At 36.3% G+C, this 288,358-nt stretch overlaps 1 protein-coding gene across 1 annotated transcript; it reads left to right on the top strand.

Moving 5' to 3' along the window:
- The first annotated feature begins 82,653 nt into the window (after window positions 1-82,653).
- On the top strand, window positions 82,654-199,687 carry LOC101446786 (CMP-N-acetylneuraminate-poly-alpha-2,8-sialyltransferase). Its single transcript, XM_004457414.4, has 5 exons — window positions 82,654-83,109; window positions 96,151-96,282; window positions 106,456-106,713; window positions 140,367-140,660; window positions 195,312-199,687. Exons 1-5 carry the CDS (start codon window positions 82,997-82,999, stop codon window positions 195,592-195,594), a joined length of 1,080 nt encoding a protein of 359 aa, XP_004457471.2. The 5' UTR covers window positions 82,654-82,996; the 3' UTR covers window positions 195,595-199,687.
- The last annotated feature ends 88,671 nt before the right edge of the window (window positions 199,688-288,358 follow it).

Raw genomic sequence — 288,358 nt, 5'->3', positions numbered from 1 at the left:
TAAAATTAAGAGAAAATCTTGAAACTTCTCAAACAAACATCATGTTTTTACAACGATACTAAACATTTAAACTAATTTATTTTAATTTGCTCAGAATAGCACCTGTCTTGATTGGCATCTGTCTTAACTAAATGAAAGCATTTTCCTAAAATTTGCCTGATTTCCATGAATTCTATGGATATTCATTTCAATCATTTCATCTAAATTGACTTTGTTTTACTCTCTAGCAACACAATTTGTGCATATATTTACAAAATTTTATTTACTTACTGCAGTACATTTCTCTACTTGCTGTGTTAGTTTATTACCTGTCACGTTGATATTCTGGAACTCATGAAAATCACACATCTGTTTTTGTTTTATTATTGTTTCTAAATGCATTTAGTTTTAGAAGATTGAATAAACTAGGTAAAACAAAACATTTAAAAATTTCTTATGGAAACAAAACTAAACACATCAAGGATTCAATTTATTTTTCTCATATCATAACAATTGTTAGGGAAATCACAGACACTTATTAAACAATCATCACCCAGACCTCACCTTCCACCCACCTCCTTCACTACGGAAGTCACAAACACATGCTAAGTGGCCATCCTCTGGCCTTTTGCTACCCCCACCTCCTTTTCTATTGTGTGCTGTTCCACAAATGGGAGGAGACAGTAAATTTAATAAAAGGCCCAGCCAGACCTTTAACCCAGAAACCTGAAACTGGGAATAAGCAACACCAGATGCTTATCAGAACAGGATTTCTCAGGGGCTGGGCCCCCTCTCCTCTATGTGGAGAAAAACCACACTCAGGCAGTGCAGACTGGTCTCACTTCTCACATCTGATATGGGGCCTGTGGAGCTACCATCTACTGATTGGGACCAGGAACAGTTCTCAGCCACACCAGGAGAGTGGCCTTGATGGGATTTCTTCCCCTGCTCTTTTTGAGTCTTTGTGCTGAGTAAGTGACAGAGACTATTTGCCCTTTCTGAACTCTTTATTATTTATGCAAGTAATAAAGGAATCATTTGCTGAAAGTTTCTTTCGTACCCTGGACCTGTGTTTCCACAATGTGCCATTATAGCTACTCGTTCCACAGTAACTGTCCCCTTCTTTCTGTCACCATTTATTTAGTGATTTATGGTGCTGGCATTTTTTATATGTTCCACCGTGTTATCTTTATCATAACATAGTATAATAAATAGTTTATAAATACTGTAATTGGAGGAAATTGAGGCTTAAACAGTCCAAGTGAGAAGTAAGTAATAAATCAGATATGTAACTCCAGGTAAAAAGGAGTATGGATATTATTACATCCAGTCAAACTCAGAGAAGTTTTAATTGTTACAATTTAGTAGAATAATTCTGTAATATTACCACATGGCTCACCATTGCAGGAAATGAAAAACTGCCTTCCTTTTATCTATCAATTGTCATGTCAATAAACATAGGAATTTAGTGAAGTATTATTCCAGGAAAACATGCAGTTACAAAATTCATTGATCCAGTAAATTCCATTGAGATGTAAAATATAAATAACAGTAACAGTTTCTAGATGGTATAAGGCTGTGTTTTCATCATCATAAATTTCATTAGTAGAAATCATGTTGGTAGGTTAACAATGATAAATAAAGATGCTTGGACCAGAGAATCCAGGACATTTAAAATAATGATGATCTGTAGAGATCATGGCCTCAAGATGAATATTTCTGAAAGAAATATTATCTATGAAAAAATCCAGTAGTTTGAATATGGGAAATGTTTCTGAATTTGAAGTAGTGATCCATAGTGCTGTAATTCCTCAGGGTCCTAACTTTCAGATTTTCAGATGCAATGTTCCCAGGATAATTTTTTTTGATGGTGCTGTAACAACACCATTTCTATTTTCTGAAGTACCTGAGCCAGGGATTGAGCCCAGGACCTTGTAAGTGCAAAGCCAGTGCTCAACCACGAAGCCGCATTGGCTCACCTGAGTTGGTTCTGTTGTATGTTTGCTAGTTGTTTGTCTTTGTTTTCAGGAGGCACCAGGAACTGAACTTGGGACCTCCCATGGGGGAAGTAGGCACTCAATCATTTAAGCCACATCCACTCCCGCTATGATAATTTAAAGAAGAGAATGGATTAAAAAAACTTAAGGACATGAGGTTAACCTTCAGAATTTTATTAATTTTCAAAAATATTTCTCTAAAACCTCTTTAGCAGACAAAATAAAACTAATACAACAGATACATAGTAACATTTGCATAAACTGAGCGTTGCATTAAAATTGCCACTTTTAAATGCATAGGTTCAGAGCAAAGGCAAGGATTCTGATGAAAACAGGAAAAATAAACACGCTAGATTTTAAAAGCAACAGGATACTTCTAAGAGAAGTGTATATGTTACAGCTTTCTTTATTCAAATGAAATGTGAGTTGGAAATCCATTTGGCCTCTATGATAACCACTGGATTTCTGTGAAGTACATTCTAGAAATATAATTTTTATAATAAAAGATCTTGAGTCAGGGTAACCTATAGCACATTTGTGGTAATTGAAGGCAAAATGGTGTGGACACTCAAGCCAGAACCAGGAAGACCTAAATTCAAATCCTTGCTCTATCATGGGCAAAGAATTTGGTTCTTGGTGATTTATTTCTCCATTTGAAATTACTGTAAAACCACCTAGTTTGGAGGATTATTGTGATGATTAGAGCTGGCATCCATGAAGTGCATACTCTATTCAGAGTCTCTGAATAGAGTAGTAATACAGAAAATGGTAACGTATTATTACATCTATTTTTAAGCTTCACAAAGAACACGTTCTTTCTGAAGCCATTGTGCAGTAGATAAAGTTTGTAGCCTGTTTCGAGTAAGGTTGTATAATCTAGACTAGGAGCCTTGTTCATTCATTTATCTGATTCCATAATTTCTGAGTCAGTACTTTCATATACAATTCCTAAAATATGCCTCTCTATTCTTCTTTTATATTTTATGGCCATTCATCAATGCTTTTGTCATTCACACTTTTAGCTAGAACTGCATGGCAAATGCATGCATCTAAGAGTCTTTTTTTTCCTGAAATATTTTCAGAGAACTAAAAGGAGTTTAATAATTTGAATTTTTCTAAAATGTTCAAGAATTATTTAATTCAGAACCTGTTTAGAAAATGGCAATTATGAATAATCATTCAATTAATAATGTTCTCTTTCTTGTATTCTATTAACATTGAAGCACTTACCCAAAGAAATTTTCAGGAGAGTTACAAATATTTTATGTATAAATAAAGAGAGATTCCAGTGAAGGAAAAAAATGTTGATGTAAAAGTAGATTGTCTCTACATATAAAAGAGAAAATGTAAACCTTTCAAAATTACCCCCAATCCAACAAGGCTACTTATCTTACATGTACAAGATAGCAGGGTTTTGGTATACAAAAACCAAACACATTTAAATTATCAGCTTCTCACTCAGGTAGTTTTAAACTAAAGTTAAGATGCATAATCTAGCATAAATTCACTATCGATCCTGCTTTGTTCAGTCATGCCCTTATACAAAATTAAAAATTATCAAACCTTGACACAAATATACGTTATATATAGATACATGATTTTTCCAATATGTAACACTAACTAGTACAAAATTTAATGCATGAATTTGCCTGAGTTTTATTAGTGAAATGATACTAATTATTACCAGTTTCTTCTGTATCAACTAACAGGTTAATACACCATGCTAAAATTTTCCCAGTGAATTAAAGTAAAGCTAGAAAGTCTCCAATTTTTTGAAACATTCAAACCCATACGGAAATCTTATCTTTTAGCAACTCTCAGTCTCCATGATGTCTCAAATGTTATTGAGAATGACTTACAAATATGATAGAATCACTGTATCTAGACTTCCCTGCCTGTTGTAAGCAACTACAAAATGTGTGTAAATATATGAAACAAATGTTTTCAGATATTGTACAACAGAAAGTGCAATGCTATGATCCTTAAAAGAAAGCAAATGAAAGCCCCAGCTTTCTAATTAAAGAGACCATGTTGTAGGAAGGATGAACCTGAGCAAAGAATGTTGGTTTTGCTGAGTAGAGGAGAAATAAACCTGAGCCTGAGGACAAGTAAGCAGTTAGAAATTGATGGGTATACAATAGGTGTTGGCATAGTGAATAGAGATTTTGAAGCTCCAGGAATCTGCACACCAATAAAAATGAGTGATGCTAAACACTACATTTGAATGCATTGAAGGAACTTTACAAGGCCAGAGAAAGAACAACTAAGGATCAATAAAGTGAAGCTGCTGGAGTGCACGCAGAGGTTGAAACCTTCCCATTACAACTAATCAGAGTGGGAAGTCCTCATCAAACACCCTAGTTATTAAGTAGAGACCTAGGTGGTCATTCAGTAGAGATTTTAGCCCACAAAATAAAAGCTACTCCAAACATTCCCTGACAAAGTTGGAAACAAGTCACAAAAGGGTCAAGATGATTGGACTTAAGATTAACTGCTTTTCAGAAAAATATTCAATATCCTTTGAAAAAAGACAATTAAGTCCAGTACACAAAAATGGGAAAAATACAATATTCAATAGTTAACAAAGAATTGGTAGACATTCAATGAAGAAGAAAAAACATTCCAGCAAAAATATAAATAGGAGGGAACTTTCTAAATCCGATTAAGGACATCTAAGAAATACCTAGAGGTAACATTATAATTAATAAATAAATGATAAATATTTATCATCTAAGATTAGGAAAAGGCAACAGTATCTAACCCTTAAAATTTTATTCAATAATATACTATAGGCCTGTTAAAATTAGCAAGAAAATAAGCACATATTTTAGAGAGAAAGAAGTAAAATATTTATTTATAAACAATATAATTGTGTATTTTGAAAATCCTGAGATATGTGTGTGTATATATATATATATAATAGAACTAATAAATGAATTTAACAAGTTCATAGGATAGAAGGTCAATTAATACAATTCAACTGTATTTCTATATACTAATAACAAATATTTGAATAATTAAATTTATAAAATAAAATTTATGATATCATCCAAAAATATGAAATAATCAAGTCTATAGTTCATAAGATATATAAAGCACCTTTACAACAAATAGCTGATGGAAATTTTAAAATAATTTAATGGAGAGATGTAACATGTTCATGGATTGTTAGGCATAATTTTAGGATGTCAATCTTCTCCAAATTTTTTAAGGGATTTAGTACAATTCCAATCAAAATCCTAGCAGGTACTCTGTAAAAACTGACAGGTTGAATCTAAAATTTTATGTAAATATAAAGGCTTTAGAATAGCCAAAAGAATTTTGAAAAATTAGAAATACTTGTACAGATCAAATTAGCTGATTTCAATGATGAATATCACACAATGGGTTGACTTAAAGAAGAATTAATTGTCTAGAAGTTCAAAATCAAGGTTTCATCAAGCCCATTCTTTCCATTCTTTCTCCAGTAGTGGGTAGTGTTCTGGTAATGGCAGTCCTCCATCACATGGCAAGTCACTCCTGTCTGGCTTCTTCTGACTTCAGACTTCTACTAACTAACTTCTTCCGAATTTCCTCTCTTCATAAGGCCTCCAGTATTATAGATTAGGACCTGGTCTGATTCAAATTGGCCACACCTTATCTAATAAAAACACTTCAAAAGGTCCTATACACAAATAGGAGTACAATCACAGCAATGTGAATAAGATTTGAGCATGTCTTTGGCAAGGACATGATTTAATTTCCAGCACAGTAGTATTGGCCTAAGGATAAGCATATAGACCAATAAACCAGAAGAGGGCACATTAAGAGACATTGATTTTCTTCCTCCCCTCACCCGAGATGGCATCCTCCTCAGTTTGTTTCTGCTTGCTGTTTGTGTTCATTATCTGCTCTTTGTTTTGGCTCTTTTTCTTTTTCTTTTGCTCATTGCCTGTTTTTTCTTTAGGAGGCACTTGGAACTGAATCCGTGACCTCCCATGTGGGAAGTGAGCACTCAACTGCTTGAGCCACATCCACTACCTGCTGGTTAGGTTTTGTTCATTGTCTGCTTGTTGTTTTGCTCCTTGTTTTTGCTTGTTGTCTTCTCATTGTCTGCTCGATATTTGTCTTCTTTTGAAGGTACCAAGAACGAAACCTCCCATGTGGGAGGTGGGTGTTCAACTGCTTGAGCCACATCTGCTCTGATTTTCATCTTTATTCCACGTTATCCACAAAAATTAATCCAAAATGAATAACAGAACTTAATATAAAAACTAAAACGTGAAAACTTTTGGGAGAGGGAGAAAATTTAAGAGAAAATCTTCAAGGCCTGGGTTTGGCATATATTTCATAGATATGATTAAAAAAATGTTTTTTATATATTCACCCAGTTTTTTAACACTATTCTTACACCTTCTTACCAAAATCACTTTATTTTGAGGGGCAGGTGTCTGAGAGAGACAATGGTAAGGCAAATAGGAATTTCATGATCTGATTTCACAAACTCATCAAATCATTCTAATTTTACAATATTCATAAAAGACATGGTATACTTTTGTGGCATATAATATGTTTGTGATACCATAGTGAGATGACAATGTAACTATTTTAATGACAGGCCTTCTAGGAAAAGTAATAATGGTATTTATTAGTAGTCTATATCTATGAATGCATTTAATCTGCCTAAGATTACTTATAGTAAACAATCCTGGAATGTGATGACTTAAAGGCAAAATTCCCTAAAAAGGGGCACACAAACTATGTAATTTTTGGAGTATAAAATGGAGATGTTTCACATTTGGGATAACTCCTTTTTCTGTAAATAATGCCCACAGTGATAACTTGACTTCCTATGTTAAGTCTGGAGCAAAGCATTTCCCAATAGACAAGAAAGGACCTGGTTGGAGATGGTGATGGGTTCAGTATCTCCATGTTTCATTTGTGCTTTGTATTTGCTGATATCCTCAGGTTACTAGTAAAGGTTGATTTGAGATAAGATATTGAATGTTTATGAATCTGATTTAGCAAACCAATCAATTGAATTATCCAACATAGAATTACAGAAAAAATAATCAAGGTAGTTTTGACTAGGCAGTCTTCAAATAATAGGAAGTGAGAATCACTAATATTTACATGAAGGTGCCAATGACCCAAATGGCACCTGTTAGCAACTGGCAAAATCAGCTTTGTTCCTGCTGAAGGGAAACAGCACTTGGTTTTAAGGTTCACATAGGCACTGGGCTTTATAAAAGTTCACAGGTTAACAAAACCCTCCACATCAAATTTCTAGTTTGCTGGGTAAAGAAATGCTATATTATTAAAAGTGAAATTAAGACATCTGATAAGTAATAAGATTTACATGATCTGCTTAGTTATTTAGCAGCAAATAATTGTTTTTTTTACTGAGTTTTCCTATGTGATAGCCACATGTGGCCATTGAGTATTTGACATGTGACTTGTCTGAATTGAGTTTTATCATAAGTATAAAATGCAGCAGAATTATAAATACTTAGTACAAAAAAGACAATGTAAAATGCCTCATTAATCATATTTTATAATTTTTACATTTTGAGATAGTATTTTGGGTATATAGGGCTAAAGAAAATATATGTCATTAAAATTAATTTTACCTGCTTCTTTTTATTTTATTTATGTTATGTGGCTTCTAGAAAATTTAAAATTAGATATACAGTTCATATTATATTTCTGTTGGACATTGCTGGGCTAGAAGATATATATTGTGGGAACAAAAATAATTCAAAAGTTGATAGATAATAGGAGGATATTAACCTCTGTGAGTGTTATTTAGCTAAATTTCTAGGAGGCTAGATGGTGGAGGAAACATCTAATAAAAAACATGAATTAGGAATCTGGGGCAAAGAAGGCATTCTATCTGTTTTAGGAACAGGCTGAAATATAATTCAGTGGTGTCACATAAGTGTTGGCTGAGGCAAAAAAGGTGTGGGATTATAATGGAGTAGCCTGAGGAAGTTTCTATGTGGTGATAAAGGAGATGTGTGTCTTGATTGTGATGGTGAATAAACGTGTGATAAAATTTTATAGAACTTTCCACACAGACACATACACACACTCAATGAGTGCATGTAAAAACTGATGAAATGCTAAGATCTGTACTCTAACAGTAATAAGTCAGTGCTAATTTCCAGGCTTTCATATGTACTGTAAGTTAGGTGGGATGCAACATTTTGGGAAAGTTGGGTGAAATGAGACATCTCTATGATAATTTTGTAAATTCGTGTGTGCCTATTTCATAACAAAAAAAAGTTAAAACAAGAGAAAGATGTCCCTTTAACTGTCAATTCAACCGGTTTTACCCCTTGTAATATGTCAGGCACCCTACCTGTTCTGGAGGTCAAACTGAATGAACAAATCAGTTTGGACTGGAGTTTAAAGAAGAAAGTTTGGTAGCAGGTCATGTTATTCTTGACCGTGATAAGTTTGTAATACTTAAGAATGATGTGAAATACTTCTAGAGAAAAAGAGAATGCACTCAGAAAATTCCTATATAAATCACTGTTAAATACCAGGAGATAAGCAATGCTAACGTCTATCAACTATTTTCTTCAGTCATTCATTTTCTTCAACCATATAACTTTCTTAAATTATAGATGTGGGTTTTAGGGTTAGTATAAAAGAGAGTAATTGTTAAAATATGAATAGCTTATGTTAATATCAACTATTTTTACTTAAAAACTTAATGTCTATTTTTAAGAACTTAGTTACAATTCCATTTATGTCCCTTAATTATAAAGAAAAATGCATGTATTTCTTGATTCTTCTGTCTTAATCTCAAAGGAAAAAAAAAAGACATCTAAAAGGCAAGGCCTTTTTGTAGCATTTTTTGAAAGATCAGTTACATAACACTCTAATTATTTGCTCACCACAATTCCCAAATAACACCTGAGCAGAATTGTGTATGTTTTTCTTTTATTCTTTGGTTATACCTGAAAATGTTATATAAGGAAAGGAATGGCAATGACTTTATTCTCCTAGAATCTGTCCTGTGCCTTTGGAACTAAAGGTTTTGAATGTCTCCACAAAGGTCAGCCAGCCCTAGCTATCGTATATCACATTTACATTTATGTTCAGTTGTTAAACGGTCTCTTTGGGTTAATATCTGTCAAGCCCAAATAGCTCTCCTATGTTCAGTTACTCATTTGACAATATAGATGTCAAGAGAGAGAATGAACACTGTTCAATTTTGATATTAAGTTTAAAATTTAGTTGTTTTTTTTTTTTAAGATTTATTTATTTATTTAATTTCCCCCCTCCCCTGGTTGTCTGTTCTTGGTGTCCATTTGCTGCGTCTTGTTTCTTTGTCCGCTTCTGTTGTCGTCAGCGGCACGGGAAGTGTGGGCGGCGCCATTCCTGGGCAGGCTGCACTTTCTTTTCACGCTGGGCGGCTTTCCTCACGGGCACACTCCTTGCGCGTGGGGCTCCCCCACGCGGGGGACACCCCTGTGTGGCACGGCACTCCTTGCGCGCATCAGCACTGCGCATGGGCCAGCTCCACACGGGTCAAGGGGTTTGAACTGCGGACCTCCCATATGGTAGACGGACGCCCTAACCACTGGGCCAAAGTCCGTTTCCCAAAATTTAGTTTTTTATTCAGTGAAAAATCTGTCTCCTTAGATGTAGAATAGGTAGCACCATATGTCTGTCGTCATATCTACACTAATCCCTGTGTGAATTTTTAAAAAATCTTGTGAGAAGAAAAATCCTATGATCAAAATTCCAACATTTTCTTTGCAAATTTCATGGACAGAATGAACATATCAGAATCAAAATTTCCACAGGAGATTGCAATGAACAACAACAAACATGTGCATTGAGCTATATTGTCATACAGAGGCCAATCCTAAGCAATCAAATGTCAATGACCTAAATATATACTAATTGAAAGTGATTCTATTTATTTATTTATTTATCTATCTATCTATCTATCTATCTATCTACATGGTGAGTATATTGGGTAAGTTCTTTTTGTGTTGTCATTGTCTCAACAACGTAGTATTCATTTTTAATTGTAGATTGATCAATTACAAGATTGTGTAGTTGATAATTTTTTTTCATTTTTCATTAGACTTAATATTTATTTTTCACCATTAACAGATAAATCACAAATTCAATTAAATAAGGAAAAAGCACTTCAGAGTGAGAGGAGCACATTCAACTTCTTGGCCCAAAAGCCATTGGAGCAGATTACTCATCAAAAATATAATACATTTGAATATGATATTTATTAGTAAACTAATCATAGTAATCTCACAGTGTTCTTTAAAATACTACCTTCTTTTCCCCCAAAGGCATGTCTACATGTAGTATGCTAGTATATTAAGATTCTTAGTTTGAATTCTAATTATTTTTGTAATCCTTATATACTCTTCATTCTCTTCAAGGCCATTGCCTAGATCTATGAAAGAACTGTAACTGAACAGTACCTGCCTCATTCAGGACATCGGTGCAATTGTTTCTAACTTTGCCTTTGAAAAGATCTACTGTCAGACCTTAGGAAAGCAATTATATTCTCTACACTGAAGTGATTTCTCAGCAAAATGCTCTTGGTGGTGGAATTTCGGGGAGGAGCACAAAAAGCTTATAATGATAACCTACTTTCTTTGAAAAATATATTAAAGAAAAATTAATATAAAATATTTTTAATAAAAGTTTAATGCAAAACTTTGGAGCTGAGGTCATTCTATGAAATCAAATTTGGATAAAATTATAATTGAAATTTAAAATAATTCAAGTAAAGTAATTATACTAATATTTATATAAATTTTAAATTAACATAAAAAAGCAATAAAATTGCATAAAAGTATCCAGCCACCAATAAAACTTGGGGCCTCCCATGTGGTAAGCATGCGTTCAACTGTGTGAGCCACATTCACTCCCTCACAATATATCTTTAATATTCCTTCTTTATAGTATGGTATAAATCGAAGCTTTGGAAAGTTTTAAAATGAATTTGATTGATTATCATAACAATTTGATTACAGAACTGTATACAAGCACACCTTAAGTTTTTAATAAGTTGATTCTATACTAATCAACTTAATTGTTATGTTACACTTGGTAGAGAAACTTGGAGAGTGGCTATAAATATTTTTAAAGTATAATCATAATGGTAACATTATTGATCTCAATTTTAGATAAAATAAAATATTAACAATCTTTTTATTTAAACATTTATCCATACTGTCTTTTTCCAGAAAGGCTTTAAAATGGCTTATTAATTATATAAGGCATAAAGTAGTTAGAAATTTTTTGAACGCAGGACACATTCAGCACTTTTATCTTTGGATAACCTCACTGTGAAGTCATAAAAGTTTCATTCTCTAGGGCCCGACTATTCTAAACTATTAAAGTCTGAAGCCATATGTTTTTATTGTGAGTATACTGTTTGCTTTTATAAAAACTCTAACATAGATTTTGAAATTAAAGTTTTCTCTCCTAACTTCATATAATTTCTGGGTTTTGTTAAATGCTTTTACGTGATTTGTCTGGCCACTCAGCCAGAAAAAAATTTTTAAAGTGGAAAACAATAGTTTTAAGAGTGAAATTATGTGAACAACTCCTTAGTTAATTTATACTGAATCTTACAGATCCCTGGTGACCACTTAGTCACATAATGGTACTATTTACTAAAAGTAATTCCATGACTTAAAAGCATTTGCTGCATTACAATCCAATAACTGCAAGTCAATTAACAAATATTCATGGACTAATTGAGATTTTAAAAAAATAAAAACAAACAAAAAAAGAGAAAACTGTTACTGAAGTTGACATATTTAGCTGTTTTACAAGTTACAATTTGCCAACAAACAGAAAGTGGAAAAAAAAAAACTGTTCTTCAATGCAATTAATTCTGATTTGCTTATGTACTTTTTTTACTGTATAAAAGAAACAATGTTTCTGTTCAGCCAGCTGCTTATACACACCTAGCATCCCTGAACTGTTTAGAGGTTTTCTAACATGTGTTTTTAAAAGCACTTAGCAAGGATTTTGCACTAAATGATGTAAAATAGAAAATCCAAAAGGGGCAAGGCAAAGTGCCTGCATTCACAATTCCCCGCTCTGAAGACTACCTTTCTAACTCCCCATTTATCTCTGTCACTGGGATTCAAAAGCCACTGTGCTGGTAAGCAAAACTCAGAATTATCTACTGATTATATCATCTGTGGTAGTAATAAGCAAGAGAAATTATACCCCAAAGAATTTAGATAAGTAAGAGAAGGCAGGGTATCTCTTCTCAGTAATGCATAATCTGTAAGTTCACATCCTTCTGAATCATGGAATGCTTATCAAGCAATACTACCACAGATACTGTTGAACTAAAACACACCAGAGTCATCAGATAGAGATAGATGGGATCTAATTAGAGAAACTTTATCATCATTGATTCTCCACATTTCCTGAACCACAGAAAAGTGATCACATGCACAATCACAAATAAGTTTAATGTACTTCAGGGTAGCATACCATATGTTCCGGTTTACCAGTTTCCATCTGTTACTCCAGAATCCCATCTTGTTTATTAGCTTTTATTCCGTACATAATTAAATAATTAAATATAAGACCATCCTGCTTTAAAGACCAAACAATATTAGAATTGTTTGAAAGTCCTTTAAATAAGTTAATAGTTTGTAAAATGTATGTGGAGAAGTCATAAAGACATTTTTAACAAACCAAACATATATGATAAGAAGCAAATTTTTTATTCTTTTAAATTTATGTATTTGGTTCTTATTTTTTAAACTACCATTATTATTTCATTTTCTTATTAATTGTATTTGGTTATTTTATTGGCTTCATATTTTGAGAAGTTTTGGATCATGGAAGGGTTACAACTATGACAGGGGAAGATCATTGGGGTGGGGTGTCAGTGATGGTGGGATACATTGAATGAGGGTCACCTGGGATATACCTATAAGGTTTATAAATGTGTTCAGATGTTCATGGGGCATTGTCACGGTGGGTGGAGAGTCACACAATAACCGAAAGAATATCAAATTCCCATTCCAGGGAGTTCTGCCACATTCTCTAATGGAACAGCAAGAATCCCCCGAGTGCAGGGGCAGTGACTAGTGAAGGAAGATGATCCATTGATGGGCCCTGGATATTGATGCCTGTGCTTATGAATCTTAATTTTTGAAATTGAAACTTAGCCTAGTATTATAGAATGCCTAAGATTTACCTCCTGAGAGCCTCCTTGTTGCTAAAATGTGGCCTCTTTCTAAGCCAAATTCAACATATAAATGCATTACCCTGCTCCCAGCATGGGACATGGTTCCTGGGGATGAGCCTTCCTGGCACCTAGGGATTACTACCAAGCACCAACTAACAATACAACTAGAAAAAGGCCTTGACCAAAAAGGGGAAAAGGTAAAGACAAATGAGTTTATGTGGCTAAAAGACTTCAGTGAGCTGGGAGGTCATCCCAGATGTTATGCTTATGCAGGTCTCAGCAGGATCTCATTGACTGACAAAGTAAATACCACCTCAAATAGTGGGACACCTGAGGGCTCTGAAGACATCCAAACACTAGGCAGGGAAGACAACTCAAGAGTTTGCTCTGCCAGAGGGCCCTCCTTTGGAATTGATGCTCCCTACTGTGACAGAATTAGACTCAGTTGTGGTTTCCCTACACATGGCTCTTCTGCCCCTTCTATTTGAAATGATAGTTAGTACTAGAATAGGTATATGTCCAAGAGACTTAAATCTTTGGGCTGTCCAACTACCAACAGGGCCCTGAATCTTAACAGAGTTGCAACACCTAGTTTCTAGTTCATTGGTATCAGCCAGGAAAACTAACAAGGAGCTGATGATGGACAATGACCATCCCAAGGAATAGAGAGAGACTGCAAGTGAAAGCAAGAGAGTCCCATCCATCTGCCATATGGGCTATAAGTCCCTTCTCAATTAGAGGTGGAATGAATATCACCATCCCAGAATCCTCAGGATGGTATTGGTTGTGTGATTGTGGATCAAAAGATGGACTAAACATGTATTCAACTATCTGTTGCTCAAAACCTGTTAAGACTTTGTTCAGAATTGTTCTTGGTTTCAATTTACAAGGTATCAAAATATTATTATTGGGAAGCAGATGTGGCTCAAGCAGTTGGGTACCTAGCATCCACATGGGAGGTCCTGTGTTCAGTTCCTGGTTCATTCTAAAGAAGATGAGCAAGACAGCAAGCTGATGCGACAGGCTGGCACAATGAGCTGACACAACAAGATGATGCAATGAAATGATGCAATAAAGAGACACAATAAGGAAACACAATGAGAGACATGACAAAAGGTAGCAGAGGTGGCTCAAGTGATTGGGCCCCTCCCACACAGGAGGTCCCAGGTTCAGTTCTCCATACCTCCTAAAAAGGAAGCCAAGAGACAAAGAGCACACAATGCATAGACACAGAAAGCAGACAGTGAGTACAAACAACAAGGGGCGGGGAGGAGGAATAAATAAATCTTTTTAAAAATCATTGTTTATTTTTACATGTCCACATCCACAGCAATCCCTAAATCTGTTCTTGTTTTTAAAAAGATTTATTTTTTATTTCTTTCTTTCTCACCCTGCCCCCCATTGTTGTTTGCATCAGTGTCAGCTTGTCTTCTTTTTCGGAGGCACTGGGAACCAAACCCAGGACCTCCCATGTGGCAGGTAGGGACCCAACTGCTTGAGCCACATCTGCTTCCCACCAAATCCATTCTTAACATGGTTACCCAACTCATTTACTGGTATTCATACAAAAGAATGACACTTGTTAGTTCATCAGTGAGCAAATATTTTTTCACAATGAATGCTATGCACAATGAATTTCACGATGAATGTTATAGTATACAAGCTATCAAGTAATTTAAACAAAGGTATTTACAGCAGTTTGAAATGTTTTTATCCTCTACCTAATAAGAAAGGAATCATATGTTTTTAGACAGATAATTTCTGACATGTACATTGACAATGTACCAGAATATATATTATTTTTTTCTTTCATTTACACATTTTTGAGACCTATTGTATTAGTCACCAAAGGAGTATTGATACAAAATACCAGAAATCTTTTGGATTTTATAAAGGGGATTTATTTGTGGTAGAAGCTTACAAGGCCCGAGAGTCCAACTCAAGGTATCATGAGAGGTACTTTCTCACCCAGAGTCTGTGGCCACATGTTGATGTAAGATGGTAGATGATGTCTGTGAGGGTTCAGCCTTCCTCTTCCTCTTCCTCTTAATTCTCCATGGCCCCAGCTTCTTCCAATATCAGCTATAGGCCGGGATAAGTCTAATTTCTCTCCCGGGGCTCATTTATCTCCCAGGGCTCATTTCTCTCCAGGCTCAGCTTCTTTGCTCTTTCCACAAAGCCAGCTGTAAACTAACAGCGAAATGGCTCATCTCTCTTCCCAGGCCCTCTGCCCTGTCTAATGGAGACTTCTCTCTTTCCTCACATATCTGCTTCTCTGTATGTTTACTTCCCAGGGCTTCAGCATCAAAAAACTAACTTTCTCCTCTGCTTTGTAGTTTTCTCTGAGTCCCCTTTCACCAAGGCCTACTGAGGTAGCCCAACCCAAAGCCCTAATCATAATTTAATCAAGTAAATGTGGAACCTTTGATGTTAATACAATCTAATATGCCCAGAGGAACAGCCCAATTTTACAAACATAATCCAATATCTATTTTTGGAATTCATAAACAATGTCAAACTGCTAAGCCCACTATCTAGAAAAAAGTTCATTGATCTTGTAGACACTAAGAAGTTAATAGTTTAGCATGGAGATACTTTCATAAAGAAAAATTTGCAAAAGAAAGACAAGTGTAATAAAAGAGTTATTTATCAAATAAGTACACCCACGTGGGCTGATCAAACAAACCTACTTTTAGAGATTTACTTCTAGCACCTCTGCCCCCTGGCCTGATTTACTTTATCATTTTTTGAAGGGTCAACTCTGTATGGAGCTGTAATATCCCAACAGTCAATTTCTAGATAACATGAAAAGAATGCTTCAGCTAGAATAGGATCCAGACCTGAGTCATTTTTCCTTTGTGATAAGGTAGCAAGGAATTCACAATGAATTCTATTTTGTAGTATATTAGGACATAGTAAATTCCATATTCCAAGAAGTCATTCTAGAAATTGATTAGATCAGATTTAGGTATCCTGGAAGTCATTCTAGAAATTGATTAGAACAGATTTAGGTATCCTGGATATGACACTGAATTCCACAGTCACATTAAGTACCTTACTATCAATGAATTATCCTTTTATATTTAGATTCCTGGTAAAACCTCCTCGTGATATGCACCCACACAAAGTCCTCCATTCTACTGAGGTCTTTTGGCACAAAGGCTAGTTTTTCAAGAAGAAGTGTTTATATTTATTTACTTTTATGAGCCCTGATTCTGATTGTCAATCTAAAGGCATTGAGGAGTTGTAGGGCATATTTCAAGGAAAATAAGAGCCATTGCATGAGGAAATTTCTACAAATGAAATAATGACATTACCTCCAGCTGATTGGGGGTTCCTCTTTAAAAAAGGGAGGATGTTGCTACTATAAGAAAAATGCAAGGGAATTTAAAGTTTCAATATTTTAGAGCTCTTCAGCCCACATGTTCCCATATCAGTGTCAGGATCCTATCATGGTCCTGATTTGGCTATAGGATAATTGACAAATCTGTGTGTCCATCTCTTTTGTAGCTTTATTACCTTACAATTAAAAACTGAGCTAGATTTTCAACAGAGTCTCCCCAAAACTGGCAGAGGATAAGGGTAAAGCCATGCATCACCATCTGGCTTTCCAATCAGGTCCTGACTTAATAAATAAAGAATTGAGCTATTTCAATTCTTTTATGGAAGCCTTATTTCAAGGCTTCCAAATCAATTAACAAACCAGCCATATTCTCAGTTCTTATAACTATCCTCTCAAGATGATTTTCCTTTGAAGAAAATTTCACAGTCCCTCACTTAAATATACACTTTTCTCCTAAATTACCAAATAACTTAAAATAAAATTTCCTATTCTGTTTTAGGATGAAGAGCAATTTCATTTTACTTCCCTCCCTCGCTTAAAACATAATCAAAAGAATAAGGAGAGAGACCCTAATTTCAATGAAAAATTGGGCCTGCTACAACTCTTCCCTATGAAGTATATTTAAGGATCATAAAATCTAACACTAAAACCTGAAACTTTCCTCCTCAGAACCATTGAAAACCTAAAAAGAAATGTCAGTTTCTTTTCACCATCCATGGAATAGAGTGATGCCACATGCACAGATATGGGAGAGGCAAGTGATTTTTCTGTAGAATAGTCATTTGACAAGAGAGGCTATGAAGGGAAATGGAATCAAGGGGGAAGTCATCCTGACACACCAATTCTGGTGTGCATGGAGTGATGTAACCTGCTACCTAAGGAAAACTGATGAGGTGAAGCAAGGCATACAAGAGAAGAAGCCTGGTAACCTGACCACCAACCAGAAAGCCCTGATTGTACTGTTACCTGAACTAATCTCTAAAATTTAGAAAAGCATGGAAATGAGTTCCTTTCACAAAGGAAATATTATATTTGAAAATAGAAATGCTAGACAAAAAACCTGAACGAAAGTTATGAGGATGAAATGACTTAGGATTCCGACAGAATTCATAGTTACTTGGAAAGAACAAAAGTTAAAACAGTCACCCTATATATAAACTACCAGAAGTTTTAAAATTGTGTACATACAAAGTAGCTAATTCCCTCATCATTCAAACATGAATATATATTTTCAAAGTATGAGAGTTATTGAATAATTCGAGTTACAAAATATTCCTATAAACATGTTTGAAATGTCAGAACTTTCTGCAACTGATATCACAATGTCTTCTGTGGTAAGGAAATATTTACAGGAAGTGTGTTAACTCCCTCGGTTTTACTTTGCTTATTTTCTTCCCTAATGAACAATTAATTTTATATTCTTTACATAAACTCATAGTAATTCATCTGTAATGCTAGAAGTTAGAATAATGTTATTTTTAACTTAATCTGAATACAGAGGGATTGATAATTTTTTGTAAATCCATTTTTGTATGTATGTTTTGCTTCAATAAAATTTATCTTAAAGTAAGATGCACAGAATTAATAGGATTAATTCTATTAATATAATGCAAACCTATTAGCTATTACCACACCTATGTATTTACCTACTTATATTTCCATCTGTATATATTCTTCCATCTGTACTAAGTATGAGATATTTTGAAATTATTTTCAAAATTCTAATGAGAATTTTTACAGATTTCTCTTTAAATTTTTTCAGTATTTCTTGAGGTATTATAAAAGGATTTCTTCTCCATATGCAAATCTTACCAATCTGATGATGACGACAGTTATCTCTGAACAGTAGTTTCCATTACAATCTTCTACATAGAAAGTTTTACACTATTAAGATACAGTGTATGGATAGACTATATGGTATGTGAATATATCTCAATAAAATACTGCTTAAATAATAGATAAATAATTGTGCAAGAATAGCCAGAATAGCAGCTGTGTACAGCAGGGGAAACAGAGAGACTGAGTGAGAATAATTTTCTTGTTTGTCTGGGTTTTTTTGTATATTTTTATTATTATTATTGAAATTATGAGAATGCTTGAATAATGATTGAAATGATGAATGCACAACTATGTGATTTTACCAAATACTACTGATTGTACACTTTGGATTAATTATACGCTTTATTAATATGTGTCAATAAAATTGATTTTTTAGAAAAGCTCATGTACATTTAAAAATGAAATAAATTGAAAACTACAAAAAAAGTTAAACTACTAGAACTAATAAGAAACTTAGGAAAATGTCTAGATAAGAGAAAAACAAGTAAAATCAATAACATTTCTCTATGTTGGCAATAACCAGTATAAATTACAATAGAGAAAACATAAAATGATCAGTGAATTAACCTAATAAAAAAGCAGTGAATTATAAGGATAAAACCTTTAAATTCTATGATAATACTTAAGAGAACTAAAAATAAAAAAAGAAATAATCATAATATTCATAGACAACATGACTATATTGTAAAACTATATTTCCCCCAAACTAACCTAAAATCTTTAAGAAGTGCATATGAGAATTCCAGAAGTTTTTTGTAGAAACTTGAGAAATATTATTCAAAACCACCTGTAGGGGAGTAACATTACAAAGATGATGGAGGGAGATGATTGAGGATCCCATCCCTTCACAGCAGTTTTAACAACAGGCAATATCTGGCTGAAAATTTTGTCTCAGAATTCCAAAAAACAGTTAAAGGGTTACAGTAACTAGGAGAATGCCAAATCAGAAAAACACAACTTAGAAACAGTAAGAAAACCTCATGGCACCCTTGTTGGATCTTACCCCTTCCCTCGACAGCTTGGTGCAGAGCCAGCCTATCTCCCAGTACAAACTCTGAATCTCTGGTCTATGTTCTGGAGAGAGCACAGTCAACTTTGTGCACATACTAGGTTGCATGTATGCCTGTGCTAGTACAACTGTTGGCAGCCTGAAAGACTGAACTAGGACATCCCAGTAATCGCCCTGCACAAGGAGGCAGCTTACAAGGTAACTAGAGTGCTGTAGGAGAACAAAGTATTGCCAGTTGTGGAATATACAGTGTAGCACTTTGGGGGAGAAGAAAGAGAGAATGAAGAAGAAATAATATTTAGAGAATCTATAGCTAAAATTCTTCCAAATTTAACAAAAAATATAAATATACACAGTGAAGAAGCTCAGTAAACTCCAAACAGGATACTTTTATTTTTATTTTTTAAAGATTTATTTATTTATTTATTTCCCCTTCTCCCACACCCCGGTGGTCTGTTCTCTGTGTCTATTTGCTGCGTCTTCTTTGTCCACTTCTGTTGTTGTCAGCAACACGGGAATCTGTGTTTCTTTTTTTTGTTGCGTCACCTTGTTGTGTCATTTCTCTGTGTGTGCAGCACCATTCCTGGGCAGGCTGCACTTTCTTTAGCACTGGGTGGCTCTCCTTATGGGGCGCACTCCTTGTGCGTGGGGCTCCCCTACGCGGGGACACCCCTGCATGGCACGGCACTCCTTGTGCACATCAGCTGTGTGCATGGGTCAGCTCCACACGGGTCAAGGAGGCCCGGGGTTTGAACTGGACCTCCCATGTGATAGACGGACGCCCTAACCACTGGGCCAAGTCTGCCACCACAGGATACTTTTAAATAAACCCACACTGACATATCCTAATCAAACTGGTTGAATACCAAACACAAAAAGAGAATCTTGAAAGCCATGAGAGGGAAGCAACACATCATATAGAAAGGACCATCAATAAGTTTGTGCCAATTTCTTTCAGAACCATCAAGAGGGCAGTGGGATATTCTATCCAAACTGTTCAAATAAGGAAACGGACTTTGGCCCAGTGGTTAGGGCCTCCGTCTACCACATGGGAGGTCCGCGGTTCAAACCCCGGGCCTCCTTGACCCGTGTGGAGCTGGCCCATGCGCAGAGCTGATGCACGCAAGGAGTGCCGTACCACGCAAGGGTGTCCCCCGCGTGGGGGAGCCCCACGCGCAAGGAGTGCGCCCGTGAGGAGAGCCGCCCAGCGTGAAAAGAAAGTGCAGCCTGCCCAGGAATGGCGCCGCCCACACTTCCCGTGCCGCTGACAACAACAGAAGCAGACAAAGAAACAAGACGCAGCAAATAGACACCAAGAACAGACAACCGGGGGAGGGGGGGAAATTAAATAAATAAATCTTAAAAAAAAAAAAAACTGTTCAAATAAAATAAATTTGCAATTATAAATTCCGTATCTAGAAAACTATCTTTAAATTTCTTTTGAAAGATATTTTCAGATAAACAAAAGCTGAGGGAGTTTGTCACCACTAGACTAGTCCTACAAGAAATTCTAAAGGGAGTTCTTTATATTTAAAGAAGAGGACTCTAGACAATAGTTCAAAGCTGCATGAAGAAATAAGGATATACAGTACAGATAATGATATGGGTAAAAATAAGCACCAATATTATCATATTTTTAGTCTGTAACCCCATTTTTTATTTACAGATCTTAAATGAAAATGCACAAACAGTAATGATAAACTTATGTTTTTGGACTCATTATGCATAAATATGTAATTTGAGACAAGGACAGCATAAAGCTGTAGAGATGTGAGAGTGTAGAGACATAGTCTGCAATTTAAATTATATTGAAAATAAACAAATGAGATTGTTATAGATTTAAGGTGTTAAATTTAAACCTCATGGTAACTACAAAGAAAATATTGGAAAAATATGCAAAGAAGAAAATGTGAAGGAATTCTAAATGGTTCTCTGCAAAAGATCAACTAAATGCAAAATAGATAGTACTGGAAGAAATAAGGCACAATAAATATATAAGCCTTACAAAATCCAAACAGCAAAATAGCAGAAATCCTGCATTATCACTAGTTACTTTAAATGTATATAGGTTAAACACTCCAGTCAAGAGGCAGAGATTAGCAGAATGATTAAAAGGCATGACACAAAAAAAACATCCCAAGTGAAAACTGGGCATAGATTTTAATAAACATTTCTCCAGAGATATATACAAAGAACTAATAAGCACTTGAAAACATGTTCAACATCATCAGTCTTTAGGGAAATGAAAATCAAAAGTGCAGTGACATACTACCTCACACCAGTAGAACAGCTATTAGAAAGATAGAAGGCAGGGAAGGGAAGGGGAAAGGAGGGGAGGGGAAGGGAGAAGAGGGGAAGGGAGAAGAGGGGAAGGGAAGGGAGGACAATTGCTGGCAAAGATGAGGAGAGATAGTATTGTTGGTGGGAATGTAAAATGGTTCAACTACTGTGAAAGAGTTTGGCAGTTCTTCACAATGTTAATTAAGCATGGGACAACTATAATACCCAGGAATCCCACTTCTAGGTACATGATCCAAATAATTGAAAGTCAGAAACCTAACCAATAATTGTACACCAGTGTTGGTAGTAGCATTGTTCACAATAGCTAAAAGGTGGAAGCAACCCAAATAACTGTCAATAGAGGAATGCACAAAATGGCATATGTACATATGATGGAATAGTATTCAGTCATAAAAAGGAATGGAGTTTTGCATGTAATAACCATGATGACATCATGTTGAGTGAAATAAATCATCCACAAAAGATAGATATTGTATGATCTCTTTTATAGAAATACTCCAAACATAAGAGTTCACAGAGACAGAAAATAGAGTACAGATTATAGTGGGGAAATAGGGATTAGGGAGTCAATGTATAATGAGCATTTGGGATCATGGAAAAGTGTTGGTAATTGGTAGTGGTGATGGTAGGACAATATTATGAATGTGATTAACCCCAGTAAATTGTATTCATGGAAGTGGTTGAGATGGAAAATTTTATGTTGTATACATATTCCTGAATGCAAAAACAGAGAGATTTGGCTAAAGAGGTAATGACAATTAAATGTAATACATGGTTATTGAATGGCTCTAATACTGAAAGAGAAAATGTCCAAAAGGACATTGTTGAGACGTAAGAAAAAAATGGGGAAAAAATTGCACAGACTGTAAGCTTTATATCAATGCAAAATTTCATGATCTTGAAGTGGATACATAACTGAATGCCCTTGTTCTTAGGAAATGTACATGGAAATATTAAGTGTTCTAGGAGCATAATTTATGAAACTACTCATAAATGATTGAGAAAATACATTAGCTATAGCTAATATATTGGAAGATACATTGTTGATAGCTAGATGATAAATAGATAGAGACAGAAAGAAAGAGAGAGAGAGAACAAATGTGACAAAATATTAAACGTAGGTAAATAATATCTGTATGGGGAATATATTGGAGTTCTCTGTGTTGGTTTTGTATTATATTTGCAAATATCCTGTATATTTCAAATAATTTCAAATTAAAAATTAAAAAATATATGTGTGGAAATAAGATCAATATATATCCAAGTTGATTTTTAAAAATTAATAAAAAGCAGGGAGACTGCCTACCAATTTTTAATATATTCTACATATTCACAGTAATTTAACCTGCTTATTTGACATTGGTGAAAAAAAATAGAGCAAGAAACAAAATAGTATGTTAAATCAGATAAATGAGGGACTAGATTGTGGGAGGAGGGGCACCCGGCTTGCCTCAGTGGCAAACAGTGCAGCAGGAGGTGACACCGCCTCTGCCCACTGGGCCTAGACAAGGTGACCACGCCTGACTAGGCCTTTGCTGCTAACGGCTAGCCGGCACCGCCCTCCCCCTTCCTGTCTCCCGCCTAGCCCAGCTCTCACTTCCCCTCCCCCCTCCCTTAAACCTAATCTCTTAGTACACTGTTTGCCCAGCAACAGCTTCCACCTATCAGCTTAGTAACAGTGTCAGCCTATCAAGAGTTAGCACATACTCTACTGGCCAATCACTAGCCCAATGCCAGAACATTGCCTTATATGGAAACAGCATTTGCCCTAGCCAATCAGAACCCGCCACACCACTTCCTAATCCTATAAATCTGCATCCCCTTCTGCAATAAACCAGACTTGTGCCATCAGCCTGTCTCCGTGACACCTTCCTGGTTCGTGCGCCCTCCATGCCTTCGGAGACCCCGAGGGAAGCCTCAGCGGCCGTACGAGGCTTTCTTCCCCACGCCAGGGACCCCTCTCGTCCCACAACGGGACCCCACTTGTCCCGCAACAGGGACCCCGCTCGTCCCATAACAGGGACCCCCGTCTCGTCCCTCACTAGATGAGGCTCAATCAGTTGAGCATTTGCTTCCCACCTGGGAAGTCCTGGGTTCAGTTCCTGGCGCCTCATAAAAACACAAAAAAACAAACGAAAAAAACAACTCAGGGGAGTTAAAGTGGCTCAGCAGTTGAGTGTCACTTCCCACATACAAGATCAGGGGTTCAAGTTGCAGCCCTGATATCTTAAAAAATAAATAAATAAAATAAAACAGATATATGAGATAGAGATAGATGTGATCAGAAACAAATGGGTATAAGAAGGACTATTTCATACCAGATGGTTTGAAAAGTGACTTACCATGTTGAAAAGAAGAGAATTAAATATAAATAAATAAAATTTTGGGATCTTTTGTCTATACATAAAAGTTTCCAAAGAATGACAGCCCTTAAATAGAGAAAAAAGTAACTAATAGAGTTTAATTGTACAAAGAAACACATTATCTAGCCATAGATATCACCCACCCAAAGGGACAATTTGTAAATTGTAGAGAAAGAAACTTGGTAATTATTCGGTGCATTTCATGTTTGGAATGGATACATAAAAACTGAAATTTAATAAATGCATGTTGTTATATGAAGAAAGAATAAGATAAATGTGGTTTTGAAACTGAGAACATCATCTGATAGTCTGTCACTGTGGCCACTTGGAATTGGTACACTGAGCAGCCCCCACTCAGAAGACTGATCTTATCCCTTTAGTGGAGCCATCAGACCATAAAGCCTTAAAAGGCTTGACATTAAAAGACTAGATATTAAGATTGTAGAATTATCTTGCTTTGTTCTTTTCCCACACTAGTCCTGTGATAAAATTTCTCATGTAGATTTACCAACTAATGCTTTCTGGTTTATCTGTAAATCTCTGATGAGATGAGTTATGATTTGGCCCATCTAAAATTCATCAGATATGCATATAATGTCAAAATTTACCAAAGTGACTCAGTAGGCAATGTTCATTCCTGAAGTCCTTTGTAGGGAGTGTATCTGCACTCTACCCATTTTAGGGTGCAAATAAATGCACTTGCATTCTATTATAAAAGTAATTCCTTGTTGATTATGAAACATCCAGACAATACCGAAGTAAATAAAAAGATAAAACTATGTATCATCAAGACATACAACTATCATTTATTTCCAGGGATATAAACCCTTAAATACATATCAATCCATATCAGAAGTATGACATATTTTCAGACCTATTTGTTATTAGATTTTTCTAAATTATATTAATCTTCATAGTCCATTTAATAATTACATAATATTTCCTTTCATTAGAATTCATTACATGAAAACAGTATTATTTATTAGATAAGTTGTAGGTTTATAGAATAATAATGCTTAAAATAAAGGATTCCCACACATACTTCACAACCAACACCTTGTATTGTTGTGGAACATTGTTACAATTGATGATGGCACATTTTTATAGTTGTACTTTTAGTAGTTGTACTATTAAGTAAAATCCATGTTTAACTACATGTGTATGTGTTGAGTAATTCCATAGATGCCTTTTAAATATTTATTTTTTAATCAAATATACAATATAACGATGGTTGATGGAAACGTGGGTTGCTTTTATCTTTTTGCAATTCTCAATAATGCCCTATGAAAATTGGTGTGCAAATATCTGTTCAAGTCTCTGCTTTCAATTCTTTTGGATATATACTGAGCAGTGGACTTGCTGGGCCATGTGGTATTTCTATGCAAATCTTTCCAAGGGACCACCAAACCATCTTCCACAGTAGTTGCACCATATTATTCCCAAAGGCAATGAATAAGAGTGTCTATTTCTCCATATCCTCTCAAACACTTGTAATTTTCTGTTTTTTTTTTTTTTTTTAACGGAAGCTATTCTAATGAGTGTGAATGGTATCTCATTGTGGTTTTTTTTTTTTTTTGTTTATTTGTTTTGGGGTTTTTTAGGAGGTACTGGGAAGTGAACCCAGGAAAAACACACTTAACCACATGAGCTACATCTGATCTCTGCATTTTGGTTTGGATTTGTATTTCCCTAATAACTAGTGGTGTTGAGCATGTTTTCTTGTGCTTTTTAATCATTCATATATTCTTTTTGGAGAAATGTCTAGTCAAGTCTTTTGCCCATTTTTCAATTAGGTTGTCTTTTTTATTGTTAAGTTGAAGGATTTCTTTATATTCTGGATATTAAATCTTTGTCCGATAAGTGATTTCCAAATATTTTTCCCATTGTGTATGTTATTGTTTTATTTTATGTTAAAGTCCTCTGAGGCACGAAAGTTTTGAATTTTAATAAGATTTCGTTTATTTTTTTTTCCATTGGTGCTTGTGCTTTGGGTTTAAAGCCTAAGAAACCATTGCCTAACACGAAGTCCTGAAAATGTTACCCTACATTTTCTTCTAGGACTTTGATAGTTCTAGCTCTTATATAAAGATTTTTGATCCATTTTGAGTTGATTTTTGCCTGTGGTGTAAGGTGAAGGTTCTCTTTTATTTTGCAAATAGAGATCGAGGTTTCCCACCACCTCTGGTTGAAGAGAATTCCTTACCAATTGACTCATCTTTGCTCCCTTGTCAAAATCAGTTGGCCTTAAATGTGAGGTTTGATTTCTGAGCTATCAACTTCATTCCATTGTTCTATATGTCTGTCCTTGTGCCAGTATCATGCTGTTTTGATTACTATGGCTTTGAAATAACTTTTTAAAAAATTATTTATTTTTTGTAATAACTTTTAAGATTGAGAAGTGGGAGTCCTCCAACCTTATTCTTTTTCAAAATGGCTTTACCTATTTGAGGCCATTTACCCTGCCATATAAGTTTGGTGATTGAATTTTCTATTTCTGAAAAGAAGGTTGTTGGAATTTTGATAGATATTGCATTGACTCTATAAACTGCTTTGGGTAAGACTGATATCTTAATGATATTTAGTCATCAAAAATCCAAGAGCATGAAATAGCCTTCCATTTCCTTATGTTTTCTATGATTTCTTTTAGGAATATTTTGTAATTTTTGGTGTACAAATCCTTTATTTTTAAAAAATGATTTATTTTATTTATTTATCACACCCCCTTGTTATTTGCAGTCACTGTCTGTTCTCTGTGTCCTTTTGCTGTGTTCTCTCAATTTCTCTTTAGGAGGCACTGTGAACTGAACCTGGGACCTCCCATGTAGAAGAGAAGTGCTCAATCACCTGAGCCACCTCAGCTCACTGGTTTGTTGTGTCTCTCATTGTCTTTCCTCTTTGTGTCTCTTTTGTTATGTCATTTTTCGGGTCAGCTTGCTACACCTGCCTGCTGTGCCAGCCTACCTTCTCCAGGAGTCACTGGGACCTGAACCTGGGACCCCGCATGTGGTAGGCAGAAGTGCAATAACTTGAGACATTTGCTTCCTGTATAAGTCCTTTAAATCCTTGGTTACATTTATTTGTAGATAGTTGATTATTTTAGTTGCTATTGTGAATGAAATTCTTTCTTCATTTCATCTTCCTGTTGTTCATTGCTGGCTTTTAGAAGTACTACTGATTTTGGGTGTTGATCTTGTACCCCAAACTTTGCTGAATTCATTTTTTAGTTCTAGGAACTTTACTGTGGATTTTTTGGTATTTTCTGTATATGGGTTATATCACCTACAAATAGGAAAAAAATTACTTCTTTGTTTTCAGTTTGGATGGCTTTTATTTCTTTTGCTTGCATAATTGCTCGGCAAGAACTTCAAGCACAATATTGAATAACATTGGTGACTGTGGACATCCTTGTCTTGCTCATGATCTTAAAGGGAAAGCTTTCAGTCTTTCACCATTAAATAGGATGTTAGCTGTGAGCAGTTCATATATGCCCTTTAATATGTTCAGGAAATTTCCTTCTATTTCTAGTGTTCTCAACTTATTTTTATGGCAAAGGGGTACTGGATTTTGTCAAATGTCTTTTCTGCATCAAGGAGATAATCGGGTGTTTTTTTTTTCCTCCATTTTGTTATTGTGGAGTATTACATAAATTGATTTTCTTATGTTGAACCAACCTTGCACACCAGAGATAAATTCCTGATTTGATCATGGAAATAATTCTTTTAATATGTTGTTGGATTCATTTTGCTAGGATTTTGATGACAACTTTCGTATCCATATTCATGAGAAATAACGGTTTATAGTTTTTTTTTCTCGTTGTATCTTTGGCTTTGGTATGAGGGTGATGTTGGCCTCATGGGAGGAATTAGGGAGTGTTTCTCCTCTTCAATATTTTGAAAGAGTTTGAGTATTAATAGAATTGAAATTAAGTCTTCTTGGTGTGCTTTCTAGAATTCCATTATGAAGTAATTTTGTCCTGGGCTTACCTTTTGGGGAGGTTTTTGATTACTGATTCAATTTCTTTACTAGTAATTGATTTGTTGATATCTTTTATTTCTTCTTGAATGAATATAGATAGTTTGCGTGTTTCTAAATATTTGTTACTTTCATCAGGTTATCTGATTTATTGGCACACAATTATTCATAGTTTCCTCTTACAGTCCTTTTAATTTCAGTGGGGTTGGCAGTAGTGTTCCCTTTTCATTTTTTATTTTATTTTCATCTTTTCTCTTCTTTGTGAGTACAGCTAAAGGTTTGCCAATTTGATTGATTTTTTTCAAAGAACTAAATTTTGTTTTGTTGATTGTCTCTTTTATTTTCTATTTCATTTATATCTACTCTAATAATTGTTATTTCCTTCCTTCTCCTCATTTTGGGTTTAGTTTGCTCTTCCTTTTCTAGTTCTTCCAGTTTTGAGGTTAGGTCTCTGATTTGAAGTCTTTCTTCCTGTTTAAAATAAGCACTTTAAATTCCCTCTCAGCAATGCCCTTGGAGCATCCCATTAGTTTTGGTATGTTGTATTTTCATTTTCATTCACCTCAAGATGTTTTCTAATGTCCCCTCTGATTTCATCTTTAATCCATTGGTTGTTTAAGTGTATGTTGTTTAATTTCAACATATTTGTGAATTTTCTATTTTTTCCTTCTGTTATTGTTTTCTAGCTTCACTCTATTGTGGTCAGAAAATATACATTGTATGATTTTCATATTTTTTTAATTTAATGAGATTTTTTTGTGTACTAACATATGGTCTGTCCTGGAGAATGATTCATGTGCACTTGAGAAGATTGTGTATTCTGTTTTTGTTGGTTGAAATGTTCTACATGCCTGTTAGGCCTAGTTGGTTTAGAGTATCACTCAAATCTTCTATTTCCTTATTGATCTTCTGACTAGAAGTTCTATCCATCATTGAGAATGGTGTATTAAAGTCGTCTACTATTAATGTAGAAGTGGCAACTTCTCCCTTCAAATCTGTTAGTATTTGTTTAATATAATTTGGAGACTCTGCTAATAGGTGCATATATATTTATAGTTGTTGTATTTTTTGTTGAATTGTTTTCTTTATCAGTATATAATGACCATCTTTGTCTCTTGTAACTGTTTTTCACTTAAACACTATTTTATGTGGTTTTGGTATAAGCTACTCCAGCTCTCTTTTTGTTATTTGCATAGTATATTTTTTTCCAGGCTTTCACTTTCAAACTATTTGTATCTTTGGTTTTAAGATGAGTCTCTTGCCAACAGCATACAGTTGGGTTATGCTTTTTTATCCACTCTACTAATCTCTGCCTTTTGCCAAGAGTTTAATCCTTTTACACTTAAAATCACTGTTGACAATACAGGACTTTCCACTGCCATTTTGCTATTTAGCCTTTGTATATCTTCTCCCTTTGCTGTCCCTCACTTCTGGTAATGCCTACTTTTATAGTTATTTGATTTTTTGTGTTGTACATATTGAATGCCTTCTCATTTTATTTGGATATTTTAAAAATCTATTTTCCTTGTGATTATCATGGAGTTAATATTTAATATCTTAAATATATAACTATCGTATTTGGTTTGATACCAACTTATCTTCAGTAACACACACATATGCTTTTCCTACACCTCTTGGCCTTACTCTTTTATTGTATGTGCTTGTTACCACTTATGTCTTTGTACATTGTAAGTCCAAGAGCATAGAGTTATCATTCCTTTTTATGCATTTGCATTTTAGCTCATAATTTATCAGCCTCTTCTTCCTGCTCTACCCTGGATGCTGTACTGTGTTCTTCTGGCCTCTAGAGTTCAAAATAGTTGTTTCAGACTGTTCATGTCTATTTAATAGCTGTTTTGGTGGAAGAACTAAATCCTGGAGCTCCCTACTTTACCATCGTCCTACAATCATCCCTCTGAAGATGTTATTTTAATTTGAAATTTTTAGTTGTTCTTTATCTCCATTTGTATTTAAATTCATCTGTTGGTTGCATTAAAATTATATTCATATAAACTTTGTATCTAGTTCAATGTTGCACATATTTGATTAATATTTCACTAAAAATATTTTACATTAAGCCAGTATTTTGGATTTATTTTATATTCAAAGAGTTCTGTATATTGCTTAAGTTGGAGAAACAGGACTTCATATTATTTAAAAATTAGTCAATAATGATTTATCCTCAACAGTGAAAATCACTGCAAGATATAATTTTGGACCAGCTAAATTATAATGTCAAGATATTGTCAATTAGACTTTATGCTCATTAAGGAAATGATCCCTCTTTGCACTTAGCTCATATATTTACAGGGATTACATCAGTATCTTATATAAAGAAAAATGATGTTGCATATAATAATTTTTTTCTTTTTAAATATGTTAAGGGACATTTAAAAATCTATCATTTTACAATTCTATAGGTCAGTAACCAAGTAGAGGTCACACCAAGCTAAAATCAAGGAGCCAGCAGGGAGGGCTGTGTCCTTTTTGGATGCTCTAGGAAGTATTCCATTTCTTTGCTCATTTATTAATAGGTTGTCAGCAGAATTCAGTTGATTACAATTATAGGACTTAGGTCCTTGTTTTCTTGCTGTCTATCAGTTGAGAGCCATTTCTATATTTTAAAGACCACCCGTACTCTTTAGCTCCTGACCTCTTTTCTTTCTTCACAGCCATAAGCAGCAATGGGTTGGTTCTCTATCATGCTGCAAATCTTTCCTGCCTCTTCTTCCATCTTTCTGACCGATCATTCTGCTTTTCCCTTTTGTCTTAAGGGTTTGCATTAAATCTGCCAGGAGTATCCACAATAATCACCATATTTTAAAGTCAGTAAAATTTTCACTGAAATTTGAAAATTTATCAGAAGGCTCTAGTGAAATGATATACCACCATAATTCATTTCTGTAACTTACATATATGGAAATGATGTAAGCAAATCAGACTTATTTTGAAATAATCTTAATTCTTTCTTCAATTTCAACTCCCTTTTGCCTTTTATGATGTTAGGGATTGAATCATGTGCCCCAAAAAGGCATATTCAGGTCCCAACTCTGGGGGTGTGAACCCATTTGTGAACAGAACATTTGAAGATGTTATTAGTTAAGGTATAACCAAACTGAATTTGGATGGGCTTTAATCCTATAAAGCAGAAGTCCTGAATCAAAGGAAATTAGATATAGAAAGAGAAATCATGGGGAGAAACCACAATCAAGAAGTCCAGGGAACGCAGAAGAGAACAGAGAATACGCTGCCATGTGCATTATTATGTGACAGAAAAGCCAAGGAACCCTAAAAATTGTCATCCATGAAGATGAATCTTGCTTCATTCAATACCTTGAAGAAGCAGGATTTCTAACATCTGAAACTGTGAACCAATAAATTCTGTTATTAAATCACCCCACTGTATAGTATTTGTTTTAGCAACTGGAAAACTAAAACAAGAGGTATTCACAGATGTCAAAGTAGGACATGAAGTTCAAGGGAGCCCTATTCCTGCCTATCACACTCCATTTAATATCACTGTCAGTGATCCATTTTGTACTGTCCCTGCAACTTGGGCTCCATGGATTTGGAGGGAATGGTCCCCATAGGGGAAGTCTTTCGATAGAAAATTTCCCAAAAAGTTTTAGGCTTTGGTAATCGCTAAGCCACTTCAGGATCTTGTGAAAAGACAAGAGCTGACAAGGAAAGGAGGCCCCATTTTGTCAGGGTACTTGACCGTGATGTTCAGGAGGAGATAGGAATGATGTTATACAGTGAAGACAGGGGAATCTGTTTCATTATATAGTTGCCTACTTCCCTGTCCATTGATAATAAGTGTAACAAACATGGCCTGAGAATGTCACTACCCAGACCATTCTAGGATTAACATCTGGGTCAGACCTCCAGGCCATTAGGACAGCAGAGTTGCTAGAGGAGGACGAGAGGAATTGAAATGTGTGGGATGCAGCAAATTTATACTTATAAGGAACAGGGTGGTGGACTTGGCCCAGAGGTTAGGGCGTCTGTCTACCACATGGGAGGTCCGCGGTTCAAACCCCAGGCCTCTTGACCCGTGTGGAGCTGGCCCATGTGCAGTGCTGTTGCACGCAAGGAGTGCCCTGCCACGCAGGGGTGTCCCCGTGCAGGGGAGCCCCACGTGCAAGGAGTGCACCCTGTAAGGAGAGCCGCCCAGCGCGAAAGAAAGTTCAGCCTGCCCAGGAATGGTGCCACACACACGGAGAGCTGACGCAGCAAGATGACGCAACCAAGAGACACAGATTTCCGTCCCACTGACAACAACAGAAGTGGACAAAGAAGACGCAGCAAAGAGACACACAGAGAACAGACAACCGGGGAGAAAGGGGAGAGAAATAAATAAAAGAAAACAATTTTTTAAAAATTAAAAAAATAAACTTCTACAAGGGACATATTTTTAGTTAAAAACCCCTCAATGGTAATTAAAACCATTTTCAAGGAGCCAGACATATTTTTAAATAAAATTAATCTTAAACTAAATTGTGAAAATAATAATATCTAAAATAACTCTTTTAATACACCCTAGGATTCTGAGCAAGTAATATAATGAAAATAAACAGGCAAAATTCTCAGCTGAGCAAAGACATTTGAGTCAATGCTGAAGGATTAAGAGCAGTTCCATAAATGATGTGCTGGAGAATGATGAAAACACCAGTGGCTATAAATATCAATGAAGAGGAAACACTCACATGCACTCACATTTTGAGCAATGTTTAAAGAGGAAATCCATTGGTAAATCGCAGATAATGACATCACAGGGTCTCTTTGCCTCAGAACAGCTGCTGGTGCCAATTAATTTAACTGACGAGAGTAACAAAAATGGGTTAAGAGAAATTACTTTTTAATTGCTATGACAAATTTTTATATTAACTCTTTGTCTTTCAGTTAGTTATCTGGAAGATAAAAGGGTAACCTTGTAACTAAGGTATTATACTAAGGCAAAGTGTTAATAATAGGGAAAACTGTATTATATATGTGTGTGATGGGATCTTTGAAAATTCTGTATTTCTGCGTGATATTTCTGTAAACCTACAGCTCTCTAATATAAATGAATGAATTAATTAATTAATTAAGAATATATAAAATATCATGAGGAAATATGCTATCCTGAGATCAAAAGCATCTTAATGCAAATATATTACAAATATTTATGTAAATTATCAGTGTGGGATAACATATTGAAGCAAGTAAAAAGTGTACTAAAGCTCTCCAACAATAAAAACAAAAAAGGGCTCTGCAAAATTTTCACTTAAAATAAAAATTTTACTTGAAGGCATTAGTGAGATGATGATTTCTGCACCTCACATTTGGGACAATCATATAAACAATTCAAAATTATTTTGGAATTTAAAAATCTGAACCAATTAATCAGCCATGGTCATCATTCAGCAATTTTCTTATAATAATGTGCTATTTTGTTTCAAAATGCAAGTTTTACTTGTAAAAGTAGACCTTCAATAGCAGTCCTCTCACTTTGTCAGAAAAGAAAATGCATTGCATTGGCTGTACTTTCTTCATTAGAAGACACTAGCCTGACTTTCAACATATAAAGAAAAAAATGGTGTACTAGGAACAAGGACTAAAGAAACAGACTGTCCCAATCTGAACCCTGATGATTAGGGCTGGGGCTGGACTTTGCAGTGGAGTTTCTCACTTTTGGCCAGGAAAGCAGAGTATGCAGAATGAGGGATGAGAGCAGCTTCAGAGTGAGGACAATGGAGGAGACATGAAATGAACAATGTTTCCTTTTAGCATCTTGAGAAATATGAATTAAGAATTTTAACTTTTTTTTTTTTAATTATTTTGGACTACAGGCTACATTCTATTTTGTTGCTGTTCCTCTTTTTTTTAGAGAAGTAGCAGGCTTACAGAACAATCATGCGAAGTTCCCACATAGCCTCCCCCATGCAGTTTTCCCTATTATTAACCCTTTAAATTATAATAGTACTTTTGTTACAATTGAAACAATATTATTATAAATACACTGTTAACTGTAGTCCATGGTTTACATTAGGGTTCATATTTGTGTTGTACAGTTCTACGGTTTATTTAAATTTTACTCTGGTAACCAAATAAAAATCTTCATGTTTAAACCACTTTCATATATACAATACAGGGAGTTAATTACACTCACAGCTTAGTGCTTCCAATACTGCCATCCATTCACAAAACCTTTCCACCATTACCCTCAAACAGGAAATGTGTTCTTTTGATAAAAAGACCACTCTAGACTGAACCAAAGTGATTCTAACTTTATAACTTAGGCACAGAAGCCCACACTCACACACTCAGTTCAGAGAGGAATGATAAATACAGAAATAGAGAGAATGTATTATAATGTATATTAAGTCCATATCATGCATGTTAAATAAATTTATTCAAAAAGGAAAATATGATGACATAACAATGACAAAAAAGTTGGCTTTTCAAGTATATTAAAAAAGAAAAACAGTTAAAAAATGTTGGTGAGGTTTTGTTTGATTTCCAAAATGACAGCTTTTGCTTTGAAATTACTAGATTAAATTTCTTCTTTACCAGGTGTGGTTTGGAGCTGTATGTATTCCAGAAAACAAACAAACAAAAAACATGTTCTTAAAAGCACTCAAACATAACCCTTTCCTCTGGATGTAAAGCCATTTATGGAAGACCTTTAGATAAGGTTACCTCAATTATGGTGTGACCCAACTCAATCATAGTGGGTCTTAATCCTATTACTGGATTCTTTTACAAGAGGAATAAAATTCAAACAGATATCGAGAGCGAAACAGAGGAAGCAAGAAACTGAAGGTCATTAGAACCCAGAAGTGAAGGGTGAGGCCAGGAGAAGCCACCGTGGGCACTGTCATGAGAGAGAGGATCCCAAGACCAAGGATCAGCAGCAGCAAGCCCCAGAACGGCAGCGTTTGGGAAGAGAGCATCACCTTCATGATGCTTTGATTTGGGTTTTCTTTTAGCCTAAAAGCATGAGCTAATAAATTCCCATTATTTAGGCTGACCCATTGCAGATATTTGCTTGAAAGCCAAAAAAATTAAAACATCAGAGAAAGAAAATTAAGGTCTGAAAGCTAATTCAGTTTTATGGGAATAAAGATTGTTATGTCTTTGCACCCTGGAATCTGTGATAATATAATTCACTATATGATGAAAACTGTGACATGTAAAGGGAATTAATCTAGGTACCAAAAGATTTATTTGGTAAAGCATGACTTTGCCACAAAACAAAATTAATAAAAATACCAGACATAGAAACAAATTATCTTGATCTTGGTTAAATATAGTTTTAGACAGTACCTTGGGGGAGGAGACTGTACCGCACAGCATGACTGGAAGAAGAACCCATTGTCATATCACAGATTTTAAGCCTTCTTTGAGAGCCATCAGTACCAGAGAGAGAGCCATGTGGTGTTCATGAAATGGGTACCTCAGCCAGTTTCCACGTCCCTCTAAAATTAGGATGACTCCACATAAAAAAGTTGTGTTTATTTTACTATAAACCATAGCCTGAGGGAGAATTTATGGTGATGTAAGGGCATTTTCCCAACCCATAGGAGTAAATAATTTGATATATTGCAAAAGATCAAAATCCAAAGTGGATGTGCAAACAACAAGCTCATTTGCAACTCCTTCTGTCTGTTAGCACTCTTGAACAGGTATCAGGAGGTTGTTGCAGAAAACTTTAAAAGATTCCAGGGTAAATAAATCTTATTCTTGTATACCACCTGAAACCCAATGAAGTTACATATTATATAGTGTTCAAGGAGCATGAAGTATAAAACCTATACTCAAGTGTTCAGGAAAAAGAGAGGTATAGATATATAATAGATAGATAGATAGATAGATAGATAGATAGATAGATAGATAGATAGATAGATAGATAGATTGATAGGGCAAATGTTGCAAAATATTGGTAGATCTGGGCATTGATAAATTGTGTAAATTGGAGGGCTATTTATGAGGATTGTACTATTTTTGCAACTATCCTATAAGTTTGAAAGTATTTCAAAATAAAGTTTTAAAAATAAAAAAGTAAAACTAAAAAAAGAAAAAGAAAATTCCTTCTTGCACATCACTGCAATAATTTGCTTTTGAATTTGAAGTAACATGGAAGAATATCCCCCAGTGCTCTGCATACCCACCAGAGGTGGCTAGAATAGAAAAGTAGATGTAGAGCATTCTTGCTATTGGGTTAAAGATAACTGCACTTGCATTATGACTGGAGAACAAATGGTGAAGATAATCCAACTGTTTCCATGTAAGCCTCTGCCTGCCTCATTCACCATCCAAACCCAGAATTAAGACCATTCACAGAAAGAAGAAAAATAATGAAGGGAAAGTGAAAATACTTAATCAAATAATTATATTTAACCATTAGAATCAAAGAGAAAATGAAAGGGAGGAAGGGAGAAAGGAAGGAGAAGGGGAGAGAGAGAGAGAAAGGCAGAGAGTGAGAAAGAGAAAAAGAACTAAGACCTGATTTTATTTATGAAAAATGTTTTACTTTTGCAATCCAAGTGAGCCAACTATGAACAGTATATGAACACATCTCAATAATATAATGACCATCTTATAATATAAATTGAGTACCATTATGTAAGCAAAGAAATAACAAGATATTTCTTATGTTTCAGGATATTTAAACAAGAAAAAAACTTCTAAAAAAGAAAGCAGAGAAGGAGGCTGGAAAGGAAGAAGAGGAGAAGGAACAGAGGAAGAGAAAGAAAAGAAGAAAAAGAAGGCAAAAACTTCTCTATTTTTAAGGAATAAAATAGAATAACCTGCAAGATGGAGGAAATGCCATCTGTGAGGGCATAAGTAAAAGGAAAGTAAACAAATGTATGAATTAGCCACTATACAGATTGCAGTTATTAACCTTTGAGAAGGAAAATTATTAAACTAGATGATTTCTAAAAGCTCAGTCTAGGGCCATCAGTCTATCATTCTATGGTTCTTTGATGTCAGAATTCAAATGAGAGCTTTCAAAGCATATTAGGTAACCTAGTATAACTTTCTGTCATCTGTACCACAGAACAACACAAGTCTTCTGAAAGAAATTGTAGAAGTTGTTATTCATTAAGGACCCTAAGAAATAAATTAAACAGAAGATAAGGTAGTGAAGGATACATTATGGAGGGAAATAAATAATAGAGATGTAACATATTCAGGCAGAAACAAACTTAATTGGGATATCATATATAAGGAATAGTGTTTTCCTGGTCTTATCCATTCTAGACACTTGAATTTTGAATGTTAATAAACAAGTATGTTTCTGATATAGCACAAGACATGTATTATATAATAAAATATGAATACAAATGGGAACACTGACATTATTAATTCTTTGCATAAATATTTATGAACACCTTCTATGAACTAGGTACAAGACCATAGTTTGAAAATATATTATTAAGCAGGGGAAACAAAGACTTTCTCCTCCCAAAACATGCATTCAGTGCCATAGGCATGCCCTACCTTTCCCCTATTTTCTGTATTGCAGTGGGGCTTACACTTCAAACAGCATCCCACTAGCTCCCCTGTCACTAGGATTCAGTGTAGATTCTGCCAAAGGGAGACACGGTTTCAGATGCGAGAGAGGGAAGATAGGAGAGAAACTACTGTATTCCTTCCCCTCTTTCTCTGCTCCTGGCAACATTTCTGATGGTGGTATTATCTCTTCAGTGGTTCTCACTTCTTTTGGCCAGTCATTCTCTCCATGGTCCCACCTCTCACTGAAAAGTCCTCTCCATGGTTTCAGTTCCCACCAGGCTATTAGGCTTTAGTAGCACCATTTTTTCCTTTTTTCCCACCAAATTCTTTTTACTGCTAATATGTTGGTAGCCTCATTATCCTCTTTTCGAATTTTCAGTTCTTCTGCAACTTTTATTAAACTATGTGATATAAACACCGCTTTCCTGACTGGACCACACCCACCCACAGTCTAACATAGTAAATAAATGTGATGATAGAGGACCTGGAATGTGCTGGACACATTTATCAGTAGGACCTATCTTTTTCTTAGGTCAAGGGGTTGTCTCTCAAGGTAATTGACATTTATGCTGAGACCCAAAGGATGAGTGAACAGCAGCCAGTTAAAAGGAGAAGATTTCAGACCTAGAAACAATGCACTCCAAGGCATGTAGCTGGGAAAGTAGCCCAGCACATTCTGCCAGTCAAAAGCAGTCTAGAATGCCTAAGCCAGGGGTTCTTAACCATTTTTGTTCCACTGATCCCTTTGCCATCAGGTGAAATGAATGCTACTGTAATTTATTTATTGCATACATTCATAAGTGAAGGAAATGCTAGATTTCAGTTACAGGTCAGACAAAATAAAGAAAATAAGTTGTTTTTTTTTCCAATTCAAGCTCACAGACCCCCTGAAATCTTTCCACAGTCTGCTTGGGGGTTCATGGACCCCTGGCTAAGAACCCCTGGCCTAAGCCCTGTAATAAATGATGAGACTGGATAATTACGCAGGCAAAAAATTGTGAAAAAAATTTTAAATTATGTAAAGGAGTTTAGATTTTATCATAGTTTAACATAAAAGTAACAGGAAGCTTAAAAAAAGTTCTAGCTGGCAACATGAGCAGATTTATATTTTAAAACATAACCCTTTAAAACCATTAAGGTTATTAATTGATTAGAGAACTATAAACATCTTTATGGAGAGACCAGATGAGAAGAATTTGTGGGAAAGGAAAGAAGATAGAATCAAGAGCCTCAGCACAAGTACAGTTGAGATAGATTTCTTACTGATTTGATGTAAGAGAAAATCATGGAGGACATTTCTCATTGGATAACAGAGAGGATAATGGAGATATATTTGCTAAGATGAATACTAGATGAAAAACAGATTTAAGGGACAAAATTCAGACAGTATTATTAGTTCAATTTTAAACGTGTATATGGGATGCCTCAAAACATCTCAAAGGAAAGTCTACAAAACAGTTTGTGTTCTGCACTCAGGAAGGAAATACAAATTAAATTTGGATTGGGGTCATCAACATGAAGAAGGTGACAGAAGTACATAAATTGAATGAGATAACAGAGTTTGTGCCTATGAGAAGAGAAGGGGGATTAGGACATCTTCTGTGGGGGCTGGAAGAGACTTCAAGGAGTGGTAGAAAAGGAATATGAAACAATTTGTGTCATCTATGTATCTTTTAAAAGAGGATAATATCAGGGTGCATGGTAATGTTTGGATATACTCATAGTGGCAACAATTAACCACAGCAGGGGGGGTACTGGGTTCCTGGCCAGTGGTGCTCTGTCATGGTCCCTAGGGGAGCAGCAACAGTCTCCCAGGTACAGCGGCGGGGACCGGGAGGGAGTGAGGGTTCAACAGTGAGCTCCTGATGCTAATGACTATGCTTCTGAGTTGATAAGCCTAAAATAAGAACAAGGCCTAGAGCAACATTGTGCCTGGGAATTTCCTCCTGTCAGCCTTCATGTTACTCAAATGTGGCCAGTCTCGAAGCCAAACTCAGCATGTAAATGCAATGCCTTCCCCCCAGCGTGGGACATGACACCCGGGGATGAGCCTCCCTGGCACCGAGGGACCACTATCAACTACCAACTGATGATGCAACTGGAAAATGACCTTATACGGAAGGTTCAATGCGGATCAGCAGAATATCCCTGTCTACATAAAATAACATGACTTTAAAATGCTGTTTGACCTAAAGTAAGGGGGAAATGGAAAGGAGAAATGAGTTTATATGGCTACGAGTTTCTAAAAAAGAGTCTGGAGGCTGGCAGAAGGATTGCCCTCATGCACAACTGAGCAGAGTCAGAGAGACAGATAAAGCAGATACAACCCCCAGATATTGGTTCCTTTGAGGGCTAAAGAGACCCATGGGAGTTATGGTCATGGCCGATGGGGTTAACTACCAGGTCAGATGGCCCCTCTTTGGAAATGGTGTTTATGTGTGATGAATCTGGACTCAGATAGGATCTTCCTTCATAAGACTTTCATGCTAATGTGCTGGAGGTGCAGTTAATGTTGGGGTTTAAGATATATTTAGGGGATGTGAATCTCTGGACTGACAATGTGATAGCCAGGTCCTGAGCCTCAACAGACTCCAGCACCTACAGTCTGATTTATTGGACTTACCACACTCAGCTAAGATGGAGTTGAAGAAGGACAACCACCACACCATGGAGCCTAGAGTGATTACAACTGAAAGTGGGAGGATTGCATCCAGCATCCATGTGGAATCTGAGCCTCCTCTTGACATAGAGGTGCAATGGACACAACCAATCCAATGTCCACATAGAAGAGGTGGCATTGGATTGGGAAAAGTGGACATGGTGGCTGATGGGTATGGGGAAAGGCAGGAAGAGATGAGAGGTGGAGGCGTCTTTGGGACATGGAGCTGCCCTGGATGGTGCTTCAGAGGCAAGCACCGGACATTGTAAATCCTCACAGGGCCCACTGGATGGAATGGAAGAGAGTATGGGCCATGATGTGGACCATTGACTATGAGGTGCAGAGGTGCCCAAAGATGTACTTACCAAATCCAATGGATGTGTCATGATGATGGGAAGGAGTGTTGCTGGGGGGGGGGAGAGGTGGGGTGGGGGGGTGGGGTTGAATGGGACCTCACATATATATTTTTAATGTAATATTATTACAAAGTCAATTAAAAAAAAACATTCAGTGTTAAAAAATAAATAAATAAAAGCTAAAAGATTCTCAGCCCTTCAAAAAATAAAAATAAAAGAGGGTAATATATTTTTAAAAAAGAAAGGAAAGGAAGATATAGCAAGGGAAATGTCAATTAGTAGCTCAGGTAGGAGAAAACCTGAAAATGTCATGAAACTCAATGGAAAGATTGTTTGAAGAGGAAACAGTTATCAGTATTGTCAAATATTTCTAAGGCATGGGGGAAACTGGAAGTGAAAATAAATCCCCGTTGACCTAGCAACAAGTAGGACATTGGTGTCCTTGATCAGAGCCATTTAAAGGAATGGGAAGGACAAAGGCAGATTTCAATGGGTTAAAAATTGTCAATGCAGGGAGTAAAATTGATTAAAGAGTCTAGAAATTTTCTAATGAAAGTTTCTTCGTGGGTAAAACAAGGAATGCTACTGAGATAGCTGGAAGGAAAAGCAAAGTTTAGCAAAGGTTTTGTGTTTGTAATGGGAGGAAAGAAAAGAGGATGTTCAAAGGATGAAGGGAAAGAATTGGTAGAGAGTAATGGAGAAACAAGAAAAAGGTGAACAAGTAATAAACAGTTCAAAATTTCTCCAGAGAGGGCAGGCCGAGGTTTTCTGGAACACGGGAAGAAAGTTGAGGACAGAATACAATTGGCTTTCTAGATTTAGTGGTAGAAAATTCAATTCAGAGTACTTATGTTTATTTGTGAAATAAACGTACAGGCACCTGAAAGTGAAGGGGCAGATGAGGCCGCGGAACTCTGAGCAAAATGTGGGAGGTTTAAATTTTTGTTTAGTTTTGTTTTGTTGGAAGAGCAATGTACCCAGGGAAATAGAGGAGGACAGGACCATATGGTCAGGTTGAATTTGGCCTATGTGGATTTAATTCCGTTATTGCAATGATACCATCCTCTTTACGTAAGATTTTCTCCTGTAATTTCCAGCAGTACAGATGTAGATGGAGAGAAAAGAGACTATTGGATCTATCTAGGGTTGTGTTTCTATTGGGTAATATAATGACAAAACAGCAAGAATAAGAAATTCAAGGGAGCAGATGTGGCTCGAACAGTTGAGCGCCTGCTTCTCACATGGGAGGTCCTCGGTTTGGTTCCTGGTGTCTCCTGAAAACAAAAGGACAAACAACAAGTAAACAAATAAAAAGCCAACTCAGGAGAGCCAAAGTGGTTCAGTGGTTTAGTGCTGGCTTCCACACACTAGCTACTGGGGTCAATCCCTGGTACCTCAAAAAAAAAAAAAAAATTCAAGATATTGACAACAATAGCTGAATTGAATAACCATATAAAATGAAATATGAAATTCATAGAGAAACAAATGAAGTGAAGATGTCCTTTTAGTGGACACTTAGTAGTGGTGCTCAATCCTGTCCATTCCTTAATGACTGCCTGTATCCTTGTTTGTGCTCCATGGCCTTATTCTCCTAATCTCGGGGAGTCCACATGACCTAATTTATTTTATTCAGATTATCCGATCAAAAGTTAGAAATTTTTACTTCAAGATACCAGTAGAGGGAAACGGACTTGGCCCAATGGTTAGGGCGTCTGCCTACCACATGGGAGGTCCGCGGTTCAAACCCCGGGCCTCCTTGACCTGTGTGGAGCTGGCCATGCGCAGTGCTGATGCACGCAAGGAGTGCCCTGTCACGCAGGGGTGTCCCCTGTGTAGAGGAGCCCCACGCGCAAGGAGTGCGCCCCGTAAGGAGAGCCGCCCAGCACGAAAGAAAGAGCAACCTGCCGAGGAATGGCGACGCCTACACTTCCTGTGCCGCTGACGACAACAGAAGCAGACAAAGAAACAGACATAGCAAATAGAAACAGAGAACAGACAAACGGGGGGGGGGGGGGAATTAAATAAATCTTAAAAAAAAAAATACCAGTAGAATGTATTCTGTTCATATCTGAGCTAACAGGTACAAGACTTATATGAACGTTTTTGGGTTTTTTTCACCTTGTGTACAACGAAGAGACTTGTTTTGTGGGAAAAATATAGCAAATGAAAATTAGGAGAAGATTTGAGAAAAGGGGGGAAGAAACAGAGCGAGAAAAAGAAAGGCAGTCCAATGGCTCTCCATGCCCTGGTTCTTACTTGTCATGCCGCAAAGTTCTACTTCATGAGAATCTTTCATTTATGCTATAAAGTCTTCATTTCTGCTTATACTAGTGTGAGCAGTGTGGTATGTTGATATTGTCTCCCAAAGTTGTCAGTTCTTAAAATATAGGACCTATAACTGTTACCTTATTTGGACAAATGGTCTTTGTAGATGTGATTAAGTTAAAACTGTTGGGATAGGGAGATTATCATGGGGAGCCTGAAATGCAAAGACATGCAGTCTTTATAAAAGGGAGGTGGAAGTTAATAAAACACAGGCAGAGGAGAGGCAATATGGTGATGGAGGGAGATATTGGAGTGAAGTGCTCACAACGGATGCCAGCAGTCACTAAAGCTGGAAGAGGCAAGGAATGGATTTTCCCCAGGATCCTCCAGGCAGAGCATGGTGTGATGACAACCAGTGAAACTGATACTGAACTTCTGAATTACAAAAAAAATTTTTTTAATTTTCTATTTTCAATTGTTCCTTTTCATTTCAGCCATTGTTTTCACAGATTTTACTTTAATATGTTTTACAATCCTGAAAATACAATGCTATTATTCCCCCCCACCCCAAGATGACTCTCTCATCTCTTTGCTCATTATTTTAGCTCATTGTTTGCACTTGTTGTTTGCACTCATTGTCTGCTCATTGTTTTTGCTCACTGTCTTTTTTTTTCTTTAGGAGGCACTGGAAACCAAACCCAGGACTCCCATGTAGAAGGCGGGTACTCAACTGCTTGGTCCACATCGGCTCTCTACTGTTTTTTGTTTTGTTTTGTTTTTGCTCTTTGTCTGCTCATTGTTTGCTTGTCATCTTGCTCATTGTTTTTGCTCAATATCTGCTCACTATTCTTGCTTGATGTCTGCTCATTGTCTGCTTGTTGTTGGTTTATCTTCTTTAGAAGGCACTGCAAACTGAACCAGGGACCTCTCATTTGGAAGGTGGCCACTCAACTGCTTGAGCCATCTGCTGCCCTGAATTACAAAAATTTAAGACAATACCTGTGTGTCATTTTAAGTTACCAAGTTTGCAGCCAAGGAAACAAAAACTGTAGATTTCTAGTACTTGTATTTAAATAATTTGCAGTAAGTAATAAAAAGTCTCACAGAGACTGTATAAAACTGAGCTGATAGGAGAAAATTATAATATTCAAATATATGTGTGTGTGTGTGTGTGTGCGCTATAAGAAATTGACCAGGCATAAATTGTAAAAATAAAATGCTAAGGTCAAAACTTGCTGTACAAAAATTTGTCCTTTCAGAGGTTGAACAATTCTGGATAATGAGGAAGACCAGAATGTGGATATATGATGGGTTTCTAAAACGGAAAGAAGTAGATCTTTGGAAATGAGGACAAATACATAGTTAAATGGGACCTATATTTAGAATGAAGTTCTGGAGTTATGTTGTCAGGTCCAAAAATGACAAATAACCCAATGCTAAAGCCTTTCAATAAATTAGGGAAATTTATCAGGAGTCTTATAGATAAAGGCAATGAGGAGGTGATTAAAAATAGTAAAGTCATAAGGCATGTGGTAAAGACACTTTCATAAAAGGAATAAAGCAGTTGTCTGACTTCAAGGTCCAGTCAAGATGGAAAAAAGTGCATTATTTGATATGTCAGGAACATTTTGATAATTCCAATTTCTCTCAGAAATATTCTTCTATTGAGTAAACATTATTATATGGATACATCTTAATTTCTGTATTTCACTGTTACGGCAATTTACTTAATGAATGAAATACTATTTTTGAGTAAGCAGACAGATTACACTTCAAATTCTTTTTTTATTTTTCCTTAAGCCTTAGGCAGGTTTTCCAGAAATTGAGTTACTGTAGAATATGACAACATATTTTAAACAACATATGTATAATTCCTCAATATGTTCCTCAACTTGTAAGTAGGCTGAGACAGTATATATCTTAGAAAGTAATTAACACATTAAAATTTTGAAATGTTCAGACATAAGATTTCTTTTATGGTTCATATTTGGGTGAACCCAATTTTGCATTGTTAAAGAAACTCAGCAGTTACTATTAACTTCCCTAAAATAGAATAGAATACAAACTTTTGTCTTTGTTCATATAACTGAAAATCATTAGGTATTTAAATATTTCCTTTTATAACAAATGCATGTTAACATTTAAACATTTAACTCCTGGTAGTTTGTCAGCATCATGTGTTGCTATTGAAGGTACATTAATAAGAGGTAATTAAAGAAATTTGTGTTGGACAAGATAGGAGTTTTGGGTATCCTTTTAGAGTAAACTCATTTTGTGTAGTAGTAAGCTTTGTCATTACAAAAGAAATGCACCACCTGGCACAATTAACAATATGCTTCTTCTTGTTTTTTTTAGTACATCCCAGAACTGCAGTACAAGGTTATAATTTGCATTGTTATAGCTCAAAAAAAAAAATTCTAGATCTTAATTAAAAAAGTGTCTTTCATTGCAGGGCCTGGGATCATTAAATCATGTCCCATTTAAATCCAATGCACTTTTCTAAGACAGCATAGTCTTAGCAAAATCATGGTAAAATTATTTACATATGATGCTAAAACTTTCAGCTACAAGTACCTGATTTACATAATCCTGTGAAAATTATAACAGTAGATTACAATTAAATCCAAGAAAATGAATCATGTAAGTATATTGTATTATCAGAAAGCAAAATTATAATAGTATTTAGCCAAAACATATAAACTTTCCCTACAACACACCTTGGAAAGATGAGAGCAAAACCTAAAAAGAATGATTTGTTAAATGCATGTGACTTTTATTAATTCACTTGAGAACATCTCTTTGTAGGATAGATATGACTATTTAAAAATTAATAATTTAAAAAAATGATTCTATTTTTTAAAATTCTCAAAAATACATGTTGTAAATCTCTCGGTAAAGAGATAGCTACTAAGAGTATCTTATTCTCTATCTACAAATGTCGTTAAAATCTTTAAAATATAAACCTGAAACCTAAAAGTAAAAATAGGAATAAACTAGTATTTGTATCTGGGAAAATAATTTCTCATAATGGTACCAAATGAAGAAACTCTACTGATGGTTCATGAAACCAAATATTTTCCAAAATAATTAATTAGTAATAATAATAATATAATAATATACAGTTAGGGAATTTGTAGGCTTTTGTATATAACCATTGTCTGATCATAGAACAGGTCATCATTTGTGCTAAAAATGTTAAAGTTTTAATGGAAAGGATAATTTTTCCTCATAAAAAATACAAAAATTGACTCAGTAAGTAGAAAATTCACCAGTACAATTACTATTTTAAAAGTCTGAAAATTATTGCAAGATTATAAATAAGATCTTGGCTCTGAATTATAAATAACTGATTTCAAAAACTTATTAATAAACACAATTTTTGATAGATTGTACTGAAACACACAAAAAAATTTTAAATGGGACTAGCTTAACAGGAAAGCAGACTTGGCCCAGTGGATAGTGCGTCCATCTACCACACGGGAGGTCTGCGGGTCAAACCCCGTGCCACTGATAAGGATAGAAGCAATCACAGAATACACAGCAAATGGACACAGAGAGCAGATAATGGGGGGGGGGAGGGAATAAATAAAAAATAAATCTTAAAAATAAATAAATAAAATGGGAATATCTTATTCATTCTAAAGAGAAATAAATATGATATTGAACCAGTTTTTGATAAAAAACAATTCTTAAATGCCTAATATTGTTTGGCAAACCCTGGGTTTGGTGGTATGGGTATGAGAGCAAAGAATATAACAAGAGCTCTATTCTTATGGAATTCACAAGGAAACTAGACACACACACCCAGCATAAAAATCCATATAGACTTGCACTGTCAAATATGATAGCCGCTAATACCATGTGGTTATTGAGCACTTAAAATGTGGTGTGAACAATGGAGTTGTGCTGTAATTATAAACTACACAGTAGATTTTGAATTATTAGTGCAAAAAATGTAAAAAAGCTCATTAATAGTTATATATTGAGTACAATTTGAAATGATTGTATATTGAAATATTCAATTAAATGAATTGTATTATTAAATTAATTTTGTGTGCTTTTTTCATATATGGCTATTAGGAGAGGTAAAATTACTTCTCTGTATCTCAAGTTTGGTTCACATTATATTTCTATTGAATAGCATTCTTATTGACAATTTGTCTTATATTCCTCCATCTCTTGGACTTTGAGCTTAGCCATGCATGTGGCTTGTTTTGGCCAATACTATATATGTGGAAGCGGCAGTTGCCAATTCTAAGTGGACTCTATTATTGCTCTGTCTTAGAGCACTCACAGCACTAAGGATGATAAGAGATACATATCATCCCAGCTACTGCAGACAACCAATGAGAAGAATCAATGACAGACCAGCCTAGAACAGCAGAAACTTAGCCAACAAACAGACAAATGAGATAGTAATACATCTTTTTTTTCAGCCACTGACTTCTGGGGTTGTTGTTCAAGAATAATAAACCAATACACAATGTAATATTCAAATTCCTGGTATCTCACAGTTGGCCTAACTTTAGATCATGTTCTGGCTAGGGGTGGACAAGGTAACTTGATTTGTCATTCTACAAGTTTTACTACTAATAGGGTAATCATAGATTCTCAAAGGGAAACAGGGTTTTCTTAGGAAGAGAAAAATGGATGTTGATATAGTGGCCAAAAAATGGAGTAAATTAATATATCATTATATAATAAAAAATAACAATAAACAACAAAAAAAGAAAATCCAATATGGATGTGGTTTATATTATATAATATTTTATGATATTCATATTTTGAAATTACATATTAAATGATATTTTACAAGCACTATGGCAAAGCAGGGATTTTTTTAAAAAGCAATAATACTTTGATTTTGGAAATAAACATAACAAAGCAATGCATATTATTTCATATAGTAAAAGAAAAATGCACGATAGATTTCACTAGTATTTCTCAGTATACAAGAAAAGTTTAAGGAAACTTATAAACCAAAGAAGAGTTCTAATAGCAACTAATAATTTTAACTACAAAACCTCCACAGAACTATAATTTAAAAATTTAAAAACATATTGTAATGTCACTACGACTAGCTAAAATATAAAATTATTATGAAAAAAGAAAAAATGCTTCAATATTTGAAGAGGATATCACTATATACTTAAACTAAAAGTGATAAAGAGGAAAATTGCTGGAAGATGAAAACTGACTGAATATAATTTGAGTAGGCAAAAATCAGAAAATATGCAAGTAAAATATTGAAAGTGCATATCATCTGTTAAGGCTGTTAAGTCATAATGAACAAAAAATTGTAATGCTTTAGCAACAAGATATATGAAATATATAAAGAATTCTGAATGTACAAGAATATGTTTTGGGATCCAGAGGGTGGAGTGTGGCAGTTTGGAGCTATTTACCCCAGAAAAACGTAATCCATTCCTGCACGTGTGAGGCCATTGTAAATAGGGCTTTTGATGAGGTTACTTCGGTTAAGATGTGGCCCAATTCAATTAGGATGCATCTTAACTCTATTACTGGGGTTCTTTATAAGGAGAATAAAATTCAGACACACAGAGAAAAAGCATCGGGAGCAAGAAACTGAAGGTCAATGGAACCCAGAAGAAAAGGGTGAGGCCAGGTGAGGCCACCATGTGCACTGCCGTGTGATAGAGGAGCCCGGGACTAAGAATTACCGGCAGCCAGCCCAGAATACCAGTCTGCACAAAGAAAGCACCACCTTTATGGTGCCTGGATTTGGACTTTCTTTAACCTAAAACCATGAGCTAATAAATTCACATTGTGTAAATTGACCCATTGCATGGTATTTGCTTGAGCAGCCAAGGAAATTAAAACTACATGTGTTTGTAATTCTACTTATGTGCATGTGTGTGTGTGCGTGTGTGTGTGTAGTTTATGGTGGTAACATATGAAGTGAAAAATATTCCAATTTTTTTTACTACTGGACACTTAGGTTGCATCCTCATTTTGTCTTTTGTGAATAATGCTGTTATGAACAGTGCTGTAAAAATATCTGTTGGACTCCCTGTTTTCAATTCCTTTGAATATATATACCTAGAAGTGTAATTGCCAGATTTTACAGTATTTCTATGTCTAACTTTCTGAGGAACTGCCAAACTGTTTTCCATAATGGTTGTACCATTTTACATTCCCACCAGCAATGCAACACGTGAAGGTTCCTATTTCTCGGCATCCTCATCAGCATTTGTTATTTTATATATATTTTATTAATAGCCATCCTAAATGGTGTTAAGTGGTAACTCATTGTGGTTTTGATTTGCATTTCCCTAATGACTAATGAAATTGAGCATATTTTCATATGCTTTTTAGCCATTTGTATATTTTTGGAGAAATAGCTATGCTTTTTAGCCAATTCCTTATAATTAAACATTGCCTCTAAGTTTCACAACATACTAATTTTAAAAACCACATATATAATTTTAAACAAATGTAACAAATTAAAAAAGAAAACAAATGTTTTCTATTTATCCTCATTACCCATCACAGCCCCCCAGGGAGATAATCTATGTTTTTAAATCTAGTATTAATCCTTTCATATTTCCCTCCATACTTACAGAATCTTATTTTTAAAACATGCATTTACATAAATTTTCAATAATCTCTATTAAAATGTGAAAATATATTACAAATAATTTTTGCATTGTTTTTCCCATCTAACAGTGCAATTTGAAAATCTGCCCATGTCAGGTGGTTTAGCTGTTTTATTATTTGTTTTGACTGCTTATTATTTTATGATATAGTAATATAATTATTCAACATTCCTAGAAAATTTTTAACACTGAGGCCAATTCTTCAATAGTATCCTTTCTACACAGTCTATTTACTTTTTTATTTCTCTAGGCTAGTTTTCCAAGAGAGGGATTACTTGATTTGAAGGTACGTATATATACATTCTACAAAGACTTTCTTTCCTTCCTTTTCTGTCTCCACTAAATGTATTTCTACCAATTAATATTGTCCCACAAAGCAATGAGGTCCCTTCATTTTTTTCAATCTTTTTATTCCACTTGTACCATCATTTATTTTTAATTTTTTAGTTTCTATTGCTATGTCTTTAATTTCATTGATCATTTCTGTTGTAGGATCTAATCTACTATTAATATCACCCAGGGTAATTTTCACTTCTGGTAGTATATTTTCAAGTATCTGAAAACATATTTTACATAATTTTCCACTTGTTAAGAGAGGGAACTAAGATGTACCTGAAAGCAGAAGTCCTTTAAGTCACTTTTTAAGATTTTTGTGGAAAAATTCACAGTTTATTAACATACTTTTCTGAAGAACACTTTTAGAAACTTTCACAAAAAATAAAAACAAGAAAACAAAAACTCACAAAGGCCCAACAGGTTATAGAAGCCTAGTGTTTTGATGGCAAAATCCTACTTTTGAACTATACCTAATGAAAATATTCTTATGTGGATAAAGAGGGTGGTATATTAATACAATGGCATATTATTCAGTTGTAAAATGGAAAGAAGTTCTGGTGCATGCTTCAACATGAACCTTGAAGACATCATGTTGAATGAGAAAAGCCAGAAATTAAATGTCAAATATTGTATACTCTCACTTATAGAAAACACCTAGAAGAAGAAAGCATCACAGAGACAGATGGTGGTTTCCACGTTTCCAGGGGAAGGGGGCCAGGGCAGGAAGAGGGATTTACAGCTTAGTGGGTGAGCAGTTTCCATTTGAGGTGATAAAAAAGTAGAGGTTATATATATCAGTTATTGTAGCAGTTTTATGTGGTTATGAATTCCAAAAATTGATATTGGATTATGTTTGTAATCAGGTCTATACCTGGGCATGATTAAGTTATGATTAGGGCTTTGATTGGGCCACATCATTAGGGCCTTTGTGAGTTTTTGTTTGGCAAAGGATAGAGTGGAGAGTTGTTTTTTTCTTTAATTTATCCCCCCCTTGCCACTTGCTTGCTGTCTGCTCTCTGTGTCCATTCGCTGCACATTCTTCTGTGTCTGCTTGTTTCCCTTTGTTGTGTCATCTCGCTGTGTTATCTCTCCACGGATGCAGGCTGTCAGCTATCTGCAGGCATGGGCTATCAGCTCTCCCTGGGTGCAGGCCAGCTTGTCTTCACAGGGAGACCCTGGGAAGCGAACCCAGGGCCTCCCATATGGTGATGGGAGCCCAATTAATTGAGCCACATCCGCTTCCATAGGGGAGGGTTTTTGATGTTGGAGTTTTGATTTTGGAGTTTGATGCTGAAGCCTTAAGCTGATACCCTGTGAGCACAGAGGAAAGAAAAGCAAACCCCAGGAAGAGAGCAACCCTGAGCCTAGGAAGAAGCAAGCCCTGGGAAGAAAGGAAACTTGAACCCAAAGAGAAGCAAGACTCTGGAAGGAAGGAACCCAGGAAGCCTGAACCCTTGCAGAATCGGCAGCCATCTTGCTCCAATACATGAAAATAGACTTTGGCGAGGGAAGTAACTAATGCTTTATGGCCTGATATCTGTAAGCTCCTGCCCCAAATAAATACCGTTTATAAAAACCAACAAATTTCTGGTATTTTGCATCATCACCCGTTTGGCCGACTAATACAGTTATCATGGCATAATACTGTGAATATAGTTATTACTACTAAATTCCACCCTAGAATGTGATTAAAATTCAAAATTCTGTGGTGTATATTTGTTACTGCATAAAAAATTTAAAATAAAAAATATATTCAAATGTATTAAGTGAATGTTACTTGTTAGAGAATTAACATCGCAATTAGGTAAAAAAAAAAAAAAAGCTGTAAAATTTATTGCCTATTCTAATTCCTCAGCTAAGAAGGTGATAAGGAGGAAAATTTGGGGAGAAAAATCCATAGTCACTTTAGGAGTTTTGCTTTATATAACTATTTATAGCACCATAGTTTTTTTCTCTTTTTTAAAATCTAAAACAGGTGAAAATAATATTTCCAGTAATTTTTAGTCCCCTCTTCCTTTTCCATTTGCTGTTTTTGTATTCTGAGGTTTAAAATATGAAAGAAACTGCTTTTAATGTCACTTTCTTGAGATAGATAGTGTTTATATTGTTGTAGAATTTGAGAGAGGTTCAATTATTTGCATATAGAGAGGCCAGGACTCAGGAATGATTTTGAGAAGGAAAAATGGTTTACTGATGGCTGGCCGGACTCGGGAGCTTTCTGTTTCAATCCCGAGCCCCCAACAAGATTTTCAAATTTCTTTTATACAGAGAGGAAAGGCCAAATGGTCCCTTTGTTTCAGTTCTCAATAGGCTTGAATTAGTATATATATCTTCCACATCTTAGGTAAGCTTTTAGCCTGGACTCCAGACATTCTAGATAAGCTTTTAGCATATTTGGTTTGCATTTCCCCTAAATACTTAAAGTTTATAGACCTTGCACTGTTAAACTGTTTCCTGGGACTGGAGTCGTTGCCATTGTCACTAAGGGCAGAACTGTAGCCTCTTACCTTCCACACCCACAAGTCAAACAGCTTAGGTTATCTCTGAAGAGACAAGGAGCCTCCCACCCATAGCCCACATCAATATAGTCATAAACCTGGCTTGACAATGCAGTTAGGGATATAATCTTTCAACTAAGCAAGCTCTGCTGTCCAAGCAGAGAATATTTAAGGACTTAGGATATAGGTAGGAAGAGAAGAAAAATGTAATTAGGGCTAAATCTCCGAAATAATTCAAATAGCCAAGTTTCAAATATCATTTATATTGATAAATTATATTTATATCATTTTATACTTATATTAATGCTAATTTATATTTATATTAATCCCTCAATTCCTGTTACAACACGGACAATAGACACAACTGATTAACCAAAGCCACACTGATTTTATAGGACATAATGAAGAAGGCACATTATAGGAAGGGGTAGAGGGAGAGTATAGAAAATGCAGTGGAATGGGTAACATTCAGGAAGTTAAAATAAGGAACACCAGTAGTGTGCTTTTGTATTCTCTTTTTTAATCTCTCAAGTACCTACCATTGTCCGCAATGGTATGCCAATAGCACATAAAGACATTTGTGAAGACTCATGACACTAGTGACTTCAGAAATTTGCAATTTCATTTGTGAAAGCACTACAGTATTATGATAATTAATTCACAGTTTTGATCACACAAGGTATAAATGATTTTCCAAACTTAGCCTTTGGTGTAAATATTCCCAAAGGGAAAGCAATATGATACACAGCAATAATTAAATAAGTAAACCTTATTAAAGGAGTTCCTATTCTGCCACCCAACCCACAGAAATCAGACTGTTTTTTTTTTCTTTTTTGCCTTTTTGTGAATATCTCCTATAGGTCCTAAGGCAAGATGCAAAGAGAGTGTTTCTGATTGATTTGTAAATTATTCACCCAGATACCTTATTTTCTTTCTTCCTCTTCCCTAAGATACTTAGAATGTGTAAAATCCTTCTGTTCCCCGATTCCCTCCCCACCACCCTCAAAGCTCATTGCTTCAGGTAGAGATTAGGGTTATTTTAAATGAGCTATGTGGTCACAGTGTGTGAACCTAAGGGAACAAAGGAGAAGAATCTGTTCCCTTTTTGTGTCAAGGACAACACATACAAAGGTAATTGAGTTATCTTCCTTTTCACAAAATTCTGAAACACTCACTTGAAAAATGTCTCCTATGATATTTCTTTAATCTACGAAAAATAATAAAATGTACCTGGTACATTTGTGTTTTAATTCTTTTGGAGTAACCTGTGAAAAATATTTACAGTTCTCATACCATATTTTCTTTTTAAATTTGAGAATAATAATAAAGACCTATAAAAACATTAGGCTAGGTAGATGAAGCTAAAGTAATATCTACTAGGTTTATTTTTATTAATCATACATTCAAATGTGTGCTGCCAGGCTTTGTATAGCAATGCATCCCATAGCAATATGAAAACATTCAGGTAAGTGTTGCTGAATATTATGTGCAATCGTGTGATCATTCATGAGCATTTATGTGAATCTTTCATTGCCCATCCAAATAAATGCCACATTGAACATTCAATATGTTTGAATGTGCTATCTCTCATGAAAATACTCTTTCTTCAAACCATAACGTTATATATTAAATTACAATGGGGCTTTTGATACCATATTAGAATATGATTCTGCACATATCATCTTTGGGATTTTGTTCTATGAGCCATGGGGTGTTCTTACACACTGGTGCCTGGATCAGTGGGCCTGAGCTTTATTATACCACAGTAATGAGATAGTAGAGCAGAGATGCTTACCACTTGCATGACTGTCTCTTATTTTGATTGTTTCATTTAGACAGAAAATCTCAGTGGCATTACAGGTGATCTGAAAGATAAATGTTGAAAAGGATTTCTAAAAGTAACAATTGGCTGCTTCAAGTAGCAAGATGAGCAAATTCCACATAAAACTGTAGGTGGCACTTTTTTACTTCTTTTTATTTTCATTTTGGACTCTAGGAATTAATCAAATAGCCCCAATTTTTAAAGCCTACAAAAATATTGCATTTGCTAAAATGGTCTTTGAAAGAGGTGCCAAAAATAAGCTATCTTTTTGCTATGAAATTCCAGGTTCCTTTAAAGAAATTCATTGTAATTCTTACTGAAATGCTAAATAACAAAACTCTAGCATGTTTCATTTAAAATAGCTGTCACATGTGTCAGCATTAATGACAGTAGAGGATAAACATTAGAGAACCTGAATCAACTTAATACGCCCAGAAATTATAGTAGTAACAATCAGGAAGAAAAGGGCCTATAAACTCAAGAATGTAAAATCAAGAGATCAGAAAAAAAACTGAAAGGAGTGAGTGACATTGTGTCAATCTCTCACTTCAAATAGCCGATGGTATGATGTGCCACCAAGACTCCCCCTGCCGGCCCTGAGACGCTCATTCCCAGACTTGTTGGGAGGGACAGCAGCTGATTCTCTCTAGTGTAAGGGTTCTTAACCTTTTTTGTTCCATGGACCCCTTTGTCCACAGACCCTTTACTAAGTACACACTATTCTGTGTATTAAATAATAAATATATCACACCTGCACCAACACATCCCAAAATGAATAATGTGGTTTTTTAAAAATTTCAATTCAAGTTCACAGACACCTTGTTAAGAACCCCTGCTCTAGAAATGTCCTTAGATGAAAGGAGTATCTGTGCTAAATTCACATAGCCTAACAATGTGGAGATCTGCCTATTGTCAATAAAAAGATATAAAGTCAAGTTTCCCTGGTCTCAAGTAAAGACAGCTCTGAAAATCCACCCCAGTTATAGTGCTTCCCATGGATTACATGAGGTCATCCCAGTAATTGCATTGAAGGTCATTTTCATCCTTTGCCCATTTCTAATGCTTCTCCCCCCATTAAATGTTGACAATTTCCACAGGAAAATCCCTGTTTCAGAGTCTGTTTTTTAGGACGCCTGATTGAAGACAACTGGTGCCATCAGTGGGCTAAATAAGCAAGTTTTATTATGGGACATTGAAACTGGATCCCTGCCAACAGTGCAATTCTTAAAATTCTTACCTGTGGTGAATTGGGATGGGCTGCTAGTGCAAGTGAAAGCGCTCACAGGTAAAGTATCTCAGGCTTTTCAGGGATTTAAGGAATTATTAGTTAAAAGGATATTTAATCAGATGTCTCTTTTTGAGTGACTTTGATGCATTGGAGAAGGCTAATAAAAGACTACAGGTGATTAATCACCCATTGAAGGTGAAGTATTGTAACCGGATTTTGTCTATGTTCTTGACTATGCTGCATAAATGAATTTCAAGAGCACATCCAGTTAGTTAGGCCAGTAATTTATTAAGGTAGGGTGGGAAGAGAAATGGGAGAAAATAACAGACCATGGGTCCCAAGTAGAGAAGAAGGGGTTGAAGATTGATAAAGCAGGCTGGTTTACAAATTACAATTCCACATTATAGATTATAAATGCCCAGGTTTTACTTGTGTGGCAACCATGGCAGGGGAAAAATGGTGAGAGCAAGGTACAGAGGGCAGGAATAGGCAGACTGACTGGTACCAGGACAGGCACCAGGACAGGGAGAAGGCAAGAGAACAAGAGGTCTTTGAACTTGCTTTTTTTTTTTTAAAGATTTATTTATTTATTTTATTTCTTTCCCCACCCCACCCCCAGTTGACTTTTCTCTGTGTCTATTTGCTGCATTTTCTTTGTTGGCTTCTGTTGTCAGTGGCACAGGAATCTGTGTCTCTTTTTGTTGCGTCACCTTGTTGTGTCAGCTCTCTGTGTGGGTGGCGTTATTCTTAGGCAGGCTGCACTTTCTTTGGCGCTGGGCGGCTCTCCTTACAGGGCACACTCCTTGCGCATGGGGCTCCCCTACGCGGGGCACACCATTGCGTGGCACTGCACTCCTTGCGCGCATCAGCACTGCACATGTGCCAGCTGCATACGGGTCAAGGAGGCCGGGGGTTTGAACCACTTTTTAAACCACTAATTATTCTGCCCCTTTGCTAATAGGCATGGGAGGAGTCCCAGCTGTTTGCTGGTTTGATTGATTGCCTCACCCACCAATCCCCCAGGAGGGCCCAATAATAAGGCCCCTGGTGAATATCCTGGGTATTTCCTGGCTTCCAGAGGAAATCTTGTTCTGAATTGGATTTCTCATGAGAGTCTTCCAGCAGCCATCTTGGGATTATTGTTGTCCACGGGGACTTCTTGCCAGGTTCCAGATCCATCTATTGATTCCCTACCTTACTAGCCAGCTTCAGTGTGAAATTCAGAGGGTCCCTTGGCAGCGTATAAAGAGACTCTTATCTCCTTCAGCTGGAGGCAGGAAAAAACTGAGAATCAGGCCCAGGAATCAATTATAGTAGTAGCACAGTTCCAGGGAAGTCTTTCCACAAAGGCTTATTTCCCTGGCTGGAAGTAAGTGGAACCCTGAGTCTTGAGTCGAAGACATCAGGGTTGATGAACCCTAAAACATTAACTTATGACTCCCTGAGCATTCTGGGCTTGAATAAGAGACCTACTCCTTCCTAGTAAGGCTATTTGCCCCCATTGCTTGGAAATGATGCAGAAGTTTTTGCCTCACAGTGAATCATGCACACACCCCCAGCATCTGATCCCACCTTTCCTCTGAGCCTTCAGGCTGGAGAAGTGCTAAGCATTTAGGAATTCTTCAGATCGGTGCAATTCCTTTGAGGTGAAGTGATCTGGGTATGCTGGACCTTCCTTCCAAAGTAAAGGAAAAATTGTTAAATTTTGCACATTCTACCCCTAAAAATGTAGCTCAGCAACTGCTAGAACACTTCAGTTTATAGAGGCAATATTTCCCACACTTAGGAATATTGCTCTGAACCATTAGCAGAGTGACATGCAAGGCTGCCATCTGTAAGAAGGACACAGGCCAGGAAAGTGCTTGGCAGCAAATAAAGGCTAGAAAAAGTAAAAATACCCCAACCTGGCAGATCTTGCTGTATTAAAGGCTTGGGTGTGGGAAATTACTCCTTGCAACTTTTATATGGCAAACTCCAATAGAAAAATCACAATACAGATGTTTGTGTTTTTGGACCAAGGGTGTGATATTTTCAGTGGAGAATTATGCACCATTCAAAAAAAAAAATTGCTTGTGGCATAGTCCTAGGCCCTGGTATAGATGGAGCAGCTAACCATGGAAAATCAAGTGACCATTCATTCAGAACTGCCAATCATAAGCTCAGCTCCCGCAAGTCACAAAGCAGACCCAGTAGCAAACCATTATAACATGGAAGTGTTATATACAGGACCAGGAATGTGCAGAGACAGAAAGAAGAAGTAAGTTGCAGGAATAGGTGGTCCAGATCATGATTAGGCTCACGACTCTTACACCAGCATCTCTTCCTCAGCCTACACTTCTGATTACATACAAGTTGCTTTTTTCTAGCTGACAGAGGAGGACAAGTACTGGGTTTGATTAATGGCTTCACTAAAGATAATAATAGGGAATCTTCTGCATGGTATACCTTTAGTCCTAAAATCAACTGTAGCAGCACAGGCTGTAATTCATCCCACTGACCTTACTTTCCTAAGTGTCTGTAAATAAGAGACCAACCCAAATGATGTAGAATAAGTTCAAAATTTATTATAGGGAGTGAATGGATTAGAATAGCACAGGGGTGGGTTGTAGTGGATGTGATGAGTGCCACTGCATGGCTTACCCTCAGTAAAACAAATCTTCCTTGTTCATGGTAATATCTCCCCTGGAGCAAACCCTATACAATGATTAGTCATTAAAAGGATAGATAAGACCTGATACCCTTACTTCTCTGGCTTCATAGTTCCCTTAGGGATAAACTGAGACTGTTGTTGGACTAAATTATAGCCCACCTACTTTCACCGCCCAATCTTATTTCCTTCATTCCAACAGAGTTGTTGATATCAAGCACACTTGCAAATAAAATTTCTATATGCAAGACTTTATCTAACTGCCTGTTTCTTCAGTACCCAAATAAAATGTACACATCTTAAAGAAAATCTGAATGTCTTTGTCAGCTAGCATACTAATGTAACATTTAACTTTAGTTCAGTCTGGTGCATTATCCCTACATTAGACAACAAGATAATCCAAGCTACTTCCTTAAACCCAGATATTTTGGAGATTTCCACTGTGATATTAGGAATATGGACTTGAAGCTGGAATTATGACCCAGCCTAAGGCCCCTAGCAATCTTTCCTAAAAATCTAGAGTACTTTATTTATGATGGAACATTGTGACAAAAATTATAAAGGGAGATTTATGACACACTAAAGTATTTGATAAATGCTTATTGTTCTCTGGGATGATGTGATTTTACCTCCCCATGTATCTACTGTGACCTAATTCTTGCATCTCCCTAACCCCAGTCATACATTCATAATTATCCAAGCATATAAAACCAATTTCCTTTCAAGCCACTCTAGAATTCAGCATGATTTCTGTCAAGAGTAGATGTGGATTGTTCATTGTGCCTCTCAATTCTCCACTGTTTTATTGAAGAAATAATGTCCACGTTAACTATGAATCCCAGATTAGGATCTGGGATGAAAGAGAGAAAAGAAAAGTATGATTGATTACAAACATGCACATATTCCATAGTATATACATTGTAATGTTGATTTCTCATTATATTGCTGCAACATATGTTTGAGGTAACACAAGTGAACAAACATGCCAATGTTGGAGTGATAGAATAACTTCAAGTCATGATGGAAAAACTGATCTCAAAATCACCTTCTCATTAAATTAGGTTTGCCCCTTGTCCTTCCCAATTAAAATCATTAAAATATACAAGACTATTATCTTCCAGTATAGCAAGCAGTCAGAAAAGGACTATTGTGGCAACCATGAAAATACACTACCCAGATCTTCTGCAAAGCAGCTCTCTGTGAGATGGAGTGGGAAGGCCATGAAAATGTACCACTCAGATGTCCTGCTGCAGGGAGCCTAAGTGACCTAAGACTCCAGCTACCACACTCTTAATCCACTGCCCCATTTCCACTAGGGACATGCTTGCCATGGATTAGCAGAAATAATATCCTCTAATGGATTTTGGTTCAAGGACTTTGCATATTCCTAGCTGAAACTCAAAAAAAATCATACTGCAGGCTGAGATAACATTTCCTATTCAACCCTATTTCTTTCCCTCTACATTCACAGAGATAAGACTAGCATAACAGTCTGATGGCTTTCGCAGACTTCTTTTCCCCATCACAGTCATTTCCTTTAATACTCTTGCATTTCTAATCCTGTCTCAGCTCCTGCTTCCCAGAGGAAATGAACTAACATATTTGTGATCCTGGAAAGAAGGGAAATCTTGAGGAGAACCTCAAGTTCCCACTGGCTTCTGGACCTGAGCACATTCTGTACTAAAGTCCATAGAGTTACAGTCTAGACAGAGTATAGTTTGCTGAGTTTTGAAGCAGATAATGGAGTTCTGGACTTGAAGAAGCTAGAATTTGAGAATAAATAAAGAAAAAATAGAAATATGCAGAGAAGTAGCCCCAGAGTTCTGTACGTGTTTTCTGACAAAGTATTGCCTAAGGGTAGAGCTGAGCATGAACACAGTAAGATTTCACAAGACTTAACAGAAAGTAAGTATTGCTGAGTGAAATAACAAAAGGATGGTGAATGTTGGAGTTAAAACTCTCCAAGAATTCCTACAATGTATCATGTTTGCACAATAACCAGCATACAAAAAAATATTATTTTGAGACACAAAGAAAAAGGAAAATTGACACATAAACAAGAAAAAAAGAATGCATAGAAACATATCCCAAGGTATTACAGGGAAGATGGGTATTATGAATGAAGAGAAGGTTACTCTCAGAAGGGAAAAAGGATCTATCAAAATGAACCAAATGGAAACTCTATAATACAAAGTACGCAATATCTGAACCAAAAAATTACTGACCAGGCTTTAGGGGTTTCATAGAAGAAGAAGAAAGAATGGGTTAGAAAAGAAGTTTAAGTATGATGGCCAAAAGTTTTCCAAATTTTGTGAAAAATATGACCCTACTGACCTGAAAAGCTTGATGAACAACTTCTAGACATATAATAATCAAATCTTCTGAAAATTAGAGGTAAGGAAAAAAAAAGTTAAAGGAAGTCACTTACAGTGGGACAAACACATGAATCACAGGTGAATTCTTATCAGAAAAAAAGGGAGAAATAAATACAATGTAATAAACATTATTAAAGAGCTGGAATAAATATCAATCCAATGTCCTATATTAGATATATATAACCTGTGAAAGTTAGGGTGAAAACAATACATTTTTAGATCAATAAAAGCTAAGAGAATATGCTTTCAGGAGTACTGCACTATAAGTAATGATAAAGGAAATATTTCCGGTAGATGAGAAATGATACCAGATGGAAATTCAGACTTGCAAAAAGGAATAAGAATGCCAAAACTTGTAAATATATGGATAAATATTTTTTAATTGCATTATTTAAAAATTTTAAAAGGACAAGTAACTGAAGCAAAAACAATAAATAACTCTGTACTGTTATGTTTTATAATATATGTAAAGGGAAAATGACAACAACAGCATAAAATATAAGGATAAATGGAATTATAGGGTTGAAATTTTGTTACATTGCCCATGAAGTTTTATAATATTAATTATATTTAGACTGCTTTAAGACTGAATATTGTAACCCATACATCAATTACTATTTTAATAAAGTATTAAAAAGAAATATACTTAGGGAAGTGGTGGTGGCTCAATCAGTTGGGCTCCATCTACCATATGGGGGCCCTGGGTTCAGGACCTCCTTGTGAAAGCAGGCTCACCTGCACGCTACAGAGAGCCACTGGCCCACAAGTGCCATGGAGAACCAACTCAGCAAGGTGACACAACAAAAAGGGAGACACGTAAAAACATAGAAGAGCATGCAGTGGATGGATACAGAGAGCAGAAAACAAGCAAGCCGCAAGGTGGGGTGTAAATATAAATAAATAAATAAATAAACAAACAAATAAACAAATAAATAAATAAATAAAGGCACACAGAAGAAAGCACTGCAAATGGACACAGAGAGCAGATAGCAAGCAAGCTGGAAGGGGGGGATGGGGAGATAAAAAATAAAATTAAAAAATTAGAAGAAATATACTTAAATATAGTGAGAAAATAAAATTAAATAGTAAAAATATTTGACTAACCCAAAAGAATGAGGGTAAAGCAGGAAAGGAGGAAAAGAACCAAATGTATCAAATAGAAAAGTAATAGTAAATTAGTAGCACTTAATGGACTTCTATCAATATTTGCATTAAAATTAAATAGACTAAAAGAAACAGACTAAAAATTCAAACTTAAAGAGAAAAAATGTGTACAACTGGATTCAAAAAAAATAAGCAAGACCCAATGATATCCTGTCAAAAAATTTCCCTTAAAATATTGGTTGAAAATAGCAAAGGAAAAAGATATACCATATAAGCAGAAAACATAAAAAAGCTTACATTTTGTATTACTATCAGATAAAATCAGACATCAAGAAGAGGAATATTACCTGAGATGAAAATGGACATTTCATAAAGATAGAGGCAATTCAGCACAAAGATTTAATGATCCTATATGATTATATACCTAATAATTGAGGTTTAAAATAAATGAAATAAAACCTGAAAAACATAAAGAGAGAAATATGAAATTCACAATCATAATTGCATGTGTTAACACTACACTCTCAAAAATTAATAGAAAAAAACAAAATGAACAATTAATGAAAAACAATGAAACAAATTAATGAAAAATTAATAGAAAAAAATAAAATAAAATGAACATTTGAACACCAAGTAATTTGACCTAAATAATAATTACAGAACATCACACACAACTAGAGAATGCACAACCTTTTCAAGTGCACATGAAATATTCAATATAGACTATATGGCAGGGCATAAATCTCAAAAAATATAAAAAGCTTAAAACATTATAAAGCATGTTTTCTTTTCACAATTCAATTAATATTAAAAGTATAATTTCAAAAAATATATCAAAATATGTGTGATATAGCTAATGTGGTGTATAAAAGGAAACTTGTAGTTTTGTATGCTGTTTTAGTTTGCTAAAAGCTGCTGGGAACAATATAAAGAAGTGGGTTGGCTTTTACAATGGAAATTTATTAGGTTAAAATCTTACAGTTCTGAGTCTGTGAAAATGTCCTTCATGTGATGCTTTTCTCCCCCATAACTGGCTGTTGGAGATCCTGGACTCCTGTCATAATGGCTCTGCAGGTCTCTGCCTTCTCCTGCAGACTGACTTTCTCCCCAAGCTCCCCTAATAGCAGCATCTATAAAAAGCATAATAAAAGCCTAATAAAGTGATATTGTGCCACTTTTTGCCTATAAATTTCGCAATGTGAATAAAATGGAAAAATTCCTTGTAAAACAAAATTTATCAAAACTCATTCAAGAAAAAAAATGCAAGTAATGTTGAGTAGTTTTAAGTTGATAAATCAATTAAATTTGTAATCTCCCACATTTCTACAAAGGAAACTAATAAATTCTTTTGAGCATGTAAGAAAGAAATAAAACCAATATTCCACAAACACTTCCGGAAAATAAAAGAAAATGAAATATCTTCAAATTTGTTTTATGAATTCAGCATAACCCTGATAAAAATTTTTCAATGTGATAAAATTACAAACTAATATCGCTCATGAACATAAATGCAAAACATCTTAACAAATCAAATCCAGCAATATATTAAGAAGGGCAATATTTCCAAAGCAAATTGAGTTTTGCAGGAATACATAGTTTGGCAGTCAAAGCTCAAATAATGTAATTCACTACATAAAATGAATAAAGGATAACTATAAGGTCATATAATATAGGTAGAAAAAAGTATTTGTCAAAATTTAACACTTATTCATAATGATTAAAAAGTAAAATAAATGTTCTGTATCCTAGAAATAGAAGGTAGTATCCTTAACCTGATAAGATTATCTCTGAAAACTTTAAAATAATCCATAAACTTAAGCATGAATTATTGAATGATTTTCCTCTAGCAGCAAGAATAAACTAAGAATGTCATCTCTCTCCTCTTCTATTCAACATTGTATGTTAGACCCCAGCAAGTGTTGTGAAGCAAGAAACAAAAAAAGGCATGTGGGCTTAAAATAAAAAAGTAAAAGTCTTTATTAACAGAAAATGCAATTGTCTATGTAGAGAGTTACAAAGCATCTACAAAACAATTCCAAGAATTAATGAGTGATTTTAGCAAATTGCCATTAATAAGGCCAATATTAAAAAATCACTGTATATCTAGATATTAGCAACAAGGAATTAGAAAATAAAGTTTTAAAATGACCATAACAGCATTACAAATAGAACATATTTATTAATAAATTTAACATAAAATCTGGAAGAAATCTGCATTGATAATTTCAAAACATATTTGAAATAAATTAAAGATGACCTTGGTAAATGGAGAGACATACCATGTTTATGGATTGGAAGACTTGATATTATTAAGATTTCCTTTTGCTCCAAGTTGATTTATATAATCAAGTAAGCCCAATCAAACTACTAACAAGCTTTTATTCTCTCAAAATTGACTAGCTGGTTCTAAAATGTATGTGAAAATGCAAAGATGTCACAAAAGCAAAATTTCATTCTTTACTTTCTGCCATTGTGCCTAATCATTTGCTACTTCCTAGTCTTTGCACTTGCTTTTCTCTCAGCCTGTAATGCTTCCCCTGGTAATTTGCATGGCTTTTCCCTCTTATCCTGCAAATTAAATTCTAATGTTACCTCCTCAGAGACCCCTTCACTTTCACTGATGATTCTATCTAAATAACTTCTTTATTCTTCTCTATTACATTGCTCTCTTAATTATTTCTCAATACTAATCACAATATGTAACTATTTCCATTTTTCCCCCTTAATTATCTCTTTCTATTTCTAAAAATTAAATACCTCAAGAGGAGGAAATTTGTCTGTTTTGCTGTATTTTCAGTGCCTAATACACTGTCTGGCAAACAGAATCTTCTCAAGAAATATTTGCTGAATGCTGAATGAATGAATCAACAATGAATGAATATAAGAGCTGGAAAATGTACTTATTAAACATTTATTTTCTTAAGCAGCTCTGAAAATTTAAATACCTTCCTAGATCTAGTTGAACTGGTTTTCTATTAACCTAATCTTAGTAATTTACTTTTTGTTCTTATTCCTGGAATGTCAATAACCAGACCTTCCCAGTTCTACTTCCAGGAATATCAGGAATAAGATAACATCTCAAAGCAAAACCACAAAATGTACCAGCAGCACCTCATAGCCCAGTAAATCCATATTATAGCCCAGTAAATCCGTAACTTCCCTCAGGGGCAAAGGCTATGAACCAGGAAAAAAGGGAATTTTGCATACAGGAGATAACACAGGATTAAGAAATTTGCCCACATTTGTCTCAGGAGACCCAGTAAAAAAATTCCAGACTCATCACCCACATGGCAGGAATGCATCACAGTCACCACTTGATCCTACTTCCCCTATACAATCCTAGCCTTCCTTCTCACTTTGAACTGATTTTGGGAAGATTCCCCCAGTTTTTTGCTTAGGCACTTGCAATAAATCACCTTCTCACAGTTTCTCCTTCATAGTGCCAGATCAGATAGAAATAGCCATGCTTAAGGTAACAACTTTTTGTGAGTCATCCAGGATCCATGTTGCTCCATGACATAACCCTCCAGAGTAGCCCTGATCCATGTCTCATTGACTGCAGGGCTTCCCCACATTCAGGGCTCTGTGCCTAGCAGTTGCCTGGGGAATTCCCTGGAGGACTAAGACTAGTAATTCTGGGAGAGGTTTCTACCATGGGCGGACACTGAGCTCTTTGTATGAAGGTGAATTTGAAGCTGAGTCCTTCCCTGTGCTAGGTAATTGTGTGAAATTCTCTGTTTTCTAATCTGTGCTTACTCTAATTTTGTCAGTTTACTCATGCCAAGCAGAGTTTTGGATAGTTTTTGTCAGTCTTCTCATGCTAAGGGAACTGTTGAAATTTGAATTGATCTGAGGTCTTGATTACAGACCTGGAGGGTTTTAGTCCCATTACATGTGATCTCAGATTTGGGGTTCTTCTGCTGATTTTGGAATCATATTTTTGCTTTGAAGTTGGGGGAAAACCTGTTGATTTTGAGGACTTCCTGTTCTTGATGTTCTGTCTTTGTAACTTCTGTTGATGTTTCTAACCACGGGAAATGCTCTGAATATGGTAGTTTTATCTCCTCTGGGTTATATATTGAATAGTTGTTCTAAATTCAGAGGGGACATGCTTAAGAAAAAGAAAATTTTCTATTGCAATGTTGCCTGGCCACAGTATAAATTGGATGACAGTGAAAATTAACTTAAAAATGAGTCTTTAAATTTCAATACTATTTTGCAATTTGAGTTGTTTTGTAAAAGGAATAACAAATAGTATTAATTTAACTGCTAGAGAAGCAGAAAAACTTAGCAAGATTAATGTTCTCTATTCTGTTTCCATGATAATTCTAATTGGATCTGGATAGCAACATTAATAAAATTGGTGCTGTTAAAGTTTAGTAACTTTTGAACTGGACAACTCTATAAAAGAAAAGGAGGGAAAAAGAATAGAAAAAATGCTAGCAGCTTTTGTTAGCCTGCAATTTAATCATTACTTAGTCCTGATAGCAACCAGGACAGCTACCGCCTGGATTCCAGAAGACTGTTTCAGATTATGTCCTCTATAGGTCTCTGAAATACTGATAAAATAGTAAACTAAAGACCCTATGAGATATCAGTGTTCTAGTATTGCATGCTACTAGGTATTTAAAATGAATAAAAGAGAGGTATGTTTCTCCTTTGTAGTGCCAGATCAGATGAGCCTTTCTATTGGAAATAGCCATGTTTATGGTAACAAATATCATATACAAATTAACTTCATAATATTTTGATTCTACTTTTTATCTGTAAATTGAAAAGATGAAAATACGTTGTCTCTTCTTGGTTTCTAGACCCTCTTCAGCTTTTGGATTACAGGTTCTGAGTAACTGTACCATGGTATTAGATAGGTTATTAAATTAACTGGTAGTTTGAAACATCTACCTTGTTCTGCCATTTTTATCCTTGTCCTTTTCTGCCATTTTTATCAAAGAATACAAGCTATAAGGCTAGTTTTGACGCTTCCTATAGGTGATTGCATCCTCAAAGAGATCTCAGAATTCATGGACTGCTCCCCACCTTAATTCCCCTGCCCGCCAGCCCCTAGTAACCTCTGTACACAATAGCCCTTTCCAGCAGCAGCTTATGCTGCTGCCTCCCTCCACCCCTCCTCCCAGCCACTGTTATCTTCCCCCTCCAGCCGTTGCTGTTCTTCCCGCCAGTCCTGCCCACATTGCCAACATAGAATCTACCTCCTTCCTTAGTCACTGCTTACCTCATAGCCACCCGCCCTTACCCACCTATCCACTATCACCCCGTAGCTAGCCCGCCCTAGCTCCAACCCCTCCCCTACCCAGCACTATAAAACCAAGTGTACTTCCTTAATAAAGCAGACCTGCGCATAGACCTCGTCTCCGCGGTGCCTTCTTTCTCACCGTGCGTCCCCGCCAAACCTTGAGCCGCCTGCTGCCGGCCCAACAGGCCCCGGCCTCCCGGCAGCAACCCCTGAGCTGGCCCACGGCAATTGGCACCCAACGTGGCTGTAGCCCATCTCGCCGTTCCCTCAGCGTGGGGCTCATCTCACCGTCCCCCCACGCCGCCGCTCAAGGTAGGGACTCTCCGGCGTCTCCATTCCCCTCCCTGTCGCTCAAAGATGGGGGCCTCACTCTCATCCCGACAGGTCCCTCAAGTCCGCATGTTAGCGGCCCTTTTAGAAACCCACCAGGTCTCAGTCTCTCTCCGTCAACTCCAGCGGTACTGGGACCTCCTCCTCCCCTTCAATCCTTGGCTCGCCACTTGCGCTCTCTGGAGCCCTACCACCTATGAACGTTTGATTCAGCGGGTAACATCCACAATGGAACATGAGCGCAAGCAGTTTCCCCCCGGTCTCATCCCAGCCCTCGTCGCCATTCGCGCTTGCCTCCAGGGCGTGCCCTCCCCTGCCTCTGCTCTCACCTGCGAGCCCAGCTGCCCCTCCGGCGGCGACTCCGATGGAGATGACGATGCCCGCTCCCTGTCTGCCCAGCTCGAGGCTGCACTCGAACTGAATCCCCCCGCAGCCTCTGACCCGGACTCCAACCAAGATGGCGAACTTCCGCCTTCTTCCCCATCCGCCGCGCCCTGCCAACAATGCCAACATGGCGCACTTCCTCCTTCTTCCTCGTCTGCGCCCTCCTCCCGCCTTTATCCGCCTCTTCCTGCCCCGTCACCATCCGGTCCCGCCCCGGATGCCTTCCGGCCGCCATCTTCCGCTAAACCGGAAGCGCCTCCGGCGCCATCTTGGCCGGCGCCCGGAAGTGACACAGTCACCCCGCCATCTTGGCCAGCGCCCAGGAGTAACGCAGCTGCTCCACCTTCCTGGCCAACTCCAACTGGAAAGGAAAACCAACCCGCCACTCCGCCCTTCTCCGCCCCCTCCCGGAACCCGTTTTGCAACCCACCGCCATCTGTGCTCAACCCGCCAACTTCCTCTCGTTCCAAGCTCCCGCCACCGCCGGCCTACCACGCACCCTCTGCACCTCCCGCCCACGGCGATAGTGATGACGATAATGGTGACTATGCCCCCCCAACCCGATTATGACTCAGCCTTTCTCTGTGCGCCACCCACACCGTTAGCAGATTTGTACCCACTAAATCCCGTCCGCAACGCTGCTAATCCACAAGTTTGGATCCCCTTTTCACCTAAAGACCTGCAAAATCTCCGAACTGCCATCAAAGAGGATGGTCTAGCCAGCCCCCATGCGCAAGACCTTCTTGAGCGCATGGCCGTCCCCTGCTGCATTCCCTATGACTGGATCTCCCTCGCCCGCGCAGTCCTCATGCCTGGCCAGTTCATCGACTGGCGTGCCCACTTTGGAGTGCTCTGCGAAACCCAGCTTGCAGACAACATGCGCGTCGGCCTTACATTCCCTGCCAATGCCTTCCTCAGCCTTGGCCGTTTCGGCCAGCCTCAGGCTTATGCCAGACTCCCGCCCGGCTTCTTTCTCCAGCTCCGCGACTGCGCCTTCAAGGCTTTCCGCTCCTGCGCTGCCGCTTCCCCAGAGCCCCTAGTAAAGCTCTACCAGAAGCCCGAAGAGCCCTTCAATGACTTTGTTGCCCGCGTTCAAGCTGCCGCAGAGAGAAAGGTGGTCGGAACTCAGGCGCAAGCTTCTTTCGTTAAGGATATCTTGCAAGAGGGGGCTAATCCAGCATGCAAGGCAATTATCCGCCCCTTGCGTGACAAACCCCTCCATGACTGGGTGCTTGCCTGCTCGGGCGTCTCCAGCCAAGCCTCTGCTATGGCCGCTGCTGTTATTGCCGCAGTTCAAGCCTCCAACCAATGCTTCTGTTGCGGAGAGCACGGTCACTATGCCAGAGAGTGCCCCAACCGTCCTGCCATTCGCCCCGCACCCGAACCTCCAGGCCTGCCAGTCACAGCCCGCGCTCCTCGCCTACCGTCTACCCCATGCCCGCGCTGTGGGAAGGGATACCATTGGGCCCGAGATTGCCGTGTTCCGCGCCAGCCTTTAAAGGGGCAGCGGGGCAAGCCTCAGCCCCGCCACCAAGAGGCCCCTTCCAACGTCAGCGCGCCAACCCGCCACCAGCCACGCCCGTGAACATCCAATGGTCCGTCCCCATCACGCCCGCAGAAAAGCCTCTCCTCACTGTCTGTGTAGATGGAAAATGGATGACCGGACTTCTTGACACCGGTGCACAAATCTCCTGCATACCGCTAAGCCAGGCTGAAGGCATCCCACTCGTCGATGGGCCTCTCGTCATCGGGGCCACCGGCCAGTCCGCGTCCAAGCAGGCAGCCAGAGACGTCTCTTGGCAAGACGCCGAAGGGCAGCAAGGTTTCTTCCGTCCACTCGTCCTCAAAGAAGTTTCTCAAATCCTGTGGGGCCGCGACATTCTCCACCAAACAGGGGCCGTCCTCTCCACGTCCCAGTCGTCACCGTCCCCCCAATAGTTTCGGCCATTGCTCGTGTTCAACCTCCCGCACCCGTTCCTCTGCAATGGGACACAGAGGAACCCATTTGGGTGCAGCAATGGCCTCTAACTGTCTCAAAGCTTGCTGTTCTTCAAGGCCTTGTAGACGAGCAGCTCCGTGCTGGTCACGTTGAGCCCTCCACTAGCCCGTACAACACCCCTATCTTCTTCATCATCAAAAAGTCTGGCAAGCCACGGCTCCTTCATGACTTGCGTGAGCTCAATAAACACATCAAGCCAATGGGCTCCCCACAGCCTGGTATGCCACACCCTTCAGCAATCCCGCGACATTGGCATATAGCCGTCCTTGACATCAAAGACTGCTTCTTCTCCATTCTTCTGCATCCTGATGACCGCCCAAAATTCGCGTTTACGGTGTCCCAGCCTAACCACCAAAGGCCCGCCCAGCGATTCCAATGGAAGGTCCTCCCCCAGGGCATGAAGAACAGTCCGGCCATTTGTCAGCTGTTCGTGTCTACTGCTGTGGAGCCCCTAAGCTCTCAAGCCACCATCATTCATTACATGGACGACCTCCTCGTAGCTCACTCGGACCAGCCAACCTTGCGCGCCGTCGTTGCCCAGTTGCTCACAAACCTCCAACATATTGGTCTCACAGTCAATCAAGAGAAGGTTGCTACACACCCTCCATTCCAGTTCCTAGGCTTCGAGATTTCAGAGACAGTAACGCCTCAAGCGCCGCTAATCAACGTTCCACAGACCTTAACACTCCATGAGCTCCAACAACTCTGTGGCCAAATCAACTGGCTGCGCCCGTCTCTACCGGTCACCACCAGCCAACTACAGCCTTTATTCCGGCTTCTCCGTACAGCCGGCACCCCGTCCCAAGCACCCACCAAAAGAATAAGTTTGACCTATGAAGCCTGCAATGCAATTGGATATGTCAACGATGCCCTGCTACACTGCGAACTCCAGCGCTTCAACCCTGATGAACCGCTCCTAGGCCTCGTCCTTCCTACCCGCGGCACTCCCACGGGTCTCCTCTGGCAAAACGGACCACTTTTGTGGGCCCACCTAGCCAAGAGCAAGCTTCGTAAAATCAGCCCACAATCGTTCCTCTTCATTCAACTTGCTACAGCCCTCATTGAGCGAGCTACCCACCACTATGGGCGCCAACCTGACTCCATCATCTGGCCTCTGACAGCTCCACAAGTCACTCTCCTGCTTAAAGAGTCACCCGATATGCAAGCGCTTTTCCTTCTGTTCTCCGGCCCCTTTGACAACCACTACCCCCAACACTGGTTAATTCAGGGCCTACCCCTACTCCCCATAGCAGCACCCAACCACTTTCCATTTCCATCCTCAAAACCTCTGCCCAATGCTACCATCGCCTTCACAGATGCCTCCAAACACAAGCTCGCAGTAGTCATCTACTCCCCCAACTGCTCCCAGCCTCGTTGCCATACCTACCTTCACCAATCTTCTGTGCAAGTTGCCGAACTTCGAGCAGTTGCCTTAGCCCTCCAACTCCTAGCCAATCGCCCACTAAACATCTTCACCGACAGCCTCTATTGCCTCCAAGTCAGCCAAGTCCTCGCCTTTGCAACATACTTAGCACCTAACAGTTCCAACCAAGACTCCATCAACGTGGCTCTTCTCAAACTTCAAGAACTGCTTGAAGAGCGTAAGCATCCTTGGTTTATTACCCACATTAGGAGCCACTCAGGCCTCCCCGGCCCCCTGGCCCATGGCAATCGCCTGGCCGACCAAGCAGTTCAAGCAGCTTCTCTTCATGCAGTGGCCCCGGCCACTATAGCTGGAGACCTTATCAATCAAGCCAAGACATTACATGCGCGCTTCCACTTTGGGGCGCCCGCCTTACACCGGCTCCTTCCAGATTTGCCCATCGAGACCTGTAAACATCTAGTGCGCGCTTGTCGCTCATGCGCCCCCTTGTTGCCCCTAGGCCCACTTCAGCCCCAAGGAGTTAATCCCCGCGGGCTGCGCCCCAACTCTAGATGGCAACTCGACGTTACTCATGTCCCACAGTTTGGCCGATGGAAGTACCTCCACGTTGCAGTAGACACCTTTTCACATCTTTGTTATGCCACTGCCCTCCCCGGGGAGTCGGCCAAGTACTCCATCTAAGCGCTTAGGGAAGCCATCCTTTTCATGGGTGTTCCATGGGACCTTAAGACTGATAATGGCCCCGCCTATCGGAGCACCGCCTTTGCCAGCTTCCTTAAGCTTTACAATATCACCCATCACTTCGGCATTCCATACAACCCACAAGGACAAGGGCTCGTCGAACGTGCCCACCAATCCCTCAAAAACCTCATCCTGAAAATCAGAGACACTCAGCCTCGCCTCACCCCCCGCGAAACCATCACACAGATGCTCATCCAGCACAATTTAATGACCTTTAATTCTGAGGGACTCTCACCCATCCACAAGCATTGGGGGCCTTCCTTTCGGCCCACCCCTGCGCCCCCCGTTCTTTGGCGCGACCCACTCACTACCAAGTGGAACGGACCTACACCGCTCCTAACCCAAGGACGTGGATTCGCCTGTGTCTTCCCGGAATCAGAACCGCAACCCGTTTGGGTCCCTAGCCGACTTGTCAAACCCTTCACTCCTCATGGTCCGGCTGATCTCCCAACCGGAGACCCCAACCCCACCAGCAATGCCCCTATGCCTTAAACGAAAGTCAAACTCCTCTCCTCTCTCCTCCTCCTCCCCTCCCCCTATTCTCCCCTTCTTGTTTTACAGATGCCACCCACCACCTCGCCCCCAGACTCACCTAGCCGCTCCTCGGCGCCCAGTCCAGAGCCTACCCCTCGGCTCACCCGCCGTGAACGCCGCCGTTGCCGCCTCCTTGCCCATCGCATGCACCAGCTAACCATCAATAGCCCTGAGGATCCCCTCCAGCCGCAAATACTCCGCCTCCTCCGGCTCGCCCGTGCCCAGGCATCCTCCACCACTCCCTCTGCCCAAAACACCCCCATCCTCCTTCACATCCTCATTATTATGCTTTCCCTTGCCTCCTCCACTGCCGCCAACCAGGCACATCGACCTTTCAACTGGACTCTCTCTCTGTTCGACAAAGTCCTTGCTTTTGATGTAACTGCAAATGCTCCCTCTTTCTCAGTGCACATATGCAATCTTGCCAACCTTCCTGTCGTCACTTCTTCCATAGATATTACACACAAAACTCATCGATGTTGGTACGACTCATTGTTCGGCCTTAGCAGCCCCTGGAATTATGAAATCTCTGGCTACTATATCTGCCCTGCCTCTGCAAGAGGCTGCCATGACCCGACTCATTTTTTCTGCCCTTCCTGGGGCTGCGAAACAATAGCCTATGGCTGGTCAGGAGCCCCAAACAAAGACCCCTATCTCACCCTAAAAAGGGGCAATGCTTTACACAATAACATCACGCTCACAGTCAAAGACCCCAATTCAGACATCTGGCTTCAAGGTCGCACATGGGGGTTCCGTCTATTCATGGAAAATTATGATTATGGCTCTCTCTTTACTATCCAAAAGAAACCACTGTCTGTTTCACCCTCCACTGCCGTTGGCCCGAATCAGGTTTTCAATCCTCTAAAGGCACGACAGCCTCCTTCTCCACCCCGCTCCACCTCGCCTGCTCCTTCGCCCAGTACCCTTGCTCCTAAGCTTCGCTTGCCCCCTATGCAATACTCCAATCCCCTCATTAAACTAATCAATGCCTCTTACACCTCTCTAAACGCGTCTCACCCCAACCTAACTCAAAACTGTTGGCTCTGCCTTTCCCCCTCTCTTCCTCTCTATGAGCCTTTCTCCACCAATCTCTCCTTCACCGAATCTTCCAACCAGAATCCTACCGAATGCAATTGGAATGTCTCCTCTATCCCCTTAACCTTTCAATCTGTTTCCTCCATAGGACACTGTGTTCATTCTCGTCGTGGCCCTCACCCCTCCCTTAGTGTCTGCTCTAGTTACTCCTCTCCCAGCACCACTGCCAAATTCTTAATCCCTCATAACACCTCCCAATGGCTCTGCACCTCCACCGGATTAACCCCCTGCCTCAGCGTCACTACGCTCGACGCCACTAATGAAATTTGCCTACTCATTTTCCTAACCCCCCGAGTCCTTTTTCACAGTGACGACGAATTCTTCTCCACCCTTCAACGGCATGAATTCCCCGCTCATATCCAAAAAAGAGAGCCTATCACTGCCATTCTTACAGTAGGTTCCATCCTAGGCCTTGCAGGGGCAGGCACCGGCATCGCTGCCCTTGCCACACAGTCCTCCGCCCTTTCCTCGCTCAGACAAGCCGTCGACGAAGACATCACCTACCTCCGAGACGCAGTCAAATACCTCAAAGACTCCCTCAACTCCCTCTCTGAAGTAGTCCTCCAAAACCGTCGTGGCCTTGACCTTCTCCTTATTAAAGAAGGGGGCCTGTGTGCCGCCCTTGGAGAAGAGTGCTGCATCTACGCCAATTCCACCGGCCTAGCCGAAGACAATCTAAAAAAGGTCCAAGAGGGACTTGACAAGCGCCGCCGAGAGCGAGAGAATGCCAACTATTCTTCCAGCCTTCTACACACTCTCCTCCCATACCTTCTCCCCTTTTTAGGCCCGCTCATTGTCCTCATTCTGGCCTTTACAGTGGGGCCTTGGGCTATCCGAAGAATAGTCCGCCTCGCCAAAGATCAAGCAAACGCCGTCTTCAGCTCCTTCGTGCAGGTTCACTACCAATGCCTCGCCACCAGCGAAACCCCTCCGCGTCGTGCAGGCCGCACCCGCGCAGCCCAAACCACCACCCCCCTATAAACTTCTCCCCCCCACCAAGCTCCCCTCCTTTGTTTTTCAGAAGCCACCCAAAGCGCTTCCAGACCCGCCTGCACCCGTCTTGATCCTCTCCGCTCACCCTGTCTGCCGTGCACGTCACCACCAGCGCTACCTCACCTGCCCAACCCACGCCCCAGCTGCCACCCTCCTACCCCCCCCTACCCTCTTGTTTCCATCACCCCACCAATCACCCAGTCTAGAGTCTGTCGCTAGGGATGGCAAAGACGGGCGTGCACTAGGCGCCAGTGCCGTCCACCTGACCCACAGGTATGGGTGTACCGCCCTCTGTGCAGAGGGGATTTTGGGCTGCACCACCCGCCCCCCCTCACTGGTCACGCCTTTCCTATTGCGAGGGCTCTTTGACCCCGGTGCACGGCCTAAACCACCCTCTCCTTCGCTCCACTCCCCCCCAAAAAAAAACAAAAAAAGGGAGCAATTGCTCCCCACCTTAATTCCCCTGCCCGCCAGCCCCTAGTAACCTCTGTACACAATAGCCCTTTCCAGCAGCAGCTTATGCTGCTGCCTCCCTCCACCCCTCCTCCCAGCCACTGTTATCTTCCCCCTCCAGCCGTTGCTGTTCTTCCCGCCAGTCCCGCCCACATTGCCAATATAGAATCTACCTCCTTCCTTAGTCACTGCTTACCTCATAGCCACCCGCCCTTACCCACCTATCCACTATCACCCCGTAGCTAGCCCGCCCTAGCTCCAACCCCTCCCCTACCCGCACTATAAAACCAAGTGTACTTCCTTAATAAAGCAGACCTGCGCATAGACCTCGTCTCCGCGGTGCCTTCTTTCTCACCGTGCGTCCCCGCCAAACCTTGAGCTGCCTGCTGCCGGCCCAACAGGCCCCGGCCTCCCGGCAGCAACCCCTGAGCTGGCCCACGGCAATGGACAAGAATCATCAACTGCCCAAACACCTCTGCTAAACTCAGAAAAGATATGATGCAATACTGAAGACAAGCACTCAGATTCTTTGTGCATTCTAGCTTAGTTTTCACAGGGATTTTACCTATCAGAAATGTTACATTAACCTATTTATTCTTGTGAAATCCCTGTAAATTTATTCCACTGGCAGAATAACTACAAATAATTAAATCCATTCTATTTTTTCTTCATACCTTCATACTATCTGAGACATGTGGACAAAAGGTAAATAGTTTTAAACTGTAGGTTACAATAGTGGTTAAAGAATAAAAACAAACAAACAATAAAAAAACCCAACAACATCCACCAGACATTTTGGATATTTCTGGTAAAATTTTTTAAGATTTATTTTATTTATTTATTTTTCCCCACTGCCTTGTGATTTGCACTTGCTATGTCTGTTTGTCTTCCTTGTTTCTTTAGGAGGCACCAGATGCTGAACCTGGGAACTCTGATGTGGGAGGGAGGTGCCTAATCACTTGGGCTACCTCCACTTTCTGCTTTGTTGTGTCTCTCATTATGTTTTTCCTCCCTGTGTCTCTTTTTGCATTATCTTGTTGTGTCAGTTCTCCATGCCTGCCCATCACGTCAGCTTGCTGTCTTCTTTAGGAGGCACTGGGATCCGAACCAGCAACCTCCCATGTGGTAGGCAGAATCCTAATCACCTGAACCACATCTATTTCCCAGTTTCTGGTAGAATTTTAAGAAAAATGTCTTGTTTTTCTAGTTACAGGGTCACTACTACAACAAATACAAGCTGTCACAATTGATATTAACTGTGACATCTGTGAACATTGTGTGTTTAGCCAAAAAACCTATGTTATCCATAGGTATCAATATAAACTTCTCTACTGGAATGTAAGGAAATATGACTGTGCAGAGAACAGATCAATTATTTATATTATGTTGGTCATATGTCAGTGTAGGTCAGATGTGAATTAGCCTCATTATTTTTCCCTTATTCCCACAGGCTTACTCCAATAAGTATTTATTGACCAATTCTCTGAGAGCAACTTTCTCCTGCTGAACCAATAAGCATCTTCAAACTTGGCATTTGCATTTTTAGTCACGGGGACATTATTTAGTTATTTGCTCAAATATTCACTGTACAAACCTGAGATGATTAAAAGTTGGAGTTCATAAATGGATAAATAATGATGTGTGGATCCCCTCAGAACTATTTACTTTAAGGGTTGAAAACACAAATGCAATTTGGGGATAAGTAAGTAACAAATCAATTTAAAAATCTATAATAAAAAATTATAGTGAATGTCAGGTAACATAGCTTCTACTCAATTCCACCTAATTTTTATAATCAGAGAAGGTGAGGCTAGTATCATTAATTTTATATTTTTATGATAAGGAAATTGACGTATTGGAAACTAAATGCTTGTTTTTCAATTTCAAACCATTTTTGCAGGAGATGAAAAATTTTCTGTAGGCTATATGTATTTCCAGTCTACCAGTTAATGACGATTTCAGTATTATAAGAAAGTCTTCAAATAGTAAACATCAACAGATCATTTAAAATTTAATCTGCTTCACAAAATTCAATTTACATAGAACTATTCCATGTTATAATATGTACTCTGAAACAATATTTTCCAGAGATATTCATTGCATCCTACTAGAACTATACAACACAAAATCAATTAAATAAATATATCTATCAAGAAAAAGATAGACTTATACAAATTGTTTTTAGCCTTGACCAATTTGTACTCTCATTTCTTCTTTTGTGCCTATATTATGGTGAGTTGAAAATAATATAAAAGAAAGTCGAGTTGCATTGAAAAAGAAATTATGTGGTTGATTGGATTAGTTGAGATGCAAAAGGAAAGATGAGAAGACAAAGAAGTTGGCTAAATGAGAAGTGAGACAGAATTTTCAAAAGTTCACACAGATTGAAGCAATTTTATTCCTAAACAATATACTTCCTGGAGATAGAAATACAGAAAATTAGCTAGTGAGACTAGTAGGAGAGCATTTTTGGAGGGATACTCAGTCTGATAGTTATTCTCTTCCTCCCATCACCAATGATCAGAGAAACACAATAAAAAGGGAAACCAGACAAGAAAAGATATAGCCAGACGTGGTAAAGGGAATTATGTAACCCCTCAAAAGACATGTGCTTATCCTAATTTCAGCATGTATAAACCCATTTGTAACAGGCTGGTTTGAAGATGGTTATCAGTTAAGATGCAGACTCATTTATGAATAGGATCTTAGGTACAGTCAGACTGAATCATGGTGGGTCTTGATCCATATTACTGGAGGCCTTATCAAAAGCCATGGGTTAGAGAAAGACATAGGAGCCCAGAGACCACTGGCAGGATGGGAGGAAGAGATGCAAGCTAGGAATCCCAAGGATTGTGGCAAGTCAGCACAATAATGTTACAGACTTCAGTAAGAAGGTATAATCTTGCTTACCCTTTGATTTTAGGCTTTAAGCTTCCAAAATCATGAGCTAATAAATTCCTGTTGTTAGGTCAATCCATTATGTGGCAGTTGTAATAGCAGCTCTGGCAAAATAAGACAACAGGTAATAAGGTAGCACATGTGGAAATTCCCAAAACATGTGTTTGGAATAGTGTATCAGTATATTTTTTAACATTTGAGGAGTCTATGCATTAGGAAATAAAATAACAAGAACTAAAAGTATAGGAGATGAGAACTTACAATCAATTAAAGTGTGGATTATGAGTAATTGAAGTCCCAATTCAAAATTGGGATATATTTGACTAACAATAGTAAAAAGATATCTCTCACAAGGATATATCAAATGAAAATTACAAATTGAGGAATAGTTGCCTTACAGAAGTTAAAAATTGTCTCTTCCAAGGGCATTCATATTTAAATAGAGATCAGAATAGTAAATGCAAAGGATAATGCTGTAAATGGCCTGAGTCAAACAATGGGGAACAATTGAGAATGGCAGTGATGGGGTTTTCTTGTTCTCTGGAAATTATACTAGATTCATGATTGTGTCCTCTACATAAACTAAAGGTCATTTTTCTCTTGTAAGCTTATTATCTTTGCTTCTTGCAGCTGAAAAAAATTTTAACAGAAGGACAGTGAATAAACAAACAGGAAACAAATCTATGAAGACTTTATGGATGTTTACATAGGTTAAACTGAATTAATTTAGAATATTTGTTTAAACTGGTTATTTTGTCCAGATAAAAATAAGAGAATGCTACCTACTGGTGAACAGAAAAAAAATTCTCATGAGTATGTCTTTTTGCTTTGCCTGATCATTGATTTATAGACAAAAAGCAAAACATGAATAATCAGTATATTATAAAATCATTAACAAGAACTTCAACTTAACCATATAACATTTCTATTATTAAAAATGTCATGGGCCATTAAAGCCCCCAGTATGAGACTGGAAGTATCTATCTGTTTCTTTAAGCTAAATTTGAGGACACTGCCAACAATTTAAATGTGAATTTACATTAAATTAAAGGATAAAGTAGCATTTATTCAAACCAGCTGCCATTATTTGCATTATTTATTCATAGGCTACGGTGTCTTTGAAGAATTGTGCTGAATAAAGAAAAATGTGTTCTCTTTCTTGAAGAACTAATAGTTCAAAGATAGAAAGGAAATTTAAGAACAACTTTAATTGCTCAAGATCATCAAAACAGGCATTCTAATTGAGGGAGATGAGTCCAAAAAACTTGGTTTGTGGACAGGATGTTTATGGAATATTTATGGTTCTTGTATCTAATAGCATACTCAGAAGAACCAGGCCATCCTCAGCTTGGCCTGTGTTGGCCTGTAGGAGATTTTTAATTGACAAATTGTGATGCATGCATATTTCATGAATCCAACAATATTAAACAAATGACAAAAATTATAATCCAAACACTAAACTGTTCAAATAAGAAGACAAAATTCCTTGTGTCTCACAGAACTGTTAGCAATCATTCAGAGTGGTAAACTCAGTAGGTAAACTGATATTATTTAACAAATTCAGAAACATCAATATTACAAAATTGGGGAATGTCACATTTTCTCTTCTGGACTTTTAAATGTCTTGACGTTCTTGGTGTGCTTTTGTTTTGTGGTTGGTGGGTTTATTTTGTTCTTTCAGTGGCCACATGAAGTTTCCCCTAACTGAATATAAAGTTTATTACATGAATAAAAACCTACTTTCTTCTTGAGGTCTTTCTTTTTGCTTTTCCATTAGAGAAGTCACTTCCACTTTGTAGCTATAGAGTATTATGACCATACTGAAAATTTATGTTCCTCCAATTTCCCTTCCCATTCCATGTTCTAATAGTACTGAACTGCTTCAAAGTTCCCAAAGCAACAGTGTTTTCATTTTCTCAGTCATTGCACACAGTGTGCCCTCTGCTTGTATTGTTCTACTTCACTCTGCCTGGTTTACTTCTTAGTCAGCTTTAAAACTCAGCTGTAACTAGTGTTACAGAATTAGATTCATTATAGTTTCCCCTCACATGGCTCTTCTGCCCCTTTTTTTGAATCTATAATTAGCACTGTTAAATATATGTCCTAGAGTCTTAAATCTCTGGTCTGTTCATGTGCCAGTAGAACCCTGAATCTCAGCAGAGTTGCAAAACCTACTCCTCAGTTCACTGGACTCACCTAGAACAACTAAACAAGGAGATGATGATGGACAACACCTATACCAAGGAACAGAGAGTGTCTGCAACTACAAGCAAGATAGTTCCATCCACCTGCCCCATGAGATATAAGACCCGCTCAATTAGAATCAGAGTGGGCATCACCATCCCAAAATCCTCAGGAAAGAGGAATGAACAATGGACTAAAGTAGACTTACTATTATTCTATTATAGACTTATTATTATTCTACCAAAGGAAGAACTTTTATCACTGATATAAAGGCAGTGGCTACCAGAGGTTCTGAGGGAGGGATAGGGGAGAATAATTGTAACATGCGGGCATTTTGTGGACATTAGAATTGTCCTGCATGACACTGCAATGAGGGATACAGGCCATTATATATTTTATCATAACCTACAAAATTGTGCGGGAGAGAGTGTAAACTATAATGTAACCTATAGTCCATGGTTGGTAGCAATGCTTCAATGTGTGTTCATAAGTTGTGACAAATGCACCACATTAATGAAGGATGTTGTTAATGTGGGAAAATGTGTGTGTGGAAGTGGGGCATATGGGAAGCCCCTATATTTTTAAGCAACATTTATGTAATCTAAAGCTTCTTTAAAAATAAAAAAAAAAGTTTAAAAAAAGAGAATGAGTGTGAGAAGGGAACTGCAACTCTGAACTTTATGCATGATTATTTTGTAAATCTAAAATGTCTTCTAAGAAAAATAATTTTTAAAAATTCAAAAAGAATAAAAGCCAAAAAAATTAAAAACAACAACAACAACAACAAAAAACTCCACTCAGCCTATGTATTCTCTTCCCCAGAAAACCCACCCTTCTAGCTGGAAAAGACTTCATCACCCCAGTCTTCGACTCAGGACCTTACCAAGATACAAAATACATAGTTCAAATGCTGCTGTTATTTCATGGTGCCATAATATTGCAACTTATTTCTTTTAAAACCGACTTCTTTTCTGAGAGAATGAGCTTCCTATCTGATTAGGTGGTATATATATATATTTTCATTTCTGTGTTCTTATGCCCCAAAACATTGCCTGGCCCGTGGTAACTGCGGAGAGTTTGGCTGAATTTAATTAATTGCTATTTATTTCCTGGTCGCCATCAGTGAGTAGCATTTTATTTGAAATTCAAAAAAATTGAAAGTTAATCTAGAGGATTTAGCTTTTAACCAAGTGGCCGCCCCCACCCCGTCCCAGATCCCTTTGAACTTTTATCCTTGCAGTTTCTACTTGTCGAGTAGTCAGGGTAATAGAAACGCATTAACGCAAGGATTTGCCTAGCCTTCAGTATAAACTCAAAGGCTCCCGGCGGGCCACTTGTAGTGTCAATAAAGGCTCATAATTACTTGCTCCTTGGAGCTTTAAGACTCAACCTCCCAGCTCCCTCAGCATCGTAGATGCGGCTAGAGAACACCGAGGTACCTAACTTTCTAAAGCCTAATGGAAGAAGGGGCCCGCATTCACCGGGACCATGTGTTTAAGAAAAGGTACTCCTCGTTGTCTGTGTTACTTTCAGCTGTCAGGAGATCTAACAATTTAGAGCTTCACTCCTACCCCACCCCCCTCCACCCGCGGCCGGGGGGAACTTTGTCATGCGTTTCACCGTTTCCGGGCCTGGAGCTGGTATACCCAGGCCAAGGGTGGCTGACCACTGGAACCACTTCTCCAACCTAAAGGAATCAGGAATTTCAGGGAGGTTTTGGGGAGGGGAGAGAGCTTGGGATCTGCGTGTACAGATAGCGGAAATACTAGCTTCCTGTTACTGTCTCTCGGTAGGGGTACCTCCACACCTGACCCCCACCAGCCGGCGGTAAGAAAAGAACCGATGCACTGATGCAAAGGCAGGAGAGTGTCCCTGCGATTGACTAGGAGACCAAAGAACAGTGGAGACGTACTCGGTCTGAAGGTTCAACCCAGAATTCAAAAAGTATCCCTGCCACTCCAAAAATATTTTGATACACTAGAAGTAAGGAAAACGGTGAGAGGTATGAGTGACTGAAAATCAGAGACTGAATACATTTTGTTAAGACTTTGGAGCAGAGCTTGCCTTGCGCTTCTTCCCTCCGGATCCCACCCTTCCCCCTTCCTTCCTTCCACTCTTCCTTCCTCCCTTCCTTCTGTCCGTCACGTGAACGTGAGTTTGTACTTGCATTTAAAATTAAGGTGGGTGGTAACTGCTTTTTCTCTGAATTCTGATTCTCCGCAGTGAACTTTGAATGAGACTGGAGTTTCCTAGACTTCTGCGTGAGAAGTTTCCAAAAGACAATGAAAGAACGTCATATAAATAGCCATGAATTTCCTAAAGACATCTCTGTCCTCACTTGTTTCCTGCAGAATCCTGAGCCTGGGTCACCACCCATCATACATACTGGGAGACGGGCTACTAATCTGATCACTTGTGTATTGTACTTTCCAGATTGAGCTGTACCCGGAATATAAAGCGTCCTCCTTCTCCTTCCCTCTGTTTCATTCTACTTTGGGGGCATCGCGTATGCGTATGCGTGCTTTTTTGCGTGCGCGTGTATTTTATAGCAGAGGCGCAGAGAAGAAACTACCCCACAGGCGCCCCCTCCGGCCCACTCCCAAATCTATCCCAAGCGTTCCGCGGAGGGGACGTGTCTTTAATCTGTCTCCAGGCCGAGATGCTCTCGGTGCTCAAGCAGAGAGAACCTCTCGGAGCTACCTGGTCCTGAGAGTTGAAGCTGGGGAGTCCCGGGAGGGAGACAGGCTCTCCCTGCAGCTCCGGGCTTTTCCCGAGATATTCGCGAACTTGTACCTGGGAGTGTGTGTGTGCGTGCGTGTGCGCGCGCGTCCGTGCTTGTGTATGAGTGTGCCTAAGACCGTCGGCTTCCTCTCCCGACACTGGCAGGCAGCCCCGGCGTCTACTCTCCCGGCAGCCGCCAGCAACGCTAGGCAGCAACAGCCTCCGCCCCCTCAGCCCCGCGATTGGCTGGCTTTGCTCATCATTTCCCTGCTAGCAAGAGGGAAGGGCCAGTGACGCCCCTGAGCCCAGCTGCAGAAGCTGCTGCCACCTCTTATGCACAAGGTGGCTCATCTGAAAAGAAACCTGAGCCCCAGGGAGGCGGCGCGGAGCAACTGGGGCCGGGCTGGCGCGACCAGCGCGTCAGGGCGCTGGGTAGCGCGCGGGACCGTGGGGAGCTCCACAGCAGCGGACTCTCTCGACCTGCTCCTGGGATCCCTCTCCAAGCTCTCCTGGCATTTTACAGATCTCCACCTCCCACCCCCGTGACTATATCTCCCCAAAACGGAGCCTTCGTATCAAGAGAAGGTGCTGGAGCTGGGGCCTCCAGGACTTTCCCGGGTACCCAAGATGCGCTCCATCAGGAAGAGGTGGACGATCTGCACGATAAGTCTGCTCCTGATCTTTTATAAGACAAAAGAAATAGCAAGAACTGAAGAACACCAGGAGACTCAACTCATTGGGTAAATGCAAAGCTTCATTTCAGGATATGACAAAAAGTCAAGCCATGAATGAAAAGAGAATATAGGCGGTGGAGAGAGGGTTAAGGTAGAGTGTGTGTTCGTGTGAGCTTGTATGCATTTAGTCTTATAAATTAACAAAGGCTGTGGCTAAGGTGTGTGTGCTTCTGCTTGCTGTTCCCAGTAGGAGTTCAAGTTGCTAAGTGCTATGATGGTGACAGTTGTATTGGCGTCAAAGGCTCGCCTCGCCAAAGGAGAAGTCATTGTAGAAGTGTCAACAAAGAACTGTGCCCTTGTCCCTTTAATCTGTGTGCACAACTTAAGAGAGCTGTCTTTATTCACCATCCGCTTGTCCTTCCTTCTCTGCCCTTTCACTCTGGAGATTTTTGAGAAAGCTGTTTTCCCGAAAACCAAAAAGCAAGGAATCTCTCTCTCCTCTTTTTTCGCTACTTTGAGTAGATGTGTGTATCGTAGTTTGAATTAGAAACTCCAGTACCACCAAGGATACTACCAATTGCTCTTCCTTAGGGAGAAGCGTGGGTAAAACGCATGGGCGTCATTTGTACAGTTTTAGAAACTGGGTGCTGAGCTTCGCACAGACTGTATTTCTGCTTTCTTTATCTAGATGAGTTCAGATCCCCCACCCCATTAAGTTCTCTAAATATCTCACTTCCTTCCTCCCCCTGGCCTCTGTGACTTTGACTTTGAAGTATACCCAGGGGGGTAGCTGCAACTTTGAGTTGTTGACATAGCTTGGAAGTGTTCTCTAAGAATGTGAACCTGGTTGTCAACTCTGTTCAAAGTCCTGTTTCGGAAATCCTCCCTCATCCGGAGGCATCTGCTATGGGAAACTCCACACTGGCAAAGATACCCACCGCCTAGTTTTTGTATTTTCCCTGGCCTTTATTAAAACGAAGAGAGCCTCTCGCTCTGCTCTCTCTGTCTCTCTCTCCTGAATGTGTGCGATCTAGGGCTGCTGAAATAACTACATACAACCTTTAAACTTCATGCACCCCATTTCTTAATGCCCCTGCTCCTCCCTGAGTGATGAGCGTTTAAGTGAGCAGAACGCAGGTTTATCGTTTCAGAAGGAATTGTTATATTATAGAAAACCCAGAGAGCAGAAGTACAGTCGAAAGGGACTGAAAGAGAATGTAAAAGCTAATAAGGAATTGGGTGGATGGTTGTTATGCATCGACAAATCTATAAATGATCTCTTCTGGGAAAAAAAAGAAATAATATGCTTAACTGTATGAGGTCATTTACGCAGGGACCGAGTGGGTTGAAAACCAGTCTAGCTCAATTGTCAGAAAAGAAGCCCTTTGGCGGGGGTGTAAGCATCCCGTTAGACCTGGGCTTCCTTAGCAGACAAAGGGGTCTTTAGGAAGGTGATGAATGAGCGCGTGGGGGCTCCAGTGCGAGGCGGGGGTGTGGGGGGTCGAGGCTCTTTGTTCCTTTCCAGACTGGTGGGCTCCGCGGATAAGCCTAAACTGGGACAAAGCGGCTAAGCCTAGCCAGGAAGCAAAGGGTTCCGGCCCTTGGCTTGGGACCCCGGAGAGCGGGGGTGGGGATGGAGGGCGAGTGAAGAAAGAGGGGCGCCAGATGCAGCTGATGCGCCCTCTCTGGGCCTCCATAATCCGCGGGCAGGAAGGAGTAGGGCTATCCGGAGCAAAGAGACGACCCACAACACTCCGCATTTCACGGGCGACATTTCTCCTGTGGACCTTCCTAGACGCCTTTGGTCGGGGGGTGCAGCCCAGGGTGCTAAGGAAGAGGACGAGGGTAAAGGCGCGACGGTTGAACCAGCCTGGCTAGGCTTTCGTTCGCACCCTTTTTTGGGCTAAGCTGAGGTTTCCTCCCAGCTCCTCTGCGAAAGCTTGGGGCAGGCGCTTGAGTTAACCAAACAGGAAGAGTGGTGCACACCAGGTCTGTACCCTCCTCCAAAAGAGCTGGCGAAGAGGGTGGAAGGATTGAGTGAGAGGACACGAGAAAGGCTTTATTGCAGGAATCAGGCTCCTTTCGTGTTAAAAATAATAATAATAAAATAAATTAAAACAAAAACAGTTTCATTGCTCAGCCTGCACGTAACCTGGCTCCTCCTTAATTAAATAGCCCGCAGTTACAGTCATGCGGGGCAAAGCAGAGAGCTGGCAGCCAGCATTGAGCGTCTACGCGTGCCCTGCCGCGTCCTGGCTGCAGCGACCGCCGCCTGGCTCTTCCAGAGACGGTGGAGATGGCCGTTACCGTAGCGCTGCAGGGGGACACCTAGTTCTCTGATCTTTCCCTCTCCCCCTGGCGTGAAATGTTCAGTGGGAACGCCTGTGATACAGCCTCACAGCTTTGTTTCAATCCCAAATAGTGCTTCTGGTGGAGGAGTTGCCTCATCTAAACATCTCATTGACTTTTTACCCTACCTGGTTTTTGAGATGCATAAACTGGAGTGCAGGTTTGGTCCTGGACCCCAGGCCAGTGTACAAAAGTAAGGTAACAGAGGCAGTCTCTGACCTTTGGGGGGCACTGTGTGCCTTGCGGGTGGCCCGTACTTTCTGTAAAGGCCCTTGAATCTGACATCTTCCTAGATTGATCTTTAACTTTGCTGCTTCTGTTTTAGCAATAGGCAGTTCCTTTACCTAATCCGCCAAGCACTCCGCCCCTTCCCCTCCCCCTCCCATCGCCCCAATCACTAGAGGGCCCCTCTAGCGTTAGTGCAACATTATGTACTTATTCTTTTGAGTAGTCCAACAACCATTACCGTTTTCACATCTCTTTCTTTTTTCTTAAGAGATACCAAAACCAACACAGGACGTCTTACATGGGAAGCAGGTGCTCAACCACTGGGCTGCATCTGCTCCCTGGTGAGAGTTGGTTTTTCTGTTTGTTTTTTAGCAGGTATCTGGGATTGAATCCAGGACCTCTTACATGGGAAGTAGGCACTCAACCACTGAGCTACGCCTGTCCCCTAGAATTGATTTTAATAAAGAATTATGTGAGAACAGGTCAAGTAACAATTTTTGTACACCTGAAACCATATTCTTTACATACTAACTTAGGAAATGCCGGGAATGATGACTAGCAAAAGTTAACGCAAAAGGGAATGAAAGGTATTAAGTGGTCTGTTCTTAACTGAACATTTTTTCTTAATGGGAAATTGCCCACAGTCTCTATGATTTCACTTGTTCTGTGTGTTCTTTGGGGTATAATTGGAAATGTGATAACTTAGAGAACCTATAGATAAAATATGTTGGGGTGCTCATTTAATGAAATAATGTATCTGAAAGTTTATGGGAAACTTTAATGTCATGTAAATATTTATTTTGTTAGTCCTTGAAAAAGGCTATACAGTATTTCCCTAGTTGACTACCTAATGAGATTTTAAATTATTTTTCTCGGGGTCTAGAGTTCTCATTTTAAAATTGACCATGTACTTTAGATTTTCTCATTCAGTGATCAACAGCATTAGTTCTAAAACTTAAGATAGAACTGACAGTGAAGATGAACCTTGTTAGCAAAGTTGGTGTCATTGTTTCTAGGGTAGAACTCACCTTTGCAAATTAGAAAATCTATAATTTGCAACTTACTTCACATGTTACATTTAAATTCTTCCAAAAATCATAAGTAGTAAGTAAAGTAGACCATTTCTTTATTTTTAGTTGTTTGGCACTTAGGTGATAAAAACTCAAATTTCTCTCTCCTTGTGTTCTGGCTTAGTTTGATGCAAGTTATTTTTTAAATGACTTTTTAAAAAATTATATTAAAGAGGATGCTTAATCTAATCCAAAGAAACACATTAATTCCAGGGCAAGGTCATGAAGAGTTTTCAATGAGATTGAATGGAGGGCTTTTAAAAAAAATTTTCTAGACATTTAATTAAGCCTTCCACTTCTCTAATTTAAAAAAAAAGTTTTAAAAAAGGGTGAATGAGATATTAGATGTGATGGCATTCAGCAAGTGCAACACACTAGACTACAGTGAGTAGGGACCATGACAAGAAGATGTGATTTGGGTCATAAGCTTCAATCAAACCAGATCTCAAAGACTCACCAACAGATGACTTCAGGGGCCAAATGTGCACCCATCTCTTACCTACCCCTACCACTCATTTCAGAACAGAAGGCCCAGGCCCAAATTGTATTTTGGAGGCCTATGGAGGAAAATGCTGTGGATTCCAATTACAAAAATAAAACTACAAAATTGAAATTAATTGAGGCTTTAAAGTCAAGAAATGTGAGTCCCCCAACTTTGTACTTTTACAAGTTGGTTTTGGCTGTTTGGGGTCCCATGCCCTTCCAAGTAATTTGAGGATTGGCTTTTACATTTCTGCAAGGTAGACTGTTGGAATTTTGATGAGGATTGTGTTCAATTTGTAAATCATTTTGGGTAAAATTGTCATTTTAGCAATATTTAGTCTTCAATTCATGCATATGGAATGCCCTTCCATTCATTTAGATCTTTGATTTCTTTTAGCAAAGTTTTGTAGTGAGCCCTTTACATTCTTGGTTAAATTTATTCCAATATATGATTCTTTTAGTTGGCTATTGTACGTGGATTTTTCTTGGTTTCCTCCTTAGATTGCTTATTACTATTGTATAGAAACATTAGTGAATTTTGTGTGTTGGTCTTGTCTGAATTCATTTATTAGCTCTAGTAGCTTTATTTTAGATTTTTCAGGATCATATCTGCAAATAGTGAAAGCTTTACTTCTTCCTTTCCAATATCAATGTCTTTTTATTTCTTTTTCTTGCCTAACTTCTCTGGTTAGAACTTCCAGTACAATGTTGAAGAACAGTGGTGGCCATAGGTATCCTTGTTTTGTTCCATATATTAAAGAGAATGCTTTCAGTCTTTCATCTTTCAGTATGATGTTAGCTATAGGTTTTTCATATATACCTTTTATCACACTGAGGAAGTTTCCTTTTATTCCAATTTTCTAAATGTTTTGATCAAGAAAGGATGCTGGATTTTATCACATGCCTTTTCTTTATCAACAGAGATGATGATGTGGTTTTCCCTCTTCATTTTGTTAATGTGGTATATTATATTAATTGATTTTCTTATATTGAAGCACCCTTGCATACCTGGGACAAAACCCACTTGGTCATGGTGTATAATTTCTTTAACCTGCTGTTGGATTTGATTTTGAAAGTATTTTGTTGACAATTTTTGCATCTATATTCATAAGAGAAATTGGCCTATAATTTTATTTGCTTTTAATATATTTATCTGGCTTTGGTATTAGAGTGATGTTGGCCTCCTAGAATGAGTTAGGTATTATTCCCCCTGATCAATTTTTTTGGAAGAGTTTGAGCCGACTTGGTATTAATTCTTCTTGGAGTGTTTGGCAGAATTCCTCTATGAAGCCATTGGTACTGGGCTTTTCTTTTTTGCAAGGTTTTTGAGGACTGATTCAATCTCTTTACTTGTAATTGGTCTCCTCAGATTTTCTATTACTTCTAGAGTGTGTATTTTGATTGGGAAGTGTATTAGTCAGCCAAAGGGGTGCTGATGCAAAGTACCAGAAATCTGTTGACATTAATAAAGGGTATTTATTTGGGGTAAAAGCTTATCGTTAAAAGGCCCTAAAGAGTCCAAATCAAGGTTGCTTTCTCACCAAGGTCTGCTGCCAGATGTTGAAACAAGATGGAAAGTGATCTCTGCCTGGAATCTACTCTCTTCCTGGAATTTAAGCAATTTGAGCCTTCTCTCCTCTGGCATCTATGGAGCTCTCTCTTTTCCCTTCTTCTTCCTTCTGTGTCTTCTTGAGTGAGTATCCACTTATATCAGCCCACCAAGGAATGAGGAAGGGACTCAACCTGGAGGCATGCCCTACTGGCTTGGTCAAATCAAAGGCTCTAAATTAATCATATTAAGTAAACTTAAAACCTTTGAATTTAATACAAAGGGTATCACACCCAGAGGAACAGGCCAGTTTACAAACATAATCTCTCTTTTGGGGCTTCATAAATAATTTCAAACTGCCACAGGCACTAATGAATCTCTCTGCAAAAATCAAAAGGACACTGTCAGTTCATGGCATAAGCTAGCAACAGAGATACACAAAATATCACCACTAAATATGACTCCTTCCAGACTTAATAAGAGGCAAGGATGTGGGTGAGAGTGTTTTCAACCTTAACAGAGTTTTGTGGAGTTAAAAGGTACAGTGATGTTGGCTGGCTGTTACTAAGTATGCTGGATACAGTTTAAGAAGAAAGGGAGGGGCTAAAGTTTTCTAATTTGTAACTTAAGTGTCTCGTGAAAGATGTGAAAGTTTCTATTAACATGGGAAACAAAATCTTGTTTTGCGGTGCCACAGTCTTAAGAGCCCTGCAATCCATACTCACAGCCTCAGTGTACAAGTAGCAGATTTACAATGGAAACTAAAATCTCGAGCATGTAGTATGTCTGATGTTAAAGTGAGTGCATTGATTGGAAAGGAGTAGAACCCTGAGAATTGGGATGGAAACATATGAGTTAATGATGATATTGGTGGGAACATTGAAACCCTAAATTCTGCTCAGACTTCCAACAAAAATACAGAGGCATACCACCTCAGTGAAATTTCTAGGTGTCCAGTGTAGTGGGCATGTTGAGATATCCCTTCTAAAGTAAAGGATAACCTGTTCCTTCTGGCCACAAAAAAGGCACAATGCTTAGTTGATATCTTTGGATTTTGGTGACAACATTTTCCTCATTTGGGTGTGCTACTCCTGCCTATTTACCGAGTGAGAGCTTGTTGTGTCTCTCGTGTTTCCTTGTTGTCTCTCTTCCTTGTGTTGTCTTATTGTGCTAGCTTGCCATGCCAGCCTGCCGTATTAGCTCACTATCTTGCTCATATTATTTAGGAGGCACTGGGAAACAAACCTAGGGCCTCCCATGTGGGTAGGTGGGCGCCCAACTGCTTGAGCCACATCTGCTTCCCTGAAGCAGTTTAATTGAGATATACCACTTATCATACAATCTAGCCAAAGTGTACAATCATTCATTCTTAGTATAATCAGTGTTTTGCATTCATCACCACAAAAAATTTTTGAACAATTTAATTACTCAAAAATATCCAGAACTCCACACCCTTAGCAGTCACCTACAAATCCCTCTATCCTTCCCCAGCCTTACATAACCACTAATCTAATTCCATCTTTATGAATTGATTTATATTTATATTTTATAGAAGTGAAAGCATACAATATATAGTACTTTGATTTGCATTTCCCTAATGGCTAGTGATATTGAACATTTTTTCATATGTTTTATTCCATTTGTATTTATTCTTTGGACAAACGTCTATTCAAGTCTCTTGTCCACTTTTTAATCAGGTCATTTATCTTTTTATTGTTGAGTTGTAGCATCTCTTTATATATCATGGATATTGGACATGTGATTTTCAAATATTTTCTCCATTGTATCAGCTGTCATTTCACCTGTTTGACAATCCTTTAAGGTGCGAAAGAATTTCATTTTGAGGAGATCCTATTTATCTGTTTTTTCTTTTGTTGTTCATCGTTTGGGTATAAGGTCCAAGAAACCACCACCTACCACAACATCTTTAAGATGTTTCCCTACATTTTCTTCTAGTAGTTTTATGGTCCTGGCTTTTAAATTTAGGTCTTTGATCCATTTTGAGTTGATTCTTATGTAGGGAGTGAGATAGGGGCCCTCTTTCATTACTTTGGTTATGGATATTTGGTTCTCCCAGTACCATTTGTTGAAGAGGCTGTTTTGCTCTAATAACATGGTCTTGGTAGGTTTGTCAAAAACCAGTTGATCATAAAGGTGTGGATTTATTTTTGGATTCTCAATTCCTTTCCACTGATCAAAGTGTCTATCTTTATACTAATACCATGCTGTTTTTACCACTGTAACTTTTTACTATGTTTCGATGTCAAGTGGTGAAATTACTCCCACATTGATTTTCTTTTTTTGAATATTTTGACTATTCAAGTGCACTTTCCCTTCCAAATAAATTTGTCTTTTCTATTTCTGTGAAGTAGGCTGTTGGAATTTTGATTGGTATTGAACTGAATCTATAAATCAGTTTGGATAAGATTGACATCTTCACAATATTTAGTCTTCCAATCCATGAACACAGAATGTCTTTCCTTTTGTTTAGGTCTTCTCTGATTTCTTTTAGTACTATTTTGTAGTTTTCTGAATATGGGTCCTGTATTTCTTTGGTTAAATTGATTCTTAGGTATTTGAGTCTTTTTGTTGCTATTGTAAATGGAATTTTTTCCTGATTTCCTCCTCAGATTGTTCAATACTGGTGTACAGAAACAGTACTGATTTTTTTCATGTTTATATTGTATTCTGCCACTTTGCTGAACACATTTAGTGGCATCCAGGCATCTCAGGGCTGCTTTGAACACTCTAATTTTTTTCATAGTAAATTATTTTGGGGCCCTACAGGATGCTCAGCTAATAGCATTAAGGGTGCACCAAGAGGAAAGGGGTGGGGATTGACAGTGACTCACCTCATGGCAGATCTCTTGCCTGCTCCAGAGAGATCAACTATGAACCTTTTAACTGCAACAACTTTAGTATATGCTATTGGAGTTGGATTTACTATAGGTGCTGGCCCCAGAGTTACTGTCCAATGAATCCTCATTAAAGGATTTAAAAGTACTACTGGGTTTTGTATTTACCCTTTTAGTTACCTCACTGGATGATCTTCATTTCTTCTCACTACTCCAAGCCATTCTCTGCTGTGTTCTCCCTTCAACCTGGAGAACTCCCGTTAGTATTTCTTGTAGGTCAGGTCTTTTGTTGATGAATTTTCTCAGTTTCTGTTTAGCTAAGAATATTTTAAACTATCCCCATTTTTGAAGGACAGTTTTGCTGGATAAAAAACTTTTGGCTAGCCATTTATTCTTTCATTGCCTTAAATATATTACACCACTGCCTTCTTCTGTCCATAGTTTTTGATGAAAAATTGGCATTTAGTCTTAATGAGAATCCCTTGTAAGTGAGGAATCACTTTTCTCTTGCTACTTTCAGAATTCTCAATTTATCTTTGGCATTTGACATTCTGATTTGTATATGTCTCTGAGTAGGTCTATTAGGTTTTATTCTGTTTGGAACATGCTTTATTCTGTTTGGAACATGTCTTTGGTAAGAGTTGGGAAATTTTCAGCCATTATATCCTCAAATATTCTTTATGTCCCCTTTCCCTTCTTGTCTCCTTCTGGAACATCCATTATGAAAATGTGTGTACGCTTTTGCTGTCTCTCAAATCCCTGAGACACTGCTCAATTTTTCTATTCTTTTCTCTGTCTGTATGATTTCAATTAACTTGTCTTCTAGTTTGCTGATTCTTTCTTCTGCATGTTTGAATCCATTGTTGTATGCCTCTAGTTGATTTTTAATCTTCATTATTGTATATTTTGTAAACTTCTAAATTCTCCTTTAGTTCACACATTGTCTTCTTAATATCTTTTAACTCTATACCCATATTTTCTTTCATATCTTTGAGTTGATTTAGTAGATTTGTTTGAACTTCTTTCATTGGTTGTTCCAAATTCTCCTCCAACTTTTTAATTTGTTCCCTTGACTCAGTCATATCTTCCTGTTTCTTAGTAAAGCTTGTAATGTTTTTCTGATGTATGGGCATATGATTATTTCAATGTGTTAACTGTAAAGGTCAGTTTCTCCTTCTTATCTTGGAATTATTGCTGATTGGCAATATATTATGTAAAGCCTCTTCTTTGAAGCTTGTCCCCACTTATTTGGAAACTTCAGTGTGACCCATGTGTAATTTCTCAGATATTCTCAGCTCTTTCTTGTTTGTTTCTTGCACTTTGTATGTGGTACAATTTTTAAGATTGTACGTTTTGTGCAACTGTTTCATCTCCAAGAGAAAACATCATTTTCCCTTCTCTAGGAATCTTGATCTGATCTATTTGTTTTTATGCAGAATGTTGTCTCCAGCTCCCATGATTTGTTTCAGTTCTCTCTCACTTCGTGTCCACTTTTCCTTACACTTTTCATTTCTGGAACCAATCCTGTCTTACTGTCTCTCTGTGAGGCTTTTCTGCCTCAAGTTTCTTTTCCATTAAGACACAGAAGGTGTCAATCCTGAAAGTTGGTTTAATCCAGAAAGGTCTGTTCTTCATTTAAGTAGTCCAGAAAACAGAATGTATTGAGTGTGTGCACCTCTTGCAACAGTCCTGCTGTGGTCTTTTAGCCCCCATGGGGTTCTAACTTGCTGCTGTGAATGACTCTAGGATTTGCATCACTGCAGAAAGGACCCTGGCCATGATGCTTCTGTGTGATTCCCAAGCTGTGCGGGACTTAGTGAGGGAGAGGTATATGGTCTGCCAGATATGGGACAGAAACCTCTTACCTGAATTTGGAGATTTTTTCTTCAACTCAACATTTTTGGAGTTCTTCTCTAGTCTCTTACTTCCTCCAGAGTTCCAGGCAAGTGGGATTTATCTTTTTATTAGTGGAGTCTGAGGGGAGTCATTTCTAGTGGTTTTCTTATGTCATTATGTTGATGATGTCACCAAATGCAGTGCATTTGTGATCTCATTTCATAAAGTGAAAATAATTATATTTGTTGTGAACTGCAGAAAAAAGAGAATTGATTGTGATACCTGGAAAGTCCTATTTCAAAGAGAAGAGTACTTACAGATACTAGCATGATACTTACATCGTAACTAATGATTAGCTCCTTTTATTAGTGGTATTCCATAGCTCCACATAGCTTAGCTTCACATAAGCAGGGATATTTTGTAATAAATAGCTTTATGCTGCATGTCTCCCATTGTGTGTTTTCTTATTTTTCCTTTTGGAGAATATATTGAATCTTGCTATAGGGCTATATGAGAAATATTTTCATTGCAAGTGTTAAGAAGTTATGTCTGATCTTGAATGAGAAACTAGTATAGGGGTGGCAACATTCTTCATGTCCTGCATTCATGGAAAAAAAAAAACCTTTTCTAAAACAGAATAGTTCCAAGTGGAAAGTTTCATGGCACTCATTTAATTTTTAACAAAGAAATTTGCTCTAGAGACTCAAATTGCACTAATTCTTGCCTTCTCGCAAGTGAATTCTTTTGACTAGAAGGAAGAAAAGTATGAATAGTTGTTCCTATTTCATTCAAAGTTCTTTCTAATAATAAAATTCTGAAACTTAACCAACCATCAGTTTGAGGAAAGCAATTCAAACAGCATGGTAAAATGTTAACATTTCATTCATATAAAAATGATTTTTAAAAAATTAACTATAGAGGTTCTGAAAAGGGTCCAATCAGAGAATAGATCATAGTAATCCTTCTGCCATACAAAAAAAAGTAGATGTTTCCATATAACTCAGTAAAACAATTTTCTACAGATAAAAAATTTCTCAGCACATACATATTTTCACTTATCCTAAGGAAGTCCACTGGTGGCAAAAATAATTATTTTAATCGTAGCAACCTGTGATATTGATGAGATAGTTATTAATGGAATGAAGTTTGGAAAGGTCCTTACCCCCAGAAAGGGTGATAGTTTGTGTCCATATTCTTGAAGATATATTTTCAAAACTGTGAAGGCTGACTTCTGTGTATATCCACATTTTCATTCATATGCAGTTATTATCAGTAGCCATGTAATATAAAAAACCTGACTTCTTGGCCACTGTCTAGTAAATTTTACCCTATGTTTCCTTGTATCCTAGGTGACCTCTGTAAAATGTTTATTATTAGTCATGCATAGGCATGCAAATGTATCATTTTCATCAGTAGAAGAGTTTAAAATATTAAATTTAAAGTGTTCTAAATTTCAGAGGGAGTAGTTGCATGACAAGCTTTGAGATGCTACAAATTCCAACTACATCTATAATAAAGAAAGCAAATCAAAGTACCAAACTGTAAGTCTCCAAATGCCAAATATATGCAGCAGTTGTTACAAGGCATTATTTTCCCTGGTAGTAGGAGAGGCTTGCTTATGTTGTAAATACAAATTTAGACTTTGTGATTGAGTGAAGAATAATGTTACTTTCCAGCTACGTTTTGAGATTTTAAAAAAATTAAAATGTAAATATGTATGATACGTAAAGGAATATATGCACATATTTAAGGGACTGTGTTTTTTGTTGGGATGCCATAAATTGGTGGCTTTTGACTCTCTGAGGCAGTGTTCATACCTATAAAGTTCCAAGAAAATAGTTTATTGAGCTATGAATTGGTTCAGCTATAAATTTCCTAATGGTAAACTTAATATCACATATATTTATCACTATCATCATTACCACCAGCATCCTAAGTACCACCATGAAACATGGTAAACTAGCCTGGCACTATTATTTAGAGAGGGATAACATAGTAGATTCTTTGATGTAGTATAAAATAGTAGTAATAATGACTATGAATGAGTTTTCTTCCCTCTTCTGACCACCAACACCTGGAAAGTGTCCTCCCTGTTGAGATGTTTTGAGATGAATGCACTTTTAAAAACGGGCACTTTTACTTTAACATATACAGTCCTCACAAGGTTACTGCACATTAGATAATGTTATTGCAATTTTCATGGTAAGGTAAGGCCACTTTGGCCTAGAAAGAGTATATGATCTGTCCAAGAACACATAGGCTAGTAAATGGGAGAAACACAAGCATGCCCAGATCACCTAATGTCTTCTTAATCCAAAACAAAAACTCTTCCATTATGCTTCAATGTCTTCAGTAAAAACAAAGTTGTAGTCCTGGGCGTCACAAGTGTACAGGTGCAGGGAGTTCACCAAACATCCTGTCTCTATGGTCTGAGTGAAGGGGGCGGGTCTGAGCTTTGATGAGACTTTTTTTTTCTTAAAAGTATCACAGAGGTGTTTTCTTTATATGAATATGGTCTCATTTAAAAGGGGATTAGTGTAGGTGTTTGTCCTGATAAACTCATATTCATATAATCCTTTTGACATCCTTCATCATGCTCATAACTCTCCTTCTAATAGGTAGAACAAATTATAGTTATAAATTTTCATCATTAATATAAACCGAATTAAGCATGATGCTGCTTAAATAAAATGTTTCTTACTTTCACAAAGCTGGCATTGTTTTGATTTTGTTTCAGAGATGGTGAATTGTGCTTGAGTCGCTCTCTCGTCAATAGTTCTGATAAAATCATTCGGAAGACTGGTTCTTCAATCTTCCAGCATTCTGTAGAAGGCTGGAAAATCAATTCCTCTTTGGTCCTGGAGATAAGGTGAGTTTCTTTAATAAGTAATAATAAATTTCACATCGTGTTCTTGAATGTATTGGGCCTGGCAAACTTATATTGAACATTTGATTTATAGTTTAAGTATGAACATTTTAATAAAAGAGCACACCAGTTCCATTTAACTCTGCTCACTGAAGGTTGTGAATCCATAAAACTGAAATCATTATACTGTCAGAAATTTAAGGATGACTATATGAGTTTTGAATATAGTACCTTTATACTAATGGAATAAAGTATTCAACAGAGTACTAATGTTTAACACAGTTTCTTTACTCAGTTACTCAGGATGGACATATTTTGAGAATTACCTTTAACTTTTTCGATATTGATTCTTCATTCTGATTTTCCATTTTCTCATATTAGATGAAAATAAAGTTTATTCAAATCCTATTGTTGACCAGTTATAAATAAACTTGGTCTGACCTATGAATAGGTACGTCTATGTGAGCCCCTATAATAGGAGTCTCAAAAATTACATTGCAAGTGAGTAAAAATATAAAAATAAACTTTCTACAGTACTGATTTATTCTTTGCAGGATTTTGGCATTTCAACTGAAACACATGTTGTTGAAATCATACTCATAAGTCCATTATGTCTCATTTATCCTATTATAACCTATTACAAATAAGAAAGTTAGGCCAAATCTTCATTTTTATCTATAGTATCACTGATGGGTTGGTTGGTATGTCTGTTCAGAGCATTTCATTAAATTGGAACTGTAAAATGTTGGCAAGAACACATCGGTTACCTAATAAAATTGTTACATTTTTCTAGAGGTGGCACAATGCTATTTATTAAATGACTGGATATTAACACAGATTTTTTATTTTATTTTTTTAGTTTTTAAAGGTTAGCTTAGTGGTTAAAAGAATAGGCTATCCATTTACCTGAATTTCTACCTACGCATTTTTGGATCATATCTCTAGTGTAAGATTGCAAGCAACTTGAAGGAAGCATATGCTTCACTCGTTTTTAGAATAAGCATTGTACTTCCTAAAATGCACTGCACTGCGGGCACTATAGAGTTAAACTTACTTGAAAAAAATGGCTTGAAATTCAAGAGATGGGTTTCAGAGAAATGTAAAGTTTGTCCGATTACTTTGTTTAAAAGTTTGGAAGTGACTGAAAAGTGAAACTTGGATTCAGACAATGGCAATGTCAAGTGGTTGATGTTTGATTGCTTTTAGTTTAGGGAGAGCTTTGTATATCTGTGGTCCTAGTACCAGAACTAGAAAATAAGCAGTGTCTGATGACAGAGTATATGAATTGGTGTCATCTGGATAAAATATGGCCAGCATGCAAATATTATCTCAACGAAATGAGGGTGGGAGACATTAAAAACCATTGCTTCCTTATAAAAGTATAGATATTTGTATACTCATGAGAAATGTAAAGACTTGAGAGCTCTGGACTTGTATTCCTCCTGAACCCTGGTTTGCTGAAGTTGATGTGACAGCCATAATCACTCCAGTTCGACATTTTTACCCCTGGGGCACACTTCTCTCAAGTTACCTACCAACTCCTTTTTCTCTGCCTCAAACTCCCATTCCTACATTTACATTTAGGAGCGCAGTAAGAGATGAGATAATTGCAAGGAAAAAGCTGCAGAATATGGGCCAAAATGGGGTTATAAATGCATGAGTATGGTTTACTTTAGAAAAGAGTAAGAATTCACATTTTTGGAATGAACTGGAAAGAGAGTTATATGGACAGTTTAAAAAATATATCTGGTGTTTTAGTTTCTCAGCTACTCAAACGAACACCATATAAGGTTGGCTTAACAGCAGAAATGTTTTGGCTCAGGGTTTGAGAGGTTAGAAGCCTTATAATCTTGGCCATCTTTGGGGGTTCCTTGGCTTTTCCATAAAAAGGTAATGCTCATGGTGGCATCCTCTCCTTTCTCTTCTGGGTTCCCTTGAATTGTGTGGCTCCTCCTTCCATGTCCAATTTCCTTTGCTTTCAAGGACTTCCACCATATTGGATTGAGGCCCACCATCTTTCAGTTTGAACCTACCTGAACTAATAACTTCTTCAAAGATCCTGTTTACAAATGGATTCACTCCCACAGAACCAGCAATTGAGACCTGAGCTTGCCTTTTGTGCATGATTCCATCCCCAGCATCTGCAAAGAGAACTTTCAAGCTGAATAGTTTGACAAGTAGGGAGCCATTTTGATAAGACTATACAGATCAAGTAAAGGAAAGAAATGGAAGAAAGTAAAATAAAATAAGAAATCATAGTAGTTTATTTAAAATACCAAGCCATGCTAAATAACATGTCAGATAAAGGATAGTCTAATAAGTAAACTGAATATGAATATTATATGATAATATGAATGAAACGTTAGTTACTCTTTACATATGGTTCTCCCTAACAAATAAAGAAGTAAATAATAAGATACTGAGTAAATATTGAATAATACATACAAAGTTGTCACTTCCTTGCAAGGAAGGAATCATTTTTAGAACCATTATTGTATAATGGGCAACTATCCCATAAAAATTATAATTTCCTATAAGTAGCAGTAACTCATGAGTATTAATCAATTTTCACCTGTAGTAAAAAAATTTAGAATATGAAAATATCTGCTTGTTAGCCCTGACAAATATATTTTTCAAGTACTACTGGAAACTAATCATGAATTGTTTTGGAAAATGATTTTCTTTGCTCTTCCCCACAACTCTAGAATTTATGAAGAACCATATTGCTTTGCATCTGCTTGTAATTGTGGATATATTTGAAGTGTTATAAAAATTCTACTTTGAAGTTTTTTATTAAGATGTTACAGTGAATTGTTTTTGATCTTACATGATTGAACCATGCTTAGAAATTTTTCTCTTTTTTAAAAAAATCCTATTAAACTCATAATTTTCTTGTGATATTTCTATAAATTATTTATCAATTTACATTAAAATGTGAAAGTCACTAAAGATAAATTGTTTTTGTCTAAATCTGCAGAAATTTCTTCTTACTAATTTTGTCAGCACTATCCTCAGCCTGCTGCTTTCATAAGGCACACCCAGAAGTGACAAATATTCATCACATATTTGTACCTGTGGGGAGTGGGTTAAGAAAGATGGTTCTCTATATTTTTTCACTTTATTTTGAAGACTTATCAAGATTTAGGGCAGACTTAATTTATTTTGAAAATAACTTCACAATTAAAATAATTAGCTTGATTTTATTGATAGAATACGTTTTTTCCTTATTGTTGTAAAGCATGAACACACATTGAAATGCATCAGATGTGAATCAATCAGTGAACTTGCAGAAAAAGTTTTGTGTCCAACACTGTGACTTGACTTTTTTTCCCATCTTTTTTTTTTTAAAGATTTATTTATTCTCTCCCCTTCTGCCCTGCCCCAGTTGTCTGTTCTCTGTGTCAATTTGCTGCGTGTTCTTCTTTGTCCGCTTCTGTAGTCAGCGGCACGGGAATCTGTGTTTCTTTTTGTTGTGTCACCTTGTTGTGTCAGCTCTCCATGTGTGCAGCACCATTCCTGGGCAGGCTGAACTTTCTTTCCCGCTGGGTGGCTCTCCTTACAGGGCACACTCCTTGTGCATGGGGCTCCCGTACGCGGGGACACCCCTGCATGACACGGCACCCCTTGCGCACATCAGCACTGTGCATGGGCCAGCTCCACATCCGTCAAGGAGGCCAGGAGTTTGAACCGCGGACCTCCCATGTGGTAGACAAACCCCCTAACCACTGGGCAAAGTTCTCTTCCCTTTTTTTTTTGTTTCTTTTTTTCCCATCTTTAGGTTGTTGCTTTTCTTTCTTTCTTTTTTTTTTTTTCTTCTCATTTTTCATACATTGATGGAAACTCTAAGAAGTACAAATGCCAAATACGGATGTATCAGGAAAGCATAATCACATCGTACGTAGAGAAAATATTTTCAACTCTGAGAATCATGTTATATCAAAGTTCTTAGACAAATTAGGCTTGGAGGTTAACTAAACGTAATTACTAATTTATATATCCTGACAGTTTAACAACAATTTTCTGTAGTGAACAGAGATTTGCTTTAGGAAAAGGTCCACTTAATTACCATCTATGAATCTATGATTTTCTTTGTTCTGTAAGTGACCACTGGAGTTAATCTGGAGTCACAGAATTTACTAATGCCAGAGTGAAGATTCAAATCCAGACTTGACTATCTCAGAACCAAAGCTCTTATTATGAAACAAATTTCTTAGAGGATTATCTTTTAATAGTAAAAATGCATATCAACAAAATAAATTTTTATGGAGTACATGATATTTTTCTTTGCTCTAAAATAACAAAATAAGATTTTGTTCATCAGATATTACTAAATGCAAAGCTAAATACCAAACGGTGGTTTGGAGTATAAAGTAAACCAAAGATTTTTTAAAGTGTTTTGAAACAAGTTTGCATTTTTATTTGGTTGGGATTGTTTAGGATTTTTCTTATCTATGCTCAGAGCATAAATACACCATGCTCTTTTAGAACTTTGAGGCAAGTTATCTTGCAGAAATAATCTTTTGAGACAAGAATTTTGTATTCTCTGCTTTTTGTAGGCATAATGACACACTTCAAATTTCTTAAACTGTTTCTCTTATTAATAAACTGTTTCAGTACTAGTTGAATTTATTCAGTGACATTTGCTCCAATCTTTAAGATTATACATTGATCAGATGGTTTGATGTTCTTAAAAACTAATAAAAAACAGTGTATAGTTGAGTTTTTTGTTGTTTTTTCTTTTTGGTTAGTAGAGAAGAAATCACCCAGGCACATTATTTTAAAGGCAGTATGGTTTTGTTGATGTTATTCTACTTTGTAGTATTTCCTATAATACTGAAGCTTAATATGATAACTAGTGATTATGTTTATTATTAAATTACATATTTTATGAGCATTCAAATATTCAATGAAGCTATGTATTATGTAAGGGTTGACCCTTCCTTCTTTCTTCACTCCTTAACTTTTGTTTAACCACCAAAACTAAAAAGAATTCATTACCCAGTTAGAAATCCATAGAGTAGAATAAATCATATTGATGTATTTTCTATGAAAACAGAATTTAGACTAATATACTTGTCTTGCTCAACACAGTTCCAAATGAATTTGCACAGAAGACAGCAAAAAATAAAAATCTAATTGATCTTATTTTTTTCACACCTTAGGTATATGTAGAGACAGGAACCTGTGGAATAATAGAAATCTGGCTGAAAATATTTATCCTTAAATATCACTAGTTTTTGTTTTCTGTTTCATTTTGCTTTTTTTTTTTCAAACCAGTGGGCTCATGGAAACCTATTTTCAAGTATTTCTACTCAGGAATTGACTGTTGAGAATATATATATATTTTGTTGTTGAATGTTTTCCAAAGTTTAAACAGTTTTAAGTTTAAATGTATAAAGTTTAAAGTAACATTTAAAGCATTTTATGTCATATCAGGCTCAGACTTTATTTTGTTATTGTGTTAATTATTAGAATAAATACTATCCTTAGTGCTTTTTATTTCTTTGATGCTTTTTGGTCTATTTTTAAACATTGTATTACTACACCAAATTAATATCTGTAAATAATAGATAGAAATATATATTCTGGTGATACTCTGAAAGATGCTTTGCATGAAGTATGAAATTGATACCATACTATTTGTTATAAAACTACCTATACTATTACTTAGGCTGCATTCTGGAGTCACCGACTCAAGTTTGCAAAAAAATAAAAAATCCTAATAGGTGTCTCATAACCTAATTTGCTTCTCAATTTGAGTTACATTCTGGCACTAAGATTTGTCATACAATACTTGCTGATGGGGACACCAATGTCATTTAGATTAATTTTTAGTTGCTGTGGCACATATGCTTGTTTTTGACAAGAAACATACAGAGAAGACTGTGACACCTGGCAATAGGTTAGCTGTATTTAACATTTCACAAGTGAAAACAGTGTTTTGTAAATTATTTCTTCAGAACTTCAGAGCTGCTATTTCAAGTTATGGCTGATGTTGAAAGGGAAGCTCTAGTTGAAAATTCAGTTGAAAATTTCTGTATAGAATTTATTCCTGTCAGTTCAACAGTCTAAACCAAACTTCCAGTTTAGGTCAACGTTGCCTAGCAAAAAATAGTCATTATGACTAAGTTTTTTAGTTTCACTGAAAGTGAAACTTATTTTCAAGTTCTTTCTGTTATATTTAACAGTTGCTGAATTTAGGTGTTTACCTCTCTTAATAGGGTTTCCAGTGATACATTGTGCTTATAGAATGACAGTTAAAGCCCTATGAGGGATTTTTTAAAAATTATTTTTTAGATGTATATATATAATGTATACTTAATTATAAACATTATACTTTTAATGTATACTTAGGTCTTAAACAGAAAACACAACACCCGCCTTTAAGTATCTGGTGATAAATTTACCACATTTTAGCAAAACTTGTACAGTTACTACTTGCATATTACACATTAGCTTTTGTTGATTCACGTTTGTTTGAGAGCACAGAAGTTAAACTGAATTTTCTCTTTGTAGCTCTCACTTCTAAAGTAAATTTGTTTAACTTGCTCTTCTCATCTGTGTCAGTTATCTTCTGAACAACAAACATATATGTTCTCCTTGGTGATAGTTAAGAGTGTTGTTTCAGTTCAATCTAAGTACCTTAGCTTTTCATGCTTATAGGGACATTTAGCTAATTGTATTTAAGAACTGGTTTTCTTCCCCACTCTCCTCCCCGACCCCCATAGACTTGCAGTCTGAATGCAATGTAAACTCAGAAAATCCACAGAGCTTTTTAAGTCCATTATGTCAGTGATCTAAAAAATGCCTTCAGCCTGCTGGGGATGGGAGAGAGGGCAAACATGTCCTTACTGTTTCCAAAATATATTAAGCATTTAAGTCATAGTATTACTTATTCAGAATGATTATTTCCAGTCTTTCTTGCCGAAATATTAGTCTAGATAATTTTCCATGCATACCTTTAAGCTCTAAAATAGAAACTAAGAGTTTGGTTGAATTATAAGAATAAATACTGCAACAATACAAGATTTCCTTTTTACTTTCTTTCAGTTGAAAAAACCAAATTACTTATGCAAAAGTATTCTGTTTTACCTAAAAAACTTTCTCTTTTCATATTTTGGTTAGTCTATGTGAATTAGTAATTTCTTTTTTTCCTCTATGTTGAAAAGCTCCTATTACTTTCACTCCTTCTGTTAAAAAACAGAAACAAAATAAAAAACAAAACTCACTGCTGAGCCTATATCATAGCATTGTGAAAGCACATACAATCATATCATGTGTACTTAATGATTATTTGTACTACTAAGCATTTTATTCTAAGAGTTAGATGATATCATGTCTTTAAAAATTTTGCTAAACTCTTGTAGTCCCCTTTTAAATATAATTTCCCTAGTATTGAATAAATGAAAGGTCTGTTCTGTTCAGGAATTTAGAAGACTTAGGTTTGAAAATATTTTTGATGCTAACTTTCTGTAACACAGAAAATGTATTTTTTGGAAAGCCTCTCTTGATATCAGTTGACAAGTATGTAAGTGTTAACATTTTTTGACAAGTAAAAGGGATTTCCCCGTTTGTATTTCCAAGCTAAGGAGTCTTCTTTCAAATCTGAACCACTAATCTATTCACTTCAAACTTGCAAACATGCCACTACTTGTGAGTGTACATTTTCAGGTATAGAAAGACCTGTTAAATTATATTCAAAGGAAAATAATTAAATTATCTGGTTTGATGATTCAACCACATCCGTGCAGTCATTATTTTAGAGCCAACCTCATCATTTTAACAGGAAATGCACTTTTTTCTGTTGAAATACAGGTGTCAGGCAGTACTTAATTCTTTCTCCCAAACAAATGATAGTTAATAAGTATTTACAAAAGGTTCCATATTTTACTATGCTTTGTGCAAGTTCATAGTTTGTGCTTGATGTAATGAAGAGTCCCAAATTTTTGTTTTAAATATGATATAATTGATGATATCATTGGTAAGTCCCTTTTTATATAATCTGTACTTTATTAATCTGTACTCTGTTAAATCTGTACTTTGTTAAGATAAATTGTTATAGTGTCTGATGGTATTTCCATTGATCTCTGTGACTTAATTTGTAGGGTGTTTACCAAGTTTTCTCTAATGTAACTTCCACTTCTTATCAGCCTAATCAGAGTATCTGAGGAAAAAATTCAGAAAATATTTTCTTGTTCAGATAGCTGATGGGCATATCTCTTGCATATATAATCTGGCTAAATAATGTTTTTAACATCTTGATTCTCTAATTATATCAAATACTAAACTGTAATTTTTTAGAGACAACCAAAGTAAAGAAAACTGAAGGAAAAATGAGTTATTTATTCTGCATTCTTCCTTGATAGTGATACTTCTGGCTGATAATTGTGAATTGGAGAATTGCTCTTTTGGCAGAATGATGGTAGTAGGACATACTCTATGATCAGTAAAAAAATTTACCAATTGCGATGGAGCTCAAACCCTAAAAGCACTGGAGGGAACTGTGTCTGTCATACCTTGAATGGTATATTAATGATGTTGTTTTAAGCACTCTGAAAATACAAGCTTGCAAAAGGGTTCTTCAGCATATATGACCACCTTCTACTCTTGTGTAGCATTTTTCTCAGTTTTTTGTTAATGCATTTTTGGTAATCTGAGGATCAAACAATTCCAGACTTTTGTAGGCCTACTTCCTGGTTTCTTTGGCGATACAATTCCTTCAGAACTTTTTTATTAAGTATCAGGGCTATTTCCTTGTCATTATTTCTATGTATAAATAAGCCCACTTTAAGATTTCTCCTGAACAGAATTCATAAGCTTATAACTCTCCGTAATTATCATGGCATATCCCTTTCTCTCCTTCAATTTCATGGCAGCCAGTATTGAGTTATTTGAATTTATAGACTTAGATGAGAAGTCAGCATTCTTCTTGTTGCTGAGATAGCTCTGATGGTAGTCTTATATCTTCATTGGAGTACAGAAATATTTGGGAGTTTCCAGTTACTAGCGTTTTACACAGTTTAGATTATAGGTTACTGACAGAGATATATTCCCTTCCATCTCAGCTTGCAACTTGATTATTTCATGCCTTCACCACTTTTGGTGTTCCATTAAAAGGAAGTACCAACCTAAACCAACATACTAACACTTTTTAAAACACTTCTGCAAGAGTAACAGGCTCTTGCAGACAACAGCTTTATCAAGTGTTTTACTGTATCATATAAAGGTTTGCCAGCTTCCAGAAAGCAATAAATATTTTCTCATTTTATACTAATTAGCTACCTAGCATATACCATATATCTTATGTTTGTGTTGCATGTTATACATTTCTGTATTAAGTATAGGATAGGCTAACTCCATATAAAGGAAACCTTAAAATATAAACAGGTTTGAAGTTATTTCTCTCAAACTGTCATACATGTGGCCCACTCATAAGAAAATTCACATGACCAAATCTGCTGCAAAAGAAACTTAGAATGTTCTAGATAAGCACACCTGTGCCCAGGTAAAACTTAGAGGACTCAAATGTTAAGAGAAAGAAAGAAAGAAATGACATTATGAAGCAATTATCTGTCTCTTCCACACACAGTCCAGTGTTTTATATGTTTTCTCTAATGTACCCCATCTTACTTTCTGGGTTGCAGAGCTTGGAAGAAACTTCCATACACTTTTAGTATGCCATAGTTTTAATTTTTCTTTTGTAATTATAATATGCACATGTGATCTGGATCAATTTTTATAAGCTTGTTATTAAGTGTAATCATTTTAATAGAGTTAACTATTGTGTGATTCAACGCTATTTGAAGTTATTCCTATTTTCCTTTACTAGACAACTTAAAAAAATAAATGATTATAGCATATCAATTGAAGTTAGAAGAATATCTGATCATGCAAAGTCAAATCATGACAACTGTTTAATAACAGATTTTGTTGAAGGATTTTTTCACTCCACAAATAGGTGTATATATGATAGATACAAAATCATTGACAACCTGGAAATTATTTTTTTAAATACATATTCTCTTTCCTATAGAATCTACTTAATTTCCTGGTTTAATACTACCTGATAATGTAAGATTTGTAGTTTACCAATTTGCATCATATCTTACTTTGTAAATGACATCAGTTCTTGTATATATTATCATTGATGGAAAACTGTTTTTGTTTTAAATATAGGAAGAATATACTTCGTTTCCTAGATGCAGAACGAGATGTCTCAGTGGTCAAGAGCAGTTTTAAACCTGGTGATGTCATACACTATGTGCTTGACAGGCGCCGGACACTGAATATTTCTCAGGATCTTCATAGCCTCCTTCCTGAAGTTTCACCAATGAAAAATCGCAGGTTTAAGACCTGTGCAGTTGTTGGAAATTCTGGCATTCTGCTAGATAGTGAATGTGGAAAGGAGATTGACAGTCACAATTTTGTAATAAGGTGAGTTTTATTCTCTTCCTATAGGTTGTATTTCCTTCAAAGGCAGTTTACTTAGCCATAGAAAACTGATAGAAACATTTAAATGTTATATTAATATCAAGTATTACTGAAAGCTCAAATAAATATGCATCTATATTCTTTTCTGTGCAGTCTCCAAATTTAGTTACTCTGCAAGAGAAAAGTATAATTCTTGTATCATTGAAAACAGCAGATAATATCATTAGAGCAGTAAGATTCATATCAGTTTTTGTTTACTTGTTTTTGCCAAATGGCAGTTTTATTAGATATAGTATTACCATAGGAAAATATTTTCTCAATTTTTCTTCCTCATATTCATTTGTTTCTATGATTTTTTGTTATATAAAGTTTACTAACATTATCATGCAGTGATGTAATAGATATGAGTTAATTTTATTTTTATTGAAAATTATTTAGTAAAATCAAGTTTATACTTGATATTTTTGCACCAAATTGCCTGTGATATTACTTATATATAGGATTAGTTGTGTATTTGTATATATAAGTTTCTGATTTTCCTTACATGATTAGGCATTCCTTTTTTTTTTTTTTCCCAAGGGTACAAGGGATCTCCGTACTATTTTTTTTAAATTTTTTAATTCATTTTTCACAAATATTACATTCAAAAAATATGAGGTCCCATTCAATCCCACCACCCCCACCCCACCATTCCCCCCACAGCAACACTTTCTCCCATCTTCATGACACATCCATTGCATTTGTAAGTATATCTCTGAGCATTGCTGCACTTCATGGTCAATGGTCCACATCATAGCCCATACTCGTCCACGTTCCATCCAGTGGGCCCTGGAAGGATCTACAATGTCCAGTAATTGTCCCTGAAGCACCACCCAGGACAACTCCAAGTCCCGAAAACGCCTCCCCATCTCATCTCTTCCTCCCATTCCCCTCACCCAGCAGCCACCATGGCCACTTTTCCCACACCAATGCCACATTATCTCTGTGGACCTTGGATTGGTTGTGTCCATTGCACATCTATGTCAAGAGGAGGCTTAGATTCCACATGGATACTGGATGCAATCCTCCTGCTTTCAGTTGTAGGCACTCTAGGCTCCATGGTGTGGTGGTTGACATTCTTCAACTCCATGTTAGCTGTGTGGGGTATGTCCAATAAATCAGAGTGTAGGAGTTGAAGTCTGTTGAGGCTCAGGGCCTGGCTATCATATTGTCAGTCCAGAGATTCAAATCCCCTAGATATATCTTAAACCCCAGCACCAACTACAATTCCAGTAAAGTAGCATGAAAGTCTTGTGAAAAGAGATCCCATCTGTGTCCAGCTCCATCATGCAGAAACACCAGCTCCAAAGAAGGGCCAACTGACATGGCAGTGAACCCCATCTGCCATGACCATAGAACCTGTGGGTCTCTTTAGCCCTCAAAAGAACCAATACCTGGGGTTGTATCTATTTTATCTGTCTCTGAGACTCTGCTCAGGTGTGCATAAGGGCAATCCTTCTGACAACCTCCAGACTCTTTTTTAGAGACTCATAGCCATATAAACTCATTTCTCCTTTCCATTTCCCCCTTACATTAGGTCAAACAGCATTTTAAACTCCTGTTATTATATGTAGACAGGGATATTCTGCTGGTCCACGTTGAACCTTTAATTCAAGGTCATTTTCTAGCTGCATCATCAGCTGGTACTTGGTAGTGATCCCTTGGTGCCAGGGAGGCTCATCCTCATGTGTCATGTCCCACGCTGGGGAGAATGCATTGCATTTACATGCTGAGTTTGGCTTCAAGACTGACCACATTTAAGTAACATGAAGGCTGTCAGGAGGAAGCTTCTAGGCACAGTGCTGCTCTAGGCCTTGTTCTTATTTCAGGTGTATAGGCTCACAAGCATAGTCATTAGTATCATGGTCTCACTGTTGGACCCTCATTCCTTCCTGGTCCTTACCATTGCACCTGGGGGACTGCCGCTGCTCCCCTAGGGACCACGACAGAGCACCCCTGGCCAGGAACCCAGTAGCCCCCCAGTTGTTGTTTTTTATTGTTGCCACTATGAGTATATCCAAACATTACCATGCACCCTGGACATATGCCCTGTATAACTCCCTGTCAACCATATATCACCTGTCAATAACATCCTATACCAGTATTCCTCCACTGCCATTGTTGAACCACTCTGTGATCCAAAAATTCCTGAAAAGTGAAGCCCAATATAATGTCAGGATCCCTTACTAGTAAAATGGAATATAGTGATGGGTTTAAAGGTTAGATATAGAATACGTATTGGAAAAATTCTACATCCTATCCTTTTCTTTTCTTTTTTCCTAATTATTGAGCTTCTTTTCACAAGAGCCTTAGATCACAGTAATTCATATATACAATATACAGTACTCCCACACATCCACCATAAAACCTTTTCCCTTCCACAGCGATATTCTTATAACTTATTCATATCATATTTACTTAAACTGATGTACAGGCTCTGAGACAATAGCTTTCAAACAAGATGACATCTGTGCTTACATTGTGGTCCATACTTTAGGATATACAGTTTTCTAAATTTTTAGTTATCCTATGTTTTACATTATGGTTTACATTATTAGTCTGTCATCCCCTATGTGTTTTTGGTGTAATATTAGTGTAATATTACATGTTTTATATCCATCCTCGTGTACTCTCGCGAAACTCCTCTCTTGCCCCCACATTTACCTTGGTTCCATCCATTCAACATCCATTTTCCCCTACCCTTGGGGCCCACAGCAACAGCTAATCTCCATTTCCCGAGGAGCCACATCCAGAGATACTTGCAGCAGTGTTCGGGACCTGACTTGCTCAACTGCCCTAATGCCCTGGGAGCCATCCTTTCTCTAGAGAGATACAGTCCCCTCTTTTTTGATGGCATTAGTCCTCCCCAGAATGTGGGTCCACCCCCACTCTCACTACTTGGGTCTCTATCCAATGGTACAACCCACCCTGGCAAAATGAGCATTCAGACATTCCCCTGGAGTCCATCCCGTGTCAGACCATCCCCTCTGAGCATCCTAAACAGGTAACCCTCTTAATTATATTTTGATACAGTTTTCTCAGCATTTTACTCTCAACCAACACCTGACACTCTCCTATGTTCGTATGTTGCCCCTCCCTCCCCCAATTTTTTGGGCACTATTACCCATCCGCCCATCCCCAGCCCCCCTCAAACCCGCAAAGCCCCACCCAAAGGCAACCCCTTGCCCCCATTTTATCTCTTCTTTGTGCTCGTACTTACCGCCAGCTCATCATAGATTCCATCCTTGCAGACGTCGGCTCACATCCTTCCTCCACCCCCCGATTTCCTGTAAGCCTATCTTCCAGTCTCTAGCTCTCTGAGGCAGCTTGCTTATTTCATATCATTGAGGTCATGTAGTATTTGTCCTTCAATGCCTGGGTTGCTTCACTCAACATAAGGTTCTCAAGATTCATCCATGTTATCACGTGTTTTTGTAGTGTATTTGTTCTTAAAGCCGAGTAGTATGCCATTGTATGTATATACCACATTTTATTGATCCACTCATCTGTTGATGGGCATTTGGGTTCATTCCAACTTTTGGCGATAGTGAACAATGCTGCTATGAACATTGGTGTGCATATATTGGTTTGTGTCCTTGTTTTCAGTTCTGCTGGGTATATACCCAGCAGTGGTATTGCTGGGTCATATGGCAAATCTATGGTTAGTTTTTTGAGAAACCGTGATTAGGCATTCCTATCTGTTTTTCACTGATGATCAAGAGATGTATGATGAGTTATATGTTTGTATAACTTTTAATTAACTGATAGAAACAACTGTAGAAAATGGGTTGTGGTTACATCATAGCTATTAGCAGCTCTTAATTACAAATTCTGATGTATAGGCAGTATTTTGGCATGTTTTAGTTTCTTAGAAACATTTGCCAAATGAATGAAAGATGTATATTGAAAAATGAAATAAAGCATCTTTTGTATTGACATGCTAACAAATACCTGTAACCTCTTGAAGATATGCTAGAATACAACCTATGAACACATTTATAGACCCTAAAAAATTATTTTGAAAGAATTATATAAATATCAGTCATAAATATGCAACAATTATATTAAAAACTGTAATAGCCATGAAAAATCACAACATATTACTCTCAGGTGAATACAATGAGTAACAATGTGCATAACTGCAGACATTTTACCTTACATTCTTTCCTTTCCTGATTTGGGTACAGGGTTAGAGATTGATTTGAAGCCAGGTGAGCCTTAAAAACCTTGAACTCTTAAAATGATTGGATTGATTAAAACACCTGTCAACATGTAGGTAGATAAAGAAAATTACACTCAAAGATAAAAGGAAAGGAGGCAAAAATATTTGGTGAGAGAATGACAATGGAAGTGGAAATAATGAGCCCCAAATGCAAACATGCACATGAAGTATGGTTGAGCAGAAAAAGTAAGGCTTCTAGTATTTCTGCAGAGACTGAAATCAGTGTGCAAGTAAAACAACGAAATAAAGATTTTAGGGAATAATAGAAATTTTTTGCAGTGTGAAGAAGATACTTTTAAAAGGGGATTAAGAACATAGGCAAACAGGGTCCAAATGTGACTGGTTTCTTATTTTTGCATCTCTGTAAATTTTGGCGAACCCATTAGGTTTAGCCCGAAAATTGCACTCTGAAATGAAGACTGCTTTAACATGTGAGTTATGAGAGAGACCTTATGATATTAGTCCTCTGGTTTAATATCAGTGCTTACTTCTCTGTTCTTTTTACCCCTATTTCTAATGATTGGGATCTTTGCCTTTTCCTATCCTCTCCCTATGCCTTAAGAGTGACTGGTGACCATCTTTGCTTCATATGACAACCTCTCAATATCTATTTTCTGGTCAGGTGGTCTCGGAAACTATATATCCTGTACTATGTCTTAATGTCTTGTAATAAACTTTAGCTGGCCTATAGGTTTCCAGGAATAATATTGGACTTGCTGGTAGCATTCCCATTACAATTCTACTATGGACTGTTGGGCATTTAAGTATCTACTAAGCTCCTCTTGTGCTCCTCCAACCAAATACCAAAGATACAGAAACTGGCTTATATGAATCCACACTCTTCCTTTCTGTCTTAGGAGCCTAATTTCATGCCTACTTTCTAGACTTAAAACCCTGTACTTTAGATTAATAAACCCCTGACCCCAACTATTAATTACTCTTTGACCATTCCTATAGTACTCCAGCACCTCCAATTCTAATGATATCCAGTAAAATAGTTTACCTGCTTTTGCTCCTTCTTCTGTGGCTTCTGTATCTTAAACTGATTGTCAACTGTCATGTGGATTTGAGTGCTTGTTCTTGGTTCCTGTTCTTGTTATTTTACCCAAGTCTAATGTTTAAGTAGTTCAGTAGGACCGACAATAGGATTGCATATGAAAAATATTTAATGATGTTCTGAAGTCATAAATAGACATCAAACTGTCAGCACACCAAACTAAATTTTTTTTAAAGTTTATAAACATGAGTCAAATTATAAAAGTAATCTTGTATCACAAACTATAGAAATATATCAACTCTTAAGTATGACCATGTATCAGGTTGAAGTTGCAAATCCTTCTGTAGGAAATATAAAATCTTTTTGCTCTATCTTTTATGGAGTAAGGGATTGTAGAGTTGGTATCTCTTACCTGCATTTCAGTGCACCATGTCACTAAGCAGAATGTAAGGACCACAGTTCTGTATTCCTCTTTATTTGCTCAGTTAATGCTTTGTTATTAACTTACAGTATTATATTCTATAGTGCAAATGGATAGATGCATCTTATGATGTAATCTATATAAGGCTGGATTTATATAGGCTCAGTGTTTCATAACCTAGAGAGAAGTTTCAGGGTAGAGGCTACTATACATGCTACTTCTGGACTCTTATTATAATCAGTTTTTTCTAAATCGTGATCATCTCTTTTAAATTAATCCTACCAAGACACAACATTTTAAAAGATGACAATAAAATTAAGAACAAATCCACTGGGCTTTATAAAAACCAATATTTTATTAGCCTAACTTTCAAGAAAGGCTTATAAACTTACACCTACAAACTTAGATTGTTCAAATTAGATGATTAGGCACAGAATTCACTGACTGAGGGATGGTCATTTTTATAGTCGAGTGTTTTTTAGGAATAGAACTTTGGGAGTTTTTTTGTTTGTTTTTTGTTTTACCTTTCTAAGTTATGATTATTTTTAAAACTAATTGAACAGTGATCAGTTCTACAGGTTTATAATTGTGTTTTGGTATTATTAAGAAATATAAAAGAAATAAGGAGAAGCATCTTAATGACAGGATTAAAGTGATCACTGTAATTATTTTGGTACCTTTTTGCATTTTTATTAGTTTCCAAATATAGAAGTTAGAAGGTTCTAGATTAATGTATTAGGGCCATGTAGCCTAGAAGACTCTACTTATCATTATAAACAAATAATCTCTGTAGATAGCCATCTCTATTATATAATAGCTAATTGGAGAATTCATTTTCCATTGAGTTTAATTTTATCACCTTTATTATAGATTTGTATGATGAGTACTTACTATATCCACAGTACTAAGTAGTGGACATATTTGGAATCTTTTCTCAATAGTTCTGGGTTGAAAATTCTATTCCTTTACTATCAGGAACAGATTTTGACTCTTACTTATTACTGGATCCTGATAGTTGGTGGTTGTGGCAAAGTTCAGTTAGCATTTATAACCATTATTCCAAATGGGAAAAAAAAATTGAAAAAAAAAAACCCATAATACATGTGAATAAAAACTTTGACACTTCGGAGTAAAGACTGTCACTTCTTGCCAAGGGTTATGCGACTTGCATTCCTTCATTTTATTAACCAATAATTTCTTAAGAGCATCATATCCTTCAAACTAGTGAGCCAGAAAATTCTCTTCTGTATCTGGCAATATTCATGATGAACCAAATGCTCCCAATGCTCAAACAAGCTGTACATTAGATCCATTTTAAATGTTCATTAATACAAATGGGAATTTCTGAAAATGTTTAATTATGTTAGTCCTAGTAAGGCAGGAGAAATAAACAGAATCTAATGTGACCCATTTGTTTTTGACCCAGACTCTTCGATTATTTATTTTATACTACCTTTTTTCTTGGTATGCTATTTATTTTTCTATTTTGAATTTCGTATTTTACTACATTTTAACTGTTCTAGGCATAACAGACCTTGAAAAAACATTTTTCTAATACGATTTAAGTACATCAATAAATAATTAACTTGATCAATCAATAAATAACTTGATTGTGGACACAAAGGTCTTCAATGACATATCATTATTCCAGACCTCCCTCCTTCCTAATATCTGCTGTCTTTCTCATTGCATTCTGGCTCATCATCCATGTTGTCAAATACCTGTCCCTTCCTCAAGAAAGTATGGTCTCTTGTTACTGCAAATGTGCCTTCTTTACTCTAGAATGTGCTTTACTTTCAAACACAATCAAAACATCCTTCTTCCTTGAAATAATTTCCTACTCATCTCAAACTGGTTAAAAATCATTGAAAATTTTAGTAATGATCATTAGAATCTTTAAAATTTCTCATCTTCCCAAAGATACATTGTATCTGAATGGCTAAGGATCATTTTTGCTGGTTGTTTTCATGGATAGCTTGTGTTTTCAGCTTATTTATTTGACTTCTCACTTTTCTTGTTAGATAACAAGGTTGTTGAGGAAGAGATAAATTAAACCTGTTCTGCTTACAGAGGGCACCGATTAGTGCAGTGATCCCTCAAAGGTTTGATTCACCCAGGTATTGCACTCAAGTTGACCTCTTACTTGTAAACCAAAGAATTATTTTTAGATAAAATCTTCAACATTAATTAGATTTTCTAACTCAACCTCTATTTTTAAAGGACTTTAAAGAAATAATATGTTGGCTTCCTTGTTTAATCATATCTCAGCTTGCTTTATTGGTCCAAACAATTGTCCTGTTGGAGGAAGAGGGGTTAATATAAATGACATTGCTGCCTTTTTACAGTGTTATTTTAGAGTATGTTATTTTAATATACCACCTAAAATATTTTAAAATAAGCCTGAGAAAAGCACATGTTGCATGCTTGTACATACAATGGTAGATACGCACAGATACCTACACATTGTCATGCAATTCCTTTCCTAGAAGTGATACTCCCTCAGTGGCTCTTTGCATCACTAATTAATAAATTAAATTAAATGCTGGCTTCAGTGGGATGGTATACAAATCAGTATCCCCGATCAACATAATTTCATGATGCTTAAAGTAAAAATATAAAGATAGGCAAATTAATTAAAGCTTAATTTTGATTCCCTTGTAAATGACTAGTATTGAAGTGATATCTAAAATATAGCTTTCACATACAAATATACCTAAATAATAGAAAAACAAACATAAGATAAAAAATTCTATTTCCTAATAAAAACATCAAATAATAGTGTTATATCCAAAGTAATCAATAGTTTTTATTTGTTTAACCTTCAGGATACTTATTACATAGGTCCGTATTGCAGGAACTAAGCTTAGTCATAATGGAAATATAAGGGAGGCCAATCCATCACTCAAGTTGAAAAGCCCTTAGCTTCTCCTGGTCTGCCAGTCAGTCTTTCTAATAAGGAAAGGTCATGAAGGATGATAAAGTTCTTGTGATTGTTAAAGATCTTGTTTCAGAGGAGGAAAATTTTAACAAGTTTTGTACCATTTCTCAACTGCTAAAGAATAAGAGAAAAATGTGGCCATAAGGAGAAATCTTATTTTAATGTTATTCCTTAAAGCACTGACCTATTTTTTTCAAATATTAAAAGGAGTTTTGAATGCTCTAAATGAGCTACCATGAGAACCACAGAAAACTCTGACAACCTTCTAGTTTCATTCACATCAGTAAGAGTAGGCACAGGCCAGGATGCATAGAAAAAGAATGTTTCATTGTGTGTATAATTTCACCTCCATTATTGGTCTATTTCCTCTCTGTGGTAAGCTCTTCTTTTCTTCAAACAACATCTGTGTCACTGGCATTTTTAAGTAAAGAGAAGTGTAGTTTTAGATCCGACCATGGCTAGTTTTGTTTTATTCACTAATAAAAGAATCATTCCAAACATTCAACTCCCTAAGGCTGTACGTCTCTCATCAATAGTAAGGTAACGATGCAAGCAGAACAAAGGACATACATGAGAGTTCAAAACTGTAAAACACTAGAACCAGTTCTTATAGGACCAACAAATCTTGGGGCCTCTGGAAATAACACCCCCCAAATCCCTCTCCTACCCAGATGTCACATTATCTAAAATCTTACTACCAGTTGAAACATATTTGTTTGATTTTATTTTTGTTGTCATTTAAAATTAAATAGTCTGTTAAGGGATAAACATTAAACTATTTTCTCAAAGGAACTAATAACTTAATTACATGTATTGATTCATAAAACAAACTTTATGAGTGCCTTCATTGGGGCAAGAAGGTACTGCCTTGACATTCATCCTTCCTACAGGAGAACTGGTGCGATGTGGGTTTAAGAATAATCACTAATGTACTTACCAAATCCAATGGATGTGTCATGATGATGGGAACGAGTGTTGTTGGGGGGGGGGAGAGGGGGGGGTGGGGGGGTGGGGTTGAATGGGACCTCACATATATATTTTTAATGTAATATTATTACAAAGTCAATAAAAAATAAAAAAAATTAATAAAAAAAAAAAAGAATAATCACTAAAAGAAAACGTATCTCTATATACGTGACAATTTTCAAATATATGTCTATAACCAATTCTGTTATTTCAAATGATGCAGAAAACTTTAGAAAAGTTTGACTGATAGAATCAGATAAGCTTCTAGTCCTGAATGAGGATCTTCCACTTCAATAATACCTAAGCTTTTGAGATATTCCAGAATAACTGAAATGGATTAGTCATCTTTAGATATAGCAAAATATTTTTTTGTCTTTATTTATTTTTTTAATGTTACATTCAAAAAATATGAGGTCCCCATATACCTCCCACCCCCTCACCCCACTCCTCTCCCCATAACAACAACCTCCTCCATCATCATGAGACGTTCATTGCACTTGGTGAATACATCTCTGAGCACCGCTGCACCTCATGGTCGATGGTCCACACCATAGCCCACACTCTCCCACAGTCCACCCAGTGGGCCATGGGAGGACATACAATGTCCGGTAACTGTCTCTGCAGTACCACCCAGGACAAATCCAACCCCTGAAAATGCCCCCACATCACATCTCTTCCTCCCACTCCCTACCCCCAGCAGCACCATGGCCACTTTCTCCATACCAATGCCACATTTTCTTCAATTACTAGTCACAATAATTCATGAATAGAATATCAGCAAAACATTTCTAGGAGATATCCTGGATCATATGAAAGTATTAATAAAGTTCTATGAACCACCAGCCTGCATACACCAATCAGAACACAGCAAACCTCTCTACATATTACAGAATTAGCAAAACCACTTACAGATTCAGTGACCTTTACAAAGTGGCATTCAACTCAGTTTACAGGACATTGGGATGTCTACCAAACCTGTATTGTAGGATAGTTAGTTCACTTATAGACTTTATAGACAACATATGGGGTGGTCTGAATAGTGCAATCTCTGAGCCAAATCTTACTTAAATAAGCATGAATAATGAAAACACTAGAAGCTTCATTGTTAAGTTAAAAAAAAACTGGTAAGTGATAAAGAAATGGTCTAATTGATCCTCTTTTCTGTATTTTAAATTTGGGTGATCTGATAGGCTAACTCTAACAGATATTTAGATACAAATGATATAAAATATAGATATACATATAGACATAGAGAAACATAGGAAGTCGTGATTTTTTGTACATAACTCAATTTTATATCAATACTTGTGTGCATTTATATATTTTGCTTGTGTATACCTATGGATATAAATTTATAGGAAAACCATAACCCAACTTGAATTCATTCTAGGTTATATTGCATAAAGCTATTAGCCTTTACATACTTTCGTTCTCTGATTTGGAAATTGAGATTAATATGTGCTCTTTTTCTCTCTTCCAAGAGTGTTAAGAGTTTAGGTACTCACAGTGCCCCAGAGTGATAGAATTTCCTGGAAAAAATTCCTCTCCAACATTTGTAAAGGTTTACCCTGTTTATACGTACTTATCTCTGGTTAATCTCTAAAATTTCAAGAAATTGGAGTTTGGAAGAGAGTATATATCACATAGATAATAATAGGTAAAGGAAAACAGGTTGAGAAAGCTATATTCACATATCGTTTGGTCCGTTTTTTTGGTTTCTGGTTATTTTCCACTTTGAAAAAATTTTGCGACAGTCAGCAACTTACAGTAAAGAATACAATTATTTAGTCATGAAATTAGTTGAATTTTATGAAACATATTCTTTAAAGTACTTTAAAATGTTTCTGCAATTTTTTTTGAGTATTTTGGGGATAATTTACTTCCATGTATATTTGCATAAAAGCATGTTCTAATATTTTCACTGTCTATTTACAAAAATTTCACAAACTTAACAATAGTAATTTCCTAATGAGAACAAACGCAAAAACTACTCTGATATTTCCTGTCGTTTGTGCTGAGAGATGGTAGAGGACAATGCCTTGTGCTACCTGCCCTGTTTCCTCATCCCACTTTCATGAGGGAAAGCAGTGAATTCTTCCCATTCTCTAGGATAGCTGGCTATTCTAAGAACTGTGAGGTAACACTTCAGGGGTGCTGGTTTTCCATGGAATAAAGGCCTTAGCTAGCCTTTACAGCACACTAACCTGATTTGACTCTCTATTGTCTTTGGTATTATGTGGTGGACTCTGGGGGGAGAGGTTAATTAACTATTACTATGGGTGAATTACATCCCTTGACCATTGCATATTGCTCCTTACTGTGCTTATACAGAAATTCTGAAATTAGTGAGCTTGTCTTGAGTGATACAGAAATTGTTAACTAAAATCTGGAAAACATTTGTTTAGTCAGTTCTAACAAAGTAGATGCAATTACAAATTTACTTTTATTTTTTCCCTTTTCTATCTTACTTTTCTCCCTTCAGCCTTGCCCCAATTTTCCCTTTAATCTAAATCACTTTCCTTTCTTTATTCCTTTTTTCATTTTATTAACCCAAATCCTGAAATTTTTCTTACCCCTGATAAATTCCTAGTTTCCTTCTGGTGCATAATTATCTTTCCTTTAAAAAGAAACAAAAACAATGAGAAATAAACTGAGACCTATTTAAATCTATATGTATACTTACAAAGAAATACTTGCTACTCAAAATGTGGTCTTAGTGCCAGCATCGGCATCACCTGGTAATGTGTAAGAACTATGGAGTTTCAGACCTTGCACCATATCTGCTGAGTAAGAATATACTTTGATGACAATGCCTAGGTGACTGTTACGTGCATTAAAGTTTACGATGCTCTGGCCTAGACAGTATGCTCTGATATATTTAGGGTCTAGCACTAAACCTGGTATATTAAGGTGTGTAATATTTATGTACTATTATTAATGAATACATGAGTGAAAGAACTGATGTAGATTTGAGAAAATTTGATTTGTGTTCATATATCTGTTGTCCTTGAATTTATATATCTCTGATTTCCAAAATTAATATGAGATAGAATGTTTAGGAAAGCAATTTAAACCCTTACAATTAAAAAGAAAATACAGAGATATTAGAAGTAGTATATAGAGAAGTCCTATAGGTTAGGGATCAGAAAACTTGGGATCATGACAATCAGAAGTGTAATATTGGGCAAATATCTTAAAGTTTCCAAACATCAAATGCTTCTACTGTCCAGTGAGGTTAATAATAATAATGCTAATACCAGAGTCTTTTTCTAAGTATCAGATATAAACGTATATTAAATGTATGATAAAGCTAAGTTAATGATGAATGATACTAAAGCACATCTTGCTTGAATTAATATTCATAAATGAAAATTAAATTTGACACTGCATCTCTTAATGAAGTAAAGGGGAAATCCATTGGCTGGAAATGCAAATGTTTTTCTCATTATCTGATATAAACAGGAAGACAAACTTTTCTTGAATTAATCAAATATTTGTATAATTGACACTGAATAACTTAATGTACTTTAATAGAATAACATATTAGACAATGTGATGTTAAAGACACTGATAAAAAGATAGGAATGTGCATTAAATCTGAACTATAAAATTAGTTATAAAGGTAGTGAAGATATATATTTCTTTAGGAAACTAGAGTATGATAAGGGAGAATTACTTTATGATGATCTATTTCCCCAAAGGAGGGAAAATATGTTTCACAAAAGAAAAAGATGGAAGAACTGACTTTCCTTGACTGGTTCAATGCATTTTTATAACTCAGTCAATTTTTCAATTTCCACTGTGGAAAATTTACTGCAAATTTTAAAGCATCCTCTTGACCTTCTATGAATGCTAACACTACTATAGCACAATAGATTCTCTTTTCTGAGAGAGAAATTAAATATATACATATTTATATTTTTCTACTTGTTCATCAAGAATAGCCTTAAATTTTTCCTATTCTACTCACATTGAGGATGTGTTTTCCTTAACTCTAATAATGTTATAGCAACTAAGAAGTTTCTGCTAGGAAGCCAGGTCCAGTGCATTTAGAAAGATCAAAAGAAGTTTATCAGTAATTCAAATTATATGCTTAATTTAGATATAATCACAGTTTATGCAGTAATTGCTGAATAGATATTCTACATTATTTTTGCTTAATATTTATTCATATTTTTATTTATAAAATTTTACAATACAATTTATCATCATGATTTTATCTATTAATTTCAATCATAAATTTCATGCTCTTTCAAGAAATCAGAATTTTAATTTCATAGTAGTAATTTATGATTTTTTAAAAAATCTAACATAACTAAACCTGGAATTAAGTAAGGATTGTGATTGAGAAAGGTTTTTTTTTAATCTAAATATGTCACTTTTAAAAGTGGAAATGACAATAACTAATAAAATATTATAAAGTCTATAACATTGTTTTTAAATGGTCATCCTATTAGTTTTTCTAAAAATGCAAGATTAGAAACATGCAATTGATGAGTGAAAATCCATCAGTCTAGCAAGGATTTTTAAAATTTAGTGTTTGCTGAAGAAATATTAAATTAATTTAAAAATTAATATTAAATAAGTTAATATTCAGTGAAGAAAAAGTTTCATTGATATTGACGCTCCCATGAAAACACTTTCAAAATCATAAATTGATGGAATCTTTCCAGAAATCATATTGGTGTGTATCAAGAGCCTTAAAATAGTGGCATTTCTTTACTTGCTATTTCCAATTCTGGGAGTCTATCCAAATGTGAACAATATTTAAGTATAGAAGCGTTTTTATAATGCACTACAAGAAAAGAAAATAAATCATGGTACAGCTGGATTATTAATCCTTCAAAATGCGGAGATGGGGAGAAGAGAAATCTGAGGCGAAGGACTAGCAAGCACAAAGAAAATAGAATAAGTGCTTGCCATCGGTCATCTAAGGATAGGACAGTTTGGGGCCTTCTACTGCGAGGTTCATAATGACAAACAATATGGAGGGAGGAAATGACAAGGTATGTTGGAAATGACATGTATGGAGGTATGTTGGGTTTAGGTGAGGAAGGATCATTACATCACGTGAGATACAAGAGGGACCATTATGATTTATTCATCAGATGGTTTACTTGTTTGATCTTTTCAGCTGTTTCTGTGTTTGTTGTATGTAAGCAGGCAAGAAACATTTAGATATATAGAAATGTGCATATCACAGTTGGGAGGACCATGAAAATAAATAAATGAACATATGAAAGAGATAAGGAGAAGTCAATGAGTAAAATATTAGAAGAATGAAAAAGTGATGATTCAGATCAGAGCACAGAAATAGGTGGTAAAAACAATTTTAGATAGATTAATGTGAAATATAAAAGGGGCCTTTCTTCCTTAACATGAAATGAACTGTAGAAAAAAGGCAGATGCATAATTCCTTCCATGGCTTCAGGTTTTGCTTTGAATTATTTGCTTTTCAACTGTTGAATTCAACTCCAAATGGATCTCAGAACTCCCCCAAAATTATTGCAAAGCCAAAACACAGCCAAACTTTTCAGTTTCTATTTCAATTATATATGTTTCAAATATATATATAAATATATAATTTCAAATTATATATGTTTGATGTTTCTTATAACATTATTTATCCATTAAATCCTTTACTTCTTCATTCACCCATTTACCAGGAAGTTAAGGTATAGAAACAGATAATTCTCTACTTTTTAGGAGGTCACAGTCCAGTAAAAGAGATAATCAACTAACAATGTGTAAACTGCTTTCTCCCTCCCATTTCTCCCTTCCTTCCTCCATTCCTTCTTTTCTCCATTCTTCCTTCCACAGCCCCTCCCATTCTCTCTTCCTTTATCTTCCCTTTCATTCATCAAGTATTTATTCGGGGACACGATGTTGCTCAAGCAGTTGAGCACCTGCCTCCCACATGGGAGGTCCTGGGTTCAGTTTCTGGTTCTTTCTAAAAAACAGAAACAAAACAAAACAAAAACAACAAATGAAAAATGAAAAACCCTCAGGGGAGCCTATGTGGCTCACTGGTTGAGCACTGGGTTCCCATATACAAGATCCTGAGTTCAATCCCCCACCCCTGGTACCTCAAAAAAGACACAAAAAAGTTTGTGTATATATATACATATATACATATACATATATATATATATATATATATATATCTCAAAAGGTTCTGAAGATAGATAAGTGTCTCAGTTTCCCAACTGCTCTGACAATTACCACACAGTGAGTTGGCTTAAAAAGTAGGAATTTATTGGCTCACAGTTTTGCACCTAAAGGTTTGCTTGGTCCTGCCCTCGGTTGCCGCTGGCATTGCCTGCAGCAGTCCTTGGGCTGCTTGACTTAACTCCCGCATCCCATCACATGTAATGTCCTCTCTTTTCTCTTCTGGTTCTGGGTTCCATCAACTTCCAGCTTCTGGCTCCTCCCTGTGGCTTTTTCTCTATAAGAACCACAGGATACCATTAAGACCCACCCTCATTAATTTGGGCTACATCTTAACTGAAAATAACTTCATGAGATCCAATTTACAATGGGTTCACACTCACAGTAATGTGGATCAAGACTGTCTAAATTGTGGTACCTAATTCAGTCGACCACAGCAACATGAGGAGACTCATGACGTTTTCTCTCAAGGGAGCTAACACTCTAATGAAATGAGATAAAATTTTAAATCAGGTGGATCAGTGGTTAAATCCCAGCTTTCCATTTTATACGTATTAATTTATAAGCAATTCATTTACATCTCTAAACTTCAGATTACATCATAGAAAGAAAACGATTCCCTCTATTCCCTTTATTGTATGTGAAGAAATGAGAAAATATGTGTGGAAGTACCCATAAAAAACTAGCAAAATTAGCTCTTCAATAAATATAAATATTCCTTCTGTTGGTTTAGGTTAACATGTTTGGAATAGATTCATTGTGCGTAAATTATATCTGTGACCTATGTGTACAGAAGATGTAAATATTTTCAGTTTAATGGTCATTGTTGCTAAGCAGCGTGTACTCTCCCATGAAGTGTAATTGAAATAATACTCATTTGAGAGTGAAGAAATCTATATCCTCCTGCTGGCTTTGCAGCTAAATATAGTTGTGTAACTTTGAATAAGTAATGTAAACCACTTTGCTCTGCAGTTTCCAGAGTTCCCAAATGAGACAGTTGAACCACATGGCATCATAATTCCTTTAGGGCTCTGAAACTCCACGACTCCATTGTCTTATGATTTAATAGACACTTTTTGAATAGGTTCTGTCAGCTGCATTGTTGTTTGATATTTTTCTTCTGGTTCCTATGTGTATAAATAAATTTCCTCCTCATCAGTTAACTTGTAGAAATAACATTTTTCATTTAATATTGCATCCTTCAAGCTGGCTTTTTCTTTTTTTGGTCAATTATTATTGCCTTTTCTCCTGATGAATGCAAACAAGTGTTAAGACTTAAAATCAGCAGTGCAGTGTCACTGCTTAGCCAAAGAAAACAAATCTAATTTTTAATGATTGATGCCCATTGTTGTAAATATTGTGGCATTGGAGCATTGGGAAGTCACAGGATGTATATAAAAGATGTAAAGAAAAACCAGTAATCACAAATATTAGCAAAAGGGAGATACATTGTTTTACATCAACACTATTTAATATAGTTTTAGGGAAAAGACCCTAAACATTCTTCTGGGAGATAACGCATCCCACTTCTCATCTCTGCTTTACTGGCAACCACCAAAATCCCTAGAATCACAAAACACAGTGCTTCCAGTAAATGACTTGACTTCTACCATGACTGGACATGTTTTTAGAATAGTATCTGTCAGTGTGTTACCAAAATGCTAACAGTGGTTAACTTTTAGTAGAGGGCTCACAAGTGTTTGTATTTAGTATATATACATACACAAGCATAAAAAGTACTCTATCAAAAAAAGTATATCTCTTATTAAGTTTTGTGTATTGTATAAATGATTAGATTGCACAACACAGTCTTGGGTCAAAAGCATAGTGATCTTATAAAGAAGTGAAAATGATTTCTCTAGTGTGATTCATAAATTGTTTAGGAAAACATGTCAAAATTAGAATTTCCAATTTTTTTGAGCAATGGTACCACTTTTGATACAAATATATGAATTATCAATGCAATTTTTTTAAAAGAATATTCATATGAAGTTTTAAAATGATCATTGAAAGCAGGGATTTTCTCTCACATTAATTCAACAAGCATTTTTCATTCATTCAACAAATAGTTAATAAGCAGTCACTAGTTGCCAAATTCTGAGCGATTTTAGTAGGTACTAGGGATATGAAGATAAATTACATGGTCTATTCCTTTTGTAGTTTGCAGTCTGATAAAGGAAGCAGATACATAAAGAAGAAAAACAAAATCCTACAATAAGAGTAACAATAAAGCTAGGAACAAAGAATTGCTGGAAGGGAAACTGAAGGCATTAACATTCAAATTGAATTAGATTAAGTTTTAAGGTAGTCCTGCTTGGGATGGGAAAAATAATTCCCTTTCCATAAATGTCATTTTTTATGGATCTTCTTGTCCTTATTCTTCATGCACAGAATCTCATCAAAGCATTGTGTCAATGTACTTTTCCATGCTTTTTAGCTTCCAAAATTGGGATCATTAGCAATAATCTTAGTTTTTTTAAACTTGCGTATATACAACTTGCCTTTTTACTTTAATTTCTCATATTCCTCAGGCATGATCTTCTGCATGTAGGTTAAAAATAAAACAATATTTGGAATGCTTAATTTGATGATTTTATGTTTATTTCAGTTATATTGTGTTCTGTATCTGTTTTATTGTATATTGTATTCTGTGTATTCTGGTCTATTATACCCTATGTAAGGGATAAGAAAATCCAATTTTAAGTCTATCAATATATTGTGTTATGTTTGACCTAAATAGAACTCTATCTTGGTTAAGGGAGAACTTGGCATTCCTTTTTTTTTTCCCCTCACAAATTTCAGAATAAAACTATTATTGTTTACTTTAAAAAGAAGGGAGAACATCCTAACAATTAGAAGATGGCTAAACACTGCAGTATCTTTTTTCCATTTGTCATCCCCATATGCCAACTCTTCTTATGAAAAATGCTGGTTTATGGGTGTTTAAATAATCATACTGAAAAAAAGTATATATTAACCTTCAGAATTCCCCTAGTCTTCCAAACTTGTTTTGAATAGTGCTGGGTCGGCTTACAAAAAACACTAGTCACCAAATATAGGTGTGTCAGTGCAAAAATAATATTTCTTGTTTTAATTTAAACAATTCCAATTTAAAAGGATGATTTTTTTTCAATTTTCATCTATTTTTACTTAGCACAACTTCAGAGGCAGTTAAAAATCAATTTTCAACTTAATGCACATTTACTAGTGACTTTGTCCCCTTAGTCCTCCTCCCCAAACTCACAATATACAAACTTTCTGGTGAAACATCTTTAAGATTCTTAATAGAACTAGCATATTAAAAATTAAACTGATTATTCAAGGAATCAGAGGAATTAATGCAGAACTTTCAAACTAGCAGCCTGTGCGTCTAATCCAGGTGGCATATTTGTTTTCTTTGACTTTTGTCATCACAAGACCATAGAGGTTGTCTCTTTTAAATGAGAAAATGTCCAAGTTAAAGCTGCCCATTTTTTATAGTTATATTAACTTGCTGGCCCAGAAGTCATGTGTATTTTCAGCACCTAGTTTAGAGCATCCACAGTGCTTCTAGTGGGAAAAAGTTCTCAAATCACACATACACACACACAAAATACACAGATGAATCTCATTTTTATTGTGCTTAGATCTACAATTTTAGCAAAGATGCCAATCCTATACAAGCAGCTTTATATGATAGAATTAAACATAGTAAAATAAAAGTACAAGCAAATACTTTAGACCAGAGCAGTAGAGGCATTTAGTTCTACCTAAGAAATCTTGTAAAGCATTCCATTGGATATTAACTCTTCACCTCTAAGAACAAATATGAATTTTCCATATACTATATGTGAGAGGGACAGTCATTTTAAAATTTTAAACCATCCTATTCTTTCTCACTCTTTAAAACTTACTGTTCACTGACCCCCAAGATATTTCATGATCTACTAGTAGTTCTAGCTGGTCGCTTTAAAAATAATTCATGAGGTAATTATTGCAAAGACACTGTGGGTGACTAAGCTGAGAAAACATCAATAGGAATGGAGGAGAGGGAATATATTAAGAAGAAAATTTCCCACAGTAAATTTTTAGAGCTATGTAATGGATTAGATGTGAGGGATAAGAAAGTTATCGGGATCAAAGCCTTTCAGCAAGACAAATTGTGACTGTTAAAAATAGAGCTTGATAAATCTTACCTTACAATAAATTTGATACAATGAATATGAAGTTTCCTTGGTATTCCTTGTGATAGCAGAAGTTAAACATTCCTTTTTATACACTCATGATATAATGCCTTTCTGAGTGTTTGATTGGCCCCAGAATGCTATATTTTCTATGCATTTTATTAGCAAATGTCTTTCCAGGATCCAGGGTTCAAAAATATCATATAAACTAAGTTAGAAAACATTGGTCAAAATTGGAATGTGCTTTACAAAAAAAAAAAAGAAGAAGAAAACAGAGAAAAATATATTTATAAGAATGATAAAATAGATAAGTTCATATTTTCTTAAATAAGAAAATTAAATATCAAATCAATGTTGCTGTAACAAATTTGATGGTGTAATCATTAAAAGTTAAAAAAAACACTTAAAGATATGTTTTCCACAGCCCCTGTAATGACCCCATTGTACATATTTTATTAAAACCATGAATTGCAAAGGGAAAAATGTAGTTTTTCTGCCTTCATTTTCTGACATAGGTGATTAAAGCATCACCCATAATATTTCATGAATGTGTTTTCTTCTTTTTAATGCTCAACCTGATTTTTAAGGACATAAAGTTCATGTTGAAACAATTCTTCCTTCTTCAGAACAGTTTTAATTTCTCAGTAACCACTGATCAATGGAGTAGTCTAGTTCCCTGATGATGACAAGAGTGTCCTGATAATACATCCAAAGATTCCTTGCATGGTTTCCCACCTCCATGTCTTAAAATTTTACAATCATGAATTTTATAAAATCTAAGAAATGATCAGGAAATTTCTCAACAACTGTCGGAATCTTCTCTTCACATTCTTTTAGACAAATAAATATGATGCCTCTTTTTTAATACAAAGAAGGACTTAAGGGATATGATGGGCTTTCTGTATGCAATTTCAAAGAACATGATGCTGTTTATAATTCAAATAAATAGTAGCCTTGCTGACATATATAATTCTACATTCACTTTTGTGGAAAAAGAAAACAATCAATCACATTCTAGTTCTTAAATGTCTGTTACAAAGGGTGAGATTACTTGAAAATTTATATAATTTAAATTTTTGAACATGTTCAGGAAGTTTAACAGGATCAAGAAGCATACAAAATAAAATATTTTGTATGTTTTTTTTTTATGTTTATGTTTTTTTATGTTTACGTACTTGCTTATTTAACCCAAGTGTTAAGAATGTTTAAGTAGACTCAGGAGTTAGAATGCTTGGATTTGAACCCCAGCCTGGTGCTTACAATCCAAATGGCCTTGGGCTAGTCACTCAACCTCTTTATGCCTCAGTCTACTCATCTGTAAAGTAGAGATAATGATAGAACTACCTAGTTACGTTATGAAAGTTAAATGAGTACATATACATATAGCATTTAGGGAAAAGTGCTTAATATTTCATAAGCCCTTTATAAGGGTTGGAATAAAAACAAAGATGGCCTCTGTATTAGTCAGCCAAAGGGGTGGGTGTTGATGCAAAGTACCAGAAATCTGTTGGCTTTTATAAAGGGTATTTATTTGGGGTAGAAGTGTAGAGTTACAAGACCCTAAAGAGTCCAGCTCAAGGTGCCATAAGAGGTACTTCCTCACCTAAAGTCTGTTGCCACATGTAGCAAGATGGCAGGCAACGTCTGTGAGGGTTCAGCCTTCCTCTTTCCTCTTAAGGTTCCATGGTCCCAGCTCCTTTCAATCTCAGCTATAGGCTAGAATAGAGCTCATCTCTCTTCCAGGGGCTCATTTCTTTCCTGACTCAGCTGCTCTGGTCTCTTCACAAGGTTAGCTGTAAACTATCAGGTGAATGGCTCATCTCTCTTCCCATGGCCTCTGCCATGTCTATGGAGCTGTCTCTCTTCCTCTGTGTATCTACTTCTCTGTGTCAATTTCTGTGTTCTCCTTGAGTGAGTGTCTGTATATATATATATATATAGACCACAAAGGGGGCAGGGACTCAAACTAAGTCACCCTAATGACATGGTTAATCAAAGCCCTAATCTTAACATAATTTAATCAAAGTTATTCCAGCAGAATCTAATACACTAAAAGGGTATTACACCCAGAGGAACAGATCAGTTTACAAATATAACCAATATATCCTTTTGGAATTCATAAATAATATCAAACTGTCGTAGCCTCTTTCACCACTTTATTAAAGAATATATTTCAAATTCTTTCATTTGACTTCCACCAATTTCTCTCAATTTATCCTTTGAAAAAGGATTTTGTGTGATACTTGATGGAAAAATATGAAAAATTAAGTATACAGTTGATGAAGAAGTAGCATTTTTAACTTCAACATTTTCCACCCATTTAAATAAATAAATATTTTATTTAACGTTTAACTGGTATGTGTTAGACATTAAACTGTTAGTGGGTGCTGAAGACATTAAAAAGAAATAAAACATGGGCTAAGGACCTCATGGTCTATCCAGACAAACTGACATAAATACCTAGTTAATATACAGTATTATAAATTCAATGAGATGTGTACATGGGCACTGTGTTAACATTGTCAATGAAGGCCAGACAGTACCTGGTAGCAGCAGTGTTAAAATGATATAATTTAAGGTCTTATACTTAGCTCTCAAGACCGAGAGACTTATTGTTGACTATTCCTGTGGATACTTAAACTTTAAGGGACAAATTTAAGCTCAATGAAGCAGAATGAGGTAGGTCTTAGAATGCCATATTTTAAATTTTCATTCACTAGAACTGTCTCATAGCTCAGAGTGCTCATAATCAGCAAAATTCCTTTTGGTAAGCAAACCATAATCAGAATGTTGTTTGGTCATCAGGGAATTAGAAAAAGGAAATAGATAAATAGAATGATTAGCATGCATCTCTCATAAAAGGATAACAATCATGATAATAATAATTACTTACTGGATGCTTACCAAATCCCAGATGCAATGTCAAATACTCTCAAGAGGCTTTACCAATTAGACTGATATTACTCCAAGGCTTTTGTTTACATACCTTGCATCAATTGCCTCACTAATTCACACTTTGCTGTATTTGTGTATGACCCTTTCTAGTTATCTAAGGCTACTTCTCCCATGAATGATGCATCACTAGAATTTTCCATGGAAGGCTAGTTTCCTTTTCTTCTAGTATTAAGCAACTCTTTATGAATTATTCTTTCTCTATAAATGTTGAAGCATTGAGCCAAGCCACAGGTAAATCTGATCATTGAATCATCCTGTTTCTTTAAGATGATTTCATATATCCAAATACCAATTCTGTATCTACCAAAAGTTTTATTTTCAGAAGATAGTCTTTCCCAAGTTTTTGCAAGGCCACATTTGCAAACAATTTGTGGTACAATAAGTGATTAATTCATGAGAATTTTGAAAATCAGAAGAACAAGATTCAGAAAAATGTATTTATGCTAATTGAAAGGATAAAAATGTAATTTTCCATTTGAACAGGGGAGAAATAATATTGCACTTTGATGTGAGAGCATTCACAAAAGACACCATTTTATAAAGAACTGAGATGTAGGAAGGAGCAGAATCATGAAAGTTTGTGTGTGTGTATCCTAGCTTACCAAAGTTTGGGTACTGGGCTATGTAGAGTATTAAAGGAGTATAAGCCCATTAAAGAAGTATGAACAGAGGAGAGAAATTGAAATTTGCATTTTTAAAGTCAACTTTAATTTTCATGTGCATAATTGATTAGAGGGATATGCAGTTAGAGATCATAACACCAATCATATCATTGAAGAACCTCGGGATGCTATCATTGAAACTGGACAGTAGCAATGAGAGTAACAGCGGTCCTATCTGAGCGGTATGATATATATATATCTCAGGCACCATATGATGATCGATATTATATAATATAGGGAATGAGGGGTTAGAAGTCTAAGAAATCTCTAAGATTTATTTTTAGATGATGTCAGAGATGATGATGATATAGTAATAGGAAATAAAGAAAGAAATCTTAGGTTTACAGAAGGATAGAGAATACAAGAGTAAGTGTGTCTAGTTTTAACACACTGACTTTGAAGTATCGTTGTTCACTCAAATTGAGGTGTTCTGTAACTGACTGGAGTTCAGGTAGGAGATTATAACTGGGGACATAAATTTGAATTACCGTGTTAACTGAAGGCATGGGAGCAGTTGAGCTCCCCTGAGGAAAGGTATTGATTGAAATAGACAATGGCTGATATGGGAACTCTATCAAATGCTATCAATTAAAAAAAGGTTGAGAAGGAATGATTAATTGGGCATCTGAGTATTTAGTATCTGACATTCTTGTCATTTGAGAAGAATCCGTTAACAGGCAGGAAAGGACCCTAATATCCACTACAAAAGCCAAAAGGGACAGATATTTTCATTTCTCCCGTCTTTGTAGTAAGGGCACAGGAATGTGCCCAAAACTAGTCTAACCAAATATACTTAACTGTTACCTTAGACAGTGAGAATCAGGTTCAAGTTCAGCGGTACAGGGGTTACTGAGAGTCCAGCAGTTTCCTGGCAAGTGCCAAGTGGCTAAAGCACCCATTGCCAGGACCTAACAGACTGCTTGTTCTGGTTTGTGATCTTGGTAGTGGTTTCTGTTGCGTTACTCACAATTCCAATGAAATTTTCTTCTGAGTTAACCAGAGTCAGTTTCTGGCTGGTAAAAGGTAAGAGTAGAAACAATAGAAACAGGTGTTGCTAAAATGCAAGAAAGAGTACAAATGTTGCAGATAGTAAAATTAAATAAGGAGCATTTTTGATAAGTAGCTGTTTATACGGAATAAAATTTTGCAAATACAGTATGCAGTTCTTTTACATTTAATCTCACGGACAGTGCTTTTTTTTAAAAGACTTATTTTCATTTATTTATTTATTCTTTATCCCCTCTCCCTCTTGTTTGCACTCGCTGTCTGCTTTCTGTGTCCATGTGCGGTGTGCTCTCTATGTCTGCTCGTCTTCTCTTTAGGAGGCACTGGGAACTAAACCTTGGGACCTCCCATGTGGGAGAGAGCCATTCAATCATTTGAGCCATCTCCATTCCCTGCTTAGTTGTGTCTTCTGTTGTCTTTCCTCTCTGTGTCTCCTTGTTGCATTATCCTGTTGCATCAGCTCGCTGTGCCTGCCCATTGCAACAGCCCACTCTCTTGCTCGTCTTCGCCAGGAGGCACTAGGAACCAAACCCGGGACCTCGCACGTAGAAGTGGGAAGTTCAATCACTTGAGCCATATCCATTTCCCAAAAGTGCTGCTTATGTCTGTAATAAATGAGAGACCATTACTCACAATAATTACTGAGTACCCAGTAGGAGACTTCTTAGGTATAGGGAAAACAGTAGTGAGCCAGAAAAATTTTCTCCCTGCACTAGGACTTGCCTTCTGTTGTCATTTCACATTCTACAATTGCCTTTTGTAAATTTATTGTCAAGTCTCAGAGGGAGAACACTGGTTAAAACTCTTGTCCTCTTTTGTTACTTAGTGAACACAGCCATGCACTGACAACCAGAGGCCTACAATTAAACTTTACTTTTTATTTGGAAAAAGTTTCTGCGATTCATCGTCATTACAATGTCTCACTTTTAAATTTTTTATTCCTCCAATGATTCCTTTCATCTCTTCCACTGTTTTTGCACTTCTTTAAAAATAGTGGTGACTTGCGAGAAGTTAGTGCATTCAAAATTAAGTGAGGGGCGGGGGTGTGGTATATGGGAATCCCCTGTATTTTCCATGTAACATTTATGTCATCTAAATCCTCTCTAAAAATAAAGATAAAAAGTGAACTCCAAGTAGTTGGCTGACAAATACTAAGTTTGAACTTAATTGAAAATATGAAATCACAGTGAAAAACTCTTTGGCTATTACTACCCTTCCTGATTTCCCAAAATCTTAATTATATATTTGCCAAAGTTAATGATAGTGTAAGAGAGAGGAGTCTTTTTTGCCCTTAGTTGAAGTCCTGGATAACTTTCCAATTTTAGATCTTATTTTAATTCATTGCTTTATAGCAGAAGAGATGGAGATGTTGGCATTTTATATTTTATTTAAATGTATCAAATATGCAAATATCCTTCTAATATCCTCTTAATATTTTGAGATACTATTCCCAGCATTCCTCTTAATATGTTGTGATAAATCTGAGTCCCCATGTTAAAGGGGATTTGTCCTAGTAGAAATGATACCATTTGTTCATGTGTAGCTTTTTTTCGTATCCATGTTTTTTTTAACAAATCAATTTTATTGATACATATTAACAAGGCATAAGTCCATCCAAAGTGTATAATCAATAGTATTCAGTGTAATCACATATTTTAGTATTTGTCACTTCATATGTAGCTCCTATGATAGGCAAATGCTTGTGCATTTTCTTGTGGGATAGGTAGAACATTTTTTATGAAATAAATCTCTAGAATAGTTTCCAAGAAAAAAGAGAAAAACCTACAGATTTCAATGTATTTGTTTCAAAATTAAACTCAATGAGTAGGTTTTATTTCCCTTTCTCCTCTAGGACAAATCCTTATTTTAGAGAAAATAATGTGGACCTCTGATTTTATTGTAAAGAGCCTTGATTAGAATTCAGGTGTTCTGAATTTCCTTCCTATACTTTTAAAAGATACCTCAAGATCACCTCTTTTCTTTCTTTCTTCATATGCATACATGTCCTTTTAATTATCTCACCTGTTTTCCATACTCCAATGGTAGGAAATTTCAGAATCAACCTTTTCTTTCAGATTAAGGATAGGACCTCCACCTTAGCCAACCATACCTTCAAACAGACATGGACCTGTGAGGTGATACTTCTGTCACAACAATGTCATCTTCTAATGCAACTGAATTTGTGACCAAGTTCTATCAATTTAGTTTTTGCTCTAGTGTTTCTTTTCCATTTCCAGAGATTAAGTAGTGCACAATGTTTAAGAGCAATTTATAATCTGTATAACCTTAGTCAAGTCACCTGTGGCTTAATGTCTTCATCAGTGGAAAAACACCCAAGTGTGTGTCTCATAGGCTTATTTTGAGAATTACATGATATTTCATGCAAAGTAAAGAGACTAGATCCTGGCACATAGTCAGTGCTCAATAAAACTTAGCTATTATTTTCCTTCCTACTGTAAAGGATAATTATAAAAGACCTATGCTACCTCATATATGAACTACTCTGAAATCCCAACTGGGCTACCTTATTTTAATTCCTTCTGCACATTTCTGTTGTACTCTTCCTCATAAATACACTAGGACCATTTCTATGAGCTTTTAATGCTTTCCCACTCCCAATGGAGTCACATTTATTTTATTTCATATTCAAGATGTTTGCTGTCTGGCCCCATCAGCCAAACAAACCACAGTTTCTAGGGGGATGAATTCATGCCAAAATGACTTACTAAACATGCTATAAATAAATCTTGGGATATATTGCAATGTTGCACAGAAAGATCTAATTTGAAATGCTTTTCAATTTACCTCTTTTGCCTCTCACAACAGGCTGTAAGAGGGCAAGGAAAATGAAGTTAATACTTATTATCAATTCTAGGATTTTTGAGAGTAAACTAAAATATTTTGTTTCATTTCATTCCAATCAGTAATAATAGCCTCATCTATGGAAAAAGTTGGATCTCAAAGAAGTTAAGTAATTTGCCTGAGGTCACAGAGATTGGAGTGTGAACTTTCATGCCCATATGGCTACTGCTGAAGAGCTGGCCACAGGCAGAGACTAAACATTTTATTCCTGAAAGTTTAAACCCATGCTTGATATATACTAGGCACATGTTTAACATTTTTTATTGATTTAAACATAATATAACTATTCCTAGGCATGTCTTTTCCCCCAAGCCTAAATTTTCCCCAATATTGGTACTATTGTAGCACATTTTCCCCATTTTTGTTTTGACCAAAGTTTGGAAACGATGCAGTCTATTTCTTGGTATTCATATTTTTTGTTTTCTAGAATGGCATTGAATTTTTCTTCATCCTGTGATTTCCCTAGAAATTATATGACACTCTTCTTCCCACATTTGCCAGTAATGTAAACAAATCTGGGTTTGTGAAAAAATTTCCTCTTCTGTTTATTAACTTACTTATTTTTATAATATGTGTTGTCTGTATTTATTTCTATCAAGTTAAAGATTTTATGGTTTTATCCCTTGATATCCTGACTACAAACCTAAAATGTGATGTGTGTGTATGTGTATTTTTGTGTCCATCCACCACACTAAAAATGGAAACCTTTAACATGTTTCCTCTTTATTTCTTATACTTTGTTTATTATAAACAAAACTACAAAATTTATGCATGTAAATCAATTTCTAATCCTATGCTTGATATTTCAAAAGGTCTTATTAATTCATTATTTAATCCTTTTAATAGCATTTTGAAAATTTTTTCCCTTAAGATATAAGTTTTAGCTATTATTTCTAAGTTTTAGATATGTAAAACCCTTTGTTTAATAACTGCTCAGGGTTTGGTGAAGTCATGCCTGAATGGCCTTGTATAATATATCCTGGGAGTTGGACTAAAACCTAGGGTTGAGTTAGGATAAAGCACCCTTCCTCCTAAAGGAAGGTTGGGGTTGAACGATGATGAATGTTTAGACACATCCTCTAATTCTGAAAGAAAACAGTATGCATAATGGTGTCAGTATACTCATTACCTAGAGTCATTCCAAACTGTATTGTGTTTTTGTTTTTATAAGCAGTCTGTTCTTGGACAAGTTTCTTAACCACTCTGATATTAGTTCCTCATCTCTTAAATGGAGATAATACTGCTACTTATCTATATTGCAGAATAATTTGTTCTAAGTCTATTTGGTGCCTACCATTCTCACCTCAAGAAAGCCTGGCAGGTTGCATCTTTCAGCTTCCCCTGGAAATTTTGAGAAGGTAACATGGCACCCAAATAAACAGGTAACAGAATTTTTTTTTTTTTCTTAGCTCTCTAAGCTGAGAAGCAGAATGGGAGTACAAAAGATGCACAAGCTTCCTCAGGGGGCAAAAAAGAGAAGAGATTTTTTTTCCAAATTCACAGTGAATGAACAAATGTGGGTTACATTGGTACTGATAATTTTGGCTAAAGGATTTCAGTGGTAATAGAGACAAAGCCAAAATGGGGTTTGACAAATAAGAAAAAAGTATGATAATCTTATGTTACAAACTTGTTTGAATAATAACTAAAATAGGAAAAAATAGAGTTTAGTCTAGAATCCACCAGGATTATTTTCTTCTTATATAATCAGGGTTATATCCATAAAGATATAATTAAAACTTCCCTTTACCATAGTATGCCATGTTTTACCTGAGTTTCTTGGATGACCAGTTCAGAACTTAGAACAAATGCACAAAGTTCAGAACTTAGAACAAATGCACAAAACACACTATGAAATGATCAAGTACATAGACAAATGAAAGAGTATTACCTTATCATATTATTAATAATAGCTAACAAGATTATATCATTGTAAAATAGCACAAGTCTGAGCTGGAATGAAGTACTGAGCACTTAGCATAGTGTTTACATAATGAACTGTCAATAAATACACGTTGAGTAAATGTAAAAGGACAGGGAACAGATGTGGCTCAACTGGTTGAGCACCTGCTTTCCACAGGAGAGGTCCCGGGTTCCATCTGGTGCCTCCTAAAAACAAACAAAAACAAACAAACAAGCAAACAAGCAAAGCAACTCAGGGGAGCCAATGTGGCTCAGTGGCTGAGCTCTGGTTTCCAACATACGAGGTCCGAGTTTCAATTCCTGACCCCAGTACCTAAAAAAATAAATAAATAAAAAATAAAAGAACATTCTAGATTGCTTAGACCGAAGGACCAAAACTTACTGTTAACAACTCTAACAGATACTCCTTCTATGGAATTCTGGGGTTTTGAGGAGTTTATAAAGGAAATAAGCAAAACTTATAAAATTTTAAAGAAACAATCTATATAGACTTTAAATAAATAAATTTACCTTCAAGTCTACATTATAAAAGTGTTGGGAAGCAAGTAAATCTGGTTTGACATCACAAAAGAAAATTCAGAGTGTTAGAATACAAGAATGTACAGCTAGCTACATTCTTGACAAGTGTTTAAGCAATAATGGAGAATAAACACAAAGTGTTGGTCAAAATATAGTTTGGCAAGCATACCTCTGTCCATGTATATGTTTGCATGTTTTGATATTTCAAAATAGTTGGACAAGAAACAGCAAGCCAACAAATGAAATAAACAACTCGGAGGAGCTGATGTGGCTCAGTGATTGAGTGCCAGCTTCCCACATAGGAGGTCCAGGGCTCAATCTCTGGCCCTGGTTCCTAAAAAATAAATAATAAAAAAAGAAAAGTTGGACAATACAGAAGATAAATCTGATTTGATCAAAGATAGTAGAGTTTGAGTCTATTAAATGCTCTTATGCATTCAGCAGTTTGGACTCACAAAAGCCTTCATTTTAAGAATGCCCACTCTTCAGTTTTAAGAGATTAAGAGTAGCATTTGTGGCAGTGTATTACTTCAGAAATGCTTTTGACATGTTCTGGCTAATTTGAATATTGTAAACCCTTAGAAGTTTTTTAAAAAAGAAAGATGAATATTGCATGATTGAGAATCTATTCAGAATTTTGCCCAAACAGAAATATTGTTGCTAGCAACTCTCTGAAGTTGATATGTCTACTGAATTAGCTGGAGTGCAACACAGGTGGTTGGTTATTTTGGCTTACTTAGTGTTTGCCCTGATTAGGGCATACAGCTCATTAAATAACTAAATATTTGACTCAACTGCAGAGTAGTTAATCTACTGGCCAAACGTGGACTGATATTAATCCTTCTTTCCAAAGAAGAAATCGACTTTATCCCTCATAGGTAAATGAATAAGCTGCACTCCTAGCATCGACCTAGCTTGTAATTTATGGTTAGTCCTTCTTTCATGCTGTCTTCAGTACCTCAGTCTTCATGCCTCACAAAGCCTCCTTGTCTATGCTCAGGTCATAAAACTCTACAGTGAAACTCAAGAGATTGATGACCCTTTTGAGTTCCTGTCGATCTTTTAGTTAGACAGGTATATATACTCATATAGCATTCTTTAATTTCCATCAAATATGTTGGTTTGTCTTCTAGATCAACCCAATTCTCTGGAAATAGTCTTAATTTCCTTTTGCTTCTAAAGTGGAAAGTACCTCTTCAACAGCCTTTTCTGATGAACATCTTACTAGATCTTTTTTTTTTTAAGATTTATTTATTTATTTCTCTCCCCTTCTCCCCACACCCCCACCCCAGTTGTCTGTTCTCTGTGTCTTTTTGCTGCGTCTTCTTTGTCCGCTTCTATTGTTGTCATTGGCACGAGAGAATCTGTTTCTCTTTGTTGCGTCATCTTGTTGTGTCAGCTCTCCGTGTGTGCGGCACCATTCCTGGGCAGGCTGCACTTTCTTTCATGCTGGATGGCTCTCCTTATGGGGCACACTCCTTGTGTGGCTCCCCTACACGGGGACACCCCTGCGTGGCAGGGCACTCCTTGCGCGCATCAGCAGTGTGCATGGGCCAGCTCCACATTGGTCAAGGAGGCCCGGGGTTTGAACTGCGGACCTCCCATGTGGTAGACGGTCACCCTAACCACTGGGCCAAGTCCGGCACCTCTTACTAGTTCTTAAGAACCCTTTAGTAGAGAATCCTGTTTCAGAAACATCCTAAAAAAGGGTATGCTTTTAAATATACGGTAAAAAAATAATGAAAAGCATAAAATAATTAAGTGACTTTTTCTTCTGGAAAGATAATTCAGCAGAATATGTGTTTTTAGTTCTCTTTAGCTGGGTTGGCTCTGATTATTTTTAAAGTTATAGAGAAAATATAGATTATTTTTTTTTCCCTACAGGGTAAATCCTCTGGAGAAATTGTTATAGTAAAAAGATAGGTCTGAAGTCGGCTGCTCTGGAGGGGAACCTGTTGACTGCAAAGTTAACAATTGTTCTCTAGTAGTTCCCCACCCCCCACCACCACCCCAGGAAGGAGAAATGTCTTTAATAATGATGTTCAGAATGCACTTCTCCCCACAGTTTTCAAATTTATATTATAATCAGCCTAGTTAAGATTTTAGACTATTTTAACACTGTGTAGTATGCATTTTAGAACATTAAAAATTATCAAGTCCTCACCCTTCCTTGGTTCCACAGTCTAAGATGCTCAATTTTGTTTTGGTTCATGTGTAGCAGTTCTTTTTCAGAGAAGTCCTCTTCAAAATATCCTTGTTATGAGGGAAATGAAATGTATCTCTTTTCAAATAGTGGCATGGATCATGAGTAGGGACAAATAAATACTATATCCTATAATATATAGTGGATGTAATTAAAAACACATAAAAAGAAAAAATTGTTAATTTCTAAATAATATCATGTATTAAGATTTATTTGTTTTCTTTCAGCAGTTCACCCCAAATAACTTAAGATTTGCTTGATTGTGTGAGGTGAAAGATGTTTGCTGTGATATCTTAAGCGTAGTCAGAGATCTAGAAAGTAATACGTTGTATTAGAAATAAAGATATAAAAGTCAGTATTTTTTAATAGCAGAACACATTTTACTTTTTAATTGAAATTTTAATTGAGAATTTAATTAATATGGCAAACTGCGCAAGAAGAGAAATGTGAGGAACTTTCAGAATGCAGACAAAATTGCAAAAATGCAGAAGCAAGAAGTCCTTTACATTTTCCCTTCTCTTGAAAATGTGATGAAAAGGGGAAAATTATCTATATTTTTATTGTGTGTGTGCATGTGTGTATGGTTTCATGAGTGCGTAAATTGAATAGACTCAAATGACTTTTTCCAAATTTAGAAAACTTAAAAATTTAAAATTTATCAACTTTTAAATCTTGCTTTTTTTGCAAGTTAAAAAGTTCTTCTTCTGCCCGCAAAAAGCTATTTTTTACGTCTAGTATCCAAAGACCTATGTGACAGGATCAAAGAAGCATCACTAATTGGTTGAAAACAGAATTCAAGGTGCTTTCCAAAGCTTTCTTTCTTGTAATGGTTATACGCATAAAACCAGGGCCAGACACTTCAGGAGACCCTGGACCTCTGGAGAACAACAGGACAAGAAGAAGTCCTTCTGTTCCCCACAGGGAGCATGCAGCCTAATGGAGAAGACAGACATTTTGAGGACATCCTCAAAAGGAACATAAAGGATGATATTTGACCTTATAGTAAGGGGTATTGTATATCATTTAAAGTCTCAACAAGGCATATTAAATGTGATGTCTCCATTTTTCTTACTTTTTGTTCCTACATAGGTCTGCTACTGAAAATAAGTTAGTGGAAAACGCTCTAAGGAATTGTACTTTTCCTTTCACATCTGGGGATAGAAAAGCCATTTTCATTTACATATGTTTATAAAATTGTTCAAATAGCTTCACTTTGACAAATGGTACAAAATAGAAAAATCAAATCCAGGGTGCTCTACTTACTTACAGAGCAACATATGGTTTAGATTGCCTTCTGCATGGCAACAGAGCCCTTGTGAATTTACCATCCCCATGTGGTATTATGAAGATAATAGCGAAGAATATCCTTTGACATCAGGCTAAATTAATACAAGTGACAATTTGAGCACTAAGCGAAGGGTCCACATCCTTACGTCTCAATGTGTGGGGACTTACGAAAATGTAATTTTACCAGGCAGACTATTTTCTGTTTGTTTTCACCTGGTGGGAGAATATCTTACATGAATATTCCCTATTCTTCTTTTCATGCACACCATTTTGTGAGTGAATGTTTCATATTTAGTTTTTGTTTGTTCTTTTTTTTTCCTCTTCAGGTGTAATCTAGCTCCTGTGGTGGAGTTTGCTGCAGATGTGGGAACTAAATCTGATTTTATTACTATGAATCCATCCGTTGTTCAAAGAGCATTTGGAGGTTTTCGGAATGAGAGTGACAGAGAAAAATTTGTGCATAGACTCTCCATGCTGAATGACAGTGTCCTTTGGATCCCTGCTTTCATGGTCAAAGGAGGGGAGAAGCACGTGGAATGGGTTAATGCATTAATCCTTAAGAATAAACTGAGAGTGCAAACTGCCTATCCATCACTGAGACTTATTCATGCTGTCAGAGGGTAAGTGTCTGGAAAGGACCAGTCTGTCCTTGGCACAATGGAACATATAACTAAATAGTTTCCTAGACAGGAATGAGCCTGAGTAAAATCTAAAAATAGATATAGGTTTCTCTTATTTTATAATGGTTACTCTTTTCATAAACTTTAATTTTATGTGCCTTATTATTTTAACTCATTCCTTTTCTTGAAAAGCAGATTTTTGAACTTGGCCCTTTGTTATGTCTCCTCATGATTTTTACATTATTTTACATTGAAGAGTAATAAGAATTAGTAGTAAAATTGTTGACTTGGGGGTAAGGAACCTGTAATAGAGTACTAAGTGGTTAGTGGGCAATATTGTGGAAGCATAAATACTAGATGTATTTAAGGAGCAATTAAGCCCTGTTTGTACTTAAGAGTCCTACTGGTGAGAAAGATGCCTGGTGGAGATAATATGACTTACTATTTCTCCCCAAAAGTCACAGATGCTCTTTTCATGAATTAAATGAACATTTTTCTTTGATTAACTCACACTCAAAAGAAGAAAAAAATAAATAAATAAAACAAGAAATAAACTGGCAAGAGTGGCCAAAGGGCCAAATTCAGTCATGGGTAAAGATAGCGTGTAATATAAATAACTCACAGATATGCAATTCTGTACAATTATTGAATTCCCACTGAGTGTCAGATACTGTGGATCCAAGAGTGAAGAAGAGGTGACCACTGCTGTCAAGAAATGCACAGGTTTTGTGGTGGAAACAGAGGAATATATAACGAGGTAGTGGCATAAACAAATGGTGAGGGAGTACATTGTCAGAGTCAATACACTTTTCCTGAATTTCTCAAAGTAGTCTTAAAAGTGAACCTAACATATGGGCTCATTTTTGAAAACAGAGTGGCAGTTATCCAGGAGAGAGAGAGAGAGAAAGAGCCAGAGTACAAAGCAAAGAATAAGTAAATGGTAATCTTATGGAATAATGGAATCCATTGTGGAGTATTGGAATAGCAAGTTGGAAAAATAACATGGGGTCTGGTTGAGAAGGGAAAAAAATATTATCTTGTATAAAGCACTGTTAGATGTCTAATTTTGGGACAGTAAATCTTGTTACTGTTCAGACTCTTTATTGACAAGGAGAGGTGCTAGAGAAAGGATGATACTTATGATCTTTGTCAATTTACTCATAAGATGATGATGATGTAAGGCAGAAGCAGTAGACATGGAAAGGAATGGCAAGATCAGGGGACTAATTAAATGCAATAGATAAAACAAAAAGATTTTCCAAGTCCAGTGTTAAAAATATTTTAAAAATAGTTTGTTGTAATTGGAACTGGGCTAAGATATTGTGTTTTTTCTTTATTGTGATAATTTTTTAAAGGATTTACCATTTCCTTATTTAAGCCTTAAGACAGTATCTTAGATTCTGTTAATCTGCAAACAATCAAATTCCATTCCAATAATCAAATCATGGTTATTCAACATATGTTCCCTAGGTGTCTGACATGAGGGTAAAACAAAGATAAAATACATGCATTGGGGGGGAATGAATAAGGGTGCTTTTTTTTTCAATTATAAAGATTCATGGTGATAAGAATTTGACTCTGAAAAAGCATGCATTCTTAACAGAAAATAATATTGAAGTACACTGTGTTAAGAATACATTCTTATTTTTTGATAAATCAATGTTGAGAATCATTTGATTTAAAGGAAAAACATTGAAATCACTTTGTCCTATCTTTTGTATACACACACACAAAATCCATGGATAGCTGATTAAGATGAAAAATTATTGTGAACAAAGTACTCGCCAACTCTGGGAAAATAATGATAAAGTTTAATATTACTCTGACCTGGTCTTTTGTCCCATGGATTCTGGCTTATATTTTTCAGTTCAAAACCAACAAGACATTAAATAAGAGGCCATGATTGAAATAGCACATATTCATTAGAGTCTAGGTAGAATTACATAGGATTATCAACAGTAAATTCATACAAGGTTTTAACAGATATTTTAAATATATAAATTTCAGAGTATTTTAACAATTAGCTAATCAATATTCTCCTTTTATCTTTTGCCCTATTCAGTTTTCTTCCATAACCACTAAAATTAAAAATTACTTCACTAAATCCAAAGAGCAATGGGGAAATGAATTTTATGTTTTCTTTTGATTACTGGGCTTCAGGTGCTTTTGACCAGACAGAAGACTCTCCAGAAAGAATATACATTTCTGCTCTTCTCTTAATAAATTTACATATTTCCCCTTAAAATCCTAACAAGCAAATGAGTTATAAACTCTGGTCCACGATATAAAATGTAGCTCTTAGAGTGGTCTTTAATCTTTCAAATGGGTTAGAAATGTGTACATATGGTGTGTGTGAAAGGTAATTAGCAGCATTTCAACATAATATGTTATCTATAAAGCTCCTAGAAACTTGAAAGAAAATAAGAAGTGTGAACACTGATGAAACACAGAAGATACGTGTGATAAGAAAGCTAGGGCATACTCACCAAAGACAAGTTCTTTCAGTATCTCTCTTAAATCTCCTTTGAATTATTTCTCTGGAACCTTGTAGGTTGATACAATTTGGCAAAATAGCTTAAAGAGTTTCATATCCTTTTTGGTTATTTGAGTTCGATGACCCTTATGAAAGGTTTGTAGCCCTCAGTTACTTGCTAGGTTGCACATTTATCACAATACTAAAATAAGAATGCCCTTTCAAGTACTACAATTACAAATAGAAAGTTAAAGTGATTTGAAAAAATAAAGGTCAAGACACAAAGAAGATCATTTAGATAGTTTTTGTAATTGACCAATTCATTATTTAAACAGTTTCCTTTCTGAAAATCATAATGGCTTTCATTACTTTAAACATGCATTTAATTGTAAGTTTTTCTAAAGCTCTAAAAGAAACTATCAACCACCAAATTCAGCAAAACTTAGATTATGTTTTAATGTACTGTCATTCTTTCCAAGCCATATTAAGCAAAACAGGAAAAAAAATATGTAGAGTTAGAGTCATAATTTTAAAAGAATCCTATAAAATGGTGAGAGGATAACCTGAGACAAAAAAAAAAGATATAATTATAAATTGAGGAGATTATAAATTCACTAATTCATTCAAGATTACAAGCTTTTCATGGTAGGCCATATAGATATATATTTTTTAATTATATAATATACATTATACAATATATTATAAACCACATATATTTATGATATATAAATAATTTTGAAAATTTTCTTGGGAAAATTGGAAACATTTTCATAAGGTTTCAAGAGTGGATTTTAACACTGGCTTAGAGAATTATTAAGATTTATCTATTCAGGAGTCTTTGATTTCCAGGGAGGATCAAAACAAACTTCTCTTTTACTCACCTTGTACAAAATTATTTGTGCCTTGAGTCTCAGATTTGTAACTTTATAAAAATGTACATATTAAGGTAAGTAATCATTTAGATTCCTTTGAGCTCCAAGTTTCTTTGGCTTTGTACTTTAACTGTCCTTAAACAGGTTAATATTCAAACTGCCAGAAATTTTGTACTTCATTTTCATGAATATCCTCAGGTGTCTTCTCCATAACCTCCTAAAGAGGCTTATTTAACTTTTGATCATGACAATTAAGGTAGTGCAATGGAATGTCCCTACTTAAAAGTCCTTTCATCTTGAATTTGAATCTTCTTTCCATTCTCACCTTCATCCAAACTTTTCCTCTTGAGTGTAAAAGGAAAATATATGTGTATAACATACACTAACTTTATCTATATATAGTCATTTAGTCAGTTGAATGTGCTGTTAAATTTCTTCAGTTATTAAACTTTTTAATAAATCTTGTTTAACAACTCTTAAAATTGTGGAAGAATTATTTCTGAAGTACTGATGTGAATATATATATGCATTTTCTTATAGCCTTATATATGAATTATACTAATAGCATGTATACTATATATACATATTACCTATATATCTATATATAATATACTATTAGTGCATTATATACTAACACAATATATAACATACACAATAATATACTAATAGAATATAGTATGGTATATATACTATATATACTAATAGCATATATATGTGTGAATTTATGTATATATATATGTTTGCGTATAAACACACTTTCTCACACATAATTTTGCTTCACTGGACATGTTGCATATTAAACATTATACTCATAATATATTTGATTTCCTTATAATGATGCTACTTTGATTCATATTCAACTCATGGTCACTTGAGATTTTCAGAAATCGGTTTTGTGATGATTAATATATAGCATTACATTATGATTTTAACTGATTCACTTTTTTATTCTTTCTTTCAAATATAAGAAAATACAAATGTTCTAAATGATATACATATTTCATGAGCAGTTGCAGTTATTTCTTCATATTCATGATGAAATAAAAGTATGTTGAACAGTAAGATATCATTTAATATACTCTCCCAAGTTTTCCAGGGTTTTGCTAGACCATTGATATTTACTTTTAGCATATAGTCCTGTAACTAGCTATGCTATGCACTTACTTGATAATGCAATAATCAAAACTGTAGATTCTAGCCTGTGAGTAAAAATTTTAGGTAGGAAGGCTAACAAGCCTTAGAGAAATCAAATCAAGTGCCATCTCTAATTAATCTCTTATCTGAGTGGTTATCACTCTGTTGCAAAATATTTAATTATTCAGAAAAATTTTGCTGTTTAAAAATAAGCACACAGTTGCTTTATTAGTGTATGACTTTATATGCTGTTCTTAAAAATAAGTAGATAGTATTTTTACACTTCTACCAGCAGTTTTTTTTTTCAGTTTTAAGACTAACAAAAATACCATTTATCAGATTTCTGTTACTGTACTTATCTTTCAGATATGAAAATCTGTATAAAGGTAAGAAACAAAGTAAAATTTGGGTGATCTTTGACAGATGAACTTCATGTGACTGTCATGTGGTTGGAGAAGAATTTTATTCATTCCAGGCTTTCAACAGAGTCCCCGGTAAAAGTACAGGCTGGAATAGTCAGTAGACCTCAGGCAATTTAGTTCATCAACATCATTCAAATAGATTGTTTTGGATTATTGAATCAACATAAAGTCATATAAGGAAAAGCAATTTTTTAAAAATCCTGGAAATAGGAAGCATTCACTTCAAGAGTTTTCTAAAAATGGCTTTCTTGTTTTAAATTTAGTCTGATGCCAAAGGAAAACATTTCTATATGGTTTCTGTTTTGACCAGTGAGCAAATTAACTCTACTACTTCAATATAAAATGTGTAGTCCAGTTCAATGTTTCTGAGTAGTTAGATACTGCATAGTAAGAATTTTAAACCTCATGAAATTTCCAGACAGAATACTTTACTTTGATATCTACCCTTCGGGTATTGCAATGTTTCCTAATATCTTGATCTGGTTACCCTTGGGTCACAATTGTTTTGTTTTGTTTTTTTAACGATTTATTTATTTATTTCTCTCCCCTCCTCCCTGCCCCAGTTGTCTGTTCTCTGTGTCTATTTGCTGTGTCATCTTCTTTGTCCACTTCTGTTGTTGTCAGTGGCACCAGAACCTGTTTCTTTTTGTTGCGTCATCTTGTTGTGTCAGCTTTCCATGTGTGCAGCGCCATTCCTGGGCAGGCTGCACTTTCTTTAGCACTGGGTGGCTCTCCTTACGAGGCTCACTCTTTGTGCATGGTGTCCCCTACGCAGGGGACACCCCTGCATGGCAGGGCACTCCTTGCGTGCATCAGCACTGCACATGGGCCAGCTCCAAACGGGTCAAGGAGGCCTGGGGTTTGAACTGTGGACCTCCCATGTGGTAGACAGACGCCCTAACCACTGGGCCAAGTCCGCTTCCCACAATTTTTTTTTTTAGCAGTTTCCATGGTTTAGATTCCATTATGGAATGTAAAATTAACAATGGCTTTTATCTGATAAGTCTCTCACAGGTGTATAATTCCAACCCTAACCTGTGTGAAACAGAACTGCTAGCCTCTTTCCAATTCTTAGTTCACTTTCATTAAGATTGATAGGCTTTGCAAGATATTTAGCTGTTAGATCTTTTGAAGTATGGGGAAATCTTCAAGGCATCTCTGCCTTGCTGACATACTATAATTTCCTTTCCTTTCTTTTCCTTTTTCTGTTTTCTTCAGCTGGATTCAGTTTAAAGCTATTTTCCTATTATGAAAAACTCTTCATTCCTCTCCCTTACTCTGAGATTGACTTGGCAGTCTCTTCTGTGTATTCTTCTCACAAGGGGTGCAAATCTATTATACAGGAGTCATCAGAATGTATGATTATTGTCCATGTGCTTTCTTTTCTATTTAGGTTGTAGTTTTCATGAGAACAAAGATAGTTTTGGTTTTTTTTTCTTCATCTCTTTATATAGCCAAGAGGAAGCATGGAAGTCCTGTATAGCTCATGGTAGGGGTGGAGCACATGTGCAAAAGGGATGGGGAATGAACTCACAAAAAAGGGCAAAGTTGTGCTAAAGAAAGACATTGACGTTGGAAGCTGGTGCTCAACCACTGTGCCACATTGGCTCTTCTGAGTTGGTTTTTTCATTTGTTTGCTTGTTGTTTGTTTTGTTTTGTTTTTAGGAGGCACTGGGGATTGAAACCGGGACCTCCCATGTAGGAAGCAGGTGCTCAGCCACTTGAACCACATCCCCTCCCAACATTGAAGTTTCATTCTGGGTTAGTTCTCTAGAGCAATCAAGGGAGTAGAACAACAATCACAATGGAGGAAAAAATTCTTCATCAGTCTATGTGGTACCAGAAATGGTATTTACCATGCAGCTTAGGTGAAGAGTAGGGAAACCATGATCAGAAAGGAAGGCTTGAATCCCAGATAAAGAGGACACAAACTGGAGAGCTTGTCTTCGCAGCAAGGTATTATTTAATCAAACTGCTATGTATTGAGAACGAGCTTGTGCTAAGAATCAATGAAACAGTGAAATTAATGGTTGCTAAATTTTATCTGCCTGTGGTTCTAGAAAAATAGGAGCACGTTCTGATAAAAAGAAAAAATCATCAACCATAATAATGAAGTGAGACACTCGGGAGCATCCAGGCTTCCTCTACACATTCATGTTGGCCACCTAAGAAAGTGAACCTAGTTTTACAACTTGGTTTTCTCTTGGAGTATTGTTATCTTTCAGAATCTGGTCCAATATATATGTAGAAAGAATACATCTATCCAGTAAATTTTTAAAAATAATATTTATTTTGGCAGTTTCTAAAGGAAAACTGGTTACTTTGAACACTTAAGCCAGGGAAAGAAATTGATTTTCACTTTAAAAAAAACCCAATATGGAAATTTATTGTTCAGAACAAAGGTTTATATGGTTACATTTGAAAATGCCAGCATTTACTTCATAGGTTATAGTCATTGCATGCTTTGGATTGTTGCATTATTTTTCTAATATCAAGAGCCTATCTTCTGAATAGTATAAAAGACACAAATAACCTCAGAAATCCCCTCATTTCTCTGACCTTTCAGGAAAAAAGAGGAACACTAATCAATATGCAAAGTATATATTGAATTAATCTACATAGAGCTATTCTAATTTAAGTCTGGGTCACTGAACAATATTATATTCAGGGATTTCTTATACACATTAAAAAACTTAATTGTGAATTTAAAATAAAAGATAAATCTATCATATTCAATTTCTAGAAAGTGAGCATGATTAGATATCATCTGAGTTTACTGAACAAGGTTACTGAATCAAGTACACTAAAAACTGACAGTTTCTTATCTCCCAGGGAAAATTTAAATGTAGTTTAGCTTGAAGGGAATAGTTTAGATTAGGTATTTTCTTATGATTGATCATGGTCAATCAGCTAATTCTACCTCGCAATATGGTTGATAACTTGGCGACAGCTTCTGACTACAGCTTTATGTATTCGAAATGTCAGCTCAAGGTGTCAGTAAGATATGAAGAGTAAATAAAGCAAGAGACTTAGGGTGTAACACTAGAATTTTCATGTAGGAAACAAGTTATTGAAAGATACTGTTGTCTTTACACACCACAATTTCATGTCTCCTCCTTTTCCTCTCTTCTTTACAACCTTACCCCAAATCATTTAAAAATCTGGTTAAGTAAATATTTTGTACCATAATAAGTTCAAAGATTTTTACTATAAAAACATTTTTGAAGTCCCTTTAACAATTCCCTTTAGTTCCTTTTAGCTTTAGTGATTCACTTCAAGATTCTATGATCCTAAAACCGAGATTTGGAAAACAAATTGAATCTGGGCAGACTAGCAGATCTATTTTCCACATATTCCAGTTTGGACCATGTACCTGTGAATGACTTTTTAGAAATAAGCCATTTATCTTTTCACATTTCATGGATAAAGTAACTCAAGAAAAGTACTCAAAGAGACAAGAGAAGAATTGCAATGATGGATTCCTAGTCAACGCTAATATTTAGTGGTAGGAAGGGAAACCCCATTACACTGACTCTGAAGCCTCTCCCAGCCCACCCTAATCAATGCGCACACAAAACAAGCAGGGTTAATATAGTGAGTTATGTTCCCTTTTTAATGTATTAAGAAGCAAAGATGCTCTTCCTTCAAGATAGGACATATGTGGTTCAATATGGTTTCTGAAGACTATAAACATAGTATATAGTTGTTGGTATATGTGGGAAACTATTGTTCAGTAGTTTCCTTTGAAAAGCATTAGGATTGCATTAAAAAGAGGCAAATTCTTGCACAGTTCTTAAAGATCAGTGTCCATTGTCCCAATCATTTCTTCCAAATGATCTTATATTGATTGTCACTTGAGAGGGATAAGAGATTGCAAAATCCTAAATCATATCTCAATTCTTCTTAATAAAAGATATTTTCCACTGCATCGTAAGAACTCTGGCCTTCTAATACACCACTGTTACCTTACCTACTTGTAGGTAAATTAAGGATCCGCCTACATGGTGGGGTTTTTGTATACACCATGAAAGCTTCCCCATCCCTCAAAATATCTGACTTGTACATAAGTTGAAAGCTTTTTAGTCTCAATGAAAAATAACCAACTAAATTTCAAATATCCAGGAGAAAGGTGCATGAAATAACTTAAATACACATAAAGGTATACATAGCTGACAGATGGTTCTTAAGGGCAATTAAGTTGTCCAGATTAAAGAAAAGAAATCATAATGAGCCTATGAATAAACTTCAGAGATTGGGGAAAAGGAGTTGAATAAATGGAAGAGATGTGAGAACAGCAATACCACTGACTTCTGTGGCTCATCTTGCCCCTATGCTGTGCATCTTTACCCAGATGGATGATGAAGTTGGGCATCACAGTTAAGCTCAGTAACAAAAATTAGCAGGTGACAAGTCTCTGCTATGCATTGCAGAACTGCCTGCTGCTTTCTTGTTTTTACATGAATTTTCAACACAAGACAGTTACCACAGCAATGACCCTGTTTGGTATGTTATCTGATTAAATTTTCTTACCAAGAGTAAACTGGTTTTGTTTCAGGAAGTAAAAGTTTTCATTTTCAACAGCAAATTGTTTTTATATGAAAGTATAGTTTACATTGCTTATCTCATTCTCTAATGACTCATTTAAATCACACCTTGAAGAGTTTGTTGCCCTCTGATGTTACTCCACAGATAGTAAAATCAATTGAAAAATCCATTCCTGCTTCTAAAAAAATAAAGAAAATGATAGAGTATTAAAAGTTACTTGGAATTCTTAGGCTAATAGCTTGTACAGACTTCCCTTAATGAATTGCATGGACTGACTTTCCCTGGCCTTTATTTATAATAATTTCAAAAAAAAAAAAAAATTTGCCAAGATTGATTAAACTGTAGTACCAAGCAACTACGTTTGGATTTACATCTTCTTTGTTTCACACCCAGTTACAAACTTAGATGAAATTAAATATTCACACCAGTTACGAACTTAGATGAAATTAAATGGCTAAAACAACCATGTGACAAGTGGTTGTGGCCTTGGACTCTCTACTGGACTATTAATACTTTCAGTGATTTAATATAATGTGAGCTAACATCCACTTTTCTTTTTCTTTTCTCCTGTGGATCTTGCATAAAGTAAAATTAGTATTGCAGCTGAAGTTCTGATTTTGCATTTAATCTATGGATGATATTTTTCCTCAATAGAGTTTAGTAAACTTTCTGCAGCAACAGTTTTATGGCAACATAATAAAATCTTCACAGTATGACAAAAATACATGTTTCTCAGCGGTGTTTGAGAAAATTGTATTCATTATAAATATTTGACAATACCTGTTTTGAAATAATAATAATAAATTAATCAGTGTTGTGGTGGGGTATGGGGAGACTTTACCAAAGCTCTCATCTTTGTTTTTGCTTCTTAATAATTTTAAAAACAAACAAAAAACAAGTGATGCTCTGTGAAATTCATGTGTGATGTAGTTAAATAATCTATCAGCAGGTCTCTATTAATAAATGTCACTTCTATGAAGGTACGTTTTGTAGTTTGTTCAGCTGGCAAATTATTTTCTTTCTTTTTTCCCTTGGAACAGATGCCTACAACAGAATTGCTGTTAGGTTAAAAATTAGTGATCTGCTTATTTTGGGGGAAATAATTAACACAGAATATGTTTCATACAAACATTTTAGTCATGCACAAAGCATGGCATTCATACGAGACTGGATGAATAATGAAATGGAGATCTTTTCATTATAAAAGTTTTCAATGAAGCAGCAAAATACTGTAAATCACATCATTCCACAGCATTTGGCAAGGAGGAGTAGATGGTGTTTCTGCTATAGCACATTCACTCCTTCAGTGAACATTTATTGCTTATCTCCTGCCAGGAACTGGGCTAGGCCTGAGCTTCAAAGAAGGTAACAAAGGCATTAGCTTCCTCAAGTGACTGAATTCCCACTGGAATTCTAACCCATGGAATTTGGCAAATGTTTGGAATACCTCCAGAGGATAGGTAAATGGTATCTGAGCAGGATTAAAGGTCAGCTAAGGACATAGACCAAGAATTTACAGTAGTGCCTATCCATAAGTTATTTGTCCTAGCTATACACTGTATGATAGTCTTCTTTTACAGGAACTAAATAAAATGATTCCTATACTGTATGGCTTGAAACAACAACAAAATGCTATTAATCAGAGTCCCAGTTAGCAAAAGGCTTCAGGATCCAAACCATGATCCTACATATGTTTTCCAGAAAGGGATGAAAGTTGATAAAGGAAGCAATTATATAACTACTGAAATAAGTTAACCTCTTTAGATATAATTCAAGGTGACAGAATAAAAACATATTAAAAATAGATATGAATCTCACTTATTTCTCTCTACCATGATATGTGGCCTATTTGACATTTTCTTTCTGTTTTGTTTCTCTTTTCTGTTCTTTTAATTTAACTTGGTGTGCGCAAGAACTAAGTCCTTGAATTTCTCACTGTGACAAATACAGAGTGTGATAATGAGGGGGCAAACTGTGATTGCAAACAGATTAGGTGGGAGGAAAATGGGTACTTAAGAATAAAATAGGCAGAAGCAATTTTTAAAAACTGTTGAACTAGGCAAACTATCTTCATTTTGTTTTATTCTTTTAGCTCTATGTAATGAGAAAATTTTAGGTATTCATTTTTCTTATACCCTTAGGTAATCACGGAACAGGAATGAGACTAGAGCAAACAGGAAGCTTGAGAAAGGGACTCTGTGGCAGACAAAAAACACTATTCAAAACCTATGCTGTCTAAAAGGACAAATATTGTCTGATTTCACTGATTTGAAACAATTAGAATAAGCAAACTCCTAGAGTCATAATTTAGTATATGGCTTCCCAGGGAATGGGGTGGGCTTGGGGAGTGGGAAGCTGGGGCTAGACATGTATGGTGTTCCTTTTTGGAATGATAGAACTGATTTAGTGGTAGATGGTGGTGAAGGTAGTACAACATTATGAACTCAATTAGCAGCACTGAGATATGTATCTGAATGTGATTAAGAGGCAAATGTTGGATTGTATGTGAGGTAGCAGAATAGAAATTGAAAAAAAAATCATGAAGCTGCAATAGACAAACACTGAACCCTGAGTTAAACCACGGATGTTAATTAATGGTACAATTATAAAAATGTGCTGTCACGAATTGTGGCAAATGTTCCACATCAACGCAAGGTCTGGTGGTAGGATGGTGTATGGGAGTCCTGTATCTTGTGCATGATTTTTCTGTAAACCCACAATTTCTCTAATTAAAAAAAAAAAAAAGCTGTGTTCAAGCTTGGCCAGGAGATAATGACGTAGGTACCTTCCTCTCTAGCAGTAACTGTTTTAGGAAGTAGCTTTGCATTGTCCGAGTGTTATGACTCACAACAAAATGAACTATTTCAGGAATTTTCACCCTCTCAATATTAATATATAGGTTTGATTGGGGACTTTCATGCTGATGATTGAAGATAATGGGAATCATTTTCATAGTCAGTCTATTCCCTATTCCATTATAACAACCCATTAACATTTTGTAGTCTTTTTGAAAATCCCCCATCTTTTACCTAATGGAAAATTTAGCATTGTCTTGTATTTTTCTTTCTGTGTTTTATCAAACAACTGTATTCTTTGCTTTGGATTTCTTTAAAATAGCATGAAAATCCTCCTTAAAGGAAGCATAAAAATTTGAAAATGTTGAAAAAGGTGTGACATAACTCATAGTTGCTTAGAGAAATCCAAAACCATTTGAAAGCCTTGAAGACTCTTATTTCAGGCATCAGATATTTTGCTGTTTCACTGATAAGACCATATATAATATAATGTAAGAGTTTTGGATGGGGAATAAATAGATACATAAAGATGCTAGGTATAGTGAAAATATTAAAATGTATCATATAAAATTATAAATATATTATGCATAACTAATAAACATATAGAAGCGATCTTAGTAAGGCTTTGCATATCTAGTTAAATCCCTTATCCTATAGAAGAGAATACTGAGGTCCAGAATCTCCTTAAGGACTCAACATACAGTTTGTGGCAGAGCCAAAAAACTAATTCCAGAAGCAGCTCTCTCTCCACCAACCTCTCTGTAGAACATTGTATTTTATATGTCTTTATATATGTACATATGACAATATTTGACTCATTTAGTTCCCCCTTTTTGCTGTAAGATTTTTCAATAAAATAAAAGCTGTTCATTTATATAGTTTTGTACTTTTCCCCAAATTATTTTCAGAAAATGAATTCATTTATTTACAGAGTTATCATGGGGCTAGAGCAGTTTCAGTCTTGTGTTTCCTGGCCAGAGATGAAAAGGAAACAAATTAACTGCTTATTTAGCCAAGGATTTATATCTCAAAGTTCAGAAACAAATTTCTAAATAATTCTAAAATAGAGTTCCTATGTTTGTTTTTCAAACTGTAAAGGAAATAACACAAATCCTGGAGCTGGGTTCTGAAGTATTTCACTAAATTTAAGTTCATTCATCTGCTCAGGCTTTTAGTTAACATCTGCAGAACAAAAGCAAAATCTCTTCTGGGAAACTGATTGATCATGTGACATATTGTACTGCAAAAACCTTCTAAATTTAAAATATTTTATTTTAAATGAAATTTGAAACACCAACAGGAACCTTAAATTATGTGTTTGTCTAGAGAGCAAGTTACTCATATCACAACTAAATATCAATTCTTAAACCTTCTAAATTAATGAAATTTATAATAATAAAAATGTGTTTTTAGAGCAAACTTTCTCAACATGGTTTAAATATTTTGATGGGAAGTTTTAATGGGGATGTCTGGTTTACTGAATTTGCCTAGAGATAATTTTCTTTTTTGTTATGGAAATTTATTATTCAATTTAAAGCAAATATTTATCAGAACCTACCTGAGAAAATTGCCAAAGAGTATATTCTAAATATCTACAATGTTAATGATTTACATATAATTTAGTCTCTCGAATTCCAAAAAGGTCTTCATTTTCTTACCTAGATTAAGCTAATTGTATTCTTACAGCTAAATAAGCTGTGGGATGCTGTGACTTTTAATTTAATATTTACTTTTACCAGATTTTATATATTTTTTCTCCGGTGTTCCAAGAAGAAGCAATTACTAATATTTGGACCAGAATGAAAAAAATATAATTTAGATATTATTTCTGGTCAAGAAAGATTTTCTAATACATTGTTACTCAAGGTCTATTTGGCAGGTACCTATTTGCTAGCATTCTAAGTAGTATAATGTTGGTCTTCATTACCACTGATTTCTCTTTCTTGTAGAAACAGACACATCCTACTGCCATTTCCGCTGCTTTCAAGGTTGCTTTCAGGCAGTGTGTACTAGTAAATGTCTAACAACCTGCTCTATGGGTAAAAGGAATAAACCTGAATTCATAGAACTTGCTGATTTAAATAGAATAAATACTCCCAACATGACTGATTCCAAGCTACAAATGAGATGTCAACTAGCTTATGAAATTCCAAAGAATTTTACAATTGGCTATTATGTATCACTAAGAGACAGCTTTAGTAATGCAGAATAGCTATAGGGTTTAAGGAGATCCTTGTGAATATTAGCTATAGAGAAATTGAAGCCATTAATATACAAGCTTGCTCAACTAAATCCTTCTTACCATTCTGGAAACTGTCATTCATTAGATTATTTTATTTTTATTGATCTATTATCATAGTTTAGATTGACTAATGCTATTGCATGGCAACAGTGATACCTATAAAAGCAAAATCAATAGCTTGTGTAAAATTCAGCTATTCTGGTTTATTATGCTAACCAAATATAAGCATGCATAATAGATATTTTATATAATAATCTCCAAATTGGAGTCTCTATTATTGACTGAAGAAAAAATACTTAAGTTCTTCACCCTGTGTTGAGTCTGGCCTGTCTAAAGGCTTTCAAGTAGGATTCAGATTTTATAGTTTTTGTCAAAAATGGATATATATACTTTAAACCTATTACTATTTACCTAGATTTTCATCTTTTCTCTGGAAGGTAAAACATCCTAGCTTATTAATAATACTTATGACATAGCACAATTAATATATTATGATTTCTCTATTATAAATGCTTGAATGCATTTTGACAGGAATTAATTTTCATTCAGGAGACTTGGTAATTTTGACATTGATTTCTACAACAATGAAATATGTTTACTTAGATAATTGGAAAAATATGAATTCTTAACTATCTAGCCTGAGAATCAAGATATATTATTATAAATCTTTATAGCTTATCTGAGAAAGTAAAATTATATTAACTCATCTCCTTTAGTCATAACCCAATATATAGGAAGAAAAAAATAATTTGTGGTAAAACTTTTATATACAGAAAACAAATAAATTTTAATTATTGGTAATGCATGATTAAATATTATAACAAATATTTTATATATGCACAGTATATGTACATATATATGTGTCTGTATATATATCACTATATGTCTATGTATATCTATATATGTCTATATATTTTAGTTTATAATGTGCCTCCAATTCCAGAAGTATGATGCAGGACTTATTGAGCTAATTGTTAATACATCTTAAGATTCATTTCTAAGTAGAAAGATAAAGATTGATGTATGTAAGGATATCAGCACAAGTTTTTAGTAAAAACTAATAAATTTTCATTTCACCTGTGGTGCTTTACTGTAACTCTTCATATCTATTAAGAGATGTTTTAGGTTAGAACAGAAATATTGTTTCTCTTCATTCCATTATAAAAATTTTCTCATCACCAAAGAGAAGTAGAACTAAGTTTCTTACAACTACAGTGATACTTGAGATCATATGTAACTCATTATTACCTTATGTTATAATTGAAGACAATGGTTTTATCAAGAAAACTGAGTTTTGGGGCTGCAATGGTAAAATAAAATGGTGAATGTTTTATCTTAAACCTCTTAAATTCATTTACAAAGCTGAATGTTATTCAATTGCAACCACTGCATGTAAAATATTTCACAGTTCTATTCACCGTACAAGGAAAATGACTTACTCAATGCCATAGAATTATTGTAGTGTTACAGATGGAGAATTTCTGTCATTTGTTCCCATTAACTGTCTTGTCTGGGTAAAAGAAGCAAAAAGATAACAGGCAATTCTTATACGATATTTAGGGAAAGCAATGGAAGAAATTATTTTGGAATGAACATTCAGATATTAGTAAAAGTTTGCTGCTGCGCAGAGGGCTTATGAGCCCAATCTTTTGTCTGTGAAAGCACTGGCAAAATGGAATGTGTGTGTGGGGTGCAAGTGTATGTACAGTGGGAGAGTCACTTGGACTTGTCCTTGATATCTATTGTCTCTTATTTATGGTTCCTCATTCATAATAGAAAGAAAATCATCCCTTTTGCCTATGGTTTGCTGAGGGCTAAGATTTAGAGTTTGTGGTGAGCAGTATATGAAAAAAGAAAAGGATATAAGGGAACTATAAAATTGTTTGTGCCCTACTATTTTGCTGAAGTTATCCTTAGGACAGAATTTGGGATCAAAAAAAGGCGCATGAGACTGAGATATAAACTGACTTATTAGTTTAGACCATGTGATTTCCCCAATTTTAATGACAGTGTGATATAGAAAGTAAACCTGCATGAATTTGTATCTATCTATCTATCTATCTATCTATCTATCTATCTATCTATCTATCTATCTATCTATCTATCTATCTATCTGTCTATCTGCCTACCTACCTATCTCTCTCTACCTCCCTCTAGCTCCATTTCCATTTCTATATCTCTATCTTTCCTTTCATTTTAAACCAATTCCACACTGATGCCCTGAAGCACCTCTGACACAACTGATGACTCAGATTTTACAAGTAAAGAGTAAGCTAATAATCATAGAAGAGCTTCTTGTTTCCCTTACATATTGTGGTGCATGTGTATGTATTTATATGTGTTTGTGTTTGTATTTGTGTTTGTGTTTGTATATTCCTTAGTCTTCCTTTAAAATCCTTTGAGTTATGTCAATAGTGGTAACGGGGGCATTTTTACCTGAAAACTGGAAAGCAAGTCTCCAAAGTATTCCACTTTAATGTCAGCACAGAGCAAGGGCAATTTTCTCTGATGGACTTTATTATTTTCCAAGTAAGAGCAGTAATTCTGCCAAATCTAAAATTTGTTAAAATTTGGTATAAAATTTGATATAATTTTAAAATATTTTAAAAATTAAAAATAGAGCCTGGAGGTAAAATAAATTACTTTTTTTTCCCTAGAAAAATGCTCTAATTATGCATAGTTCAAGTTGATTAAACCATTTTCACTTCTAAAAAAAAATCATTTGTCCCTGTGGAAATACGGAATAATAACTTTGACTTGATAAGTTGAGAAAGTCAACATGAGATTTAACATTAACTGTAAAAAGCATAAGTTACTTAATTCCAGGTTATACAGAGTAAGGAGTATCAGATATTAGCTGAGAAAAATATGCTAACCTTCTTCTCTACATTTGACTGTAGAAGGGTGTCTACTTCTCTGTTTTTCTCAGTTAATGCAACACATGTAAGGACTCATCTCAGAATGATTCCTGAATAATTCAAATGCAGTATTTGAAACTTAACCACATTTTAAACTTTAGTCATTTAATTTTTTAATCTGAAATTAAAGTAATGCCACCTAAATATTTTCACAGACAAATTAGTAGCATTCCAGAAATCAGCTCAGTCAATGTCCAGGAGCATAGACCCTGAGACCTGCCTGCATTTATATTCCCTGGTCCACATCTTTCCAGATCTATAAACTTGGATCAGTTTATTCTCTTCATGCCTCAGTTTACTCAACTGTAAAATGGGGTTGTTAAGAGTACCTGCTTTATAGATTTGATGAGATCATATGAGTTCTAGGTAAAACTCTTAGTACAGCACCTGGCACACTGCTTTAAGTGTTAAGTAAGGCTTAACTCTAATGAATGCATCAATGAAAGAGACTCAGTAAATTTTTCTTTGGGTAATTAAGAAAAATTGCTGTCTTTCTTCAGGTTCTGCCCTTTCTCCTGGCAATCATCCTTTAATTTATATTTAAATTAATAGCAGTTGCTCCTAATAAATTGTCTTGAAATAAATAAGAGGGCTTTGGTTAGGGGAAAAAAAAATAGAAGACCCCATGATCACATCTAATGTGCTAACCCTCATTTCAGAAAGTACTTGATTCCAGATATCTGAGTGTATCTTCCTCTTCAATTTTATATCTCTCTCAATTTGGATTGAACACAGCTCATGTTTATCTTTCCATCCTGCTGGATATAAATAATGGATGAGTATGTCAAATGCATCCCCCAAAGGGGAAACTTGTTTTTTCAAACTTGGCAGATGAAATGGCTGCATATTTGTTGTTGGTAAATCTCTATTGTTTGTTACTATGCTATTTTGGAAATACTATTCGGCAATCACTGGGCCCATAACTGCATGTTTTCACTGTTTTAAAATTCATCTTAAACTTTTCACATGACTAAAAATTACCTTAAAAATAAATCACATGATTTCAGATAGTAAATTTGGTATAAATAGATGTGAGTTTATGGAAAAATTTATTTTTAACTCTCAGTAATATTAATATTGCATGAAACAGATTGGTCAATACTTATCTTTTATAATGACATAGCATGTTCCAATTTCAGGTAGCTTGACTGAAAAAAAAAAGAATTTTTAAAAGATGAATGCCTCCCCTTGTATTTTCCTATCCATTTACACACATGTATAAAATAATTTGGTTATATTTGGCAAAATAGCAACTTCTTTCGAAATCAGTGGAGAATCATGCTTGCTGTCAGATTATCCGACACTCCCATACACAACTGACTAACTCCCACATGGTTATACAAGGAAGAAATGTTGCTTTGTATATTTAATTAAATGAATTAAATAACCATTTGCTAATAGATCTGATCCTATTTGTGATTAAAAATTGCATGTATATTTGGAAAAGACCAAATTAAACTCCTATCTGGGAAACAAAAATGCCAAAGCCATAAAATCAAGAATATAAACTGCAAGATTTCTCTATCCTAATTCTTACTATTTTCCCATTTCTCCTTATTTTATGACTGAAAAAATTTTAATCCAAGTAAGATGGGTAAACTTGAGAATAAAGAAACAAAAATGGAAGAGAAAACATTATTAACGTGTTTAGATATTAAAAACAATCAAACTAAAATATATCACATAAGAATTCATCCTGGCAATTGTTTTAATGTCACATTAAATATAATTATAGCCTTTGAAAACAAATACATTTAATTTTTACCTGTGATAGCTAACCATGCTGTTGCTATAGTTAATATTTAAAGATGTTTTAATAAAGGCTAATTCCTATGTGCTTCTGCTCTCTTTCCATAAACCATAAACTCTAATCTCGCCTTATTAGTGACTACCTAATTTCATGATTTATTTCCTTTCATTTTTCTTTCCTATTTCTACTTGTATAATTCTAATAAAAATAGGTCCCTGTAATACATGTTTTTGTTTATCTGGTGTATACATATATTACATAAATATACACAGAAACTTTTTTAAAATTGTATTTTATAATAATCTCCCTTGTTCATTATTTTGTTAGCATTTATTTAAGATGATTTCTAATCTCTTCAATTTTAGATAAATTATCTATTCATTTAACAACTATTTCTTTTTTTTTTTTTGGCTAGAAAAACCACATTTATTCCCCATTAGTTCTTTTTTTTTGTCTTTATTTTTTTAATGTTACCTTAAAAAAATATAAGGTCCCCATTTATCTCCCACCCCCCTCATCCCACTCCTCCCCTCATAACAACCTCCTCCATCATCATGAGACATTCATTGCACTTGGTGAATACATCTCTGAGCACCACTGCACCTCATGGTCAGTGGTCTACACCATAGCCCACACTCTCCCACAGTCTACTCAGTGGGCCATGAGAGGACATACAATGTCCAGTAACTGTCCCTTCAGCACCACCCAGGACAAATCCAACCCCTGAAAATGCCCCCACATTGCACCTCTTCTTCCCACTACCTACCCCCAGCAGCAACCATGGCTACTTTCTCCACAACAATGCCACATTTTCTTCGATTACTAATCACAATAGTTCATGAAGAGAGTATCAGTAAGCCCACTCTAATCCATACTCTATCCCTCCATCCTGTGGACCTTAGAATGGTTTTGTCCACTCCACATCTATATTAAGAGGGGGCTTAGATTCCAGATGGATGCTGGATGCAATTCTCCTGCTTTCAGTTGTAGGCACTCTTGGCTCCCTGGTGTGGTGGTTGACCTTCTTCACCTCCATGTTAGCTGAGTGGGGTTAGTCCAATAAACCAGAGTGTAGGAGTTGCAAGTCTATTGAGGCTCAGGGCCTGGCTATCACATGGTCAGTCCAGAAATTCAGGTCCCCTGGGTATACATTAAACCCCAGCACCAACTACAGTTCCGGTAAAAGTAACAGGAGAGGTTTGTGGACAAAGATCACATCTGAGTCCAGCTCCATCACACAGAAACACAAACTCCAAAGTAGGGCCAACTGACATGGCACTGAACTCCATCTGCCATGACCATAGAACCTGTGGGTTTCTGTAGCCCTCAGAAGAACCAATACCTGAGGTTGTGTCTGCTTTATCTGTCTCTGGGACTCTGCTGAGATGTGCATAAGGGCAACCCCTCTGATAACCTCCCAGCTCTTTTTGGAGACTCATAGCCATATAAACTCATTTGTCCTTTCCATTTCCCCCTTTTATTCAGGTCAAAAAGCATTTTCAACTCCTGGTATTATATGTAGACTGAGATATTCTGCTGGCCCAAGCTGACCCTTTTATGCAAGGTCATTTTCTAGTTACATCATCAGCTGGTACTTGGTAGTAATCCCTTGGCACCAGGGAGGCTCATCCCCGGGAGTCATGCCCCACACTGGGGGGAAGGCAACACATTTACATGCTGAGTTTGGCTTCGAGACTGACCACATTTGAGCAACATGGAGGCTCTCAGGAGGTACCTCTTAGGCACCCTGCAGCTCTAGGCCTTGTTCTTATTTCAGGTGCACAGACTTACAAGCATAGTCCTTAGTATCAAGGGCTCATTGTTGGACCTTCCTTCTTTTTTGGTCTTTGCCATTGCACTTGGGTGATCGTTACTGTTCCTTTAGGGACTGTGATAGAGCTCCCCTAGCTAGGAACTCAGCACTCCCTCAGTTGTTGTTTCTAATTGTCAGTTGTTGTTTTTAATTGTAACCACTAAGAAAATATCCAAACATTTTTATGTACCCTGGATATATGCCCTGAAGAACTCCCTGCCAACCATGTGTCCCCTGTCAATAACATCCCTCACCAGTATTCCTCCTCTGCTATGGTTGAACCTCTCTGTGATCCAAAACTTGTTTAAAAATGAAGCCAAATATATTGCCAGGTTCCATTAATAGTAAAATGGAATATAGTGATGAGTTTCAAGGTTAGATATAGAATACATATTAATTTGGAAAAATTAATGTAAAAATAAATTGGGGTATCAAAAAATTTAAAAATGCAAAAGCTTTATTTTTGATGTTGTGCCTTCCATCACTGCAATAAGTGTTGCTCTGTATGCAAATTGGCAAGGCAAATTCTTCTGTCTTTTCCTCAGTGTCTACGTCCTTTCTTTTTCTTTTTTTCCTTATTATTAAGCTTATCTTCACAAAAAGTAATAGATCACAGTAATTCATATATACAATATACAGCACTCCCACATATCCAACATAAAACCCTTTTCCCTTCCACAGCAATAATCTTTTTACATGTTCATACTGTATTTACTGAACTGATGTACAGATATTGAGACAATAGCTTTCAAACAAGGTAACATTTGGGTTTACATTGTGGTTTATATTTTAGACTATATAATTTTCTAAATTTTTAGTTATCTTACATTTTACATTATGATATACATTTTAGCCTATCAGCCTCTATACATTTTTAGTGTAATTTAACATGTCTTATATCCATCCGTGCGTAATCTTGTGGAACACTTCTATTGCCCACACAGTTACATTGATTCCATCTATTCAATACCTCTTTCCCCCTCCCCTCAGGGCCCACAGTGACAGTCAATCTTCATTGCTTGAACGGCCATGTTCAGAGATACTTGCAACAGTGCTGAGGGCTTGACTTGCTCAACTGCCTTAATGCATTGGGAGCCATCATTTCTCTCGAGAGATACAATTCCCTCTATTTGAGAACATCAGTCCTCCCCAGGATGTGGGTATACCTTCACTGTCATTATATGGGTCTCCATCCAATGATATAACCCTCTATGGCAAAATGAACTCTCACATACTCCCTAGAAGCCTGTCCTGTATCAGATTATCACCTTTAAGCATCTTAAACAGGTAGCCTTCCTTATTATATTTCTGAAAAAGTTTTCTCATCATTATACTCTCAACCAAATACCTGATAATCTCCTATGTTTGTATGTTCCCCACCCTCCCCCCAATTTCTTGGGCAATATTACCCATCCTCCCATTCCTAGCCCCTTCAAGTCCACAAAGCCCCAGCCAAAGGTAACCCTATGCCCCCATTTTATCCCTTCCTTGTACAAATACCTCCAGCTTATCATAGATTTCACCCATGTAGGTGTGAGCTCACATCATTCCTCTACCCCGACCCCCCCAATTTCCTTTAAGCCTATCATCCAGTCTCTAGCTCTCTGAGGCATATTGATTTACTTATTTCATATCATTGAGGTCATGTAGTATTAGTTCTTCAATGACTGGGTTGCTTCACTCAATGTAAGGTTCTCAAGATTCATCCATGTTATCACATGTGTTTGTAGTGTATTCGTTCTTAAAGCTGAGCAGTATTCCATTGTATGTATATACCACACTTTATTTATCCATTCATCTGTTGATGGGCATTTGGGTTGATTCCAACTTTTGGCAATAGTGAACAATGCTGCTATGAACATTGGTGTGCATATGTCAGTTTGTGTCCTTGTTTTCAGTTCTACTGGGTATACACCCAGCAGTGGAATTGCTGGATCATATGACAAATCTATAGCTAGTTTTTTGAGAAACTGCCAAACTGTCCTCCATAATGGCTGGATCCTTCTGCATTCGCACCAGCAATGGATGAGTGTTCCCATTCCTCCACATCCTCTCCAGCATTTGTAGCGTTCTGTTTTTTTCATAGCTGCCAATCTTATGGGAGTAAGATGGTATCTCATTGTAGTTTTGTTTTGCATTTCCCTAATAGCTAGAGATTTGGAGCATTTTTTCATGTGCTTTTTAGCCATTCATATTTCTTCTTTGGAGAAGTGTATGTTTAAATCGTTTTTCCATTTTTTAAATGGTTTTTTTGTCTTTTTATTTTCGAGATATAGGAGTTCTTTATATATGCAAGTTATAAATCTCCTATCAGATATATGGTTACCAAATATTTTCTCCCATTGTGTAGGCTCTCTTTCCACTTTCTTGACAAACTCCTTTGAGGTGCAGAAGGCTTTAATTTTGTGGACGTCCCATTTATCTATTTGTTCTTTTGCTGCTCGTACTTTTGGTGTGAAGTTCATGAAGCCTTTTCCAATTACAGTGTCCTGCAGATGCTTCCCTACACTGCTTTCCAAAGTCTTTATGGTCTTGGCTCTTATATTTTGGTCTTTGATCCATCTTGAGTTGATTTTTCTATAAGGTGTGAGTTGGTAATCCTCTTTCATTCTTTTGCATATGGATATCCAATTCTCCAGACACCATTTATTGAATAGGCCGTTCTCTCCCAGTTGAGAGGGTCTGGTGGCTTTATCGAATATTATATGACTATATATATGAGGATCTATTATCAGAACTCGCAATTCAGTTCCATGGTCTGTGTGTCTCTCCTTATGCCAAAATCATGCTGTTTTCACTACTGTAGCTTTGTAGTATGTTTTGAAGTCAGGTAGTGTGATTCCTCCAATTTCGTTTTTCTTTTTCAATATGTTTGGTTATGCAAGGCCTCTTTCCTTTCCAAATAAATTTCATAGCTAGTTTTTCTATTTCATTGAAGAATGCAGTGTTGGTTTTTATTGGGATTGTGTTTAATGTGTAGATCCGTTTTGGTAGGATAGACATCTTAATAATATTTAGCCTTACTATCCATGAACAGAGAATATTCTTCCATTCATTTAGGTCTTCTTTGATTTCCTTGAACAATGTTTTGTAGATCTTTGTGTATAAGTTTTTTACATCTTTAGTTAAATTTATTCTGAGGTATTTGATTTTTTTTATTTACTATTGTAAATGGTATTTGTTTCTTGATTTCCTCCTGAGCTTACTCATTATTGGTGTACAGAAATGCTACTGATTTTTGCACATTGATTTTATATCCTGCAACTTTACTAAATTCATTTATGAGTTCTAGAAGCTTTGTTGTAGACTTCTCAGGGCTTTTTATGTATAGGATCATGTCATCTGCAAATAACGAAATTTTGACTTCTTCCTTTCCAATTTGAATGCCTTTTCTATCTGGTTCTTGCCTTTCATGCTTGAGCAAGTACTTCTAAGACAATGTTAAATAGAAGAGGTGATAGTGGGCATCCTTGTCTTGTTCCTGATCTTAGAGGGAAAGATTTTAGGATTTCACCATTGTAAATGATGTTGGCTGTGGGTTTTTCATATATAGTCTTTATCATGTTCAGAAAATTTCCTTGTATTCCAATCTTTTGCAGTGTTTTTATCAAGAAACAGTGCTTTATTTTGTCAAATGCTTTTTCTGTATCTATAATCATGTGATTTTTTTCCTTCAATCTGTTTATTACATTGATTGATTTTTTTTATGTTGAACCATCCTTGCATACCCGAAATGAATCCCACTTGGTCGTGGTGTATAATTTGTTTAATGTGTTGTTGAATATGGTTAGAAAATATTTTGTTGAGGATTTTTGCATCTAGGTTCATTAGAGAAATTGGTCTGTAATTTTCCTTTCTTGTGGTGTTTTTGTTTGGCTTTGGTGCTAGGGTAATATTGGCATCATAGAATGAGTTAGGTAATGTTCCTTTTGTTTCAATTTTTTGGAAGAGTTTCATCAAGATTGGCATTACTTCTTTCTGGAATATTTTATAGAATTCACCTGTGAAGCCATCTGACCCTGGGCTCTTCTTAGTTGGGAGGTTTTTAATGACTGATTCTATCTCTTTACTTGTGATTGGTTTGTTGAGATTGTCAATTTCTTCTTTCATCAATAGAGGCTGCTTATGTGTTTCTAGGAATTTGTACATTTCCTCTGAGTTGTCATTGTTGTTTGAATATAGTTTTTCAAAGTATCCTCTTATGATAGTCTTTATTTCTGTGGGGTCAGTGGTAATCTCTCCTTTCTCATTTCTTATTTTGTGTATTTGCATCTTCTCTCTTTTTTCTTTGTTAGTCTAGCTAAGGGTTTGTCAATTTTATTGATCTTCTCAAAGAACCAACTCTTGGTTTTGTTTATCTTTTCAAGTACTTTCTTATTTTCTATTTCATTTAGTTCTCCTCTTATCTTTGTTCTTTCTTTCTTTCTTCTTCCTGTGGGGTTACTTTGCAGTTTTTTTACTAATTCCTTCAAAGGTGCAGTTAGTTCTTCAATTTTTGCTCTTTCTTCTTTTTTGAAGTATGAATTTATGGCTACAAATTTTCCCTCTCAGTACTGCTTTTGCTGCATCCCATAAGTTTTGGTATGTTGTGTTATCATTTTCATTAGTTTCAAGGTTGTTATTAATTTCTTTTGAGATTTCCTCTTTGACCCACTGTTTTTCTAAGAGTTTGCTGTTTAATTTCCATATCTTGGTGTGAAATCTGGGCCTCTGGCCCTTGCAAATTTCCAGCTTCACTCCACTGTGGTCAGAGAAATTATTTTGTATGATTTCAATCTTTCTGAATTCATTGAGGCTTTCTTTGTGGCCTAGCATATGGTCTATCTTGGAGAATGATCCATGTGCACTTGAGAAGAATGTATATCCTGCTGTATTCGGGTGTAATGATCTGTATATGTCTATTGGGTCCAGCTCCTCTAATATACTGTTCAAAATTTTTGTTTCTTTATTAATTCTCTTCTGAGATGTTCTGTCTAAAGTTGGTAGTGGTGTATTAAAGACCCCCACTATAATTGTAGAGGCATCTATTCTTTCATTTGGTTTTTCCAGTGTTTGCCTCAGGTATTGGCCTCAATACGTGCCTCACCCTTGTTAGGAGCATAAATATTTATGATTGTTCATTCTTCTTGAAAGATTATCCCTTTCACTATTATGTAGTATCCATCTTTGTCTCTCACAATTGTTTCACATTTAAAGTTTATTTTGTCTGATATTAATATAGCTACTCCTGCCCTTTTTTGTTTATTGTTTGCTTGTAAGAGTGTTTTTCAGCCATTCACTTTCAACCTCCTTGAAACCCTGGGTCTAAGATGTGTTTCTTGTAGACAGCATATAGATGGGTCATATTTCCTTATCCAATCTTCCAGTCTGAATCTTTTGACAGGTGAGTTTAATCCATTGACATTCAGTGTTATTACTTTCAAGGAATTATTTATGTTAGCCATGTTTTGTTTGGACTTGTGTTTGTCATATTTTGCTTGTTGTTTTCCTTCATTTTGTCTTTTTTGTTGCTCTTACATTCTCCTCCAACTCTGCCTCTCCTGTTTTTTTCTTTCTTCCTGCAGATCTCCCTTTAGTATTTCTTGAAGGGCTGGGTTCTTGTTGGCATACTCTTTTAATTTCTGTTTATCTGTGAATATTTTTAACTTTCCATCATTTGTGAATGCTAGCTTAGCTGGGTAGAGTATTCTTGTTTGGAAATTTTTTTCTTTTAGTACCTTGACTATATCATACCTCTGCCTTCTTGTCTCCATGGTTTCAGATGAGAAATCAGCACTTAATCTTATGGAGCCTCCCTTGTATGTGATGGTTCTCCTTTCTCTTGCTGCTTTAGAATTTTCTCTTTGTCTTGAGCATTGGATAATTTTACAGGTATATGTCTTGGGGTAGGCCTGTTGGGATTTATGGTGTTTGGGGTGTGTTGTGCTTCCTGGACATGTACATCCATCTCCCTCAGTAGATTTGGGAAGTTTTCAGCCATTATTTCTTCCAACACCCCTTCTGTCCCCTTTCCCTTCTCTTCTCCTTCTGGGATGCTTATAATATGTATGTTTGTGCATTTCGCATTGTCATTCAGGTCCCTAAGTCTCAGCTGGGTTTTTTCCTATCTTTTTATCAATCAGTTCTACTATCTGTTTGATTTCAGATGTACTGTCTTCCACGTCGCTAATTCTCTCCTCTTCCTCTTCTAATCTGCTGCTATTTGCTAAGAGTGTATTTTTGATTTCTTGAACTGTGGTGTTCATCACCATCTTATCTGTTATCTTTTTGTGTATGTCTGCAATTTCTTCTGTATTCTCTCCAAGTGTTTTCTTCATATTGTTAATCTCTTCCTTTACTTCATTAAGTTGTCCTCTAATATATGTTTTGAGATCTTTAATTACTTGTCCGATGTTCTACTCCTCTTCCTGGATTTTAGTTTGTTCATTGGATTGGGGCATGTTTTCCTGATTATTGGTTTGGTTTGTAGTTTTTTGTTGCTGTCTGGTCATCATTTTATCTTGACGGGTTTAATCAGTTCTTTAACTTCTTTGTGTAGTCTTAGGGATTAATTAGTTGTTGTTTATGTGTAAGTGTTATGTTTTCTCTTTGTCACTTTGTTCTTCTTACTCTATTTTCTTGTTGCTGGCTAAGTGCACTTTGAAGGAAAATATTAGGGCCAGGGAAAGCAAAATGAGTAAGAAAAGAAAATGTATAAAGTAGTATTGGTAATAAATGTTAACAGAGCAACAATGTGAGATCTAGGAGAATGGGTATTAGACTCATGTGAGTTGTGTAGAGTTATAGAAGTAAGTAGAGTACCTATAATGAGACAGTCAGCTGAATATGGGGAGGAATATTGTATGAATTAAAAGGCCAGTGTTTTCATGAGAGACAGAAAGTGTAAAGCAAGACAGTAATATCAAGAGTGGATAAAAGACAGAAAACAGAACAAAGGTATTAGAAGTAAAAAGTCAGACAATTTAGGGACCAAAGAAAGGGAGGTGGAATATAAGAGAAACAGAAGATGATGGAGGATAGAAAGATGTAGGGGAAAAGGGATAGTGTAGGTGGCCAAAATCAATACACACAGAAAAGAGGAAATGGAGGATGAGGAAACACAGCAAATGTGAAGCACTCCCTGTAGCACCTATTACATAAAGAAAAGAAAAGAAAAAAGAAGAAAAAGAGAGAAAAGAAAAAAAAGAGAAGAGAAGGGGGGCAAAGAAAAGGAAGGGAATCAAGCAAGAAAAAGAAAAAGAGAGAAAAAAACTAAATAAATGAAAAAGAACCTTGAGGGATAAAACAGGAGAAAAGACCAGGATACAGTGCAATATTAGCAACCACAAAAAAAAAAACAAAAAAAACAAAAAAAAAAAACCTAAAAGAACCAACGTTCCAAGCTAGGAATCCTCCTCTTTGCAGTTAAATAAAATGCTTAGGGATCTGACCTTCCCCTTTTCTCTCTTCCTCACTTCTCTCCCAGGGCAGCAGGAAAGCTGCCTGAGAGGTCCAGCAGGAGATTCAAGTGGGTTCTTGTGGAACCAACTCAACACAGAAGACTATGGCTCTTTATTTCCAGCGTGAGAGCACCTACACCTCACCAGAAACCCCAAATATGCTATTGGAAGCTTTGATAGCATGTCCTACAGTCCCTCCTCCTTAGGTGTGCTAGAGGAGGTCTAATTGATTTTCTGATTCCACCTTCTCCCAGACCAAGTTTCCTATCCCAGGGCGTTTAGGTAAATTGGGCTTCCTCAGCAGATTTGCCTCTCCTTTCTTCCCAGACTCTTCCCGGGTCAGCTGGTATACATCTCCAAGCTCAAGGAGAAAAAAAAACAAACACAAAACGCGGAAGGCTAGTGTAGTCAAGGACCTCAGACGGACTTCAGGGCGTGGTGGATTTGGTAACGGAAAGTCCGTGATATTGCAGACTCAAAGTGTGTGAGTCTCTGGAGCATGGGATACCAGGGTTTATGGGATACAGACCTGGGAACCACGCATTCGGTAGACCCGGGTTTGGGAACACTGCAGCACGACAAAGACTTTAGTGATCGCTGTGGCTGGGCCGCCAGCCCTAGGAGGTGGGGTTCCACCTACAACTTCTGACCTCCGTGTTAGAAACCCAAAATTCTACCTCTTGCAAGAATGTCTTCTGTCACTGTCTCACCAAATCTACATCCATACACCTCCTGCCCTGCAAGCCCCCAAAACAGCCCATTCCATCAGGACTCCGACCCTACTCAGCCTCTTCTTTGCAAGAGAGATTATGGGTTGTGCTCACTAGATGCCATCTCGCTATTTCTTGAATATATGCAATGGGCCATGCATGTTGCTAAGTTCTAGGATACAAATTTGGAAAAAATAGGCACAGTTATCACTTACTTGGATGCTTATATCAGTACCAGTAATTAACAGTCATGGGTGATAAGCACTATTATTGAGAAAGGAAAGGTTGATATGGGAGGGTCATCTTTAGCAAAATTTAGATGGATGACTGATTACCAAAAAAAAGTTCTGCTGAAGAAATTGATGTTTAAATCAATGACAGGCATAGGGAGAGAAAAATGACCTGTGTAAAGGCAGAAGCTTTTGACAAGCTGTTGTGTAATATTTTCTGATATACTCATATAGCACCTCCATGGGAAAATCATTATTTTAGCTTATTTAAACACTATGTAAGCATCTGAGTTAGGTCTATTTGTATTGTTCTATTTTCCCGATGAAGAAAATGAGACATGAATTAGTTAAATAACTCTCCCAAATTTACACAAGCAGTTAAAAGACAAAGCCAGCATCCAAGTTAAGGAAATTGGTTTCATAATCTGTATTCTTCCTCTCAATTCCATACTGCGTTTTATAAAGGAAATGCAGTCAAAATTAAAGTTATTTTACTAAGTATTCATTTTGAATTCCAATAAAATAAGATAAAATATGTTAAGGGACACATTACAATAGCTGAAATAATAGAAATCAACAAAAAGCCTGTGCACCATTGATAAGAAATCAGAATTCAGAACCAAGACTAGGAAAACATTTCAACAAAGATTCACTGTCTTCCTCAATGTGCTAGGTATAAGGAATGCAAAAATCAGTCAGTATTATCTCTGCCATCAAGGAAGTCATGATTTTGCCAGAAAGGTGATATGTTAACATTTAAAAATGTATCAAAGTTAGGGCAAATACTACCAAACAAATGCCTGCCCCATATGAGGTTAGAGAGTTTGCGTTAGTCACCTTTGAATTCATGGAATAAATGAATGAATGAATACAACATTCATTTAGTATGGAATAAGTGAATGAATGAATACAGCAATGTGCTAAAATTGCTGTATTAACTATGGAATAAATGAATGAATGAATACAACAATGTGCCAAAAACAGGAAGAATTGCTTTCATTGGGGTAAATCACAAGTTATTTCATTTAAAGACGACAATTTGTTACTGAATAGTGGAATGGATTTCCCTAAGGGGAGATGGAGAACTAGCAGGGTAGATGAAAACATGGCACATGGAGGGGGAATGAAAAGAAAACATCGCAATAGAAAAGTGAAGAACTGAGTGAGAGACCAGTGAGGGAACATACAAGAGAGTTTGACTGGTATCAGATTCTGGAAAGCCTTGAAAGAAGTAAGAAGGAGCTTTATGCTTTCAAAAGTGGAGAATCAGTAGAGGATTTTGAGCAAGAAATGACAAGATCAGAATTGTACTTTTGTAAAATTACTGTTGTATTGAGTGACTGGAACCTATGAGAATATTTTAGAGGCTAATTTATCAAGGTGTATGCTAATTCATGATGTTATAAAGCAGCCCAATTAAAGCAAGGAGAGAAGGAAAGAGGAATGTGGAAGTTAGTTAAAGGTATATCGGGTTTTCTAGAATTCTGCAATATGTTTCAGTGCACTAACCTACACTAACTGAAAGAAAGTCGTATTTTAAAAATAAGGACAACTTCTTTCATTTCATTGTTGGAAATAGCAAATCGTTATTATTATTACAGTTTCTGTGTTTGAAAGCATGTTTGAAAATGAAACATCCGTGATACTGAAATATCTTCAATAATGACACATCTGTGATTTTTTAAATATCTTCAGTTTTTTTTGAGGATTGGCAAGGCTTCCCTCCGGCATATGTCCCAGATACACAGTGTCACATTTTAGGTATAATTGCCAAAATTGTAATCCTTCAACAGAGTCCCAAAAGGAAAAAAAAAAAAAAAAAAAAACCAAAAAGCTAGTCCATGTGGAGTTAAGTAAAAAATAATAAAACTTAAAACTTAGACTTATTTGTATCAAAGTTCCCATTCATTACTAAAAATGAATAAAATGTATTTAATCTATCCAAATATGAAATCTGTTATTGATTATTCAGTATCTATTTAGACAAAGATAAACTGCCTTCAAACTAAACTAGATTGTCTTTGAAACTCATAGATAAACTTTTCCTAAGTCCTTTTTAGTGCCAATATTTTAAGCAAAATTGTGGTTCTAGATCCTAAGAGTGTACCTAGATATATTCACCTGCATATATATATTCCCATATCTCATCGTCTATGTTGCCCATCCATCCAAAGGAAAAAAAAAAAAAGGTGGAGAAAAGTCAGAACAAGAGCCCAATGAGAAAATTTTTAAATATAAAATGTCTTGTTTTGGGCCTCCTCAGACATAATCAGGCTTAGCCAACCTAGGAGCACTTTACCTTGCTAAGAAATAGATTCGAGTGGAAGGTAAAACAATAGAGCAAAGAGTGGAGAATGGAGGAAGAATAAGTATGACATGATGGTAGGATGGAGATGGTAAGATATACTGGAGAAGAGGAACTCTGCTTCTGCAGCAAGAGGGTAATGAAAATCATAAGAGCTCCATTTATCGAGCATTTATTTTCATATTTAATCATCATATCAAGTAGGTTTTATAATTCTTTCTATAAAACATAAACAAATGGAACCTCAGAAAGAATAGGAAACTTGCTAAAAAATCCAGGTGGATGCTGTAAAATTGAGAATTGTTTTTATTTCTTAAGATAGAAGCCTTATAATTCTTAGAGTTACATTTTGGAGCTTTTCTTTACCTGACATCTGTAAAGTAATTCATACATTTGCTTGCTTGGTTTGTAAATAGCTCCATGAGCCCTCATTTGTCAGATGGAGTGTCAGTTTCCCCAGGGCAGGGACCATGCCTGTTCTGTATGCACCAGCAAAATACTTTAAAAATAATAGATCCTCAAAACTAAGTGATTGTTGCAGCTCTGAAGCAATAAATAAAAAATATATTTCCATAATTAATTTATATGAATAAATATGATGCAATATCGTAACTAATGATCCACTGATAAAACCAGTAACTTCACCTTCAATTAATATTATAAAGAGAGATACCAGCTGACAGTTAAAGCAGCATGTCAGGATTTATTTTGAGAAACTAAATTTTAATAAATGATGTATTGGTCATAATATATTTCAAAAATTTGTTTTAAGACACTATTCATGTAGTTACAACATAACTAAACATATTAAAATGTATAATTTTTATATTTGAAGTGAAAGTATGGCTGTATAAAAAGGTGCAACTATTTACTTAAACCTCTTTCAAAACTATTTACCTATACCTCTTTTGAAATTAAATTTAGTTGTACTTATGTATACATGCACATATTTCTTGCATTTCTACAAATATATGCACACAGACAAGTAAATACAGCTATTCAAAAGGATATTTTTGTCTAGCTAACACAAGTTACTATTTCATTCCTGATAATATGTCCTTGGCTGTTCGTCTTAACTTACAAGTATTATTATCATATATCCCTAGCTATAGATATTGCAAGACATAAATAGGTCCACTAATGGTTTAAAGGGGTATCCTGAAATCAGAAACATAAAATATCTGTTTTGCCCAGATTTGTGCCTTTGCTGCGTATGCACATTTACCAACTTAGAAATGGTATTGGTTCCAAAACTTTGCTTTCCTTTTGACTGTTTTACTCAGTAAATACTTGTATAATGTTATTCTTGTGCCAGATATTTTTTGAAGCAGTTTAACTTATTTAGTCACCATAACAATCCTATAAAATAAACATTTTTCCCCATTGTATTGATGAAGGAACCAAGGCACAGAGAAGCTAAATATCTCTCCTAAGTTTGCTTATTGAGTGGTAGCACTGATCTTTGAACCTGCCAGTCTGGTTCCAGAGAAGGACCTCTAACTGCTTCACGATGATGCACCTTACTAAGCTCTGCTGCCTTTCTGTTGTGTGTCCCTTTGCAGACGTTTTCTTATACAACAGTTTTATAAATGATAATTAAACACTTAAGAGTTGGCCACACAAGCCCTTTATATTTAATGTTGTATATTTGTGGGCAAAGACTGCAAAAATAACACTACTTCTGCACTCAATAATAAAACATAATAAATAGATAAGAATGGATATCTCTTTAACTTGTATAATTGTGCTTTTAAAATAAATCAGCATTACCTAGAGGAGAATATGGTAGAATAAAATCTTTGTGGTAATTCTAAAGAATATTCTGGCAAAAATTCAAGAGTTTTTAGAGGTTAAGGATATAGATTGTTTATTATGTTTATTTTCCATTTAACATGACTTTCCTTTACCCTGCTATAGCTGCATCACTGTCAATATCCTTTATATTTCAATTGTTTTAGTACTTGAAAATAGAATTAAAGAAAAGAAAAAAGTTCAAGTAAATGAAAAGATTTATCAAAGCAGTTAGGCAAGTGTTGGGGGGGACAAGGGAAACAATTACCAATAAAAATATTCTTGCATGTGAAAAAAGTGGTAAGGTTCAAATTTCTAATCCACGAGAAGAGGAGAGAGGAATTGGGCCTAAATAAAATTGTTTTGAAGGAGAAGATAGACAGGGTTAGGGAAGAGGCCTTGTGAACACAGTTCTACAGGGGGGTCATCAGGTTCTGTTGTTGTCCAGAATCCTTCTGACAATTATCTTGAAAGGGCAAAGCATGGCAGTGGGGTGTGAGAGTGTGTGCATATACTGATGTTCCTATGTCCAGAATATTCACAGTTCATAGATTAAGATTTGTGAATTGGAATATTCCTATATGTACAAATGTGTATTCCCTCACCGTTTTTACAGATCTAGGCTGTATTTTAGGCTGAAATATTGTCTGCAGTAGAATTCATCATAGGCATTTCATTATAGGCCATTTGATAGAACTTTGTTCTTCCCTGGCTATAAGAATTAAGCTAATGATTAGTTCTCCATTAGACTTGCTAAGAAAATACCACAGGAAGCTTTGAGCAGAACTTTGAAAATACTGATCTCTTCCCATTCTCACTTAAGGAGTGGTATTAACTGAAGCATTTTAGCTCAACCAGAAGCAACACCTGTGAACTAAGAGTCTTCCACACTCCACACAAATAGGTGGCCCTCCATTAGAATTCTAGAGACTTGCTGGAATTCTGGAGTCTTTCTGCCTAGATTTTGTTATTTTTATTGTTTAATTCTCTTAATTTTAAATTTTATTTTTAAAAAGTTTTAGATTACAGAAAAGTTACATCAAAAATATAGGGGATTCCCATATACCCCATCCCCTTCCCTCCCACAATTTCCCCCTTTAATAACTTCTTACATTAATATGGTACATTTATCACAATTGATGAATACATATTAAAGCATTGCTACTACCCATGGTCTATAGCTTACATTATGGTTTACACTTTGCACCATAAAATTTTATAGATTTTGGCAAAATGTATAATGACCTGTATCTGTCATTGCAGTATCATGCAGGACAATTCCAATGCCCTAAAAATGCCCCATGTTTCACCTGTTCTTCCTTCTCTATCCCCTCAGAACCTGTCTTTATATCAATGTTACAAGTTCTTTCATTACTACAATAATAATAAATTTACTTTGCATTTGCTTCTTATATTTCTTCATTCCTCAGTCTTGATGACTTTGAGATGATGAAGCCCACTCTTGTTTCTGATGGAGAGGGGGCTTAGGTTTCATGGGGCAGATGGAAAGAACTGTTCTGCTTGCAGTTGTGGATACTCTTTGCTTTTTGGATACGGGTTGTCCATCATCATAATTTTTAGTTGTCCTGGGCAATCTGATGAATTGGAGGGTAGGTGTGGGCTGAAATTCTGCTGAGAGTCAGGGCTCAAAAACATATGAACAGACTGAAGATTTAAGTCTCTGGGACAAATATTTAATGGGTATAGTGCTAAAATTGTAGGTTCATATAAAAGGGGTTGAAGAATCATGTGTAAGGAATTATAAATGAACCTAACTCTGTTACAGTTGGGAAATAGGTTATCATATGTTCCAAGGTAAGGTGCTGACTTCATGGGGTTGTCTGCCTTGCCTATAGTGTTTGATGTCTCCAGAGGCCTTGCGAGCACCCCTGTTTGAGGCTTTGTTTACTGTGGCAGTTAGTGACATACCCCGAGCAGGGGAAGTGAATGCTGCCTGAGATGGGCATCAGGGCAACCTCTGGAATGACCTCCCAACTCACTTTGAAATCTCTTAGCCGTAAAGCCTTTTGTGTTTAACATTTCCCCCTTTCGGTCAAGGTCTTTTTCCAAATGCATCACTGGCTATCTACCTAGATTTTTGACCAGCAAAGTTCTGGTTTAATCAGGGAAAGTGTTGCTAGATGTTTCTGGAATCCCATGAGTGAGAAAACCTAAGCTTTTGGCCTGGGAGAACTCTTTGTGCAAAGACATTCTTAGAAATCTTTGACTTGACTTATGTTTCCACCTAGCACAAAAACTTGTGATTCATTATGAACTGCTTTCAGAGTGTTTTTCAAAGAGGTGTTGCTTTGTGAGGTCTCAGGGAATGAAAAGCAAGCTATGACCTTATAAAAAAGCACATTGAGGGAAGCAGATTTGGCCCAGTGGTTAGGGCGTCCGCCTACCACATGGGAGGTCCACGGTTCAAACCCCGGGCCTCCTTGACCCATGCGGAGCTGGCCCACAGTGCAGTGCTGATGCACGCAAGGAGTACCCTGCCATGCAGGGGTGTCCCTGCATAGGGGAGCCCCACGCGCAAGGAGTGCACCCCATAAGGAGAGCCGCCCAGCGTGAAAGAAAGTGCAGCCTGCCCAGGAATGGCGCCGCATACACAAGATGACTCAACAAAAAGAGACACGGATTCCAAAGGCCGCTGACAAGAATACAGGAGGACACAGAAGAACACACAGCAAATGGACAGAGACAGCAGACAACTGGGGGTGGGGTGGTGGGAGTGGGAAAGGGGAGAGAAATAAATAAAAAATAAATATATATTTTTAAAAAGTACATTGAAGGAGTAGTAGAGTTGCTCTCCTAGGTGCTCTGGCTGAACGCCCTGAAAAAAGCTTGTCTGGCACAAAGGAAGAACACTGAAATACTGAGGGAAATACTCCTCATATTAGACCTATTAATTAATAACCCATTATCTCATTAGTGTTCTTCATGATGGCTGATTTATGCAGACCCCAGTCAGTGATGAACTTTAGAAGTGAAAACTCAAATTCTCTTGTGGTTGTTCAGGATCAAAGGCTCACCTAGAATAGATAATTTACTTTCCAGAGGATGACTGTGAACCCATATTTTAAAGTAACAATCCCAAATTTACTCTGAATTGTTGAGATTTCCCAGAACTGTAAATTAATGAAGCTTATTTTCTCTTTAGTTTATTCATCTGTATATACATAGATAAATGGGTATAGATTTCACTTTGAAGCTTGAATAACTTAGAAAGTGTTTATCAATTTTGTACCTGGCTTCAGGGAAAAGTGCAACGATAAAATACAGGGAATCTGTGATCTCCATAGCTACTTCACATTGTTCTTATAGAGCTGCAGAAATTGCTACCATGAATGTCACTGCTGTTTAGGGAGGAACTAGAGCTACAAAGGTACATCCTGAATGTCTTAGAGTTGCCTGTGGACACATGTGTAACTTGTCTCTGAAGTCAGGAGAACCTGATTAAATACAGGGCCACCCACTGAGAGAAAACTCTCTGGCATCCCAGCTGCCAGTCAGATTGTGAAATCCAGGATATGACCTGTCAAGATGAGCCGCTTCAGCATGTTGTGGCAATGCAGCTGTCACCGAGATACACAAGTCCCCGGAGAAGAGCATTCAAACTGTTTCCATGGTGCAGTGAATACAAATGCACAGCTTCAGTCATATTTTAATGTGATTTTTTTCAACAGTATGGTCTATACCAGATATGCAAATGAGTGGTAGTGGTGATTGCTGAGCACTTCCTGGAGGCAAACTGTTTTATCTTGTTTTTAAAGAAGGTACTGGGGATTGAACCCAGGACCTCGTACGTGGGAAGCAGGCCACTCAAACACTGAGCTATATTTGCTCCCTGAAACTGGTTTATCTTGTCCAGTATTTGAAAGGGGCAGGAAACATTTAGGAGCCATACAGTTTTAAGATGTGTAGTTGTGTTCTTCTCTTTCCTCAAAGGAGTAAAAATTGTAACAGATTCCCCGATGTATTTCAAACAAATATTTGAAAAAGAGAAGACTTTAAAACCCAGATATAAAAGAATTCTCATTCTTTGATAGTGTACTTAATCTATTCAACATTTTTATCAATTTATATCTCTAGCACTAAATTTAAACAGTTTGAAAAATTTTAATTTGTGCCATTAATGTCAAGAGAAGCAAGGTGTATGATTAGTGATTATGTAAACATTCTTCTTAATAAGGAATTAAACATACCTGGGTCCCCACGCGTGTCAAAATAGGTAGTCATGAGGCAGTTTGAAAGCAAATCTCTTTTCTCTTAATTTCATTATTAAAAGCTTCTGAAAATTCCAAAACAGTATCAGATACCAGATTCACCAGTGAATTTGATATAGTCATGATAAAACAGGTTCCAATAAGTCTCTTAAAAGTATCTCATGTTAGGCAGCGTTTAATCAGGAATTTTGAATCTCTGCATTATCAACCAACAATCTTTTCATTTAAAGAAGAAATGAGGGAAACATTTAATTCAACCATCACTACAATTGAAAAATGTCTTCATATCTTGAACTATTTTTTTATTTTAAGGCAACATTGTCAACTGTGGATTCTCATATTAAGATAACTGGATTATACCTATAAATATGTGTGTATGCATTTGCATAGCAAACGAGATATTCATTGCATATGTGTTATATATGTTATTTTACATATGTATGATGCATTATTCATAATGGTTTGGTACATATAATATGAAACAATATAATTACCTGTTATATAAGCATACTTAATAGTACATTTATAATATATATCCACTTCATTCATTAGAATGACATGCCCTATTCCCCAATCATGGTCTGTAATTTGTTTCATTGCTCATCTCAGAAACTTTTGATTCTAATAATTCATTTTTAATAGGTATATTCATGCTTGCTCTGTAAATCTGTTTAGTAGATAATTTCTAATTTGCGAGAATCTATATTCAGAATTTGTGTATCCCGAAATATCTGAAAATTTAGCACTTAGCTATGAGGTAACCTTGACACCTTCTCACATGCATTTCTTTATTTCACTGTGACAAATTATTTTTTTCTGAACACCTATCATATTCCCAGATGGTTTAGTCATCATCACTGGGAGATTATGAATAATGTTTTAGGTTGAACAGATGTAGGCAATTTGTAATTTTTCTCCTTTATGAACCAGCTTTGTTTCGATGAATCAGTTAGAAATTAGAACTTATGTAGAACTTCTACTTGAAGAGAAGTAATGTTTTCCCACATTGAAATATGTAGAGAGCTCTTAACTATGGACCATAGGAGACAGGGAACAGGGAACCTAGCCTGGGTGTGTGTGAAAGTAAAACCTGAAAGACCATCACTTAGCATTGCTGTGTAGTTCCAGTTTCCATAGTCTATAGAACCACATGTAAAGAATAGTTTTAAGTCAAACCAAACAAACTCACTTCACATTTTTTTTATATTATTATTATTTTAAATTTTTCCCCTTCCCCTCCTCCCCGTTGTCTGCACTCTGTGTCCATTCGCTGCATGTTCTTCTTTGTCTGCTTTCATTCTTGTCAGTGGCACTGGGAATCTGTGTCATTTTTTGTTGCGTCATCTTGCTGTGTCAGCTCTCCGTGTGTGCGGAACCACTCCTGGGCAGACTGTGTTGCTTTTTTTTTCACTTGAGGCAGCTCTCCTTGCAGGGTGCACTCCTTGACTATGGGGTTCCTTGCGCCCATCAGCACTGCTCATGGGCCAGCTCACCACATGGGTCAGAAGGCCCTAGGTTTGAACCCTGGACTTCCCATGTGGTAGGCGGATGCTCTATCAGTTGAGCCAAATACGCTTCCCTCACTTCACATTTTGAAAAGAGAGTTTTTACCTCTGTGTATCAGGTTGCCTGTGGTTCTATCTGGCCAGAGTACTGGTCAAAGAACTAGTGTTCTGAAAACGCAGGGAGTCCTGTTCAAGAGTTGGAGAAAGAAAATTCAACCATTCTTCCTGACAGAATTGCTTATTCTGCTAAATGCAAGCATGAGCTAGTTTCATTAATTATATATTTTTTGACTCTAATGTCAATTTAATGGCAATTCAGTGATAAGAAAGTTCTCTAAAAGCTACAAATTTGTTAGATACTCTTTTGTTTACAAAAAAAAAAGACAAAAAAACACAACTCCTTGAAGTCAGCTAGTCTTAATTTTATAGCTATAAAATATACATTTATTTATATATTGATATCCTTTTCATAGAATTTGTTTTCCTTATAATAACTAGTTGCTGGGCTTAAAAGGCCATCTAATGTCTAGAATTAAGGCAATGCCTTACAATTCTAGAACCTGTCTCTGATCTGATAATTCTTGCAGTGGGAAGAGTAATCATAGGGAATATGTTTACCTTTCCTTAAATTAAGATCTGTGAGACCAGCCTGACTGTTAATTGGTCTAGATTAGATGATTCTAAATTTTTAAATACTTAAGAATTTGGGAACTCTATATGCTACACACAGAATTTAATAACCAATACATGAACTGTTAAAGACAGACATCAGTACACTTCTTATTTCCTTGCTCATTACTATATTCCAACATCATTGACCTTAGAATGTTATTGTTAATATTATAAGCTACTTTTGGGTAGAATTCATAGTCCATCCTCTAAGTTTTTTAACCCTTGCCCCCTTTTTAAAACCATGAATTCTCATGTCTTTCTTTCAGCATGACTCAAACCCAGTCAAAAATAATTATTGTAATGCTACATACATTAAGCATCAGCTCCCATTCTCAACCCACATTCTCTTAATAAGGCTAATTTTAAAAGTGTGGGAATGAATGGACTTGATAGTAACACTTTATAATGATTATAACTAACACTGCTGATTTATAAATGTGGTTGTGCTGAAAGAAATAGTCTGTGGATGTAAATGTCAATTGAAAGGAAAACTAGAGAATAATCTAGGGAATGTATAACAAAGATTCAGTGGTAGATGAAGATTGTGGTTAATAGTGTAACTATAAAAATATGCTTACAAAGTGCTAAGAATATGGCGATACATGGGAAAATTACAACTGATGTAACTTATGGTCAATAGTAATACTGGAGTATTTTGCAGCAATTGCAAGAAGATATTATTTCAAGCCCTAGGGAAAACGATAGGGGGCTATACAAGGGGGTATGGGATTTTTCTTTTGGAGTAAATGAAAATGTTCTAAAATTGAGGTGATTGACAGCCCAACTCTATGATGAAAATGAGAGCCACTGAATTTACACTTTGGATTGTACAAAATATGGGACACAGGGAATCCAATGGTAGAAGATGGACTGTAGTTAATAAGACAAATATGAGAATGTTCTTTCGTGAACTATAACAAGTATGTAATACTAATACAGGGTGTTAGTAACAGGGTGGATTGGGGAAAATACACCAAATGTAAGATATGGGCTATAGTTCATATGATAGATACCTTTTCATAGATTATAATAAGTGTTACAAAATGATGCAAGAGGTTGGTGTCAGGGAGATGTATGGGTACCTTGTCTGAAGATATGCACATCTGTTTTGTAAATTCACAACTTTTACTATACACTTATTGCTTATGTATGTTCATGTATGAGTGATATACTTCAACAAAATTAAATATACATATTAAAAACAAAACAAAATTATAAAAGTCAATATGCATATTCTTTCACTTTACTCCAGAAATCCTTCTGTTTCCCCTTCTTTCAGTGAATATATTGCTAGTTCTAATGAGCTAGTTAAAGACTATATTTACGAGGCCTCTCAGGTAGGCAGCCATTTGGAGGTACTTATTAGGTGCATCTTCTTATTTAATTAAGGAATTGAACAGGATTAACCTACCTTGGCTCCTTTTCCTCTCTCTTAGATTCTAAAATTTAATGTTCTTCAGTTATATAACTCAGTACTTGAGTTCCTGAATTTGCTTTGATAGACGTTAGGCCCAAAACAAAGAAGGTTTTTTTGCAAGCCTGCATAAATTGAAGATCCCGCTGATCAGCTCTTCCAGAGTTGCCATATACTATGAGAATTTTCAGTTTTCTTTGGTATTGAATTTCATTTTTACTCTTTATATGAAAGGATGTATATGTAAATGAACAACTGAGACATTTTGGAGATGTTTGGCAGTTAAGCAAGATCATTAGTGATTCCATGTGAGATTTCTTACTATTTTAAACCTAATCATTCTTTTTCCAAAAAATTAAATGTAATGTATTATCCTATAGCCTTGACTCTTTTCCTGAACTTATGTATTTCCCAGATTCATCTCTTGATTTTTGCACTCTATTTGTTTTTCATGCATTAAGAAACTTATACATAAAATGAATCAGCATAAACAACAATATTGTGAATGTACTCAAGAGAGAAACAGATGGTCAAGAATACTCTACACATGCTTAGAAAAACAACTCCCACAGCTTGTCTTTCTTCAGAGATTTTCCCCAAATAGAACCAGTCATCAAATAAGTGATTTGAATTGTTTTATTATGGAAATAATCCTCTTGAACAACAACAAACAAAAGCCATTCAATCACATTTTCTTTTAAAAGAAGTTATGTTTCTCCTCTTCTCCATCAACTTATATTCTTATTCAAAGAGTAAGAAAAAAAAAGTTTCTGTGACTCTTCCCTGAATTTCTATTATATCAGTATATGTAAAGGAAAGTAAATTGTATGAATAAATAATTGCCTTAGGCAGTGCTTCTTGCTTCTAAATTTATGTTAATATCATGGTTGCTATATAAGTTGAGTTGTAGAGTTCATGTTTTAGATAGAGACCTAATGATTATTTTCTCTGCCTTTTAAAACTTATCAGGCCCAAAAGAAGTAACTTTTGAGTTTGTTTTGTTTTGCCAAATGAATTTTCAAGCCCTAGTTGTATAATGAAGGCATTAATTCTTCAAACAAAGCAAGAATAAACTAAAGTCAAACTCACTAGATCAGTTAAGTGTTATATGATCATGTGCAGATATGATAGGTATTGTGAACAAACTTTCCTAATATGGTTGTAGAAACATGATATATTAAATTTCATTTGTATATAGATTCATATTTCCTATTGAAATTTATTTGTATCATATCATTCAATTCCCTTTATATTATCAGAAAGTAAGATTATTAGCTCAAATTTATAGATCAGAAATCTGAAACACAGACATGTGAAGAAACCAGCCCAGGTTCAAAAAGCAAATGAGAAGCAGAATGTCCTCTTTCTCTCTCTTTCTCTCTCTCTCTCTCTCTCTCTCTCTCTCTCTCTCTCTCTCTCTATGTGTCTCAGTTTGCTGACTTGATTCTAAGTTCGAGGATTTTCTTTTGTACCAGAGCTTCTCAGCTACAAAGTGCATTAGGATTAATTTCATTCTTAATTCTAATTTTTTTTAAATTTCTCTTTTTGAGAAATACTATATTACTAAAGAAATATTTCACATGACTGACATATATACAAGATATAGATAAATAGATAGATGATAGATAGATAGATAGATAGATAGATAGATAGATAGATAGATAGATAGATAGATGTGATTTGAAAATTGTTTCCTGTTGGGCTTCTTTGAGATTATAATTTCCTATCCTTTAATTCTTGAGAGTTGCTGGCTGTTTGATAATATTAAAAGATATTAATAAGATTGTTCCTGGAATTTGTCATCTTACTAATGTGAGATATAAAGCAATAAAGGAAATGTTCAATATATTTTTAATATAACAGGTTTATTGATACATAATTTACATACCACACATCACCCATTTAAAGTATACAAGTGTTTTTAATATAGTCACACAGTTGTGAAACCATCATCACTATCAATTTTAAAACATTTCTATCATCCATCAAAAGAAATCCTGTGCCATTAGCAGTTACTACTCATTTCCTCCAAACCCCAACACCCAGCCCTTGACAACATCTAATGTACTTTTTGTCTCCATGATTTTGTCTATTCTAGACACTTCATATAAATGGAATTATGGAAAATGTGGTCCTTTGTGACTAGCTTCTTCCATTTAGCATAAAATTTTCAAGATTTGTCCATGTGGTAGCATGTATCAAAGCTTCATTCATTTTATTTTATTTTATAATATATTTTTTATATTTTTAAAAGATACTTAGATTACACAAAATTTTATACACAAAAAAATAAGGGATTCCCATATGCCCCACTCCCCATACCTCCCACCCTTCCCCACATTAACAAATTCTTTCATTACTGTGGTACACTCATTGCAATTGATAATACTATATTGTATGAAAAAGCCACATTTTATTTACCCATTCTTTAGTTTATTAAAACTTGGATTGTTACTACATTTTTTGCCTCTTATTAATAATGCTGCTGTAAATATCTGTGTACAACTTTTTGTGTGGGCATGTATTTTCAATTTGCTTGGGCTAATACACTAGAATGCAATTACTGCACAATGTTGTAACTCTATGTTTAACCTTTTGAGGAACTTCCAGACTACTTTTCAAAGTGGCTACCCCATTTTACACTCCCACCAGCAATGGCAGAGGGTTCCAATTTGTCCTCAGTTTAACAATGCTAGTTATTATTTGTCCTTTGAAGATAGTCACTCTAGTGATGTGAAATGGCTTCTTGTTGCAATTTTGATTTCTCTTTTATTTATTAATGACATGATTTTCACCATTTTTTCAAGTGTATATTAGTTTTGTGTATCTACTTTGGAAAAATGCTTATTGAGATCATCTATTTTTAATTGGTTTTTAATTAGTGTTTTTATTTTTTAGTTGAAAGAGTTATTTGTATATTCTTAATACAAGTTCTTTATTAGATACATAATTTGCAAAATTTTCTCTCATTTTGGGGTTTTCTTTTCATTTTCTGAATGGTGTTCTTTGAAACACAAAGGTTTTCAATTTTTATGAAGTCTGATTTATTTTTTTTATTTTTTGTCACTTGTACTTTTGAGGTCATATTGAAAAAAAGCTTTGTTTAAGGTCTTGAAGATTTATTTTCTTTTAAGAGATATATACTTTTAGCTCTTACATTTAGGTCTATGATCCATTTTTAGTCCATTTTTGTACATGATGATGGAGTCCAACTTTATTCTTTCACCATAATATTTTCATACACATTATGAAAAATAATTTAATAAAGAAAACTCTTAGGCAAGGAACAGTTACAACTCAATAGCCTGATTTTGTAGTACCATTTTCATTTTCATACTTTTTCCATTACAACAAATAGCATATTCCATAATGTAATTATCTTTCTAGCTACATTTCTGGATTGTTTTATTTTCTCAGAGGAGCAAGAACATTATCAAAAAGTATTTCTCTATACTAATTGTCTTCCATTCAGCAACTGAAGAGGATTTTAACTAAAAATTTATTAAAGCAACCAGCCCCACAAGGTTTCAGGGGTGAAAACTGAAAATTACTTGCCTGTGGGGCAGGATTTACAAGAGTAGAATTTTGAGTCTCAAGTAGTTTAGGGATATAATTAGAATCCCAGAGCCTGAAAACCTGGCACTGCATGAGCTATATGCCTTTATGGGGCCTTTCCTTCAACCAGAATCCTCTTTCTCAACTTATATTTCATAGCCATTCCTTTATTGAGTGACAAATTTATGAAAAGGACAAGACAAGTGTCTACATAGACAGTTACTTTAGTATCTCACCCTTCATAGTAGGAAAAAAATAGAAAAAAAAATCTAAATTTGACTAATCTCTCCAAATGCTATTAGCCTCATAATTTCTCAAAAAGATTTTAAAGAACCACTTAGAACTTATTTAAGATGCCTTAATTCTATTCTTTTACTGGGCTTTGAAAAGGACTCTGATTTTTGTCTAATGTTTAATTTGTAAACTTTGCTAGCAAGCATTTTAGATTCTTGAATGGATTATAGACCTTATTTTGTTGGTTCTTACTCCTCTGGAAATGGATTTTAGCACAACTCCTATCTGGGAGGTTAATGTAATCTGACTTATTGATGTAAACTAGGCATATCCAGTTAAATCAAGTCCAAAAAGACTATCATACTATTAGAAGAGTTGCTTATATTTTGTCATCATGGTAAAATAGTCTTTTACTGGGAAGCTTTGTGTTGGCTGGGGAACTTGGATGCACAGTCCCAGAGCACCTCTTTGGACTGAATGTTAGCATAAAGGAAACATCTGCCTGGATAAACACCTCTATTGTTTTCATCTTCCAAATCAATTAACAAATATCTAGTCTACTCCAGCTTTTCAATTCTTCTTTCTTTTCTTGTATGACTCTATGTCTTATGGTGAATGATTCCACTGGTTCATTTCAATTGGAGGAAGAAAAATGTAAGGATTCTATGGTTTCTTTTTATTTTTGAAGAAATGAATCAATCTCTTAAGAAAGGTCATAAACAAGCTGTTTTATCATGAACCTAATTTAACTCCTTCATCATGCTTCAAAAGGCCATCCCCTTCTGTTTCCAGTACATCACCTTCCAGGCATCACCACTTCCTCATTCTTGAAGTTTACATGATCAGTGTCAGCTGACAGGATTCACTTGGTTAAAAGAGAAGGTCATTGAAACCCATGGTATGACATCTATTTCATTTTTTTTTTTGCTATGGCTTCTGTGCACCATTTCAAGTTTTTATATATTAACTTTGAGAAGTCCCAAAAATACTTTCTTAAATACAGTTGAAATTCATCTATTGTGACTTTTTATCTTTTAATACTCCTTCCCCAAAATCTAGCCAACATATGATGATTTGAATCATTTGTGTGGTTTTGGAGAGACATTTTAATGTTTCAGGTTTCTGACATGGTAAATAAAGCTTGAGGGTAACCTATATTTATTTTGTTTATTTTTTCTCTCTGCTTAGCAAGATTTTATTTTCCTATGACAGCATTCTCTTCCATTTAGCATTATCTCTGAAAATATATTGGATCAATCTACTATGAATTTGTTAAGTAGAGAAGATATTGTTGTGACCCCAAGTGACAACTTTCAGGAGGAACCTGAAAATGATGTTGCAGGTTTTCAGTAGAGATTACTTTAATGAACAGTTCTACAATGTGATTAAAGAGAAATACTATAAGGTCATAGCACACATAATAAAATAGGAGTAGACAGAAACTACAGGTATATTTTAGACATTAGAATAGTGCTACAGCTGGATGAGCTCTCATTTTCCTCAATCAGATCCAGATTACTCATGATCTTTTAAAAATGAGAATTTTAGATATAGAAGAACCATATAAAGAACTTCATTTTGTTAGTGAATAAACTGAGGCTTCAGATATTTAAATGGTTTGTGCAAGATAACATAGTTAAAGGTAAAGTAAAGCCAAATTCCCAGCTTTTCCAGTGCTTTCCCCACTGCTGAATTACTTTCACTCAGAGATTGCCAAGTCATGAGTATGCTCCATTTTTAACACCACAATTTTTTAGAATACTGGCAAGAAAAAAAATTAAATAACTACCCTTTAAGTACCTACCATGTGTCCAATACTGTACTAAGTATCAAATGAGAAAAGAAAAAAATAGAAGCATCATTCATCTGTTCCCTTTCTACCTCCATTAGATGATAATGTTGAATTCTTCTTTCAGTGTGTAGTTAAGCTGTCTTTTCAAAGATGAAAGGAATAATCTTGTCTTTTCTCTTTACAAATGGTCTATAAATGAATAACTAATATCTAGGATTCTTCAGAGAAAAGATTCTTTGATGTTGATTTTTTTGGCGCAAAGCTTATGGGGCTATGAATAGGAAGTACATTTTTCTATCTCTTCTCTATAGGCAGTGGTGTGCTGGAGCCAGCTTGTACTGGCTTGCTGATTGTGCGGTCACTTCCCAGCTCAGTGTGTAGTGATGTCAGATCGGTAGCTTGAAATCAGCTGCACTGGAATTATTTATACCACAGAAATTGGCAAATGTTACAAATGAGCCTCCCTCTTTCTTCCCCACCCAGTATCTGTTGTTAACATTTACCAACACACCAATGTACAACACACTGACTGAACAAATTTGAGCAAGTTATTTTACATTAGGGGCCACAATTTCAGCCCCTGTGAAGTAGGGATAATTATATGTGCTGTAACATATATCACAGGATTTTATGAGGATCATATGAAAGTACTTTGCAACTATAAGTATGAAGTGGAATCACAGGTATTATAGTAACAAGAGTTATGTGTTCACTAATTAAATATGAGACGCTTGACAAAACCAATATAGTGTGGGTTAGATCTAGAATGTCTTAACACTGTATCTACACTCAATTTGACAATGTACATGGCGAGATAGAAAGAAGAGGGGTGAAATTCATACTAAGGTCGAAGTCTGTTCTCCACAGTAGTCATCAAATAGCATATGTATAAATAGCGTATAAAATATTATTAGGTCTAAAGTTGTAACTGTACTCCTTTTGCCATTCCGTAAGTCTTCTATGCCTCCAGTGAATTAAGCTTGTGAAAGTTCAATAAACCATTTTGTGTGTGTACAATGAAGGATCTCTGTAGAAAAGATTTTCTAGTTACATTTTTCTGACCTACTTAATACAGAGGTCAGCATACAAAGGGCACATAGAAAAAATATGACTGATTCACCTCTTGAGGTTATAAATTCCTCCTTTCATTTAAATGACACTTAAAAATACTTTAAGGAGCATTATTCCCATCTGCATGGAAATCCCTACCCTCTGATACTAAGTCACTGCCTTTGACATTTGCAACGTGGTTAAGTAAGTTATATATTGAAACTACAAAATCATCTTCTGATATCACACACTCTTAAGAGTGTACATGGAAAAACTGTGTCCTATATACTTCTCAGCTTATATTTAGCTTTGAAACAAACAACAGAAAAATGACAGAAAAATTCCCTAAGTAAAACACAGGACTATTGACACCAAATTGCTAATCACCATGACACCAAATAGATCTGAATTGTTCCCCTTATAGACTCTTTGTTGAAAACTATCCCAAGAACTTCCCATTTCAAATTGAATTCTTTTAAGAGCCTAAATAGGGAAGCAGACTTGGCCCAGTGGATAGGGCATCCATCTACCACATGGGAGGTCTGCGGTTCAAACCCCGGGCTTCCTTGACCCGTGCGGAGCTGGCCCACAGTGCAGTGCTGATTCGCGCAGGGAGTGCCCTGCCATGCAGGGGTGTTCCTGCATAGGGGAGCCCCACGAGCAAGGAGTGCGCCCTGTAAGGAGAGCTGCCCAGCGCGAAAGAAAGTGCAGCCTGCCCAGGAATGGCACCACACACACAGAGAGCTGACACAACAAGATGACGCAACAAAAAGAAACACAGATTCCCATGCCGTTGACAACAACAGAGCAGACAAAGAAGAACACGCAGCAAATGGACACAGAGAACAGACAACTGGGGAGGGGGAAGGGGAGAGAAATAAATAAAAAATAAATCTTTAAAAAAAAAAAAAAAGAAGCTAAATAATCAGATTCCTTGTCAGCTAAAATTGAAATCGTTGGAGCTAGACAGACATGGACTTAACTCCTGGTCCTGTCACCTACAGTCTATGTGACCTTGAATTGGTTACTTAACCTCTCCAAGCCTCTGTGTCCTCATCTGTGAAATAACATCTATTTCACAGGTTTATATTGAGGATTAAATGAAAAAATAATATATGTAGAGCCCTTAAGCCTGGGCCTGGCCCATTTATAAACACTCAAGAAATTATTATTGTGGCTACCTCTTAAATTGATTTTCTTTTTTTTTTTTTTTTAACCTCTGGGTCTACTCTTAGTTTGCCAAATGACATTGAATATACCTCTCTACCCCCAGGTAGATTTAAAACTTCTCCCTTCTTGTCTCTCTGTAATATATATAGGGGTTAATTCAATGCCAAGTTGAATTTTTCTTGGTGTGTTCCTTTTTTCATTCAAAGAAATTATTAACCTGCTTTTATGACAATGTAATATCTCATTACTCAAAAGGTATTTAATGAACTTTACCAAAATTGTATCAAATGAATATATAAGTTTTATTCATTTCAAAGAATAAGTTCATGCTATGCAGGATACTGATGGCTTGTGTTACAATGGGATTATTTCAACTGCTGACAAAAAACAACCTCCCAAAAATCCCAAAAAAGGAAAGCTTCCACCTCAATATCCCCAAAGATGGCTGCCTTATGTTTTATATTATATAGCCTATCCGTATATAAACCTTCTAAGAAGGAACAAACATAGTAGAAAATATGGAGGAAAGAATCTCTGAAAACATATTTATTTTATTTCTCCATGCTTTTATATTTGAGGGAAATGATAATGTCATCCTGGATGATCTCTGTGAGCTTTCTGGGGAGGGGTATAGGATTGTGGGAATGCAGACATATCCTTTAAAGAAAACTGTAGAAAGCTAATTCTTTTAAAATATCTCAAATTACTGCCACCATGTATTAGAAACAAAACTCATGCTATATATACTGGACAGAGTCCTTTCATGGACACAACCAAAGGATCGGATATAGAAAGATATGAGAGATGAAATAGATGGGATGCCTCTGAATTACATATACAAAATTGCTTTATATTTTGAATTTTATCTCACATTTTAGATAAAAGTATTTATGGTCCCAAGAATTAACACTTAGCATATATTATATTAAAATAACTGTTGGCACTGTAAACTTCTAGCTCTTTTATATTCAAATTCTTCCAGAAATAGTCATATCTGATTTTTTGGGGATACGATACTTTAAGAAGAAGAAATCATTATTTCTAACCTTTTAGACTACTTTATTAAGATATAAATATAAATTAATATTCCTCGTTTACCAATATATTGAGTGTCAAATGTTTGATGTTTCACTGAGTGAAACATGAATGTGATGAACTGTCATTAGTGTTTGAAATGGGGCTAAATATATATATATATATATATATATATATATATATATGTCTTTCTTAGTAAAACTTTTGTTTCTTGAAATAATCACGCATTTTGACTCATCAGGTGATTATTATTTGATTTGATTATGAGATAAAATGTAAATGATTGCTGGCTTTCAAATCAAGCAGCATGAAGCACTTATTAACTACCATATTTGCTTTGCAATATAGTAAAAGTGGACAGAAAGGAAAAGGAATGGAATGGGGAGGACCAAAAGGAGTGGGAGTAAGAGTAGATAACAGTTTCTTTTCTCAGAGAGTGTATATTTTTGTGGAGAAAGAAGTTTTGAAATTAAAATAGAATCTTACAGATAGAAAAAACCTCAAAGGCATAGTATCAAATGTTTTTGTTTTCCAACTAAGGAAACAGTCTGGCCAAGAACCTGAAAGAGAGAGTATGATTGAAGAATGGGTTGTTTTGGGATATCTTGAGATTCAAATAACGTTACCACGCCACATTTTAAATTTTAATCTTTCACACTTGCTATCACCTTTAAACTATTGCAACAACCTTTTATGCTATGTGTTATTAACCAACGTCCCTGGAAGTGGTTTTCTTATGGGTTTATGGCTAATATGTATTATATCAGAGATTCAAACCCAGTCTTCTGAGCATAAACACAGTGTTTGTCTAACTTCTATAGCACTGATTTTGTGAGTAAAAACATTCTTGGTGTTGAGTTTATCTGAGTAAGAATAGGACTTACATTTTGGAGGAAGAGTCAATAAGGTACCTTGCTTAGCAAGAACAGTGTCAGATCTGGGGATGTGAGTTCTATGGAGATTCTCACATCTATAATAAGCCATAATTGTTTATGTTTAGTTTGCTCCCAAAATCTAAGGTGAGTTTGTTCCATATGACAGATTTATTAAGTATTAACAATCTTAAAAAAAAGAAGGAAAGTAGGGATGGAAGGAGGGATGGAAGGATAAAAATACCAGAAATAAAACAACTAGCTGATGGAAAATATGCTGTGTTTATCTATGAAGAGTTGTAATATTTATCAAGATTCTAAACAGGCAGAGAAACAAAAAGTATGCACCAAGTTTTTTTTTTTTACTTCGAATTTTCTACATGAAACAGTCATTGATTTTATAATTTTAAAAATCCATTTCTATAAAAAAAATCCATGTATGAAAACTAAATTATTTCCTGAAATGAAAATCTGCCATATTTTAAAACTATAACCAATATGAATGTGAGATAAAAATTTAGAACACCTTATACTAAAATAGGGTTTGCATATTTCATTATTTTATCAATGCATTATTTTCAATGTAATTTTTATCTGATTAGGTAAAAAACTTAGATTGATATTTTGTCTACTTTTGATAGTCTACTCCCAAGATACTTATAGTTTTTAGATGTCAACATGTATTTAAACAATGCTTTCAATACAGATTTTAATATTGTTCTCTAGGATTTGGCTTGTAAATTTGACAGATCTCCTCTAACTGATTATGCTAACAGAATAAAAAAGAATAAGAATATCCATTGTGTCTGTGTTAGGCAAATACTAAATCTCAATAATTTAGATTGGCCTAAATAATACTAAGCACAATATTAGGTTTATAGTAAATACATAGTAAATTCTTACAGACTATATTCTATCAGCTCTCACATTTTTTATTTCACAGAATGTTATTACTTGTAGCTTTAGTTCTTGACCTGCTTTACTATTTTATTTAAATTTAGCTGTCACATTTGTGACCAATGCCATTTATTAAGGATGGTATTCCTGTGATGTGTTTTTATAAGTCAACAGGAAAAGTGGCATTTATTTTGCATTGCTTCTCCAAAATTGTCTTGGCAAATAAGCAGTTTGGTTTTTTTTGAAATTATCCAATTTTAGTAAGCCAAACATCACAAATCAATGTATTCTTCCGTTAGCATTTTTGAATCAAAATTAATTAAAATGAGTATTTTAACTGTATAGATTAATTTATTTGGGCCAAGATAACAAGTTGTGAATGCCTCTGTGTCCATATTTTTAAATAAAATACCTTGTGATTAAAGTTTAATTTTTCAGTCTACAACTGTAATTAATAGCCCAAATATGCTATTTTTCTTTAAAAACCATTACAGATTTATTTCCTTCATAAACTTCTCACTGAAGTCACAAAACAGAGTTGAAAATTTCCCAGGACTTACATTTTCCTATTCTGTGTTTTATTTTGGATGGGCTGACATCTCTGTACTGCTCATTTGCCCACCTCTGTTTTTAGATGTCAGCTACTTAAGAATAAAAACACAACCTTAATTATTTTCCATTTCTGGTATCTCATATGATACCCTGATCAAGAAATGTTGATTGATTATATGTCTATAATGCAGTTTTTGAAATAGAGTTCATAATTTAGCTGTCAGTATTTTTTTTTCTAATATTACAGTTACTTGTTTACATTGTATACAGAAATTTTTTGGTGTTTTGTCTATGACTAACCATAGTCAAGTCAGTTTCCAGGAAATCTCTCCATAATTACGAAATGAAAAGCATTAATTTACAATGAGATTTAAGAGTCATATAATGAGATCTTGGAGTCCCATACAAATAATATAGCACAATATTATTTCCTGCTTGTTATTTTTTTCTCACTTTAGAAATAAGATAATTCAACATAACTTTAATACTACATGACTATTCCCAATCATTTACATTCTCATATAGCAAATAAGATTTCTTTTTTGATGAGTTTAAGCTTGCTTCATCTACTTAAAAAATATATAAATATGTTTTTTAACTAACCAACTTCATCAATTGGCATGTGTAACCACACGCAAATCTCACTCATAAAACATAAAACTTTCTTATGATAATCATTTCTTAGAGCCAAGAGAGCTTCAGGATATATCAGAGTCTCTTCAGAGCTTTCAAACAGTAGATAGATATGCTTATTGCATGAAATCAATGTCTGTGGTTTTTTCAAGATCTTAATTTATGTGCTATGGTTTTTGCTCATTCAGCTACTTGGGTTGTGAGCAAATTCTAAGATGTTATCTTCTGAAAATTCTTTATGAATCTTCTTTACTTGGAGCAGTAATTCTCAAAATAATTTAGATAACAAGAGGTATGTAAAGCATTTCACATTGCTTAGAACATTTAGCAGCATGACTTGTATAAAATGAAAAGAATGCAAAATGTGAAAGACAGCTCATGTTTGGCAGAAAGAGAGGAAAAGGAAAGAAAAGAACAGGAAAGGATAAAATGACTAAGTATATTTCCCCTGTTTGGATTTTTGTAGTGATGTTTGAAAGTCTAACATTTTTTTAAACAAATGAAGTAAAATAGCACTTTAAGGGTTTTGTTTTGTTCTTTTCATATTTCACATCAATCTCCCATGGAAAGCATCATAGAAGCTGATAAAATAGTAAAGAATAATATATAAAATCTAAAGTGGATGTATTAAAGACAACAAAGACCAGAATTCACCTAGCATAATCTTCTACATTTGGATTGCAGATAATAGATTTCCCTAAATGTAGGAAAATGGAATAATACATATGTAAAAACAAAAACAAAACAATTTTGTAAAGTTTATTCTATTTATATTTGGAAACCTATGAAAGTAGAAGAAAATCCATATACTTCCTCTTTTAGCTGGTTCCACATAGAAAATTGTCTTGATGGAAATGAATATGCCAGGGCTGGAAACCCCCTTCCCTACAGAGGTGATGATTAACTTGTGAATTTGCATATTTCTCAGGCAAGCAAAATTAGCAACAATGATGGATCTGAACATATCAGAATATTTTATTGCCTTTGCAAATGAATATTATAAAATGTATAGCAGCATGGAAGTATGTTTTACCTGTTGAATAAAATGTTAAATTACATAAGTAGTGAACTATTTAGTAATTATTTTACAGTTTGTCTTATTTTCTCTCATATTCAATATTTTTAATTTGCTTTTGTAAAATGTGCCTTGAACAATTGAAGTTGAATAGTTGATAAATGCGACGTATTTTATTTGTTTAGAGTTTTAATGGACGCATCAGCATATTGAAAATCTGTACCATAGTTCCAAGTTCTTTTTTCTAAGAGAATTACTCAATCCCTGTCCTATTATTGTGCCTTTTTGCAAATGTCTGCTGCAAATTCATTTTGAATGTGTAACTCCACAGTAATGTTTATCAGCATTCCAGGTCCTCTGGCTATTTATATGACCCCAAGAACAATCTATAAATTAAAGAATAAAGGAAAATAAAATATAAGTATTGAACTTTCTAAATTCTCAAGAATTATATTAATTTTAATATTATCCTTCTAATGTTATTCATAAAGATATATGTTTAATTTTATTTATGTTAATTTTATATAATACAGTTATTAGGATACATTGTATGTATCTCTAAATTCTTGTTTTCTATTTTTTTATAGTTATTGGCTGACAAACAAAGTTCCCATCAAAAGACCCAGCACAGGTCTTCTCATGTATACACTTGCCACACGATTTTGTGATGAAATTCATCTGTATGGATTCTGGCCGTTCCCTAAGGATTTGAATGGGAAAGCTGTCAAATATCATTACTATGATGACTTAAAATATAGGTACTTTTCCAATGCAAGTCCCCATAGAATGCCATTAGAATTCAAAACATTAAATGTGCTACATAATAGAGGAGCTCTAAAACTTACAACAGGAAAGTGTGTAAAGCAATAAATGTAAAGCACATTTATGAACAAACAAAACTGAATGTGTGCTTCTTTTCTGAAGATGCTTCCTAAGATTTGAAAATAGGATCCTAACCAAGGCTGGGTTTCAGCATCCACCAAGCAACGGAAAGGTTGATCAAGGACATTATGAAAAATCTATTACCAGCTGATGAAATACCTGCAAAGTGCTCTAACAATTACATATTTTGACTTCAAGGGTCCTAGTAAGTGCCACTTCCACTAAGAACACAGCTTGAATGTATAAAATCAGTAGTGTTTACAAGATCCAACAATGCATTCATCATTAATCAAAAAAGCAAATATGTTCGTCACTTTTGGGCTGCAACTGCAAAGCCAAGCACATTAGAAGAGGAAACCAAGGAAGACAACTCAGCCCTTGGGGGACTCAGACCATCTCTGTCAGCGGAAATCATGATGGAAACTGTTCAAGAAGTAAAATCCATAAGATGTGACTGCTCAAGTCAATGCCTTCAGTCAGGACTGATGTCTGATCATGGATTTTGTGTTTTTGTTTATGCTTTTGTTTCTCTTCTCTAGTTTCTTTTGATTTGGGAATTGGGGTGCTTAAAAATCATTTTTAAGATAAATATGAATGAGATAAATAATGTTTAAATGATCATTTTTAAAGTTCTTATTTTTTAAAGAGCAATGACACAAAGACTTTTAAAAGAAAGTTTTATTTTGCACAACTCTCAACCTCTAATTTTTTTTTAATGGTGTAGAAAGTACCAGCTAAACTGTACCACTTTGTAATCTTGAGCTATTCTAAAGAAAAGATGTTCATGTCATGTGAACAGTAAAATTTCAGAAAAATGTAATTTTTGGTACCAAAGATTATACTGATGCGTCTACACAACAAAACTTTTTCCTTTCATTAAAATAATATATTATTAAGATACTATTATGCTACTAATGTGAAGGTAGTCTTTAAATATTTTAATTTTTCCAAATTTAAACTTTATTTTTATTTGAATGAAGACTTCTAAAACTTTTACATTTCATAATAATTTTGTAGAATCATTTTGCTCTTTAGAATAAATGTCTGATAGAGCTGAAACATGACTTCCAGTTCTTTGATAATCCCCTTAATATTCAAACTGAAAGATTAGTAGACCATTGACAAATTTCTTAGTTAGTGCAGAAAAATACGATCATTAAACTGTTAGTTCCCCAACAGATATGAATAATTTTAAGGGGTTTAACAATGAAACTATATGCCAATATTTTGCACTCGAAGTAAATTAAATTTACCAATATTTTTCTGTAGTCAGATATATGTACATTATCATATTGTGTTTAAAATACAAAATTACATGATTAATAAAGTGACATTAAAATTTTAATATAAAACAGACCTGTCCAATATACCAGTTTTCTGGTACATTTCCTATATTGGTAGATAATTTTGATGGTAAATTGTTTCTTTAGAAAAATAAAAGCAGAAGCACTGCATTCCCACTTCTACTCTTGGCCTGAAACAAATTATATGACTTCTTGTTTCTTAGGGAAAGTAGTCTGAGGAAAGAAGAAATAGCATGGGGAATATATATAAGTTTTGTTTCTTAAGGGAAGACAGTCTGAGAAAAGATGAGTTAGCATGGGGAATATATATATATAATATATATATATACACACACACACACATACATACACACACATGTAGTACAATTCTCAATGAATTTAATAATATGTAGTATTATCTTTTAAATATATGGTAGATCACTGGGTTAGTGAAGATTTTATTTTCTGAGGACTCAAGAGCCTCTCAGAAAACAAAACAGAATGCATAAAGGAGATGCATGGATGAAAATGAGTACAACACTGACGTACTTTTGTGATTGAACTACTTGTCTATTTCAATTTTTAAAAAGAATTAAGTACATGTTTTGAAGGTAGAGTTGTAAAGTTTCATTTAAAGGGACCCATAAGGGCACTGGAAACCATGACAAATCAAAAACAGGCGATTGATAGAATCTTGATTTGGTCTAATTACAGATGGTAAGTTGGTCGAGTAGCCCTTAATTTGAATTCAACAGACATCTAGAACTTTTAAGTAAACTAATTCTTACAGGTAAAATCCATCTGGGCACTCAATCAAAGTATATCTTAAAAAGCAGCAACATGGTGTCTTGGCATTTTACTGCTTTTTCAACAAATGTATGTAAACAATTTTAAAGGCCACAGTAAAGCATCCCTACCATCCACTGTTCTGTGCATTGATGTTTATCTCATAATAACAGAGTAGTGCCTTTTTAGCTCCATCGCCTTGCTTTGTTAGCCTATGATTTGTGCTCTCTAAACACTTTGCCCAGTTCTGAAAATGTCCAGCATCAAAAAGGGCTTCAGTATCGACTGAGACTACTTTTGTTCATCTCAGGGAAATTTCATTACTCTAAAAAGAATTCAATTAAAGGCATTTAGTGTTCACAGAAGACACACTGTACAAGACCATTTCATTCCCTGATGTATACCTTTCTATCTGTCCTCCTCTTTCACTCTGTGCCGAGACCTTACAGGATAGGCAAGGAAATCACTGAAGGATAACAGCAAGAATAAGAAAATGAACTGAGATCTAACCCATAAGGAGGCATAAGGAAACATGACAAAATCATATTATAAATACATATTGAAAATATCTGTTTGGGGTTTTTTTTGTTGTTTTTTTTTTTTGTTTGTTTGTTTTTGTGAATAACATGTTGGTAGATTTTTTTCCCCTATGATTTAACCCTATAACTGGCAATATTAAGGGCAGCTGATTTTGAAATATTTCTGCCCTTTAGAAAAGATGGTCTTTACTCTGCTGTTATCATGAATAAGCCATGGAATCATTTTCATAATTATTATCTCTCCTGCTCTAGTTAATAGTAAATTGCTGAAATAAGAAAATGAACCAGTAACAGATTTTCTGGACAAATCTATTGATTCAGCCACAGACTGATGAAATTACTGTGGAAGTTTTTCTATCTGAAAGAAGGTGCAGGGCATTCAAATGTCATCATATATTGTGTATCATATGAATTGTATATCACTTGCTAATGGGTATTTCTACATATATGCTTACAGAAGCAACCTATTTAAATAATGCTATGAGTAGTGTACATACCAACTAGTTAGTAACCTACTGTGCAGGAAAAGAAGGGTGAACAAAAGTTATTTATTTCTAATTGAGCCAGTTAGTCATAATGCACATAATATGGTGTTTGGTTCAAGAAAGAGCTGTTTTCATGTGGTTGTTGTAAGAAGTATCTACAATTGTGGAAGGGGTGTGGAAAGAGTTATGTATAGTTAGTTGTTATCTCTACAGTTTGCAAGTTTGACCATGAACCATTATCCATACACCAATGTTTTAAAAATTGAGTGAGTGATGGTTATTGTTTGTATTTGAGGAAAGTATGAATAAAGCCCACCTAGAAATAGATATTTTATTATATATGTGTTATAGATATACCTATATAGATGTGTAAAGCATATATACAATGTTATATATGTGTATCTGTGTGTACACACAGGGTCTGTAATATACACACATTCGATTTGTGTTAAAGCTTCAGGGTCTGCACTGTGAATCACTCTGGAGATAAGATCATTTTAGAATAAAGAAGTTCTTTTGAGACTTCAGTTACTAAACCTGCTGTAAGCGGGAACTACTTTATGACTGAATTCTATGTTGTTCATTGTGAGAGTTACAATAAGGGTCGAGTATGTCCAAAACTTGAAAAAAAAAAATTGTCTTCAAGCTGGCAATGTATTTGAATTGCAGTTTCCAGATGTGGCTTCAGGCCTGGTGTCTCTCATTTAAGTAGCACTTTTTAAATAATGCCATTTCTTTGTGTAGGCAAAAGCACAAGTGTTTCAAATGTATATAGCAGGAAAAAAAAAGAGTTTACAGAGATAGCATTGCTGCACAGGATAATTGCTACTGAGTATTTCTTATACCATTTGTGGAGTTGAAAGATTTGGTATCTTCTGACCAGTTCATTCTGTCCAACACTGTTTCCCTATTGCTTGTGCAAAGCACTTGGGTATTATTGTTTTATCATTTGTAAAATTGTAAAATAAATTAAACTCCTTTTTTTCCATTTTTCTCTTATCTCTTATATCCAAGCCCTGGGTTCCACTTTCTGTGTCAATATATGGGTTGCGATTTTTAACAAGCTTTTGCTAATGCATTTGCTTTTCCCTCCCCTCAGCCGGAGCCATTGGTACCTCTGCGGCAAACCATTTCATTTAAAAGTGTATTTATGGGAATGTGAGCAGCAGCTAAAACCCAGTGAATGTGAGGAAGTCCTTAGCAATGTTCTGAGTGTTTCATTTTTTCTGTGGTTGAGGGAATGAAGTATCAAACACATTACAGTCATCTCTATCCAATTTATAATTCCACTGGCAACTGTCAGAGTGTTGTAGCAGAGAGAAGTCAGGTGGTCGCAGTATTGAAGACCAGGATGTGAGAATCTAAGAAGGAAGATTTATGAACAGCTGGCTGGGTTCGGCAGACTTCTGTCCTGATAAAAATCAAGCCCTGAATAGGAGTTTTGGGTTCCTTTTATACAGAGGATGTAGGAGTGGGGTGTGTCAAATGGTGCTTTTATGCAAAAGGACTTTCTTTGTTAGTTTCTTAGAGTTTTAAGTGTTTTATCTAAGTACCACCAGATAGGTCTTGAATTAACACATATCCCACATTTCAGGTAAGCTTGAATTAACACATACCCCCCACATTCCAGGTAAGCTTGAATTAACATGTTTAGTCTGCATCCTCCCTGAATATCCAAAGCCTATAGAGCCTAATCACTTAATTGGCTTTCCAGGAACTAGGCATACTTGGATATAGAATAAGTTTGAATTTCTGCATAGGCCATATTACTTCCCCTCTTTGATGCCTGCTTAAGGTTATTAAGCTTCGGCATCACTATTGTCAGAGTCTTTCTGGACTGACTGGTATGTATATAGAGCCATGAAATGGGCAGCTGTCTGTGTCCTTACTATACCATTTATTAGGGCACGTATCCCGCTTGTGACAAAAGGGAGGAGGCAAGGAAGTATGGTGCATCCTCCTATGAGTAAGGCAATTATTCCCACCAGAAGCTTGAGATTGTTTGCTGTTGACTGCGAGTTTCCAAAGGGATTACTTAAATTCCAACCATTCCAGGTCTGCACTGAAATATGAGCAATTTTTAACATTTTGTTTGTAATTTCATCAGTAACCTTTCCAGTGCTGTCTAGTTAAAGGTAGCAATTAGAGAGATTAAATTTTCTGCAATCTCCCACTTGAGTTGCCAGGAGATAGTCTAGAGCAAAAGGATTTTGATAGATAGCGTTTCTGAATTTAGTTTGCTGTTGGGCTAGGAACTTTAGAGCATGGGCAGTTTCATTAGCTATTAACTCTACCATGGCTTATAAGCAGATGATTTGGTTTAGAATATAGATAAGAGTTCGATAACCCCACATGCCATCTTCTGCCCAAGTTGCTGGCCCATGATACTGAATTATATGCTCAGGGGACCATTCTTCATCGCCCCAGGTAATGACAGCCCTTTTTTCTCTTCTGTTTTGATATACCGGTTGGCTTAGCTCTTTCCCTTCTGCTAAGGGAATGAGGAAGAAGGAGAGTTTTATTGTACTGAGCATACAAGTCCCAGTTTCAGGGAAGTTCTCGGAATGTGACTTTTCCTCAAATCCAGTACAGACCATTTGGGGTAGTAAGGGGGCCCTTTACGGAAGAGTTTCACACTGTGATTAATTTGGGGGAAATAAAATTTATAAGAATAAGTTCAGATTCATTCCATGCTCCCCAAGGCTCTGTTGTATTGGTGGTGTAATTTTGAAATTTCCCCCCCAAATATGTTAGGTTTTCAACAAATATAGAGGAGTTTAGGCAGACCCTTGAAGCACAATATTTTCCTATGACAGAAGTTTGCAAGGCCCACATACTATTTTGGGGCCAGTTTCATTATATGGTTGGCTGTAATTGTATTCTCTAGTTTCCCAGGGCCATTGGGCTCCTGGTCTACTCCTCTACCATCAATGCGGAGGCCCATTTGGACTCCCTGAGTCTGCCAGGATTCAGGGTTTAGGATGGTGAGGTATAAGGGGTTACATTGACTGCATGGACAGTTAGTCAGGGCCATTCCTTTGGTGAGAATGGCTGTTTGTCTAGCTGTGTCTGTGTCCCAGGTGGCTCAGGTGACACAGGACCAGTAGGGGCAATATTATGCACCTATGTATTTGCACCACAGTCTCCCCCTCCTCCCCTTAGGCTGCACTTTTCATTTCTGGAATGCACAAATACTTATTGTTATGAGTATATTCCTGCTCGCAGCTTGAGCCCTCCACAGTTGGTACTCTATGGCATCCTGGAGTCTATAACCTGGCATGCATCAAATAGGAGGGAAGTTCGTTGGTTCTGGCTAGTGACTGGGGTGGAGTTAAGTAGCTTCCCATCTTGATTAAATGCTCTTATTGACCATTTATGGGAGGCTGTTGGGGCTTGGGGTCATAGCAGGTTATTTGGCCAGATATGTTACAGACACTACAGGAGATTCCCTGAAACTGGCAGATGGTTATATGGCCCTTCCGGGTGTAATAGTTATGATATATTAATGTGGTATTGACATGGGCCCCCTTTTGCACTTCTTGGATACATGGCTTACACTCTGTGGTGCCAATCTGGGACCAAGGGAAAGTCAGGGTTAGGAATAAGGAAAATAACCGAAGGGGCATTGTAACTGAGATTAAACCAGATTCCTAGTCTTTGGCTATGCATAGACCAATCAGCTATGGAGAATGATTGGAGCAGAGCTTGGTGTTCCGTCCTCAACCTTCAACCGTGCATGGACCAATCAGCTTCCAGGGTGTGACTGGAGTAGGGCCCAGCATTTTGTTCTTTTGCAAGATGAGTTTGGTCAAGTTGTGGATATCTGGAATACAGGACCCAGACTCTGGGGCAGCTCGCTTGACCCGGCTATGGTGTATCCACAGGGTGATTTCAGCTACTTTAACTGCACTGGGGGTGGATAAAATGACAAGACAGTGTCCTCACCATCAAGGGGTTAGTGGAACTGATTTCCAGTCTTTGCCCCGGCCTGCATCTCCAGCTCGTATGGGTGTATGGAGCTGCTTAAGCTAATGGGGCCCTTTCTTGGACCCAGTGATGTAGGTTTTGTAGGGTTTTTCCTAAGCCAATCATTTGTTGAGCTATTGATAAGTTTCCTCTTTCTTTGAGATCCCATTCTATATTTTGGATTAAGGGGGGGGGGCTCCCAAAGAGAATTTCATAAGGGGTTTGGCTTAGCTTTCGGCTTGGGCTGGCCCGAACTTGGAGGAGGGCACTTGGGAGTACTTGCACCCATGTTAGCCCATTTTCTTGGCAAATCTTGGCAATATAAGTTTTTATTGTATGGTTTATTCACTCTACTTTTCCTGAGTTTTGAGGATGGCAACTGGTGTGCAGTTTTGGCAATCTTTTGTGTAATATCAGAGACAAAGGTGGATCCATGGTCAGAGACTATTGAGAGAGGTAGCCCATATTGAGGAATGATTTCCCTGAGAAGAACTTTGGCCACTTCTTCAGACTTTTTGGTCCGAGTGGGGAAGGCTTCCACCCAACCGGAAAAAGTACAAACGAGTACTAGGAAGTATTTGTAGCTTCCAGATCATGGCATTTTGGTGAAATCAACTACTAGATCTTCAAGAGGCATATTGTGTTGCCAAGTCGTTGAACTCCTGGGGCTCCCATGGGTCCCTGGCAAGGGTTATTCTTTGTACATGTCCCACAAAATTGGCATATGGCATTGATGATAGCAGCTAGATTTGGGATGTAGAAGAATCTTTTTAACACTTCTTTAAGGTAGATTTTTCTCAAGTGTGTGTTTTTGTGGTAGTCCTGAACTATGGTTGTGGCTAATATTCGAGGCATGACTATCCTGTGATAAGGCAATGCCCACCACCCATTTGCTCCTTGTGCTCTGCTCTCAGACAGTATCCATTCTCTCTTGGCTTGAGTATATTATGGTTCCTGGTGATTCTGGTCCCATCTGTGGGACAAGAACAGGCAGTGTATACTGGAGTTTCTGATAATTAAGAGGTCGAGGAATGAGGGCAGTGGCCAAGTTTTCAGATAGCGATCCTTCCCGTGCCTCTCTTTTTGCTTCAGCATCTGCCCTCCAATTTCCTTGAGCAATAGGGCAATGGCTTGTCTAGTGTTCCTTGCAGTGCATCACAGCTACTTTGATGGTCTCCCAAACTGCTTCTAGTAGTTCCAGAATCTGTGTGCCATATTTAATGCTCTTTCCTCCCAAGTTAATGAGTCCTTTTTGTTTGTATAAGGTTCCATGTGTGTGCAGGATAAGGAAGGCATATTTGGAGTCTGTGTAGATGTTAACCTTGGCTGCAGTCACAGTTGTAGGGCTTGGGTGAGGGCCATGTGTTCAGCTTTTTGTGCTGAACACTGTGGTTTTGGAAGTTACTACAGCATATCCCACTCATCAGTTATTGCCCTGAACAAAGCTACTCCCATCTGTGAAGAACTCCATATTGGGATTTGGTAGTGGCTGGTCTTGGAGGTCTGGCCGGCTGGAATACACTTCTTGCAATGTCCCCAGGCAGTTATGGGTTGGAACCCCCAGCTCAATGGGTAGCAGGGTAGCAGAATTCAGTTCCAGTTAGATGGATGAATTTTCACATAATCAGGTTTGATATTTAACCAGGCGGCTGTTATGAAGCCAGTGTGTTCCTTTGGTTTCTAAGATTGTGATTACAGAATGTGGAACCCAAACAATTATAGGTTGGCCAAGAGTTAATTTTATGGCTTCTAGTGTTAGTATTGCTACAGCTGCTACAGCTTGCAGACTTGAGGGCCATCCCTGGGCTACAATGTCCAGTTGTTTAGATAGATAAGCTACAGGTCTTTACCAGGAACCCAGGTATTGAGTGAGTATTCCTACTGCATGCCTCGGCTATTATAAATGTAGAGGTAGAATGGTTTACTGAGATCTGGAAACCCAAGGCTGGGTGCTTCCATCAGAACCTGTTTGAGACTGGTGAAAGCATCTTTCTATGGGCTTTCCCAGAGCAGGGGATCATGATCTTCCCCCTTTGTGGCTTCATAAAAAGGGTGTGTGGGGATGCCAAAATTGGTTCCAAATGCAGCAGAATCCAGCTGCTCCAAGGAATTCTTGCAACATTCAGCAAGTGCTGGGTTCAGAGAGGCTACAGATTGCTTCCTTTCTTCCAGGTTCTAATTCACAGAGATTCTGTGCTATTTTATAACCAAGATATTTGACCTGAGGTAGGCAAATTTGGGCTTTCCTCTTGAACACCCAATAACCCTTTTGTTGCAGATGTTTTAAGAGAGCATGGATTCTGCTAGCACAGTCTTGTTAGATGAGACTTCCGAGGATGAGGCCATCTACATATTGGAGGAGAAAACAATTATGGCTTTCTAGTTTTAAGAATTTGAGATCACTGGCCAGGGCTTGTCCAAAAACAGTGGGTGCATTTTTAAATCCCTGAGGGAGCCATGTCCAGGTTAGCTGTTGTTTTTCGCCAGAGCTCAGATTGTCTCACACAAAGGCGAAAATTGGTTGACTCCAGGGCACTATCTGAATGCAGAAGAAGGCATCTTTAAGATCCAGGCATGAAAAGTGGACTGCCAATGAGGGTGTCAAGCTGAGGAGAGTGTAAAGGTTGGGGACCACGAGGTATAGGGTTAGTACCGCTGAGTTGACTGCTCACAAGTCCTGGACTGGGCGGTAATCTCCATCAGTCTTTTTAACTGGGAACAGTGGGGTATTCCATGGAGACTGGAATGACTTTAGTATGCCTTCATTCAGCAATCTCTGAGTATGTAACCAGACATTTTCTTGCACTTCATGTGGAACTGGATATTGCTTTATGCTCACTGAGCTGGCTGTGGGCTTTACTTCATCAAAAATTGGAGGAATGTCATGTGCCATCCCCATTGGGTTGTTCTCTGCCCATACTTCGGGTACATCTTCAAAGGGGAGCTGTGGGGCCATAGGTTGGCTGGCTTCACTGAGGCAGAATAGTCTCCATTCCTCCTGTGGAGAGGGTTAGCATTATTTTCAAAAGGTTTGGGAGTCCCAGTCTTAATGTGGATTGCCCCATGGCATCAAAGGTAATTTGAGCCTTGTAGTTTAGACAGCAGGCTCTAACCCAGGAGGGGGACTGGGCATTCTGGGAGATACAGGAACTCATGAGTGACTTCTTTATCCCCAGTGTTACAGGTCTTGGTTTGGAGGAAGGGCCGCTGGGTGCTTTTATCAGTTGCCCCTATGATAGTGGCTTGTCTTTTTGATAATGGCCCAACTGGCCTGGTCATTACAGAGTGTTGAGCCCTAGTGTCAACTATCATATGTATGGTGCAGCCACCAATTTGGACTCTGCCCATAGGCTCTGCAGGGCTGAGAGTATAGGAGCCCAGTCTGTCCTAAAAATCTCCATCAGAGTCCTTTTTTCCCACAAGTTCAATGAGCTGATTTGCAGGTTTCCTTCTGAATTTTTGTGAATCCAGGGTTTAATTTGTGATGCTCCACTTGCTCTCCTGGCTAATGCTTTGGCCACTTTCCTGGGGGTGACAGGGTCGAATGGCCTGCTGGGGTACTCCTGCTTGCAGTGCATGCACTGATTTCACCCTAGGGGTGTGCCCCCCTCCTTGGGGCAATGTGCCCTCCTGGGGCCAGCCCACACCAAAAGTCAGCCATTCCAAGCCTTCCTGGCTGGAACTTTATGCTGTATACATTTCCATAGAATGCCTGGGGAAAGTTTTTCAGCATAAAACCTAATGGGGTCCTACTTTGCGTGTTCCCCATGTTTCCACCTGTGCCAATGCTGCACAACACTCACTCAGCCTTTCGTTTTGTCTGTTTCCAGCCTGTCCCTCGTGGGAGTTTACAGCATCTCTTAGCCTTAGCAGGTCAGTATAAGCCCCTGACTCTGAAGAGGGTCCCTTTTCAGGGAGGCCCTCCAGACTGCCCTTGACCAGATGAGGTCACCATGGAACCAAGGATCAGGACTCCACACTTGACCAGCAGAAGTGTGTCTCTGGATCTCACTCAGTCTCCACAATCACACACACACAATCATCCTCTTTCCTTTCCTTTCTCAGACCAGCAGAAGATGGCTTCCTCCCTTCTCCTCAGGAGTACTGGGGTCTTCCTCAAGAGTTGATCAGGTTCCCCTCCTTATTTTTCAGAATTAGGCTTTTCCTGCACCATGCCCCCAGGGGGTCTTACTCATCAGGAATGTAGAGCTCCTGGCTTTGTTCTCAGGGTGTCTTTTGAACTCTCTTGTGCCTCCAGTTTCTCCAGGAGGGCTCTGGTGGAGTCCACAACTTCTTTCTGGATGAAGGGGGGTCCAGGGGTGCCCAGGGCTGGGTTTTGCCTGGGCCCTCCTGGCCTTCTCAGAGGCATCTGAGAGGGGCAATCAACTAATCATCTGTTGCTGCCTCTGGTCCTCTCAGAGTAATCCTGGATGAGTCCCCAGAGATGCGGTAGCAGAGAGAAGTTGGGTGTTCATGGTACTGAAAGTCAGGACATGAGAATCTGAGAGAAAAGATTTATTAACAGCTCGCTGGGCTTGGTGGGCTACTGTCCTAATAAAAACCAGTCCTGAATTAGAATTTTTTGGTCCCTTTTATACAGAGGATGTAGGAGTGGGGAGTCAAATGGTGTGTTTATGCAAAAGGACTTTCTTTGTTAGTTTCTTAGAGTTTTAAGTGTTTTACCTGAGTACCAGATAGGTCTTGAATTAACACATATCCCCTACATTTCAGGTAAGCTTGAATTAACACATACCCCCCACATTCCTGTTAAGCTTGAATTAACATATTTAGTCTGCATTTTCCCTGAATATCCAAAGCCTATAGAACCTATATCACTTAATTGGTTTTCTGGGAACTAGGCATACCTGAATATAGAATAAGTTTGAATTTATGCACAGGCCATATTAAGAGGACCAGTCTCGCTTCTGGAGAGACCAGTGCTTTGGTTCTGTACAGGCTGCACATTCCTATGCCAGTCATTGGACTAATGATTTCAACTGCTCTTTGCTCCAGTTGCTACTGTTTGCAGTTTGCCTTCCAGTTGATGATTCTGAAAAAACTTCATGTTTAAGTCTGCTGCCATGGCTTTCTGAAGCTCGCAAGTTTAAGTTTCCAGACTCTACTGTTTCTAAAGAAATGCGACTGTAATTTCATGATGTCACTTTCAGCTTTCTGCAATTTTGAAGCATTTGCTGGAGACCAGCAATAAGTCATTAACAATAGCTAATAAATATGGATCTTCTTGATATTTGTATAATTAACGTTTGCTTTCAAAGATCCATACACAATGGGTCATTCCGATCTATACCTGGGATATAAACCATACTTCATAAAGATACCATTTTGTTAGTTTTTGCTTTAGGGAAGAGCTTTCTGGCCTTCAGTATGAGTTTTGGTAACTTTTAATCAATTTTCTAAAAGAAAATATTTAAAAAAATGATTCATCTGTAATGTCAATTAACATTTTAAAATATTTATTCTTTTAAAATATAATTAAGTATATTATTACCTGAACTTGTGGATAGATTTTCTAAAATATTTCTGTTTAGCCTTATTATTTTATGTTACAGCCCAATCCTTTCCAAAGCGTGTTCTCAGGAAACTGCTCTTCAAGATGCTTTGCAAATGAATGCTCTCTGCTCACATATTCTACAAATTTCTCTTGGATTTATAAAGGACTAGAGCCTCTGGAAAACTCTGAGAAGTCTGGAAATAAAGAAAACAATTAAAATTTTTCTATCAGAAATTCCCAATTGCATTGTATTGTTATACCTTTAATATATATAAAACTTATTTTAAGAAATGCTAGAGCACACTACTTTTTAAATCAAACTTTTTACTGAATTATAAAACTAGATATATATCTTCCATTTGCCTAACAATATACATATCAATAATGCACTACACAATTTATAATATAAATTACATTATCCTAAGCTTCCCTAATATTTTACAGTATAATTTAAAATGTAGGTATCATATCACCTACTCATTTTGATTAGGCAGGGCCTCTCTGAATAGTTTATTGAGATTTATGTTTTGCTAAGCTTTATTAGACTCTGCACTGAATTAAACTAGCCCAATTCATAAGGGATCATACCCTTAATGTAAAATAGATTGAACATATTTTCATAGTAACCAGAAAATTTATAAACCTAATTAAAATCTCCATCTTCTCATTAAAAAAAACAAAAACGAAAAACAACCGTATTTTCCTTACTCTCGACCTAACACTGTTGTAAATACTTTTTAACTATTAAATGATTTAATCCTAGTAACAAAGTTGTGAGTTAGGTATCATAAATGTCCCCATTTCATTCACAGAGAGGTAAAGTGACTTGCCTGAGGTCACACAGTTCAGAAGTGAGAGAACAAGGATTTGAAACCAAGCAGTCTGTCTGACTTCAAAGTCTACCATTTTAAACATCACATTTTGATGGTGCTACTTCTTACTGGCAACAATTTCCTTAGGAAACCAAGTTTACAAATAGATGGTTATTTAATGAACACATGAATTAAGGTGAATTATAAAGAAGGGAAATATTATTTAGTCTTTGGAAAAGCCTAATAAATGATATTTGCCCCAAACCAAATCAATCATTTCTAATGACAAGAGTATTTCTGCCTTCCAGATCAGTGTCTCTCCTTTGGAAGGTGCTGGATAAACAAGGTCAATTTTTTCTCATATTTTTCAGGTTATGTTTTTTCATACAAACTGGACAACCTTTATGTTAAAACCCGACAGCTTTTTGTTAAAGACCAATTAGACCTTCCAAACATTTTCTTTCCAAACATTTTTATTGAATTTTAATGTTTCATTCATCTCCATTAGCAACTATGCACAGAAATCTCTTAAGGATTGTATTTCTGCATTTGATGAAGCTTATTCATTTTATATTGATTTCTTAAAAGGTTCATACTCTGGGTGGAGGTGAAAGTAAACTAATTTCCAAATTAAAGGGGGAGCTAATGATTTCCCCTATATACTGGATTCATCATGCATGAACACAGGACTGATGAAAATAATTCCTAATATAAAAACAAAATTGTTTAATCTATTTTTAAAAGTTAAAAGATTTCAGACATTTAGTTGCTTATTCTCTGTAATCCCAATGAACAAATTATGTTAAATGAATGTCTGTCTATATGCATATATGTGTATACACATGTGTTTGTATGTATTTTTTCTTTGAGATTGCCGATTCTGATTCCATCACAATGTAAATACAAATGAAGAGTAGTCTAGGACATGCTACACAAAAATGAGTTCTGCGAATGACAACTTTATTTATTTCCTTCTAGGAGTTTCAGAAAACACATTGGCATAGTTTAATATCTAAGGAATCTTGCAATAAAGGAAGCAATTTCTATTAAAGAAGATTTTTAATAACTTCTGTTTACTATGAAATTCATATGTGCTACAGAACATATATTGGACAAGATTTCTGAATATAACCAACAATATAAGAAAAGATTACAAGGAAGAAACTCATTTGCAAAAAGTGATGCTTTATTTTATTCAATGTTTTCTTGTCATATAGATCAAAATATTTTTATAAATAATTCTCTCAAATATGAGAAATATCTAAACTATTTTTATTTATTTTCTAAAAATTATTTATAAATTTTAAGTAAATTTCCCTTAATTCTACCATAGCTACATTTTTAAGGGAAGTCTCAAACCTAATCTGTATTGCTCATTCTAGGCAACACACAAATCAGTGCGTTTTAAGGCAGTAGCAGTACAGAAAGAAAACAGAAATTACTATGAGAAGCAAATTTCAATTTTCTAGAAAAACTCAGTATATTATAGGAAGCTGCTTCTCTGCTTTGTCCAGCCACAGCTTCCTCATCTCCAGACTCCTAAAACCACAAAGTTGGACTGACCAAGAGCCAAAATGTTACCCAGTTGGTAACAGATTTTTTCCAGAAAAGATAATTACTGCTGGAGCTGTTCTGCTTTGGACTCTGTTACTTTATCTCCATGGTTTGGCATAAGGTCATTATGTTCAAATAGATAATTTGTCTCTCAGACATACGAAGATACCAGGGTGGGTGCAGGTTCAACCATTTGATATTTACCATGTACATATGCATATCCAGAAGCAGTCCTAAAGAGCCACCTAATAAATCAAGATTTTTCTTTTTTAAAAAAATGGACTTTTATTTTATATTAAGACCTTATTTACTGAGCTCTTCAAAGGCAAAATGCAATAATTAGTAGAAGAAAAATAAGTATCCTTTCTTCTTTTCTATGGGCATTGATGTAGTTCGTTAGTGTTCTAGTGATCTAGTCTAATAATTGCCTGCATTCATAGTTTTCAATGTATTTTTTATTAAAATTCTAGGCATTCAAGAAATTTTATTTAATTTCATAGGCCTTGGAAGCATGTTTTACATATGTAAGTTTATAAATTTATTCAATTTGCACATACTTGCAAATCTTGATAATATGAAAAATTTAAAAATATTTCATGCATCTTATGAAATTGTTAATTTATTCAACAAATATTTATAAAATATAGCTATCTACTAGAAACTTTCCTCAACCTGTTTGTCAAACTTCGGTCTGAAGAAATATACAAGAAAATCAACAATCATATCACCTGATGAGAAGTACAATATTCAATGTATGGCCAGAGAGGTAGGGGAGCACGGAGGAGGCCAATAGAGGGGGACATCAATCTCAGCCTATAGCAATGGAGAGTCAATAAAGCATCTTCAAACAAATAAGCATATTCAAATAAATGTTAAAGGACACTATTTATACAATTCAACAACCATTTATTGATTGTCTATTATGTGCACTGCCCAGGAGATACCAATGTGTATATCCCTGAAGCTTTATTTCAGTGTTTGCAATGATAAGTAATGTAGGAACTCTGATAATCTATGAGTACAGTAGTTGATTAGACAGGATACAGAGCAGAAGTTGCCAGAATTTCAGCAGAGACCCATAGCTGGTGGAAGAGCTCCACTATTTCTGGATAAATTTTCTTGGCCACATTCCCTGCAACCTTGAAATATCCTGAGGAGAGTGCACAGGCCAAGCTGATCATAGTCTATGGTCAGGTGGTGAAATCATGACAAGCAATATCCCATTGGCACACAAGACTCCCCAAACAGAAGCTAGCTGTTTGTTTGTTTGGTTTTTTTTTGTAGTTTTCTCTTCTTTTTTTTTTTAATTTTTATTTATTTCTGTCCTCTCCCCCCACCCCAGTTGTCTGTTCTCTGTGTCTATTTGCTGCATGTTCTTTGTCCGCTTCTGTTGCTTCAGCAGCTCAGGAATCTGTGTTTCTTTTTGTTGCGTCATCTTGTGTCAGCTCTCCATGTTTGCAGTGCCATTCTTGGGAGGCTGAACTTTGTTTTGCACTGGACAGCTCTCCTTAAGGGTCGTACTCCTTGTGCATGGGGCTCCCCTATGCAGGGGACACCCCTGTGTGGCACAGCACTCTTTGCGCACATCAGCACTGCGCATGGGCCAGCCCCACACGGGTCAAGGAGGCCCGGGGTTTGAACCGCGGACCTCCCATGTAGTAGACGGATGCCCTAACCAATGGACCAAGTCTGCTTCCCTACCTGTGTTTTAATAATTTTTTTAGTAAGCTAAAGAGTCAGGTTTGAAAGAAATTAACTACTTCTAAAAAGAAATGAAATACTCTCACACTTCCTACTTATGGAAAGTTTATAATTTCTGTACCTCATCCTGACAATATTTCTCTAGAATCATATTGAATTATAAGTCCACCCTAAGCCAAGCAGTTACCCTCAAAACTGAGTTAACACAGACCTACTAAATTGCCGAATGTTCAATTCCCTTCATTCCCAGATATCATTGCCTTATTAACTTTGTGTTTCCAGTTTGAAGGCAGGTGCCATGAAGGAAATGACTTGTACCTGATTACAAGTAATGACCTTTAAAATGACTTATTTTTATCTCATCAATTGCAGTTTCCAAATTATCATAATTTTCACATTTGATATAGGGATAATTCCAGAATCTGAAAATATTTCTTCCCAAACTTTCAATGCTTAGGATATGAGCCTTTTAATACTGTGCCTTCCTTATCCAATGACCACTCCCTCCTCTCTCCCCTCTGTCGACTTCTTTATGTCCTTCTATAAAATATAGTATTTCTCAAAATGTTTTCTTCGGTCTTATTCTTTTACCTCCATACCCTCTTCTCAGAGATGTCATCTATTCAGATGTTTTGTAAACTTTGGCAGATAAACTATGTATCTGGAGATGATAATAGAACGAAGGACTCTAGTCACAGAAAAATGTGGCACTCGTGTCTTAGTCTCTTTCTAAAACACAGCTTAAAGGGGCTTTCATGAAAACTGTTTTATTTGACAAATGATCCTGGGAGGTAGAAGTGATAAACCAGACAAGCAAAACAAGAAAAGTGAGAAAGCTAATAAAAAGAAGTATTTTTCAAGTTGACTGCTTCTTTGGGTAAAGAGTACTCAATCCCTCTTGATCCATCAAAGGAACATTATAAGTATCTCAGAATTGTCCAGTGAAGGGATAAAAGGAATAAATAATTAACCATCAGTTCATATTCCCCCCAGTTTCCACATGAGTCGTTAATTTCTGACTTCTGTGTTGCTATGTGAATTCTAAGCTAAATTCTTCATGTGTCCCACATCATATCAGGGATGCATCCAGGCAGTAAGCAATGCATGCTTAAAATGAGGCACTGTCTGTGCAACATTGTTTGCTGAATCAGTGACTGGAATCTGAAGTGAGACAAAGAGGATGTGAAGTAGCACACAGGGTGTTTAGTCCTTATAGTGCACCACTCAAGTAAGTTTGTACCCTATAGTAATTCCAGTCCATAGTCAGGTCTCCAAATTGTAGACCTGACTGACAGCTCCACAAAAGACATTATTAAAGAAGGATAGTTTGGAACTATAGTCCCATCAGTCATAAATGACCCCAAGTCATAATGGATATTTACCACCTCCTTCCTTCACCATCCATTTTAGAGTCCACTCAAATTGGTGGGGGATTCTTGCCCGAGAGTGACCAACATTTATCCCAAAGAATCTGATTTCTTAGTTGACTTAATCTTGGCAGACCATCTTTGCTCCAGTTGTCCATTCATATTCATTTCTGGGCTCTAAGCATCTAGAAACACTCAGTGAATCTTCTGGATCCCAGACATACTCTTTCCTCCCCTTCCCTCTCCTCATTATATATCATCAGCTCTCACTCTATGATGATCAATGTCAGCTACTTCTATCAGTCTGATACCTCTTTTCTTTCCTAATGGTCCATTACCATAAGGAGTCCAAAGTGATGAGACAGTAATCCTATCTTCAAGTTCAGTAGAACTTTATTGTGTTTCCTGGAGGAAGTATTCCTCATTAGAAAGTAGGGCTTCTAATTTGACAGACCCTAAATTGTGAGTACAGGAAATAAAAATTTCTGAAGTGGATCAATTGGAGTAATGGTGTTTGGGGCCAGTGGCACTTTTAATACTTATTTATGGGACCCAAGTATTCTAGCTAATGGAGATAAAGTAATGTCTATGGTTATCAGTTTAATACATATACATCTTAAAGAGCAACACCTCTAACTTGCATAGTGAGCTGTCTCCGAGTTTCTACTTACCTGTGCTGTAATGATTATTCCATTGTCATATTAGACTGGCATCTTGGGGTGATGAGGTATGTAGTAATAAGATAAGTGGATCATTTACCTCAGTATTAGTAAGGTACATATTGCCTTATCCTGTTTGTCTTAAAATTGTCTGAGAAAATGATAATCAGATCCCATTCCAATAAATTAAGAATTCTATAAAACATTGTATGGTGGGACTGGCAGAAACACTTTGCCTAGAGAAGAAAATCCATTACTATGTCAATTCTGACAAGTTTAAATTGCTGCCTCTCCCAAAGTTGGAAGTTTCCAGTAGAATTTCAATTTGCCTCATTTCAATATGTCTCCAGGTTATTCAACATGAATTGGTATCATATTGAAAACCCATATTATTTGCTGCCATTGACAGTTTGTACATTCCTCAGTGGCAACCTCAATGAGAAGGAACCCACACTGTGGGATTAATTCTTAGTACCATCGCCACCACTATAGCCAATGCTTTCATGGACCCATTATAAAAACCCTGTGTTAGCTGAGGAATGAGGCTAACATCAGCAGGATGTGTCCACCTAGTAGTTGATATTTTCCTCTATGGTGGAAGTTCTGTTTCAGATATTAATGTGTGACACTTTGTTCCCTATCCCATATTCACCTACATACTAAAACTTAGATTTTCTTGTTTAGATTTTCTAATTTTTGTCCTCTTACATCCCTATTCAACCCATCAAATCATATGTCACTGTCTAGGAGTACCTGAATTCCATACCTGAGGCCAATTTTCCTTCCATACCAAGTGGATGAGAAAGGATACTACTCTCTACTCTGCACTTGGAAGATTCCCCTCACTCCTGTCCTTAAGGACCACACCTAGGTCCAGTTGTATGAGCAGCAACAAGATACTTTCAGCTCACATCAAGATTTTGAGCTGATCCATTTGACCCGAGGTTTCCTTCTCTGTTATTTGGTCCTTGAGAACCCGAGAAGAGGTCATAGATATTTGTGGGCTGAGAGAAAAAGAATTGTTCAATAAGAAGTTGACATGGGATTTTGGGCCATCTAGTCATGTAACTTGTTTATGCATCCCAGATCTGTTTAGGTCCTATTCTGATTTCCATAATGCCACAGATTACTGTTGCACTTGCATGCTCTTAAGACTCAGAATACCTAGCTCATGATGATCAGCTCTAGTTGCATAGTCACTAGAAGCCTCAAGGTCAGGCATTCAGTATTCACTAAGATTCATTAAGGCTCATTAATATCCAGAGTTATTTCTCAAATTGCAAGTAGTTCTCTCTCAAAAAAGACATGGCCCTGCTCTATAATCCTTGGATTTGTGATGGACTTTCCTACTAGATTATTCCAGAAAATCACTAAAGCAAACTAATATATGTCTAGTACCATTAAATTTTCTGGTCCATAAGGCTGGAGTGGCAGGGCAGCTTCTACTGTATCATGGACCTACCACAGAATCCCGTATATCCTGACAATTGGTCATAGTAACTATTCCAAGTGCCTTCTCTGCCTTCAAAATCCAGTGTCCCTCTGATTACTAAACCCTTTTCTTAGTGGTTGAGTACAGGAAAAAATACAATAAAAAATAAACAATAAAATTTTATAGTATGTTAGAAGTATGTGCTATGGAAAAAATAGAGCAAGGGAAGGGGTGATTGGGAGTTGGGGGTTTGGCAGATTGAAAATGTTGATAGTATGAGAAGTGTCCATGAAAGGTTGACGTTTTAGCAAATACTAAAGAAGTGAGGGGATTAATTACATGGTGACATGTGAGTTACATAATTCTAGGCAGAGTGAACCACCAGTGCTGAGTCCCAAAGTAAACTGTGAATAAAGACCAAAGAGAGAAGTACAGCTGGAGTGGAGTGAACAAGGGAAAGTATACTAGGGTATTAAATTAGAGAAATTACAGAGTGGACCAGAGGTGGGGAGAAAAATAATATGCAGTTTATAAAAACAACACTGGGTTTTACTGAGAGATTTGTTTAAGGCTTTATGGCAGAGACATGTTCTAAATAATGAAAAAAGATAAATTTTATTATTATATTTAGAATAAACTATATGAGACATTGAAATCAGAGATCAGTTAAGAGGATATTGAAGAAATTCAAGATATAGATGATAGAGACTTGGACCTTAATGGTGGCTGTAATGATGAAGAAATGTGGTCAGATTTTGGGTATATGCTTTTTGAAAGTTAGAACCAAGAGTATTTCATGAGAAATTCACTTTAAGGTGAGAGAGAACAAGATGGTCAAGTATGACTTTTCAGATTTTTTTTCCTAAAACATTGGAAGAATGTTGGGTCCTTTAACTGAAAAGGAATAGAATTAAAAGATAGAGTTCATTCCTTGATTGACATCATAAGTTTAAGCCTTCTCTAAGACAACTGTGGCAGTCTGAAATTCTTTTATGAATTCCAAAAAGAGAAAGACTACGTTTTTTCACTAATCCATTCCTGGGGGTGTGAGACCCTTTTGACTGGCTTACATCAGTGAGGCTTAACTCAAGTTGAGTCTCTGCCCTTTTGCTGGGTTTGCTAAAAATAGAGACACAGACAGGAAAAGGAAGCCACCATTTTTGATCCTGCATGGGAGAGAAGTAGAGAGAGAAAGGTCTCCAGGTTCATCTACATCTGCAGGAAGGCAGAGAAGGCCTGAGAGACTGAGAGGAAGCCCTATGCAGGTTGCTTACAGCTGAGCTTCAGGAGACAGTAATTCTAGAGTGGAAGGCAGAGACCTTGGCAGAGATGGCAGACATCTTGCTTCACCACATGGCAGCTGACTTTAATGAGAAAGCATCTCTGATGGTATCTTGATTTGGATATTTCACAGCTTCAGAACTGTAAGCTTTTACCCCTAATAAAATCCCTTTATAAAAGTCAACATATTTGGTACTTTGCATTGGTAGCCTTTGGTAGGAATTAAGACAACATCCAAATGAAGATGGCATGTTGTATGTCTGGTTCTGAAATTTAGGTGTAAGGCCTGGACTGAACATTTGGCATTTTGGAAGACATAAAGATATGCTGATCTCTTTCACATAAGGATGTCTTGCCCCCACTGTCAGCAGACAGACTTCAATTGCCAGGTTTTTAGGGTTTGACTCAGCTGAAGAGAGCTGCATTGCTCAGGGTAACTCCAACCTCAGGGCGGTTTGTAGCTGGTGACTATGAACATCCAGGCATTTTGACCACATATGAGACCTATGATGGAATCTCTAAGCTCCAGAAGCTGGTGGAGGTTCTGCATTAGAATTTTTCTTTTCTTTTCACCAGTCATGCTTGCACCATCTCTCTCATTCACCAGTGTTGATCTCTAATAAATACCCACTTGTAAAACTCCTTCTCATGTCTGCCTCCAGAGACCCCAACCTGGCCAACATTCAAACTGGCCAAGAAATCAGGCAATGAGACAGCGTTTTAGGGCTAGATAACTTGTCACATAGTTAGAAAGGATGAACCCTTTCCTTCACTGTTGGTAGCTGGAGCGTAAGTACCTGTGCTCAGAAGGTGGTACAGGGTTGTTAAACTTTCACTGCAGTGAATTAAGAGCACATATTGGAGGCATACAATAGGCAGAGGGGAAATAGTAATTATAAGGACAATAGAATTAAATGGCTATTGTTATATCAGAACTGAAAAGCAATTGTTAGTCACAATAATTGATGCTTTGGAAAAATATAATGAAAAGCTATAGCCAATTAACAGGCAATTGAAGAACAATATGAAAGATAGAAGGACTTCCTGGGAGATCACAGAAAGATATACTTTCCTTGCAGTGTGAGGAGAAAAAAATTGAGGAATAGGTACAGAATTAATTATTAGAGTACCCCAGCTCAAAGAAGCTTCAATTTCAAACGAGAAACTTATGTCAAATTATGTTGTTATGTCAAATGTTGGTTGGAAAAGAAATGGGAGTCTGACTCATGATGCCCTCCAAAATATTGAATTGCAAGTTTTCGCCGAGCCACATTTCAAGTGTGCGGTTCCAACATAGGGTTAGTGACTACTGAAATAGCACAGTTCAAGATATTACTCCTTTGATAAATTGTGGGGGGAACTTCACTGTCAATTATAAGGTTATAATATTGTGGGGAAGAGTTCAGGGTTGCAGACAAATAGGCCTGGTCTAGTCCTGACTTTTAACTAGAAAGAGTAAGAACATACTCACAAGTGATGGTGAGAAGAATTTGAGGTTGTATTATTCAGCAAGGAGACTAGCTATTAGAAATTGTATAAAGGAACTGGTTTCTCACAAGAAATAATAATGTCTATGTTATTAAACAATATGTAGTTTATTGTTCATGGTTTTAGCTCTGTAATAGTAGAATCACACTATATAATCATTTGCCACTGCATTTTTCTCTTAGCATGGTATCTGTGGGCTTTTTTTGATGTTGGTGCACACAGCTCTCCACAATTCATTTGCATGATTTAGTGTTCTAGCATATGAATTTAAAATTTAAAATCCTTTCTATTGGAATATTCAGATGAAAAAATAATTTTAAAAAATCATCATGCTTATAGCTTTCTGGATGTGAAGCTAAAATTTCTCTGTGTGTGTCAAGATGTACTCCATGTGCACACCTGTATGCCTCAAGTCAAAAAGTCCTGTTAATTACAGGTTGATTCTCCAAGTAAACATTTTCTCTCACTACCATTTAATTCTATTTCCTCCAAAGGAAACAGGGTGTCCCAAGGAGAAAATGTACTCAGGTGACTAGCACCCTGACTGTATTAAATGATAGCTATTATAGCTCTAAATGTCGTTTGCCCCTACACTATGCTTATCAACCCCTCAGAGACTTGTATCTTTTGTGTGTCTTTAATCCTATTTCCTGATGCTTAAACTTTATAGGTTAAATTGTATGCTCAATCTGTATTAAATTTTTCCAGGCTCCTAACTGTACCTTCCTCTGTCATTTGTCTCTGGTCTATTTCTTTAAGCTAGAGAACACCCTTCCTGTGCCTCATGCTCACTATATATTGTCTGGCTAACATTTATAATCTTTATCATTTGGGATTCAACCTAAACATCATTCTGTGCTTCTATCACACCTGGTCCACACTTTATTGCTACTTGTTTAATTATCTACTTTTAAGAATTGGACAAATGAAAAGGAATTGCATTGTATCCGTTCAACATTTTATAACTACTGCCTCTTACAGTACATGGTACACAGTAGATCTTTGACATTTTAGTTAGATGAATTATTTAATTATTATAATTCATTCATTCTTTGGCACACATAGTTTAGCATCTCTGAAATAAGAGTGCTGCTTACCACTGATGGTGTTTATAAATTAATTGGAAAGTTTATGTTTTGTTTTGTTTTCTTTTCTTTTCTTTAAGTTGGACCTAAAAAAAGCAAGGTCTTTTAATTAAGGATTTGTTTGAGTCTATAAAAAGATAGTATTTAATGATGAAAATGCTTAAAGTCTGAAATTAACTCTTGTCTAAAGAGTTGAAACTTTAATAAATAGCAAGTATATTAATGTGAAGATGAGTTAATTATTAACCATTAATTAGTGTCAATCAGATCCTTTCAATCACAATTGTATTCTCAAGAGAAGTTGCTTAACTATTTCATGCAGCATTTGCTTGATCTCATACCACACACAAATTTGCTGCAATCTAAAATTTGATCATCAGGAACTCAAAATACCTTGTAGATAAGCATTATATGTTAATATTATCAGGTTATCCACAAAGAAAATCTTTGCAATTTGAGAAAGGACTGCAAGTTAATTGTAGTCAGGAGGATAGTACATTTTCTAGAGTTCCTTAGCCCTAAAAGAACATAGTCTTGCACCTGGTATAATTCATTTTAGTCTCCTAGCTACCAAAGCAAATACGATGCAGTGCGTTGGCTTAAACCAGGGGATTTTTGGCTCACAGTTTTGAGGCTAGGAAATGTCCAAATGAAGGCATCATCAAGGTGATGCTTTCTGCCAATAGTCTGCTGCTTTCTGGGACTGGTTGTCAGTGATCCTTGGCTCATGGCTCCTCTGTCACATGGCAATACACATGGTATCTCCTGGTCAATCCCTTATTTTCAAGTTTTCATTGATTTTCAGCTTCTGGCTGCTCCCTCTGACTTTCTCCCTCTCTCTGTGACTTTCCCTAGTATACATTCAGCAATAGGATTAACACATATCCCAATTCGGCTGGGCCACAACTTAACTGAAATAACCTCAACAAAAGTTCCTTCACACCCATGGAAATGGCAGAAGTTTAAGAACATGTTTTTCTGTTGTACTTAGTTCCAAATTACCACATAATCCAAACCTAAAACACCACTACATACTCAAATAAGTGTAAGAAAGTAAAATAAGTCTCCAAGACTTATTTATACATATAATTTTTAATCAATTGTCTGATTCTTTTTTAAAAATGTGTCCCTGTCCACCTAGCTATAATCTAGCATTGATCACAACACTTAGGCTTCACTTAAAGGACCAAAAATAATGTCAAGGTTTATTTAAATCTAAGTTCCTTTATTTACAATCGTGAGTCATATATTTCGACACCACCTGCACAAAATCCAAAATGTATATTTTCCCATCTGAAGGCGAGGTGTCATGGGCTTCTTTTGAAGCAGAAAACTGCTGGTCCATACTGCCTGGGTAGTCATGCCTGGACACCAGGACCACATGAATACTACGTTCTGCAATTCAGACCTCCAGGGCTCAATACGCAGCAGTGCCAGTCTCCTCATACTGTGCCATCTCTACCAGACAGGTGCTGTCTCTTCTTGGTCTCCAAGCTTCTTTGAAGAATCAGGCACCAAGTGCCCAGTTGTTGTTCTGGCACTGGGAATAAGGTCTGGATATTGACTCCCCACCTCATCTTTACCCCCACCCTTGCGGTCAGCCTACTGCACACCAGAAAATATCCAGGGATTTTCAGGATACTGTCAGTGTGGAAAAGGTGCATCTAGAACATCTGACTCCAAATCAGACCTTGCCAACCTTGCTTTAATTCTGATGCCATTCAGCATGTTCATACTCCTATGTATATATTGACAATAAGGACAGTTACATAACAAAATACCCCGAATTTCCCTTTTTTGGCTTAGGGAGAAAGCTTAAGACATAAAGATTAGGTTGTCTTGATCTCATGTTCAAGTGTAACTGTCAAATGAATTTTGATGTTAAAATAAAATTTATATTTACAAGTGTTAAAATTTTAGGTTGAAAGTAGGAAGCAGTATCTTTAATCTCACTCATTCTAAGTCTTGACTATGTAAGGACAATGATCTTACATGATCTGCAATACCCCAGACCTCTCATGTATACTGTTTCCCTCCTTGACTTCATTCCAGCTACACGGGCCTCCTTGCTGTTCTTCAAACATATCAGTCTTGTTTTTGCCTCAGAGACTTCGCACATGCTGTTCCCTCTCCCTAGTGTTACCTCTATCCTGGGATATCTCCAATATCAGCATCTCAGCATGTCTTTCCTAAGTACCTAATTTACAATTAAAAACACTCATCTCAGAATATTGGTCATATGAGAAGGAATGAAGAATTGGCACATGCAACAATATGGATGGCTCTTGAATCTCTTATGTTGAATGAAATAAGCCAGTCACTAAAGGACAAATAATGCATGACCTCACTGATATGACCTACGCCTATTGAGCAGATTCATAGAGCTAGAGTCTGGAAGACAGGTAATTAGGAGACAGAAAGGGAGTAGAGAGTGGTGAGCCAATGCTCAACATAGACAAAAACCATGATAAGGTGGAATGGGGTAGTTTGGCAGTGGACAGGGGTGATGGTGGTACAGGAACATGAGTGGGGTTGATGGTGCTGGAATGTGAAGGTGAGTAGGGTGGGGGTTTGGGATGCATTGTCTATGAAACTGAGGGGAGGGCTTGAGGAAGGATCAGTAAACTCTTGGGATATGGGAATCCCCTATATTTTTTATGTGTCTTTTCTGTAACTTAAGCTTTCTTGAAAATAAATGCATGAATGCATGCATGAATGAATTAATAAATAAATAAATAAGACACTGGGCGAACATACAGAAGAAATTGTCAGTACACATAAAAGATAACAGATCTTATAGTGATGAAAGGCACAATGCAAAAAAATTTATATATTTTTTTTTATTTTTTATTTTTAAAAATTTTTATTTCATTATTTTCTAAATTTTATTCATTTTTATCATTTTCCTTTAAAGATACATAGATCACACAAAATGTTACATTAAAAAATATGAGGTTCCCATATACCACACTCCTCACAACCCCACTCCTCCCATATCAACAACTTCTTTCATAAGTGGGGTTCTTTCATTGCATTTGACAAGTACATTTTGAAGCACTGCTACACAGTATGGATCATGGTTTATGTTGTAGTTTACATTCTCACCCAGTCCATTCATTGGGCTATAGAAGAATATATAATATCCTGCATCTGTCCCTGCAATATCATTCAGAACAACTCCAAGTCCCCAAATTGCCCCAATATCACACCTCTTTCGCCCTCTTCCTGCCTTCAGCAACTCCAGTGGCCACTATCTCCACACCAATGATATAATTTCTTCCATTGCTAGAGTTATAATAATTCTATACTAGAATATCAGTAAATCCTCTCTAATCCATATTTTATTCCTCCATCCTGAGGACTTTGGGATGATGATGTCCACTCCACCTCTAAATTGAGAGGGGGGCTTAGATCCCACATGGCTGATGGATGTGATTCTCCTGCTTGCAGTTATAGACACTCTTGATTCACAGGTGTGGTGGTTGACCATCATCACCTCCCTGTTAGCTGACCTGGGTAACTCTTAGGCACCCTGCAGCTCTAGGACTAGTTGAAATTTCAAGCACATATGCTCATAAGCATAGTCATCATTATCAAGGGCCCATCATTGGACCATCCTTCCTCACTGGTCTTTGTCCTTGTACTTGGGGGATTGTTGCTGATCAATTGGGAAGTGTGACAGGGTTTCCCGGAATGGGAACTCAGCACTCCCTCAGTTGTCATGTGAGACTCTACCCCATATGTTAATACCCAACGAATATACAAACATACATATATATACCCTACATGCATGCCCTGGAGAACTCCTTCCCACTAATGCATGCCGCATCAATGACACTCCACATCAGTGCTTCTCCCCTGACATAGTTGAATTCCTCTGTGATCCAAAACGTCTTCAAATATTAAGTCTAATATATTGCCAAATTCAATTAATAGGAAAATGAAATTGTAATGATAGGTTTAAAGGTTAGAAATAGAATGCATAATAATTTAGAAAAATGAAAATAAAGTAAAAAATAAATTGGGATATTAAAAAAAGAAAAAATCACAAAAATTTTTTTTGACATTTTGTTTTTCATTGCTATAATAGGTGTTGCTATGTATGTACAGTGGCAAGGTAATCTCTTCCATTTCTTCCTCAGTGTCTACATTCTTTCTTTTTGTTTCTATTTTTTTATATGTCTTCAAAAAAGTTTTATGTCACAGTAAAGTCACATATTGATATAAGGAACTCTCATATACTCAGCATCAAACCCTTTTCCCCCTTCCCCATATAATTTTTCACTTGTAGTTGTTACATTTGCCACAACTGATGTACAGATATTGAAATCATGGTTCTATTATGGTTTACATTTTAGACTATACACCTTTACAAATTTTTGGTGATATTTAACTTGGACTTTATCCATCATTGCAGGATCATGCAGAACACTTCCATTGTCCCTCAGGTAACCCTTCTTCCAACTATTCTATTCCTCTCTCCCCCTCTCCTCAGGGCCCACAGTAAAAACCAAGCTTCACTGCTTGAAGGACAAGATTCATAGATACTTGCAACAATGCTGAGGACTTGACACACTAGACTGTCCTCCCCCATTGGGAGCCACCCATACTCTTGAGAGACAACCTCCCCTCTGTCTGAGAGCATCAGGCCTCCCCAGGATGGGAGCATAAGATCTTCCTGCTCATTGCATGGGCCTTACCCACTGATATAACACACTATGACATTATTGAGCACATACACTCTCCCTAAAAGCCTGCCCCAGATGCACCCTGTGCCAGATGCCCTCTGTCAGACACCTTATACCAGTAATCCTTCCTTATATTTCTAAAGAGTTTTTTCAACATTATAATTTGAACAACATACCCAGCAACCTCCCATCTTCACTTGTTCCCCCACAACTGTTCCCCCAATTCCTTGGACCATTTGACCCATCCTCCAAACCCTAGCCTCCCTCAATCCTGCAAAGCCCAACCCAGTATTACCCCTATGCTCCCATCTTATCCCTTCACTGCACAACTACTTATCTCCACTTTATCATAGATTTCACCCATGTTGTTATTGGCTCACAACCTTCCTCTCCCCACCATTTCCTGTAAGCTTATCTTCCAGTCTCTAGCTGTCTGAGACAGCTTGATTTGCTTAATTTATACCAGGCCTAGTTGCTTAATTTGTATTTAAATCATAAAGTGCTACATCTAAGTCATGTAGTGTTTGTCTTTCAATGCTTGGCTTGCTTCACACAACATAAGGTCCTCAAGATTCATCCATGTTATCCCATGTGTTAGTATTGAATTCCTTCTTATAGCTGAGTAGTAGTCCATTGGTTGTATATATCACATTTTGTTTGTCCACTCACCTGTTGATGGGCATTTGGGTTGATTCCAACTTTCGGCTACAGTGAATAATGCCACTATGAACATTGGTGTGCATATAAGAACATTGGTGTACATATGTCCTTGTTTTCAGTCCTTGTTTTCAGTATATACCCAGCAGTAGAAATGCTGGGCCATATGGCAACTCTATAACTGGTTTTTTGAGGAACCACCAAACTGTCCTCCTAAATGACTGGATCCGTCTACATTCCCACAGCAGTGGATAAGGAGTCCCATTCCTCCACATGCTCTCCAACTTTTGTAGTCCTCTGGTTTTTTTGTTTTTTGTTTTTTTGATAACTGCCAGTCTAACGGGTATAAGATGGTATCTCATTGTAGTTTTGAGTTGCATTTCCCTAATAGATAGTGATATTTGGCATCTTTTCATGTGCTTTTTAGCCATTTGTATTTCTTCTTCGGAGAAGCATCTGTTCAAATCTCTTGCCCATTTTTTAAATGGGTTGTTTGTCTTTTTACTTTTGAGATATAGGATTTTTTTGCATATATTGGCTTTGCTTTTGCAGAAGTCTTGGATTGCAGAAGGGTTGCATCTGTGGCAGGGGAAGATCACTGTTGCATGGTATCTATGGTGGGGGGATGTTTGGGGAGGGGTGCACCTGGGGCATGCCTCTATGGAATATAAATGTGTTCATATGGTCATGGGGTGCTATCTCAGTGGGTGGAGACCCACAGAATAACCGATGGAGTAATGAATTCCCATCCTGGAGAGTCAAGCTGTAGTCTCTCTCAGAGTGGCATGAACTTCTGGAGTATATGAGCCATGCCATGTGAACAAGTAAATGAGTGAATAAATGATAGCAGCGAAGGAAGACAGAACAATATGCCAGGCCTTTGATATCGATGATTGTATTTATGAGCCTTGTTCTTGTGAAACTGAAACTTAGCCTAGTAATATATATTGTCTTAAGAATTAACTCCTGAAAACCTTCTTGTTGTTCAAATGTGCCCTCTTTCTAAGGCAAACTCAGCATATAAATTCACTACCTTCCCACTGACATGAGATATAACTCCTGGGGATAAGCAGCCCTGACACTGAAGGATCACTACCATGCACCAACTAACCATGCATTTGGAAAAAAACCTACAACAAAAGGTTAAATGCAAGTGAGTTTCTATGGCTAAGAGATTTCAAAATGAGACAGGAGGTCATTCCAGAGGTTATGCTTATGCACGTCTCAGGAAGATCTCCCTGACCCCCACAGTAAACAGTGCATCAAGAAGTGCTCCTGAGGCCTCTATATTTTTTATGTAACATGTATGTAGTCTAAAACCCCTTTAAAATAAAGAAAAAGAAACCTCATCTCCTTTTCCTGCTTCTATTTTTCCTCTAACACTCTTCACTATCTAATTCCTATATATTTTACTTATACTTCCCTCTATAAGAATGTTAGCTCTGGCAGAAATCCTTGCCTCTATTTTTCACTGCTACATCTTTAGCTTATAGTAAGTACTCAGCAAATTTTTTGAGAGAAAGAAACATTTTAAAAATATTTTAAGACTTAGGTTTACAATGCTATTTAGGTCCATATGTTAGATAGCTCATAATATAGTCAGATTAAAGTAGAAAAACATCCTATATCTATTCAAGAAACCCAATATGACTCAAATGCATTAATTTAATAAAGTGAAATTCAGTTCAAAATCTAACTTTCATAAAAATGTATTTAAATCTGTCCATCACATTTTTGTATATTTTTCACACCACGACCATAATAATAAATTCAAGGTATCATTTATTCACTCATTTACTTGTTCACTCTTTTAATATAGGGTTATAAAGTGTCTTGTTTGTAGAACATTTTTGACAGCCTCATGGGACCAACTACTCAGTTTGGCTTATCTTGGGTCACCATTTAGAGAAAAAAAACAAACAGACAGCAAATAGAGTGATCTTAGTTTCAAAACTTCACTATGGAATAAGAAACAATAAATTTTGTTTACCTTAGCATTGACTGTCTTCACTTCTTTCATATTGTCAGATTTTCTCTTCTAAGTATATCTAAGACATAGGACTCCCTTAACTTTAATACTTTGCTTTTTGCTAAAGATTAGGGCAGAGGTACACACTAATCAGCTTGGAAGAGACAGCGTGCTACATTTCATACCAACTTATACGTGTAAAACCAGCACCCCCACTGATGATGTGGCTGTGCTTCTTTTCTAGCTTTAACTTTACTACTTTGAGTCTTAAGTTTTTACTATGAAAACATCTTTATATTCTAAAATGAATGAAAGTAAATGTTTGCATTCAGGCCCAGTTATGGGCATAATCAACTTCCATGGCACAAGTAAATTTAAGTTAGAGTGTGTCTTGCAGTGTAAGGACTAAACTGGAATCACCACCGTACTGGAGTGATTGAAAAAAGTGGACAATGGATTTCTTTTTCTAGGAGTTTGCCTTCTGATCATGAAGAAGAAGAAGGAGGAGGAGAAAGGGAGGAGGAAAGAGTGGGGGAGGGGGAAGAAGAAGGAAAAAAAATGAGAGGAAGAAATAAAAATTTGTTTTTAAAGAGATCTCCTTTTCTCCAAACAATGCTCAGTTCCAGGGAGGGTTGCATAGTCTTTGAGGGAGATCCGGCAAAGTTTCAGGTAGGTGGAGAAAGTTTAAATTTAATCAAGCTTGTTCAGTCATCGCAAGCTGATGCTAAGTGCTTCTGTGACTCATTGAAAAAGTGAGGCTATGGGTTGGAATAGGAGTCACATCCTACTAGAGAGGTCCCAGGCAAGCAAATCTAAATAACAAATATATTTGTCTTGCCAACTTACAAAAATTCCTTAAAATGCGAAGCAGCATATAAATTCTTTGAAACTTTCATTCAGGAGAGTGGATAAAGATAATTCATCCAAGTCAATTATTTAAGATTGCCTTGCCATTTGCAAATGGAATTCATTCATAGTAAGGTGATTGTTCAATAATACACATAAAATGCAAAACCTTCCATTAGGATAAATAAATATGTAGCATTTTAATTATTACCAGCGAGATTAAGAGGCTGCTCCAGTTCAGGGAGTTAGGAAATCAGTGTGATGCTATTTATGTTCTCTGTAAGATATGATGCAGTTGTGTTTCTTTCTTATCTATTGCTCTTGGAAGATGATTATTTCCAGGGGTAGATAGTTTATTGGGAAAAAAAAAAAAGAAATGTCCCTACCTATTCCTAATTAAGAGAATTCTTTTTCATGTTGAGTGTAGTTAGGCATAAAATTACAATCATTTTGACATTAAATTCTCATTACTAAATTTTCCCAATGTGATCTTTTTACAGTAATTTGTTGAAATGCTAACTGACAACAACATTTCCTTAAATATTACTCTTTTGACTATACCTTCATTTCTCCCCACCCCAAACACCCACCCTTTCTTCCATTATTAACTTTGAAATCCATGCAAGAAGGAACTAAAAAAAATAAATAAATAAAAATTAACACTGCATCAGCGCCCACTGATTTACCTAAGGAAAAAAAATTCTTAGACAAGTAGCAATTGGTAAAATCATTGTCTTACTAAAACCAGGTTTCTAAGAGCCAGTTTTAGGTGGTTTGATGCACAGAGATCAGCAAGAGGTGCTCACTCACTTTACTGTGTGGTGAGAAAACAGGGCGATTGGCTCCCTAGCTGAGGAGGATGTATGAAAAGTCCTATCACTGGGATAGGCCCACCCAACCTCCAAGCTGTAGCTAATGCCACCACTCAAACCTGTAAGTTCTACAGACAGCCTCTTGAGCATGTGAGGCCAGTTTCCTAACAAAGCCCTACAAACCTGTTTCTTTCTACTCCAAACAATGCCGCTCAACTTCTCTGCCCTGTGCTTTCTGAAGAAGCTGAAATGCACAACCTCGGACAAAGGGGCTTAAAAATGGCACGCTGGCTTCACTGTCTCTTTTAAAAGTCCCTTCTGAAGGAAGTCAGTCCACAGTATCATCCGAGTTCCCTCTAGGACCATAGTGCAAGGTCAGCACTGAAAAATTGTCCTGCGCTGGAGACATGAGAAAAAGATAAGAATATTTGACTTTAGTCCTCCTGGCGATTTTCATTAAAAGATAAATCCACCTCAATCTATTTTGAGCCTGGTTTATTATAACACAATAATAAAAGGAGCCTGGTGAAAAAGATTTCATTTCATCTACCACATTTTCCCCATTGCTTGTTCTCAGTCTATAAATGTGTTTAGCAAGTCTAAAGGCAATTGTAAAGCACGTGGTAGCTCTGCAGCCAGGTGAAATATTGCTCAACCACGTTAGAAAATTCAAGATCTGACTCTCCTAGAGAAAGTTTCTTTGTACATTTTTGAGAAGAAAGCAAAAGTCAACTTACTCTCCGACTGAGTCTCTTCATGTGAAGTGACAACATGATCCAGAGCTGTATTGTGTGAAAACACAATAAGCGGCAGAATGTCACCTACCATTTCAAAGTTATACTTCAGCGTGCCCGGAGAGTTGCTGAATAGTTGATTTCAGTGAGGAAAATCTCAGTAGGAGACGAGCCTCTGAGCACACTGTTTAGCCTTGCTGTAAGGATAGATAATTTCCTGAAAGAGGTCTTCTGTCATATAGAGTCAAATCAGAAAGGTACAATCTAATGGGACACCAGTTTCTGTTAGCTTAATTAATTGGCTACATATTTCTTGGAGATGACCAATTAAACCCGATAGTTCTTAAAAATTAGTTTGTTTCTAATATTTTAAAGTTTTTAGTGTTTAATTATTAGGGATTATGATTTTAAAAGATGCCCAATGAAGCACTGGATTCCAACTAAAGAAAAATTTGTTACAATATTGGTATCAAAACCCTCAAAGCAAGAAGGTGGTAGTCTTAAATGGAATGATTAACATTTTGTTTCAGGTCTAAATTTCTGACTCACATCATTTAATTTTCCTCTATTTTTCCCAGAGTTTAGAATTATTTCCTCTAGCCTCCATTTCAAAATCCAAAAGGCAAAAGATTTTCTTAGGCACCTATTCATTTGGTTTTATATAATAATCCTATAAAAGCTTATTATTGTTAATAGGCTATATTTTCATTGAATATTCACTCCTGGAGGTACCTGTGACCCGAACATCTTGTGACTCAAGCCACAAGGATGAACCTCAGTGTCATTCCCTGACTTCTGGACATACAGTCATATCTAGAGTCAGGCTACCTGCTAACTGCTACATAGCAGGGACAGATCAAATCAGATAGGAAGTTACAGCAAACTTTAGAAATTTTAATATGCATAAGCCTATCTTTTGCACTGGAAGTCTTTTAAAATTAGAGGGATTAATGGATTTTTTAACAAATGTTAACTGATTTTGGATTTATTGACTCTAAATGGCATGCAGAGTGCACGCACAAGGTGCTACAAGGTGCTACACTAACCAGGTGCCATCCCTTGTATCTTCTTACACTATAGACTCCCCCTAGGTAATCTCATCTACTGCCATGGTTTTCATGGCCTCTATACTTATCCCCAAAGTTTACTTTTCAACCCAGACCTCTTTCCTCACTTTAGACTCTTATAAACAACTGCCTTTTGATGGTGCCACATGCTCAAAACTAAGCATTTTCTCTCACTTCTACCTCTTGCTTTCTCCCATGTTTCCTTTTTTTAAATTTCTCTCCCCTTCCCTCCCATTGTCTGCTCTCTGTGTCCATTCACTGTGTGTTCTTCTGTGTCCACTTGCATTCTTGTCATGGAACACTGGAAAACTATGTCGCTTTTTTTGTTGCGTCATCTTGCTGCATCAGCTCTCCACGTGTGTGATGCCGCTCCTGGATGGGCTGCACTTTTTTTGCATGAGGTGGCTCTCCTTGTGGGGCGCACTCCTTGCATGTGAGGCACTCCTATGTGGGGGACACTGCTGCATGGCAGGGCACTCCTTAAGTGCGGCAGCACTGCATGGTGACCAGCAGACCACATGATTCAGGAGGCCCTGGATACTGAACCCTGGACCTCCTATGTAGTAGGCAGATACTCTACCAGTTGAGCCACAACTGCTTCCCCAATGTTTCCTTTCTTAACAAATGCTACAAACATCCACTCAGTTACTCAGGCAAAAAGTCTGAATCATTAATTTTCTTCACTCCTTACAAATAATCATGTACCATTTATTCAAACTCTAAATACTTTTTGAATACATAGATTTCTCTCCAATCTCAGTGACTATATTATTCCTTACCTATGACATAAAGGAGCCTTCTCACTGTTATTCCTGACCCCACCAATCCATTCTCCCCATAGAAGGCAGATTCAAAGACAATGCTGACACCATAAATCTACTGATAAGTCCAAGACTCCTTAACTTGCTGATATGGTTATAAATTCCAAAAATAGATATTGGATTATGCTTGTAATCTGATCTGTACCTGGGCCTGACTGAGTTATGATTAAGGTTTTAATTGGGCCATGTCATTAGGGCATTGAGTCCCCACCCCTCGGTGTGTGGGGATTCACAGGTAAAAGGCATGACAAAGGACAGAGTTGAGGGTTTTCTGATGTTGGAGTTTTGATATTAGAGTTTGATGCTGAAGGCTTAAGCTGGAGTCCCAGGGAAAGAGACAGAGCCATTTGCCTGATATTCTACAGCTGACCTTGTGGAGAGAGGTGATGCTTAGAAAGCCTCATAGTCTACAGCTGATCTTGTGGAGGAAACAAAGGAGCTGAACCCAGAGGAACCCAGAAAGCCTGAACCCTCACAGATGTCAGCAGTCATCTTGCTCCAGGACATGGAAATAGACCTTGGTGAGGGAAGTAGTTATGCTTTATGGCCTGATAATTGTAAGCTCCTACCCCAAATACATACCCTTTATAATACCCCTCAGATTTCTGGTGTTTTGTATCAGCACCCCTTTGCCTGACTAATACACCTGCTTTGCAAAACCCTCAATTATCTGGCCCCCAAGTACCTTTCCAGATTCCGTTTGTTCTATTCTTCAGAAATTTATACCTAGATTTCTAAAACTTCACCCCTAGGCAGAGCCAGATTTGTTCTCACCTCCACATACTATTTATTCTCTTCTGTGCTTGGCTACTCCCCCTGCCCATTCCTTTAATCTGGCTAACTCTTGCTCATCATTCAAGATTCACTATCCTTATAACACTTTCTCTAATGGTTGAGATCATGTGTCAACTTGGCTAGCTGTCCAGTTGTTTCATAAACTTGATTGTTATTCTGAGAGTATTCCATGGATTTAAATCACTAGTCAGTCATTTGCAGCTATGGCTGAATACATTTACAATTAAGGAAGGAGATTGCGTTAAGCAATGGAAGAAGTCTCATCCAATCAGTTGAAGGTCCTTAAAGGGACTGGTGATATCAGCAGTTAGAAAAATGAATTTCTACTTCTTCAGCCATCCACTTTTCCTGGAGTATTCATTAAAACCTCATCAGGGTTCCCAACTTGAGCCCTGCCCTAAGGAATTTGGACTTGCCAATTCCCACAGTCACATGAGCCAATTCCTGTAACAAATTTCATAATACCTATATTTTACATCTACAACCATATCTATACTTTACCTATATTTATATATCTATTCTGTTGGTTCTATTTCCTTGCAAAGTGTGACTAATACATTTCCTATGACCTGTAGAAGACATTATAAACTCCTAGCATATTCTTCTGGTAATACTAGGCAATGAAATCAAAGCCCCTTGAATTTTCAAGTCATCTATACATTGTATTTTAAGGGAAAATACAAAGAACGTAATGTCTTCCATTTATTGAAAGCTCACTCTGAGCTAGGTACAGTGCTGTATGCTTTACCTAACAGGCTTTATTTAGTCCTTTCAGCATGTTCTGTATTATCTCAGACTACATTAGTGAATAGTGAAGCAGGAATTCAAAGCCAGGAAATCTGATGTCAAAAGTCACACCACCTCACAAGTTAGCCCTCGTTGCGAAACAGACAAGCAAGGACAGTATTTGGGGCTGCAAAAGTCAGGAGCCCTTCAGGAAGAAGAAGAGTTGTGGGAAATTGAGAATCAGGGAGTAGATCATAGATGAGAGTGAGGAGAGAGCCCATCTAATCAGATCACCTGTAGCCTAGATCAGGTTCAGCTTGGGAGAATTTCTCTGATGACTGATCCCTGAGATAGACATGGGTTCCCATTCCCACTTTCAGGTGTTCTTGGATAAAAACTGGCTATGATTTGTAGATTACTTTGATTAAAGAAATCAAAAAATTTCTTTCCAGGACAGAATGGCCAGGACTGAGGAACAATGCTGTGTGATGGAGCCAGATTCCCAGCAGATGCCAGGGAATCTAATCACCCTCAACCTCATCTCGATACCTGCCATCAATCTCATCAATCATGTCATGGCCTCCCTTGAGCTACTCCTACTGATCCCCATGAAAATATGTTTAAGAGAAATACAAAGGCACAATAGTCAGGACTTACTGACTACTCCAGCACACTGACCAATCTAGATATACAAATGATCCATCCAAATGGCTCAGTCTAATCACACTCATGGCCAAGAAAGGCAGATCCCTCTGGACAGGTTACACTCTACAGACATATTGACAGCATGGGCACACTGAGTGCTCTGGGCATATTGGCTATTTTCTTTCCTTTTTCTTTCTTTTTTTCCTTTTATCCTAATGACTACTCTTTAAGCATGGACTGTATCTGGCCTTGGATATGCTAAAACAACTCCTCTGAACTTTCTTATATCCACTCCATTCCACATGAGCCTAGTACCTTGATTGCCCTCATCTATTCTTTCCCAACAGCCCAAGTACATTGGACAAAGGAGGAGGAGCATAAATCATTCAGAATTTCCAGCAGGTCATATTATACATTCATAGCTAAATAAAATGTGTTCTCCAAGTGTAAGAGTTTGTGAATTTACTGATTTTTTGAGCCATTGAACTTGCTACTTGGTGTTTATGCATGAAACCTATGCATATTAATTAACAAATATTGACATTTATTTACTTAATCATTTCTGAACTCAGTCTGTGAAGTTCTAAAATGTGTACTGTTAAATACATCATCTATTTTTAACTTTATATAATATAGTAAAGGGTGTAAACACTTTAGTATTTTATGGGGATGTTTCTTTGAAAGAATTTGTTTATATTGTTTGTATCTGCCAAACCTGAATTACATCATGGGCAATTGTAAGTTACTCTTTCAAGATAATTGGACTCATTGAGTGCTATATTTGATGGTGATTGTTAACAGTGTTAAAATGTAAAAAGAACATATTCATAGTTTATTAGCAACTATTAAGATCTGCTAGAACAGACTGTTTTATATTGGAGAGAGTTATTTGTTAAATCTGATGTGCCACTACTGTGTCTCGAGGTACTAGGGTAGTGTCAGATATATAATAGTCAAAAGTACTTGTCAATGGGCCACAGAAAACACGGCCAACAGACAATATAACTAACAGACAGCATGGCTTTGAGACCCCACCAAGACCTTGACCCTGAACTTGAGGTCCCAGTTAACTCTTTCCGGGACCCCCATTGGTCCCAGGTATTCCAAACAGTTCTCACCCTTGGCCCCCACCATTGTTGGGGTAGCCAATAACATCTGGGACCCCTCCCCTTAGTGTTAGCAAGGGTAGGAATAATTAATAGCTTAAAAGGTAACCACACTAGCCAAAGTCCCCCCACTCTGCCTAGAGGAGCTAGCACCAAATCTTGGTGTGTATTTCCATCCTTCATTCCCATTTCTCAACAAGCTCTGTTCTTTCCCCCCATTTCCCAATAAATTCTTCTTACTGGTCTTAAAAAAGAAAAAGAAAAGAAAAGAAAAAGCACGTGTTAAGTAAATGAATGAGTAATGGTCCCCCACCAAAGAGTTTATACTTCAGGTATGAATATGAAAGAATGGTAGCACTAGATTAGTGCCAAATTAGTAACACTAATATGATTTTAAAAAGACTGAATATTGAGGGAGGTGGTATTTCAGACATGGGTGAACTTTAACTCATATAAACCTGGTTGTAAAGCCCTGCTCTGTTATCTTGCTAGATGACTTTGCTGACACTTCTATCTGAGTCTTGATTTCTCATCTGTGAAATGGGTACAACAAAAGCACTTAGGCTTGCCATCATATTGTTACTGGATTTTATTTAGGTTCTTGGCTATGCTGCAGAAATGAATTTCAAGAACACGCTGGGTGAGTTAGGCCAGTAATTTACTAAGGTAGGGAGGGAAGAGAAATGGGAGAAAATAACAGAGCAGGAGTCCGTCCTAGGTAGAAAAGAAAGGGGGTGAAAGGGATAAGGAGGGCTGATTTACAAGCTGCACTTTCCTATTATAATTATAAATGCCCAGGTTTATTTGCATGGCCACGTGGCAGAGGAAAAATGGCAGGAGAAGTGAGCAGTGGGCAGAAACAGGCCCAGAGGCAAGAAAGTGGGGTGAGAGTGCACTCAGTCCTCGCAGTTTGTTTTAGAAACTATTAATTATTCCATCCCTTTACTAATGGCAGAGGAGGGGTTCCAGTTGTTTGCTATTTTGATTGATTGCCCCACCCATCAATCCCCCAGTGAGGACCCCATGATAAAGTCCCTAGGGAACATCCAGGGCTTTTCCTTGCTCCCAGAAGAAGTCTTTGTTCTGGATAGCAGAATCTTGGGGGTGTGGGGTCCACCAGCAGCCATCTTGGGGGTTACTGATGTCCATGTGGACTCTCTGCCAGGTTCCAGATCCATCTAATGATTCTCTTTCTTATTAGCCTGCTTCAAGATTGCTTCTTCAAAAACAAAATTTTATAGTTAAGTGGTAATCATGGAAGAATTTGAAGTAATAGACCTTAAACTGAGGTTTTAAGAATGGGTAGAATTTCAGATAAATAAAGGGAAATGAAAGGAGGCTCTACTCTAGTTACTATAAGGAAAATAGTAAAGAAAAAAGTTCACATGTAGAGAGAATAGTTAGGAGGCTATGTATGTAGAAGGAGAAAAAATGGTGGCTTTGATTAGGTTGAAATTAGGTGAAAGTGGACATTGTAAAGTCTTTGAAAAGATTTAGAAAGTAAAAACAGTGATAATTGGACTATATTGTATATGTGGGGGTGGGAATAAGTCAAGGACAACTCATGTTTCTGGTTTGCAAAACAGTGAAGGGTGATATAATTCATTGAGACAAGGAGAAGCAGAAGACCAAGAGAGAGAGTGATGAAAGAACTTGGTGTATAAATTGAATTGCGCTAGCATTTTGATGTTAATGAGGAGTGATTAAGAAGTTAGTTGAATATATTGAACACATTGCTTTGGGGACTAGAAGTCTTGAATTAGGGAAGTGGTGGATATTCAGGGGGAGAATCTACAAGCAAATATATCGAGCCATAGATATTCCCAAAGCTCAGCATGATTGGAAAGAGTTGTATGCCAGAAACATTACACAGGATGCCTATATGTAGCCTATGAATGGGAGCAAAACTGGAACTGGACACCACAAGAAAGGTCTGCTGCTAAAGAAATAGCTTTAGAAATCTTCAACTTAGAAGCAAAACTTGAAGCCATAAGCATATAGGAAAATTATGAGGGAAAAAGCATAAAAAGAGAACAGAAATTTGGCAGAAATCTCCAAAGGGGGAGGGGGAAAAGGGGAAAAGGGAGGTGAAAAAGGAAATAAAGAAGGTATGAGTCAGTAAGAAAAAAACAAGAAAGAGCAATTTCATAGAAATTGAAGAAAGAGAAGAATTAAGAAACAGTGTGTGAACAGTTGCAAGTGCCTCAAAGAAAAGGAAGAGCTTGGACATAACCCTATAAATTGTTAATTGTATAATGATGGAGGCTACAGTTAATTTGCCAGGAATTAGGAAATCAGTCTACAGATATTTCTCAAAATATTTACTGATTGCTTTCCCAAGTATCCAAAATCTTTCTAACAATCAATATTTCTTTATCTCTGGGTTCAACATGAGAATGAAGAAAACAAAATGTTCTGTTTTTAAATCTTCCATTAAAATGTTTAAATGAATATGTTATAAGCATATATAATATTAGTTACAGATAACTCTGAATTGCATCAATGTTAGTATCTTCATTGTAAGCTGAATACTGTAAGGCTAAGGAGATAAAAGGTGACTTACATTTCTTTCAGTAATTCAGGAAAAAATGGGGCCCATTACTTATTGTGATTAGCACCAGAATGCCTTCGAATTTGCCCCAATGAAGATTTAAATTTTCTGCTTATTTTTTCCACAATTTATTTTTAAATAGAATATAAGCAAAAAAAAAATGCTATTTAGTAACTGATTGCTAAGTATACCGCAAGCCAAAAAAAGAAAAAAAAAAAAAAAGCTTCCACACTTATTAAAAACATTCTTCCCACTCTTAAATCAGTTCTGACATAGGATTCAGAAGAGGAAAGCAAGTTCTTTTTTTGTGTTATGTCATGTGACTCAGCAGTACATAGTTCTGCAATCATCATCTCCGCTATCAGTCCTGTATTTCACAAACCAATTTTTCTCCACATATTTTTAAATTTTATGCAAGCAAGTGTGTTTTAAAAATAATTTTAGCCATAGGGTACAGTTGTGACAGGGGAAATTCTGTACTTCATTACTGAGGTAATTTCTTCTGCATGGGAAAAAAAAAAAGGAAAGAAGTTAGATAGAAAAGAAAAAGAAAATATGTCACTCAAGTTAAATTAATTTCTTCATTCTGATGTTTATTCCCCAAATGGATCCTTGTCTAATGGGAAAAGAAAAAAGTGGACCTCTTACACCCCTGGGAATTGTTGCAATATTTTAGAAGAGCAAAGCTGAGTTGTTGCTTTTTTAAGTGAATTCTCTTTGAATATAGAGAATGTTTTCAACACTAAGGATGTCCATTCTCAAATGCATTTTAAGGTAAATATCAAGCTTTCGGGTTTTGGCATCTACCTTGGCCTCTTATGTTAGCCTGCAATGTCACTGTGTGCCTCAGATATCCTCTTGGATAAATAAATTGAAGTGAGAGACTATTCATTGGTATGAGAAGCCAAGCATTCACCAGGACTCTTGGCTCTTCCAATAATGATTCCTTTGTTACAAAGAATTTTGCAAATTTTAAGATTGATTAATAAAGTGTAATCTTAGGTTTGTCAATAAAATGCAGCAATTTTTAGACTGTATTTTCTTAGATCATCTTCACCTTGCAGCACTCACAAGCCTCCTACTCTCCTCAGTTCTCTGAACTTGTATACTATCCACATTAGTTATTTCCCCCCATCTTTCTTTACTTTCCAAAGAAACGCCAACCTGACCGCCTAACCTGCAACCACACACCCCCTCTAAATCTGAATAGCTGTGCTACAGAAATCATTTTCAGAAACTCCCTCATCATGCCTAATGTCTAAGAGATAAAGTAGCAGACCAAATGTTTTGAAACATTTTTTAAAGTCTTTTCAGCTGTTCAAGCCTCTGGTATTGAAATGTTCTAATACTGATTTCTAACATTTTCTTGTAAAGATGAAGAAAATAAACTATTTTATCACCATGGTGCAAATTGCTTTTCCTCACCAGCAGAAATACAGCCATTAGATGAAAAATATATCCACTAAACAAGAACGTAATAAGTCTCTGTTCCCTCCTGGACTCTGTCCCTCACCCCTACTCTGTCACTAGAAGCTTAAGCATCATCATATTGCCAGACAAGTGACTATAAGAACAAAAGTGAATTATTAAAGAGAATCCAGAGTATTTCATCAAGATGCCAGTCAAAGAGAATTTCTATCTTGGGGTTGAAATGGGTGGAGGTATGAATAGTTAAACGGTGGGACTGATGATGTTATCATAGTTTCCAATTTTCCCTCCATCACTGTATACTTTAGACCCATAAAATGCACGAAATGTAAAGCGTAGGAAAAATAAGAAGAGACTGTATTTCACACAGAGGGCAAAAAAACACAGAGGTATCATTACCCCCAAAATGTGATCCTAACATAAATGAATCCTAAAAAGTTCTGGAATCATAAATCGTAGTGAATACAAGGTCTGGGTTTGATTTCGACAAGCAAGCCTGTTCTCTCTGGTGTGACCCTCAGGATCCCTCTTGGTAGCAGAACTGCGAGTGAGACGCACCTGAAATTAGCCCTTCACTGGCTACCCAGTTTCACAGCAGCGCCGTGGTTAAAATAGATTTGCCAAATCACTTCGGGAGAGTCGTTTAATTCCATCCTGATCAGATTTTACAGGTCTGTGATTCAAATTATTCCACGTTGTCGGCTGCAAGTCTTCATCAGGCATGAATTTGTTCTGCTTCGAATCCTTCGTTAGTATTCGAGCAAGACCTCTGTGATTAGCCAAATCAAAACCTTTCAGCGGCAGCAGCAACCACGTTCAGGCTGAATCTCTCCAGCTGACTTTTCTAACAAAACATTATCCTCTCTTTAATCAAGGGCTAAAACACATGATTTTGTGTCTCGCTTTCAGTAAATAATTGAACTGTGAGCAAAACCAGAATCTGAAGGCATTGAGAAGAGGCACATGTACCTCCACCCCACGCAGATGAGCAAGGTGCCACCTCTCCAACTCCTCTGCATAAATCCGCTCAGTCCTCTCATCCTAGCTAGGCCCTCTAAACGACGTAAGTGAGACCATTAGAATCCTTCTGCCCAGCGGAGCAGCTGAATCCAGGCAACTCAAATGTGTATGAAAAATCCCAACAGGAGCACGCAGGGAAGTCTCTGCTTGACTAAACAGAGGCACTTCAACCCTAGCACCTAGAATCAGCCTTAGGTTAACTGACCTGCTTACTGAAGGAAGCGCTTTTCCCGGGTGGTCTAGGAGATACAGCTTTCCTCTGCCCTGTAAAGCACTGGCATGTTTCCCTTACTCTTGACGGAGTTTCAAAATAGTCATCTTCCAATTGACACAGACATTTTAGATATATATAAAAAAACTCATTGATGGCATCTCTCCCAGTTTAAGCATGCATACATGCAGAAAATTCTGATTTCTTGTTTCATGCATGGTTAGCTGTTTATTGTTATCATTTGCTGGTCTGCTAAGCTCTTTAACGACTTTAAAAGGCAAGCAAGTACCTTCAGTTTACAGCTGAGTACTTTGGGGGATGGAGCTGTGCTGGATAAGAACTTATTTGGATGTCTGGGTATTTGTTTACAGTTGGCTTTGTGATGCTCTTATTTATGCTTCATACACAGCAATTAATCAAGACATCTGACAAGCCCATCAGGACTGCCTTAGAACACGGCATTGTCCAGCATCACCTGCTCCCCAGCCCCGTAGAGCACAGTATTCACTAGTATTTCAGAAGTATTTTGATGATGATCCTTGTGGCAAATCAATTTGCAAATATTTTCTTACCCTAAACATTTGTATTCTCCACCTAATTCATTGTTGGAAATAGCCATCAGTTAACTAGATGTCTGTGGCTATCAGAATGAATAAAAATGATAATAAAAATTAGTGCTGTTTGTTCAATTTTCTTATTGAATCTTTACAATAACTATGAGACATAGGTGCAATTATCCTCATTATATTAATGAGGAACTAAAGTATAGATAGGTTAACATTTAGCTAGGAAGAGGGTAATATTAACAGAACTTTTCCCTTCTTTTAATTCTAAGTCTCATAAACCAAGAAGTTTATTCATTGTCTTAAGGGTGAAAAAGAAGAAAAAGAAATATCCTGCTTTTGTATATTCCCATACCCAGTTTAAAAATGTTGAGTAGGTGGTAAATGTATTAGAAATTGTACCATTAAGGGAAGAGCATCAAAATTAAGGTGAGGGAGAGATGCTCATCTCTCAAACTAGAGAAAAATTCAACCAGTTTTGGTATATGTGTGTGTGTAGTGGGAGTGAGAAATAAATGGGAAAAACAGATGAAAGTATTAACAGTACTGCTTTGAAGCTCTTCCTTTCTGGGAAAAAGCTTTGGAAATGTTAGTTGGTAACACTCATGTTTTACTTGGGGCTGCAGATAGCCCAGGAGTGATTCCCACATCATGGATAAGAAGGAAGGATGACTCAGGAATTTTCAGTTTGAATGAATGAATGTATAGATGGATGGGTGAGTGATTTTGCATACAAATACAAAGATGTATCTGTGGAAGTAATGCTGAAGATTTGGAAGACAGGTAATTTTAATTTAGAAATATTGAGTTTGATGTGAGCACAAGGGTTTCCAGGAAAAGACATCTAGAAAGCAAGTTGGAAGTGAGGTACTGCATGTTAGGGGAGAGATCTGAAGTCAGGACATGGTTGAAGAATTAAGTATATAGATGTGATGATTAAAGCCATATAAATAGTATCATTTTAAAGATATTTACTATAAGCAACAGCCACACTCCAGTCATTTTCTCATTCCCAGTGTTTTAAACAATACTGATATATCACTATTCTCTGGACAAGGAATGGATTGAAAGAGAGGAAAGGATGTCAGATACATGGAAGCAAGACTCAAGAACATAACCTGCCAAGAAGTTGAAACCTTTCAAAGGGATTCAGATTGTTTTTGAGGTTTTACATCTGGTTGCATCTCACCTTGGAAACAAAAATAATTTTTTAAGAAAGGGTGCTTGGTGCCTTATATAGAATAGAATTTCTTTCAGTAGCCCACAGAAAGCAGTATTTTAAATAACGCCTCCCCAGCTGATTTTCCTGTTCAGGCAGCATCAGATTAGAAAATTGTTATGAACTCTTAAAGCTTGGATACTCCAACTTTTAGCAAATTTTTGAGTATTTGATATATATATATATAAAGACATTTTTTACCTTGGCTTCCCCAGATCTTCTCAGTCTACATCTACTTTCTGTGCGTTAACCTTCCATGATCCAAAGTAATTTTTACCCTTATTTCTCCCCTTCATCCACTACATCCTATCAGATATTAGATCCCATTGACTCTTTCTCACAGTTTATTTATATTGATCCCCTCCTTTATACTTTCCTTGACATAGCTTTGGTTCACCTCTCTACCTTCTCTTGCTATAGCGTTAATAATTTTGTTAAATGGTCTATTTAACTTGAATTTTGCCCTCTACAATCTATTCCTTTCCATTGCTACCAAACTTACCTTCCTAAACACAGGGCAGGCTGTGCCACGACCAGGAATAAAGCCCTTCATGGATTCCTGATACCTACAGAATAGAGTTTAAAACTCCACAACTCCTGCTATAGCCTTGCCGTCTGTTGCCCAGTTTCTAATATTAAAATGCTCAAAACTCAGGCCTCACAATTCACATTAACCCTTTAATGTCTCCACATTATCTTCCTTCCTTTACCCATCAAAGTCAGAATTTTTTTCGAAGAGAACTAGCTGAAAAAACCACTTTCATGAGTCTTTTCCTTTCTCTAGTCAGAATTAATTCTCCTCTTTCCTCTACCCTCCTGTCACATTGTATCTATATTAAAGTACTTAATACATATGTCTTATTTTATGGTTAATTGCTTTATATCTCTTTCCCTCACACTAGATTGCGATCCCTTGGAGGCCAGCTGTCAAATCTTAGTATCTTTGTATCCCACATTTCATCTAGCACAGTGTTTTATACAGAACAAGTATTTAATGCGGGCATATTGTTCTGGTTGAATAGAATTGATTAGCACTATGCTAAAAGTATGTTATGTAAAATTAAAAGTAAATAAATATCTCCTGAGAACCTAGTAAACACATAAGAGGGACTTATTGAACCTTAATACAACTATGTCATTGCTTTACTATTAAGCATTTATAATTATGTTTTGTAGTTATAAGAAAGTCTCATAAACAAATCCCTCAGGTTTTCTTTTTTCATTTGACCATATATATCTGTCAACCCAGATGGAATTACACACACACACACAAAGTCTGACAGAAAGGATAGTTCAATAAAATTGCCCTTGTCTTTTGAGGATTTAAGGTAAATTGTGGTTGTGAAGTAATCAGCTTGGATTTAGTCTATCTCTTGATAAAGTTAATGGATTTCTCATTCTATTTAATAATATTTGTAAAGACTATTACTGAATAATCATGGGTTTAGAAAAGGAACTTTAAAAATGGCAGCTCTTAAAGCCATCCTTTTCCCCCTTTCATATAAAATGAAAATCTAAATTGCTTCCATTGTGTGGTGTAGCTTGTACCGTGCATTAAGAAAACATTCTACCAGAATAAATAGTAAATCACTTTCTTAGCCACATGCCTTCTGCTTAACTAATGACCCATTCAGAGGAGCTCTAATCAGTTTATGCTTGCCTAGGCATATAGGTGACATAATGAATGGATGGGAGCTATAGTTACAGTATTCATTTTTTGTTTTTCCTATGATTTACAGAAAATCACCTTTCTAACTTGTCTGAAAAAACACTTTATTAATGATGCTTTCTAAATACATATTATAGTCCATATTAAAGGAAATTTTAAAAATTCTTATTGTTTTCCCTTTGTATTAAAAAGAGTTTCTTTTCTGGCTTTCTGGCTTCTATTATTTTGTTCATGGACAACCACGGTGCCTCAATACAATACCTAAACGTAAATTAGTATATACCCCTTTTTCTGAATGAAAATTTTATATATATGATGCCATTTAAAAACATATAGATGTATTTTTAGTGGAAATTGTAACTGATAACAGCAATCATATCAGGGTGGTTGGTGGTGGGGTGGTGGTAATCAAGAGGAACCTTGAAATGCAATAATCTGTTACCTCAGATGGCATTATTTTTCTGCAGACAAATTCTGAAGACCAGAGACTATTGAAAGGCTATATAAACAAATACACTCACCAGTATACCTATTCCTGTCATCTACAGAATAATATAACATCCCCCATATGTGTCTGCTTGTTGGGTTGGTGAAATTAATTATTGTAACTTATTCCTACTGGCCCCACAAGCCACAAAAAATTTTAAAAAATTAAAAAAAAGCATTCCTCCTAGTCTGTTTAAACTCTGCTCTCACATATCTTTTTACTATGCATTTACCTATTTCTGAAACTACCCCTTTAACAGCCTCCCCATCCTTCATCAAAGAACCCTTCTTCTGATCATCCTAATACAAAATAGCACTCTTTCTCTATCCCACTGTTTAGGTTTATTTTTCTTCCTGTTACTTATCATTAACTAACATTTTATCATACATTTTTAATTTACTTGTTTATTATTTATACTCTGCCAGACTGTGTATTACAATGAGGGCAGGATCTTTCTCCTTCATGTTCACCATTGGATCTCCAGTACTAGGAACCCTACTTGCCACAGCATGTTCTCTTTAAATATAGATGGAGTTTTGAATGACTTAACACACTGCATTACTTTTAACTTCAGAAAATAAATAGTCCCAAGTTTAACTAATTTGGTAAACTCTAGAAAGTTTTAGTCTCCATAAAGTAAATGACCAGTACTCTAAGAAAACATTGTTAATAAATAACATTTGAACATTTCAGATAGTAGTAAAGTTTATGAAAACTTCTGCATAATTATTTTATGCAAAAGCATTCTCTGGTGTCTATTATGGTCAGTTTCTGTTCTAGATGCTGGTGGTAAATATTACATATTACATTTGTGAAGAATATATCACCTAAAAATAAAATCATTTTCTAATGATGGAGTTAATATGCAAATAATTTCAGTCCTGCAATTAAAGAGGAAAAAAAAAAGAGAATTATTAGGTGTAGTGGTATAGGAGGCGGTAAATCACTTCAATTTGGGAGATTATGAGGGACTCCCACAGAATAGGAAAAACTTGAGCTGAATCTCAAAGTACAATTTCCTTTTCTACTACTATTGAGAACTTTCTAATTAAAGAATGAAAGAAAAGGATCATTACATTGCAAGTTTCTATTTTTGAGATCAAGGATGATGGAAGTGAGTCTTGCCTACCTTGCCCAAAATTTCCTCCAGAGATTTAAAACCTTCTCTTAAAACTGATGAGTCCACTCATAGTGAAACATTTAATCCTGACCCATATAATTATATTGCATAGATATCACATGACCTTCACTTAAGTCATAGAAAGCTTTCAAAATTGTCATCCGTTGAAACTGATGTTGACCAATCAGTCACTTAGGATCTGTTGATCAATAAATATTGCTAAAATATATGGAGCAAGCATTCAGGTCTCCATTTGTTCAATAAGTAATTGGCTTTTTTCAGCCAATTAAATTCCATGTGTCTCTCTATTTGCTCCAAATGCTACAGGCAAATGGATTGCCAGATACTTCAGAGATTCTAATTTTCTACTAGTCTACTGAGAATTCTTAGGAAGGGTAGCAAATGTTTTTCACTCTTTTCACTTGTGGAGGGAGGTAGGAGAGAAGTCCTCTCTTCTATAAGAAGTTTCTCTATGGCAACCAGGCCTCATTATCCTTCCCATTACAGGAGTGATTCATTACAGCATCATCTTTGCCCCAGTACTGAACAATACCTGGTTTAATGATATTCAATTCTGAAAGATTTACAAGAATGAAAATATGTTTTGGATTGCTTTGCCTTTTATGATGGAACATGGAGTCAATGTCTCTGAAATAGTCTCCATTCAAATAATTATTGGTATCCAATAAACAGTGAAAATTTTAATTATAAGGAATATAATTAAGGAATTTCCAGGATCTTGGGAACATTATTTTCCAAATATGTTTCCCTCCAAATGAGAAGCCATTTACGAATTTTAATCAGGAAAGCAAAGTTAAGAATTGATTGGGGAGGGCCAATCCAAGGGAGGTATAACCAAATTTAGGATGTGGCAAAATCTATCTGACATGACAACTAGGGGATTGATAATAATTGAGACTTAATGGACTCAAAAAGTAAATTAGAATTAGATTCAACAGTAGTTTGAAAGTGATTGAATAAGGTAAAGAGGGAATGGACCTGAAGAAATTAAGGAGAACATTGTGCTTGCTAACTTGTGGACTAGTAATCATTCCATAGGTAAATTGGAGGAAAATCTGGTTAAGGGCAAGAAACAATAAGTTAAACTTTGAGCTTGTTGAGTGTTAAATATCTAGGAGTCTTTCAAGTGGGAGTACTTAGTTGGCAGCTGGATATATAGATCTAGAGCTCAGAAAAAGGATCTGTGTTAAAGATACAGATTAGGAAAAGAATACATATGAAGCTACGTGGAGACCTAGGAGTTAACGAGCCATCTAGACCAGAAAGTAACTAATAGAAGGAAAGAAGAAGGCTGCACTTGTGTCCCAAGGGGCATGTGTATATAGGGACATAAATAAAAAAGAGAATTCAAAAAGAAGTTTAAGGCAGTTATAAAATTCAAGGACGGATAACAACTTTTGAAAAACTTAGGAGCGTTCATTAGTATCAGAAGCTGCCCTGAGTTGACATAAGTAAGAGCTGGAAAAAGTTCATTAGACTCAGCAACAAAAAGACTTCAACCATGGTAATAACTGTCAGTGTTGGCCCTAGTCATGGACATGAAAGCAAGATTGGGGTGGGTCCACGAACATGGATGAAGAGAAATAGTCAGGGGTCCAGCTCTTTCATAGAATTTGACCATAATTGAAAAGAGAGAAGAATTGCTGGAAAGAGAAGAAACACTGGCATGTGGTATGGTCCTTCAGATAAAAAGGTTAGGGTACATTAATATGGGAATGAAGCAGGAAAGATGGTGAGGCTAAAGAACACGGGTGGGGTTACCCTTAATGCTGTATTATCTATTCCACTTTGGGAGATTTACAACATATGATGGCATTTTAAAGTCTTTGAGTCTTATAGAAACTTGTTTAGTTTTTTTTTTATCCTAGCATTTTCCCAAACTAATTTGAGGAAAGAACATTTTTCTATGTAATATTTGTTAATGACCTAAGAACATAGAATGCTTAGAATCTTTGAGGTTCCTGAGAGAGAGAAAGTAATGGGATCCTGTGCTCCACTATAGAAATTCATCTTAGCTGTAAGGTGTACTGTCCTAGTGTGACAAGATGAAAGAAAAAAAGAGTATGGACACTGCCAGGTTTATAATTGTGATGGCAGTAAGTTGATAGCTTTCAGTTTCTTCTAAAGTTTAAGGAAAGGTCATTTGGCACAGCTACATACATTCAGAAAAAATCTTGAAAATTCATAAGCTGAACTACACACCTAAGAAATGATGATGGGAATGAGTGTTGCTGGGGGGGGGAGAGGTGGGGTGGGGGGGTGGGGTTGAATGGGACCTCACATATATATTTTTAATGTAATATTATTACAAAGTCAATAAAATAAAAAAAAATAAATAAATTTGAAACTCACATACAAACATGAACATAAAAATATACACAGGCACATATATGAACTCACAAACACTAACAGTAAAACACATATAAATGGAAAAAACTAAATGATGTTCTTATCTAGTAGGATTGCAGTTTATGAAAGGAGAAAGTATTGAAATGATGACTGACAAAGCTGTCAAAGAAAACTAATAGGATTTTTTAGCATTATTGGGGCTAAGATGAGGTACAGACCGTAATTTTTATTGGCAGTTTTTGCTTGCTAGTGGTATTTCATCATCATCATTCAACAGCTCTTTTGTGGGGAAAAAGAACACTTCATTGGGATTGATCCAGGATTTAGGATTTCCAAGTGATTAAAAAAGAAAATAGGATAAAGGAGTTGGGAAAAGAATATTTGAAGTGTTGGACTCTAAACATAAGCAGATAAAAATACTACTACTGATAATAATGATGATAGGAAAAAATACGTAACTTACTATATTTCTGAATATTTTACTTTAAAGTATTCTTTTAATCCCCACAATACACTTATGAGTTTGGTACTGCTCCATTTTATAGATAAAGTAACTGAGACACAGAGAAATCAGTGGATTATCCACGGACATACAGCTGTTAATCAGAGCATTTAACGAGTTTCTAAAAAAGAGTCTGGAGGCTGGCAGAAGGATTGCCCTTATGCACAACTGAGCAGAGTCAGAGAGACAGATAAAAGAGATACAACCCCCAGATATTGGTTTTGGGAATGATGGAGAGGTGGGGTGGGGGGGTGGGGTTGAATGGGACCTCACATATATATTTTTAATGTAATATTATTACAAAGTCAATAAAATAAAAAAAAATAAATAAATAAATTTGAAACTTAAAAAAAAAAATCAGAGCATTTAGAAGCCTAACTTAGCATCTGGCTCCATACTATGAGCTCTAGAAAGGGCTAGACAGAGGGAATAGAGAGATAAAGTGCCTGTATAGATTGATAGAATCAAAGATTAAGCATAATTAGAAATACCAAATAATAATACTAGATGTGGTGAAGTGTCAAGTAATGCAGTATTTGAATTTATGATTTCAGAGATGAAGTTGAGGTACTGATAAGATCTAGCTCTGACCCTTGACAGTAGCTGACTGAACTGAAAAGGAGGTGAAGTCACTGGAGATGAGGAAACTAATGAATTTCTACATCATATGGGTAATTATTGGAACATCCATGTGGCAGCTAAAACTACCTAATAAACTGTCAGAAAGAGAGATAGCAAGGAAGTTGGTTGGTGAGGTTCTAGGGTCCTGAAAAAACTTAGGAGGAATGGATATGTAGAAGGTGGTATAGTTGAATAACATAAGCTAAATATGAGCTGTAAACGACTTCATTAAAAATTAGCTTTTTAGTTTTAAAAAGATACATGTTTATAATTAAAAATGAAAACAATGAAAAAAATTGCAAAGAGAAAGAACACCCAAAATCTAATCATGTGGCCATTACTGCCATTATTATGGTTGCATAATTTTCTACAATCTGTCTATAACCACAGAAGCAAGGATTTTTTTTTTATGAGAATGGAGGAATAATTATCTTGAGGTGGGAAGTGAGAAGAATGTCAAACCTAAACCTGAGGTGAGTAAAATATTGGAAAATGCTGTCTTCCACCCAAAAGAAGAAACAGTGAAGGAGAAACAGTAGCTTAAGGAGAGAGCATTGTCAGTTAAAGTAAACAAATGAAGACAATTCTCTTTGATTAGTGATTATGTGGGTACTTGTTAATCATAGAATGCAGATTTCAGAAGTCCTAGAAAAAAGTTTGGAGGAAGAGGGCTGAAAAGGATGTGTTATACTAAATTAAGTATAAAATTGTGTCCCTAAGAATATGGGAGAAGAAAGATAATTGGAAAGAATTCAACTTGTATGGGAATCAAGGAATGTGGATATTTGTGAAGTCACAGACAGTTGCTAAGTAGCTATTACCCAGAACTCACCTACCCTCACCTCCTTCTTTGGAGAAGTCAGGAACACATGCTACCCAGTTATCCTCCCATCTGCAATCCTTGCCTCCTTTTCTACTGTGTGCTCCTCAACCTGGGGGAAATGTTAAGCCTAATGAAAAAGCCCAGTCAGAACTTAAACCTGGAATGGGAAACCAAGCTGTCCCAGATGCTTATTAACAGGAATTCTCAGTGGCAGGGCCCCTTCTCCCTGAAGTGGATTAAAAAAAAAACACATTCAAACTATATAGACTGGTCTCTCTTCTCTGGCACAGAAAGCGCCTTGCCAAGTTGCTATCTATGGATCCCGACTCAGAGCAGTTTTCTGCCACTCTGGCAGACTCACTGTGATAGGGCTTTTCCCCCTGCTCTTTTGGACTCCTTATGCTGTGTAAGTAGCAGAGATTATTTTCCCTCCTGGACTCTTTATGTTGTGCAAGTAGTAAAGAGCTAATTTGCTGAAAGTTCGTGTTGTGTCCTTGAGCTTGTGTTTCCACAATGCACTGTTGCAGCAACTTGCTTTAAGGTGAGGCATGGCAGATATAGCTGCTACAAGGCTTACAAGATAGGATTCTCAGTGACTCCTTCATAGACACACAGGGCTTTCAGGGACCAAGTGCTAGGGTGACAATTGTTCATCTTTTCATTACCTCAACAACAGTTTTTAAGCACCTACTATGTACCAGAACTCTGTGAATTTCTAGGGTATTAACTATAAACAAGGGAGACATAGACCCTGCCCTTAGAATGATCAGAATGGCAAATTAGAATGTATTTATAAATACCAACTGAATGCATAATAGTGGAGAGTGTGCAAAGCAATCTGTCCCCAGCTAGACAAACATCAGTAAAGCTGTTCAGTGAAGCAGAAACTAACCCAGAAGAGCAGTAACTCACTCCTATTGTTGTTTTCAGAATTAAAAGGTCTCACATCTCCAAATCAATTAAAAGTTACCTGAACTACTCTATTGCACAGGCATTTGCATTTTTATAACATTTAACATTTTTCAGTATTGAGGAATCAGAATAAACACCCTAGGATGCTCCTGTCATAAGAATATTGTGAAAGAGGAAAGATACCAAGATACATATATTACACACTTGGATTTTCTAGATATGATTATTAAACTTTATTTAATATGCAGTATTTCTTTATTGTAACATGCCACACTATAATTTCAGGTATATGCAAAAATCATGAAAGACTCATTTGCTATTTGAATTCAGATTGATTTTGCAAATACACAAAGCATGATTTTGTGGAACTATAACAATCCATCATATCTGGCATTAACAGAGATGTCATTTTATGCATACACAGATAAGCTGCTAATATCCTTCAATACATGTGTGCTATACCAGAAAACCCCAAAAAATATCCACAGCAGATGTCTTTTTATAAAATACTAATTGCTTTATTTCTGAAGATTTCCTGTCTTTCAAAGTTGAAAACCATAATACTCCTTTAACAAGAATATTCTATAATTGTAGACATTTATTATTTCCTCTTAGCCTCTTAGGTAGTAATTCATTTTAAATATTTTTCAAAATGGCCTTTGGGGCTGAATACATAGATTCTTTTTATTTTTTAAAGAATTTCTTTTATCTCTTTCTTTCTCTTCACCCCCTTGTTGTTTTTCGCTTGCTGAGTTTATTTGTGTTCCTTGTTTCTTTAGAAGGCACCCAGAGCCCAAGCAGGTGCCTCCAATCTGGGAGGGAGGTGCTAATTGCTTGAGCCGCCACTGCTGTGTGCTTTGTTGTGTCTCTTGTTCTGTTTTTCATCCCCATGTCTCTTGTTGCATCATCTTTTTGCATCAACTCACCGCATCTGCCCGACATGCTAGCTTGCTGCCTTCTTTAGGAGGCACCCAGAACCTCTGCTCCCTGCTTTGTTACATCTCTCATTATGTTCTTTCCTTCTTGTGTGTCTTGTTTTGTCTGCTTGCCCACTTGCCCTTTGTACCAGCTCGCTGAATTCTTTAGGTGGCACCAGGATTTGAACCAGCAAGTTCCCATGTGGTAGGCAGGAGCCCAGTCACCTGAGCCATATCTCCTTCCTCATAGATTCTTATACTGTGACCAACATGATTCATAGCATAAGCTAAAGCCATGGGCATATTTGATCTTTTGATTTTTTTTCACTTTTAGGTAGTGATGGATAGTGGTTAAACAAAAGCTATTCTTAGACTAAGAAAATGTGATATACTTTCCAGTGAGGAAGAGAAAAGGCTTTGCAGTTTATTCTGGGGCAGTTTTATTACAAGCAGTTATATTTTAACATCACAGAATGAGGGCAATTGCACTTCTTTTTAGGCACTTGCCCCTGTGGCAAAAGCTTGCAAGTGATCCCCATGGAAAGACATCACCTTGCTTATTTTAGGTTGTGTAGTTGCAAAACACATTGTCTAGCAGATATTTAGGGCTAAATATCAGAGTTTTTTAAAAAATCTAATTTCTGATTACTGCTGGCTTGGAGGTTTGTCTTGTCTTTAGATAATTTGGTTAAGAACAGACAGGAATGTTTTCTTTGAGTGGAGCTGGCTTGATAAAATTACCTGGAATAGCTGGTTTTCACCTGGGGGTGGCTCTGCATAGCAGGAAAAATCCTTAATAATAGGAAACTTTGCTAGGTAAAGGAAACCACTCTCTAATCCACTTGTACATCCCTAAAGAAGTAGTTTCATTCTGAAAAAGGAAAGTGAGCCCTTCTAGTCTCATAGAAGAGAAATTTTGGTAATGATTGTACCCAAAGGGATAAAGCAAATACTTAAAACACATTTTCACTCTTCTCCGTAATTATTCTTCAAATAATTATATTGCATAGTTATTGCTTTAAAAAAGATTTCTGTTATTCATGTAGTTTAGATACCAGAAGCTCTTCTAACTATTTTCTGAATCTTTTTTTTCATAAAATTATGGCATAAAATGATCAAATATAGGCTATATGAAGATGGATGATTTAAGCAATAGTTAAAAGCACTAAAATCATATACAATGATTACTCATGTGTGAGAATTTCCTGAGTGCAGGAAAAAATGCTTTCCCAGAAATTCTGTTAATGATTAAATTCCCTCCACCCTTCTACAAGGAAATAAATACCTACCAACCACTTAACATTTCAAATCAATTAAAGCAAAAAAAAATCTCATCAATTTCTGAAATGTATGCTCACTCTTTAGAGAGCAGAAGATGCAAACTCTGCTTTGCTGAAATGGTTTTGTTTCTACTGTTTCTTTGTGGTTCATTAACCCCCTTTTTCATGACAGCATCATACTTCCTTTCTTGCTCATGTGTGCCCATGTTCTAAGTGGTCAGAGTGAAGAAGTAGGACAATGGGCCAAGCCTTGGGAAAGGACTTCATCTTCTACTTCTCTGATTCTTCTAAAGCAGGGAGGCATCCAGATCATCATCAATAACCAAGAGATGGACTCTACTCCCTCAACAGAGCCTATACTCTCTTAGCTGAATCAGAAGCAAATTTCCCTCACTGCTGAGCTGTACAATTTTCTTGGGATTTATCAGTTTGGGCATTTTTCTTTATGAATCCTTCTTTTTGGCTGGTCACAGAATATTGAAATAATTTTCTAAAAAATCTATAATACCTAATGTTAAAAGAATACTGAGCACATAAGAAAAGCCATGTTTACAATGTTACCTCCAGAAGACCATATTGGTTAAATCCCAGTTGCTTTCCACACTTAGGAAATGACATTCTTTTTACTTTTTAGACCTAATGGGAGAATATTAATTGAGGAAAATTGTGGTAAAAATAAATTCTTCTTTTATTCCTTTCTCATATAGGTATGAGCTTTTCATAGGTGAATGTCTTATCTCTCTACACATCAGAATTATGACATAAAGAAGAATAAAGATGTAACATATAGTAAACACCCATTGTGTCAGCACAGTATTACATTCTTATATGGATTATATCATTAAATCCTTCACCAATTGATGAGTCAGGCACTATTACTAGTCACATTATAGATAAGTCAAATGAGAAATAGGGACAGAAGTGATTTGTCCAAGGTCACATAGCTTGTAAACCACTGAGTCAGAATTTACAGAAGTATGATGTCAGATTGCATTCAAGACTGAGGAATAGAGTATGGATTAGAGTGGACTTACTGATATTCTACTATGGAACTATTGTGATTAGTAATGGAAGAAATTGTAGCATTGATGTGGAAGAAGTGGCCATGGTAGCTGCTGAGGGTAGGGAGAGGGATGAAGAAACATGATGTGGGGACATTTTCAGGACTTGGAGTTGTCCTGGGTGGTACTGCAGGGACAGATGCTGGACATTGTAGGTTCTGCCGTGGCCCACTGGGTGGACTGGGGGAAAGCGTAAAGTACAATGTGACCCATTTTCCATGTGCTGCAGCAGTGCTCCAAAATGTATTCTCCAAATGTGATGAATGTCCCACGATGGTGAAAGAGGTTGTTGATGTGGGAGGAGTGGGGTGAGGGGGTGTGTGGGGTATATGGGGACCTCTTATATTTTCTGAACATAACATTTAAAAAAAATAGAGGAAAAAAAATAGTAGACTATAAGCCTTCTAACATCTTGTTGTAGAAAACCTTTCTCTTGGCATAAACCTAACTAGAAAAGCAGCAAATAAAATATGTATAAAGAAAGAGAGTGAGAGAGTGAGAGTCAGGAGAGAAAAGAAATGAGAGAGAGAGGGCGACCGGGGGAGGGGGGGGGGGGCGGGGTGGGCAAGATCCTTTTCATGTTTTACCCTAACGCCAAGTTACCACTTCAGCAACTAGGCACAGTTTGTAAATCATCATCCTTATTTTAATGAGAAAGGAGTTTGTGTTGAATGAGGACTAATTTTTTTTTTTACATGCCATTGTAAACTGAAGAAAATATATAAAGGAGAATTTTTTTTTTATGGTTGTTCCAAAGAAAAACAAGAGTCTGATAAGCATATATCCAGATATAATAACCAACTATATAGCTGCATGTTGTTTCTGAATTAATGAAAATCTAGTCCGATCAGCAATAGTTCTTCCACTGAGGAAAAACTCACCTTTAGGATGGAGGAATTTATGTATCGCTTATGCTGATTTAAGAATTACAGACATGAAAAGGAATCCCTATGGTGTTTGAACTAATCTTGACAGGGACAGTATCCACAAGATCTATTGTCAGTCACAGCTCAAAGCTGCTGCCTCAGGAAGAAAAAATGCTTTGATAACTCATTGTGTCAAAGAAAAAGATTTCACCATGTGAAATATTGATTAAAACTTTAAAATAAAATTGGTACTTTCTGAAAGAACCTTGCAAAGCTACAAAGAGACTAACAAAGAAAATCCAATAGGTGCTGTTAAGATTGTTTTCAAAAACGTTGATCTTTGAAGAAAATCTTCTGAAAAAAAATCTATATTACATTTTAATAGTTACATCAATATAAGTTCTCCACAAATGATAGCAATATGCTTTCTTCACATTGCTGCTATTACTTTATATTTTAATGTCAAAGTGCATTCACTGTGCATTTTGGTTAATCAAATGAATGCATTTCGGCCCTAGTTGTTAGTCCATTTGTCTTCAAGGTACAAATGCATAAAGGAAAAGAAAGTAGTACAAATAAATCTTCAAAGAAAATTTCTGCATTTATCTAGGCTTTTTAATCCTAAAACACATTTATAAAATCCTATTATGCTATCAAAACAATTTTTGGAGCATTTCTATTCTATTAGGGGATGGAGGAAACTATATAATATTATACTAATAAAGAGAGTGCTCACAAACAATTCAGAATAATAGAGGCCCATGGTCATCAATTTGCTAAGAGTATTTTGAGAAATTTTTAAAAATGGAAGTCATTCTGGATAAATTTTGTCATTTTGGGGGAAATGTGGGTAGAGTAGGAGCAAGGAAAATGGAGACAATCCAGAAGGATCAAGCTGAATCTCAGCTAAATTACTCTGAGCTCTCCAGAGACAGGTAAGGGCAAAGACGTTTATGTGTCGAACTGCCTGGTTTGCCTTCTTCAAATAACTTCACTCAGTCCACCTACGTTTACCATGTATTCATCCAATAAGTGCTATTAAAAAAAGCTAAGGGTAAAAATGTGGCTTATTCTTTGATGAAGAGAAGATTTCCAATGAAGCTTTGTAGTGCTTTAAGTTTGTCTGAAGATATGCATGGTAGTTTAACAGGATAGATGATGAAACAAAGCAAATTATTTTGGCACAGTGTCTGGAAAATAGAAAACAGTCAAGAGATACCATTTGACCAAAGGGCAATGATGGAGTGTGGAGACCCATGCAAGTCCAGGGTTGGGCCATGCTTCCTTCTCTGACACTAGTTTCACTATGAGACCATGGTTTTGACACCTGTTTTCCCACTGATAAAACAAAAATTGAGGAGGAAAATTCTCCTAAGGATTGACTCTAGCTCTAGAAATATTTAATTATATGATTTTTGAGAATGGAAATTTTTCTTAGAAAGTTCGAATGCAGCACAGGAAAAAATGATGAAAGTGCTAGAGATGACAGTCAGCAATCCCATGAGGAAGGCAGCTGGGTCAAGGCTTTGAACTGAAATTCTGAGTTCAAATCCTGTGCTTTGTACCAGCTATGTGATCCTCGGCAAGTTACTTAGTTTTTTGTTTGTTTGTTTTAAGGTACCTTGGATTGAACCCTGAACCTCTTATGTGGGAAGCCGGTACCCAATCACTGAGCCACATCACTGACCTGAGTTGGTTTTTCTGTTTGTTTTTGCTTGTTGGCTGTTTTTTAATTTGTTTTCTTTTTAGGAGGCACTGGGGACCAAACCTGGGACCTCCCGTGTGGGAAGCAGGCACTCAACTGCTTAGCCACATCTGTTCCCTATTACTTAGCTTCTGTACCTATTTCTCCATTATAATTGTGCTTCGCTCACTGTGTAATTAATGGATTAAATGAGCACATCTAAGGTGCTTAGAATTGTGCCTGGGGCATAAAAACTGCTCAACACATTTTAGAAGTTGATAAAAATGGCTCAGATTTATAATTTTCTTGAACATCAAATGGTTCTCTGATTTTAACCTGTTGCATTTGAAATCATATCTTCTTTTTTTTCCAGGAAATCATACAGTACCACCTCAGTGTCTCCTGATAGGCAAGTCCTTCTTATATCCTTTTGACAGGGATATGGACCCAGAAGTAAATTATGCTATTTGCAAAATAAAATGATAAAAGGATACATTTAACCCATTTATTAGAGGACTGTAACTCCTTCTTCCCTTCCTCTTTCCCACCCCTTTTTAAATGAATTTGTCTAAAATAACTGGAAAGTGATGACAAAACCGTGACAATTTTATTTTTCTTGGCTTGAGATCTTTGCATGGCTATGTCACATAACATTTTATAGTCATTGCATGTCCGGGGGGAAGGGGGATGACCTCTCAAAATGCCTTTCTCTCTATGACTTGGACTTTCAGACTATTAGCCCTTTTTTATACTGCATAGCCAGCAAATTCAATTATTTTTCTAATGCTGAGGTCTGTGACTAACATTTATTCCTTTGGGATTTGGTCAGAAACATTAGACCCGCATGATGTATATTATGAAGTAGGGCATATTTACCAGCTGTGACCTTTATCACACATGGTATCAATAAGCAATTTAAACACAGACACTCAGAGAGAAGGTCAAGTTAAAGGTAAAGAAGCTGGTCTCAAAAGATAGGTCTCTAAGTGATATTTAATTGAATTGGCTGCTTTATCTTAAAAATTATGGAGGATTTATCTTTTTCCCTCAGGTTAATACATACTCTGATGCTCCTCTGTCTCAATTCTAGCTACAGTACAGCTTTGTTTGATTTTGCTTTAGAAACCAATGGTTGGAGTGGATGTGGCTCAAGCGGTTGAGTGCCTGCTTCCCATATGGGAGGTCCCAGGTTCAATCCTCAACGCTGGTACCTCAAAAAAAAAAAAAATTTCAATAGTTGATAATGTTGCTCTATGATAATGATATTATTGGGCATAACTTTAAAAAATATCTGGTTAATTAATAATTAAGTGTTGGCCATATATGTAATGTAGAATGTTACTATTTCAACCTTTAAATTCCCTCTTTTTCAATATTTCTTAGAATGTGGCATCAGTACAACTCAATTACCCATATTTAATTCTCCCACTGTACCTTATTCATTCAACGTATAGCCATCCATATGTTTTGCATATTAAGTAGTTTACCTTCAACTACTTCACTTGTATGTCACAACAGTTTATTTTTCTCAGCTGAACTTGTGTTTACCTAGTTGTTACAAACTTAAACACCTATAGGAGGTAGGCAAATAAAATTAATGTCTAAGTAGATATAAGTTAATAACTGGTATGTCTCAATAGTTATTTTTTTGGGGGGTGTCAAATAATGTAACATAAAAGCACCATTATTCTGCAAATTACAGCCAATGATTTTCTGATGGCTAAGGGTCTGTTTTTGTGAGATCAGCCCAATCTGTTTAGATTTGCGTGGAAAAAAGAAAGGTATGCCTGGTTGTTTCAACTATGTCAAAATTCTGTCAAACAGCTTTCTATTTGGACTGGACCAGAACAAAGCATATTTACATGGCCCCATGCCTAGGGTGTATGGTATATGTGACAGAACTTCAAACCCACTTGATTCTTGTGATTTTACGTAGGCGGTATGGACCCTCTGACACTTCTGGCTACAGAGTATATGATTTTGGTTGCCTGTATCAATGTTCAAGACTCCATATATTTAGTAGTCTAATAGAACACATCATAGCCTCCTTGGTAGGGTCTACGAATAACTTTAAAGTACAGAGCCCCCAGAAAGTTCTCCAGATGCACAACATCACTTTGGGCCAAGGGCAAGTTGATGGATCACCATCAAGGGTCTTGATATTGCTTATTTCCACTACATCACATTTTCTTCACAGAATATTTTTTCTGCTCCAATCTTCTTACTCAAGCCTTTTTTCACCCCAAAGGAAAAATAAATCAAAGTACTCTAAATCTTGCTATCACACATATGAACAATATAATAAATAAAATCAACAAAAGAATGGAATAAAATACGTAGTCGGAGCAGTCATAGAAACTTTGGAAACATGTTTCAAGGTGATACTGACTATGATCTTTATTCAACTTTCAATCACAAAATTAATGTCATGAACCATCTCTTAATGGGAAACAAACTTTTATGACAGCTGGTAGATGCTTACCTGATTGTATATAGTATAACCTAGCTTAACCTCTGCCCCCATACAATGTGTTTAAGAACAATTGACAGCATAGAAAAATGTGCTCCAGCTTCTAACTTCTGGGAATTCTGCAGTTATAGCCACAAACTAAACAGCATTTCACTGTGATCCCTAACAGAGACATTCCTAGGCAAATATTTCTGCAGAGTCCAGGACTTTATAGACAGTTAATGGGCTGGTACACAGTATAGTGATTTAGAGGTAATGAGAGTTCTTTAGATATTTATTAATTAGATATTCATTTAATCAGTGCATGTGAAGAATCTTCATCCTTTGCATGAAAAGAATGGGAGACAGCTCATAAATAGCATGCCGGCATCGTTCTAGTGCTCTGATCTCATGCAATTCTTCAAAGGATTTGTGGAAGGTGATCTGCATCCCTGGAAGCTCCTTGGAAGCCCAGCACAGTCATGGGCAAGACGACCTCATAATCATGAATCTCAGAGGTTTTTGGAGCAAGTGATTGACTCTACTGGTGTTACCTAGATCTAGAGTCAGTGAGGATGTGGAATGGGAAAAATTAGGTCAGAGTCCACAGAGTCCACAAGTCCACAAGTCCAGTGGCTCTGGGTGCCCACTGGAACAGAAATTCTGGCCCCATCATATCCCAAACACCAACACTGGGAGACTTAAAACTTTCCAAAGAATGCAATCCAAACCTGAAGAATGGGATCCACCAGAGAGGCACTGTTTCCCATTGTCTAGGACCTGTATTTTTCCCAGGAAAAGACCTAATTCAAATCACCCTTGAACTATTATTATTCACTGCTGCTTAGTGGCCACCCAGAACCACTTGAAAAACATACTTGCTTGGGTAAACTGACATTTCTACGACAATCACGAGAGCCAAGTTTGACTTAGGCCTTTTATCAATTGCCTCATTCTAATTTATTTCTGTATCTGTGTCTCCCCAAATTCTTGTCCAGTGTCAGGACTATTCTCCTTCTATCTGTCTAGGTCCATCTGCAGCTTGTACTAAACAGTTTCTGATTGTTGGAACAACTTGCCTTTACAAGTAATATCATCTTCCCAAACTGCTTCTCCATAAACTTACACTAGCAAGAGATTCAATTTCTCTTCTACTATAGGATTTCTTCTTCCTGCCTCCAAATATTAGAAAAGTTGTATGTTTCCTATTCTAGTTCATGGTTGTGAAGAAGTTATTTACTTCATAATACATCTTTCAAAACACACATAGGAAGGTGAGGTGATTTTAATGAGCTAAGACTTCAGACTTGATAGACTGAGTTTCAAGTTCCAGCTTCCTGTGTGACATGATCAATTTTCTGAACCTCAGATTTTGTTTTATTTCAATCTGCAGAACCAGGGAAAATGCACACATTTCACAATTTCATATTTAGGAAATGAGATGACTAAGAGGTTTAGCATAGTGTCTGGCATGTCATTAGTTTTTGAGGTTAATAAACATTGGAGTACTATGAAAGTCAGTATGAAAGTAACATTTTTGAAATTTAATAATGTAAAAGATAAACTGTTTAGAAGAATGTGTGGTTGTGTTATATTAAAGTGTATTTGAAAGTGAAGTAGAGCGAACAAAGCTAGCTCTTTTCTGATTAGAGACACTTTTGCCATTATACTCTCCTCCCCCAGTCTGTCCTTGAGCACTAGAAATGAGGTTGCTTTGAACTAATGAATGTAGTCAGACTCAGCTTTAAAAAGGATTCAGTTGCATTAAAAAATTCCCCTGTTCTACCTTATTGCTCCTGCTGAATCATCACAACGTCTGAAAAGTCCTACCCTTGAAGCTACTGTTTTACTTAACTCTGATAGATGCCTGTTTTAAATCCAAATGTGTTATGTGAGTGGGGTAGCATGTATCATGGCATTAGTCTCTTAAGTGTTCTAGCTGAAAAAGACACAGGACAAAGTTGTAAGGAAAAGCGAAGAGCAAGTTATGATGAATGTTTGCATACTTAGTGAGAGTGTTGTCCAGAGAATCAAAGCTTAGGTGGAAACTTGCATGAATCAAGGAGGACAGGTAGGACAAGGGCAGCAAAAAGAACACTATCAGAGATCTTGACTCTAAATTTTAAACTCCCCAGGATTTTTCTTTCTTTACCTTTTATTATATTTTAATGAGTTTATATATATATATATATATATATATATATATATATATTTATATAATATTATATTTTATATATATATATATATTTCATAGAATAATTAGGAAAGACCCTATATTGAAAAAAGCGATTCAGGACTTATGGTTGAATTTTAGTAGTTAGAGTGGGAAAATCCCTGACAACAAATAGATACCTTTATCCAATAGATTTCAGCACCTGCCCGTAGCAGGTTCATTGCCAGGTAGTGGTAATTCAGAGATAAAGAATTCATACTTTCTTAATTCACCACAATTCAAGGCAATTTGAATATTTCATTCTTCATATAACTGGATTCTTTCCGTACACTTTCACTGTAGTACTTACCACATTGCAATCATAGTTTTACATGTGTGTTTTTACAACTAGATTGCAAGCTTCTTTAAAGCAAAGGGCTCAGTTTTGTTCAAATTTAGAGCCTTGATGCTAACACAGAGTTTGAAATGTAATGGAAACTCAAATGTTTTTTTAATGAATGAATGAATGTTTTAATCATGTTGTGAACTGTGATTGAAGAGAGCATGAAAAGTTAAAGTATTAATTCTAACAGAGAGGGAAGGCGCCACAAGGCAATGACCATGGACTTGGACCTTGAAGGCTAAAAAGAATTATGTTCGTGTACAATCAAAACTTACAAAACTCAGCAGATTTGTAAGCTGATTCTAAATGCATTCAGCTAAATTGCTTGGTGTGTCCAAACACAACCTAAGGACAGCTTGTCAAATATAGGCTGGAAATTGCTTAGGGAAAAATGTTGAAGCTCAAACCAGCAAATATATTTTTCAAGCAATGTAAGCAAGAATTTATGGGGAAAAAACTGAGAAAATTCACGCCAGTCAATTTCTTCTGTGAACACTATGTGCCATGCTATAGTTGGGCCTCTTCCCTGGATTTCAGGGCACACAGCTGGAATGTGCATGAAGATGTGATGCGACTAATCCTTTAATAGTGCACTGAAGGTGAGCTGACAGGTCTGCAACAGTGTGTCATATGGTTGACAGGATTTGTCACACCTTGTGTCCTCCTCACTTGGAACTTGTCACTGGTTCTTCAGCTTCTCTCTGTCTTGCCTGGAGTTGGGGGAGGGGGGACATTCTTTTAATATTTCCCAAATATTCCCATGCTGAGAGCCGAATGATGTGTGAGGAAATCTTGCCTAAAAATAGGAAAGAGATATGGCAGGGCATTATTATGGCCAATTTCACTTGGAGAGGTCCAGGGAAACCAAATCTCCTGTGAAATAAGTTAAAATAGCAGATTTACTGTATGTAATGTCAGTTCTATGATTGGTGACCATAGAAATGACCAATCTCAGTTTATGTCTTGACAAGTAGCAAGTTAAGGAAGATTTTGAGTTTCATAAATTTACTTGCCCTCAAAAATATTGCTTTATTTTTCAATTTTTCAAGAAAATGAGTTTCATTCCAATGCTGATGATAAATATACTTAGGCTCATTTTTACATGTTCTTCTGGGTATATTGGGTTTTAGAGAGTTACATCAGGTAATCTGGAGGAAGAGCACCCATCAATAGAATTTTAATGTCTACATGAAAGGAATCTATAATTCTACTGTACTTTATATTTACTAGACCACATCAGAATTATTTGTTTTCCACTTAGACACCCAATATTTTTTTCATTTAAAAATTTATTGAAGTGTATTATTCATATATGAACATATATAATAAATGTATAGTAAAATTTGTGAACTTACAAAAACAAACATGCATGCCATCATACAAGGCTCCTATATTATCACCCCACCTCCAACCGCCTTCACTGTTGTGAAACATTTGTTGCAGACTATGATAGAGCATTGTCAAAATATTACAATTAACTATGACCCATATCTTACATTTGGTGTAATTTCCCTCAACCCACCTAATTATTAAAACCCTGTATTAGCATTTTATGTTTGTTATAGTTCATGAGAGAATATTCTCATATTTGTTCTATTAACCACAGCCATCTTCCACCACAGGATTCTGCATTATGCAGCCCCATGCCTGGTATAATGCATTCAAAGTATATACTCAGTGGCTCTCATTTTCATCATAGAGTTGTGTTATCATCATCTCAGTCCATTTTAGGAAATTTTCATTACTCCAAAAGGAAAATCCCATACCCCATTGTACCCTTTATTGTTGTATCTTAGAATTGATATATCTTCATTGCCAATGCTGCAAAAATATTACTGTTTTTTTTTATTCATTTTTTTAAAAATATTACATTCAAAAAATATGAAGTCCCATTCAACCCCACCGCCCCCACCCCCCACTCCCCCCACAGCAACACTCTCTCCCATCATCGTGACACATCCATTGCATTTGGTAAGTACATCTCTGGGCATCGCTGCACCTCATGGTCAATGGTCCACATCATAGCCCATACTCTCCCACGTTCCATCCAGTGGGCCCTGGGGGGATCTACAATGTCCCGTAATTGTCCGTGAAGCACCACCCAGGACAACTCCAAGTCCTGAAAACGCCTCCACATCTCATCTCTTCCTCCCATTCCCCGCACCCAGCAGCCACCATGGCCACTTTTCCCACACCAATGCCACATTTTCTCTGTGGACATTGGATTGGTTGTGTCCATTGCACTTCTATGTCAAGAAAATATTACTGTTAACTATCATCCATAAGTTATATTAGTTGTAATTTCCCCAAGGATTATCATATTCTTAGCACTTTGTAAAAGAAAAACATTCTTACATTTATACTATTAACCACAATCATCACTATGTTTTACCGTCCCTAGATTATCCTCTAGCTTCCTTTCAATTGAAACTTAGGTCCATAGAGTACCCCTTTCAGCCACAATCACATTTATAATCAGTAGTGTTAGTTACATTACTTTAATAGTGTTACCATCAACTTTACTCATTTCCACACTTTTACAATAAACATAATTAAAAATTCTACATGCATTAATCATCAGCTCCCATTCTCAACCCACATTCTATCTCCCAGTAACCTATACTGTAGAATTTACCTCTGTGAATTTACTCATCATATTTAGTTCATATTAGTGAGACTGTGCAATAGTTATCCTTTTGTTTCTGGCTTATTTCACTCAACATAATGTTCTCAAGGTTCAGCCATGACATCCTATGCATTCCCATTGCATTTCTTCTTACAGCTGAATCATCTAATGAGGTTTTTTTTAAGATTTATTTATTTATTTATTCATTTATTTCTCTCCCTTTACCGCCTCTCCCACCTCTATTGTCTGCTCTCCATATCCATCTGCTGTGTGTTCTTCTTTGTCCACTTCTGTTATTGTCAGCAGCAGGGGAATCCGTGTCTCTTTTTGTTGCGTCATCTTGTTGTGTCAGCTCTCTGTGTGTGCGGCACCATTCCTGGGCAGGTTGAACTTTCTTTCACACTGGGCGGCTCTCCTTATGGGGTACACTCCTTACACATGGGGCTTCCCTATGCGGGCGACATCCCTGCATGGCATGGCACTCCTTGCGCGCATCAGCATTGCTCATGGGCCAGCTGCACACAGGTCAAGGAGGCCCGGGGTTTGAACCGTGGACCTCCCATTTGGTAGACGGATGCCCTAACCACTGGGCCAAGTCTGTGGCCCCCTCTAATGAGTTTTTTATTTCAATGATACAGTCCCAAAATGTGTTTGATTCTTTTTTTCATGATTTCCATCTCTTTATTTTGGTCTGACAATGTTCTTTTAATTTCTTTTAGTTCTTTGTTTATGGACAAGGAACATTGCCAAACTGAATTTTAGTACAAACCTTGAGCACAAAATAAAAGCTTAGGGATACTACATACAGGTGATCGGTCTTCATTTTGTTCAAAGAATACTAGAAAGCATTAAAAAATAATTTCTTTATAATGATTTCAGAAGGTCTTGAGGGCAAGAAATTGTTACCGACGTATCCAGATGTAATCACAGGGAATAATTGTATTTATTTTATTTATTCTATTTTATTTTTTAGGATATACCGGGAATTAAACCCAGAACCTGTATAGGCGAAGCAGGCGCGCAACCAATGAGCTACGCCTGCCCTGCATCACAGGAAACTTCTTGACAATGAAATTGATAACTGAGACATAAATATCAAAACCAAGGTGTTAGCAGTATCATGTAACTCCATTTCTCATTCTGGGCAGAAAGTTTGCAAGAAGCAATTGCACACCACCCAGCCTCAGGACTGTTCCCTGGGTCCTGAGGCCTGGGACGGTGGACTGAAAGTTAAGCACACAGAGGAGAGAGGAAGAGAAAGACAACTGGAAACAAAAATGTGAAATGCTACCGCGGTTTCCTCCTCCATGGCTTTGTCGCTACTGCATAGTCACGAGGGAGAAGGCCCTGCTGAGTACGCAGCCAATCTCTCCCTCTCTCTGTCTCACCCCACCCCTCACCCCAACCCCGGCTTTCAGGGGAAAACACGGACTATTTTCCTCTGGGTCGTCCGTTTTTTCTGTGTTACCATTTCTGATAGGAGCAAATAAAGGCACACCAAGGCCTCAGCAGCTGGATGGCAGCCTCGGGCACTCGGATGCCCCAGGCAGCTGTTCGGGGTTGGGGTCCTCTCTCTGGAGAGGTGAGGGATTTACAGGGAGCTAAGGCGCTGTGCTGCGGACAGCTCCAAGGCCCTGCATTGACAGTCTGCGGCCCGAGGCCTCAAACGCTTGCTTCGCGGTGAAAGCGAAGGGAGCTGCGGGCCCGCGGGAGAAGGCTCCGCCCGTGCTCCTTCGCATCCTCAAGAGCAATCGCTGCCCGGGCTCGAAAGAGGTCCTTGAGGTACTTGGATCCATGCCGCAGTGTCCTCGGAGCCCAGTGTTGAGTCAAGGCCCACCAAAACCCCTGAGCCTGCCCCACCTCCGAGGCGGCCTCCTGCTGTCTGGGTCGCCTGCTGGGGCTTCCAGGCGCGTGCTGGCCTCGCGGGCGTGTTGCGGTCCCGGCCTGGCAGCCTACGGGCTGACGGGCTTTCCACCCGGCACATCCCAGCCGTCGCTGCCACTGCTGGTCAGGTCCTTGCAGATGTCCCACTGACAGAGCTGCAGGTGCCCTCGGTATCCATCTCCCTCTGCCCTGACCCAGTGAACACAGGTACCCAATATTTTTAAAAGGATCAAAGGTGCAAAAGATTGTGTAAAAAGAAGCACAAATAGAATTGATATGTGTCTGAATATCCTGGCACATGAGGACAGATGAAAAGTACCTGGAGATATTAAGCCTAGAGAAAAAGAAAAGTCAGTGAAGATCACAGTAGCTAAAGAATCGTCAAACATTAGTTGAATGAAGTAAGTCTTTTTAAATTTATCCCAGAGACACTAGCTGTGGTGAAAGGGTGGGTGTTACTGGAGGCTAGGCTTCATTTCCATATGTAAAGATCATATGTAGAAGAGAATCAACAATACAAGGGGTTACCAGGGAAAATATCATCCGGGCTATTTAAACAGAGGCAGAGGATGATATGTTGGGGATGTTATAAGAGAGATTTGGATTAGATAGGAATTTTGACCAAGTGATTTTACTCCCTTCATAACTATAAAATTAACCTACCAGCTAATTAGGTGGATTACAAAGTCATAATAACAAACATGTGACGATGGTGGGCAAAAACAGAGTATATATAGTCCAATGGAACAGAAGAAAGAGCCCAGAGACAAAAACATACAGAACTTTATTTTACATTAGAGAAGAATCCACAGATCAGTGAAAAAGAGATAAATTTTTAGGTTTTGTTAGAAAAACCAGCTCATTAGATGGTGTGATTTTTAGACTATTTTGTCAACTCAGCCAGGTAGTTTGCCCAACTGTTTGGTCAAGCAAGCACTGGGCTAACTGTAATTCAAGGGCATTTATGGACTTTAGTAAACATTGATTTTACTGCAGTGGTAAATCAAAGATAGCTGATTATAATGACATCAATCAGGGAGATTGCCATCAGCATTGACTGATGATTAACCCAATCAGTTGAATGCCTTAAAAGGGGAAATGATTCCAGCATTGAGTGAGAATTTCCCAGCTTGTTTTTCGACAGCCAACGTCTTCCAGAATTCATCAAGAACCTACACTGTACTTTCATTGGAGCCCCTGGTTGCAGTCTGCCTGCAGAACCTGGACTTGTGCATCCCCATGGTCATGTGAGAGACTCATAAAATTGCATTCTATTGACAGATATCTTTTGTTGATTCTGTTTCCCTAGAGAACCCTGACTAATACAGTTTGGTACCAGGAGTGGGGTAGTTGTTTACAGATACCAGACCATAAAGCATAAGTTACTTCCCTCACCAAAGTATATTTTCACATATTGGAGCAAGATGACTGTGAGGGTTCAGGCTTCCTGGGTTGCTCTGGGCTCAGCTCCTTTGTTTTCTCCACAAGGTGAGCTATAGACTATGAGGCTCTCTAGGCTTTGCCTCTCTCCACAAGGTCAGCTGTAGACTATCAGGTGAATATCTCTATCTCTCTCCCTGGGGCTCCTGTTTCAGCATCAAATTCCAATATCAAAACTTAAAAGCCCTTAACTCTGTCCTTTGCCATGCCTTTTATCTGTGAGTGGGTGCAGCTCAATGCCCTACTGGCACAAGAGGTTTACATAATTACTTAATCAAGTAAACCTATGAATCCAATATAATCCAATATGCCCAGAAGAAAAGATCAGTTTACAAACATAATCCAATATTTCTTTTTGGAATTCATCAATAATATCAAACTGCTAGAGATGGAGAAGATTAAGATTGAATGCTTACCTAATAACACATTTAAAAGAGGAATTCCTGCTGAATCAAATACTAAATCTTTTTTTATTAATTTTTTTAAAAAGCTTTAGAATACATATATATTTCATCAGAAATATAGGGGATTCCCATATCTCACCCACCACCCCCATACTTTCCCACATTAACAACATTTTTCATTAGTGTGGTACATTTGTTATAGTTGATGAACATATATTGAAGCATTGCTGCTAACCGTGGACAATAGTTTACCTTATAGTTTACACTGTACCCTGTACAGTTTTAAAGGTTTTGACAAAATGTAAAATGGCCTGTATCTATCATTGCAATGTCATGCAGGACAATTTCAATGTCCTGAAAATACCTCCATATTACACCTATTCTTCCCTTTCCATCCCCTCAGAACCTCTGGTGGCCACTGCCTTTACATCAGTGATACAAGTTCTTCCAGGGCTAGAATAATAAATTTATAAAAGAATAATAGTTCTACTTTGGTCCATTGTTTCATTCCCCAATCTTGAGCATTTTGGACTAGTATACCCACTCTAATTCTGATTGAGAGGGGGCTTAGATCCCATGGGGCAAATGGATGGAACTGTTTTGCTTGCAGTTGCAGATACTCTCTGTTGTTTTTTTTGTGGGGGGGGATCACCATCATTTTTTTAGTTGTCCATCACCATCATTTTTTTAGTTGTCCTGAGTGCAGTGAACTGGAGAGTAGCTGTTGGCTGCAACTCCACTGAGATTCAGGGCTTGACTGCATATGAGCCAACTGAAGATTTAAGCCTCTGTAACATATATTTAATAAGTACATTGCTGATTATAGGTTCAAATAAATGGTACAGAATAGCCATGTGAAGAAATTATAAATGATTCTAACTCTGTTACATTGGGGGGCATAAATTCAAAGTAAGGTCCACTGATAGGGTGCCAAATTACTGAGATTGTCTGCCCTGCTTATAGTGTCTGGATGTCTCTAGAACCCTCATGAACTCTGCTGTTTGAGCCACTGTTTATTGTGGCAGTCAAAGAGATTGTGCTGAGACATGCATAAGCATACCTCTGGAATGACCTCCCAACTCACTTTGAAATCTCTTAACCATAAAAACTCATTTGTGTTTAATATTTCCCCCTTTTGGTCAAGGTTTTTTCCAGATGCATCTCTAGTCAGCACTTGGTGATAATCCTTTGGTGCCAGGGAGGCTCATCTCTGGGAGTCATGTCCCACACCAGGGGGAAGGTAGTGCATCTACATGGTGAGTTTGGCTTAGAGAGAGGCCACATTTAAGCAACTAGAAAGCTTTAAGGAGGTAACTATTAGGCAATATATAATACAAGGCTAAGTTTCAATTTCACAAGAAAAGATTCGTAAGTACAATCATCAATATCAAGGGCCTAGCATAATGGTCTGTCCTCCTTTGCTAGGTACTGCCCATGTATTCTACGGATACTTGCCACTCTAGAGAACATAGCAAGACTCCCAGAATTGGAATTCAATAGTCTCTGGTTATTGTATGGATCTCCACGCATCAAACAATGCCCCATGAACACTTGATCATATTTCTATGCCTTAGAGGCATGCTGCAGGTGGATCCCTCACCACTCATACCCCCATCATTACCACCTCACACCAGTGATTCTCCCTACCACAATTGTGACTTTCCTGCAATCCAAAACCTCTCCAAAAAAAAGAGCCAATAAATAACTGAATAAAATTAATAAGAAAATAAAATAATAAATTAATTAAACAAAAAATAAAAATAAAATAAATTTTTATTCATTGTGTTTTTCATTACTGTATGATCTATCTTTTACGTATAGTGACAACTGCTTCCATGTGTTCTCCCAGTGTCTTATTTTTTTCACTTTATCTTCAAAGAGGCTTTAGGTTACAGAAAAGTTGCATAGGAAATATGGGGGATTTCCATGTACCCAACCCTTCCTCCTCTTTTACTCTCCCTTATTAATAACATTCTACATGTGGGTGGTATATTTGTTAAAATTCATGTACAAATATTGAAGCATCACTACTAACCATGGTCAATGGTTTACATTTTGTACTGTACATTTTTATAGATTGGACAAAAATTTTAAATGGCCCATATCTGTTACTGCAAGATCATGTAGAAAATTCCAGTACCCTAAAAATGCCCTATATTCCATTTATTCTATTCTTCCCTCCCCTTCCTCTCAGAGCCTATGGTAACCACTAAGTTTCAATTTTTGAAGAAAAAGGTTCATACTTGCATGTAATAATCTTGAGGCCCTGATATATTAGTCTGTTTTCTTTTATTAGGCTCTGCCTATGTTCTCCAGAAATTCTAGAACATAGCAGGACTCCCCAGGATGGGAGTTGAATATTTTTTTGATATTGTTTTGGTCTCCTCCCACTGAGATATCACTTTGACAAGAAGAACACTTTCATATTTCATTGACGCATGCCCCAATCACATCACTGCACCACTATCAAAGGTGACGTTGTAAAAATAATAGAAGAAATTTTGGGGAAAATGTTCATGGTAAGGATGGAATTCTTAAAATTTCAGAATCACAACCCATAAGGCAAAAACCTTGCTTAATTTGATTACATACAAAAGAAATTATGTTCGAAATAGACTCCGACAAAATTAGTAGATATATAAAAGAATATATAAAGAATGGGAAAAGATATTTGAAGTCGACATATGGCAGAACAGTAAAAAACCACAATTCCTGAAAATTGACAAAAGATAGTCACCACAGATAAATTAACAAAGGATGTGAATAGGCATTTTATGATATAGAAATCGAAAAAGCTAAGACACAAATTAGAGATTCAAAATCATTTGCAAATTGGGAATTAGAAAATTAAAGACAATGATTTATCCTTTTACCTATACTAAGTGATCAAATATTTACAAAGCTGGATAATACAAAGAATTCTCATATATGAAGGGTGTACATGAAAAATCCATGTACTGCTGCTGAGAATGTAGACTGTAAAATCCATTCTGGAGACAGGCTGCCATTTCCTACTAAAATTATAATTACATATGCCTTATGGTCCAGGAATTCCACTCTTTGCTATAAAAAATTTCTCATTCAAGTCATCAGGGAGACATATATACACATCACTGCAGCCATATTTATTGTAGTAGAGAGTTTGAGGCAAACTGGGAGTGCATTGCTAGACTGGAAGTAAAGAAAACAAAATGAATACAGACCATGGAATGTTGTACAGAAGGAGGACGCAGTGAATTAGAGTTACACAAAGCAACATGAATGTTCTTAAAACAGCACTTAATCATAAAAGGGAATACATATATATGTTCATGCATAACAGTACTTTTAAAGTAAAAGTACATACACACAAAATGATACATATTTGCCAAAACTTGCATATGCAAAAGTACACACTGAACATATTAGGATAATGATGTGGGATAAACAGGAATAAGAGTGTAGTATGGGAATGAAAGGGAAAAACTAAATAAGGAAAACAAGAGAAGGATGTTGCATACATCATTGATGATAATGTGATATGAATGAGTTAGTATAATTAACTCAACCCTGCACATCTAAGATCCAGAATATAAAATAAAACAATTCAGGGGTCCTAGGGACAGATGACTTTTGTTTAACTGCACTTGATACTATATATTTTAGCTATCATTACCACATATCCTTTACACTGTTCTCCTAGGAAGATACAATATTGATATCCCTTGCATGCAAGGTCTCAGGGTTTAGGATTGTAAAATATAGGTTTTGTTAACGATTTTCTTCTAGCTTATGTTTGGAAAAAAAGCAAAAGAGAATTATCTATGAATTTTTCACTTTGAAACAGTTTTTAGTTATGCATTAAAATATTTCAATCAATTTTAAAGTTTTCATTTTTAATGGAAGAAAAGTTTAAATTTGAAGATAATATGAAATTGTTATAATAGCTTATTAAACATAAATGATAAAAGAACTAGTGAAGCTTTAAAACAGTAATTAAAAGAGCTGATGTGTGTCTAATACATTTATTCAGCATCTTCAAACAGTAAGACAAGATAATGTTAAAAATTTTGCCTATATATTCGAGTTATTAATGTTGCTGAAATGTCCATCTCCACCAACTGTCAGTCCTGTGTTGTCACAGCATTGTAGTCACCAAAAGTGGCCAATGATTAACTGAGAATCAGACACATGCACATACTTCCTGCTGTAACCTGCCTCCTTATAGGGAAATAAGCAGAAGCTGTCACTAGCACAGAATTGGAGAGGGGGTGGGAAAGTTAGATGTGACTTCCAGATCAAAGTGAAACCCAAGCGACAAAATAATTTTATAGTTTTGCTCCATGCATAGGTCCTATGCTATTTCAGGGTGCTTTAGAGTTTACAAAAGAAATTTTATGTATTAATTAATTATCACCTCACAAATAACTGCCTGTAAGCAAGAGGAGTGGTGTTAACTTGATTTTACAATGGAGAAAATTGAATCTAAAAAGACATTTCATAAATATCTTAAAAGCTACATGTTTTTTATGCTGAAGTACGATGTGAACACAGGTTTCCATTCCAAGTCAGAATAATTTTTCCAAAATGATTCAAAACTTCTATCTGACCATAAACAGCTTCCTCAACTTATTTCCCAGTTTGAATCAGAACTTATATTTCCCCAATGTTTCTCATGCTAGAGAGGAAAATTATGTCTGATGGAATCACAGTTGAGCATTTTGGTAAAATGCATGGTTTGGAAAAATGCATGGTTTGGTAAAAGGCATGGTTTGGTAAAATGAATGGAATGGAATGGGATAGGTGAGATGGGATGGAATGAGATGGGGTGAAAAAGGAACAGAATAAAATCATAGCATTGGAAAGCAAATGGTAAGGGTAAAATTTTGATTTGTGAATTGTTTCAGATTTTGCAAATATGAGTTTATGTGTTTATACTTATGATGTGAATTATATTTCTTTTGGTTACTAAAATTTGGAAATGCATTAATTCTCATGCTGGGAGTCACAGAACTCATCCCAAGAAAAATGATAGCGGTAGAGAGGAAGGTAGAAGGAACTAACAAAGCAGGTATTTTCAGAGCCAGTGTCTTTTGAGGGCCCCTGGGAACATGAGAACACTGAAGATTCAAAGACCAGCAGACTCAGGCAAGACATAGAAGACTACACAAGGGTGTCTAAAGAAAGATGTCTGGATTGTACAGGAGTCTCACTCAGCCTACTCTCCAATAGTTTAGCCAATTTTCAGCAGTCTACTCAAGGGGTCTGTCAACTATTGCCTGTCAGCAAATTTTATGTGTTTCAAAAGCTAGGAAAGGTTTTTACATGTATAATTAGTTGAAATGACTCAGAAAAAGAATATAATTGTGTGACATAAAAATTTCATGAAAATCAAAATCCAGTATTCTTAAACATACTGACACAGCTACATTCTTTCATTTGCTTATAATATATGACTTCTTTTGCCCTACAGTGGCAAACAGAGGAGTTGCAACAGACATTGTATGGCCAGCACGATCTAAAGTATTTACTATCCAGTCTTTTAGAGAAAATCTTTGCTGACCACTCTTCTAGACAACTCCATGGGAATCAGCTGAGTAAGAGCATCTTTTCCCAACTCCAGTGTAAATGACATCACCTCTGTAGCCTGAAATCATCCTCATTGGAGTACTTCCAGCACGGAAACTGACTGCTTCCAATTAGGGAAGTATTTCTGAACACACCACTGTATTAAAGACTAACTATACTCAACAACTGTGTTTTTAAGTAGGTAATAACCTAAATCAGCTACAGTTTCCTATTGACAAGCACTGACCACCCACAACCACACAAGACTGATTTTGGGATGAAATGAGATAAAGCTACATTTAATACTCTATTTTTAAAAAAACATTGCAAGTATAAGTCAGTAGTAATATTAGCTCCACATCCCACCACAAACATGAAATAAAGGAAAAAAAGAAAAGAAAAGCTAGAACAGACACTTAATATTGGGAGATTTGTGGTCATTCCCAAATAGTTTTTTTCCTGAAAATGTAGATGAGCTGAAGTCTGATCTTTTCTAGATTGCACATAGGATAGCTATTGTTAATATTTCTTCATCCAATAACGCCTTTAAAAATTTCCTCAACATTATAATTTCTTCAGTTTCTCTGTTCACTATAAGACTTAAAAAAAGCAAAACCAAACATAGGCAAGGACTGTTATGAACAGTTTTATTAAGGTGTTATAACCCAAAATATTTGACCATGGTCTGTTATTTTTAAAATTCTGTCATCAGAGGGAGGTATACAAATACGTGCTGTCTTTCTGTACATCTTGCTTACTTGAAATGCTTAAGTTATAGACTAATGTCCAGTCTGTGTCACTGCCCACCTTGAATTTCAAGTAACTTGAGAAACTTAACTTTAGCTTCATTAGATAATTTCTACCCTTCAAATCTGCAAACACAATTTCTTTTATTTCTGCTACCAAAATTTAAGCATCATCATGTACTCTTGGTTACGTTTTTTAATATAGAAATAATTCTGTATATTTACGTTGTGCTATGACAAAGTGTTCGGATTTGGACCTAAATGAGAATCCTTGACTCAGATTTCACTGGGTTATCTCAATTTCCTCACATCTAAAGCAAGGCATTATAAACCATTAGGGGAGGGATTTGGATCTCCATGCCAGCTCCTCTATCTCCAAGTCTCCTGAGTTGAGAAGATTTCTGTCTTTCCTGGGATGGAACCACCTCTTCATCTCTTACTAGTTGAGTAACTTTGGGCAAGACTATTTTTCTGATCCTTCATTTCTACATGAATAAATGAGGAAAATAATGATATAAACCTCTAAGTGTGCCTATTAAAAGATACTGGTAATTCACATATGAACTATTGCTATTTTCCATAGGACATTTCTGTATATTCCTATTATATATCCCTCTTTTGGTTTTTACAATTAGTGGCATTTAAGAGGTCTTAAGTATTACCTTTGAGGATTTAAATTCCACCTTTCAAATTTTAAAAATATGATGTTAAATCATAAATTATTCAAATACTTCAGAATTATCAGTATCTCCTCTTTTTTTTCTATATTCATTTATCTGTTTTTTGTAATTGCTTTACAGTTGATTATTATCTCCATCAGGAGGCAATAGAGAAGGGGGAAATTTTAATCAGTACATTTCATTAAAGCCTGTTTCTTGAGTTCTAGATTTTACCTATTAATGTCTATCTAAAGGTCTCCCTAAATTAGGAATTATTGGATTACTACGCAGAATAGTTTGGATCCAAGCAGAGAGTGAGGGGAAAAGAATCCTATAAAATGGCCAACATCAAAGAGTTACTGAAATGGATTCCTCCTTAGTTCTATCTCCATTGCCTTCTCTCAGAATACAGAAGTTGGCTCAATGGGCAGGACAATAGCAGATAGTCACCTGCCAGTCCATATATACAAAGGATTTTGTATTTAAACCCAGGTTGTTCATGAGGAGAATCATATAGAAACTTACAATTTGTAAATCTTTCCTTAGGTAGATCAGCAATATTAAAGGAGATGAATTACCATCTCCTGAAGAATTTTGTATAAGGTCAAAAAGCAACTTGCAAAACATCAATTTTCACTCAATCTCTTAAAAAAGCTATGTATAATCATACATAAACAGACAGTTGTCATGCAACATGCTGAATACCAGAATAAAGAACTGTACTCAGAGGAGGGAGTCATTAATGTCACCTGGAACATGTGGTACTATAAACTATGGGGACTTTGAAAAGGTAATGTACAAGTTCTGCCTTATAAAAGGCATTCTTTAAGGAGCATGTCAAACCAAGGCATAAGTAAAAGTAGACTAGAATCTTCATGAAATTTCAGTTCACTTATAATAGTGAAGTGGCTAAAATGTATAATTTCAAGTTTTAAGGGTTTTTTCCCTTGAATACTAAAAATGCTCTTTATATTAGCTCTTGTATTACAGAATTGCTATTTAGAAGTAGATTTTAACATAATCCCGCCAACATAAATGCTTTGGTTCTATATCTGTAATTTAGGTGTTTCATCACCTCCAGAGAAAAGCTGACTAGCCTGTAATATATAATTTCTTTTATAGCACAGCTCCATAAAATTTCCTTAGTGATTTTCCATAACTTCTTATAGAAATGAGGAATTTGTAACTTAGTTTGTTACAATCCTATGCAGCAAATAGGAAAGCTCTTTACAGAATTTACTATTTTATTCTTTTATGCCAGTGTGTTAATACTAACATTATTCAGTATCTTCTCCACTTTAATGAACTCATAATCACCAGATATTTTTCCTAATCATGAATATTGTTACCAATTTTTCTGTTTTCTTGGCCATTAATTACAAAAATGTACATTATTTAAAATCTCAATGTACAGACCCTGATCATAATAGAATTTATTACCTTTTTCACATATAAAGGATGAGACGCAAATATTGAGATCAATAGACAACTAAATATATGGCATCCATAAGTTAAAAATGAGGGAAATTTTCAAGAAGCTATTTATTTCATAAATTGAGTTTCACTTGACAACCACAGTAAAACTAACTCTCACAGTCATATCAAAGTGGTGGTTTTATTGTGAGTTCCCATATTTTACCATAAAGTATCTTTTTAGGAAAGAGTTTGGTCATAGTTAAGGTGACTTAATGTGGGTCTGAGACAGTTCCAGTTTATACCTGATATCATAATATAATTATTAATAGCACCCTGTTTACTTTCAAATTTGTCTAGGGAAGAGAAATTGTATGGTCAATGTAATGATAATTGAATATAAGACAATGGTCATATTTCACTTATGGGTAAACACTGAATACTAGGAAAAAATAATTGCTTACAACTATAACCAGTTTTTGAAAATATTGGTTCATTACCCATATTCAAGACATGCCGAATTTCCTACTTTTATTACATAAAATATCTTAGTTGACTTTACGTTAAGTTTCACAGCACAGGGAATAAGTGAATTCAGAGCCAAATGTGGTTGACCAAAATAAAGTTGATAATTACCTAATTTTCTAAACTATACAACTATCCAGTTGTTCAACAAAAGTATGACCAGTACAATAGCATATCAAGCCATTCTTTTATGGGGATATTGCTTCATTCTCTTATTGAATCACCTTTAATTCAAGGTTATCTTTGTAATTTGATCTCTCCATTATGCCAAAATTACTCTCATCCAGAACATCAGCCCTTCCCCTGATACTAAAAGGATAGTTTTGATATATATCAATGACTGGAACCTTGCTACTAAGAATTATAAATTACTATGGCTGACAAATTAAAGTCTTAAAATCTAATTACTTCAATTTGTTGTAAGTACATTAAATTATTATGAAAGGAGTTACATTGAAAGTTCCAAGTACTGTTCCTCTCTTTATAACTAAAGAACAAGTTGCTGCTTTTCTTATCATACCTTAGGGATTTATTTTATTCTGTAGAAATCTATTAAAAAAGCTTAAACACTAATGGTTCACCTTATTTTTCAGTCTTTAACTTTTAACCAATTTTGGCCACAATGCTGCCAGTTGGGATGGTTGTAGTTCAAGTTAAAATTTCAATGATTTAGTTTGTGGGCTCCAATATAATCATTCTATGTTAATAATAATCTTTATTTTCTCCTTATCTGAATTTGAAGAAAAGAGCTCATGAAGAACTCTTTAATACTCTCAATCTAATAAAAACTTGACAAATATTTTTCATTTGTATTCATAGCACAGCTTCAGATCTAGAAGAAGATTCTCCAAGTATTAGAAATAGGAAACAACATAAAAATAGAATATTTGCCACATTATCATTTTCTTAACCTTCAATTCAAGGTCATATTCCATGCAGAGAGAGTAACTTTTTAATATTATTAAATGAAATGAGAATCATGTTTAATAAAAATTAACAAAATAACCCCTTGTAATCAGTTTACATTGTAGAATTAAATTAACTTTTTTAACGAATCAAAATATTTTTAGAAGGCAAAACAAATGTCTTCCTTTTTCATGATAAAGTTGAAAACAATAATCATGAAAGCAAGGGTTCTTAAGTTGTTTGAACCATTTTTACCTTCGGCAGTCTGGGCTGATGAGATATACCTTTTCAGAATAATATTTTCAAATGCATAAATAAAATATTTAGGAATACAAAGGAAGCCAAATGTAGTCTAACTTAAATCCTATTTTAACAAGCTCTGATATAAAATGTCGTATGTGACTGAACTGGATTATTTCAAGTAAAGGTTATAGCAGAGTGATGCATGCCAACATGGTTGTCAGGAAAAGAACTATAAGTTGAATCTGATATCTTGAAAATAAAAATGGATAGTGAAGCAATTTTCAAATGATGGAATAATTGTCTTGTCAAAATTGGATAAAGACAACTTTAAGGGATGTAACAATCTAGACAAATTATTCGTTTTATACGATCTACCTAAATTGCCCAGCTTTACATAGCAAACTTTGATTTTTACTTTAATGCCCCGCTCAATATTTTCATTTCTGAATGTTTGTCCTGACCTGCTTACAGTAAGAACTGATTACTTCTTGCTCTGTATTCTCAAAGCATTTTTCCACATCTCAATCATAGAATTCTGCAATATAATAAATGTCTTGTCTGCTCTCTTAGTAGTCTATAGGTTCCCAGAGGAAAAGGGTCATACCTTACACACATTTATGACAGAAGATCTAGTGGTATGCTTGAACTAAAATAGCTACTTAATAAAGAAGAAATCAAAATGTTGTTGAAAACTTTAACAATGACCAGAAAACAACCATTCCATTCAGAACAGGTTTGCAAAACTTCACTTTAAGCCTTCTTATATTATTTTGGAAATGTTTCTATTAAATGTTTTTTTAACTTCCTATGGAAAATAAAATGAAAACTAAGTGTTGAAAAGTTGAAGCATCACTGGAAAAGGTGACCAAATGTACAGGGAAAGTGAAAGTTGTGAATCTGACAGGAAAAAAAATCAGATGTGCATACACTGACACTCATGGTTATTTTTAAGGAACACTGTTTCATAAACTCTTTTGAACAATAAAAATCATTTGTTTCTTTGCAAATATATGCAGCAATATATATAAAGGAAATGTGTCCAGAAAGAATGAATTTATTTTCTAGGAATGCAAGGATGGTTTAGCATTTAAAAATCAATTAATGTAATTTACCACATTAATTTAAAAAGTGAGAATGATATGCTATGATTATATAAACAGAAAAATTAAAACATCACAGAAAAAATGAGCACACTATTAACTAAACAAAATAAACTATGACAACAAAATGTCCTAATAACCCCCTAGGAAACCAGGATAGAGAGGTATTACCTTAAAGAATATCCTTACAACATACAATTAACAAATAACAGATTTGTGAAATCTTATTGAAAATGTGCTCTTTAAGATGGGAAGCAAAACAAGGATGACCACAATTATTATTTCTACTCTACTTTGTTTTGCTTTAGATGTAAATTAATGTATTAAGACAGTTTTAAATAAGGCAAAAGATTGAATAGAAAGAAATAAAACCATCATTATTAATGTAGATGACATGATTCAGTACATAGAAAACCAAGAAGAATCCATATGCAATTAAAATTAACAGAATTCAGACGTTTTGTTTGATACATGTTCAGAATGCAAAAATCAATTGTGGACAAACAAGAAAATAAATGGAAATATTAAACCATTTACAATAGCAACAAAAAATTCAAATATATTAGAATAAATCTAAAACATGATGTGCAGAACTTCCACACTGAAATATTGACAGAAAATAAAGGCAATCTAAGTAAATGGAGGAATTATATCATGCCCATTAATTTACATATTCAAAATTATAAATACTCAATTTACCTTGAATTGATTTACAGATTTAATATAGTCTCCAAAAAGATCAAGCATAATTATAGAAGTTAACAAACTTATTTTTCATATTATACAGAGTGCAAAAAGCCAAAAATAACTTCATATATCTTTTTTTATTTTCGCTATTTTGAAGAAGACAAAGGTGGAAAATTTAGATGCTAATATATCAAGATCTTTCATGAAGTAATAATAATTAAGAGGATGTGATATGGGACAAGGCCAGCTAAATAGACCAAGAAAATAGAAAATTAAGTCTAGAAACAGGCTCAATCAAATACAACCACCTAATTAAAACAAACATGTCACTGTAGTGATAATCCTTTCAATAAATGGTGCTGGTTTAATTACATATTCATACAGAAATAAATTAATATTGACTCCCAACTAATGTCACAAAGTTAACTTCATGCAGATTGCAGATTTAACACTGAAAGGTAAAACAATAATTCTTCTAGTTAGGAAAATTAAATATTTCCATGTCCTTAGTATAAGAAAGGATTTATAAAAGAGGACATAAAAACACTAACCATAAAAAGAAAAAACTGATACATTTCTGTTCCTCAATTTTTGTTCATTGAAAAATACCTTAAGGAGAGTGAAATGAAAGTTACAATATAACTGAACAAATCTGTAATACAGATTCAAAGTGCTAAAAGAAAAAAAATAAAACTGATAAGCAAGATTCTTATATCCAATGAAATTATCATTGAACTATAATGGCAAAATATCATCCCGAAATAAACAAAAACTGAGAGAATTAATCTATATCAGAACTAGTCCTTTCAGGATATAATAAATTCTTATGTTCAAAGCATGTGACTATAAAAAGTAATTCAAATCTACCTGAAAAAAAAAACAGACAATGCCAGTAAATTTAATTATATAAATAATAAAAAAACAGTATAATTGCATATTTCCTATCTTCTTCTGTTGCCTTATTTTAAAAAGCAAATATAATAAGACAATATGTATATATATATAATTCTGTTTTTATACTAATGAAATATAAAAATGCCATATATTTGACAATAAGAGCACAAAAGTGGTGACTGGGAAGAAAAGATGTATTGGAAGAAGGAAATAATGCAGATGTTATCTCAGATGCATCAGAACAAAAGATGAAAATGAGAATTCATAAATAATGAGGTTAATATAGCAAACTATATTAATATATGACTACTCTCGTCTTTCCCAGTTTCTTTAAAAATATAAGATTTTAAAAAGGAATAAATATACCAAAGTAATGTTGTGGTTATAACATATGAATGTAATATGTATATCAAAATAGCACATAAAAAAGGCAGAGGGAATAATCTATATAGGATTAACATTTTTATATCTCACTGAAATTAAATTAGTATAAATCTGTAGTTAAATCTTATGAATGCATTTGTAAATCCTAGAGCAACCACTAAGAAAATAATTTTTAAAAAATAACAAAAATCATTAAAAGAATAAAAATGTTATAGTAGAATATAACCACTTAATGCAAAAGAAAGAAGTAAAGGAGGAACAACAACAACAAAAACAAAAAACAAAAAGTAATAAGAGATACAGAAAACAAATATAAAAGTGGTAAACATAAAGCCAAATATATCAACAACAATGCTAAGTGTGAATGAATTTTTAAAATCCAATCAAAAGCCAGAAATAAAAAAGGAAACAAGATCCAATTATATACTGTTTTGCAGGATGCAAACTTTACATTCAAAGATAAAAATAGGTTGAAAATAAAATGATGGAAAAAGATACTATCATTTAAATAGGGATCATAAAAAAGCTGGTGTCCCTATACCAATATTAGACAACATTGCCTTTAAAAAAAAGGGTTACTAGAAATAAAGAACAAATTTTATAATAATTAAATGGTCAGTTTTTTTAGGAAGATATAGCAATAATAAATATACATGCACTTAATTTTAGAAATCCAAAATATATGAAGCAAAAATTGAAAACTGAAGGGAGGAACAGATAAATCAACAATAATAGTTGGAAATGTTAATACCTCATTTTCAGTAATGGATAGAACTAGGGATACAATCAACAGCAGAAGAGCTAATACACATCTATAGAACAGTTCACCCAACAAAAGCAGACAACACATTCTTTCAAGCATGTATGGAATATGGTCCAGGAAATGCCAAATGCTAGGCCATGAAACAAGACTCAAGGAATGTGAAAGGATTGCAATCATACAATGTATGCTCTCTGACTACAAGGGAATTAAATTAGAAATCAATTACCAAAAGAAATTTAGGAAATTGATGAAGCTGAAAATGTGGAAATTAAAGAAGAAATCACAAAGGACATTGGAAAATACTATGATATGAAAACACAGTATACTAAAACTCATGGAATGGAGTCAAAGTTGTACTTAAGGAAAATTTATAGCAACAAATAACTGGAATAGTTGTAAATAACTACATAAAAAATTCAAATCCTCATTAAGACACTGGTAAAACAAGAGCAAAGGAATCTAAAGCAAGTAGAAAGAAAGCAAGTAGAGAGAATATTAATGATATAGAGAAGAGAAAAGCAGAAGAGAAAAATTTACAAAACCAAAATTTGATTCCTTCCAAGTTTCAATGAAATTGATAAACCATTAGCTAGACTGACCAAGAAAAAATGAAGACTCAAATAAGTACAATCAGGATTGAAAGGGATGATGACTACTGGACTTACAGAAATAAAAAGGATTATATGAGAATATTATGAACAAATATAACCAACAAATAAGATAAATTAAATTGTTAGCAGACACTCTGGGTTCTGGGTTCTAGGATCTTGGTTATAACGCATAAAGGAGATTAAGGACATGCCATTGGGTAAGCAAAGGAATAAAGAGTTTATTAAGAAACAAGAAAAAAGAATAGTACACACCTGAGACATGTTTGCAAGCAGTTTTACAGGGTGAGACACACAGGCAGGGCCTGGGGTAGGCCTTTTTAAGGCCTTTCCTCTGCTTCCCCTCCCCATTTTAAGGCAGGATCTCAGCTATTTGCTGCCCTGATTGGTTGCCTTTCTACATTCCCCTGTCAGCTTTCAGGGAACCAATGGGGAGGTCTTTCTCTTTGGAGTTATCCAGGGCTTCTTTTGAGCCCAGAAGTTTCAAATGGGACCTTGTGACCAGGGTCTATGACAGGGTTTTTGGCTGTAACTGTTAAAGCTGTGTTCTCAAGTAGCCGCCTTCCCTCAGGAGGTTTCCAGGAGGCTGTGTTCTGACCAGGAGCCTTCCATGTTTCCTAACTAATCTATCTCAAAATGCACCCAATCCTCGAAAGACACAAACTAGCAAAACTACCTCAAGAAGAAATAGATAATATGAATGGAATAGAAAGATTGAAACTTATTATAAAGAGAAGCCTGCCTAGATGGCTTCACTGGTGACTTTCTCCAAAGAATTAAAGAATTGATACCAACTCTTGAAAACCTCTCCAAAAAAACAGAAGAGTAGGGAATAATTTTCAATAAATGCTAACAGGTCATTATCAACCTGACACCAAGACCAGACAAAGACATCACAAGTAAAGAAACCATAGAACATTATCTCTTAGGACTACACAGGTAAAATCCTAAAAAAAAAAAATGCAAAATGAATCCAGCCACATATTAAAAGGATTATACATTTGGAATTTATGCAAGGAACACAAAGCTAGCTTAACATCTGAAAATTAGTGAACACAGTACATTATAGCTTTAGACCAAAGGACAAAGTCACATGATCTCAATCAAAAGGTAAAAAGCATTTGACAATATTAAAACACCCCTTTCTGCTATAAACACTCAAAAATATGGGATACAGAGGAAATTCCTTAGCCAGATAAAGGGGATCTACACTTCCACTTAATATTAAAAACCTACACTTTCACTTAATAGTGAAAGACTACAAGTTTCCCCCTATGATCCAGAACAAGATAAGAGTATCCACTCTTCAGACAATTAGCTAAAAGCAAAAAATAATTAGCTAAAAGCAAAAAATAATACAACAGGGAAAGGACAGTCTTTTCAATAAATGGTATGGAAACAACTGGATTTTCACTTGCAAAAGAATGAAATCACAATCATTCATTCGTAGAAAAAGGCATCTAGGTAATGATCCAGTAATCATAACTGTTAATTCATAATCCCTAGATACATTCTTGGACAAAAACAAAGGAGTAAAATCTCCTGACTTTGGTTTAGGCAAAGCCTTCTTGGATATGACACCAAAATCACAGGACACAAAATAAAAGATAAATTGGTCTTCATTAAAATAAAAAATTGTGCTTTGAAGAATACCATCAAGAAATTGCAAAGACAACCCAGAGAATTGGATAAAATATTTACAAGTCATATACACGGTAAGAGACTAGTATCCAGAATATATAAAGGACTCTTACAACTCAATATTAAAAATTTAAATATCCAAATTAAAACATAGAAAAAGTATTCAAGTAGACATTTCTCAGTAAAAGATATACAAATGGCCAATAGCACATGAAATTATGTTCAACATCATCAGCCATTAGGGAAATGCAAATCAAATCACAATACACTAAAGTACTTCACATACACTAAAGTAAAAAAGATAATAACTGATGTGGAGAAATAGGAACACTTGCACATTGCTGATGTGAGTATAAAATAGTGCAGCCACTTTAGAAATCAGTTTGGCCATTCCTCAAATGTTAAACATAGAGTTACCATATGACCTTAGAATTCTTAGAGTTAGAATTTCAACTCTTAAGAATATAGCCAAGTGAACGAAAACTTATGCCAACTCAAATACTTGTAAACAAATGTTCACAGAACCATTATTTATACTAGCCAAATATGTAAGCAACCCAAATGCACATCAATCAGTGAATGAACAAATAAAATGGAGTATATACACAAATATAATTTAACCATAAAATGAAGTACTAACATTACTAACATATTATAACATGCATGACCTTGAAAACATTCTAACTGAAAGAAACTAGTCACAAAATACATTTAAATAAATGACATTTGAATTTATATTTTAATAAATCAGTTAAAAAATACATATATTCTTCAAATACAATACTGTTCTTAATAAGTCCAAACTGGAAACAAATGAAATGTTCATCAACTATAAAACAGATTAAAAAGTTATGGTATATGCATACAACAGAAAACTACACAATGAGCATGACAAATGGACAAATATATGCAACAATATGCATAAAATGCAATTGTAGTGTTTAACAAAAGAAAACAAACATAAAAAGTATATATTGTATGATTCCTTTTATGTAATAGTAAAAAAAGGCAAAATCAATCTATGATATTAGACTTCAGGAGAATGGTTACTCTAGATTGGTAGAGTGATGGAGCAATCTCTGTTTCTGGTAATACTGTTTCTTGATCTGGATGGTTATTTCATGAATTCACATACATGTTGACAGGAAAATTCATTGAGCTGGCCTTTTGTGTATATTTGTTAAAATTTATTGAAAGTTTAATAAGTTCTCTTTAAAGAAGTAATAATCATATTTGCATTTTTTTTTCATATAGGAAGTGTCAGTGAAGAGTTAACCAAAGCAAATTGTCATCAAAGGTAATTAAAATAAAATGCATAGGCCACATGAATTCCAGTTGTGGAAAATTTCATTTATTTCCTGACCATGCTGAATTGATAATATATCATTAAATAAAGCTTCAATTTTTTCTTTATTAGAGAAGTTATGATTTTATGGAATAATCATGCCTAAAATACAGGATTCTCATATAACACCTGTATTAGTCAGCCAAAGGGGTGCTGATGCAAAATACCAGAAATATGCTGGCTTTCATAAAGGGTATTATTTATTTGGGGTAGAAGCTTACAGTTACCAGGCCATAAAGTGTAAGTTACTTCCCTCACCAAAATCTGTTGCCACATATTAAAGTGAGTGGCTTCTGATGTCTGTAAGTGTCCAGCCTTCCTCTTCCTCTTAAGGTTCCAGGGTCCCAGCTTCCTCCAATACCCACTATAGGCTGAAATAAATCTCATCTCTCTCTCCCAGAGCTCATTTCTCTCTGGGCTCAGCTGTTCGGGTCTCTCCACAAGGTCAGCTGTAGACTATCAGGCTCTCTCTCTTCCCAGGGCCTCTGCCATATCTATGGAGCCATTTCTATTCCTATGTGTTCTTCTACTGCATGTTTACTTCCCAGGCCTCTAGCTCAAAACTCTAACTTTCTCTTCTGCCATGTCATTTTCTCTGTTAGTCCCTGCCCACCAAGGGGGTGGGGACTCAACATCCTACTGATGTGGCTCAATCAAAGCCTTGACCATTATTTAATCAAGTAAAAGTGAAACTTCTGAATCCAATAAAACATAATCTGGCCAGAGTAACAGACCAGTTTACAAACATAATCCAATATCTATTTTTGGAATTCATAAACCATATATTTGCAATTGCATATTAAGGTGGCAGCCGCATCCTGCTACTTATGCGGAATATGAATTTGAACTATTTATTTAATGTCTGTGAAAGTAAGGAATAATAGTATCTAACACAGTTATTTGTTTTAAGGAGTGGATCAAAAATAGATTTAAAAATCAGAAGGCAAAAAAAAAAAGCTCAAGATAACTGTGCTTGTTTTAACAAGATATTATTGCTGGTAATATAATTTATTTGACAATTAAGCTATTGTCACAATGTGTTCAGAAGCAATCCTTTCCCTCTATTCCCTCATCTGCTCAGCTAACAGAGGAATCATTTAGCTCAAGAACATCAGAAAACTCCTCAAGGATTGAAAATATTCCCTTGAGATTCACTATGTGCTTTAGTGAAGTCTACACCATAAAAACTGAAAATTAGTACAGTTAGATAAGTTCATAATTAAATGAAGAGCATATTGTACAGCAGGGGTTCTTAACCTTTCTTGTTCCATGGACCCCTTTGCCAGCCAGGTGAAAACCATGGACCCCTTACTAAGTCCACACTATACTGTGTACTATTTAATAAATGTATCACACCCACACCAACACATCCCCACAAGAATGTTTTTTTTTATTTCAATTCAAGCTCACAGGCCCCTTGATAGGAACCACTGTATTACTGAGATATTATCTTAATGCTTCAGAAACAATTTAACACTTGATAGGTTCTTTTGTTTAGTAGGATCAGCTTTTGGAGAAAAATTTAATACAGAGAAGATATTTTCCAATCACCCAGGACTTTAATCTTGGGAAACAAGGAAGTATCTGATTTTTAGGAGTGTGTATGTGTATACATTTGTGTATGTGTGTGTGGTTTAAACAATTATTGACTTTTTTTCACGGAAACTAGAAATTCATCCTTGGTGCTCATGGAAAAAAAAAAATGGAAGTGTATTTCTTTTATATTTCACTGTTATTCTGTAAGGCTCCTCTAATATGTTATTATACTACAATTTGAATAAATTAAAAGGCATAACAAAGATATAGTGGATCTTGCTCATGGATAATTTTTTTCCAGTTTGGAATCTTTTTCAAATAAAACTGCTGTGAATATTCATGTAAAACCTTTGTATGGACATATGTTATCATTATGTTGGGTACTATCTAGGATATAGTGCTGTTTCTTATAGTAGGTTATGTTTAACTTTTTAAGAAAATGTCAAACTGCTTTCAAAAGTGCTTGTAGCATTTTACATTCCCAAAGCAAAGTATGAGACTTCTTGTTCCTTGGCATTGTTGCCAACACTTGTTATGACTAGTCTTTTAAATTAAGCCATTCCTTGTGTTGTTTAGTATCCTACGCTACTCCAAGAACTTACTATGAAATTTTATGGCTTAAACAAAGGGAATTTATTAGCTTAGAGTTTTGAGACCATGAAAATCCCCAAATCAAGGCATCATTAAGGTCATGCTTTCTTCCCAAAGACCGGCTACCAGCAATCCATGGCTTCTCTGTCACATGGCAAAGTACATGGCAGTGTCTACTGGTCTTTCTCTTCTCTTCTGGGTTTCACTGATTTTAGTTTCTTGCTTCTGTGGCTTTCTTTTCTATCTTTATCTATTCATTCCTTTATAGAGGATTCCTATAGTAAGATTAATATCCATCCTGAAAGAGGTGGGTAACACCTTAACTAAAGTAGTCTCATCAAAAGATCCTATTTATAATGTGTTCACAACCCACAGGAATGGATTAACTTTAAGAAAATGTTTTTCTGATGTACCATACATTTCCAAACCACCACAGGTGTGTAATAGAATCTCATGTTTTAATTTGCCTTTTCCTAATGATTAATGATATTGAGTATTCAAGGGCCATTTGCCACACATATATACTGCCCATATATCTTTTTTCTCTCTCTCTTTATTTTTTTTAAATGTTACATTAAAAAGATATGAGGTCTGCATATACTCCCCACCTCCTCACCCCACTCCTCCCACATCAACTACCTATTTCATCATCGTGGGGCATTCATTGCATTTGGTGAATACATTTTGGAGCACTGTTGCACCACATGGATAATGGTTTACATTGTAGTTTACACTCTCTCCCAGTCCACTCAGTGGGCCATGGCAGGACATACAATGTCCAGCAACTGTCCCTGCAGTACCACCCAGGACAACTCCAAGTCCTGAAAATGCCCACACATCATGTCTCTTCTTCCCTCTCCCTACCCTCAGCAGCTACCATGGATACTTTCTCCACATCAATGCTACTATTTCTTCCATTACTAATCACAATAGTTCCATAGTAGAATATCAGTAAGTCCACTCTAATCCGTACTCTATTCCTCCATTCTGTGGACCCTGGGATGGTTATGTCCACTCCACCTCTATATTGATGACCTCCCAACTCTTTTTTGAAGACTATTGCCATATAAACTCATTTGTTCTTTCCATTTCCCCCTTTTATTCAAGGTCAAAAAGCAGTTGTTAACACCTGATATTACATGTAGGCTGAAATATTGTGCTGGTCTGGGTTGACCCTATTATTCTAGGTCTTTTTTTAGTTACATAGTCAGCTGGTTCTTGGTAGTAATCCCTTGGTGCCAGGGAGGCTCATCCCTGGGAGTCATGTCCCATGCTGGTGGGAAGATAATGCATTTAAATGCTGAGTTTGGCTTAGAGAGTGGCCACATTTGAGCAAGATGGAGGCTCTCAAGGGTTAACTCTTAGTCACCCTGCAGCTCTAGGCCTAGTTCATATTTCAGGCACACAAGCTTATAAGAATAATCATCAATATCAGGGACTCATTGTTGGACCATCCTTCTTTATTGGTCTTTGCCATTGCACTTGGGGGATTATTGTTGTTCCATTGGGGAATGTGATAGAGCTCCTCTGGCAAGGAACTCAGCACTCCCTCAGTTGTCATTTTTAACTGTAACTACTATGAAAATATCCAAACATTTTTATGTACCCCGTATACATGCCCTGGAGACTTCCCTCCCAACCATGTACCCCTCATCAATAATACCCCGCACCAGTGTTCCTCCCCTG

Source organism: Dasypus novemcinctus, chromosome 2 (assembly GCF_030445035.2).
Source record: "Dasypus novemcinctus isolate mDasNov1 chromosome 2, mDasNov1.1.hap2, whole genome shotgun sequence".
NCBI classification, from domain to species: Eukaryota; Metazoa; Chordata; class Mammalia; order Cingulata; family Dasypodidae; genus Dasypus; species Dasypus novemcinctus.
Note: the sequence above shows the minus strand (reverse complement) of the source record. Positions and strands in the feature narration are given on the sequence as shown.

Excerpts from the sequence above, each read along its gene's own strand:
- LOC101446786 (XM_004457414.4), top strand. The coding sequence starts at position 82,997 with ATGCGCTCCATCAGGAAGAGGTGGACGATCTGCACGATAAGTCTGCTC. Across the intron at positions 106,714-140,366 it reads AGTCACAATTTTGTAATAAG|GTGTAATCTAGCTCCTGTGG; the intron begins GTGAGTTTTATT and ends TTTCCTCTTCAG. Across the intron at positions 140,661-195,311 it reads CTTATTCATGCTGTCAGAGG|TTATTGGCTGACAAACAAAG; the intron begins GTAAGTGTCTGG and ends ATTTTTTTATAG.